Source organism: Poecilia reticulata, chromosome 5 (assembly GCF_904066995.2).
Source record: "Poecilia reticulata chromosome 5, P_reticulata-male-v2, whole genome shotgun sequence".
In the NCBI taxonomy this organism is placed as follows: Eukaryota; Metazoa; Chordata; class Actinopteri; order Cyprinodontiformes; family Poeciliidae; genus Poecilia; species Poecilia reticulata.
Genome location: NC_088834.1, coordinates 13,526,397 through 13,769,750, shown reverse-complemented (window position 1 = coordinate 13,769,750; position 243,354 = coordinate 13,526,397). Strand labels below are relative to the sequence as shown.

At 38.3% G+C, this 243,354-nt stretch overlaps 18 protein-coding genes across 34 annotated transcripts; 8 read left to right on the top strand and 10 right to left on the bottom strand.

The window, feature by feature from the left end:
• The first annotated feature begins 8,648 nt into the window (after positions 1 to 8,648).
• On the top strand, positions 8,649 to 62,984 carry sema3fa (sema domain, immunoglobulin domain (Ig), short basic domain, secreted, (semaphorin) 3Fa). Of its 2 annotated transcripts, XM_008408701.3 has the most exons (19): positions 8,650 to 9,213; positions 10,895 to 11,043; positions 40,037 to 40,197; positions 40,288 to 40,350; positions 44,258 to 44,377; positions 45,933 to 46,022; positions 46,842 to 46,935; positions 48,156 to 48,275; positions 49,547 to 49,686; positions 50,936 to 51,050; positions 54,818 to 54,887; positions 56,425 to 56,569; positions 56,683 to 56,905; positions 57,053 to 57,141; positions 57,599 to 57,640; positions 58,252 to 58,409; positions 58,530 to 58,597; positions 58,684 to 58,817; positions 59,566 to 62,984. In XM_008408701.3, the coding sequence occupies exons 2-19, from the start codon at positions 10,932 to 10,934 to the stop codon at positions 59,992 to 59,994; spliced, it is 2,373 nt and encodes a 790-aa protein (XP_008406923.1). In that variant the 5' UTR covers positions 8,650 to 9,213; positions 10,895 to 10,931; the 3' UTR covers positions 59,995 to 62,984. The 2 variants fall into 2 exon arrangements, with proteins under 2 accessions (XP_008406924.1, XP_008406923.1); XM_008408702.3 differs by lacking the exon at positions 45,933 to 46,022 and having other exon boundaries at positions 8,649 to 9,213.
• Positions 62,985 to 64,457: 1,473 nt separating this feature from the next.
• Positions 64,458 to 68,204, top strand: gnat1 (guanine nucleotide binding protein (G protein), alpha transducing activity polypeptide 1). Its single transcript, XM_008408700.3, has 9 exons — positions 64,458 to 64,719; positions 65,760 to 65,802; positions 65,884 to 66,025; positions 66,113 to 66,270; positions 66,348 to 66,476; positions 66,561 to 66,690; positions 66,785 to 66,938; positions 67,144 to 67,360; positions 67,445 to 68,204. Exons 1-8 carry the CDS (start codon positions 64,614 to 64,616, stop codon positions 67,332 to 67,334), a joined length of 1,053 nt encoding a protein of 350 aa, XP_008406922.1. The 5' UTR covers positions 64,458 to 64,613; the 3' UTR covers positions 67,335 to 67,360; positions 67,445 to 68,204.
• Positions 68,205 to 68,800: 596 nt separating this feature from the next.
• On the bottom strand, positions 68,801 to 76,971 carry edem1 (ER degradation enhancer, mannosidase alpha-like 1). Of its 2 annotated transcripts, none has more exons than XR_014087572.1 (12): positions 76,320 to 76,971; positions 74,770 to 74,842; positions 74,253 to 74,356; positions 73,383 to 73,554; positions 73,108 to 73,291; positions 72,799 to 72,973; positions 72,118 to 72,238; positions 71,857 to 72,027; positions 71,708 to 71,781; positions 71,505 to 71,601; positions 70,918 to 71,045; positions 68,801 to 70,609 (listed from the first exon to the last, which is right to left on the bottom strand). XR_014087572.1 is itself a non-coding variant. In XM_008408698.3 (12 exons), the coding sequence occupies exons 1-12, from the start codon at positions 76,787 to 76,789 to the stop codon at positions 70,520 to 70,522; spliced, it is 1,917 nt and encodes a 638-aa protein (XP_008406920.1). In that variant the 5' UTR covers positions 76,790 to 76,970; the 3' UTR covers positions 68,801 to 70,519. The 2 variants fall into 2 exon arrangements, 1 of the variants encoding a protein (XP_008406920.1); XM_008408698.3 differs by having other exon boundaries at positions 70,918 to 71,103; positions 76,320 to 76,970.
• A 2,257-nt stretch (positions 76,972 to 79,228) lies between these two features.
• Positions 79,229 to 89,057, bottom strand: arl8ba (ADP-ribosylation factor-like 8Ba). Its single transcript, XM_008408697.3, has 7 exons — positions 88,724 to 89,057; positions 83,342 to 83,422; positions 83,138 to 83,211; positions 82,912 to 83,005; positions 82,704 to 82,771; positions 82,293 to 82,363; positions 79,229 to 80,123 (listed from the first exon to the last, which is right to left on the bottom strand). Exons 1-7 carry the CDS (start codon positions 88,844 to 88,846, stop codon positions 80,074 to 80,076), a joined length of 561 nt encoding a protein of 186 aa, XP_008406919.1. The 5' UTR covers positions 88,847 to 89,057; the 3' UTR covers positions 79,229 to 80,073.
• A 948-nt stretch (positions 89,058 to 90,005) lies between these two features.
• tnfrsf18 (tumor necrosis factor receptor superfamily, member 18) lies at positions 90,006 to 99,437 on the bottom strand. The gene is made up of 7 exons (XM_017304690.2): positions 96,962 to 99,437; positions 96,665 to 96,790; positions 96,444 to 96,575; positions 95,994 to 96,090; positions 93,697 to 93,761; positions 92,071 to 92,214; positions 90,006 to 91,110 (listed from the first exon to the last, which is right to left on the bottom strand). Exons 1-7 carry the CDS (start codon positions 97,092 to 97,094, stop codon positions 90,947 to 90,949), a joined length of 861 nt encoding a protein of 286 aa, XP_017160179.2. The 5' UTR covers positions 97,095 to 99,437; the 3' UTR covers positions 90,006 to 90,946.
• Positions 99,438 to 108,390: 8,953 nt separating this feature from the next.
• Positions 108,391 to 112,808, bottom strand: si:ch73-361p23.3 (tumor necrosis factor receptor superfamily member 5). Its single transcript, XM_008408695.2, has 7 exons — positions 112,606 to 112,808; positions 112,318 to 112,437; positions 112,012 to 112,146; positions 111,853 to 111,919; positions 111,520 to 111,764; positions 111,335 to 111,439; positions 108,391 to 110,634 (listed from the first exon to the last, which is right to left on the bottom strand). The coding sequence occupies exons 1-7, from the start codon at positions 112,685 to 112,687 to the stop codon at positions 110,552 to 110,554; spliced, it is 837 nt and encodes a 278-aa protein (XP_008406917.1). The 5' UTR covers positions 112,688 to 112,808; the 3' UTR covers positions 108,391 to 110,551.
• Positions 112,809 to 120,216: 7,408 nt separating this feature from the next.
• Positions 120,217 to 132,321, top strand: ddi2 (DNA-damage inducible protein 2). Of its 4 annotated transcripts, XM_008408694.3 has the most exons (10): positions 120,217 to 120,659; positions 122,585 to 122,714; positions 123,942 to 124,247; positions 124,639 to 124,765; positions 124,954 to 125,081; positions 125,485 to 125,613; positions 126,271 to 126,374; positions 126,544 to 126,736; positions 129,429 to 129,477; positions 129,744 to 129,833. In XM_008408694.3, exons 1-9 carry the CDS (start codon positions 120,522 to 120,524, stop codon positions 129,437 to 129,439), a joined length of 1,266 nt encoding a protein of 421 aa, XP_008406916.1. In that variant the 5' UTR covers positions 120,217 to 120,521; the 3' UTR covers positions 129,440 to 129,477; positions 129,744 to 129,833. The 4 variants fall into 4 exon arrangements, with proteins under 4 accessions (XP_008406916.1, XP_081463201.1, XP_008406914.1 ...); XM_081607075.1 differs by lacking the exon at positions 129,429 to 129,477 and having other exon boundaries at positions 124,954 to 125,017; positions 125,493 to 125,613; positions 129,744 to 132,321; XM_008408692.3 differs by lacking the exon at positions 129,429 to 129,477 and having other exon boundaries at positions 129,744 to 132,321.
• Positions 132,322 to 132,776: 455 nt separating this feature from the next.
• LOC103464526 (rho guanine nucleotide exchange factor 19) lies at positions 132,777 to 136,935 on the top strand. Its single transcript, XM_008408690.3, has 12 exons — positions 132,777 to 133,163; positions 133,231 to 133,374; positions 133,450 to 133,511; positions 133,595 to 134,058; positions 134,133 to 134,293; positions 134,375 to 134,527; positions 135,365 to 135,494; positions 135,567 to 135,641; positions 136,000 to 136,092; positions 136,182 to 136,321; positions 136,435 to 136,593; positions 136,673 to 136,935. Exons 1-12 carry the CDS (start codon positions 133,006 to 133,008, stop codon positions 136,713 to 136,715), a joined length of 1,782 nt encoding a protein of 593 aa, XP_008406912.1. The 5' UTR covers positions 132,777 to 133,005; the 3' UTR covers positions 136,716 to 136,935.
• A 521-nt stretch (positions 136,936 to 137,456) lies between these two features.
• Positions 137,457 to 139,784, bottom strand: cplane2 (ciliogenesis and planar polarity effector 2). The gene is made up of 5 exons (XM_008408689.2): positions 139,437 to 139,784; positions 139,000 to 139,152; positions 138,759 to 138,883; positions 138,493 to 138,629; positions 137,457 to 138,238 (listed from the first exon to the last, which is right to left on the bottom strand). The coding sequence occupies exons 1-5, from the start codon at positions 139,546 to 139,548 to the stop codon at positions 138,016 to 138,018; spliced, it is 750 nt and encodes a 249-aa protein (XP_008406911.1). The 5' UTR covers positions 139,549 to 139,784; the 3' UTR covers positions 137,457 to 138,015.
• A 2,150-nt stretch (positions 139,785 to 141,934) lies between these two features.
• Positions 141,935 to 160,071, bottom strand: epha2a (eph receptor A2 a). The gene is made up of 17 exons (XM_008408688.2): positions 159,689 to 160,071; positions 157,946 to 158,013; positions 155,232 to 155,868; positions 149,065 to 149,220; positions 148,640 to 148,972; positions 147,174 to 147,301; positions 146,873 to 147,053; positions 146,664 to 146,766; positions 146,363 to 146,415; positions 146,155 to 146,280; positions 145,767 to 145,952; positions 145,603 to 145,664; positions 145,278 to 145,487; positions 144,479 to 144,628; positions 144,039 to 144,232; positions 143,065 to 143,220; positions 141,935 to 142,719 (listed from the first exon to the last, which is right to left on the bottom strand). The coding sequence occupies exons 1-17, from the start codon at positions 159,762 to 159,764 to the stop codon at positions 142,611 to 142,613; spliced, it is 2,928 nt and encodes a 975-aa protein (XP_008406910.2). The 5' UTR covers positions 159,765 to 160,071; the 3' UTR covers positions 141,935 to 142,610.
• A 9,928-nt stretch (positions 160,072 to 169,999) lies between these two features.
• On the top strand, positions 170,000 to 179,694 carry h6pd (hexose-6-phosphate dehydrogenase (glucose 1-dehydrogenase)). 3 transcript variants are annotated; one of them, XM_008408685.3, is made up of 5 exons: positions 170,000 to 170,144; positions 174,068 to 174,735; positions 174,822 to 174,939; positions 176,796 to 177,065; positions 177,744 to 179,694. In XM_008408685.3, the coding sequence occupies exons 2-5, from the start codon at positions 174,094 to 174,096 to the stop codon at positions 179,087 to 179,089; spliced, it is 2,376 nt and encodes a 791-aa protein (XP_008406907.2). In that variant the 5' UTR covers positions 170,000 to 170,144; positions 174,068 to 174,093; the 3' UTR covers positions 179,090 to 179,694. The 3 variants fall into 3 exon arrangements, with proteins under 3 accessions (XP_008406907.2, XP_081463193.1, XP_008406908.2); XM_081607067.1 differs by lacking the exon at positions 170,000 to 170,144 and adding an exon at positions 170,156 to 170,422; XM_008408686.3 differs by lacking the exon at positions 170,000 to 170,144 and adding an exon at positions 173,089 to 173,822.
• Positions 179,695 to 182,807: 3,113 nt separating this feature from the next.
• On the bottom strand, positions 182,808 to 184,610 carry LOC145551675 (uncharacterized). Of its 3 annotated transcripts, none has more exons than XM_081607073.1 (6): positions 183,934 to 184,610; positions 183,797 to 183,859; positions 183,631 to 183,710; positions 183,429 to 183,559; positions 183,280 to 183,346; positions 182,808 to 183,213 (listed from the first exon to the last, which is right to left on the bottom strand). In XM_081607073.1, the coding sequence occupies exons 1-6, from the start codon at positions 184,005 to 184,007 to the stop codon at positions 183,146 to 183,148; spliced, it is 483 nt and encodes a 160-aa protein (XP_081463199.1). In that variant the 5' UTR covers positions 184,008 to 184,610; the 3' UTR covers positions 182,808 to 183,145. The 3 variants fall into 3 exon arrangements, with proteins under 3 accessions (XP_081463199.1, XP_081463198.1, XP_081463197.1); XM_081607072.1 differs by having other exon boundaries at positions 182,808 to 183,346; positions 183,934 to 184,091; positions 184,232 to 184,610; XM_081607071.1 differs by having other exon boundaries at positions 182,808 to 183,346.
• Positions 184,611 to 184,792: 182 nt separating this feature from the next.
• Positions 184,793 to 185,801, top strand: rbp7b (retinol binding protein 7b, cellular). The gene is made up of 4 exons (XM_008408684.3): positions 184,793 to 185,010; positions 185,144 to 185,322; positions 185,415 to 185,516; positions 185,667 to 185,801. The coding sequence occupies exons 1-4, from the start codon at positions 184,938 to 184,940 to the stop codon at positions 185,715 to 185,717; spliced, it is 405 nt and encodes a 134-aa protein (XP_008406906.1). The 5' UTR covers positions 184,793 to 184,937; the 3' UTR covers positions 185,718 to 185,801.
• Positions 185,802 to 186,871: 1,070 nt separating this feature from the next.
• cenps (centromere protein S) lies at positions 186,872 to 188,964 on the top strand. The gene is made up of 5 exons (XM_008408682.3): positions 186,872 to 187,181; positions 187,282 to 187,405; positions 188,272 to 188,305; positions 188,415 to 188,481; positions 188,617 to 188,964. Exons 1-5 carry the CDS (start codon positions 187,152 to 187,154, stop codon positions 188,728 to 188,730), a joined length of 369 nt encoding a protein of 122 aa, XP_008406904.1. The 5' UTR covers positions 186,872 to 187,151; the 3' UTR covers positions 188,731 to 188,964.
• tardbpb (TAR DNA binding protein b) lies at positions 188,588 to 196,311 on the bottom strand. 5 transcript variants are annotated; one of them, XR_014087569.1, is made up of 6 exons: positions 195,549 to 196,311; positions 194,038 to 194,201; positions 193,797 to 193,946; positions 193,530 to 193,697; positions 191,218 to 192,308; positions 188,588 to 190,488 (listed from the first exon to the last, which is right to left on the bottom strand). XR_014087569.1 is itself a non-coding variant. In XM_008408680.3 (5 exons), exons 1-5 carry the CDS (start codon positions 195,787 to 195,789, stop codon positions 191,817 to 191,819), a joined length of 1,218 nt encoding a protein of 405 aa, XP_008406902.1. In that variant the 5' UTR covers positions 195,790 to 196,310; the 3' UTR covers positions 190,550 to 191,816. The 5 variants fall into 5 exon arrangements, 1 of the variants encoding a protein (XP_008406902.1); XR_533676.3 differs by having other exon boundaries at positions 193,530 to 193,700; positions 195,549 to 196,310; XR_014087571.1 differs by having other exon boundaries at positions 193,806 to 193,946; positions 195,549 to 196,310.
• Positions 196,312 to 198,000: 1,689 nt separating this feature from the next.
• gnb1b (guanine nucleotide binding protein (G protein), beta polypeptide 1b) lies at positions 198,001 to 209,503 on the bottom strand. Of its 3 annotated transcripts, none has more exons than XM_081607068.1 (11): positions 209,092 to 209,503; positions 204,456 to 204,564; positions 204,337 to 204,375; positions 204,129 to 204,235; positions 203,980 to 204,043; positions 202,153 to 202,315; positions 201,972 to 202,038; positions 201,671 to 201,872; positions 201,352 to 201,568; positions 200,478 to 200,620; positions 198,001 to 199,688 (listed from the first exon to the last, which is right to left on the bottom strand). In XM_081607068.1, the coding sequence occupies exons 2-10, from the start codon at positions 204,510 to 204,512 to the stop codon at positions 200,514 to 200,516; spliced, it is 1,023 nt and encodes a 340-aa protein (XP_081463194.1). In that variant the 5' UTR covers positions 204,513 to 204,564; positions 209,092 to 209,503; the 3' UTR covers positions 198,001 to 199,688; positions 200,478 to 200,513. The 3 variants fall into 3 exon arrangements, with proteins under 3 accessions (XP_081463194.1, XP_081463196.1, XP_081463195.1); XM_081607070.1 differs by having other exon boundaries at positions 200,505 to 200,620; XM_081607069.1 differs by lacking the exon at positions 209,092 to 209,503 and adding an exon at positions 205,661 to 205,742.
• Positions 209,504 to 218,839: 9,336 nt separating this feature from the next.
• c5h3orf18 (chromosome 5 C3orf18 homolog) lies at positions 218,840 to 224,628 on the top strand. Of its 2 annotated transcripts, none has more exons than XM_081607066.1 (5): positions 218,840 to 219,285; positions 220,115 to 220,550; positions 220,642 to 220,667; positions 221,941 to 222,070; positions 222,274 to 223,998. In XM_081607066.1, exons 2-5 carry the CDS (start codon positions 220,281 to 220,283, stop codon positions 222,277 to 222,279), a joined length of 432 nt encoding a protein of 143 aa, XP_081463192.1. In that variant the 5' UTR covers positions 218,840 to 219,285; positions 220,115 to 220,280; the 3' UTR covers positions 222,280 to 223,998. The 2 variants fall into 2 exon arrangements, with proteins under 2 accessions (XP_081463192.1, XP_081463191.1); XM_081607065.1 differs by lacking the exon at positions 222,274 to 223,998 and adding an exon at positions 224,005 to 224,628 and having other exon boundaries at positions 218,856 to 219,285.
• Positions 224,625 to 242,985, bottom strand: si:ch211-161c3.6 (uncharacterized). Its single transcript, XM_008408677.3, has 6 exons — positions 242,620 to 242,985; positions 239,289 to 239,458; positions 239,069 to 239,152; positions 236,472 to 236,522; positions 235,199 to 235,237; positions 224,625 to 230,549 (listed from the first exon to the last, which is right to left on the bottom strand). Exons 2-6 carry the CDS (start codon positions 239,391 to 239,393, stop codon positions 230,481 to 230,483), a joined length of 348 nt encoding a protein of 115 aa, XP_008406899.1. The 5' UTR covers positions 239,394 to 239,458; positions 242,620 to 242,985; the 3' UTR covers positions 224,625 to 230,480.
• Positions 242,986 to 243,354: the final 369 nt, after the last annotated feature.

Genomic DNA, 243,354 nt, shown 5'->3' with positions numbered 1-243,354 from the left:
CTGGTTTTTGAGAACAACAACAATCCAGCTTCACTTAGATGCTCTCAAACCTGTCAAAACACTGACTGCAGAGGGCGGCTTATCTCTCATCTTTAATTTCACATCATTCTGGTTATGGGGGAATCGAAGCACTGATATCCACCTCACATATTCAGTAAGGTAAATGCTGACTTAAGTTACAGGAAGAAAGCATATCCACAGATGTGTCCTAAATAAATCATATTTTTGGACACAGTCACACGGATCTGTGGCTGGGTTTAGAAGATGATGTTTTAAAGGTATTTTTTTTTAAGAAATTAACTGGGAATCTATATTTTGTTCATTAAATATTTCATAAAACACAAACTTTTTTAATAATTTGTAATTAGTGTAAAATAATTCAGTTCAGCTTTGATTAGTATCTGTCCACAAACCTGAGGAGGGGTCTTAATAATAGGTTTTTCCGAGAAAAAAAAAATGTCTGTGTGGCAAAAATCATCCACACAGTACAGATTTAACTTTTTCCATTTCATTCAGGGTTTTTCAAATATCAAACCTTGGAAAAAATTAGGTGCACCCCAGAAATCCTAGAGACGTATAAAATATGCTAACATTTGCATAATAATTCTAATGTTTGCAACTAATGTTATAATCAGATTGGAAAAATTGTATCAGATTTAAAAATCCCTTGGCACATTTATCTGCTTAAGCAGCTGTCTGTACAGTGAACATTTCAAACACACCTTTAGTTTCTACTGTTCACCGTAAAGTTGATCATTACTGCAGCTTGTCTGTAATTATTTCTGCTTGCTGAGCGATTTGCTATTTGTTTTGCTGAATAACCCAGCTAACGATTCTTCAAGGTTCTGATTGTGACGTTTAGTATAGTTTTTCTGAATAAATGACCAGAGCTTTGTGGGTGTCAAGCATTTCTATCCTTTGCTCTATGGGCCTTGAACTGTCCTGTACCTACAAAACCCTAAGTTGGATTTCACAAAGGTTTCACGGGTTACTGCTGAATTTTAGTTTTTCCCTCTCCCCTTTAAACACGGTTTACTTGTGTGCACAGATTCTCTTACTGTATGATCTCTTCTCACACTGTAAACACCTGATATTATTAAATGTTTACTGATTCAACACAAAGAACAAGGCAGACACATTAAACAGTCTTGTAACCTTTTTAACTTATATGTTTTTGACTCTCATTGACTTTAAAAAAAAAAAAGGAAGAATCACGTGACTCAAACAAAAACAATGCACACAAAGGTTTTATTTTCTTCAGTTATGGTGAAACCTGAAAATTCGAGGCATTTCCCTGTCAGACCACAGAGTACAGTAATCTAAGCACAGCTACTAATCCTCACTTTTTTGGCTTGCAGAAGAAAGCCGGCTCATTTCCTCTCCTGTCTACAGTATTGCCCTCAGGTCGGCGGCCTGCGGCTGGAGCCCCATAAAGAAAGACACTGAGATACAGAACCAACACGAGATGGGAAAACTGTTACGCAACCAGCCCCCATCCCACATCCCAACCCACTTATGGCTGGTTGTAGTGCTATTACACATAAAATCTTGCTAAATACAATACCCTATATTTTATGCATGAGGTAGACAAGACAGGAGAGAATGAGAGCTAAAATAACATAATGCCCTCTTTACTCCAGTTGTGGAGATAATCCAGCGGGAAAGCAGCGGACGGGATCAGACCCCGCGGAGCCTGTTAGGAAACAGCTTTAATTCATACCAAATCATCCCACCACAGCTGCCCTCCTCCTCTTGTTCCCAGGCAGAATTCAATGAGACAAACTTTTATCATTTACAAAAGGCAGCTGTACCATTTTTAGCTCCGCAAAGCCCCAGCTGAGTCATAGTCAGCCTCCGTGACAAAAGAAGGAGGAACAAATACAGGCAGAAAAATGACAATCAGCTAAACATGTGGAGATCTGGAGAATGCAGAGCGGGGTTTGATTTTTGTTTCATTATGAACAGCTGAAAAGTCTTGTCATGTGAGCATAACTAAAGAAAAAGAGAGGAAAGTAAAGCAAGAATGAAATTTACAACGTTGTGTAAAGAATCCAGATCCACTTGTGAGACTGTTTCAACAATACAGTGTGTTAAAGTCAACACGGTCAATGTCTGGGCCGGCCAACAAAAATAGCAAATGTCCAAGTTGTTTTTTTTATTGCTTGGTTCACAAAATGTGGTTTTAAATGGGAATCTAAAACCACAGGGTGAATCCCTGAGGACATGAATGCACTTCATGGAATAACAGACAAATATTTCTCTATTTGTACAGCAAACACAAAATGTGTAATATTAATAGGAAATACCAACAAGTTCTCCAAAAACCTCACTTAAGATTTGCAAGCAGGGTTTTTGTTTCTCATGTTTTCTAACATTTCTTTCCCCGCCAATTAAATAACCAGAAATTCTACTTTCTACACATTTTCAGACAGTAAAAGTTTTTACAGATAGATGTCATGAAGTGCTTCATTAACTCTTACTGTGTATGTTGTCAACTCAACAACATGCACAGTAAGAGAGAAAACAAAACTGACATGAAACAATCATTCATAAACTGAGGTATGTATGTTAATTCAATTAAACCGATTTGTTTTATATATAAGGGTTTAATAGCACAAAATTATCACATTCGCACAATGTAAATAAACATGTGAAAATGTGAAACGTTTGACGCTATTTGATAATTGTCTTTGGTGGTAAGAAAGTCAAATCAGACGTCAATGCATTTGTCACGCTGAACAATCACGCAACACCAACATTCATTTCTCACACAGATTTTCTTGCAAAGCAAAGATTATTAAAGTTTATTTTTTAGGTTGTTTCAGTGCCATTTGAATTTAGGCTTGTGGACAGTCGTACATTTCCAAACTGGACAAAAAGTTGTGCAGTAGTAGCGCTTCAAAGTAGCTAATAAGAGAGCTAATATTTCTTATCTTACTGTCTGTAGCAGTCGTATTTTCCTTTGGGTCAGCCGTTGCCTTACTACTTACCTGGCTGGATTCAAACTAGTCATGAACTTCACTTAAAACAGAACGTTGATGTAATATGATTCTTTTACGCTTTGGCATCTATGAGCACTCATAGTTTGGATGATTGTTTTTCCTTGACATCTAGGATGGTCCAGCCTGTGGAAATATTCTTTATGAACTTTCCTCTCAGTAACTGCTTCAATTCTTCTTTTCTCAAGTGTTGCAGCACATGCCACCATAGTCACACTTGTTTTTTTGTTGTTGTTTTTTTCCTTCAAAGATGGGTCATGGGTACATTTTGTGACATCACTGACTTCAAAACATGAGAACATAACAACAGGACTATTTTAGAAGTTTTCCAACTTGAACTTATTTATAACTGACTCATGCCTCATTACTTTTACATTTGTACATTTTAAACACAAGTTGAGTTGTTTTCTCTCCAACAAATCACCTCATTACCAGATAACCTACCTCCATGCCAATTCTATGAATGGCACAGCAAAACAAAATCAGCAGCTGAACAAACTTAGTCGTCAGATGTGAGGTAGCCGTTTCCAGCTGTAGTTGTCTAAAGCAGACAAGTTTTAATCCTCTAATTCATTTTTTTCTCTCTCTGTCTGGCAGCTTTGTGATGGAGATACGAGTCTACGAAGTGCAGAGTTATCTTTTTCCCATTTAAATGCTAATGAGCATGCTGCAGTACCAGTCAAAGCACGGCAGAAACAGTGTGAATTTTTAATATCTTATCGCACCAAAAGGTAACAGCTCTCCTGGTGAGGTTAGAGGAATGAGTACATGTTCCCTCATTAAATTCAACACAAGTGATGTGTCCCTCCGAGTGTGCAGCGGGCCACCGTGTCGCAGCTTCCTCGTCTGCGTGTCTGTGGTCAATTTGTGTGTAAGAATGCGTGCACACTCACATCTGCCCGTTTCATTTGGGTGGGTGCAGGCTTCCAGATGTGCACAGCGGATTGCACTTGATTCCTCACCTCATTGGTAATGAACAGCTGTTAATTGCCTCCCGAACACGAGGGGCAAGCCGGGAGACGGGGATTGAGCTCGTCACAGCATGTTAATAATTACTTTATGTGAGTGATTAAGCCACTGGTGGTAAAAGGTTGGAGGTTAAACGGTATTAAATGTGATGACAATCCTATTATATAATGACCTCTGCTCATGTGCAGCTTCAATGTGTTGTTCCTGTATATTTGCCACGTCTGCAAATGATTTTCTTTTCCCTGTTTTTATATTAATGATGCCTTACAATGCCGACAGACAACTACTGGTGGCATTTTAATTATGTATGCAGTGTTATTGCAAGTCTCTAGAAAAAGAAAATTAAATTTTTAAATAAACATGTTCAGCTGAGAGTCAGTCTCATGCAGTACCTTGGAAACATGTCCAAACCAAGTGAACCATTTTTGGATTGTGTCACCTTACAACCACAAACTTCAATCTGTTGCTTGTGGATTTTATTCAGGTAAAGTAATGGTTAATTGTGAAGTGGAAGAAAAATATATTTAAAAAGAATACTTTTCAGAACAGCCTTTCTCTGAAATGAAACCTGCATTCTTTCTTCCTTGGAGATGCTACATATATTAGTCCACATATATATATCCACACGTTTCCCATCTCACATGATAGTTGCAAACTGCAAACAGGACTTCTGAGGCGTTTCTTTTAGCAATAATAGCCCTTTTCTTGAAACTCTTCTAGAAAGGCCAGATTTCTAAAGTTTATGATAAATAGTTTGTTGCCCCACTTGAGCTTTGGCTCCTGAGTTACTCTGATTAATGTTTCCCTTGTTTGTTCTGTCAGATGATGAGGAAGACTTTGGCAGGTTTGTTGATGTGAATTGATGATTTTCTTTCAGGGATCTCAGTGAATTGTCGAAGGTTTAGGATGCTGGTTGATATTCTAAGCCTGCTTCAGATTTCTTCACATGTTTATCTCTGACTTGTCTTTTTGTTCTTTAGTATTATACTATTATTGACTAATATTAAGTTACACACTGATTTGTCTACAGGTTAGCTTACTTGTGAAAGCAGCTAGCTTTAATTAAACATTTCAGAGTTTATTTAATAAAATAAATTGAAACCCATTTTATTTTTTTTCCCTCATCTGACTTATTCTCAAATGTGAAACACATTAGAGTTTGTGGTTTTAACACTGTATTGTGACACAATTTTACTAGGAGGAGAATTGTTTTATCTGCAGGGATGTCTGGGAAATATCGCAGACGTCATCTAAGAATAATTTTTAAATATAACACCAGTTCCTCTTTTGGAAAACAGAAGGCCTCAGCCACTGTTTTTACAGAGTCCCAGGGACTGATTTTTCTGGTAGCCAGCTGTAATCTTTGGTTCCGTCGACATTTTTCACTTTTCACTGCTCAGATAGTTGCTGCAGAGAGCCAGAGGAAAATCTGGGAAGCATGGAGGGACTTTTGTGAAAGCAGGCACTCCTCAAAGCCAGGATTCAATAATTGCTTTCCTCTTGTCTCACGCAAGTGACAGATGGCGAGGCCACCAGAGGGCTGAAGATGGGAATAATATTGTTGATTAAAAAGAAATATAGGAAACAACATGCAGCTGTTGGCTGCCTGACAAAAAGAGAGACTAGAAGTGGGACAAAAAAGAAGAGAAAGAGCCGGTTAGCAGTAACAATAAAACTCATCTGGCCCACCCACATTTTAATTCCAGGTTCATTTCAGCTGCCGAAGTGTGAAGGATTTCTGGAAGGTGAGTTATTCATGAGACATATTTATTAGCACAAACCCCTTTCAAGGATTGCACACCTTCATGTATTAATCTAGATTATTATTTTTTTTGTTGTTTAACTTGGACTCAGACACTTGCCTTTTAAGTTCAAAGAAACTCAGACATCGCAAACATCTGTCTGGTGTGTGAAAGTATGCTAGTTGTTTCTCGCATTCAGAAAAATTCATTTCTGCAGAAGTCAAAAGGATCCAACCTGCACAGCATCTTTTACACATGCTGATATAATATTTCCAAGAATTTCCTCAAAATGTGGAAAACTTAAACTTCCTACAAAAGATGTAGTCTTTACTTAACACAAAGACGCCCAAGGGGCCTTTTTGTAATGAGCTGTCACAAAAACAGACATCTGTGTTTCTCGTTCCAATGAAATTTTTTGTGTTTTTCTCTAGAAATAGTCCAGTAGACATTATCCCCTCATATAATAAAAGGTGTGCAAAGAATCAAAAAATATCTTCATACAGTTGTCTTTTCTTTTCGTCTTGGAAATTCCTGTTTGACCTCACAAGACTATAAGGTAACTCTAATGTCTTTAACAGTACATGTAACCTAAGCTACTGTATCTAGAACAATAAGTATGCATGCCGAGTGTCAGCTGCGTTGTATGTTGTCCGGACAAGAAGCGAAATAAGCCTGTGTGATCGGCTGGGTAGATCAAGTGAGATTAAAGGATTTAAGGCTCCATTTGCCCATGAATATCTGATGCCTATCTGAGGCAGGAGCTGGCGATCCTCCGTTAGGTCACTGAGGTGTTGGTGGAAATCAGCCTTATCTGCATCTGGCCATTTTTTTCCCCAACCGGCTCTTTTGTGAATATTCAGCCCTTCCCTGTCTTAGTCAAAATATAGTAAATGATTCATCCATTCGTCACACATCAAAGCATTTTCAGAATCAAGATGTCGCCAAAGCAAGCAGAAATGAACTATTGTTCTGCTTTGATTTGACACGCAACCTGGTGCTGCTTGGCTGCGCTAAATATAAATCAGCAGCTGGCAATCAGTGGTTAATTAAAGCTGTGAAATGACCTGGGTCTGATTGTGATTCTCCGGTGGTCGTGTAAGACAAGCCTCCTGTGGTTTCTCTAAAAGTCATCAGCCGCATACTTGAGAGTTCATGCCTCAGAGTTCAGACACGACGCACACAAGTCTGTCTATATGTTCTCCCCCTTCTGCTGTTAATCATTTTGGGATGTGTGGATGAGAGTTACTGAAATTAGAGAACTGAACTCAGATTGTTTTATTCGAATGTGTGCTAATCACCATCTTTTCAAAGTAGGAGTTAGATAAGCGGAGGCAAAAAGTGTTACAATCATCCCCTATTCATTTTTTTTTTCTATTTTGTTACAAATTCTGCCACATTCCAACCCTCCACTTTCATATGATTTATTGGAAATGTATGTGATAAAGCAACAAAAATAGGATTCAAAATATGTAACAAGTAAAACAATCTGAAAAGTGTGGACCATATTAGTATTCAGCCCCCTTCACTCTCATCTCCCTCGATAAATCTTTCAAACAAATGAATCCAGACTAACAGCGTTGCTGCTTCAGACTTGAGCGTCGCTGCACGTGGTTTTTTCATTCATGACGACTAATTGAAAAGCCAGAAACATCAGTAATAAAGTTTGCTTGTTTGTTTGTTTATTTGGATCTCCATTAGCCGTTACCGTAACAGTGGCTACTCTTCCAGGGATCCACAGTAACAAAGTTGTGGAGAAGCTTAAAGGAAAAAGACATATCTAAAGGTACAGTTCAATCTTTCATGTAATGCACTTAAACTGACAGAGCAGAGAAGTGCTTTGAAGCAGCCAAAATACACAATGTAAATCTGGAGGACATGTAGAGATGTACACAATCTGCAAGAATAAAACCTGTGAAAAGAAAGAAAGTCATAATAAGCCCTGATTATAGCAAACATCTGTTAGCAGGTGGGACCAAAATGTAACTTTTTGTCTCCTTGCAAAATGCTGTGTGCATCAGAGAAATAACAGGAGAGTAAACATACCTCTGAATAGACATCTATGTGATGAAACACGGTGGTGACTGCATTATGCTGTAGGGATGTTTTTATCCGCAGGAACAAAGAAGCTGCTGCTAGTCATGCAAGTTAATATTGGAAGAAAACTGTTTGGAAGCTGCAAAAAAAAAACTCAAACTGAGGTGAAGATTCACCTTTCAGAAGGACAATGAGCCAAAACATACAGCCAGATCAAGAAATGAAGGATTTAGATCAAAGTCTATCAATTCATTAAAATCGCCAGCCCGGAGATAAATGTTACAGAGAATCTCTCAAAAATGTTGACTATTTATTGTAATTTCACCACTCAATTGGACTGAGTTTAAGCTACTTTGTAAAGGAGAATCCACATTTTAAGTTCAGTCTCTGATAGAAATAGCTGGTAGAAATTTACCCAACAGACTTGCAGTTGAAACTGCAGCAAAATGTGGTATTTACCTTAACGGACCTGAATATAAATTTCTACTGGGCTTTTTAGATTTTATTTGTAAACCGTTTTGAAAACCATGTATCATATTCCTTCTATAAATATGTACCACTTTGTGTAGTCTAATCACAGAAATCCCACACGTTTCTTGCTGACAAGATGAATAAAAAAAACCACTAGAAAAATGAATATTTTTGTGAGGCACACAATATTGGTGATCAGAAAGATAAATGTTCATGGTAATGAAAATAAATTGAAGCCACCTCTCTTATTTCAGTATCTACTTTCAACAATTTGGACTAGATTTGTCATTTTGAAACAAACTGAATGACTTTTGGCTCGAGACGAAATGCAGCACTGTTCCCACTCTTTATTTTTATTTTATTAATGTGTGGAAAATGTGGTTTGATCCTTCATGGGAACGATAAATACACGCGGAAAGACTAGACGAGGCCTGCAAAATAAGCTGTACTGTCTTGCAAATCATTTAATAATGTCCCAATAAAACGAATAAAAACATAAAGTTAACGTTCTGAAACGAGACGATAAATATGAAAAGTTGACGGGTGGTGTCGGATAAAGATGTAGGATTTTGTGAGATTTTAGGGAGGGCTGCTAAGGTAGGTTCCCTCCCCCTTGGGTGTGTCCACAACCGCGGAGACCTCAGCCTATCCACCTGCAGAAATCCGCTTCCTTCCACTCCAGACATGAGCGTCGCTGCGCACGGGTTGAATCTCCGCTCCGACGATTGTGTCCAAGCGAAAACTCTTCCCTTTTTTTTTGTTTTTTTTTTGTTCACCTTTTCGAGGGTAGAAGTAAAAAACCCACGGAATCTTCTGCTGCAATAAAGTGCTAGCTTCAAGTTTAAGGGGCTCCGTGAAGGTAATTTAAATCCAAGCTTTGTTTGGCTCTGGGATAATCGTGCAGGATCTGCGATTGATACGCCTGCGGACGGAGCAACCTGAGTGGATGGTTTTAAATGGTGACCAGCCGTAGTGCAAAATCTAGGAGCATCTAGAAGGTAGGTGATTATTAAGGAAGTATCTTTTTTTTATGAAAAATGAAATCCTAAAACTATAAGTTCACTTGTGACATATGCGCTTGAAGAATGCGGTGGGGAAAATAGTTGCTTTCTGAGTGCAAATGGATATTTGCAAGATTATTTGGTCATTTACTGAAATACTTAAGCTTTATATTTTTTGGTGCGCCTCCTTAAATGCGTGGGAGGTCGCTTGTTTTAATGAAACACTGTTGAAAATCACGCACGGCGCAAAAGCTGCGCGTCATTGTCCGTGTCTCTGTGCGTTTTGGTGGACATTTAAAGTTTCTGCTGCATGTGCATTCTGAGATTTCAAACTAAGCACACATCCAGTCTCCAGACAATAATTTTGTTTTCATGTAAATGCCATATTTTGCTTCCAAAAGGCATGTGGATCATGTCCTCCTAACTCGGAGCCCATGCAGTCAGGCTTTATTTTGGTTAGCGGCTCTCCTTTGGAGCTCTGCCTTCTGTGGCTCAGTGTGGAACTTGATCTTAAACCCTGACTGAAAATCTGACCTCAAACTCTGATCCACGTTTACAAGGAGATCAGTGGCATACATGGATGATTACATCGAATCCCCCCCTCCATTTCCTTGCTATCACTGTTTTGTTTCCAAACCTAGACCATCATGCATTTTTATGCACGTTTTTCTTTGTTTCTTTCTCTCCCTTTTTTTTTTGCAAATTCGTCCACACTCTGATTTCTTGGATAGTCCTCAGAACCCATTTATGAGGATATTATCTCCAGCTCTCTTTGTGGCGGATGACAGCATGCTGATGCGCTTTGTGATTTAATCTGTCAGCGCAGCCAGTGCGCGCCAGGCTTAAGGGGCAGCAACTCTTTCCAGTCCTGCTATCGGGGAAACAGTGCAATATCTCCTCAAATTCGTTGCTATGCATTTGTAGCAAACATGTTATGTAGCTTTAGTCAAAAAGTTCAATCTTGCCGATTTTAATAAGTGCTGAGGCAAACACCAACTGGATCAATCATGGAAAAAAAAAGCTACAGAAAAGAGGAGCTTGTGATAAAAAAAATGTAGATTTTCTTTGCAAAAAAGATTCACAAAGCATGATTTAAGTTGCATGGCTTGGTGATACAAAAAGGCAGCCAATCATGCATGTTGAGTTCCTCGTTAGATCAGCACTCAGATGACAGAGTTTAACCCTGAGGCCTTATTTCCTTCACTTCAACACAAAAAAGTTCATAATGAGCAGGTGCAGTTCTTTGGATGAATAAAGCACAGAGGAACACCTTCTGCTGCCAACCCATATATAACATAACAGAATAGGTGGCCACCTCCCCAACCAAGTGTAAGACCTTAAAGATAAATGTTTGGATATTTAAAATAATCAGAAATAAGCCTTAAGCTTCAAATCTGAAACTGACTTCTGTGTCATCTGACTCCTGCTGTGCAGTGCTAATTATTTGTCCAGTGTACAAAATGCACAGCTGTCAGATTGGGGATTCAAATTAGCAACAGGACTCTTGTTCAGGTGTCCACCTGACAGATTATTTGTATTTTACGCCATGGAAATTCACATGACAAGATAAGTACAGACGGTTTAGTAAGGGTGAGATTTTTATTTATTTATTCTTATGTTGCTTTTTTAATTTAAAGGGCCTGTGGATTTTTGATGCCTGGTGTTGTCTGTCTCACAGCTACGGGACATCTCCTCTGTTAACAAATAGAGGGACAATGTTGTGGGACAAACTGTCCTGGCTGCTGGGCCTCCTGACCGTGTCGGCGGGCGGGCTGCCACCTTCCAATGATCCTCTGTCTGCTCCCAGAATCTTCCTGTCCTTTAAAGGTAAGGCACTTGAAAACACTGCGACCTTTCTTTTTGTGTTTAATCTGCAGACCTGGTGCAACACCTTCTCTCCATTTTGGTCTCTATCAGGAATGGGTTAACTGCTGGCAACAGCAAGATTCAGGGTTTGCAACCCTGGCTCTTGTTCAGCCAGAGCTTAACTGGGGTTTGATTGTGTGGGAGAAGCCGGTGAGAATAATGAGATGTGCCGCTGATTGTCCGAACTATTCAGGGCCGCAGAATTTGTCTTCATCAAATTGCACGGCTGTTATTAGTCCCCCCCAAAACAAGCCTTTGTGTGACCTCGGCTGCTTTCTGAAATCAAGTCAAATTTAACACTTGGCTGTGCACGTACTCCGGGTGCAGATCCAGCATGTTATGAATGTCGGTCAGTGCCAGCGTGAGAGCCTGTGTGTTGAATTGTCCGGCTAAAATAGGTCCCAGCAGAGCTGTTTCTGCTGCTTTGTCAAAGTGGCTTCCAAGACTGTCCTCGAGGTTTTATTGTACCTGTCTCTGCTGACGACTTTAATATCGCTGAGTTCGGATCTGTCTCCTTTTATGAGAGCACCACTCTTGAGTACTGTTAGCCAGACAGCTTTCATGTGAGAAAATTGAGGAACGCAGAATGAACTGCAGCTTTGAAGCCTTGAAAACCAAACCTCTGGGCGATTCCAGATGAACTTAGGTGATGCGTGCTCATAAAAACAATAAAAATCCTGGACTGTCTCACACAGTTTGTGTTATTTAAGTCCGTTAAAACAGAATTATTGATTCATGGCGCTTGTTTGTGTGTATACATGGTACCAAACAAGGGCAGCACTTAAGTCCATAGAAGTAGGTCGAGAGGTGGAGCGTGGCCAAAGGGAAAACCCATTAACTTTTGTTACAGTTTCTCTCAAAATTACAACATAGGGCATTGGTTTTGATGGAGGCCAGTACTCTATTAATGCCCTTCAATTCCCCCTTTTGCTTTAACCTTTGAGTCCAATCTTTTTCTCTCAGCGGGTGTTTCACTTGTTAATAGTCTCACATTTACTTTGCTGGGAAATGTCAATTTATTCTCTTCTATCTTAAATTTGTTTGCTTGTTTTTAATTAGTTTTGGAGGTTAGTTTATGCACGACGGAGCAACTTCAAGTGGCCTGAGACTAATAACGCATCTAATCTGTGTGATCCGCTAATTGTATGGATTTTTGCACTGCTCCACGAGGAATGCTTTATTAATTTTTTATGTGCCGGTGTACTTAACAAAGCACTTGGCTTTAGGCTTCATAATGGCAACGTACTGCAGTTATCTCTTGTGATAAGTGCCTCATGATAATGTAAACAATGAAATTTCCAAATAAGCATTTGAATTTCTAGCCAATATCAGAGTAAGGAAATGCAGAAGGTGACGGCGTTAGGGTTGCTGAATTTGCTGCACATGACCCAGCCTCACATCTTTATCCATAAAGGTCTCTGATTATTTACATTTTAGGAAACTGGTGGGGAGGATTTTTGCTACATTTGGCTGCTGTTCAAGTTTTTTTTGTTTTTTTTCTTATTCTGCATCCACAGTTCGTATTTGCCTTTCTGATATTTGCTCTCTGTCGGAGCCACTCACAATGAACCACAGATGGAGCTAAACATGGCTTTTAATAGGAAAAAAGACACAAGCAGAGCATTTTTGTATAAGGACAATGCTTAAAAACCCACTCTTTATTTCACACTCACGTTAGGCTGCATCTGAGATGTGCATTAATATGCATGATAAAAAAAAACAACAACTGACAAATTATATAAAAGCATCGCTGTGATATAACAGCACTTTTGCACCATGTTTGCGAGAGTTGATGTTGGCTTTTTTCCTTTGATGCTGATAGGCTACAGTTTATAAATCCAACATCTCCATCGTTGAAATGAAAGAAATTAGTTTTCGTTTTGAAAGGAAAACATGATTTCTTTGATGAAATGAAGGAAATTATCTCTACAGAACCAAAGCTGCTTTATGTATCTTGTCTTTTGAACTATTTTCCTTGCAGCTGATTTGAGTGTGTGTAGTGAACAACTTGACTTTTTCCTTCACTTTTTCTGCTACGGGACGTAAATCTGATTATGGTTGCAGACACACAGATCACTCTGGAAAGCTGACAGTATTTTCCCTGATGGTTAATAACAGTGTGCATGGCAGGCTGAGTTTAGACCGACAATCAGTGAGTCAGTGAGCTAAAATCTCTTTACAGTTCATCAAGCTTTTGGGTTGCTTTTCTTGAGTATGAGCAGGAAACTCCTCAGAATCGATGGGAAAGTGGTCGGATCTAAAAGCAAAACAATCTAGGAAGAAAACCGGTTAAACATACAAAAAATTGAGAATGGTAACACAAAATAACCCTAAACAAAAAATCAAATTCTTTGATTCATAGCTTATCAGAATGTTCAAATGGCCCAGTCAAAGTAAAACCCTAAATCTACTAACACTACTAATCTAATTTAAATTTGATTGAATCTGAGATATTTTCCAGAAAATAAGATGTATAGACCTTGTACAGAAATACCCCAAAGGATTTTCAGCTGTGTAATATTGAAAACCAGTTATTCAGGAAAGTATTGACTTGAAAGCATATATATGCCATAATGTACTTTTTTGTAAAAATTTTGAGAAGTACGCATACTTTTCCATCCGACTTAGCAGGTGTGCACTATCTAGTATTTGTCCATCTCTGAAAAAGTATTATAAAATGTACTGAAGCTTACAGCTGCTGTGAAGTTTATTTATTTATTTGTTTATTTCAATCATTTCACATGTTGACATACAATTTCTGAATGAAAATGAGTAGTTTGAAGTATGTTACTATGATACTATTTACACTAAGTACTTTGAATGTTCATTTGAAGCAAATCATCATGCACGATTCCATAAAAAACAGAGCTGAGAAACTAAATGCGGCACACCTTTCAATTTCTGCATCATCTTCATTAGAATTAATTGAAAGGACAAGATTTTATTTAGAAAAACAGGACAAAAAGGCTCAAATTTGTGCGAGTATGCAGCTCTTCTGTCTCATAAAGGCTGAACTAGACTGGCTTGTGTCATCTGCTGGGAACTCCTATAGTTACTTTTAAACGAGGTCTATAATCACCTGCTATTTTAGTGCAGCGAGGTTTTGACCCTTCAAACAGGAGCCGGTCACTCCCGAGGTTAACTGCTCTCAAACTGTGGGAGAATGGCACCATATTAACCAGTAATAGCTTGTTAGGGCAATCCTCAGGCACATTTGAAAGTGTTTAACTCTGTTTTTCTTTGGCCTCTTTGTGGTCCGCAGCAGAACACCTGGGCGCAAGGTTAGCTGTGGGAAGAAAGCCTGCAGGAGGAAGATAAACCCAGGCAGTCCTGTAATTGAACTAATTTTCACGGATGGTCTTTAGGTTCGTTCAGCCTTTGTAGTCCCCCTCTCCTCTGGACGGTCTTCCTCTGACACGTAATGAGCTGATGGTTGTCACGCCTGAACAAAGACTTCACTATCGTGCTCATCTTTCCTGACAGTTCTCAGGGCGAGCGTCAGGAACGGTGACATGTCCTTCATCTTCTCATTCTCCGAATAATAAGCTGCTGCCACTGAGTTTGAACTTGCCGTTTTTAACTTTCCAACAACGGGGTGCTTCTGCAGATTATATCCCACTGGCAGATTTGTGAGAGACTTTTAGTTTCCACATGTTAAGTCAGCGTGACATTCCTCTACGTAGGTGGCCCTGTTCTGTTGTCATTTATTGGGCTCCTCTGGCAAAGGGAAAACATTAATCACGCCTGTCATGCCAGAGCTGTATCCCCAAATAGTTCAGGGGGTTTGAAAGCATGCACCGTTGTCTACTTAGATTCAGCTTAGACGTTACCGATGTCAAGACTAGAGATCCAATCTTCATCTTTTCAGTGTTGAGCTTGCCAGTAGTGCTTTTAGCTTGTTAGCATTAGCACTCACAATAATCTTTAAGTAAAACTTTACCTAAACGGTGAGATTTTCAAAAGTCTTCCAGTATTTCAGCATCCAACCTGTTCCATGACAGACTTAAAGCTCAAAAGGAGAAAATAAAGCAGGTTAACACATTTAGCCTTCCTGTTATCTCTCCTCTGGGTCAATTTGTCTAAATTCTCCTAAATATTTGTCCAGTTGATACAAATGGAGCCTAACATATAAATATGTATCAGAAGAGATGAAGTATAAAACAACCATAAATGCAAAAATACAAAGCAGTGAAGAACTTCTCTGTGCTGCCTCAGACCTTCATTTAAACACATAAGTGATCATGAAAATAGCCATATTTGAAAAATTTTCCTTCAGAGACAATTTCCACATTGAGGATTGTTATAGGCTGGTAGCACTTAAGTTATATGGTGGGTTCACTCATCAGAAAAGTATAATAGTTTTGAGTTTTTGATCGACTGATCAGCAAACCGTGCCGGTCAAGGTGACCGCCGTCTGATTCCCCAGATGATTTCTCGGTGCATCCAACACGGCAGATATCCTTTAATTAATCGTTGCTGCAGAAAGTTTGTGGAATTTATTGTTGCAGGAATGTTTCAGAGGCTTTTCTGAAATCTGTGTTATCATTGTTTTAATCTTATGATGATGATTCAAAGTGATCCAACGCCTATAAAAATCAGTGCAACGTCACAAACCTGTTGCAGACCAGATTCGTTATTCATCAGACCCCATGATTGACTCTGGGTGATATGAATCATCAGGGAAGGATCAGAGTTATTTTGTTTTGAATTCTATGTGCATGTATAATGCAAAGACAGAAACTGACTGTAAATATTTTTGAACTTTTGGAAAGAAATGACTCGAAATACGTGTTTAAAAATTAATACAAACTTTCTTGTTTTCCATGGAACAGAGTTTGTCTAGTTAACATCATCATCTTTCAGGTCCTTATGTGACCTGGAAACTTTAAATTCAAAATGATCAAAACCAGCCATAAAATGGACAGTAGATTTTTCAGAGCCTCTCATTGTCATTAATCTGAATAAATTTGCATAGTGCCTATTTGAAAGGCTTTTGTCAAAATTCTGCGTTCACAATGATTCATACATTTCTTCTTTCTATGATGCATTCACCTGTTTTCTTTAAACATACAGAATCGCTGAAAGAACATCTAACCTTACTTGATCTAAAAAAAAATAGAACGGCATTGCCATGAGGAAAGCTTCTGCAAAATAACGTTTGGTAGCTGTTTCACGCGAGCCCCTAGCAATTATTACAATACTTAATTAGTTTCTTCCTCAGAGGCGATGCTGGTGGAGAAAGGTTGGTGTATCCCAGCAACCTCTGCTCCACAGGATGCGTTGTGTCAAACTCTGATTATTCAGGAGAGCCAAACAGAAGGTGACAGCTCCACTGCTAAATATAGTGGCCCTCCTGTCTTCTCTCTCTTTTTTTTTTTTACCTCCCTTCCCTCCTCTGCCTCGTCATCCTCCTCTGCTTTTACGCCATGCTTACCCTCTCTTCCTGCCTCTTGATGAGAAGCTGGCAGTGTGAGCTTAAGGAGGAGAGCACCCAGTGTGCCGCCCACAGCAGGGACACTGTTTTACCACATGCACAACAAAAAGAGAGGGAGCATGGATTTTTAAGTGGCCACAGTTGAAGGAGGAAGCTCACACTGGGCTACCAATCTGAGGGCAGGAGCATGTTTAATTTGATTAACTCATGCAGAATAAGCAGAGATGGTGTTTCGGGCTACATTAGGTTGTATATGGTTGGTAATAGTCGCTTGATTGCTATAGCAGACGTGGGTTTATTGTGTTAAAACAATATTAAAATGTTTCCATTTATTTTTTTACTCCCCTTTCTGTCCCTTTCATTCTCTTCAACATTTTCTCTTCAATGAAAATCATTGTTTTCATTTATATCTTTTTATGTACCTTTTCCTTGTGCTCTTTAATTTTTACAGCTCCCTAGCAGGAGAGACATCTGGTTTGGAGCTTTTTTCTTCTTTTTTTTTTTTTTACGCTTCATTTTTGCCCTCAAATGTTTTCCTTTTAACCGTACCTTGGTAGACGTAAAGGTTTCTTGACTGTGTCTTCTCCTTGCGTCACTGTGTACCTTGTAAAGGTCATGTTTTATGTCTCGGAATAAATCAGCAATTTCGCATGATTAAAATGTGTGCAAATCTCGCCCATGAATCAACTTCTACTATTCTTCTGCTTAAATAAAGCAGCAAGTAAAAATTAAACCACAGTCATTAACCAAAACAAAACAAAGAAAACACAGCGCTCTGATCTCTCTTGACCTTTTCTAGTGATCTTTTGAAGGCGGTGTCAGAAATTCCCTCTTGGTATGCAACAATCTCATTGTGGAAAGAGCCAGATCACAGAAGGAGGCTGTTCTATTTCTGTCTTTCTGCTGGGATTGTTCTGCTTTTGCAAGTTCAGTAAATCAGATCAAAATATTGCTCCACTTGTTGTTCTTGTTTATATGCAAGCTAACGTTGGCACTAGATGTAAGAAATATGGGCTTCTGTTGTATTTGCTACAAAAATTCTGATGAAAACAATTTTAAAATTCACCTCCATCCTTTTTGGGAAACATCTGCGACTTCAGGGTATCAGATCCCCGAAAAACACAAATAGTGCTGTTAAAAAAACAACAAGTTAGCAAATAGCCTACTTTAGCAGACTAATTGTTTATAAATAATTTAAACAAGATATCAGGTACATTAAGCAGTGTGACGAGGTGTTTATTTTCTTATTTGTTGTTTTTAGTGTGCAAGTTTAAAGATGATATTAAAAAAGTTTATAATGGCCACCATATTTCTCACTCATTTCAATTTGAGTATAGACATTTAAAATATCGCATTAATAAATCAAATGCCATGCAAATAGGCTTTTCAGTGCATCTTAGACCTCTTAAATATGTAAAAAATGCAATGCCATAGTATTTTAGGACAAGTTACCTTAACTTCTATCATCTGGTGTTGTACATGCTGAAACAATATACAGCTTTGTAAAAAAACTAAGAACCCACTGCACTGAACCCCGTTGAAAACCTCCTGGTTTTTCCACCAAATGTTGATTTCTGAACTCTTCCTGAGTTAAAACATTAGTTCTGTTGTTTCTAATTGATTACGTACTTGTTTCCTTTGCATTATTTGAGGTCTGAAAGCACTGCGTCGTTTTTGTTATTTTGACCATTTCTCATTTTCTGCAAATAAATGCAACATTTCTGCCTGGGATTTTGGGGATACGATAGTTCAAAGAATAAAAGAACAATGTTCATTTTACTCAAAAATGTACTTATAAAAAGTAAAGTCAGAGAAACTGATAATTTAAAGTAGTCTTTTAATTTTTTTTTCCAGAACTGTATTTTGCAGCACAAAGCAGGAAAGAACAATTCTCCATTGACCCATAGTGCATACTTATTCTAAAAACCCGAATCTCCGGCCGCTGCATTAAGAGGGACAACCCTCAGCTGAAACACATCATGATTTGTGTGAGTGTGTCAGTGACTGTTTGCATGTGCCTGCTGGTTTGTTTGTGTCTCCTGGTCTCTGCTGTTGCCACTTTTTTAGATGGAAATGTGGCAGACGGGATATAAATAGATGCGAGCCACTGTGGCACATCAGACTTGTCTTCTCGTTCTCTCATTTTTAGGAAGAAGCTTTCTGATGTTTATGATTGTTTTCTTCTTCACCCTTGAATTTTCTTTCAGAAGCAGTGCTTGCAGAGGTGTGGTTTTGTTCATTAAGAAGTGCATGTTTTATACAGACTTGTCATAAACCTCAGGTGAAGGAGGATGTGGGATGAAAACAGGGTTCAGGATTATAATGGATTTTACACCAGAAGTGGTTTGGTACAGATTTAAAGTGACAGAGAGGAATGTTTTAATATTCATTTCAGGTCCATGTGGCTATGTCTGAGTTGTTTGTTGATGCCTGTGTGTTTCTACGTGTGCAAATGTGGGTGCTCGCATGCTTGCACAGCTTCTTTAAAAAAAAAAAAAAAAAAAAAAACTGCTATCTGTGACACTGCTTCGGTTTGGTTTCCATAGCAGCCTCTACCTGTCACTCCTCACAAACTGAATCAGGTTCAAATGATCCCCTCCGCAGAGAGGAGGTGGGATGCAATCACTGCCTTGCTCTTATTTCCCCAGCTGTTGGCTGTCTTGTCTGTTGCAGGAAATCCTGTAGTACGGCACCCAATACTTGGCTTAGTCAAGACAATTGTGAAAATAAATTTACTGAAACAATTGAGTTGGAGGCTGTGGTTTGATTCTTGGAGTGAAGTAATACTGACATGTAAAGAATGATTTCTTTGTCAAGGTCCAGACTACATGGACATTCTCTCCAGATGTGGCTGAAATGCTTGAGTCCTAAGGGGGTAAAGGGAGGCTGCTTGCAGTCGATCCTGAAATTAAATAGACAGCAGGTCAAGGACACTTCTCCCCCTGTTGGCTTTTGACAGCTATCATTCATTTTCATTTGTCTGTTAGTGTTTGGATCATGTTCCTGACCTGACTGTCATGATGGCCAGTTTTAACATTTCTCAAATGCGCTGAATGCGATCATGCAATCATTCTTTCATGAAAGCCATTAAAGCTTGAGACATTCCAACACTGGGAAAATTATATTCTTTTTCCAAAATATATTCAGGTGCAAAATGCTAAAAGGTGGGGTTGCAGTTCAGAGTATTTTAGTAATACTTCTCTAGGGCTGGTTTATACAATTTTGACACAAGAAAAGGAAAGAAAAATGCCTATTAAAGACACGAGCTTGTCTTACAGGGCTATTACTGATTAAAACATTCACTTACATTGCTCTATTAGATGATTTTAAATTAAAAACACTCATTTAGATGGAGTTTGAAAAGTTCAAACTCAAATAGGGTTGATTTAGCAGTAGCATGCACAGGCCTGCTCTGTTTGCAACAGTTTAAGCATAAGAAGTTCAGAAACCCCAACAAACCACATTAAAGACACTCAAACTGATCATCCTAAGGAACTATTTCTCTTCCCAAAACACAATGTACTGCAACTAGAGCCCCAATGGGTGAGAGGAGCTAAGTTGTTTGGGTGCTACGTCTGAGTCTGTAATCGGGAGCAGTTAGCTGCTCAGCTAACATCTTGTAGCATGTGTATGGTAAGCAGGCTTGGACTGTGGCGTCTATGGCTAGTGGCTACTACAGGTCAACGTTTCAGTGCAGGGTGGCCTCTTCCTTTGCTATCCCCCTAATAGCGAAGGAAGGTTTCAGGTTGTCCTCTTTAATATAGCAGTGACGCAGAAAGAGAAGGTCTTTGTCCTAATCATGGGGTTTTAATGGTCCCTATAGCCTCACAGAGTTTCCCTCCTGAAACTCCTCCTCTTCCTGCTGCAGGAGCCAGAGTGGGTTAAAATGCACTGCACTGTTGAATCAAATAGTTGCACCAGCCTCCTGTAGTCAGTCCCTCATGGCTGAATTTAAAAAAACGTAATTTGCTTCTAATTCTGGAGAATTATTTTTGGAATACATCAAAAAAAGCTCCAACAGTGATGCGGTTTTTGTTGTGGTATTTAAACCGTTCTAATTTGCAGCCTTACTCTGCTGTAAATTACAGATCAAGCAACAAAGTAAATGCTTACTTGTATAAAATGTTCTTTTTTTTTCAGAATGTCATTTGAACTTGTCTCGTTGCATCCTAGATGCTTCGGAGAGTGAATGTACAGCATGTAGGAGTGAAACATGCAGAAAAACGAGCCAGCCAGCGGGTGGGAAAGTAATAAGAACTGTCGGGAAGATGAGCTGAGAGGAGGAAAGTGTGAGGGGAGCAGCGGAGCAGAATCAGACAGTGCTCTGAGAGCGCTAATGGACTACAGGGCATCAGTGTCAGGTTTGCTATCTCAGCCAGAGTGTGGATAAATGGAAGGATTTGAGAATGAAGAGCAAGAGAGCAGCGTGGGTGCACAAAGGCATACTCTGGACAAATTGTGTGTCTGCTTCCCATTAGCTTCGTGTGAGTGTTGGACGAGATGGTTTACTTCAGATGCTGACTGCTCAGACAGCCTCCACAGGTCAGCTCTGTGACGAGGCCCTGACTGTAACCTCATGGTGCAGAGTTTGTTGTTGGAGTCAGTGAAACTGCCAACTTGGTTCACACTTGCTCATCGTCACCCTGATTGCTTTGGAGGGATTGTTGTAATTTGTCATTGAAAGATATTTTGACCTAAAAGCTGAAATGTGTGCTTTGAACAATACATTTTCTCTTCAAAAGAGCAAAATTATTTCAAATGCTTTTAGCAACATTTTTATAGGAAACGTATTTCCTCAAAGTTGTGTCAGAGCTGTTTTTGGGGGCGAAAGCTTTGCAGTCTCATGAGATTTTCAGGTGTTGTAGATACAGTACAGCAAGTGTGTGTGTCTGGGAATTTGTTTTGGGTGAAGTCCAAGAAACCGCCTAGGTAAAAATGACACCTATAACTGACCCTGACCCTGAACTTGTGGGAGGCTGCAGTGGAGACTTTGGATTCAAAATGTCAAAGAATTCCTCCTTCTCTTCATGCCTCCCTCTGGAGACGCAGTTAATAATTTTTGCTACTCTTCGCTCCCTTTCCGGTTTGGTGTATGATGTTTAACTGATAAAAACTGAGCCCTTGTCAAATGCTTACCACATTACTCACATACGCCAAAGTTTGAAATTTAAATGGTTAGTAACTGAGATGAGATGCAATAATCTTTTAGCCAGAAACCACATACTTCAGAGGTCTGCGGTCCTCTAGAGTCCCTGCTGTCCTGCAACTTTTGTATGTGACTTTTCTCCTACACACTGCTCCATCAAATAAAGGATTCATAACCAGACGTTTGGGGAAAAAAAAGCATTGCTGACGTTGCCAACGAGGTGATTCATCCTTTTTTATTCAGGTGTGTTGGGATGCATCCAAAAGTATGGCAGGACAGTTTCACTTGAGAGCTAGAGTTGCTGATCTCTTGTCTAGCTCATGTTTTGATCAAAAGACACAGCTTGAAAAAGAGATGGAAATGAAATACTGCTTTCCTCTGGTTACTTTCCTGGAATGGAATTGGTCAAAATCACAAACGCAACACAAAGAAACGCACAACGCTGTATCATCCAGGAGACGCATGATCTGTGCATTTCTTGTGATAACTTGTCTCTTGAAGAATTACATTCCCCGAGTTCAGCTAACTGCCGTGGCTGGAGGTAATAAAAGCAGACTTTTAAGGTCAGAACTCAGAGTGAGACGGAGCCTTTGTAGCAGAGAACCTCCTGAACTCGTCTTGTCTTGGAAAGACAACACAGAAAAATTGAATCCGAGAGGAAGGGCAGCATGTGGTGGAAGATGTAGTTTCCAAACCTCGTTTGAGGGTTAGCACACTGAAAGATTCTTGGGACGGGACGGCCTCTCATTCCCGATCTTTGTTGCGGCTGCATTGACACTATGCCAAGATTTTCTCCATGCCTGCCCCGGTCACGCCCCTCTGCCTCAAAGCATTGTTTCACAGCTATGTTCTCAGGAACCTTCTCTAGGTGTCTCGCATGGTATGTTGGCAGTGCCGTCCGTGGTGTTTATGCCATATGTTTGTGTCGGTGTTCCTGCATTTATAAATGAGAAATGGGAGTACGGGCCTCCTATGTTGCTGTTGTTATTGTTGTTGTTGATGTCTACGCCTCACTCATCCCTGTGAATGGACTGCATGGACTCAATAGGCAAGGAGGCGTTTGTGTGAGTCGAGTCCATCATTCATTTACTTCATTCGTGTCCCCAGGGAAGCGGAGGGGGAGTGGCGTACAATTCTGGCACAGCGTTAATGCTCTGGGCACCTCTGCCTTTCCTTTTCCTCTCTCCGCTCATGCTCCATCCATCTATCCCTTATCGTTTGGGTCTCTTTCTTTTTCTTCTCTTGGCATAAATGGTAAAATAGTCAATGCTCTGGCCATGATTTCGTGCTTTCACCTTCTGTTAGACATCACTTTGGCTGAAGCGGTGCTCCTCTGGATGTTGTGCTTCGCCACACTACGTTGATGGACGACCACAGACGGCCTTTCACCGAGCAGCACTTCCTGGCACGGATACGCACAAACTTTTTTCTATTCCACGTCTGACAAATCTACTTTTAATGCTGTCGACTCAGCTGAGAGGAAATGTTGCATGCTTTCTGGCACTGAAGGATCTCCAACACATACACAGGCTTTGTTCAAATGTAATCACATTTAGAGAGAATGGGATGATTGCTATTCATGAGTCCATAGCCTGTGTCATTAACAAACAGGATCTGTGCACAGTGTGAAATTTACCTTTTCTCTGCTGTGGCTTGATTGTGCTGTTCTATGAAACCATCTGTGAAAGATTAATTAGTTACAAATCATTACAGCCATTCACACCGCAGGAAAAAAAACCCCAAGAGAACCTTCATTTATCTCAGCTCCTGCACAATTTGATTAAATGGTTTAGCTGAAGGGTTGGGTGATGTCTGGCATTATAAAAACTGTTGATCAAAGTTGTAAAAATCCATCAGCAAAAGGTGTGTGCGTGTAGTGATTTTATTAAGTTTTAATATTAGAACAAATTTGGAAAAATGATTTTACATGCTCTATCAATAGTGTTTTCAACATAAGCGTACAAAACAGAATAAACTCTGATGTCTACCTCAAGCAGTCATTTGGCAAAAGGCAGGACACGGAACAGACAACCATGCATACACACAGAGTGATGCAGGTGTTAACTATTTCATTTTTCTTGGAGTCCAACTCCAAAACAAGGGAGATGAAAAGGTGGCAATGTTTTTGACAATGCGTGGTATTTTGTCATTGTTTTTTTTTATTTTGCTAGTGAAAGTGTTAAACTCGCCGTCAGTGAGGCTGTCACTCTGGACAACCAAAGACCCCTTCAAATGATTTAAAAAGAAAACACTTTGCCAAACACTTGGTTTGGTTTTGCACAGTGTGAACCAGGCTTTTAACACTCACACTTACAGACCTGTGCTCACAACCTGCGGATAAATATTCCACCTCCTTTTTGTTTGCACCAATACTTCTCTCTTTGTGGTACAGAAATATGTCCTTAAAAGGAAAGTTTTCTTTGTGCTGGTTCTGCACGCTTTTTATAGAACACATTGCGACATCTGAAAATAGTCTAAGATGTGACTTTAGTTTTCTTTATTCTGTAGCTGCTCGTTCTTTTAGGAAGAAGTTTGGACAAAAAGTTGTGCAGCGTGTAAAGATCATCAGGCAGTGGAAGAATAAAGTAGACGTCAAGAACTTTTTATCATTGTATAAGTCTTGTTGGTCTCATGAATCATTCAATACCTGCACTTTTATATTTACGTGCATGTGTGTCTGTTACCTTTGTAACAATTATTTGCCATGCAAAACCTGAAGACACTGGAATCAGATTTTTCTTTGCACTTTTATCTCTATGTTGACAGTGCTGGAAATGACTCACACGTACGTTACATGATCATAACCAGATTGCCGGAAAAGCAACAGAAAACAAACATGGGAGACTGTGCATGAACCCAAAGAGAGAGAAAAAAGACTGCCTGCATTTCAGATGAATGAAAACAGATTAAAAAAATTAACGGGAATGTGAAAGTACTGGGTGAGAGAAAACACTCCTGGAGAAAAAGCTTCTTTCCATTTGTGGTGTGGAGCAATCTGCATTTGGGCTCCTTATCTGTGCAGGCCGGATAGCTGAGCGCTGATTTATAACGAGGTACGACAGCTGAAGATAAGAGGGCTCTTAGTCTCCGTGGATCTGTGAAATCACTGGCCTCCTTTAGCACCACATGTGAGAGCGGATGGAGGGCAACTGTCACGAATGTTGCTTCATTCAGTCTGATAAGACTCTGGCCATACTCTGACTCTTCTTATTGTTGGACCACAATCACAGTCGTCTCTTCCAGCTAATAATATTAGCGGCTATAAATATAATGTTTGCGTTCCAGATGTCGTAAGATATTACTCGTAAGCCTTTTGGAAGAATCGGTTTGAATTTTCTTCTGTGAATTCATCTTTAGATCAGCTTCAGCAGAACTTTCAACACAAACAAACCAGAGAAACTGAAGCCGCCGTTTTGTTTTCCCTTTGGATAAAGTCAGTTATCTCAACGAGGGGCGTTCCTGTGTGCACATGAAGGGCAGTAATTGCTGTGCAATAATCAACATGACGGGCTTCTGAGAGCCACAGGCCTTGATGTGGTTTGTTTTACCTGTTTGATTTTTTATTTATTTATTTTTTGTCCATTACAGTTTTGCCAAATCTCTGAAAATTCACTGTCAATGTCAGAATCACATGGGTATAAATATGATTAAAACCAAACAACTATTCACATCTTCTCCTCAATAGACGTCGTCAGCACGGTGACCTTTATGGTCCCAAGTGAAAAAGAGGCCACAGGGGTCAGAGAGTAGGACGTCCTGGCTGTCTGTCAAGCACAAAAGGCTCCAAATTAACAGGCTCTGGCGGGTTAGAAGGTGCATCAGTCAGCATGAAGTTTTTAATAAAATATTACACATGCCGACAGCTTGAGTGTGTAATATTGCGGGGTATAGGTGAGTGAGTAGGGCCCACCTTTGGCAGATAGTTCATATTATCCATTAAAAGAGTAACAGTTGCCAACAGGTTTTATCTTGACTGACTTTTTTTTTTTTCACTGCACACATTCAACTTTTAGGAATGTAAGTGGTTGTCATCAACTTGTAATTACTCTGTGTGAAACAGAGATGGGGAGTCTTTAAGTTAGACTGGAGCTGCCAAAAGAAAGACTTACTTTTACAAAGGGCATTTTCACACCTCAAAGTAATGTAGACTCAATTTTGTTCAACTGGGGACCAAAATATCAGTATTACATTTTTAGGTGGTGCAAATCCCTTTCACATTGAAACTGTGTCAAATGATCCAAACCCTTTGAAAAGAACTTGTTCCTCTCCCCTCACCTGTGGCGGCATATTAGAACAACTGTAGGAAAAAACACGATAACCTCTAAAGAAGACACGAGCGCAACTTCCTTCTTCAAAAAAATGTAAGCAAAAACGGAGTTGTGTCAGATTTTAGCATCTGTAGGATTTCTCTTTTGTCTTTGGTGCAATACTCACCCGTTTGTTTAGGGTGTATTTACCCAGAATGCCCTGTGATGTAGTATACTTCCTGCTTTTGTGGCGGTCTCTGATCTGCTTGCAGCCACATTCAAACCGGGCCAAAGTTTACTCCAGCCAAACTAAGACCTAGGATTTTAGGCAGACCAGAGTTTGCTTTTTGGTACATGTCAAAGTTTGATTACACATTCACACCTTTCCAAATGAACCAGACATTTTGGGCAAATGGACCAGGTGGTAGATGGCGATATGGAAGCTAAGCGTCAAAAGTAGATGCTAAAAGCATAAGATTAATTTAAGACTTGAAGAAAAGTTAGTTGTGAACTTCTCCGTCAAGAAAACAACTTTTTTCCCACCAATAATTTGGTCCATCCTTGCAAGTTGCTTGATTGGCCATTTTCCTCTTGTTTCATTCCTTTACACAGCTTTGTTAAAGAACACTCAAACATAAAACATTTTGTTTTGTTTTTCCCCTAAATGTATAAGAGATTAAGCTTTAACAAACAACATGCACTGTTTGATATTTGTCTTCTTTCAAGCTTCAGACTCATTATTCTGCCTGACCTCAAATGTAACTCGGTTTGACATTTTATGATCACTGAAATATGATTGTGCACGTTTACAGATGTTCCCACATCTAACTATTTCCATAACAATGTTCTCAATTGCTTTCCAAATGTCTGCATTTCATCTGCTCCTCCTGGCTCTTCTGTTTCTTCTCCTCTTACCCCAACTCCCACTTATTCCCAGTACGACCGTGTCCATCCTAAAGGCACTTGGGAAGTAATAAATGCCCTTGACTTAGGGTCATCATTCCTCATGTCCTATTTATGCTAAGCAGACAGACAGGCAGGCACAAACTCTCACTTATGCCCATTTAAGTTAGCCAAATGATTAATTTTTCCCACTTTCCTGACACATTTCCAATTGGTTTTCACAAAATATTTAAATTAAATCATCCTTTTTGTAAATGTTTGTGTGGATGTGAGGCTGAATTAAATGCCTCTTATGCTACATATTCTCCAAAAACACAAAACAAACACTGGTAGCTTAAAGTTGCAGTCGACAGATGTCACCAGCTGAATGAAGTTTGTTCCTTCGTGAGACTGCACAGATGGCCATAAAACAGATTTTTGTGATCAAATGATATCTACAGAGAAGACAGCTGGACTGAGAACAGATTGAAGGACACACCGCCTCATGTGACCCCCTTCCTGGGAAAGTTTCTGGTGATACAGGATAGGCTGAACACGAAACTCTAGAAAGCACCATCACGCATTTGCAAAGCGAGCCTTTTATCCAGGTCTTCACAAAAAGAAACATTTTTCCTGGAATACTTCCAGTAAGGCATGGGTCGTTAAAACATTCTCACAGTACGATAACTTTGAGTCAAACAGCCCAACTTTATGGTGTCAATAAAATATATGTATTTTGTTTTAACTAAAACTGAAAAATTCATTATTCCTACTTCTGCTAAATTAATGTAACGTGTTTATTATTATGGTCATAGTTTTGTCTATAGAATATTTTTGTTTATTTTACATGAACTTCGTTTAACGCTATTTTAAAATAAACTCCTGCAATATTTAGTCGTTGCTCAGATTTGCCATTCTGCTTTGTAATAGCAATGAGAGTCTAACAAGCTACTTACTACTAATGGGTAAATCAGTCATTTTGTCGTCCTGACTTTGACTGCTTAACAGAGATTTAACTTGCAGCTTACCAATTCTAGTTCTTGGCACAGAATTACATTAATTAGAGTAATCATCTGTCCTCTTCTAGGTCGCAATTACTGCCAGTGTTTCCCATGATCAGAGACATTTTAAACTGACACGTTTTCTTTTTTTGTCAGTGAGGTAAAATTGAAAGAATCTTCATTCAATCAGCAGATCAGGGGGTTATAGATTTCCTAAACTTTTATATCTCGATGCACCGACATTTTAATACAAATGTCTTTAAACACAAACTCTTTACACTGTTTGACCAACTTAGAGGTTTAGTCTAATGACACAGTTGTTAACTCTGGTGTCATCGTTAACAACTGACATTTATTTATTTATATGAAATGTTGCATTTTTTCAGCTATTTAATATTACACGAGGCTCTAAAAAGTACATTTGAAATATATATATATTTAAATATATAACATCGCAACAACCGTTATTTACCATTTGAGTAGATTCCCAGCGGAAGCTCTGATGTTGTGGTGGAAATTTGGTTTTGACTCCTGAAGCACAGAAAACCACCTGAAATAACTTGTCAAAAACTGTGTTAGATTTTGTTTGAGAAACTTAAAAAAGTTCCGCAGTTATTTCTTTGCCGAGTTTGTTGCTGCAAAACAAAACAAAAGTTGAAGCATTTTTCTTTTCTTTGTGCAATTACGTACCCGAGTCTCCTGGGATGTCAGAGCCGTATTGATTTGTTAGTTGTCCATTACACAGTTGGGTCACTGATGAAATGGATTCCTGGAGAAATGCTATGATTGATTTCTTTTTCAGACAAGGAATGTCTCAAGAGACAAATCTTGACCTTCTGGTAAGTGTCAATTAGCAATGTCCACTGAAGCAAACCTTGATATTTTATTGGATATCTGTAATATTGGTCAGCAGAAGGCAACATCTGAGCAGAGGTGTGCTAGAGGTGTCGACATAAAACATGATGACCATCTTGGTTTCACATGTTTTCTTGATAAAACTGGCCCTCTGGCTTTAACTTGTTTTCAGGTCATATCAGATTGATTTACAAGTCATGAGAGATGAATTAAATTAACTCTGAATGTCTCATGGGATCTTGATAACGAACCGTTTTAAAACAGAAAAAAATGCATAATTCTGCTCATGCAGGAGAGCAAAATTCATGTCACAAGATCCTGTTATTTGGGAGCTGGTAGCAAGCGATCAGCTTTAAAGGTCAAAACAGTCATTTCTAAAGAGGCATTTCAAGCTGATTGACACCAGAACACGAGCTGCCAAGTATGAGATTATAATATTTATGAGCATATATTATATTAAACATAAAAGATTGTATAACTGTGAATTAAGAATTCAATGCCTGAATAGACATTGAAGTCGTCCTTTCAGCAAGTTTTCACATTAGGTCTCGACACAAATGCCTCGGCCATGGATCTCACCACACTGTGCAACAACTAGGCTCACCATTGTGCAGTATTATCCGCCTGTCCCCTGCCTGTCATACGGTATTAGTGCGCAAGGTTTGGCTGGGCGTTCGTGCTGACATGTACCTGGTTGGGGGGGCGACCCTACCATTGTGTGGCACTGACATGAGGTCAAGTGGGTGCATGCATCAGCGGGGCATGCAGTATTATGTCCGCCGAAGAGAGGCAGATGGGCTTCTGACACACATTCATTTGGGTTTTGCAGACGATAAACTCACAAATGCTGATGACTCTGGAGCTTAACTAGTTGCTCTGTATTCCTGCTGAGAGTCAGAGTGAAAACTGATGCCTGACGATGCAGTGCAATGGCTACCAGAGTTCACCCAATGCTAAAATGACCTTTATGCATTTAAATCAACTCCTGTATATAATGAAACTTTACATGTTTTCTTTAAGGAAAGTCATGACAATTTCTCTCTGCCTTGCAACTCTTTGAGGTATTAAGTTGTATAGGTTTAGGTTGGGTTGTGCAGTTTATCAACTTTGTATTGCGACTTTCATTTCTACTCCAATCACAAAAGCAGCATCATCGACAAAAACAAAATGTGTCATTGCATTCATTTTGACAACATTCTGCATTGTCAGTATTCTTTCATTTTAAGTGAATTATATGTAACTTGTGTTCCTTACTTGACCCTATGGTTCTGTCATCAAGTAATGCAAACAATACATTTAAAAAAGGAAATATTCATGGATCAGGACATTCTGAGTTTTGGCATTCATTTTTTTATATAACTCTGTGGGACAACAGCGTTAAACAATGGCTGCAGATGGAAAGCCTCTTAACTTGTCCAAAAAACTAGTTGTTGCTTTTCTTGAATATATTTTTTAAATGTCTCCCAGACGTCAGAATATTTGCATAAACCATGTCCTGTTTAGAAGTGACGCTTGTCAAACTTACTCTATTCAAGCAAGAGTTAAATGCTCTCTGCGAGTGAAGTATTAATCTGTTAGCCGGAGCAAAACTGGTGCAGTGAATTCTCCCCATCTCCCCTACTTCCACTTGTAACATGCATGGTGCCAAAGAAAAGAGGGAAGAATCAAACGAAAAATGGGGCGTCTGTTATCTCCATGAACTGGTATGCAGACAGTGGCTGGTGGATGCTGGCAGGACCAGACAAGCCAAAGCAAAGTAAAGGTGTCAAAGGAAGGCTGTAGATAAGCAGAAATAGAATTAGAAAAGTTTGATATAAGATAGCTGTAGATTCTGTAAATTTAGGTAGACGTGCATGCATGACAACATCTTTGAGGAATTCCCACTTGATGTTGATTTCTGCTGGAAATTCTCAAACTGCAAGACAGAGTGATCACAACTGAGATTTGTTTCCTCATCACTCCTCACTGGGAGATAATCCAGTTTTATACTGATAAGAACAGGAACTATTATATATATATTTATATATCCAAAGCTTATCTGAGTGAATGTCTTATTGAAATGATTTAATGGAATAAAATGTTCTGACTTTAGGTTAATATAACATGAGTTACTTTTTCAAAATGTATCTAAATCTGTCATGCTTTGAGGTTCTTGTTTGTCTGGAAGCAGCTGATTTTTCTTAATCTGATTAACCCCAAGGCTCACTACATTTATCATCCCTATAAAAGATAACAACATAGTCTACAACCTGATCCAGGAATAAAAATCTCAAAACTGTACAATTTGAAAATATTGCTATATTGGATGGGAAAACATTAAATTCATCCACCAAATTTCAGAGCTCAGAAAAAGGTATAACTTCAGGTTAACAATAACTCCTCTTTTACTGAGTCTTTATCTAAACTTAATTCATTGGGTAGACACTGAAACTAGCTAACAGCTGACTGCTAACAACTTTGCCTTACAGTCTCTGGTAAATTAAAGTCCAGTGCTTTGAGTTTTCCCTAATTTGTCAGATAGTTATTAGCAAAAATAATCAGAATGCAATACAAGCAATTGGTTTCAGTTTGTTTGGAGCATCCTGAGGTGAGTGAATCTTGTATTCACACATACAGAACTTTGACATGAAACTAAAAAAGTTATTGAATAACTGGATAATCGATATTGGGTAGTCATTATTTGAGTACCCTGAATTCTGTAGCAGTGGCTCAATGTATAGTTTCAAACCTACTTTCAGCAGTTCTTGCCTCCTTTATCATTCTTTCTTTGCTTAGTCTTTTATACAAAGGCCAGGAGTAATGAGAAGCACAAAGGTTATCTCGTGTGTATCTGAGAAAACCTTTAAAAGTTACGATTTTTTAACTCCCAACTTCCATAAAAACATTTTGGTGGTAAGAAACAGCGGTAGGAATGAACATCGGCCTCTCCTGACCTCCCGACCACCCTGACCTCTTTCCTCTGCGTGACATTTGAACAATGTCACACCAGCTTTTTTGTTACTCCTAAGGGACGCGAGTCTGCAAGCTGCTCGACGTTTATGGCACTGAGACGTGAAACGTTTGAGGGAATTAGCAGAAACAACTGCTGCTGTTGTTTTCCTTCGGAGGACAGTCCGCCCTCCCACCAAGCCAGAGCTGTGTGCCTTCTCCCCATCTGGGAAAATATTTCCCAGAGAATCCAAACTCATGTTCACAGGTTTCAGTTTCATCTTTTTTTTCTTTTTTCAAACCCCTCTTCCAAAACTTAATAAAGCGTCTTACAAATGCCTGCAATATTCATCTGTTCTACGAACTATTTGGCAATGCGTTTGCTTGACAATTACTTTGTTTCCCTTAATTTTTAGGGTTAACCTCAACTCTTTGCAACAATTTCTCATTTTGTTACCTAAGCTGGCAGCTGAGATCCTAATCAGGGTTTATGCGTATTTGGGCAGACAATCAGGGTTTCTTTGTGTCCTCATTCTGAGTCATGATTAGTACTTAGTAGTCTCTGTGTGCCTTTGTGAGCTTTGTTGCTCTCAGCAGCAGCAAAGGGGGATTTCAGTCTTCTCTCTCTGCATCTTGGCTGTACATTGGTGCTTTCTTCGAGTTTGACTCAGAGTTTCCATGGCTCTCTCTGCTGCCTGATTTGATAAATGAAAGTTCTTAGGTTTGCTGTCAGGCTCCTCTACCCTCGGGACTCCTTCCTCCATTCTCACTTCTCTACGACAACATTTGCTGTTGCGGGTGAAAAATGACCGCAGGGAATAGAGTAGATTGTCAAAGTCGGTCTGCAGAGTGGAACACCCAGAGAGGGCGGAGGTGCCCGCTGTCCCCAGCAGACTCCGAATCAACACTTGCTGCTAATGGTCTCTCTAAATTTACCTACTAATTACCCCGGCTTATTGCCCCCAGCAAGCAGCACTCTGGCTATGACCTTGAGTCAAGGGGAGGCAAAAATGTTTTTGAAAAATGGGCTTTTGTTCGATCAGATTCGCCTCAAATCAAAAGGAAGGGAACAGGTTAAATCAACGATTTCACCGTTTCTGATCAAATCAGGAGTCTGCAGAGATCTATAAATAGGAATGAGGAGATTCTTTTGAGAAAACAGTCTACATCTGGCTCTGTGTTGGTGACACAGAGAGAGTATTTGCTCTAAGTGCCAGGTCAGAGGTCAGCCGGGGAGAGGAGGATTTTTCACTCATTCATGCCACGTCGTCTCATTATTCAGCCCTTTCCATAATCCCTCTAACCTGTGTTGTCACCACTGACCGCTGCCGCTGCCCCGAGTGACCCACTGCAAGCGATGGCTCAGCTACACAAACAAACAGGGCTTCATCATCATCATTACAGCTCAACTTGCAGTATCGGCACAACTGACGGCCCACCTTTACTCGCACGTGTAAACATTTGTGCACGCAACAGCCAGCCGCAGACCGGGAGAGCTGCTGGGAAAATTGCTGTAACCAAAACATGGAAACAAACAATCCCAAATTTCATGTTCTTTTTTAAAAAAATTGCTTGGCGGGCGAAAAGAAAATCTGGAAAATTCAATGATAAAGAAATTCAGATGTTTGTTTTTTTTATTTTTTGACAGAGGAATTAGATTTGTCCTGGAAGATCTCATTTCACAGTTCTGTATGTAAATGAGACATTAAACTTTGTTTTCGGTGTGTACTACGATGAGACCAAACTGAGGTCTGGACTTGGAGATGAATCCAATGGATTTTGTGGATGAATGACCAATTTCCAATTTTCTCTTTAGGAACTATAATTATGTTTGTCCTTTCATGAGAAACTAATAACTTGTATTAAGAGCAGAGGTAGTCACTTTGTGACCTAGTTTTACTAATATTTTAAAGGGGACACAGAACATTATTATTTTTAAATCTCACTGATGCAAAAAGTGGCTGACTTTGAATACCATACTGTCCTTAAGTAATCCAGTCTGATGATGTCCACCCAGGTCACTTAAGAGTAGAGAAGCCATGATGAGTTTTCACTTCAGACCCTTCTTGTCCTTTAACCTTTCACCTGCAGCCACCAAAAGCTGTTAAAGACAGCTGTTCATAGAGAAAAATCAGTCTCATCCACACCGATTTCTGTTTACATGTTAGTCTACATCCATCCAAGTGAGTAGATAAAGGTGAAAAGTAGAAATGCATAGTGCTTCTCCTTTTAATAACTTTAGTTTACAGAGATGTATTAAAACATGAAGTTATTGGCGGTTCAGAGGCAGAGTAGAGAAACTGTATGACCTTTGCTGTCAGCTTTGAACCAGAGATCTTCCCCCTTGTGCTTTAATTAACCTCCTCCGTCATGTGAGACAGCAGAAATAGATTTGTTGTAATCTCTCATTTCCACTCAGGATGACAAGGCGCTACTTAAATCAGCCTCTCTATGCTTTTGATTCATGCAAAGCGAGGACCTGTGTCTTCTGATTTGATATGAGGATCGGGAAGCTTTTGGTTTAATTCCACCGAGCGCACGCAGACACATATAAACACACAGTATCAGTGGCAGACGAGTGTGAAGAGCTTCTGAGTGACAGCCCCCAGAAGCTTGGAGATAAGACGTTATCCGGTGCCAATTATTTCTCCTTGACAGGCGCAGGTAAGCAGTAATCAGCTCCAGCGACATGTGTTCTGAGTCAATAGTCCTGACTCTGTTTGGTGCAGGGAGGCTGATTATTAGGTGCTGAACTGAGGCAAATACAAAAGACAAACACCGTGACAGGCTGAGGCCGATAAGGCTTCCTACTGCTGTTCAGCCTCTGATATCTGCAGTGACCTCTACTTCCTGTGTTCAAACAAAGATACGCTGGTCTTACGGGATTAATTCACCATTCTGTTTATCACTAATAACAGAGAAGCTTCAAATCCACAGCACGCTGCACTTACCCATCAAAAAAAGTTTCACTTATCTCTCCAAACTGCTTTTTTCAGAGTCAAATTAGCAGGACTGTGGAGAATTTGACTGCTTATTGAGGAGGTGATTCAGTCATTTGGTTCAGGTCTGTTGGACGTCTAAAAGTTGTAGGATTCTTGAGGACTGGAGTTGCAGACCGCTGCTGGGAGGTCATTCCTCCTACATTTTCGGATCATATTAAAAGTCGTGGTCTCTAACAAAGTCGTAAACTCTCAACGTAAAACTTGTTGAAACGTTTTGATCCTTGCTGTGAATGCAAATGTTAAAATGATTGCCGATTTTTTATTTATTTATTTTTTTGATTGCAGCCACAAATACCCTGAGTATTCATCAACTCCAAAAGCTCATTTTGGCATTTCTAACCATCTCTGTGAGCTTTGCAAGACATGGATTACGTGATCAAAGGAGCTCAAGTTTGACTCTTTCAGTTTAAATGGTATTCTACCATTACAACATCACAAAGGTTTTCCAGACTGTCTCAATGAATTTAATTACTTATAGTGACACATCCTTGCACGCTTGGCTGCAGACAGGCTTCAGCAAGGTGGGGCCACACCTCTATTTTAAGCAAAAGTGAACGTGAGCAGGCTTAGGGAATTCAGACAACAGTCCATGGGTGCCTGGGCAGGTATGTGGGATTTTCTGCTCTGTGCACCCTAAAACCTCCTTCTTTTTCTTTTACTCCACGGACAAACTGCTGCTAAGAAAGGGACTTGGATTACAGAGGCATAAAAAGGGGGGTGGTGGAGGTTTCTGGGTGGTGCATCCTCCTTGATCTTGCAGATGCAAAGAAAGGGTCACTTTCTAGGGTTACCAAGAAAGCTTCTATTATTTTACACAAAGTTTGACACAAGTAGTCAATCATTTGGATTCATTAGCTCCAAAACAGAGGAAAAATGTGACAATACTGCAGATGGATGTTCAGTTTGTTAGCAGGCGTTTTTAACAACAAAAATCTAAGGACATTTTAAAACATGAAGAACAATTTTCCATGTCTCCCTCTGTGTCTGGTAGTCATTACTAAGGCCTTGTGAGAAAGCGGGATGATAAACACCAGATCCTGACATTTGTCCCCCATCAATCGCCGAACCTACCAGCTGGTTGTAAATTCAGCCGCTTAGCGTCATGTCAAGGCTTTGGTTTGTTTCACAGCATTTCTCTTGTCCTGATAGGGCTTGTTTTGCTGACATGCAGGAATGCTTTTTTTAGCGATTGGGTTTCTGTTGACGGTAAAGTGTGTGCACACTTCGAGGCGGATCGCTATCATACTGTACTTTTTATGTAGCCGAGCTGTTAGAGTTCAAAGGAAATGTGTTTTAGTATGTTTGTGTAAAATGTCTTCATCCAGGGTAAATGGTTGTCATTTTAACAAAACCAATTAAAATGTCGGAGTGAAAGGAGTGGCTAGTATTAAAAAATAATTTTACTAAATCTCCTAATTAATACTTGAATTATTTAAGTTGAACAAAATGTCAAGGAACTTTTAATTGTCTGGATGCAGCGCTGTAGGTTGACAGGCAGCTGAGTGAGGAAGATGCTAAGGAAGGTAAAAAAAACCAAATTGCTTAGGCTCAATGTTGGGGAACTACTGCAAATAGTGTAATTACAAACCATTGGATGTGAAACTCTTAGCACACCAAGTTGTTGTTAGGGAGACAAACCAACTAAAAGCCTGTTTCATACCAGCTGAATATATGTAGAGTTGCTATTGAAACTTTGTCACAGTTTACTTTGGTGAGTAGAGACTAAGATTGAAATTTTCTGATACAAACTGTCCAGGAAAGGCTAGAAAAAAATCAAAATGTGTGCAAAATCACTTTATGCATATTTTTATTTATGGTGGAGCATCCATAGCACTATGGATCAATTTTAGTCTGTTTTTTGTTTGTTTACCTCTACTGAACAAACGTACCCAAATTAATGGCTAATGTTGTCTAAGGTTTTACTGTTTGAAAATGTATTACAGCATTAAAATATACATTTATTTCAAGGATTTTTTTTGTTTGTTTCTATAAATGTGAAATGAGCTCCATGTATACATTTATATGACGCTACCACTAATTGATGTGTGTTGTTTTCAGGGATCATACTGCAGCTTGGACTCTGTTTCACTCGTTGCAAACCACAACATCGCAATTAGTTAAGTTTTTAATAAAGTTGAAGAATAGGACTGCATGATAAAAACATGCACGGAGATGCGTTAACTATTCATTTCATATGCTAGCCTGCATTTGCCTTTAATTTTGTTAGTAGAAATGTCCCAGACTTCCATGGAAAGATGCTGTTTTCTTTTGCTTTTAGAGAAAACATTTGCTATTTCATCTTTATCAGCTGTATGATTAGAAAAATAAACTGAGTACTGTCAGGAGGGTGACTGTTGAATAAAGAAAAAACTGTTTCACAGTTAGTTATGCTTTGATAATTATTTTGAAAGCTTAAATTTGTTTGTCAGGACGAAACTTAATTTACCAGATGGAAAACTGACTTCAATTCTGTCTGACAGGAGGCCTTAAAGTTGGTTCCCCTTAATGGCTAATAAGTTGTGATGACTGTTTACTTGTAACTCAGGGAGTTATCCGTCAGTCTGCTTGTCAGGTTTTGTTTGCAGTGGCCCGAGTGTCCTTCCGACTTGCAGCAGCCAATACTGCTGATTTTTGTCCTCTTACTCTTGAGTGGGAATTAAAGGTCATAAATATGAAATATCATTTGATGACATCTGCAGTCCTTAAAGCCCAAGTACAATTCAGGAAAAGTGTGGTTCCTTAGAATATGACAAAAGGTTTCTGGAAAAATAACGTCTCCTTATCCTTTAGGAATATTTCTTTTTTTTTTTTTTTTTTTTCATCAGATTCAGATAAGTATAAATTTCACAAGATCCATGTAGGATATAATTAGATTGCTTGAAATATAGTCTGGAGATTAGGGACGTAATCCATGTCAATTAAAGGTGGAGTTTCCTATGGCCTTGGTGGATTTTAATAATAGCAGTGTTGTAACCAAGTTGTTAAATTTAATCAGATAAAATCAGAGACATGAGTACAAACAGTTCTGAAGAAAATAAAGGGTTGGAAAAATAAACGCACAGACCTTCGAGTTCTGTTAAATACTTGACATAATGCTAAAACTACATGTGAATACTTTTCTTGATGATAGGATTGATTTTAAAATGACCTCCAGCAGAAAGAACACCAAAAAAAGTGTTTCAACCCTAAACATTTCTTCTCTTCTTTGGTTTATCATCTATAAATGGTTAGATCATCTCAAAAGTTTTATATCAGAAAAAGATATCCTAGGTAAATTCATGTTGCCATCTTCTAAAAGCCAGAAACATAATCTACAAATGAACAAAACATGGAACAGTTGGCAACTCTACCAACATTTCTCTCCAACAGTGCATTATGTACCCAAAACATTTAAAGTACAGCAGGACTCGCTTGCCTCAAATGCTGATGGTTCAACAACAAGAAAGACAAGAGGAAAAGGCGGCATTTATGGGATCGCGTCAAGGTGAAAACCACTGCTGACTAAGAAGAATACGAGACTTGTTTACTCAAAAAATAAAGTGTCCTGTCTTTGAGTTGTCAAACTGAGGAATCCTCCAATACAGATTGATCATATTAACTCACCAAATGGAAATAAGCCACATGTCCTCCTCAGTAAAAAAACTCTGGGTGGTAAAAGCAGTTCAAGACTCAAGTAATTTTTCATATTTTTTATCTTGGTTATTACAAAAGTGCCTTTTGTGTTTACTCGGATTACATTTGTCTACTAAAATTTGCATGCTGTCGTGAAACAAGACTAGTTCTGTAAATCTGCAATCCACCATTTGACATACCCCGTATTTTTTAACATGGAGGGTTGTGAATTTGTGCAGCTATATATTTAAACACCATGGTAAAGTCTGTTCACACTGCTGGTTCTTTAGTACTTTGCAGGGAACCTGGGAGCTCAAATATATAAACCTGAGACGCTACTAAATAAATCCTGGAAGCTCTTGCTTTACTACCCCCATATACTGTTGCTTAACAGATACATTCAGAGTTAATTGTGGCACATTATTGTTTTATTTAGAATGTAAAGCAATAGGAACAGGAAAACAAACAGCTGCAGCACAGCCAGATGAGAGATGAATCTATAAACAGCCATTCTGGATTACTTCAGGCAACATTTCCTGGAATCCCTCGTGCAAACACTCTCAAAATCCCAACTTCAGCAAGTAATCTTCTTATTCTTGCAGCCGAATTTTTAAATCCTGATGTCACCACATCCCCGCAGTGTGCTGCTGCACTGAAAGTTTACAAGTGTGCATTTGTGGGAGTGGAGACCAATATATTAGCATGTTTTTAGAAGCAGCTTGTGAAAACTCCCAAGGGTGACAGCCATATCCGTTGCCTTTTTTTTTTCCTTTTTTTTTAACTACCTGCATGTCGGAAAGCTGCACTGTGACGACAGCCTGTTGGTGTCTGATGAGGCTCAAAACATCAGCAGCTGGGAGTGTTTTTTTTTTATTATTATTATTTTATTTCCTGGGAGGATTCGTGTGGCTCTATTTCATTATTTCACTTGCTGGTGGAGAACTTGAGGTGTTCCTTCTGCTCAGTGTGTGACCTTCCCTCCCTCTGGTCAGGGAGGGTTTCTTCTAGCTGTTCTTGTGAACCTTTTTTTATCAGTGACTGTCAGACCTTGATTCACAGAGGCATGTGTCTGCACCTAATCAAGCAGAACTGAATGTACTCTAAGTTTTCTTCCTTCTCGTTCAGCTTATTTTTCATTTAAAAAGTAGGTAGAAAAGACACACTTAGTTTTGTTTGCACTTTTCTAAGGACGAAATTAGACGCCAACAAATTTCCGTAGAAAATACAGCTGCTTATTAAAATGCTTCTTACAGCTTTTTTGTTTTCACTGACTTTATTTTGTTTTTTAATTTACCTGTTTCTTTTTTATGTCTTCTAACACTAATTATTTTCATGATTGAGTGACGTTCTCAGAGGAACCAGCTGTGATAATGTAATAACCACAATAACTCAAGATTCAGAACAAGCAATTAAAAATCAAAGCTCCAAAGCTCTAAATAAAAGGTCAAAGCTCAGATGTCCAGACCTTGAACTTTATTAAATATCTGACCTTTAATAATTTAAGATGTGACTTCTTGCAGTTGTCGTAGCTCATTGACTGCTCCAACTCTTTCAGACTCTGCAGAGTCAATTACTAGTCTTCTTTTCTTTGTCAAGCCTGTCAATGACTAGATTTATTCCATCCATAACCGCATTAAAGCAGGATGTGATTGGGGGAGGGGAAGACCAAACAGATCCTGTAAATTCATTTACGAGTGTCTGATGGTAGCATCTGAATCATTAGCATACTTAAATCCCATTAACTTTCCCTCACCCAGGACTCCGTCTGTGGTTTGTACATTCTTAGCGTATTGTTGTTATTTTAATCACAGGCACAGCTTATACAGAATCCTCTGCTATTTTTACAGAGCTGAAGTCCACTGGTACTGCTCATCACTTCTCCTTCCTGCTCAACTCAACCGACTATCGGATACTGCGCATGGACGAGGACCACGATCGCATGTATGTGGGAAGCAAAGATTACATTCTTTCTCTGGATCTGCACGACATCAACAAGGAGCCACTCATTGTAAGAAATGTTCCTGAGACACAGATAAAGTGGGAGGGAGCAGCATGTGTCTGCAGCTTAACTACTCTTGGATTTTTCTGTCCCTGTCAGATCCACTGGCCCGTTGCGTCCCAGAGGAAGACTGAGTGCATCTTGTCGGGGAAAGACACAAATGTGAGTAACTTAATTGAGTTGGAGCTCACTAAACTCTAAAATTATATTTCAACTTGGGACAGGAATGCATTTCTTTTAGTTTTATTCATTTAAGAACTGAACAAAAGAGGTTAATTTGCTCTTTTTTGAAGACAAGAACACAGCAGAAAAGTCGGGGATAACTTCATAGAGAAGTTTAGAACAGCGTTGGGATATAAAACAACTTTCTAAAACTTGAAGCATCTTATGAAGCTCAATCCATCCTCTGGTATGGCACAACTGCAGACCTGGTTGAAGCAACCAGGTCTGATTAGTCCTATTTGTCAATAGGACAAACCTGGCAAACTATTGTTTAAGAATCACATGAAATGCTACTTTTTAGCCTACATGCAAAGCCGTAGTGTAAAACTACCAAAATACATCATCCCAAACAACCTGTCGCCAAGCTATGGTGATGGCAGTATCATGCTGTGGGAATGTTTTTCTTCCACACAGAGTTAGAGGTGATGGTAAGTTGAATACAGGGCAACCCTGTAAGAAAACTCAATCTGCAAAATACTTGAAACTGGGATTGAGGTTCACCTTTCAACCAGGTCGAACGCTTACTTTACTTTTTTAGAATGCCCCAGTCAAAGTAATACCAGCATTCAGCTGATCACAATAGTTGAAAATAGATGTTCACATATATTCTCCATGTGGCTAAGTTTGAGCTTTTTAGCAAAGTAAAATGGATAAAAATGTATCTACATGAGCAACGCTGGTGAAGTTCAATAGACTCTCACCTGTAAATGAAGTCAAAGCTCCTCAAACAAATAATTGACTTTGAGGAACCTGAATATGAATCCATGTTTCAGTCTGTTCAGGTTTTATTGTACAAATTCTGATAACCATTTATAATTTGTAACATAAAGTGTGTAAAAAAATTAAATTAACATGAAGGCTTTTACAAGGCTCTTACTCTGTGTATTATTTTTCTTTCTTTTAAATAATCCTCTCTGTAGCAGCTGATAAAATTTAAAAGGTTTTTAGTTCATTTTTTTTTTTTTTTCTTGATTCTCATCTGCCATTTTAAAAGCACCACTCAGGTCATGAGGGGACATTTTTAAGCCCTTCCCAGCGTGCTCCTCACTATGCCGCTCTTATTTACCGTCTTTGCATCCCTGATTGCTGATTGCGTACAGCTGCCACCAATTAAGCTCTTCCAGAGACTCCAAACCTGCAACATTTTGCCTTCTTCATTCCGACCTGAAATCATTTCTGCATGTTTTCTCCTACATCTCTCATTTGACGTCTTAATGTCATCTGTTTCTCCATTTTCTCGCTGCGCAGTAATTATTTTATCCTTTGTTGTCCAGACGAGCAGACAAAATGAACCGGCCAACGGAGGCGACAGTCCCGTCTGAAGTGTTAATAAGACTCAGACATTCAGACGCACCCGCCGCCTGCGCAGCCCCCACAAGAGACGGAGGAAATCCGTACAAAGAAATCCCAGATCCATCTCTTTTGATTTGGTTCACACATTGCGCCACCCCACATCCTGAAGCACACACATTCATGTTTTATCAGCAGTTGGTGTAAGGGTTTTGCACAAGCACAGAGCGACTTACAACGAGGTTTGTACTAAGCTGCTTTTCACCCAACTGCTGTGTGCGCTTGTCGTTTGCTGATTCTTGTCGCTAACCTGCATATCTGTGCACAAAAGCAGATCTTTGTTTATGGCTGGCCCTTAGCAGATGACGGATGACAATTCAAGAACAATTCAGGGCAGGACATGGCGAGGTCAAAGGCAATAAGTCCCGCTGCGCTCGCTGTGGGGAGAGCACAACCGAGCAGGGAATATTGTTGCACGCAGGCCAACATGTGGAAACACACAGAAGCCCAGCCTTTGAAACGTCTGACTCGTGCATCTGTCATTTGGAGACTATCTGCCAAAATAGCTCATCCCGCTCAGCGATTCTGCAATTTTTTTTTGGTTTACTTTGCGCATCCTTTTTATTCCATCACCAGCTGTCGCCACTGGAAAACATGATGGACAAATCTGAACATATCTCTTCATTTCAGTGACTGGAGCTGCGAGTCGTTGGCTGAAGCCAGGGAGGTAGACAGCTGGTCAGCCTAGAAGAATAGAGCTGCGCTCATCAGTAGCAGCAGCAGCAGCTCTTTGTCTTCACTACTGATATTTAAAAGAAAAACATACAAATATCTCAGAAAAATACAACATAGACATTTTATATGTAAGCCCACTATTTTTCTCTATGTGGTCGAAGCATAATGTTTTTCATTTGTCAAGTTTGAATTGTGCTTAACCTCAGTAATTTCAGGAAAATGCTCTTGACATCCCACAGGCACTGATTTTCCATGGTCTGCATGCTTATACAATGTTTGGAAACATTTTCGCTCTTGCATTGTGGTCTGATATGAAGGAGCCAGAGCAGCAAAATGGAAGCCAGCCAACACAAAAAGTAGATTCAGCTTCTCACAATCATTCATGAAACTTTTTGTTTTCAGTAAAAAAAAAGAAAGAAAGAAAGAAAAACATCCCAATGTTTGTGTGTGTGTGGGGTGGGGGGGGGGGGGGGGGGCACATGACTCAGTGGTAGAGCAGCAGCATCACATACACAGACTACAGTCCTAAACACAGTTTTCTGTGGTTCGACTCCCGGCTCCGGACCATTTGCTGCATCTCATTCCCTTCTTCCTGTTCGTCCATTGCATAAAGGCAACTGTACCACAAAACCTTTCAAAACTCCCAATTTGAAAAGAATAAGTGGACCTAAAAATGATTTTGATGCACAATGGAGTTCATGGGAAAAGAGATTTATATGCAGGGACGACTGTGGCTCAGTGGGTAGAGAGGTTGTCTCGCAATCTTAAGGTTGTAGGTTTGATTCCATATTCCTGTTAGTGTCTCCCTTGACAAGTCACTTATCAAATCTGCATGTTAATGTAGAAATGTACGTGCAACTGGATGAATGTGGCTAGAGTGCTTCAAGTGGTCAGTATGACTATAAAAGCACTATATTAATTTAGCCTGTTAATTTTTACGCTGTAATTTGGAATAAAATCAATATCAAGTAGCTGCAAGCAAGCACCATGATGCCTCAACTCAACAAAAAACAAAATAAATTAATACTTTTTTCATCACATTGTGGGATGATTGGAAAATTAAGAAAAATTAAAAGAAACAGACAAAATGTATATTTTTTAGTAGAAAATATAGAAGAATTAATCAGTTTTTAAGAGTTCTAAATAAATTGTTTCATTACCAACAGCAGATATATTTCTCTTTTCTTCTGACACATTTTGCACAAAAATTTGCTGTTTTAATTATGTTAATTTTCTTAACATGATCAAAGATATGAAAAATTGATATATTTTTTTATTACCTTATTTATTTATTTGATAGGTTATGTTTTCTTTTTTTGTCCTGATTATTGCAATCCTTTTTTTTTCCGTTTTATAGAAAAACATATTTTAACATGTGAGTTGTGACATTTGTGATTAGTGGAGGATTATTCATTTAATCACCTTGTTAAGGCAACACAAAGCAGAGACTCTGACAGCAGGCGGGGATTATAATGCAGATCAATCTTGGTCGCAGAAAGGATTTTTATATGAATTGCTATCTTACTGTGCCTTTGGTCACTTTTATTGTCATTTTTTTCTTTCACTGTCAATATTTTTACCTAATCCAAGAGACCAAGATGTACAGCAGACAGATTTGCTGAAAAATAAAAAAGATGTCCTATAAAATATGCCAGCAAAGACCCAGCAAATAGACTGGATTTTATCCACGAATGGAATCTATAAAGAGAAACAGTCTGGGGAATTAAATATTATGTAACTGGGTTTTTTTTTTATATTTCATGTTTTGGCTTTTTTTAAAACCTAATCCTAATCTTGTTGATTTTGTTTTGCCCTTCCTCAGGGGGAGTGTGGGAACTTCATCCGTCTGATCGAGCCGTGGAACCGGACCCACCTGTATGTGTGTGGAACAGGAGCATATAATCCCATCTGCACATACGTGGATCGAGGACGTAGATCCCAGGTAACCAAAAGATGCATCCAGCCGTAGAGACGTTTTGACCTTTGCGCCCTCGTTTTTAAAAGAACCCTATCAGTCGATCAATCTGAGGTCAGAGTTTCCCCGTTTAGCCCCTCTGCCCATCAGTTTCTCGGGTTCTGCTTCTCTTCCATTATTTTCCTCCTCTTAGCTTTCATTGATTTTCACCCTTCCACAAGATCCTGGCTGGCCCTGTCCACTTTCCCATTATCATTCCAAAATTGGTCTTGGTGCGATTTCTAACTCCTGCCGCTTGAAGCCTCTTCCCCCTGGGAATGTTGTGGTGTCACTTTATCTAGAAAATCCCCCCACCCCACCCCCCCTCGCTGGGGGTCCGATGTCTCACCTGTTTACACACAGCAGTGCCTGTGGCCTGTCTTTCTTTCTGTCTGGGTGAGAGCCTCTGAAAAGCCATCATTACTGATGGAGCTTCTCATCCATCATCAGGCTTGTAGATCCCCCTCCACCCCCCATCAGCCCTACCCCCACCTCCATGAACGGCCATGCAGAGCTGCAGCAGCTGCTGGCCGCGTTATAATCGGCACACTTGCATTCATCCGCCGCTGTTTAGTCTCCCTGTTCATTTGGAGGCTTCAGGTTTCGATGGAAAGGTCAGTCTGCCTCTTGTCATTCTGCTTCCCCCCTGAGGTCCGAACATTGCGCTGCTTCACACTTTAAGGATTTTATTCTGCAGGAGTAGATGTAAACATAAACACATATCCTTCTTTGTGTCGCGCAGTGGGCTTTAAGTTATTTGTATTTTATTTTTAGCGTCTGTTCATGCTGCTTCAAAGTTGCCTCTATGGATTCTTTGTTTGTATTAGAAGTTTAATTTTAACACTGGAATATTTAAGTAGATGGCACAATGCTGTAAAATAAATAGTTTATAATATGTATTTTTACATGCATTTTGTAGCAAAAATATATATATTGCACTTTGTTCATTGTGAGCTGGTTTAGATTATATCCTCTCATGAATGTTCCAACAACCTGGACATCATGATGACTTAAAACTTTTCACACAACTTAAAATATAAAAACAAGAGCTGGGAGCTTTGGCTTGAATATCTGTGGATTTTCTCTAATCTGTACAGGTCTAAAAACTGCACATATAGACTTTTATACAGCATATTTTATTTTATTTTATTTTTACAAAAAAGAAAAACAGTCGTTGATATCCTTTCATTGCATTTATGGTTCATATTTTGACTGAAAATATCTACATTGGCCTCCTCTTCATTTCACTTTATACATTTATTTCCTGTTTTCTTCTTTTAGTTTTGCATGGTTTCTTTTTTTCTGCGCTCTTTCTTGCACGTGTCTGAATCTAATTCAAACATGTCTCTCTTTAGCTCTTCACTCTGTCCACTTCTTCACTATTTATCTTTTCATTTTTCAGAGCTCTTCATGTTGTTGTTGATTTCTCCAGTCCTGTTTCATGTACATTCTTCTTCAGTCTCCATCATCATCAGCTGAATCTGGACTCGGTCTGGGCTGCGACAGGTTGCTAACAAGATGGCTAATTGTTTCTGCTTTTTAGGGTTTCAGCAACCTACAGGCCCTTCAGTCAGGAGGGAGAACGAGTCGAGCAGCAGACTACAGCTCTACATCTGAGCCTTTGAGCAATAAGGTGGGCCGGCGGGGTTTATTCCAGTAACGGTGTCCACCAAGTGAAGAATTGGGGTTAAAATTGCTTCAGGTTTACTACTGGTAAAGGCAGATTTCTTGCTGCCAGATTTGTTGAAAAATTACAATGCACATAGATTTTTGTGTGCAAAACAAACATCAGTCAACAAAAAACAGGTTATTTTTCAGTCTTTTAATGGTCTCATATAAAAACACAAAGAAAATGGAAATGTGCTTTTCAGCACATTGACCATAGACGATTTTAATTAAAAGTATTTTTGTTCAAACTTTCGTCAGATAAAATTCAGCTGCAGCAAGACCCGTGTATGTGAGAACTTTTGGTTTAAATGATGTCCACAAAGCCGCACACTCGACATTTTTATCAATTTATGGAAATGTTCATGTTTTCCCCCAGCATTTTTGCACAGATTTTGCTGAGTTACTCTTTCAAAAGATAATATCCAACTGCAGGTTACAAATACAACTTTTCCCCCGTCTGTGCTCTGCTGAGCATTTGTTGTACCTGCTAACAACATAAAAGCATGAGTGTTGACACAGATGTGTAAAAACTCCTCTTGTGCACAGGAATAATTGAAATTTGTTAGGGCAAGCAAACACTGAGCCTTGGATTGTTCCCAGCCTTTTCCTGCATCACTTCAGATCCTTGACGTGTGTGCCTGTTTCTCCGTTTGCAGAGTGATTTATTTTGCTTTTAAAGGGTTGAACAGTGCCTTAATGATCACACTTTGCTTCCTTTACTAATTCTAACTTTATTTTTCCAAAGAATGTTAAGAAAATATTCCTCCATGCTTCTCTGTTGCAGGAATACATTTTCCGTCTGGAACCTGGCAAAGTGGACTCTGGAAAAGGGAAATGTCCCTATGATCCTAAACTTAACAGCGTTTCCGCCCTGATCCGTGAGTCGATTCTTTTTCTGATTCTTTTCTTTATGCATAAGGTAATTCAAAATGCTTTAACGGAATAAGTATCAAAAATAAAATTAGAATAAAAACAACAAATGCATTGGAACTTTAGAAGACAATTAAGGCAACTCATTGAAAAAAAAACATTATAATATAATGTAACTGTGACACAAAGATACATAATTGTGTGTCATCAGTGAGCCACTGGTAAGAGATACAGTGCTCCATAATTTGATGTATGGCAAGCATCTTGAAACTAGATATGTAGAATAAAAGTGGAATCTTTGTTTGCTGATATAATTACAAAACGTTTTCCTTGACTACAAACCCAGATCCTAACCAGTGTAAACCCAATACCAGATAATTGCATCCACTTTTTCCACTTCATTCTATTTTGATATTATTTCATTTCTTTGTTTGCAACATTTGCAATATGTTTATTTTACAAGTTGATTAATAAACAATTTCATCAGGAACTGCAAAGAAAATCTACCCGAGTTCTTGAAATGAGAGCTGAAAGTTAAAAATAATTTAATGAATCGAGTGGCGATAATTGGTTAGTTGTCAGTGGATTATAAGTAATCACTTATCTTTTCACACAGATGTGTGTGCTGTTATTTCAGTGGTCATCAGTTGTCATCATCTTACAGGTGGCCAGACATGGCTGCCGATAATCGACAGCTCCGTGTGAGTTCATGTGTGTGTCAAAGAAAGAAAGAAAGAGCTTCTGTTTGGCTGTGACACACTTCATTTGACCTTAGAAAAACAAGATATCCCATTTTAAAATAACATTATTGTAAGGTTTCTTCCCATTATGACAAAACTAATTCGACATAGTTTTAATTTCATTGGAAATGAACACTGGTGTGCAAAATATAATCCGTCTTTGGATGAAATTGTTTTCAATTACATGAATTTGGCTCTGGAAGAGCTGGAGCATGAGTGTCGTTACAAAAGAATTCAACATGTTCAATACTGACATGTTACGTTTACTGAAATACTGTTTTATATGCATACTGCTGCTTTCCTTTAATGTTAGCAGCTCCCTTGAAAATATATGGCTGCTTCAAGTGATATCAAAGGGAATCTAGTAAAAATCAGCAAAACAAGTTTCTATTACTACTGTTGAACATGTTGTGTGTCTTTTGACCTGGGAGTATTTCCTGGTATCCTAATTCTTTCTTCTTCTCTTTTCCCTTTGCTGTGACTGGCAGATGGAGAGCTCTATGCTGGAGTCTACGTGGACTTCATGGGAACAGACTCTGCCATCTTCCGTACTCTGGGGAAGCAGACAGCCATGAGGACCGACCAGTACAACTCCAGATGGTTAAATGGTAATGTCTCAGCTCACCGCTTGATCTGCATCTGCCTTTTATTTCTCCTCCTTGTTTCTCGACAAACCATTTTGAATTTACGCATCAGGAAATTGGGAACACAGTTTGAGCGTTTTGCAAACCTCCATAATGCTGACACACGCGTGTCATCTGAGCTTCCTGATCTTTTCCTCCTGCTCCACCAGACCCAATGATGGTTTGAGTCATTAATAAAATCCTCTCAGATCCTGCGGATTGTTGTTGTCAGGGAAATCCTGGAATGTCAATAACGACTGGGTTTTCTCTCTAATGAAGTACAACTGTTACAGTGATATTATTGCTGGTCTGCTGCTTTTTGGTTGATTTTTGCCAAATCAATAGCAGACTCCCCGTCTGTGTTGTTGGCTCCCAGTTTTTCCACTGACCCTGTTGCCCTGACAACAGTCCCCTGCTGGCAATCTGGCGAATCAGGACACCTGAGTCCTGCTAATCAGCCGTTTTGAAATATCTCGGGTAACACCCTCCCCCACATTATGAGGGTACTAGTTGCTCCCCTCCTTCCTCTGGCTTTTTGGTTTGTCCCTGTTTGGGATGCTGGTCTTTCACAGCGGGGGGGCTGTGAGTCCTGTGGTGACCCAGAGAATCAGTGTGGCTGTGTGTGCACTAAGTATGATCCTCACATAGTGCAAAGACATTAATACAGAAACAGAAACATAAATGAGTTCTGTTCCCTAAAATTAGCTGTTGTGACTGTTTGGCCTTAAGGGTCAAAGGTCTGTTGCTTCTTTTTATTTGAGAATTATCATATAGGTGCTACTGCATGAATTAAACTATCTCTGAAAAGTTAATTTACTATAGTGATTGATTGAATTAATTAGGAACTTACAGAATCATTAAAAACAGAGTGATACATTTTAGGCATCATTTTCTGTTAATTTTGATGATTTTAGTTTTGCAAGTTTTTTCTTCCACCCAATTTTCCATCAGCATGCCTTGCAGATCTGATCCAATTTATTGAGATGAATTTGTACTTTTCTTAGAAAAAGATCATATATTAGCTTGACTCATTTTACAAATATTGCACTGTTCATAAGCCCAATCCTTATAGCATGAAATCAGTATAATTTGGTTGTTGACTTGAAAGTCATCAAATATCTCAAAACTTGCAAGACATAAGAGCAACTTCTATTTTGAATGTAGTTGAAAAACAAATAAAACAACCCACTATAGGGAGGTTTGGACAAAAATAATTACAAACGGGCCAATCATCCTTTTCCCTTTTATCCCTTCAGATCCGACTTTTGTCCATGCTCATCTGATCCCAGACAGCGCTGAAAAGAATGATGATAAGCTCTACTTCTTCTTCCGTGAGAAAGCCTCTGAGGTGGGCCAGAGTCCCATGACGCAGTCCAGGATAGGCCGGATCTGCTTGGTGAGTTATCACACAGGTCCGAAACCACAAGCTGATAATTGCCAGTGAGCTTTAAATAAATCAAAGGGCTTGGTGAGTGTTTGCCTTTGGCCTGTTTTCATTTGCTTTGTCCTCCTTTGAGGGTGGCCATCCAGGATGTTCTGCAATACATGCTCTTCATAGAAAAAGCAAACAAATAAATTAAAAAAATGCAGTAGCCTCCACAGTTATTCACAGCTCTGGTAAAATAAATAAATAAAAAACTTTAAAAAATGTAATCATTTATTGCACTGACATAAACCTAAACTGAATCCAAAACTTTAAAAATATGTATTTTTCAAATCAACAATACAGTTAGTGACTCCCCTAACAATTCTTATATCACATGTGTAATTTTTGCATTTTCATTGAAAAGGATGATTGTCTGCAAATTTTTAATTAATTTCTGTGAGCTACAGATGAGATTGACATAGAGGCATGTTTCTGAGAAATGGTGATGCTATTGAAGTGAGGTTGGTGTGTTTTGATTTTAATAAATCAGGAAAAAGATCCAGGAAAACAGCTACTGACTCTGATGTGGCAACAACTAAAGCTTAAAACAAATGAAACCGATTAACAAATCCTTGTTAATAAAGACTCATTTTGATCTAGCCACAACAGTGATGAGCTCTACTTCTTCTGGATGGATGGATGATAAAAACAAAAAGATGGGGAAAAAAAACACTTATGGAACTTTAATAAAACATAAAATTATTGTGGTCTCTTTTATAATTCTCCCCTAGGAGCACTAATTATTGACCCAGGTGCCATATGTTTGTATTTCTTGGGTAACTGTTTATCAAATTAAAAAAATATTGCTATTGTTATTTATCTTGCCTGCAGGGAGGTGACAGTTTTAATGTTTTGATTAGTCGCACAATTAAGATGACCTGAGTAATTTGCTCAGTGATCTTTAAATCATAAGGAGCAAGGATTTTTTTTTTTTTGTCTTCATAACTCAAGGTAAAAGTTAAAACGATGTGTCTTTTTAATCCTCACAAATCATCCAAGCTGAGCTGAGGTTTATTCCCCGACTCCTTTTTCTCAGGACTTTATGCTTCACCTCAGTAGCACAAGCAGCAGCTGGCTGACCCCTTGTTCAGGCAGATGATGGTGACCATTATTCATGCTAACTTTGGTTAACGGCTGTTTCAGACACCTGTTAGACAGATACTGTTGGAGTCGGCCTGACGAGTGACTCTGGGTGTTTGTTTGGATGTGATTCCTGCAGAACGATGACGGTGGACATTGCTGCCTGGTCAACAAATGGAGCACCTTTCTGAAGGCTCGTCTCATCTGCTCTGTGCCTGGAGTCGACGGCATTGAGACGCACTTTGATGAACTCAGTGAGTCATATTCGTTTTCACTTTTAAAGCTTTCTGTCATCTCTGACTCTCGTAGGTCCATCATCAGTTGTGTAATGCACCTGTTGGCCATTACGTCCAACCTCGCACTTTTTAAACCTATGAGCAAAGTGCCGCTTCATCTTCCTTACAAAGGACGAGTTGCAGCTCAGGCCATTTACAGATTGATTTCTGCAGCTCAGGGGACCTATAATGACTCTGCAGGGAGCCGGAGTGAACCACATATTGAATGTCTCTGACCTCAGAGGAGAACTAGCAGATGGAAAGGGACCATTTATAACCTCAACTTTCAAAATAAAGCTCTGCAGACGGACATATTCAGGACCAATAACTTTATCATTTCTACAGTTTGCTTCACATTTGCTCTGCATAGTTCCAGAGTGATGCTAATTCCCAGTTCCTCCTCAGCGTGTTTCACAATGTTTTCATTTGGGGCTGATGATAACATCATATTGTTCAGAAGCAAAAAGTGCTCCGCCAACCTCTTGCGTACGGCTACGTGATGTAGGTTCAACTGAAGCTCAAACTTTAGGTTGAGACATAGGTGGAACATTTAAGGTTCAACTGTCCTGTTTGCAGAACACACTGATCCATTTATGTTAGTCAAGTGGTTGGAGGACCTACATTTTGGGGAATTTGATCCTGGTTTTCATGCTGTAATAGTCCAACTCTGGGATTTTCCAGGAACTCCGCTTCTTACAACTAATTCAAGCTGGATTAGTCAAATAAAAAAAATTCAGTGAGACAAAATCACCTGGCAGGAACAACTACAGTCTCTGTTGTAGCTTTGCTTTGTGTCCAAGGCGATGGGCACCAGGAAGTCTCTGAGTTCTTGTATTCAGAAATAGAAATATGGTATTTTTATTGTCCCACCATGGGAAAATTCAAGTGTACCATCAACAAGTTAAGAAAAAAAATTGAACAGTAAAGGAAAATATGCAACATAAGATAAATAATATTTAGGATTCAATTATCTTAGATCAATCTAAAATAATGCATCCTTTTAAAGTGGAAGGAAAATTTGATGCCTCTTCACTCTGATACCCTGCAATAAATTGCTGTGCAGCCAGAAATCACCTAATTAGTAATAATAGTCCACCTTAAAATTAGTTAATAATTACAGCCATCCTACAAGATAATTAAACAATAATAAAGATGCAGGAAGCCCATGGTGACTGGAGGAGCTGCAGAAATCCCTAATTCAGGTGGGACAATCTGCAGGGTTAGTTGTGTTTCCACAAATCTACCCTTTCTGGGAGAGTGACAAGAAGAAAGTAATTCTTGAAGGAAGTAAAAAATATAATAAAAAAATATATATTTTCAAATTTCTACAGGCTACAAACATGTTCTGATCAGATGAGAACAAACTTAAACGTTCTGCTCCATGCGGAAAATTGTTGTGTGCGTCACTATAAATGGCAACAAACAAGAAGAACTGTAACTGTGGTGAAAGGCGGTTCTGCAAGGTATCCACTCAGTGGGAGTGAATATGCAAACCACACTTTACAGATTTGTATTTAGCAAATATTTTTAAAACCTTTTCACTCGTATCATCTTCCTTTCATTTCAATTTCAAGCACTGCTCACGTTAGTCTAGCACATAATTCCCAATAGCAAACATTACAAACTTATAATGTTGTAATGTGAAGAAGCATTACAACTTTTGTATTTAAACTGACAAGTCACCATCAGACAGATGTAACAAACCACAATCAGAAACGGTTTCTAAATAGCTGAGAATTCAATATTTAGTAGCATCTCGTACTCGTGCTGTAATGGAGTTCTGCAGATGGTCTTTATGCAGTAAGAGCACTCTGTGTGACAAAAAGCACTCTGGTGTCAGTGTTGCTGTAGTTTTAGTGGTGCCGCTTGGCGGTTGCAGCCTACAAGCAGATCAGCACTCGCGGTGAGGTTAATGTGCGTCCTGAGGTGCAGCGTAACAGCCCACAGCACCACGGCCATTTTTACCACAAACCACAGTCGGTCTGGGAGAAATGTACTGCTGGTCCCGATTGGAGCCCAGCAGAGGCATCGGAGTGCTTAGATGAGGACTCAGGGGGGGACAGAGTGGGGCGAGGTTTACCAGATGAGAAAGGATTCAGTGGTTTGCCAGAGGAGAGGACGACTGCTAAGGGACAGACAGGCAAGCAGATGCAAAAGAGATGAAAATGCTTGCTGGAGTAAAACAAGAATGAATTTATGGGACGTTAAGTTTTACACTCTTTTTTTTTTTGTAGCGCAATAATAACAGAAGCCTTATTTCCACATGTTTTGGATATCAGGGCTGTGTGCAGAGCCCAACATTTCTTAACACTCATGTTGCTTTATAAATTAAATTCAGTGGGATATTTTAACACCTTAGGCTATGTTTTTAAAAGGATAACTTTTTTATTATTGCTCCTCTCTTTTGTCCTCATGTAACATCTATTTCAGTTCATCTCTTTGTATTAATGTATTTCCAGTAATTAGTGACATTTCCCAGCATGCATGTTGCTCAGAGGGCCTCAAAGTCTCTGTCTCCTCTGACACATCAGAAACAAAAGTCAGAATGATGCAACTTGTTCCCAGTTCTCTGCTGATTTATTTCTTTTCTCGCTTTCCATAGCCAGGGGCTCTGTCAGACTGGCGTCAGATGGGTTATGACTCTCTGCTTTGCTTGCCAAAAGTTAATTTTCGCTTTAGTGAGCAGACATTACCTGTCATTCTGTATCCTGGGACGTTGGCATAGTTTTTCGTTTCAGAAACAATTTCAAACATTTGATCAAAGGAGGGCTTGTTTATCTTTAAAACTGTACACAACATATTTTCTCATGCAAGCAATTTGAATTTATGCTCCTTGTTTATTGAATCTTTGCTGATTAAAGCCAAAGGCATATGGATTAAGTTTCAGTCAGATATAAAATACATTCAGGTTATTTGAGATACTTTTTTTTTTGTTCTGCTTGGGGAACATTTCTCATTTTTTTTAGTCTTTCCAATCCCCTGAAAAAAAAAAAGCATTTATAAACGGGAGACTCATGTTTCCCTAGTTTTCAATGTAATGGTGTTTTTTATTAACTGTAAACTACCAGGTAATATTGTTGTGGGCTTTTTAAGCTGAACTCTTCCCTGTGAAGCAAAACAATAAATGAACTGGTGTGTGCATAGCCTGTCTACTTTAAATGTATTTCACTTTTCCTCTGCTTTGTTATTTCTTGCTCGTTTTCTCTCATGAAAACATTAGAGGATACACACTGCACACCGTTGCCATGGCCCCATAGTCCCCGTATTGCATATGGCTCCTATTAAAGTCATGTTTCAGCAGACATCTCCGTTTCACTCCTATTCCCCACTGAGACCGGAGCAGTGTAGCTCCAGGTTTGGAAGAGTTTAGATTCAGGATCTCGCTGAGTCTCTGGAAACCACAATTCACGGGGAGCTCATTCTTAGCAAACCCCCCTCAAAGGAAGCAAAATGTCTCCATATGTCACAATTAGGATTTCTTGGGTTTGGAAGTGATCTTAAAGTCTCAAGATCATTTAATATGAGACACTAATATTTTCCTTTCTGTGAAAGAAATGTCTGACCTTGTTTAATTTGAATTTGAAAGAGGGTTAAATTCAGTGCGGCACAAATCCCAGGAAGCGATCTACATTTGTGTTTATAGATCGAAATCACATTTTGAACTATGAATGCTTATTGTGAATTAGTAACTTTTCATAATTTACGGATGTGACTAATTAATGTGTAATTCATGTGACTGTCTACAGGGGACGTGTATATCCAACCAACCCAAGACACGAGGAACCCAGTCATCTATGGAGTCTTCTCGGTTTCAGGGTGAGTAATGGCTTTTTTTAACTCTAATTTCAGTGTGAATGTTAGGTGTGTTTTAATGTCTGTCATTTGCACTCAGCCGCAAGGTGTCTGCTCTTTGTAATGTTATGAATCTGTATTGGTTTGTAAGAATCCGCCTACAAACAGGAGACTGAAAAGTGAATGTTCAGCCCAGAGGGAGACGCCGTCCGCTGAGAGTCTTTCATAGAGACAGTCGGGTTTGATAGCAGGTTGTAGGTCACTGGAGGTGGACAGTGTTGTTGGGTTTTATAGATTATAGACCCAGACATTAACTATAGGATTTCCGAGAAGTTGCGAACATTTCTAAATTCATTCAGCATGTTGGATAACAACGGTTGAAAGCTCAAAAGAATAAAAAATTAAGCATCGCTGTTTCTTGTTGTCTTTTGAAAGTCTTACTCTCGATAACTCTCTTGCTGTCTCAAGAATTCAAACATTTTGTCATTTTTAAAAAATTACAATTTCCTTTTAATTCTCTTTGAACATCTCTTTGGTTCCTCTGATTAAATTTGTTATCACCTTACTGGCGACAAAAATGACCAATTTGGAGTTTTCTGTCTTCAGTGACAGCCTGTTTAAAGACCTAATAGTGCTTACTATGATCCATTCACTGACATTTTTCCAGGTTTTTCAGTTTTTGACTGAATAAACAAAGACTTGTCCAATTTCAGTCAGTCGCCGGCTTCCCAGTGCATCTCTAGTTTTCTGCTGACCTGACATATTGAATGTATCATTTATGTCAGTATTGTTTATGTGACATTTAACAGTGAGCACTTAATGCAAGGCCATGAGAAAAAGCTTTGACTACCTCTATCCACTTATTGGTTATCTATATAGGCAAAATGGCATAATGTGTAATGCTATATAATGGTATAATGTCTGTGAAAACCTTTCAGTGATTAGTCATAGTCGGGTCAAAATTAAGTTTCTCTTCAATTGTTCCAGTAGGTTTTTCTAATGTAGGTAAGATACTGACTACTCATTCATTACCTCACTTCCAAAAATACACACTAACTCTTTGAGATCTGTAAACTGAGATTCTGTCAGCACACAGGTCAAGAAAGGTGTTCGCAAAGTCATAATAAATGCGTTTTGATTAATGTGTTGGAGAAAGAAATACTGTTATTGTTGCAATCGCCATTATAGCCATTGAGAGCGTTTAAGCCCAGCTGATAGAAGCACATGTGGTGCTAATGATAGGGGCTCATGACATGAGCTGCAAACATACCACACTGCTCTGCAGCAGTGAGAGCCTGTATTCTGGTGATTCTTTGGGATACGTGGGTGTTTGTATGTCAGTATGTCAGACAACTTGTCTCTGCTTGAGTCAGTCTGAGTGGCTGTGCATCGTGATGTTTCAACAAGTTCCTGCAAATGGAGGCAGCCTGAATATGTGGAAGAAAGTCAGATTGAGAAGCCACAGAGATACCTTGCAGCAATTACCTCGGGGTGTGAGTTAATCTGCATCCTGTCTTGATAATATCTTTGCAATAACTTGTGCTAATCTGTCCTCCTGCAGGTCTGTGTTCAAAGGCTCGGCAGTGTGCGTCTACTCCATGGCCGACATCCGTATGGTCTTCAATGGGCCGTTTGCCCACAAAGAAGGGCCCAACTACCAGTGGGTGGCGTACACTGGGAAAATTCCCTACCCTCGACCTGGCACTGTGAGTTCAAAAATAAAGAAAATCAATGTCCATGATATAAACCGCACTCATGGGGAAATAAAGCAAATGTCAGAGGAGCAGATTTGACATTAAAATGTTCCATCTGTCAATAGTGTCCTGGAGGTACTTTCACTCCCAACATGAAATCCACAAAGGATTACCCAGATGAGGTTATCAACTTCATGAGAAACCACCCCACCATGTACAACGCCGTTTACCCGGTGCACAAGCGCCCCCTGGTGGTCAGAACCAACGTGGACTACGAGTTCACCACAATTGCTGTCGACCAAGTGAGAGCGGCTGATGGGAGCTATGAGGTGCTCTTCCTGGGAACAGGTCAGTGCTGTGAGACCAGAACATTTAAAAGTTACTGTACAAAAGATACATTGTTGAATGGAGTTTTGTGTTTATCATAAATGTTTCCAGTAAAGCTGTTTCCAGTGGAAGGTTTTATAATATGAATTGATATGTTTGGTTCTTCAGATCGTGGGACGGTGCAGAAAGTCATCGTGTTGCCAAGAGACGACTTGCAAACAGAGGAGCTGGTTCTGGAGGAGGTGGAGGTGTTCAAGGTCAGTCAAAATAAAACTGATCCAACAGCTCCTCTTTTATTTGTCTTATTTTATACAAAGGTATTGGTCAGGCTTTTCCTGACCGATTTTGATTTTTAGTTTTCTTTGACATCTGACTGGCTAATCGAGGCTTTGACCACTCGTCTTTTGTTCAAAGGACTGCTAAATAGAGAATAATGTGCTGCAGATTATTTAAAGAGGATATACAGTTACTCATTTCTTTTAAACAGTGTGCTATTTAAAAAAAATTACAATATTATTATTTTGCAAATTTGTCCTTTATTGTATGATCTCTTATTCTTTTCTTATTTTTCTATTTATAATTTACCTAGGTTTGGCAGGAGATTTTCTACTATTTTGAAACAATTTCTTCTGTTATATGCTTTGACATGTTTGGCAACTTTTTTCTGTTTTTTCTTACTTTGTGTTTATGTAAAAATTTCATCTGCCACTTCAGGTTCCCACCCCAATCACCACCATGAAGATTTCATCTAAACGGGTAAGTTACCACTAGTTTAATTGATTTTGCTTTTGCTGGGACAGCTTAATCTGAGCCTAAGTATTTTTATTCATCCAATTGATTTAGTGGGAGCTATCTATCGGATTTATTTAATTTCCAAAATTATTCTGTTCTAAGCCATTAGAAACATGACTTATGAAATAAATTTTAAATGTCAGAATAAGACATTTGCTGGGATATTTGCAACCATTTTACTATAAAATGTGTTTATAAAATGTTTTAAAACTCTCCAATACATAAATTGCAGAATTTATTTTTTATAGTAATTTAACGTTTAAATTTATTGGTTAAATAAATGAGGGATCCACACATATAGATGGTTTGAATTATTCAAACCATCTATATTGTTGCCTTTACTTTTGTGTTAAAAAAAACAGACTTTTTTTGTCTGTTTTCAATAATATTGACTGCTGATGTTGTTTGTGTCGTCATTGTACCCTTTCTCACATTATTATTGGTTATGTTAATACACTCAGCTCTTTTAATGTTTTGTGGATCGGAAGCTGAAAAGTTTTACAACCACTGATTAATTAAATCCAAACTACTACTGTTGCTACTTCTCACCAGTTCTGTTTTTTTTTTTTTTATAGCAACAACTATATGTGGGGTCTGTCCTGGGTGTGACCCACCTGGCTCTGCACCGCTGTGACGTGTACGGCGAGGCCTGCGCTGACTGCTGCCTGGCCCGGGACCCGTACTGCGCCTGGGACGGCAAGTCCTGCTCCAGATACTCTGCCTCACAGAAAAGGTGAGACCGAGACAGCCTGGACGTTTACATCCTCAGGCTCACATTATCTCTGTGGATCATTGTAGAACAGGATATTTTAGACGCTAAGCTTTATTTTCGGCTGTTGATTCGATCTCCCAGACGGAGCCGTCGACAGGACGTAAAGTATGGAAACCCGATCCGCCAGTGCAGAGGTTACAACTCGAATGGTAAGTTTCTCCGTGGTACAAGATGGATTTGTGATGCAGTTTTCAGTACAAAAGCATTAAGCAAACGTCTTCCGCATGTTTCACAGCAAATAAGAATACGCTGGAAACGGTTCAGTACGGAGTGGAGGGAAGCACAACCTTCTTGGAGTGCCAGGCTCGTTCTCCTCACGTCTCTCTGAAGTGGCACCTGCAGAAGGAAAACAGCGACAGGAGAAAAGAGGTGATTCATTTTGTTTCTTGTACAACAGATGTTGACTGATGTCATGTAAAAATAGTAAATGGATCTTTTACACTTTATATGCTAATTGTCTTATTTCACCAATAGTCCATAATTAATTGAACCATCAGTCATTATGACAGGATAAGGTATGAAAACTGGCAACAGATTTGTGATTCAGAATTTTTTTTTCTAGGTTTATTTTCTTTTTGGCTTATATGTAAATTGCAACGTGAGATGGAAAACGAGCACTTCATATGAAAAACCACCCCCAGTGTAAAACATGGCGGTGGCAGTATCAGGCTGTGGGGATGCTTTTCTTTAGCAGGAACAGACGAGCTGGTCAGAGTTGACTGGCGCTAAAAACAGTCCTGGAAGAAAACTTGTTAAAGGCCACAAAAGGCTGTGGACTGAGGCAACCGGTCACAAAAACCAAAACTTACAGTCAGAGTTGCACTAAAACACCTAAGATCAAAGCATATTCCTGTTAACAATTGGGTGTAAATTGATGTTCACATATGTTCATTTTCCAGTCTGAACGAGCTAGAGCTATTTTCCAAAGATGGGCAAAATTTTAAAAAATGTCATAGATGCAAAGATGTGTAAAATCCTAATAAAATACTTTTATATTCTAGTTTGCTTTTGGAAATCATTGTATTCTTTTACCTTTTTAACTGATAATTAAATATTCTGTGCTGCTTTGTCCGTGTCTTTCCTTAAGCTGTAAAACTTCCCTCCCTGTGCACTCCAGATTCGCTCAGAAGGTCGCATCCTGAAAACCGATCAGGGCCTCCTAATCCGCTCGCTGCAGTCCTCCGACGGCGGCATCTACCACTGCACGTCCACTGAGAAGAACTTCAAGCACACCCTGGTGAAGCTGCAGCTAGTCGTCCTCTCCAGCCGCACGGTCAACAACGTCCTGGTGGATACGGGCAACCCAGCCCTCCCCCAAATTCAGTCCAGCGCCTGGACCCCGAGCGTTGGGCAGTACAAGGACCTGCTGACCATCCTCAGCCAGCCGGAGATGGGGCTGATCAACCAGTACTGCAAGGACTACTGGCAGCACGGGGACGACGGGCTCGGGGACGGCAAAGCTAAAAGCCTGAAGGAGCTGAAGGAGCAGAAGAAGCCTCGCAACCGCCGGCATCACGACGACCAGACGAATCCAGTTGAGACATGAAAAGTTTGGGTTTTCATCCTGTCGCGTTCAAACAGCACCATTTGTCTACCTTCTAGTTTCTCCTCACAACCCTCCATTTAAGGGAAATGACTCCATTTAACAGACCCTGCAACAGAAAGCATCATTTGTATGTGACTGTTGGAAGAACAAACACAATATTTATTGTCGGTTGTACAAAGTAATTCTTTATACCTATCTAGAAAACATGTTTTTTGTGAATAGATCTGTGCAAATATTGTTATATTATTATTATTGTTATTATAATTATTAGTGTTATTGTTTATGACATTGTGTTATTATGTTGGGAATATCTTTGTTTGGTGTTTTTCTTTTTTTCTTTTCTTTTTTTTTTTTTTAAATAGCAACTAATACTCTGGACTTTAACGGTGTCCAGACAAGGACTGGAGTGGATGAGCTTCCCATTTCTCTGCAATTATGTCGGATCAATTGACTGCTGGCAGTATCTAAATCCAGATTTACACCAGAAAAGCCTGGCACTTGTTGGTTAATCTCACCTGGACAGTCATTGCAAAGGTGGACACTATTGTACTGTAAATAAAGCAGGGACAACGCCATTGACGATGGTAGGAATGCCGACAAGCTGCAGCTGCAACAGCACATCACAAACTCCCAGGAACGTGAATTTTAAGCTCTTTCACAGAAGGTCGACGGACCTAAGGTGACAATTTCAAACTGCACCGTTCATATTCTTCCATGTTTAGTTGCTGCCAAGTGTTTTTGTTTGTATGTAAGCATCACATCTCAGTGTTGTGTTCTCGGCATCTTGTTATAAGCTGTTTATCTTTGGAGGAAGGGTTCTTTTAACGAAACGGAAGTGGAAAACAGAACATTGCCTTCTCTTCTCTCTCTGTGGAGATGAGTTATTCCAGCAGGCAGCTAAATGTGAGTCTGTGATTTAAAACAAAATATATATACATATATATATTAGAGAAAGCACCTTTTGTTGCCAGATTGGTGATTTTTTTTTTAAATAAATCTTGGAAAAAGTTTGTTTCTAAACATATTAAACACCCTATAAACTACAATGCTGTGGAAAAAGTATTTGCTCACTTTGTGATATTTTGTCACTTAGAGATTTCTGATTGTCAATTAGTTTTTAACATCAGCTACAAATCTGCGGAGTAAATACAACATGCACTTTTCAAGTGGTTACTTCATTTATGGATTACTTTAGATAAAGTGAAGGAAAAATCTATCTAAACTCACCTGACCTTTGATGAATATAATCAGTCTATTACATCTGTGTGGAGAAGATTCGGAAACACTTTTTGTTTAAATTCGGCCACATTGTCACATTATTTTTATCAGATTTATGTCCAGATTTGACAAAGATACTCCAAAAAACTTCCTAATTTTTGAGTCTTTGAGAGATGCAGTTGTTGGTGTCTATTGGACCATTGTTCAGTTGTACGACTCGAGTGCTTGAGCTTAAGTTTTTAAAGGTTTTCTCATAGTGAGTTAAACCTTTTATTTCATCAATTATAGAAAAGTTCTTGAGTAGCAACACACTGAAGTGAAGTTTTTGGTGCTTGTTTTGGTACCTCCTGGATGACTGATTGATTAGGTCAGCCATTCATCCATGTTTTCTCCATGTGTGGATAGTGGCTTTGACATTTGTTTATTAGAGTCCAAAAGACTTCAGAATAGCTTCATAAGTTTCCAAAATGATAGGAAGCAAAGTTATTGACATTTGTTTGTCCTTGAATATCTTTAGCTCAGGGCAGGATGTTTTTTGTTTTTTGTTTTTTCTGGCCTACTTCAAAACAAAACAAGTTCTTTTGTAATTTTTGGCCCTGCATAACTTTCAGTAATCACAACCTGGGTGTGACTAGGGATTTTGCACTCACCTCTCCAAAATATGTCAATTACACTTTATTAAGGGCATAGAGCAATGTTATTATTTTGTCACACAGAGCCAGGTTGTTTTGAATAGATTTTTCTCTTTATCAAATTAAATATCCATAAATCCACTGTCTATTCTCGCTTGCTTTTGCAATATCCCCATCAGTCATTGGGCGAAAGGCAAGGTTCACCCTGGAATGGTCATCATTACACCATTACAGAGAAACGCACAGAACTAACGACCATGCTTACACACAGTTATGCCTAAAAGCAATTTAGAGAAACCTGTTTACCCAAGAGTCATGTTTTTGGACTTTAAGAGTACCTGGAGAGAAGCTCCACTTGCATAGGGAGAACAGAAAGACTCCAGGCCAGGACGTAAACACAGGACCTTTTTGCTCCAAGGCAACAGCGCTATCAACCTCAACAAAACTGCTTAATGATCAGAAAAAGATCATACTTTTTCACAGCACTGTCGTTTTTGTTTTTTTCCATTCCTTCCATTTGTATGTAAATATTGATGAAATTAATGTAATCAGTCTATACAAGTGTGCAGATTTATAGTGCTATGATGACTGGTGCTGTACTTCATGTATCATCTGGTTACCAGAGAGCTCCTGCTGCTCTACTTGTCCTGGTACAGAGCCATCCTTTATTACTGGTGCCACAGACTTCACACCAACTATGGAAACGAACACCTTTACACAGTAAACACCATGATAACTTGCCAAACCTGAAGAAAAAAACTATACCACAGTCTTCAGACAGTGAATTTTAAATGTGCATGGCATGTACAGTGTATGTATGTAGTGTTTTGTCTAAACTGTTGCTGTGGATGTCTTTTTATTGTGGGAGTTCGGATCCTTTTTGTTTTGGGAAATGCTGAAAGATCAGAAAGGCTGATTTCATCTTTGAGTTCTCCTTGTCAGACATAAGAAGTAGAGGAAGAAAACAGGTTTGCATAAATTTCTACTGTGGGAATCTGTTTTCTCTGTATGACAGCTCTGTGAGGTAATGTACAATAAGCACACTTTGTGGTAATGTAATGCCTTGTAAAAACTACTATCTTTTCTTCCTCATCAATGTTGCTAACTAATAAATTAAAGCTCTATATTTTATAATAACAAGTGTTCTCCTTTGTTAAGTCTGCATGGTGATTTTAGAGCACTTAATTTTTTAGCAAAGCAATTAAAATTCTTCCAAGTATGTTAACATTAAGAATTAATCAAATCCATTATCAATCTAAGGGATAAATTTATGTTTATATTGAGTGATTTTTAACAAACATTTAAAAAAGAATCAGCAAACGTTTGTACAGTATATTTCTTAATATTAGGATTTATTTAGGATCAATCAAGACTAATTACAACTTTATTATGAATCAAATTACATGTATTTAATCATGATTACTTGACTGCATTTTGTGGACTTCCTGACTGCAAATAATTACATTAGTCCAAGAACAAATGTATGTATCATGTGGTTGCCTGTACTACTTTTTCATCGTCAATAGCAGACAGAGTATTTCTAATTTTGGCAATATTAGAGAAAGAAGGAATCCTTCAAACATGTTTGGTATGGGATTTAAATGACATACCTTGGTTAAAAATAACACAGAGTTTATTTACTTTAAGAGTCAATTTGATGCCATCAGTTATCAATGGATTGACTCAGTAGTTTCTCTTTCAAAGACTCTGGTCCAACAATGACACTTTCTGTCTTGTCACAATTTAAAATTTACAGTGGACAAGATTGTATCCAAACAAAATGGGGTTAGAAGTAAAAAATTACCTCAAAAGAGAAGCAAATATGTTTACAATCAAATTGCATCTACACCCAGTTACAGATGCTCTACGTTTTGATCCTGTGTATGCCTTCTAATCCAGGCGCTAGAGTTAACACAATAATTTCACTATTTTTCAGTTCCTGAGCGTGTAATGAAATATGATGCTGTGATCACGAACGTACACTCATGCCGCATCTTCGTGCACACAGAACTGAAAGTGTGAGTGGATTAGGCTCCTTAACCAGCTTCAGATTTAGGTCAATGAGATCTGTCTGGTGAAACTGCAAAGCTCTTTAAGCACTTCAGGACTCACCCTTCAGGCTGTCGGATCTGATGAGGAATGTTTGGACCCATCTTTGCATTTTTGTGTGCATATGTCTGTGTTTAGACTACAGGTTGATGGTCTTGACATGCATTTCCTGATTTAGTGTTGGTTCTAACAGTCTCATCACATTCTCATCCCTCTTGCAGAAGTAAAACCACAATGAGTTTACCATCAGATTTCATTTTTGTTTTGGTCACATCAGAGACTAAACTTAGCTTTGGTAACAAAGACATGAACCAAGTTCTTTTAGTTTTACTGGCTTCTCTTCTGAAGGAGCCTAAGAAGAGCATGAGATAAGCACTTGAGCCGATGTTCATCTTCCGCTGAGCGCAGCAAAGTACCCTAAAGGTTAGAGCACTCCTACAGTGATGTATGTCTGCTTCCCTTCACACCTCTGCCCTGTAGCTGTCTTGTCCTTGTGCTCCATTGGCCACCACTGGTCAGGTGGGCTGAGGGAGCCCAAAATCCTTCCCTGTGATGGGAAAAAATACTCAAACAATCCCCAGCTGCCGGCAGTTGGCGCATCAGCTGCGTGCTTGAAGGCACCAGTCAGACAGTAGCAGGCGAGCAGCCAACCGGGACCTGCTTCCATTTTCCCTGACACTTGGCTTTTGAAACAGAGGGGCCCAAGCCGGGAAAAGTAGGATGGGGGCCGGAGCTAGCGCCGAGGACAAACACTCCAGGGAGCTGGAGAAGAGGCTGAAGGAGGATGCAGACAAGGATGCAAGGACCGTCAAACTGCTGCTGCTAGGTACAGACACACCTGTTGGACAAGTGATTTAGAAGCAATGGTTTCAATACATCAGGATCTGGTCAGAGCCATTCCCACACCTTAGATGGTTTTAGTGTGCTATTTTAGTTGAGCTGTAAAATTACCTTACTGTGACTTCCTAACTTGTTTTGGTTAAAAACTTTCCCTAAAACAATTCCTGCTTTGACTTTCACAAGCAATTTTAGTTCATGTTTAACAATGATAAAAGCAAATGATGTCGGTTTATGCATTGTTGCAAATAACACCTAATTAATTTCCAGGGCTGATTTTTTTAAAACTCTTTATAGTATCTAACTGTGCATGAAAAGATGCAACATATCAAGTAAGAGCTTAATAAACTGTGTCACTGAATTGCTGAGACACTCAGATAATCACGCAAGGCAATCCCTGTTAATCCTGACACAACAGGTTCTTCCGCACAAAGGGCTTAACACTGAAGGACACTGACCCTGAATCAACAAACCAAAACAGATTTATAGCACCTTCATTTTACATCTTCTGAATTTAGACTGAATGAGAGAAACTGTCAGAGCTACAGTTTATTCTATGAGCTAATAAAATACAGAACATACAGTCAAATGTAGTTGGGCTGCTTGAAGTAATTCAGAGTTGTAATATTTGTTGACAGTTGAAAGACTGCGCCATCTGAAAATACTTTGTACACACATAAGAACCTGTTTCAGACATTGTTCATGCACTGCTTCATCCTCTGCTTATGGTGATACAGGTTAGGGTCAAGTAAAAAAAGATTAGGGCTGAAGTAAGAAGCATTATGCCGCACTTGTTGGGATCATCTTTTGGAGGATTTAGTGGAGGACCTGAGAAAAACAGATGTTATTCCAACACCTTACAAACATAAATAAAAACACCAGTTCTGATAAGCATGCTGGTAGCTTCATCAATGTCCAGTTTTCGGGAATGGATCGCCATGTAAGGTGTCTTCAAATCAAAGAAAATGTTGGGATATTCTGATAAAATAGGCGAAGACATCTTCTAAAATGATTTCTTCCCTTTCATAGGGGCTGGAGAATCAGGCAAGAGCACCATTGTCAAACAGATGAAGTAAGAACTTTGTATCTAAGCAGCATTTATTCCTTCTTGTCCAAAGCTATATTCAATAGTAATGCCACACTTTCTCCACAGAATTATCCACAAAGATGGTTATTCGCTTGAAGAATGCTTGGAGTTCATCGTCATCATCTACAGCAACACCCTGCAGTCCATCATGGCAATCGTGAAGGCCATGAACACACTCAACATTAACTACGGCCACCCCGATCAGCAGGTGACAACACACGTCTATGTAAATCTTAGGTCAAATGTTCCAAGTTAAACTTATTGATGTGACTGTCCACCTGGGTCCTTCCTGCAGGATGATGCTAGAAAACTGATGCATCTTGCAGACACCATTGAGGAGGGAACCATGCCCAAAGAATTGTCAGACATCATTCTGCGTCTGTGGAAGGATTCTGGCATCCAGGTCTGCTTCGACAGGGCTTCAGAGTATCAACTCAACGACTCAGCTGGATAGTAAGCAACAACACACTGAAACACTGCTCATGTAATCGTAAAAATAAGTCCACTGACAGAGTTTAATTTTCACACAGCTACCTCAATGACCTGGAGCGACTGATCCAACCAGGCTATGTGCCCACTGAGCAGGATGTGCTGCGATCAAGAGTGAAAACCACTGGTATCATTGAGACTCAATTCTCCTTCAAGGATCTTAACTTCAGGTGATTCTACGAATTATTGCTCATTAGTAGGAATTAGGATTGATCGGGTGATCACGCAGCAAATTGCCTTTTGTTTTGATTCAGAATGTTTGATGTGGGTGGCCAGAGGTCAGAAAGAAAGAAGTGGATTCATTGTTTCGAAGGTGTCACCTGTATCATCTTCATTGCTGCTCTGAGCGCCTATGACATGGTGTTGGTGGAGGATGACGAAGTGGTATGACAGAGTTGACCATTGCATCTCATAATTTATGGTAAGAAGTAAAAATCTGGGTCACTGAAAAGTTTTTTTTTCTTTTTTTTACTTTCAGAACCGAATGCATGAGAGTCTGCACTTGTTCAACAGTATCTGCAACCATCGCTACTTCGCCACCACCTCCATTGTCCTCTTCCTTAACAAGAAGGATGTGTTCGTTGAGAAGATCAAGAAAGCCCATCTCAGCATGTGCTTCCCAGAGTACGACGGTGAGATTTTCATGAACTACTTAGATTATTTTTTCAATGTATAAATGACAGTATCGTCGGCAAAACATGATCTAGCTATGTGAAGAATAGACTGGCTACAAGTTTAGCTCTTCACTTTGTGGATATTAAAGTGGAAAAACAACTCTTCCTCATTTCATTATTGTTTTGTCATTTATCTTTTATATCTCGCTGTTGTCCTGCCCAGGGCCCAATACTTATGAGGATGCTGGCAACTACATCAAAATCCAGTTCCTGGACCTGAACTTGCGCCGAGATGTAAAAGAAATCTACTCGCACATGACCTGCGCCACAGACACAGAAAACGTCAAGTTTGTGTTTGACGCCGTAACCGACATCATCATCAAGGAAAACCTGAAAGACTGCGGTCTCTTCTAAGAGCCAAGCAGGGAAACTAAATGAAGGTGAGCAAAGTCAAAAATCATACAAATCTAACCGAGAGTGACTGTTCTCCTATCTAACACGTGTGTTTCTATGTTATTTGACAGGGTAGCGTCTTAGCCCTGTCACATTCCTCAGATTCCTCCTCAAATCTAACAGGGGAATGAAGATGGAGATCAAAAAGCCATCATCAAACCAGTGAATGCAAAAACAAAAATAACATTTAATTTGCTGTGTTTAAAAACTAAACTTGTAGCTTCGACCAAAGACTCCTTATCACTGAGACATGAAAATAATCCCGTGCAGATTTTAAGATGAGTTGAATTTTTTTGTTAAACTTTTCTCATTTGCTCATCTTTGGAGATGAATGCAATCTGTAGATTTTGTCTGCATAAACTGATTTCTTTTCAGATGTACTCATGAATAGACGCAGTGTCTCTAAGCTCAAGTAATCAGACAGCATATAATTAAAGGGCTAACAAGATGGCCTCACCACCTGCATATGCACTTCAGCATCAGTTAGACTTTAAGATGAACTGTCATTAGAAAAGGCTTTTTCTAAAGACACAAAACAGCACAATTTGTAACACCAGAAGATAATAAATTGAACTTCTGAGAGAAGCATTAGATTGTTTTTGGTTTTATTGCAGTAGTTGAAAAAGGGCCATTGCACATAATTAATCAAATGTCTAATGGTGTGTTGTAATACTGTTAATCAATAAACTGTTAAACTAGAGATTAATTTAACCCCAATTCGAATCTCCCTGTCAAAAAGCCTTTGAGTCAACGTATCGTATACTGAAATTCAGAGAAATATAAAAATGTGCATTTTTGATTAAATTTATTAAAGCTTCTGTAGAAAACTCAGTAGTGTGTCATTTTTTCTAGAATTAATATCTTGTTTTTAATCTCCTCAGGTTCCTGGAAATTCCTTTTCCTTTAATTTTAGAATTATGCACCTCTAAAATATATTAAAGTTTGTGGTTATGATATAAAATGTGATGAAAAAAGCACATGAACAATTTTGCAAGTCACTGCATCTGCATTTGCCTCTGCCTCCCTCACAAAATTCACCAGAATGGGAGGTGCATCTGTTTTCCAATACATCAATGACCTTTGACCACTTCTGAGAGCTACAGTATGTGATTGCATCACATCCTGAAGGGAGGATTAGTAACGCAGATAACTATGGAAGATTTCTACTTTATTCTGAGAAAAAATGAAGTTAGGTGTAACCACAGCTACATCTGAATATGTGAGACGTGACCTGGGTGTTTGTCACAAATGCAGACAAAATCAAAGGAAAGCGGACCTAAACAAAGACCGCAGCAGAATTACACAGTAGCAGAAAGATGATTTCAATGCATCAAATATTTGTAAATTATATTGCGTAATATTGCATAGAAATGTACCTCAGTATTGTGAACAATATTTAATGTTGGAAACAATAATAAAATGGAAAATAGTAGGCAACATTGCAAATTTTATTTCTTACAAAAGCATTCACTGATTTTTGCATTTCTAATAAACCCTGAGTTTTTAACCGCATGACAGGTATGAAGTGCACCAAAAGAAACAGCTCCAGTCTCTTCTGTACAAGTACAAATCATAAACAATGCAGTAGAATTGTCACCAATACAAACTTAGAATTAAAAAAAAATAAAAAAAATAAAATTTTATGGCTTGTGATGGTTAAAAGAACCGCAGATAAACATGGAATGAAACATTTGTGCAATATCAAAAGTGGCAATAAAATATGTTCAAAAATGTTATCCACGGCTAATATACACCACATAGCATCCAGAAATACTAAGACAAATAGAAGGCACTTAAAGAGTCAGCCCTGAACCTCATTCTGATGGGAGCACAAAGCCCTTTCTAAGACATAGAGTCAATAAAAGTTTGAAAGACAAACATTTGATTATCTCAATATTGTATTTTCTCAGTATTGTCAAACATGAGTCAAAGGCAAAAAAATGCAGTTTACTCCCCAGACTTTCTGTCTCTGCCCAGATATGCATTAGCATTTTAGTAAAGATGCACCAAGAACTTGGTAGAACATTTTGGAGAACTTACTGGTGACCAGATCCGTTTCTGAGCTCTCCCGATGTGTGCATGCTATTACTGATTGAAGAAGTTTAACTGTTATCAGCGGGTGATCAAAATTGAAGTCAGAGGAAGTATAAAAGATGTAAAGAGCCATTTCAAATCAAAGCATTTTGCATGACTTATTAAGACATGACTGCTGTTCATTCAGGCTGCGGGGGGGGCAGCAGGAAACTTGACCAGAGTACAGCAAAGTTGCTCTTTTTGTCCCCTTCAGCTTTCAAACGTGTAATGAAACAAGCTATATTTAGTAATGTGTGCAACCTTTATGGAAATCTAACAACTAAGATAAGAAACTATGTTCTCTAAGAGAACACAGAGATTACCCTCTCATTACAACACAGTCATATTGCCTTTGCTCTGAAAATAAATAATTTGATTTCACATAGCACAAAGTTAGAAAAAAGACCATTGTTCCTATATATTTTTAAATCTTAAAGAGAAATTAGAATTGGCTAAAAATCTATATTAGTCTGCCATGAGACTCTGATTGGTGCATCTCTAGTTTTAAAAACCAGAGTTTTGCAGTAATGCTGTTTGACTAAAAAATATCTGGAGTGAAAAGCAGCTCTTTTAAGAGTTTTATCTCACAGCCCTTACATAATAGCACTGATCTAATCAGGTATATCAACTTAAAGAGGCACTGGTTCTCAGGTTTAGAGTGGCTTGCTCAAAGGTCCACATTTGTTTATAGGCTATGCACTGAATTAATGTGAGGTTAATGGCACTGATCTTATTATCAGATGCTTTTCTGTCAAAACTCTCAGCTCTGTCACACACATATGTGCAAAGTTTACCCAAACAGACATCTCAGTTTGTCTAAAACCCTCTTAGTTCAGACAAAAACTAACAATCAAAACTAATTCTCCTGACCTTGGACTTGTCACCTTTGTTGGCATCGTTCTCTAAAACCAAAAACCTTTTTCTTTAATACAGTCTCGTCTTCTCAGGATTCATTACTGTCCATTTCCTGTCTAGATCCAGATCTGAGAAATAGATGGTGCAAAGACTCTGAACTGAGGAAGTCCTCCTCTCCAGTCCTTTCAAACAAGTGTAACCACATCTGTCCTTTTTCGTCAAAACACTCCCACCATATGATCAATCTGCCTCATGTAGACACTCTTTAATGGCAGAGCATATCGACGCTCCTCTGGGATCCTGTTACACTGCAGAGATACAGAAGAAAGAATAAATACAGAGTTCCTTTTCACAATGTTTTATGTCAACAATTCATAGCTAAAAAGAAAAAAAAATCACTTTAATTTATAGAGAATGGATGAATGGACTGATGGATGGATGAAGAAAAAGAAATGAGAACTAACATACTTAATTTTCTTTTTCCATACTGATTCACACCTGGAAAACACTCCAGCCAAGTTTTATGTTTTTCCAGACTGAGGATGAACCCTGAGGCTAACTGTTTTTCTGGTCAAACTCATTGACCACATTAAATGAACCGGGATGATGATCTTACGTTGCTGATGTTGCTCGGAGGCGGCTGGTTGCTTGTTTCCGTTTCTGCCAGCGCTCCCTCTTCACATGGAGACAAGTCGTTCCACTGCTTCTCCCTGAAGCGCTTGTCTATAGGCACAACATGACCTTCTGTAGTGAAGATATATTTGTTATCGGATTTGTGCAGTGGGTTGTCCTCGTCAAATAGCTGCAATGCAGAGGAAAAGACAATAAAATTCCCCAACAAATTAATTCATATATTCAAAATGGTGTATGGGGGGCGGCATACACTATTCAAATTACCTTCCACGTGCTAAGAGGTTATCAGAAATAGAGTACTAAACATATACATATACATTTATATTTATTTTTTGACACTCATTCTGGTATAGTAGGATATGTAAACCTTTATGTGTGTTAACATGAAGTTTGCTTTTTGTCAAACTTTAAAATGTGATTCAAAGATTGCAAGTCTTCCATTTTAGCACAAGAGGTCACCAAATCCTACACTTTTGTCTTTAAAGTGCACATAAGCCTTAGGAAACAATGAAGTAAAATAAATGTTTGTCGCTACATATCAGAGTATAATGCCTCAGATTGAAAACTTACAAGATAAAGGTATTTGCAGGTTTCACTGAGAAAAAAGCTCTCCATGCGATCCTCTTTGGATTTATCCACAACATGGTGGAGTGTGGCATATCCGCATCTGCAGTAGCAGTAACACACAGCAGTGAAGTGTACAGTAGGCAAATACATATATTTTTTTATATTTATACATGTCCAAAATCAGTAAAAACAACATAAATAGATACCTGACTTTGGCATTTGTCTCAAGGCTCTGGAGAATATCCATTCCAACGTGCAGATAGAAAGGATTTTTTGTTGCCTGTGAGAAGAAAGTAAGGAAAATTACTCGCGATTGATAAAAAGTAAACAACCACTGCTGTCACCGAGTTACTACCTGGTACAGCAGGTAGGTGGACTCTACCAGCTCTGGTCTTAAAGGGTAAAATAACACATCGGGAGCTTTGAGCTGCCAGTTGTATCTCTCTGGCAGCGCCCCGAAGCGCTTCCAGATGGCATAGTAGAAGGCATGCAGGCAAATGGCGTCATCGATATCCCCGTTCAGCACCTATGAGTTACATAAATCCTTATTTTAGTTTACTGGAACAAAAAATATATATATATATATATTTCTGTCAGAAGAAAGAAAAAAAAACACCTGCAGCCCAGGAAAGAAGGCCTGAAGGGAGTCGATCCACGTGTTCATAATCTCACCACTAAACATGTTCACATTAACGTAGAGAGGTGGGTCACCCTCACCTTCATTGCAAGACTCGCGCCTGAACAAAGGGAAAAGATTTCACACAATTCAGCTATACAACATTCCTCTCCACATTAAAAAAAAAAACAGAAACATACAGTGACTTTCTAGAGTACGATGACTTTTTTCATATTTTCTCACATTAACACCAATATTAAGACCAATAAGAAGCAGAGCATAGCTGGAAAGTAGAAGGACATTTATTGATGGTTTTATTTTTTTAACCCGTTTTTATGGGTGCATTTCTTCCAGCAGCAACGGGGAAGCTACTGGAAGAAATGCAGCTAAAGTTATTAACCCAATAATAAACTCAAAACTTTAGAGTTCCAACTTGACACAATGTAGAAAAGTTCAGAAAGTTTGAACACTTCAATAAAGTAATGTATATAAAACATGACTACGCTGTAAACATTTCTCAGTTTTAATTCCTCTTTTTGGTCATTCCCAGGCAGACTCAGATCCTGTTGCTGCGATATTTTCACATTTCAGCTGCAACCAAACGAGACTCTCAACAATGCAGAAAATTGGACAATGAACAAAATCAATCTCTCAAATTTGTTTTTTCTGTTTGGGACTCACCCTCTTCTCAGGTGGTTCTGAATGCTCTCATAAGCTGCCTTAAACATGCGGTAATCTTCTTTCTCACCAAATAGAATGTAAGATTTCAGCAAATACTCATAAAAAGAGTCCATTCCAGCTCCAAGCCCACTCTGCTTGTCAACCCACTGGCCTGTTTGGATATTAATGACATTTCCTGCAAAAAGAAACCAAAGAGGGATGTTTGCACCTTTGGCAACATCAGGCGAGAACCAAGTATTGAAAAGAAACAAAAATCAATGGGCAAAGTGGAATTAAAACTCCTCCACCCCAAATGGAAGCTGAATTTACCCAACAGTCCAGTTTCGTTGCTTCTCAGATTCCACAGAGCTCTGACGGCTCGCCTCGCCACCCATTCGAACGTCGAATCCCCGATCAGGCGACTCAGAATGCCAAACTCCACCAGCAGGGACCCGGCTCCTGCGGTGCACGTCTCATTGATGCCGTCCTGAGGGACTCCCGTCTTCAGGTTCACCTGCATGCGGGACACAGACAAACAATCAGCCCCGGCCTCGCGCACGGAAGCGGGATGACTTACTTTGTAATCAAAGAGTGATCTCGCTCACCCTGGGGAAAGGAATGCCCGTGCTTGTGTTCTCAAAAGCAGGAAGCAAGCGCACAGCCAGGTCGTGAGCCAGATGCAGAAGTTCATTGTCATAATCTTTGAAGCCCACCTCCCCGAACGGGTGCTTGGGGTCAGTCAGCAGAATGTGTGCTGAGATAAGGCTTCCAAGGATCCTTCAAAGATTAAATGAAGAACTAAGTGACCCCTTTTTAATGCCATCGCTGCAAAATTGTATCAGTCTTACAAAGAAGTACAGCTACAGTATTTATGTTTTTTTCAGTAAATGTACAGCTTTATTTTTTAATATCATTGGAGATGCATGAAGAAAGTGACTGCTGACCAGCATCATGCAAACTGCTGATTGATCAGCCCTGAACAGTATTAATATATATACTGTATATACCGATAAAGATAAATGTAATTAATATTTTCAGTGATCGTATTGTTGTTTTTGCTATAATGTGTTAAATTTGCAGTCATTTTGTTTGTACAGCTTACAGTCACTATTTGGGCCTTTACATGTGACATTCCTACTCTACTTCTAATGCAGATAATTAACTAGTACTCATACCAAGCTCAAAAGAAAATATTTAACACCGTGTCCTTGTAACGATATAACACAGCTCTTGAAGAGAAATTGGAGCAGAGTAAAATTGGTCAAAGCTTTAGAATTGAAAACTGGAAAAAACATGTTGAGCAGAACACAAAAGAATGACCCAATCAACTCATAAGATGCTAAATGTGTGATAATTTGAGATAATTGCTCTACAACATGTATTAGTGAGCACCTAGAAAACTTTAAGTAAGAGGAAAACTTTAAAGTTGATCACAAGCTGGAGAGTTTTGGACATGTCTAACGTAACGTTTGTACCTGATGTTAGCCTCGAAGACTTGCACAGTTGAGTCCTTGTCAAAAGACACGGTATCTATAACCAGTTTGACGGCTCTCTGGAACTCTGTCACGTTGCCAAGCACCTGGTGAAACAAGACACCCAGTTTAACCACAGCGTATTCTGCGTTATCTTTCTGGTTTGTTTAAGATTGTGAATGCTGCTGCAGCTGGGTGATAGGAAAGCCCTCAATTGCCAACCTTTTAGACTGACATACTAACACATAACTAATTCAAAAACGGGTAATTTTGAGAGCAGTAGACGACCCACTACTTGTACAGGAAGTGTTAACCACCATGGTGTAAAACATACCACTTGTAACTAGCAATGTGTGCAAAACAATCATTTTCTATGGAAAAAGACCAAAAAGAGTTCAGATTTATAATCTGGTTTTGTATTTTTTTTTTCTGCTGAAGTCATGAGATCAAAACCTCTACCATGTCCTCAAGGAGATTTTCTGTGTTAAGCAATACAAAAACCATGTGGAAGCTAACTTACCAGCAGGGTGTCTAAGGTGTCAATGAGTGTGAGTGAATAGTTCCCCAAGACGTCGTTAATATTGATGTTCGACCTACAACAAAAACAGGAAAAAGTGGGAAAGCTTTCTTATGACACTACAGAACAGAAAGTACTTTTTGCTGAGCAGTTTTGATGGTTACACATAATCTAATGTTAGTGGAAGACATCTAATCAGTCTTATCAGGTCTCCATAGTTACAGTTTGCTTCATCTTGGAAAGCACGCAGCTGATTTGGAAACAAAAGGATCTTGTTATTAAAACGGATTAGTATTTTTATCTTCCTTTCAGCTGCAACTCGTCTGCAGCGATATTGCTTTCATTCTAACGTCACTCTCTAATGTCATTTGACTCACATTTGGTTAAAAATAACATTGAGAAGTTTTGTAAAACCGTTCATTAAAAGTCTCCCATGTGTGCAAAACGAAGCTTACATGGATGGATTTATTTAGCTTATTTTAACTTTGTACCACACAGTCCGTACTTTTCAAAGAAGTTAAATGACAGTAAAAGAATCTTTTCTTAATTGAAACAAATATAACTCATTTTGCAATTTATTTTCTAGTATTTAAAAATAACTACAATTAATGTGAGCTTCATTTTAAACAAAAACACTGTTCCTACACCAATTAATTATCTGCTTAAAATTAAATTTGTCTGAAAATAGAAATTTGTGAAACTCAATTATATTGTTGTTTTAAGAAGCCTTCCTTCAGTTTCAGAAAGAAAAAAATGTTCCTTCATTTCATATTTGATGTGTGATGGTCTTTTTTTCTGCTTTCAGAATTACTGGCAGCCCGTTTTGCCTTTTAATTCAATATATTCAATTGTTCAGCAAGAGAAGTTCCATTTTGCTTGTCTGCATTTGTAGAGCAAATCTGGTTGGAAACTGTTAGGCAAATCCACCATATTGTTTACTTAGGCCGTTAAAACAGAATTAACAAAAATGTAATGAAGTTTAAAATATTTCATCTGAAAGTCTTTTTCTAGGGTGCCATATGGAGGGCGCTCGGTGGTCAAAATGAGCAAACCTGCTGTAGCTAGGCTTCTGATAATATAGGATAAAATGTATATTTTGCTGTGTATATAAATAGAATATAGACAATATACATCTAAAAGCTGCCCTTTGTACTGTTGAGCTTTGGATTAAGATGTTTTCAATGTCTCCCAGCCATGCAACACTCTGATCTACATGTCTAACAAGTTTTTCTGCCTGAACCTACCTGATTTAAATTTGTAAGCTTCAATATAAAGTAATGGCAAGCTGCTGAGGTAATTCATGCCTTTGAGTCAGGTATGGAATATCTTAGACATGCAGGTCAGTGTACTCACACGACCCGAGTTGGTCAAAACAGGATCAGTCAATGAATGTTGTGTGTGAACCTGAACCATGACCTGCTTGTTTTCTGGGCCAGCTGATTTGTTGCATTTAAAGTTGATTTGCCTACAAACTACAACTGGAAATCTCAGCTTATTTAAAATAACTGAGATAACTGAAAGACCAGGACTGGCCAGTTCAGAGAGAGACTCACGGGTTCAGCACGTCTGGACCTCTCCCCTCACAATCAATGGGATTCAGCTCGTCCTCTGGAAAGGCATATTTCATGTAGTTCTCGTATCCAAAGTAGAACATTTCTTTGGCCATGTCTTTCATTTTCACCCTCAGCGTGTCAGGGAAGGATCTGTACCTCCGGACGTACTCATCCCTGTTGCCATCGAAGAGGTTCAGGTAGGACCTCCTGGGGGAATCCTCCCCGATCTTAGCGCAGGTGGTCGCCGTCTCGTCATACCTGTGAGCCTGGATTCTTTGGGACCAAGAGCCAGCGCTCGGGTCGGCTTCCTTTTCCTCGCGGAACAGCAAGTCCAGTTTGTGCAAATTAAAACCGAGGTGGAAGTTGAACCCGGAGCTAATCTCAGGTCCCAGCCCGAAGGCTAGCCACAGAACCCAGCTGACAGAGAGTCTCAGGACCACCAGACCCACTACTATTGACCTCCATTGCATCTTTGCCCCAGGTCGGTCTTAAAGTGCATAATCCAAGTCCTCATTACCTCCGAGGTATATCTGAACACGAAAACCGCTGTTTGTCAAGCTAAACTACAGTCACAGAGGCTCGTACGGTGGAGATTCCTCCTTACTCACTTCCTGTCAACAAACCAGCCCATCCCAAATCCGGCGATGCGATTGGCTAATCGTTCTCGTCATTATTCATTTTGAAAGGCGGGCTTATTGCTGATTGGCTGATGACGAGCTGTCAATCCTCCTGTTAAGTTTCGTGGCACTCCGGTGAAACGCACCAATAAAAATGAGCCACAAGAGTGAAACTGTCAAAAGGCGAAACATTATTTGGTTACATTTAAATCTAGAAGGACTGAACGTTAGAGAATTTTGCAAAGTAAATGGTGCGCTTCACTGTTAGTCAATCAGCATGGTCAAAACAAACTGTGTATATGGGCCACCCAATAAATGAATAAATCATTATACTCACAATGATATTCATTTTCATACATATTCACTTACTTAGAAATTAAAACTAAAAGTGAGAGACCTTTGTGTGCTTTTTTCCGGTGGTGGTTTGTGTCTTAAATCTCTACCGTGAGTGCAATTGTTGCCCACTGTCTTTTTTAAATTAATAAATCGTAAACACTGACCCTGACGAAGTCAACAGAGACCTGTAATGCTTTATATTAGTCAGAGATGTCCGAAACACGGCCCCCAGACTGAAATTGAAGAATGTTACACATCCAAGCTGAAGCAGGCAGTCTTACAATGGGAAATATTTGAAACAACACAAATTATTAATATTTTAATAATCGTGCTTTCTGCTCTCCTTCTATAATTTCATATTATATAAGACCACAAATGTGCAGCAATTGTTTTTAAAAAGCACCCAAAGGTTCACCCCAATCTTGCATTTAATTGATCTATTAAACTTGGATAAATGTAGCTAATTATTTTTCTCTAGTAAGGGAGATCCAAAGCCAATTGTTACTGAGACACTAGACAACATGGAATCAAGTAAACCTCGAAAAAAAACAACAACAAAAACAAAAACATGGAGAGCTGAATGGTTTTTGTATATAAGGCAAGCTTACAAAACCCTTTCTTGTTTATGGCCTGAAATAATTTACAAATATCTTTCCTCCAAAATGACTACATATCTTGTTTTACTAAAATATTGCATATTGTTAAACAGGCTAAAACATTGATTTTTTTAAACAAACTCATATTTTGCAGCTGCTGGAAATATTACTTTATTTATGCTGCTTTTAATGCTAGTTTTAACTTTAGCACATGTTGAAATATTAGACTGATCCTGATTGTTTTGAGTAGGCCTCAATTTAGGTGAGATTTAGACTCATAGTTTAATCAATATATAACTTAATCAGTAGAACATTTTTCTTAGATATAATGATCCCGATTTGATTAAAATTAGTCTAATCGTTTTTTTTATAGTAGATCACATTCTTAAGAGTCTATAAATCATATATTCATCTGAAAATGTTTTAGCTCATTATAACCAAAGAAGTTGAAAACTAATAAGAAAATATTGAGTGTAACAGATGCTTTGGTATTGAAACTGCTTATGTCTGTTTTATAAGAGTTTGAAGATATTATACGAAACCTGTGCTAATTTTTATATATAATCAAAATCTGCTGTTTGATGCACTGGGTCAGAGGTGACGCCAGGAGAGCCGGTTTGAGGCAGTTTGGAATGAGAAACACAGATAGCTGATCAACTCTGGTATGGTATGTTAGACTCATCAGACAGTAGATACACGCCTTGATATAAAAGTAATTGATCTAAAACAGCTAATCAGATCACTGAGGTGGAACCGTCTGAACTGCCACACACAAAATGCTATTGAGATTCTGGATTTTTTTTTATGACCATGTAGATGACTTGTTAATGGTTCTGTGATGCTTTTGGAGACATGCTAGCATACTTCATGTTGCCAGACAGGCTCCATTTAAGACGATTTATTAATCAAGCCTAAGCACCTTAGGCTTATGAAACAGAGTTGTGCTTTACAAAAGCACAACTGTTTAATTGCTCTCGTCTCATTTTTTAAGGCGAAGTGATCATTTAATCAACTCGATTCATTCAGGTTGGTTTAGGATAGCTTTCTTGAATCTTGAATGAAATCATTGTTTGAAAACTGCCTTTGTGTTTCCACTGGATGTCTCTGATGAACTATTAGCCTTTGTGTAATCATCTGAAACATGCAACTTTGACCAAAAAAAAAAAAAAAAGCAAGAACCAAATACTATTTCAGAGCATTATGTTCCAACTATAGTATTTAAAAACACTTGTGTAGATACACAGAACCTAAATAATATAAAAAGCCAAGTGTTTTGTCATCCGAAATCCAAATAGTTTAGGTAAAATTACACTAAAACTATGCTTTAAAAGCAAATCAAAGCATACGAATAACAACCAGGTTTAAATTAAAAAGCATGCCTTTTTATTTTCTAACACATTGAGGTGGAGTCGTTTGTGACTCTACCTTACATGCTGCTTTGTTCAGAGGAGAGAGAGAGAGAGACGCTGCACAAGGCACTTTAATTTCTGCCACTCTCTCAGCAGCACAGAAGACATCATCAGACTATACACCGAGGCCAACATGAACCACACGAGCCTGTACAGCTTTACTTTTGGTACATTCAGACTTTAAATAGAATCATATATTCATACACACACATCCCACATTGGTAAAAATCATACTGGCAAGATATTTGTACAGATCTGCTCAAATTGAATGCAAAGAATGCATAATTTTCTAAAAGAAAAAGACGCGCACTGATCCAAGCGAAGAGCGACAGTCATCGGAGGACATTCACAGGAACAGAGCACGATAGAAATGAGGTCCAAATCAGCCACATCCTGGCATAGTACCCGCCTGTGAAGAACATTTCCCATTGTGTGAGGTCTGTTGGACAAAATAAACACCCATCTGTGAGAGTGTGCATTATTATACCCACTATCAGTAGCCATCCCCTGGATAATGCTTGCAAGAGAAAAGGTAACTGAAAAGTCAGTCTCCTTTTTCTCTGTAAATTACAGCTTCACTTAATGCATTATGTTAATTTCCTTCTTTAAACCTCGAATCAGAAGCTTAAGTAGTGCATTATGAGTTTGGGAAAGAATCGCTGGGGTAAAAAAGGTAAGAAGCAAGCATAACAGGGCAGCACATAAAGTGAAAATGCGGCTGTACATCATTGCGCGGTAGTGAGAGTGTGACATGACAGCAACATGGCAAATACAGAAGAGAAAATAAATGCAGTATTCAGCTCCGGCGAGACTTCGAGTGATGGATGAGCCATTGAAGTGTGATATCTGCAAATGAGAGAAAGACAGGCTGTTTTAGAAGCAAGAAAGAAAACAGTTCAAATATACCATATTGGAGCTAGACAGCCTAAATATATGGAAAGTATGGAAGACAAATAAATCATAACTGGCATTTTAATTGTTTTTAAAAAAAAATCTGATGCAATAAGAGCCTTCAGAGCCACAACTCTAAAACAGAAACGCATTTCAGACGAGGTGGAACTTCAGAGCACTGCATCTCTCTTTGAATCGCTCATTTCCTGACAACAAAATGCCTCTTTAATTTAATATGCTGACTGGATTTGTGCCACTTACTGAGAATGCATAAACAGATTAAGTGAGCACTCCTGCATTCACTCTGTATGAAGAATAATATCTCTTCTTTCCTTACCAGGATTACGAAACAATTGGGATATTGTTTTTAAGGGAAGGAACAATCGAACATTAAGGGATGAAGACAACACAGGTCTCACTACCAGAGTCGGCAGCCGAACAATCAAGGAGACTACACGCGTTCTTTGTAAGCATCAAGTTTCTCAGATCTGAAAATGTATTGTTTTTACTGGGTAACTTTTATTATGTGTCCTCTATCAATAAAAATACTTCTGTCTGTTATTTCAACTTGAATCAATTATAATTTTGTCCAAACATTTTCCCTTCATGTTTACCCCTAATATTTAGCTACAACAGTAACTCTTTTTTTTTCCCTCAATGCTTGAGCCAAATGAATAATATCAATAATTCGACTTCCCTTCCATCCACTACAACCGTAGCATGAAATTAAAGTGACTTTTTAAGGATAAATGAATACATGCTTGAAAAACTAACTGCAGACAGACTTTTAAAGATTAAGAGTCTAGACCAGGAGTCTTCAAATCCAGTGTCCTGCACCTTCCTATTCCAACACACTTGAATCAAACGGCTGAATTACCTCCTCAGAAAGCAGTCTAGTTCTTCAGCATCATTTTAATGATCTCATTATTTGATTAAGTTGTGCTGAAGCAGAGACACGTATGAGGCCCTGTGAACATGAAACGACTATGGTATATATTTGCAAACAATTAAGAAAAATGTGCATCCACACTGCAACGTGCAAAACAAAAAAAAACAAAAAAAATGAAGTAGTCAACATTCTGGACCAATCGGTGGCACTCTAACGCTGCTGGAGAAACACAAAAAAACACAATGACTTTCGTGAAAGTGACACATGGGGGATCAAGAGAGATGGAGCTTCAGCATCATCATTTAAAAAAGAAAACAGAAAAAAGAAGCGGCTCGCAGTGGTTCTGAAAATTTTCCACTCTGGAATCTGGCTTTGAAAATGATCATTTCTGGTCTTCCAAGACGTCGAATCTGTGCTGACGTGCAGCCTAAACGACAAAAGAAAACATTTTGCAAATCCACCTAAAATCATGTCCATGTGGATGGGGACAGAAGTTGCAGGACACCAGGCTTCAAGGCCTGGACTTGAACTCCTCTGGTCTAGACTGTGTCCTCAGCGCACATTACTGTGGAACAGTTAAAGCTTGACAAGAAAAAAGCAAATTGACTACATGTGTGAAAATTATGCTTTCAGCTGCTGCATCATCAGTGTAAATTTTAAATACTGGTCAGAACTGCAGCACACATGTCATCTACCAGACTGCTGCCGAAGTTTTATAGGGTTTCTACAAATTTTAATAAGTTAAAGACATTTTACAGTCCCCTATTACATCAATCTGAGGCTCACATCAATTACCAAAAACAATTTTGTTTTTATAAACAACTAATATATAATTCTGAATACCACAGCAAAACCTTTTGAGTAAAACATGCTTAATAAAACTACAAAAATGCTGTTGAAGAAGCAGAATCCTCCTATAAGTGAAAAGGCAAGTGTCACAGCATTAGCTTACTAAATCCAGCACCACAACACATTTATTTATCAAACGAATTCCGCACTAAGAAAATTTAAAAATATATATAAAAAGGTTAACAGAAGAAATGACGGGCATATTAAGGAACTAAATTTAATTGAAGATCTATATCTGTGGATAAAATTGCTTTATGACTTTTTTATATTCTTCAGAAATCCAAAATTTAACTTCAACTACAGGTGGAAATAAAACAGTGCAGTCTAAACACCTGTAAGCATAATGCTTCAATAGAACAACACTACGGAAATGAAGTGCAACTTGCCAATGTTGTCTTTCTCTTTGCAGGAAATGGAGTAGCAGCATATCTCTCTGTCCTGAATAGCTGCAAGGTTCCTGCAAATGGAAACAAGGGTGTGACATACATACATGACAACACATCTTTTCCCCAGTTTATTCGCTGTCTGGGAGATGCATGCATTTTCTGAACTTGACACTAGATGGAGCCAGTAATGCACAAACGACAACAGCTGCAGTTGAAAAGAAATGTGGATGTGGAACTTAGGCAAGACCTGTCAGCAGGACAAAAATGTTTGAAACGTTGCAGGACTTTAAAAAAACAACAACTCATAATTGGTCAAAGTTTTAAAAACAGTTAAACTGCTCTAATCTGCAGGTTTTCAGCTGAATCAATTTCAGACGTTGGCACGTTTTGTTTTGTCTCACTCATACCCACATTTTCTCAATGAGCTGCTTTTCATCTAAAGCGTTGGGGAGATCCCTTTTGTTGCCAAGAACCAAAACCTAAACAGAGAAAGGAGAAACACAACATTACTACTGCAGAGTGAAACTGCAGGGATTAATCTAAAGGAAGCCACAAAGTTTTCCGTAACCGGTATGGAAATTACACACGTCTGCAGAAGTGCTTGCAGGGAGACACTTACAGGAATTCCTTGCAACTGAGGTTTGTCTAATAAGTTATGAAGCTCATTCCTGGAGGCCTCCACCTTTTCTCGATCTGCAGCGTCAACCATGTACCTTCAGTTTCGTACGCATGAAGAAACAAAAAAAAAAACTGCTTTAGTCATCGTTAGCAAGAAAGTAACACTTTTGTGTCACTCAAGCTGTCCCTAATTTAAATAAAACCAGAGAAACGGTTTGGATACTCACACAATAGCATTAACTCCCCGACAGTACCTCTCCCACATGCTCCTGAACCTGGGCTGCCCTCCTATGTCCCAGATCTGCAGAAAGAACAGCAAAGTTTCTGGATATTCACTTCTTCATTTAGGGGAGAACTGTAGTTTTTCCACAAAACATTTTAAACATTTAGAAGTGAAGTGACTATTAACAATAGATCAAATAAAGCCGAACCTTGATGGTGACATTTCCTTTAGTGACTTTCCTCATGTTGAAGCCGACTGTAGGGATCATGTCTTCACTGAAATGACCAGACTGGAAAAACACAACGGTGAAATTAATTCTTTATGCTTCTTCCTTGGTTCGCAGTTTCTACATATGCTACACTTCTTCACAAATGTTTATTGAAAATGGTCGTTTTTGAGCTGTCTTGTCAAAGGAAATGAGAAAATCAAAAAGCTATGAGAACCACAATTTTAGTGGATTATAAAAAAAAAACACACACACATTAGTGTCAACATCCTAATAAATAAGAAATTTTAAAGCTAATTTAAGTACTTTACATCATAAATTGAAACCAATTTCAGAAATATTTATTACACACACCAATATATTTCAAGCTTTTATTTTACTTAATTTGTATGATTATGGCTTACAGATAATGGAAACCCAAAATTTTGTTTCTTAGAGGAATTGAATATTACAAACCAAAGAAAGGATAAAGGATTTCTAATACCCCTTACCAAAAATATGCTAATTTTTTCTACAGTATCTTTTGCATAAATTACTGCACAACACCATAAAGGTAACCAGCCTGTAGCTCTGCTGGGTACAGCAGCCCAGGTTGCCGTCTTGTATTCCCATTTGCTTACACAAGCATTATTTTTCCTTCCACTCTCTTTTTGTGTACTTGGATATAACGTCAGCTTCTTCAGCGATGACATTTTGCGGCTCACCCTCTTTCTGAAGAGTGTAGTTGTTCTCATGATTATGTAGGTCAAAGCATTTCCACATGAAAATGCATTATTTATGAACTTAAGCCACATTGTGATTTCCAGAGAAATTTTTGGTTTTATTAATTGTAAACCATAAGTATCAAACGTACAAAACGTGAACCACTGAAATGCATCACTATATGTGTAAAGAAATATGTACGAATTTCCCTCGATAATTTAAATAACTGAAATAAATAATTTATTTATGGGGATGTACCAGTAGCAACGGTTTCACCTGGACAGTTTTGTAAGTTTACGTTGTTAAAGTTACCACAAAATAAAAAAGGAGTTAAGTGCCAATATATGAAAACGTAACTTCTAGAAACTTGAAATGACTCTTTACAAATGACAAGTCATATGGGTAACATAACATACGACTTGTCTTAAAATAAACCCAAACTATAATTTGGACAAGGATTAGTAGTATTTGCTTTTGAAATTACATCAGCTAGTACAAGTTTCTGAAGATAACGTTTCCCTGAGAAGGAACAGCTAATAAACGGTTGTAGGAAGGTGAAACTCTTTGCAATCTAATGCAACGTGTGTCAACATTTCCTCTTGAAAAACAAATGAAGACGTGAGAAAATGTTCCCCTGAATTCCTGTAGGCGCAAACAACTGACTACTGTGAGCTACTTTATGTTCAAATTGTTTTATTCTCCCTAAACTTTGATTACTTTGTAAAGTAAGAGTGCATGTACAGCTTTGATACAGTCCACAGCACATGACTTCCCAGAGTCACCTGATGAAGCCAAGTGGCTCAGCAGTCTTATGACTGAGAGGAGGAGAAGCCACCCCCACCGCAGCCATTCATGAAATCAAAACTATGCGTCACTGGCTACATGGGCCGGTTTTTTTAAGCCTTTACACATAAAGGAGGAAACAGAGTCACGCTCAACCGCCAAACAAATTTCCCTTCTAACAATCGATAGAGTACAATACAAACTGGAGAGTTATTCAAGATAAATAAAAAAAATAAAAAAAAACAGTTTGCAAATCTTTGGTGTTCACTTATGTTTCTTAAGATAGTGGTGATGGTTGCAGCTTTAGGCAACAAGCATTCTTAGTTCCTTATTTTGAAGAGTTTTCTGCGCATCTGAGGTCTACAATAACCTATTTTCAGTTGCAAGTAATTGACAGTGTTAATAATCTGACCAACAAGTGGCTAAAATGACTGAATACATTACAACACCAGTTCCTCAAGTTTGTTTTCAAATGTTAGATTTTTTTTCTAAAACCTCAGAACAAAGATTTTTAAAAAATGGTTAAATGGCCTTATTTGGTATTTTCTACAAAAAATCATAATGACGTCTCTGACTTGGTGCATTCAACCCAGCAGTGACCTAATAAAAGTTTTAATTGAAGAGCTGAGCCCAAAATGCAACAGGAATCTAGAACTAATGTTTGTTAAAATATAATTAGAAAAAAAAGACTTAATTGGGTAACACTAACATTAGCTAACATTAGCATGTTACTACAGACCCCAAAATCTTCTAAACCTCATCATTTTTACATTGGCTGTCATACCAGTAGAACCTCACAAGCTGCTAAAAGAATGCTAGCCAAAAGTAGATAACACCGTTAGTGACGGCATTCAAAATAAAACATCTACACTCTGAAAATGACAGATTATGTTGATGCAATGTTTAGAAATCTATCTTCTCATCGGTGTTTACAAAGTGCTATTAGCAAACACCAAAACCACACATGACAGAAACTTCGTCCCCTATGCCTGCGGTGACTGAGAAGGGTCAACAAAATGCACAATTTACAGCACAACAACAAAAGCCAGAACAGAAGTCATTCTAAGTTGGTATAATTTCCTTTTAAGCATGTCTTCTGTTGTGGCATTTGTTGTCACGTTGTGGGTTTTGCACTTTGTTGACCCTTCTGAGCATCCATACAGGCTGCCTCATGCAGCTTGATTAGTCAGCTCAGCTCCTCTGCTGTGAACAAAATAAGCATATCTGACCCACCACAACCTGCTTTCCTTTTATTCTTGTTCTTTACGCAACAAACTGGTTGAACATACACACCATTTCTTTTATCCCTCTTTTTATTTCTTCTAATATTTATACTTAATGTCTGTGCACTGAGTGTGAAAACCAAATGTCAAAGTCCTTGTTTATGTACACAATCCTGGTCAATAAAGCCGAACCTAATAATTTGCAAGCCAATTTCATGTTTGCTAACAGCATGCTAGCTAGTAGAAGACAATGAGTTGTCTTGCTGTGGATTCACTGAAAAAAAGAGTCATTTAAGTTCCTAATTATATCAGCGGTGCTGACGAGAAGTTACAACTACAAGACAAGAGGGAGGTGTGGGGTTAGCATGTTGGTTATGAAGCCTTAGCACTTACTGATAATGAGCAAACGCAGAAAGACTCTGATCAGTATCTAACACATCCTGCCATCTTTTGGCTTCCTCATCTAAATTGTAGTCTACAGTTTAGCTAACCATGTGCCTTTTCTAATAAAACCTTCTTTTTAATTTGCTGAATTTCACTAACTAGTTAATTCTGTTTAGAAATTTCCTGTTTTGCTTTTTTTCTATTAGGGGAAACAATTATAAAATCGTAAATGTCAAAAGGGATAAACAAATCGAATATTGAGATAACGCAGTTAACATACTTTACTAACCACTCTCTCTATCCCATCAACACAATGTGCAATGACGCTCCAAATAAAAATCCTTTTCATTGTGTAAAGTAAGATTTAATTGCTCCGCAGACAAAACTGATGGAGAAATAAATTAGGAAACTTTTGAGGGGGGGGAGGGGAAGCCTTATATATGAGTACATGCAATTAGCAGCAGCCAATTCATCTAGCATGCATGGTTTTAGAGCATGGATCTGGTGAGCCTGGAATCTGTAAAGAAAAAGTACCCTAACCGGGATTTCAACCCAATATCTTAAGGCAAAGTTTAGAGTCTTTGCAACGAGGCAACAGTGCAAAGCAAGAAGGTACTGATGAGCTGCTCAAGAAACATTTAAAAAAGGTAGCATTGAGAAAAATACAACACTAACGTGACCCAGGGGAAGGAATAGGTGCAACTGGATGTTACGCTAATGATTCATTGTCCTCTGAAATCAAATTGCTAGTATTGAAATCCAACAATCCGTGAACCAAATCCAATTTCAAAAACCAGTGGGATTTGCTTTTTCATATGATCAGTGATCAGGTAATAGCTAGGGGTGCAAGATATATTTCTATCAACAAATAATTTTAGTCATTTTTTGACATGTCAGTATTGGTCTCATAAGTAAAACAGAACGAGTGTTATTAAATGTAGCTTTGTAGTCATTTTTAATTTTATTGACCAGGTAAAACTGTACTTATCTGTTATTTACTTTGAAACATTGTAGAAACACATTCACGAAATGACAATTAAATTTAATAGGCACAAATAAGCAGTTTTCATTTCAATTTTTTCTTTACAGAAGCCATGAATAAGTTTCATTTGCAAGGCTGCCATCTTTAATTTAGAAGTAGGGTTTGATGAGAAATCTCAGTTTCTCACCTTGAATATCAAATAGAGGACAATCATTCCTTTAACATCTCCAAATTAAACATCTGAGCAGAAATGCAGCATACAATCAAATGCCAGGTTTCAAACAAGCATGCAGCTCCATACATAGAGCAGTGCGTTTGTGCTTTGGTTTTTAAGTTATACAAAAACAAACCGAAAGAGTGCTGACCCTTACTAGTTTTAAAATATAAGTCTGTATGAAGATACTTAAGAAAATCTGTTTTGGGTGTGGTTCCTTTTTTTACCGAGTTGGCAATTATGATTAAAAAAAAAAGTTAGAGCATCCCTGGATTAGACAACATTAGCTGCCACAAAAGCTGCAACCAATATTTGAGAAATCTCTGCAAAAGTTGCATAAGAGAGGCTTTCTCAAACATGCAAAAGAAAACTGTAACACAAGTATATCGAAATATTTCCATTTGTTTGGGTCCTGTTCATAATTAAACATATTTGTGCAAGATAGAAAGTTAAACTGAATCAATATAGGCATAACAAAGAAATGGCAAGCTGTTATGTTGTTGTTGTTTTCACAAAATTCCGCATATTCATCCGATTAATGGAAGCTCATGAAACTGTGGCATTTATTTGATTCACCGTCTCAGGGTGTGAATGGCAACCACACGTCGCTCTTGCTGACTTGTTACAACAGTAACACTTACTCTAGAAGTCTTCACATGACTGTGGGATCCATCCTGTTTGTGTGCAATTCTTGCAACAGTCGACATGTTTTTGTCAACTTCCTGGTGATAGAAAATTTCTAAACACCTCTGTGAATTTCCCACAGCGCGAAGGTGACAAAAACCACAAACGACTGGGAAGAGAGGTTAGCATGTACAGTAATAACAGAGTTAACAAGAGCCGAAAAGCGGCAAACTAGTTAGCAGACGTGTTGACAAAACACCAACAGCGTGGCTACCGCAGGTGTGTTTTTAACTGATTTCGCACAGGCAACGGAGCGACAGCTGTACAGCCAAAAAAAACACCGAGTTTCAGTCCCTGCCCAATCTGGGTGACTAACATCCCATTAAAAAGGCTAATGGTGTTAGCATTAACCTAGCAAAAGTAGCTAGTAGTAATAGCCGCTGAGGACTTACAGCGATCACGTTTACAAATGTTGTTTTTCCAGAGTACTGCAGGCCGACCAGAGTCAGCTCCATCTCTTCCTTCCAAAACAGGGACCTGAACCAGTCCAAAAGCCGATTTATTAGCGCCAGCATCTTGATGTCGCCGATCACGCTCCCCTGTGGTGGTTTTCTTTCTCTCCCTCCCTGTCAGATGTGGCGTTGTCCAGCAGCAGCAGCAGCAGCAACAAAGGGGGAAGGAAGGGAACTGGGACACATAGGCAATGGTCATATGATCAGTCAGTCAACACTGTTCAACAGCGCCCCTACTGGTAGTGGAATCCCATAGCTTTCATCTTGAGCTTGTTCTTCTTCGTCTTCTTGTTGTTGTTCTTTTTCTTCATTCTTCTTCTTAAGGTGCTTTGTCGCGGCTGGAAGACCAACTATATAGGTGCATTACCGCCACCAAGTGGACTGGAGTGTAGACAGGAAATTAGCAGAAAAAATTGATTCAAGAACATTTGTTTTTCCAAGAATCACATGACTTGATCTTTTATTTTAAGTGTATTCATACAAAACAATTTTCAACTATATGTTTAATTTATGATTTTTTTTTCATTGCCTTTTTGAGATGTTTCATTACTGGATTGTATAATATGCCCCTGGTGAATGTTTTCCTGTAATTTTAAGTGCTTAAAGCTTCAATCTGTAATTTTTGCATATTTGTTGAACTATGTCGTGATAGTATGGTATGAGACAAATAATCTGTGAAAAAATAGACCTCTGCCTTCTTCCAGTGCTCCAGTTTTAGAAAAAAAACCAATCAGAACCAGGAGGCGGGTCTTAGCGCTGTCAGTCACAATCTTGTGTGGTGCTGCTCATCCCCTTCTCACTACTCCTCTTGTTCTCTGCTACCGCTACAACTTCTCTAAGTCAGCAGAGCCGGTCATGAATGTTCAGACTAATCATAGCCACTGATAACAATAAATAACAATGGAAGTGCATGAGGTTGGGTGACTCCTCCTGACTCTCTTCATGACTCTGATTTGTTGTTTTTGGTCTGGAATGGGGCATATCTTCTTCAGAAGGCATTTGTAGCTCAGAGAAGATGTCTTGAGTGAAGGATCAGAAGTGATGAGAACTAATAAATACATAAATAAATACTCTTATATCAATGGATATTTGTGAAATTTAGAAACATATACTGATATCCAATTATTATTTTTTCCAGAATAAAGGAAGTAAACTCATCACAAATACTGCGATTTAAGCAATGTTTATTTGAAAAAGACAAAAAGTACACTTCGTAGCAGTTCCATTTCAATTGTTTTGAAATGGAACCGGAAGTCTATAATTTATAAGTATGATGAGTCTTGAAATTATAATTTTCCCTTAAATCCAGCTGATGAATACAGAGAAAATATGACAAAACACTAATAAATTACAGTTAATACATACATTTCAGTGTATTTTTCACTATTTATAACTATTGATCTGATGATCCTGCTGATTGAAATTAACTTGCTCATATAATGGTGTTTCCCATTTAAGCCTTACAAAACATTTCTCATCATATAATATTGCATCATAAGAAAAAAATGTGATTTAAAAATCATTAAAACATAAGTTTAAGCAATTTCTTGTAACATTAGAACTAGCAGGACCAGTTCTGATTATGTTCATATTCTAAAAGCTCATATCAGTTTTTAAAATGCTTTAACAAACATATAATAATTTAATATAAATAACCAACCTCTTTGCTTCTTCAGCAAAACATCAAAAACTTAAAATTAACATAACATTTAAATACAGTTGGGGGTGATAAACATTTTAACAACAACATTTCATTTATGTTTGACACATAAATTGTTATGTTTCTAGTAGGACTGATCAAAAAATAAGTTTAGGCTGGAAAAAACATGCCTTTTCCCCTTTAAATACGGATGACTTCTAAGAATTACTGAATTAAACACAGGACAAAAACCTAGAGATTGGAGTAGTGCTCCACTTTCCTATGCTACAACCATAAAGTTGCAGCCAGAGTTGCAATGTAAAAGTTTTTATATCAAAGCAAATTTATGTGTCAGAATTGCCTAGTCAAAGTACTGACCAACTTTTCAGATTTTTGTTTGTCTCTAAATTCTGTGCTAGTTCATCTGTCACACAGAAGGTGGCTGCATTAACCGGAAAAAATGCAAAAGGTTCAATGTGGTGTGTACACTAATCCATACATGTTCCAGTGGTAGTCATAGCTTATCAGAACGGACAAGATATCTCTTGTTGAAAAAGTGATGAGTCCAAATGAGTCACACTGCAACAGTCCTTGAGTTCATCCTGGATGACGAGCTTGAGTCCGCTCTCCTCCTTTGAAAGGTGGAAGTCACTGGTTTTGGACGAGACCGCTTGGACTGAAGTCTTACCTGAGGCAGAGACATAATTTAGTGACAGAATACTAGAAAAATATTTACAGATAATGTTGATTCTTCTAAGAGTGGTACTGCTTCTGTCGCCCCTAAACCAATCATAATGCAGAAAATCCACTAAAATCTTCAGCCAGATAAAATGCAGTGCCCTACTAGGCATGAAAAATAATCTCCCTATTCCCAGCAGCAAGTAAGGAACATTAACTTTCCATTTACAATATATTCAAAACTCAATTAAAAACTTGCTAATTTCAACTGTCATATTAGTTATATTTTACACCCCCCTTTCCTATACTACGTTCAGGAACTGTCCTAAATGCCCATAAATAAGAAGTTTTTAACAAACACTGTAGTTCCAATCCGACACACAGCGTGCCATAAATGCAGCAGTTGAAATATTTTCAATATGTATGAGGTAGAATTCAGGTTTCATTTACAGGATTTTATCCATCCATCCTTTAAGTCCAGGAGGGACACCCAGACATCTCTTTCCCCAGGGGCTATTAGTTCATTCTGGGGGAACTCAAGGTGTTCCGATGCCAAAAAGGACAAATAGTCCATCCAACATGTTTTTGCCCCAAGGGTTTCTTCTATCTGAAAAATGCCGGGAAAGCCTCCAGACATAGAGGCTTGACCCTCCTTAGCTTACGAAGCATCCAACTAAGAGATCTTGTCAACTTATTTTTAACTCTGAGCCCTATGGAAGAAAGTCACTAAAGCCACTTGTGTTTTAGGGCTATCTTAAATGAATACTGACAGCTATTCAACACGATAAAGCCTTTTTTTTCTCTACCCTGCGACTTTATGAGTTTTTCAGTAATATTGCCATTTCATAAATTACTGCTTTGTAGTATCATCATCCATTATTCCACTCTTGCATGTGTGCAGACAAAAACAACTCATTTATGTTTGATGAAAATATGTTCTGCAGAGTTAAAATATCTTAAACTTGTTTACTTGCAACATTGTTCTTCTGGTTCCTCCTCAGGTTCTTTGAGCAGACGTAAAACATTAACAGAAAGAGAGTCAGGGAGAGAAAAACAAAGCTAATGCTCATGATCCAGTGAGTATTGCCATAGTCTTTGCCATCTCTTTGTGAATCTGGAAAAAAGTCAAATAATAGTTAGCTTCTAAGACTGACAATTCATCATATATTCATCCATCCGCCAGTCAATCAGTCAGTGTTTGTCCAGGGTTGAGACATGGAAGTAGCACCTTAAGTAGAGAGGCCCAGACTTCCCTCAACGACTCCCCCTCGCCCTCCCATATGGCATCCTGCATCTACTCCTCTTAGAACATGCCTGCAACATCTCAGTCGGGAGATGTCCAGGAGACACCCTAACCAAATGTCTGAGCCACCTCAACTGGATCTGCTCGATGTGCCTCTTCTGGATGACTGAGCTTCTCATCCTATTTATGGAGAGCTCAAACACCCTGTGGAGAAAACTACTTTCAGCCGCTTGTATATGCAATCTCATTCTTTTGGTCACTACCCAAAACTTGTGATCATAGATGAGAGTAAATCATAGATAGCCGGTAAATCAAGAGCTTTGCCTTTTGGCTCAACTCTCTCTTCACCACAACAGATCGGTACAGCGCTTATATCATTGTAGACATAGCACCCATCCACCTGTCGACCTCCCACTCCATTTTTTCCTCATTTGAAGAAAAAATCCTGAGAAACTTGAACTCCTCTACTTGGGGCAGGACCTCATCCCCCACCCATGGAAAGTATTCTACCCATTCCCCACTTAAGACCATGCTCTCGGATTTGGAGGTACTGTTCCTCATCACCGGCTGCTTCACACTGAGCAGTAAACTCCTCCAGCATAAACTGGAGATGATGGTTTGATGAAGCCAACAGGACAACATCATCTGCAAAGAGCAGAGACCCCATCCAGAGGCCACCAAAACATATCTCTTCAACACTTTGGCTGCAAAAACAAAAGCTGTCCAGAATTGTGACAGAGGACAACTTTGACAGAGTCTAACTTTCACTAAAAATGAGCCTGACTTACTGGTAGCAAAGCAGACCAAGCTGTGGTGCCGGTAACACAGGGACCTACCAACCTACATCAAAGGGCCTGCTAACCCATACTCCTGCAGTGACCCAAATAGGACTCCCCACCTTCTCCAAATCCACAAAGAACTTGTAGACTGGTTTGGTGAACTCCCATGTATCCACCAGGACCTTTCTGAGGGTGTAGTGCTTGTTCAGTGTTCCACAGACAGGACAAAAACCACACTGTTCCTTTTGAATCTGAGGTTCAACTATCCAGATGACACCTCTCCAGAATCCCTGAATAGATCTTATCAGAGAGGCTTATTAGAGTGATCATCCTTTAGTTGGAAGACACTCTGCTACCCTTCTTTTTAAATATGAGAACCGCCACCCTGGTCTGCCAATCTAGGGGAAATATCACACGATATTGTAGAGTCATGTCAATGAACACAGCACCACAACATCCAGAGTCTTAAGAAACTCTTTGAGAATCTTATCCACCCTACCAATTTTGCATGGGAGAAACATGGAAGAAATTACAGCCAAAATATTGTCATGGAAGTATTCACATGTTAACGTACCAATACAAACAGCGTCATGAGTTTTGTTTCCTGGATTCTCTTCAGCAAGTCCCTTTGTACTGCATCTGTAAATCATACAATATGTTAATGATACTCTAAACTTTATCACGCTACACAGTTTTTCTCATTTTTTCCTTTTCCTCAAGTACAATTATTATTTCTTGGTGGCTTGTTGAGTGACACTGATTGTTGCCACTATAAAATGCATGAAAAGAAAAAGAATGGCAAGAAATGGGTACAGTGCCTTGAAAATATATTTGAATTGGGATTCACAGTTGCATTGAAGTTTTAACTTTGACAAGGTTATCATAGCAAATTCATGCTTTGGTCCAAAACCATTCCATTGTTTCCTTGGCTGTATGTTTCTCCTCCATCTTTGCATCAACTCTGACAAGCTTCCTTGCTGAAGAAAGCAATCCAGCAGCATGACTCTGCAACCACTGTTCAGAGCAATGTTAGAGTTTTCCTCAGTCACTTTGGCACATTTCTTAGATCCGAATTGAAATTCTCAAATCTGCTTATCCAGTCTTCATAGCAATATCTAAGAAGGATTTAGAGAAATCAGTCAAGCTCACAGTCATGCGTTTGGACTGTGGGAGGAAGCCAGAGTACCCAAAGAGAACCCAAGCAAGCGCAGAAAAACCCCGGGCAAGGATTTGAACCCTGAACCTTCTTGCTGCAAGGCAACAATGCTGCCTCCTATATCAAAACTTGTTTTTATTTTTTTTCTAAATCTGTCCAAAACTGGTACATTGCTCCCAGGAGAATCCAGACTTTCTCCAACCAAAGTAAAGCATTAGATCAACAAATAATCAACCAGTTTTCTGAAATCAGGTGTAGAAATACTGCACTCTAATTCCTACAGAAATGCATGAGTAGTTTTCCTTAAAAAGATTGTCCTACGTTCCCATTTCTACTTTTGTTTTTTCTTCTTCTCTGAGCTCTGCAGTGTTGCCTTTTCCATACAGCGAAGACATAGTCTGTCAACAAATTATTGTACAAATATTAAGCGTAAATTTGGATCTTACTATTAATCTCCAACAATTGCATTTTACAATAATTGTCATCAAAGATACTGCAATAGTTCACATCAAACTATCCCTCCAGAGAACTCTGTTATATTGACATCATGACTAAACAATTTAACTGTCTAACTTGTACACAATGACACAAAGTCAGCACCAACATATTTATTGACACAGATGAGAAGTGAACTAAGGATTTTGAGCAAGAGACTTTTTATGGTGTTGTAATATTTTGTACTGTTTTACTGTATTGAAAATATCGAAGAAGGTTCAAGTAATGTACCAATAAGACTGAGTTAAGTATCTTTGGTACATGCCATGGGTTTTTTTTGCAGGTGTTCACTTTTTGTCTCATTTTACCACAGCACATACTTCAATATCTTTGGTTTTTCCCTACATTGGTTTTTCCCCACAAACCACAGGTGGGGATCTCTTGTGGCTTTATTTTAATGATAACTTTCGAATACCATAGAATAATTACCTTATTTTCCCAACAGGGAAATTTTACGCACAGTAGAAACGCATGACACAGTCAAGAAAACAAGTAAGACTTTATTTTTTCCCACTCTTCCATTTAATATGTGGATAGATTCTTCCACCTGTTTTGCAGATCTCTAGATTTGCTCTTGCTTTAAACTTCTCAACAACTTTATCCTCAGTCTCTTAGCACTTTTCATTGGTCTTCATTGTGTTTTAAGTTAAGTAATGTCCTTTAGCAAACCTATTAGATCTTGACAGAGTAGCTGTATATATACTGAAAAAAATTACACACTGGGCTATCATTACTTTATACATACTATTTTGGTCAATTCTAGAAGGAATCAGTTCCACTGGATTTTATTTAGGGCTGTTAGAAAGGGGGAGAATAAAGGCAAGAATGTGTTACATGCTTTTATTTGTGAGAAATATTGAAAACCATGTATCATTTTCCTTTCATTTGACATGAAAACTCTGCTTTCGTTTGACACAGACTTGGCGATCTAAGAAAAGTTTGGGCATTTTCTGTATTTTTAGTAAACTTTTGAGCTCAGAGAAAGCATTTAATTAGCTTAAAATTCCCACAATTTCTTTACAATCAAAAATAAAGGATCAAAGATCAATTTCTGTTAAAAAGGAGATTAAAATACATGCTGTTACTTGCTTCTATACACTTGAGGTATTAAGAGTTGGTTCCAGTAGTGCATTGCCTACAAATTTACATAAGTTTTTTTTTTCTATGACTTTATATTGCAACCTACAGCAATGGTAGAAATGCTAAGAAATGTGTCTTACTGTGTCCACGGCTTGCAGGTGTCGTCTTTTGCATCAAAGAAATTATTTTCACGGCATTTAAATTCACATTTATAAGAATAGCTTCCATTCTCCAACTCTATAGACAGACAGACAGACAGACAGACAGATTAATCATTTCCTTTTGCGTAGGGGTGGCAAACTTCTAATGCCATCCACTCTCATGTGAAGGATAAGGAGTAATATTGTCACTTTCCTAAAATAATGGCATTTCATTTATCACCAAAAGTGAATTTGGCAAAAACAATCACCACCTCACCATCTGCCAAAAAATGACATGCAAAAAAAAAAATCACTTTTGGCAAAAAAGTGATTTCCGTTATTCTAAGAGGGTGACAATATGTAAATAGCTCTAGCCTAGTCGATGACACACAGATATCTCATGTCACCAAATAATTAATTTTTGATATGTCTGAATATGTCCACTCTCACCTGTCTTTATTGGTTCCTCTCCTGCGCTGCACTTGCTTTCCTCACAAAGTGAGCATGACTTGTCTGAGCACAGGAAGCCAGGTCGGCACTGACAGTTTCCCTTTGTGGTTTTGGTACAGTTCTCGGCAAACCCTGCAGACAAACAAGAATTCCAACCATTTTTTATATTTGCTTTGAGCCACTAAGTTAGATGAATTGTTATTGTACATGCAAAGTGTTACCTTGCTGGCATGAAGGGCATTCCTTACAGCTGCTAAAGGCATTGATATGTTCTGCATAAGTCCCTTCTGGACAGGCTATGCAGACAGTTTCCCGAGTTTGAGAGCAAAAGTCCTTCATATATGTTCCTTCCAATCAAACAACACATTTTGTCAACTCCAAGAGTATTTTAATACTCAGTATATTTTATCAGTAATGTTATTATTAGATCTAAAAACACAAAACACCTGCGCAAAACTATTCATTGCTTTCACATGGTTTATGTAGGGCTTTAAAAATGTCAAAACTTTAACACTTACCAGGCTCACACTTGTCACAGCAACGTCCATTTTTTACATACTGATTATCTCCACAATTTTCTTTCTCTCCTTTAGTCCAAGTGCTCAGAGAAAACACTATTAGAAGTGCTCTGGAGAAGCTGAGATGAATCATTTTAGTCAGAGCTGCGTTTGTGTGTGTGAGATTTTATATTGGCTTTCTGCGTGACGTCACTGTCGGGGTTTCTTAACAAGAGGTGGTGTTAGACTTCAGGAAGTGAAAGACCACTCATCTCTACGCAAAAGCATTCAACAGTACAGGATGAATCAAATAGTTTTCACTGCAAACGTGTTCATCTTCATTTTTTTTATGAAGTCACTACAAATCTGCGCTTCAATATAACTTAACTCATGAGTTGTGGAGTTTGTGTATTAAAACACCATTTAAAATCTGTTGTGAGAATCCTAACTTTTAAATAATGTCACACATACATTCACCGGCCACTTTATTAGGTACATCTTTTCAACAATTCAATATGTCAGCATTTCAGCCAGCCATTTCATGCCAGCTACTCGATGCTCTACTACGGCATGTAGATGTGGTGAAGATAACTTACTGCTGAGTGTCACAAAGGAGATTGAAGTGACTTTGGATGACAGGGATGGTGTGAGTATCAGAAACTGCTAACAAGAAGATCAAAGAAGGATCTGAGAGAGAGTGAGTGAAAAAAATGACTTGTTGATGTCAGATGTAAGAGGAGAATTAGCCGAGTGCAGTGTGATACAAGCAAAGTCTTTGGAATAGCATTTTTGGACAAAGGACACATCTAACCTGAAGCTACAATTATCAAAAGTGGACAATAAAAGATTGTAAAAATGTCGCCTGGTCCAATGAGACTTGCTCTCAGCTGCAATATTTAGATAGTAGGATCAGAGTTTGCTGTGAATGGATCCATTTCTACCTGGTATCAAAGGTTGAGTGTGCCGTTTTTGTGAGGGTGTGAGATATTTTTATCTATTTTTTTTTTTTTTTGCCTACTTCATGTCTCTTAACACCAATGGAAAGGACACAACCCACTTGAGTACTGCTTTTAATCATTCCCCTCATCATTAAATCCCTATCTCAATCTTTTGACGACAAGTTCAAGCAGGATTATGCACTCTGTCACAAAGCTCAAATATTTTCAATCTGCTTTCTCGACAATGACAATAAGTTCACTGTACAGAAACGTCCACAGTCACCAAAACTCAATCCAATTGAGCACTGAGCTGATGTGGTGGAATAGTAGATCCTCTGACAAACCTGCAGCAACTAGCAACAACTGTCTAATACGTACAACCGGATTCAACACGAAGCTTCATGAAGAATTTGAGAAGTTCTGTAAGTGGCCAGTGAGTGAAGTTGACCCTCTAAAAATTGAAACACTACAACCAGTTTTCCATTTGTTTAACTTATTTAACTGTGCAAAATTTACCCTTACAACAAACCAACTTCTACATTTGGCAACCGTCACCCACATACGTTTAAGCCATAAAAGGAGGGTGTAGTTAACAGCTATTGTACTCATACAACTATTACTAATAATGCTTCCTGTGTCTGATCTTCATTGAGTTCATTGTCCCTCAGGTAAAATGTCGATCAAACTGGATGAAAATTCTTCACAATCCATCAAAAGTGGCTTAATCAGGACAGTGTTTACTAAAGTCAGCAAATTATCCTTAAACTGAATCCATTATGAAACAATTATTTTTTGCAAATTTTTTACATTTTCATTTTGGTCTCTACTCCTTCTAAAAACAATCTAAGTGCTTAAAAACCCCTCTCAGTTGTTTTCTAGAAGCAAGTTAATGTTTTTTTGTAGTCTGGAAAATGAACTGTTTCAAAAACCTCCACATTATTAAGTCTCAACCACAAGGCACTGCCCGTTCCCTAGAAACGCTAGCTGAGCCCCCACTCCTCACCAAGCAACCCAAGCAGGAACTCAGGCATGTTTGTGAGCTTGTTTCACCGCTGCTATGCTGTACAATGGCTGCTGAAAAAGACAAGAGTTTTGCTCTGACTCAGATTCTAGTCACAATTCCACATCTGGTAGCAATCAAACAAGCAGCAACTTATTTTGATTTACAGAGATAAGAGGAACTAACACATCACATTCTGAAAGCTCATATCAGAAGAACTGAGCAAAGTGAAATCTCATCATCTGAGAATAATTGTGCAAAAAAATGTAACGAACATGTTTTGTATAGCCCATAAACAAATCCTAACTTATTCAAGGAGGCATAAAAGATCACCTTTAACCTAAATTCTTTTCATCGATCTCTGCTTTTTACTACTTTTGTCCCAGTCCTTTTGTAACTCCTATAGTATTATATGATGCTTATTATGAGGAAACATGTTTTATTGAATGGTTTAAAACTTTATATTTCATTGAAGTCCAACCGTAGTTGTTCAGATTTTATTTTTATCCTGCAACTTTTTAAAAAGTAAATGTCTCTCCCTGCAACCTTTTTCTTAAAGCTATGTCCTCTTTGTTTGTGGCTGATTTATCTGAAATAACAAACAATAAGGAGTATTTTCCAAACAATCTGGAGTATTTTTCAAATTTTACAATGTTTTTCGACACTAGACCTATAGAATCCTGAAAGACAAAATTTCTGAAGCACTATTACTGCACATGGCTTACAAACAAGCTTATTTTATGTAATTTATTTTGACGAATGATAAGTTTTTATTTCAAAAGTCATTTTATTTGGCACACAATTAGGGGAAAGCATGAAAATGTACCTATATTTTATAATCATTTTAATTTAAGGTGCATTTCAATTTACTTTACGTTATTTTTCATTTAAACTCAAGCAAGGTAATTTATAGAGCTGAAAAAAATTATCTTGGTGTGAACATCAATTTCACACCAACCGCAGTTTTTAAAGAAAAATACTAAAATGTGGTTAATAGACTTCTCAGACTTGAAAAAAAATCTGTTTTGTTCCTTTGAAAGTGTAAGCATGATAAAATCTGCAAGTAAGCTCAATGTGGGGGTTTTTTTTTGTTGTTGCTTTTCTATGAACCTCTGTTAAAACAGTTTCCGGTGCCCAGAATCTTATGTTCAAGTCTGTTGCTGCATGTTGAGTTTTATAGTTTCACAGACGTCAAAAGAACATTTGAACATCTGGTCTGCAAAAAACTAAAATAATGATTGATTTGATCACCTAGTCCAAATCAATGAGGGTTTTCATGTACTGTAAAATGTGAAATCTTGAGTATCACAGAGCGAGTTGGGTAGGTTTATTCAGAATAACTGACTTCTGTTAAGAATGTATTAAGCCCATCTTCTGAATCAGGGCCCTGATGTTTGGTTTGGTTTTGTTTCGGGGTTTTCTGCACTATATACATTTTCACACAGGCGTTCAAACATTACTGATAACTGATAATGCATGTTACTTTATGGGTTTAATTGAATTATCTCCCTAAAATACGACCGTCTCGTCTTGTCTGCCTCTGTTTGATGCTGTCTTTATGCCGGGCTGCAGCAGCTTGTAAATGTATTTACAGTAATTTATAGAGCAAGATAAATTTCAGGCAGAATTTCAAAATAAAGTAGTATTGTTTTGTGTGTGATCATAAGAGTTGGGTAATAGCCAGTTACATTTACTCAATTACATTTACTTGAGTAACTTTTTTGAAAAAATTTAACTTTTAAGAGTATTTTTCCTATACTTTTTACTTTTACTTGAGTAGTTTTATTATGAAGTATTGTTTCTCCGACTTGAGTAAAATATCTGAATTCTCTACCCACTGAATGAGAAGAGCATGTTCTAATCAAAAATTCACCATAGACAGACACACCCCTGCAGGTTTTATCAAGATTTCATATGTTTTTTATTGAAAGAAACTGATTTGGAAACATTTTTCTTTTGCCTGATTTTGTTATTTTTTTGCTACTTATGTGAATTATTGTTATTTTTGTTCTTAAAATCTCCAAATTTCACTTAACTTTATACTTTGGTCCATCTGATTATGTAATTTGATCAGTTACTCAGTACTTGAATGTACTTTTTACCACATACTATTTTTTACTCTTACTTAACTCATTTCTTGGATACCTATATTTTGCTTTTACTTGACTAAAAATACGTTGAAGTAGTGCTGTTCTTACTTGAGTACATTTTTTTTGTCTACTCTGCCCACCTCACTTAAATTGAAGTTTTTGCAGCTGACGTTCATCAACTAATCATTCAAACTATTGAACATCTGACTTAAAGCTTGTCTACTTTGAAGAGCCCTCTAAAGAAAATGATAAAATAGCTTTATTATTGGTGCACTGGATTACATCTATAGTAAGAGAAATAATAATTGATCAATAAAAGTGTTTATTTGTTTTTTCTTATTTTAAGTCTTATGATTCATTGACTATCTAAAATAAAATATTGTCACCTTCCTAAAATAATGGCCTAAGTCATTTTTTGTCAAAGGTAATTAAAAAACCTAAAAGATGATTTAGGCAAAGCAATATTACTTTTTGCAAAACAGTGAGTTAGGCCGTTCTTTTGCGAACTTGTTTGTAGTTTTGAAGAGAGCATAGGAGGGGAACAAAATGGTTTTGCAGTCCCTCTATGTAGACGTACAAACTCCACAACTACGTGATGAAATGTAAAGCGCACTGCTTTTAGCCTGCTGTCATTGTGGTCTGGCATACCTGTCTTTTCTAGCCTGGGGTTTCCTGGCAAATGACACTCAGACTCTAGACATGCTGAAATTAATCCTCAGTAAGCCAAATGTTTACACCATTAAATGGCAGAAAATTACTCTGAGCAATTCGACAACTCAAAAATCCTTTAGGTTAACCATCAACTGTACAAGTATATTTATGAGGACAATGAAGCACGAAACCCGCCTCAATCCATCAATCCCCAGGGCTCTCCCCAGAGACCTCATCAGCCTTTAACCCACTCATCACAAATTATTCATGTGGATTATTCATTGCAAAATTCTTGCTGTACCTGAAAGCCTCCCCTAGAACCAAGTTAACTAAGCAATCTATACATTCTTTAGCAATTTTGCTGTCTAAATAAATATTGTTGATGTGTTTTGTGAGTTACTTTAACAAATGTCAAACCATGACAAAAGGCAGGAAAGGACAATATATAAACCGTCAAGCAAAGGAGAGAACATTCTTGTTTCGTTCTTGCTGTAGCCAAGAATAACACAATGAGTTAGCCAGTAAAAATAATGCTGTTTCTTTCAGATGTCATCGTTTGTGTGTTTGAAGTAGGGTAAGGATTTTCCTTGTTTTGCCTTTGTTTACAAAGTGACACAAGCATACTGTTTGGGTTTAAGGAAAGTCAACATAGATGTAGACTGTTCACACACATTCGTGTCTGTTGGAAACTAAAATAATCCACTGTTCACAGGAATAATCCCTTCTCAATGTGGCTGCATGACTCATCCAGGCTAGCTTCATGTCAGTAAAAGTGAAATCTCAAAACGAGCAACGAGTACTTATGTCTGAGATTTGTGGGAACATGTCCTTAGGTGTGTGGATATTGAAACGGACAAATAAGAAGCTAAACTGCAATCAACGTTTAAAAAACAGAATTTAAGTCTGAAGTAATGTATTTTTTGGTCAAAAAAACTCAGTTGATCTGTCTACAAAACAAAGGTGTAAGATTTTCTGTTCTGCCCTGATTGTGTACAATCTAAGGACCTCAGCACTTAAGTAGTGTTTAAAATGTGAAAACACTGGACTACTACTTGGTGCTTGTTGGCGTGTGCTTATTTAGAGACAAACAAGAAGCTACACTGAAAACAATCTTCCTCCATAACAGTGAAGTTAATCTTTGTGTTACAAGGTTATGTACTTTGTACATAACGTAAGTTTATTCCGTCACACAGGTGTGTATTTCAGGTAAGATCTTTTCAGAACATTCCAAAAAATAATAAAACTTTGAATAAAAGTGATTAAAAAGAAGAACAAATATATTTGAACTGAAGAATAGGTGTAAAGAAGTCAAAAGGAAAATGGTTGGCAGGCAAAATCAAATTTAAAACTGAAGCATCAAGAGAAGCTGTAGCTGAACCCTTTCAGCGAAACAGAAATCAACGTTTAGCTGTGGTTGTTCACATTCTCCAGCTAAGGTTAGCATGTCTGAGGGACTCAAGCCACAATAGATTAAGGTCGTTTTTACATGATGTATTGTTCAAACACTTTAAGTTAAATTTGTTAATTTACTCCAAGTCTATCGTGAATAAAAGACTATATTTGAGAGTTGACTTAAACATGGCTTACTCTGTGTGCGGCATATAGAGATTTAGATTAAACTCTTTTTTTCCATACTTTATCACAGCTAATTGTGATTTGTAATTTTTTCCCTCTGTATATCTGTTCCAGCTCATGTTCCGTCAGTAGATTACATCTGGTTTTGGTGACAAGCCGTCAGCTGCAAAAACTTCAATTTAAGTGAGGTGGGCAGAGTAGACAAAAAAAAAATTACTCAAGTAAGAAAGTATTTTTAGTCAAGTAAAAGCAAAATATAGGTATCCAAGAAATGACTTAAGTAAGAGTAAAAAATAGTATGTGGTAAAAAGTACATTCAAGTATTGAGTAACTGATCAAATTACATAATCAGATGGACCAAAGTATAACGTCCTCAAAGCATCTCAAAGTTAGACCTTTCCTTCCCAGCAGTGATGCCTTAAAGCTGATGCTTTGCAGTGAATCAGAAGAGTTGGCTCACTCACTGAGAGTGATGGAGTCATGGCAGAAATTTATCTTAATTAGCAGCACAGCGGGCTTGTGGCCGGTCTAAAGTGAGAATATCTGATCATGTGAAAACAGAGAGGGGAGCAGATGAGACAGTCAGGTGGATAATCTGTTCGTCCCCTCAGTCAGTGGACACTGGTGAGGAGGAAAGTATGCTGCTAAAACCCTTGAAGGAAGCAGCATCTTGCTGCTATTGGGTTAGTTTGGTTTCTGAGTTTGGTTCTGTTTCTGTTATGGTTCTGTTCCAAAGATTTTTTCAGCAGTGTTTTGTTGTTGTTGTTTTTTTTTTGTTGTTGTTAAATGAAAATTAAAAGTTTGACAAAAACGTTACACAAAATTAAGAATGTCAAAAAATGTAACAGAACAAATACATAAAATTAGGTAACCCTAACCCAATAACCCTAAAAGCCATATTAACATACAAAATATTAATATTTCCTAATTAGTAACCGTTTGGGAGACAAAGGAGTCGGCTCTTCTTTGGGACCTGTACCTCAAGAGCCTAACTTCCCGTCACTATTTCCCCATCTATGCAAAAAAACTTGATACCCAACAATACAAGCCCACACAGATACAGACGCAACTTCTGACTTTTTAAAATCTAACTAAAGCAACATTCAACTTAAGTTACAGTCACGTCTTCTGCTGCACATCTGTGGTTAACAGCACAACCACACATTCAGCCTTATTGTGTTTTGCTCACGACACAATTACATCAAACTGCCTCCTCAGACTTTCTCTAATTAAACAAATGTCACAAGCGCACTCCACACAGCTATCACTGCAGAACAGAGCAAGTAAAAGGTCATAAAAAAAAAAAAATAATGGGTGAGAAAAGTGGAGGGAAAAAACTACAGCTAGTCTCCCTTGGCCTGCACAAAACAAAATAACGTAAAATATATTTGTAAATCGAGTGTTTCATATTTAATAATATGTTCCTTGCACATGATTTCCTGCCCAATTATTTCAAGGTGTAGGAATAAGAAGCTACACTTTTAAGTGCACCCACCCAACAACAACAACAAAAAATCTCAGCCTCTGGTGAAACTTGTGTTGAAGCATATAATAAGGAGCGCATTATAAGCACATAACTGCACTAAAACAAACAAAAAAGTATGCAATACAGGAACTGTATTGCATATAAGCTCGTTTACATGCATTTGTGCCCAAAAAAAATAAGAAAAAACATATTTTAGTGACCCGCTGGGGAGCGGTTGCTCCACCAGCTTCATTGTTCGAGCACATGTACCAACAATGTACACTCTAAAAAGAAATTAGTTGAACCAACTTAATTGAATTGCTTCAATTGGTAACAAGCAATTCAATGAAGTTCATCCAACTTAATTTATTAAGTTTAACCAATTCAATATATCATAATTATCCAACTCAATTTGTTAATTTTCTTTTTTAACAAATTTATTAAGTATGTTTAAGATGACAAATCTAAGTCAGTCTTACTCAAATCATTTAGTTTACTTCAAATAAAGAAGTAAATTAATAAAGGATATCTTTTTTCAAAGGGTTTTTGGCTGAGGCAGCCTTTATTTGAAAGTAGTTATTCAGGAAAGTGGTCAATGACAGAGAGGAACACCTGCAGCTAAGGTCATCAGGTCAGGCATCGAACCTGCGTGGGCTGCGTCAGGGACTGGGTCCTCCTTATGTGGATTGTGCTCTACCCCTGCACCACCACAGCACCCTAGTTGGTACAGAATCTGTCCCTGGTAAGCTTGAGTCATGGTGTCAGACACAGGATACAAAATGGTATTGAACTTAATTCTTTCAAGTAAAGTCAAAGTGAAAAGTTCCTTTAGGTTAAAGATTTGTGAGTTTTGAGTTAATAAGTCCCAGCACTCTAGACTTACTATCTCCACTGGCTGCTCTGGTGTACTTGACTTTTTTTTTGGTTGCACCAGCACAAAAGTTCGATGCGCCCAAATATTTGACAGGTATCCTATTTAACATCACAGCTGAAAGACTGTGGAGAGAGCGGCCACTTGGGCAGAGCAATGTTTCAAATGTGCTTTTTAAGTGTTTCAATTCAAAATTTATTAGAACCAGGAGGCATTATGATGAAAGGTTCGTTTACATACTCGAACAGAGACATCGGGCCGAACACAAGGAGAGTGAAGCACGTTTGAGAACTGCGACAGAACCGAGAGCGAGCACAGAGCAGGCAGAGCAAGAGTTTGTCAGAGTGGAGTTCATGCCGGAGCACATATTGAGCAAGCATGTGTGAGGTTTAAGTGCACATTTGACAAATTGTTCGTTCACATAGACATATGCATTAGTGTCACTGCGTACTCAGGTTCATGGCTGTGCATTGAGGTTAGAAGCACAGATAGAACAGCAGAATTACCAGCAGCAGCAGCACTTTGTGGAACCAGTCTGGTTCCTGAACCAGACTGGAAGTGATATCTGATTGACTTGGACTGCGATAAGGGTCTAATCTATGTCTCTATCGCAGATGTTTTTTCTCAGTAGCACCTGTGTAACTGCAGTTTTTTTTTATTGTACTTTTGAGAAGTTTGGTCACATTTAGGAGCACATTGGCCACACTCTAAAGCCCTGACACCATAGGAGGCTTCCTCAGAGCACAAACAATGCAGCACCAAGTAAGGTAAGAAAAGGTATGGTAATTGAATTTATATAGCACATTTTCAGCAACAAGGCAGTTCAAAGTATAAAACAAAATAGCCAAAAGAAAGACAAAAAGGTTAGAGAGGTAAATGTTGGCTCCAATTGTTCTGGGTTGAGTTTTAGATTTGTATAAAGCTACATGTTGGTTCTCCATGTTTGATTCTTGTACTGGGTTGCTCAGTACACTAACAGGAGTTTATTTGGGTCTTTCTCTGATATTAAAAGTATAAAGCTAAATGTTGGTCTAAAGTAATAAGTACTCCACAATTTATAAAAGCAATAAACTAAAACGTATAAAGCTAAGTAGTTTTCCATTTATCTGTCTTTGAAATGTTCAGTTGCCTAAGCTCCCAAAATGCTAACTACATTTGCTATTTGGCATCTGGAATGGGTCTAGTAGTTTATCAATCAATTTTAAAATTTTTTAGTTGAAACCTCCATTATCTTTGTTCAATAATTGATTTTAATACTTGGTTTCTCTAATGTTTCTGTCTGTGTTGGCAGTTAGAGTCTCTGTTTGCTCTCCAGGTTGACCAAACTGTCTTCTATGCTGAAGCCATTCCCACAGATGGAGATCAAGGCGACAGATTGCAATGCCTCAGTGCTTCATTGGGCTGAACACATTCCTTTCTCATTACCATGTATTTGCAGTAATTCTTTTATCTGATTCTGTGTTCCTGTTTTGCTTCAGTCTGAGTTTGCTCTCGTTTCAAACGTCATGATCTGTAGCTGTGCCACCACAGATATCAACCCTCTCTTTTCGGTTTCTTAAAGACATGATACAACCACACATGTAGACAGCTGCAGCGAAACACCTCCTGTAGGATGTGACGTAGTCAGTGACTAGCATTTACGTAGCTCAAACAGTAGTCGGAGGAGTCTGCCGGTGAAAAACCACAAATGGCAGTGATGACACTGTGGAAGCAATTTCTTCCATACACATGGACACCCCCTTCTGTAGCTCACAGCGTAGGCGGCAGCTGACAGAAACCCATATAATGTCTCTCCACATGCAACTAGAAAGTGCAAAGCTGAAGGACGCAGGTATGAAACAACAGTTTTAGAGGCAGATTTTTTTTGCCCCTGTGTTAGAAATATCAAGTAAAACAAGAAAAAGATGTTAGTGGCTAAATGTATAAATGAAAATTAAATTCTTGAACTGAAAGTTGTGTGTGAGTCAAAGTTAAAGAAAACCAGAAAAAATGTCATTCAAACCTACCACAAATTTCACTTCATTGAACCCAATGAAGAGAGTTTGTCATTTACCCAATCTTTTTTTTTTGTGGTATTTTTCCTTTGTGGGGGAATGGAGATTTGTATGACTAATCAGAAAAACAACATATATGTTTTATGTAGCCTAATGTAGCTTGTTTGCAAAGATGTGCGTTTTTTCCCCAGATTAATTAGCTTTTCTTTTGTCAGGAGAAAAAAAAAGATTTTTTTTTTTTATTAGTTAACTGACAACTTTTAATTACCTTTCTTTGAATTTGCTCCTTGATGTATAAACTAAAGATACTCGAACAAAGGTGACAAAGGATTGCAGCGACAGCTCTCACAAGAACAAAGGAAGTAAATGGAGCAGAATGCATGAAAGGAAGCGGGTGACCACAATGCAACAGGGACCACAATTCAAAACAGAGCAGGAGAAAATCCAAAACCATAAAATGATCACAATTTACAAACCCAAAGATTGATCAATGCCTGTGATCCATGCTGTGATGGTTTTATTAGAACCATCACAAACCTCTTCAGCAGTTTGAGCTACATTAGTTTGCCACCATGTTGATGCCTCCTCACCACACTTCCTTTAAGGACCATTTTTAATTAACATGGACACTGCAGACTGGGAACAAGAGCTGCGGTTTTGAAAATGCTAACCATCTGCTTATTTTTCATACTTCCAACACCTTTGATGACCAAATATTCATTTATTGCCTAATATATCCTGGTCCAGTTGTTAGAAATAGCTTAAAAGGGCAACCACCAAGGTATAGTCCTCAAATCAAATCCAAATATTGGATGTCTTTAAAACTGTGTTTTATCCTTTTATTGTTGATTTTGTGTGTGTGTGTGTGTGTGTGTGTGTGTGTGTGTGTGTGTGTGTGTGTGTGTGTGTGTGTGTGTGTGTGTGTGTGTGTGTGTGTGTGTGTGAGACTGTGTGTGATGAGTGGGGAACCAAAACTTGCTCAAATCCAATGGCCCATCCAGTTTATCTTCACTTTTTAAGTAACTGTAATGTTATGTCTGATCAGTGTGATTATAATAAGGTCAAGTTCAACTGGTAACAGAGAAGAATATTTGAAAAGCACCATACTGTGATGTGCACAGTGGATATTGTAATGTTAATCATCTACTTAAAATAAGGGTTAGTGAATTTAAAAAGCGCACTTTAAGTCACTTTAAAGTGCAAAGGCTTATTCAGAGATTAATACATTTTTACTCAAATAATATACAGAATATAAACACAAGTTTGTCGTACATGCACATTAAGAAAAAATTTGCAACATGGATAAAAGAACAACAACCAGAAATATATACAGACATGAATGAATGGATGATATTTATCTTCAAGTGCTTGTAAATCAGGCTACAACTCAAAAAACCCCAAACAGGTTTGTTCCGTGTAAAGTACTCTTAATTTCTCTGAAACTGCACACCAGCTTCCTGGATCAGTGACATTTACAGGCAGTTTTGGGGAGGCACTCTTTCATCTGTTTATTCTGTCTGCAGCAGATCTTCACATTTAGAAGCCATGGTGCCTGAATAGCATCTTGTGCAACACAAAAATATTCTCAGATGTTTTCTTTTTTTTTTTTTTTTTTACAGTGCCTAAACTTTACATTCCACACAAGGGCGCCCACCCTGTTGAACTAACTTGAACATAAGCAGGAAAACTATTTAGGATTCAACAGAGAATTGTTTTTGTTTCGTTTGTTTTTCCATTGTGGTGTCTCCCCCTTGGCTGGAGAGAGAGAGATGTCATCAGTAAAAAAAAATTTAAAAAACACACAACTGCTCATAAATACTACCAAAAGCTGAAGAAGTAAAACGTTCACATCAGTATCAGTGATATTATTTCAATAAATAATACATTTTCAGGAAAAACTTGAATAGAGGAGGCTTTACTTTACGCTGCACATGTAACATGTTCATTTTAATGTAAAATAAAACAAACAAATATAAAATTAATCCAGTCATGGTATATTTAAATAGTTTTCCTAACTAAACCAATGCCACCTTCTTGAAAGGAACCTTCAATTCTTAGAATGAATCAACAAAGTTTCCTTTCGGGTCCATTTTACAACTCACTGAGACTCAACCAGGCATAAAGCTACTCAGTGCTCATCTGGTAAATGGTGAAAGGTAATTAGGACAAAGTTTCATACTCCTCTGACTGCACTAATCTGAAAAATATTTCCAGCAAGGCACAAACAACATGAAAGTCTTCACATTTACAATATCAGTCTTTCCAAACACAAGAACAAGAAAACAGAGGAGGCAACTTTTGGTGGGGGGGAAAAAGAAGCACATTTTGCTCCATGTGGTACTTCCCCTCACCCCACATATTTCTGACAACAGATTTGTTTTTTGTTTTTTATCTTGTGCAAAAGAGACATGCGACTGTTGGAACAGACCAAGGAAACACTGAATAACACAACAAAAGAAATTTAAAAACAATGTAAATGAAAAACAGAACTTTTGTTCTATAGTTTTTTTTAACATCTGTACCTGGTGTGTTTTATAGTTTCTACCCACATTATTATCGTTCAAAGTGCGTATTTCTCAGAGTTGTCTCAGCCCTGTTAGAGCATGTATAATGTCAGCAGAAGGTCTATAACACCTGCATATAAATGCATATAGTAGAAAACTCACCAGGTAGTCTTGGCAAATGTATACTTATGAGAAAAAAAATCCCTATTGACCATGTCAGCCATAATAACTCCTCCTAAGTATAACATCAAGAGGATGAATGTCTACCTTGAATGGTTTCACAGTTTTAAAAAGCGAGGTATAATTCAATAATCCTACACTGTATTACAACAGAACAAACAGTCAAATTTTGACAACTGTACATATTAAAAACACCCCTGTTACAATGCAGACGTTGTGTGTTTTGTGAAACACACAACAAACAATACAAGGAGGATCTGAGGGGTCTGCAGTAAATTAAACTCTTCCAGGGATGGCTCTCTGGAGCGTCAGATGAGGATTTTCGTCACAGGAAAACTTCACCTCACGGCTCTGGGTTAAGTTTCAAAGAGGACTCACTGCCATCACCGCTTTCCTCAACTGGCCTCCGACACAAAGAGTCCTTGGCTGAAAAACAAAAATGTACACATGATCAAGAAAAAAGTAATCAGGAAACATTTTGCCACTATTTTCCATCATACTATGCCAAACCATCCTGGATTATTAAATAAAAAAACACAAAAAATAACTTAAACATTCAACAAAATGCATACAAATGTTTGTATTTACTAAGTAAAGCATTGTCTGATGGTAAGTTAAAATGGATAATCACCTGTGCAGGAGAAACACACTAGCATCTTATTCCAGTATAAAAACTGAATGACTTTTTTTGCTATAGGTGTCTTCAATGTTCTTGCACTTAAATGAATAAATACAGCTCAGGAAAGAATTAAGAAACCACTTAAAATAATCAGTTCCTCTGATTTTTCTCCTTATAGGTTTATGTTTGAGTAAAATGAACATTGTTCTTTTATTCTATGAACTACTGACAACATGTCTGAAATTCCAAGCATAGATTTTGTATTTATTTGCAGAAAATGAGAAACGGCCAAAATAACAAAAAGATGCAGTGTTTTCAGACCTCAAATAATGCAAAGGAAACAAGTTCATATTCATTTAGAAACAACAATACTAGTGTTTGAACTCAGGAAGAGTTCAGAGATCAATATCAGGCAGAAAAACCAGGAGATTTTCAGTGCAGTGGTCTCAGTTTTTTCCATTTTTTCACTAAATTAAAGCCTGTGAGCCCAGATTGTCTTTAACTTACTCTGTACTGCTGGTTTTGTCTGCCAGCAGTGGGTAACATGCAGCTTGCAGGTCATTGCCGTCAGCCCGAGCAGTCCGAAAATTCCCAAAATGAGAATAGCCGTACCTGGAATAAAATGAGACAGTAGAGCTACAGCTTACACCACCCTGGAATCTGAGCATGACAGAAAGCAGGAAAAGTCTTACCTATGTGAATGCTTGTGTTCTGCGTTGTGTTTCTCACAGTGGGGCGCTGAACAGTAGTCGTGGTGGTGCTCGAGCGTGTCTTCTGTATTGGAGCCCCCTCATGTGGACGACGTGTTGTTGAGAGCGAGGAGAAAACCTTTGAGATTGTTGTGGGGGCTACAGTGGTCTGACTATCATTTATCATCTCATTACACACGACGTCAGAGGTTGAGCTTCCAGCCTGTTTAATCCCTGCAGATTTACAGCTGCAGAAACACAACCAAGACAAAAACAACAACTTTTAGCTACATGTGTACTTGAGGTTTAAGATGGTGTGCAACTATTGAAACTTACTCTTTCCATTTTTGACATTGTGTGTTAATCTCTTGGCTGAAATAACCTTCCTTGCACTTTGAACAAACTGCCAGTGGGAAAAATAAATGTTTTTCATTAAGGTTCAGCCTTTGGATCAAATAATGGAAGCTAAGAAATTTGTTTGAGTCTGTAACTTACCCCCATTTTCCAGTCCAGATCCTATATCACATTTACAGATGCTTGAATCCCTTGCACGTGGAACAAAGCCATCACGACATCCACATACAGTATTTTTCACTGCGGTGCACTTCTCTTTGATATCACTTCCTGATTCTGAAAAACCAAGAAAGTAATACATTTTAGGATTTAAACTACAGAGTCGTTGGTTTAATTTGTAAAAAGAAGCTAAAGAACAGAAGTCTTCATTCAATGTTTTCACTTTATCATTTGCTCTTTGCATTTGCTAGAACAGTCAGTACATGTTGACAAGGTTTTTACTTTTACCTTCATAACACGTCGTGCATCCATCACAACTTTGAGACTTCTTTGGTGTTGCCTGAAAAGTTCCTTCCCCACATGGCTCGCATTCTGTTTTGCCTGAAGGCAGTTTCTTCACTTTCTGACCTATATAAGTCACAAGTTGGAGAAAAACAACAGCTTAACTTCTATGTACTTCAGAAAAAAGACAGAAAGAAAAAAAAATTACATCTTTACACAGAACAAGAAACATTTTCTATCAAATAAAGTGTCACCCAATTTCTTTAAAAACACCCAAAAGGTTATTTTTCCTACCTCTATCGCACATTCTGGCATCCGAATCAACAATAAACACATTAAGAGTCAAAATGAATATGAGCAGATTAAATAGAAACATGTTAAGTTGTTCTCTTTGAGTCGTGACACAAGGTTGTTTGTGCGCAGAGCTACTCGACTGTGAAACAGGAACCCCTGTGTGGGTTTTAAGTCGGCATCACATTGTCTTTTCCCCTAAAAAAAAAAACCCAACCCACTCTGTCAGTCTCAAGGTTGGAAATCTACAGCTTTAAAGCTAAAAGTAATTTCAAGATCATATTATTTATTTACATTCATACCTTCAAAACCCAAGGCTCTAAACATTAATATGCTTATTAAGCAATCTCTTTTTTTATTTTATTTTTTAAAAAGATAGAGAATTGCCATAAAAGAAAATCTGATTTTCTTTTGATTTATAAACTTAGAAGGGATGATGTTCTGTGTCTCTAAAACGATAGTAGCAAAAATAAAAAATAAATAAAACCAACAAAACCCGATCCTTTTTGTAGGGTTTGAGTTGTCAACACTGTCCTTTTGTGTTAGATTACAATTTCTCCATGAAGATTAATGACTTCTCAGAGGTGTTCAACAAAGTCCCACACTAGATCCACTGTCCTTTATATTTTCTCTTTGTAAATATTTATCCCTTTTATTAATCATTTCTGTGCTTTAGAGCCCACCAGTCCGATGGACCATCTACCTTGATTTCCCTCCTTGTCCAACTCTTTATTCACATGCTACATCCATCAACCAATCTTTTCTCCTTTAATAAAGAAACACTGGTAAAGCTAAACCTGCTGAAAAAGCAGCTCTTATTTTTGCTTCTCCACACTTAGCCCACTGTAACACACTGCTTACTGGGCAGGAAAAGGCTTTCCCGAAACCATCAGTCATAAAAACGTTCTGGTCGGGTTTTAAAATGTTCAAACAGTGAGTTTCTAATTCACCTCTGTGAAACATGTTTGTCTGATCTTTGAACTAGTAATTTCATTAACCCTAGCTCTTTCTGTTCTAACCATCATTCCCCACAAAGGAGGTCATAGTTTCAGGTTATGGTTGAGGATGCTGCCTAGACAATTGCATTGGTTAATTCATTGAAGAAAAAGATGTCAGACTCATCAGGCATTTACATAGAGTCATTACTGCATCTTTACATTTCTCTTCTTACGTATATACAGCCATACTCAGTAAATGACTCAGATTATGCATATCAATGAGGTTTGTTTGTTACATTAAAATTACCTTTTGAAAATAACAACCTTAACCAAGTGTTATACATACTTTCAATAAGCCCACATCAGTCTGTGTCTAATGAAACCTAAATACGTTTTTCAATGGTATTCTAATTTAATGAATGTGGCTGTATATTATTTTTTTCTTTATTTTATTTTATTACCTAGTTTTAAAATTGCTCCATTCATTTGTTACATCACTTTCTTCTTCTCCTTTTTACTTGTGCTGAGTAGTCAAAGTTCCCTTAGTGTTTCTGCACATTCAGTAAAATCAGCAAAACTGTTTTAGTTCTCTTTTATCACCCAAGCATTAGAATAAATCATTTCATTTTTACACTGTGTGTATCCTCAGCGATTTGCATTGATTGGCGTGTGTTTGCGTGCGTTTGTTTGTAATACCTTGTGGGGACGATTTTCCTGATACATACTACTTTGTGGGGACCAATTGCTCCTTGTGGTCCGAAGCCTGGTCCCCACAAGGGGAAACCCTGTTTTTGGGTCAGGGGTTAGAGTTAGGACTAAGGTGTGAATTGAGTTTTGGTTAGGGTTAGGGTTAGGTATGTGATGGTTAGGGTTAGGAAAAGGGTAAAGGTAAGGTTTACGCTGTAAAAATTAATGGAAGTCAATGGAAAGATCAGGAGGAGCTCAGGAGGAGCTCACCTGGAGCAGGTCTCCCTGAGGCAAATAGTTCCACCTCATAAGTGCTACGCAGACCTCATCTTGTCAAAGCTGTACTTTATTATGCATAGTTCCTTCCTTATTGTCTTCCTTCAGAGAAAACCAGTTCCCGTTAACACTCTGCTCTCCGAAATCACATTTTTTGTATCTGCATAAAAATGCATGAACTCCGTTAAAGGAGTTCATGCATCTGATCAAAATGCCTCCATTCTGAGGTTTTCCAGGTCAAATCCCACTGGAAGGAGATCCAAAGGCAAACCCAGAGGTCAGTAGAGGGACTAAACGTGCCTTTGGTGTAGGAACACAATGAGTTGGAGCAGGGCTTTTCCAAAAGGGGGCGTGCCACAGCTCTTCAGTGGGGGTTGTGACATGAAGGTGAAAAAAAAAATGAAAACGTAACTGTAGACTTCAGCCAACTTTCCCATGTCAGTGCCAGAAATAAAATGGAGAGATTTTCAACCGTGTACAGTTGAGTGCAGTGAACAGTCAACAAAATGACCGTATGTTCCGCACTAAGGCGCACTTAAAAACCTTCAATTTCCTCAAAAGAGGGTAACTAAAACTGACAAGTTAGAAAGTTTTAATACTCACACATAGTTTTAAAAAGTTAATTTTTTGTCAAAATCTCTTTCATTTCATACTGTTTATTCAATGTCACATGCTGTTTTTATTTTTAATTTTATTTCTTTTAATTATGTAAAGCACCTTGAAATGCCTTGCTGCTGAAATGTGCTATACAAATAAAATTTGATTGATTGATCCTATGTACATTTATCTGGAGTCCTTTTTGTTAATACTCTCCTCTACATCGATTAAGGATCCTTTTTGTAGTATGAGTGACCAGCTGTCTGTTTTCAATGTTCGATTTCAGCTGCTGGATAAAAACAAGCTCTAGGATGAGTCACAGTCATGTGTCTGATTTATTCATTCAGGATGGTGATGAGACAAAACCACATTAAGAGCTGGAGTAGCTCTATCAAGCTTGACATTTCTTGGATAAAGGCAACATTTTAGCAAGTTTACTGTCACATCTTTAGTTAAGTATAATAACGTTGGCGAGTTCATTCCAGGTAAGACAATATTTTGCGTGTCATGCAATAACTGTGTTGGTTCTGGTAGCTCAAACTTTGTCCAGGTTCCTCAAGCATAACATCAACTCAAGCTTCATTCATGAGTTTTCGGCATGGTGTATTGTAACAGCAAAAAAGGAACCTTACATTGACAGATTTATAAATTGCCCTGACTGGAAGCTAGCAGGTTGTAAAACAATACTTTTGGTAAATTACCCAATTTGGAGTTTACTCTATTCATGCTGTTGGTTTTTGACTCAGCTGTAACAGAGTTTAAGTCCTGATCTTAGGGAATTTGTTGCATGCCTTCCCTTTTTTTCTAGTTTGATTACTTTCAATAAAGGCCAGTAGTGCCACAGAATTAAAAACAAATCTACCCAGTATATTTATTAAGTCAGTCTCGATGCATGCAACTACAAGGTTTGGATTTGTTTAATAAGTAAAAACTCAAATATAGCTACAATTTTAATCTTTGTCTCAGCTCATCATGTAGTTTTATTTTCAGTAAAACTGGAAGTAAAACTGCTGACTGTTTTCTGTCTAACTCCTGATATTGGGGAATTTGCTGCCTCTGGAGCCTCCTGAGTTATTTTTGGACTTCTTAAACCCGTTTTTCTTGAATAGAGATTAGTTCCCAAATCCTGAAAAAACTGCCTCAGTCTCACACTAAGTTTTGAATTTGTTTCTGAAGTAATTAGCTCAGAATCTCATAAACTTGCTCATATAGGCATTGTGAAATGCATAAATATGTTTCTTAGCGTTTGCTTCTTTAATGTTTCAAGTAAACGGTTGGTACAGCAACTACTTTACCAGACAATGTTCCGTAAAATAGCAAAAATATGTTTTTCTTTGTAATGTTTATTATAGGGAGATTAAGATTGAAATCTGTGTTTTCCAGTCTTTTCAGCAGTCTCCATTACAATAGAGGTTATAGATAGGAAACAAAACATTATCTTCAGTAATACAATTCTACGTTAAAAGTATTTTTGTTATGTTTTTCTAACCTTTATCTGGACCATTTCCTCTTTTTTTGAGGGAAAAAGTACACTGCGGTTCAGGTAACGGAAACTTAGCAGCTTTTCGGTAAGAACATGACATGCAGTGTGTGCTTGCATATGGAGTGCACATGGAAATAACCACACACTGATGATTAACCTGCAAGATATACAACCACTCACAAGCATGCTTCTTAGTAAACGGATGTTGAAAACACCTCCACTCTGGCTTGAACACGCTTATAAGTTCGGAGACAAGTTGATTTTTATTTTTTACAAAAGGCACGTCCGTAACGCTGCTCAAATACTGTCAAAAGTCAGCTTAATGTTACTGTGAAAACTCAGATCATTCTGAGAATGAGCTGCTGATAAGAATAAGATGAGTTCATTTTTTACTCACAACCTGAAATTACCAGGAGATAAACATCTTAAATATTAAAGAAGCTGAGTATTTGTTTCTATTTGACCTCACATGAACGGAAGAGTACTAAGAGTACTACTTTAAATTGCTGCTCATAAGATAGCAAACCAGAACCTTTCTTTTTGGATCTAGTGCATTTACAGATATTTTAAATACACTTTATGCTCATTTCTGAATTTATTTGTGTGGGTATTTTTTTTTAATAGTGGATTTTTTCAGAAGACGTGCTTCACTTTTTAGAAAATAAATGAAGTAGTCGGTAATTCTAGACTTCTCTATTAAAAAGTCCTTCTGTAGATCACCTTTGTCTTGTGCAGTCTTAATTTTATTTAATCCAAAACCACTAAACAAATTTGACGTGTATGAAGGGATAGTAACACATGATCTTCTGAGAAATGCAGACTCATCAATGCAGAATGTCATGAAAGTAAAATAACCCATTAACCATTTTTGGTTTTGTATAAACAGCAAAAACCTCTAATGATGTATTTTCTGGGAAGATAAAACTCAAAATCTGTAATTTAAGACACATAATTAAAATATCCCTACTTTGCAAGAAATGTATCTCACTAGTTTAGGAAACAACACAAAACAGTAAGCTTTTTGCAACTGGAATTAACATTTAGCTAAATATAAGTGTGAATTATACAAACTTGTGAAAGATTTATATGTAATAATAATGTACATTTTAAATACATCTGCTGTACTTTTGCCTAAGAGTAAAGAACCTCAACTGAAGTTGCAATATATGGAGTTTCTTTACACAAAATAAAGAATATTGGTCTTTTATTGCTGCCTAAATTGTGGTTTCCTGACTTTGACATTTAAAGAAATAAAACCTCCATATGTATAACATAACAACTATTTATTTAAACTGTTTTTCAACTTTAGCCTCTTTCTGTCTTTTTCATACACCTTTATCATGTGAAGTCCATCATACCTCGATGCACAGGATGTGCTCTGATGTATGTTTCCGGTAGCAGTATCAGCGACCTGTATTTGGAATAATAAAGAAGGAAGACTGTGGTTACTCTGATCTAATCTGTGAGCAAAGCAGAAAATGTAAAGCTGGGAAAAACTAAGCAAAGTAACATGGCAACTGTGATTTTACAAATGTAGAAATGTATTTATATGAATCAGACACTAACAAGCAACATTGAAAAGGAAAAAGTTTTTGTGTAAGATCCTAACTAGCATGATTTTCCTATTATTAAAACACAGTACATGTAACCATAGCAATAGCAATGGATAATTGAAAAACATCAATGCCTCTTTGACTGATGTGTGTTTAAAGCCTGATAATTGCATTTTGCAGTAATAATAACTATATGATTCCCATACTTGCCAAATAGTTTTTGGTGGAGACAGTAGGTGGGCTGTAGCTACTTCAATATAAATAACAGCAACATTTCAGGCGTGGTCTTACTCGCTCTCAGCGCTGCTTTTAACACGGTTGATCATAAGAAGAAGACCAGTTGAAGAAGAACTAGGTGGTTCTTTCAGGCCAAGCACTCACCTAACTGGAGTCTTATTTAAGACTATTTTGAGTCTTTATGCAACTATAAACTAAAATAAATAAAAAATAGCATGTGGAGTTCCTCAAGTTTCAATGGAACCATACAGATGCTTGCCATCTGTATGGTCCTGCATTTCAGCTGTTTTGCAGTTTTCTGGAAGTTTGTTTCAGATTTATGGTGCATAGAAGCAGAATGCTGCTTCTCCGTGTTTGGTTCTGCATGTCTTTATAAATAATTATGGTGTTTGGAGCCAAAGAAGAGCATTTAAAAGTCAACACTGAGCTTTAAGCAATAAAGTTAATAATTCCTACATTCGGCTGCAGTTAATTTGTTTTGTAGCCTCAGAAAAAACTAATCAAAGAAGGCGACATATTAGGCAGTTAAACCAAACCACAGCACTTTCTGCACACCTGTCAGTGTGGCGTAAAGACGTTTATACAGAGAGAAACTATTTATGTCACTAATAACACATTTAACCACCCGTGTTTCAGTGATACACTGTGTACCACAAAAACCAGTCCCTCCTGTCTGTCACGTAGTAGATTTTAAAATTCACCTGCTGGTTTCGAAATATCTGAATGGTCCAAATATTTCTGATATTTCTGATCTCTGGTCCATTATGAACCAACGAGAACAGATCATGAGGGTCATGGCTACTCTTTGTACTCGGTTACAACCAAACACGATTATACAGCGTTCAGCTCTTATACTCCTTGCCTGCGGAACAAACTCCCTGAATGAATCAGACCTGCTCAAATGTTCAATTGTTTTAAGTCAAGAATTTAAAAAAAATTATTTACTGTTGCATTTTTGTAATTTATTATTATGTACTATATGTTGTTATATGTGTTTTTAAATGTTTTAAGACTTTTTTATTATGCAAATCATTTTGAATTCTCCTGTACATGAAATCTGCTATGAACTACAAATAAACTTGCCTCGCTTTAAATAATAAGTTAATGTACCCACAGGAGTAACTTCATTGACTAATCCCTGCACAGCATCAGTAATTTAGAGATCTTGGTTCTTTGGCTGTTTATATGCAGAATGTCTGGGATTGTCTCCCGCAGAAAAATCAGGCAGTTTTGATGAGCCGTTTTAGACACACACACACTTAGACTTTAAATGAGGAATAAAAATCAATTTATCAACATATCAAGTGAAGCTAGTAAATAGTTTAATCTCACCAAAGTGGCGTGTGGTTTAATAACAAGAAACCACATAAACAAGTCTTTAAATAAAGACCTGCAGTATTTTTTTTCCATTACATAGACATCTAAACCTTCTTGCCACTGATGATGTGTGGGAGGTAGAGCTTTGACCCAAATATTTATCGTTATTATTGTCACCATTAAACAGATTTTGAGAATTTGAACTTTCTTTCCAATCCACACAATGACATAAATCTCAAGATATAAAAATTTTTGGTCAAGTGGCAAGTTAAGCTTCAATATATGGTTCAGATTTCTCCTTGGATTCCTTACCAGTAAGATCCAGGCAATCCCATAAAACATGTAAATTGTACTTTTACTAACTTTTACCCGAGTAGTTTCTTGGGCGTCTTCTTTTTACTTTTACTTGAGTAAAAATATGTTGAATCGCAAAGTACAATTATCATGTACATTACCCTTTTCCTTCCTGTAGGCGGAGCACATTCCCATGAAATGCTTGCAACAACCACAGAAGAAGAAAGTACTGTTGTGCGACATGCCGTAAATCATGTGGCACTGTTGAGCAATACTTAATATTTTGTTGTTCTTAAAAGAGAAACTGTCACGTCAGGCGTTCACCAATTGAGTCCAAACAGTGCCTGACTTTCGATTTTACAGTACTTTCGATTTTTGATGTCATTTGTACCGACATACACGTTTCAATTTTTCGGAAAATCCGCGTAGTGATCGTGTTTTCCTGTGTGACATAAGGAACTACACTAACCGCATTCTGTTGTAGAAGAACAGGGTTTGTCCAGTGATCCTGTTTCTGTCCCCCCGCTCCACAAAACGATGCTGGTCACCGTTTTCTGCGCGCCGAGGGATCGTCCAGAAACCACGTTTGCCCTCGACGTGTCCCCGGAGCTGGAGCTGAGGGACTTTGTAGCACTTTGTGAACTGGAGTCAGGAATCCCAGCTGGGGAAATTCAGGCAAGACCCAAACTGAATGTAGCCGCGGAGCTAACTCAGCTAGCAGCTAACCTAGCTAGCATGAATCGCTCTGTTGATGATTTGACGCTTGAGCTGTTGCGAAACATGAGTTATTAACAACAAATAAGCTTTTAGACATATTTTTTACTCGTTTATTAGAACATTATTGATGAAGTTTTATCTACCATAGCATAAACTTAGTGCCAAACCTGTAAAGTTAACTATGAACAAATGAAGTAGTTATCTGTAGCTACATGTTTCTGGTTGGCTTATCAAGATAAAGAGAAAATGTAAGCTTAGAAAATACTCTTACAGTTTAAGGTTCAGTGTATTTTTAACAGCTTTAACACTAAACATAGCTGTATAAATCTGGTGTTATGGTTTTAGGGACTAATTGGAAAGTTCAGTGTTTTCATTGGCCTTGTGCTTGATCTCAACCAACAACTATGTAGACGCACCAATCAACTGGCTATGTAGCATGTAGTTTTACACAAAAGTAAAAAATATTTATATATAAAATATACTGTGCAGTTATTAAAACTAACTTACTCTCATTCAAAGAAATGTGCAACTTAGTAGGAAAAATTAAAAACAGTAGAGATTGTGCTCGTATTTTTTGTATCAAAGAAACAAAATGTGAGTCTTTTGCTGCTGCATGATCTACAGTTCAGCAACAGCTTCACACGTGGGGTGAGAAACACTAGAAAAAATAGAAAAAGGACAGGAAAAAATTATTTGATGCATAAAGAGATACTGTCATAATCGCTTCAGTTTAAAACGTGAAAATACTACCTCAAAAACCTCAATAAAAAAACACGGGAATATGTATGAACCACAAAAGGCTTGACTGGTGGATCTCTAAATATTTTTCATTTAAGAAAATTTAAATAGAACGCACTAACACATAATTGTATACTCTTTGGTCTAAGACTGTACAAAAATTAACTGATTTAGTTTGACTGGAAAACAGCCTTCAGCTTATACTTTGCCAGATTTCTAACAGAATCTTCTGACATTTTTTCATTTGGGATGTAGGCCCCCTTTTCCAGAAGATCCACGAACTATGTCAGAAACGTAGAGGTCCTGGTTATTTGGATATTTGTTCCAGCATGTGCAGTGTGTTAGGAGAAAAAGCAGGCAATGGTGAATCTGATGGTACTAATCTCTGTTCTCTGCTCCAGACTATAACAGTGTCTTCACTGTGTTTATTGTTGATTTTAGATTTATACAGATCTCTACTAAACATACTGAAAACAAGAATGTTAAATTAAGATAAACCATTGCATTAAACGTGTTGCAAATGGACATAGACCTGTATATTCCCAGATTAAAGTAACCTCGATTAAAAGTACCAAACTTTCATATTATCACTTTATTTAAAACTAAAAAAACAAACAACAAATAATACTGTCACTTCAAAACATTTAACATCAAGTGTTCCAATGTAACATTTCATCCAAAATCATTCCAAAATCTGCTTCGATGCAAGATTTAGTGGAACCTAATATTTAAAATTTCTCCCATGCATTCAAAGTTTATTTGTCGGTAATTTAGCTGGTCAGGAAATGAGTTTGTTCCAGATCTTCTTGACCAAGATGCTGAAGTTCTAGCAGGGTGATGCTGCTCAGAACTGAGATCTTGCAATGTTTTGCAAAAATATTTTGATTATATGTTATATTTTACCGCATTAATGAATCCTCTATTATTTTCCAACAAAAATAAAACTACTCATTATGCAAAATGACAAATTACTGTTTCATGTTATCTCTTGTTGTCGGGCTGCAGCCTGTAAAATTCTTATACTATTTTAAATTCAATTTACTAGAGCAAGATACTTGCAAGAAGTAGCTCATGGTGAGTGCAGCATGGTTGGACTGCAGTGGGATCTCCATCGATTAAATAATCTTAACCTTTCTTCCAAACAGATCACGTATGTAGAGCAGCCCCTACAAGACCCCACCCGTGCCTTGGGGACTTACGGTGTGAAGGATGGAGATGTGGTTGTTCTTCGACAAGCTGACAGAAGGCCTCCACAAACTCAACCAGCTTTTCCAGGTAACATGTCTGTTGACATTTCCTTTGACCAGCAGGCTGGCTTATTAGTTTTTAGGGCTTGACACACGGGAGGCAACGTCATTCCCTCTCCATTTATTTCCTTTGGAACTTTTGCAATTTGGTGACAATCGCTTGTCCGCCTCAACCAAGCGACCGGCAAAATTTGTGCACATTTGTGCAAGTGAAATTTGCACAAATTTCATTTTCACAAATGTGAAAGTGAATTCACATTTGTGTACATGCAGGTTAGAGATGTGAAACAATGTTGAAAATGTGAAAGAGATAGTATTACGTATTTTCCAGGAATGCAGTGACATTTTTAGCACAATAAAGTAACTATATTACCTTCAGTTCTGATAAAAATGTTTTGTATATCCAGCATAACTTAAGAAATGTGACTTCTGCTCTTTCTGACACTCTGCCTTCATCAATGCCTTTCCATTATGCCGTTTACAACCGTTCTTTGGAGCGTTGGTCTGAAAAGTAGTTCTTATGATAGGTTTCAATACCAGACATGGTTTTGATTGAGAAATAACATTATGGCTTGATACAAAGCACAAAAAGTAGATTTTTTTATTTTTTATTAAAGATTTTATTGCCTGTAGTGGCCTTTATTTGATAGTTAATTGTCAGGAAAGTTAGTAATGAGAGATGGGGAAAGACATGCAGCAAAGGTCGCCAGGCCAGGAATCGAACCTGCAACGGCTGCGTCGATGACTAAGACCTCCATACATGGGTTGTGCTTAACCCCAGCACCGCCACAACACACCCCACAAAATAGAAAAGTTGATTTTAACTTTTGTTGCTGCTGCTGCTGCCATCGTGTCCCATGTGTCAGGTTAGCTTTTGCCTTTCACGGTCATTCGTCACTCCCTGCAGGCTGTTAGCTCAGTGCATATAAGGATAATAAGCTCTGTCACATGGTGGTGAGAAGGTCCCACGTTCAATTCCCAGTCTTCCTGTTTTTCCAGTGCATGTGCGGGTTCTCTACGGGTTCTTAAGCCTCCTCCCACAGTCCAAAAGCAGGTTAAACAAAAATTGCATTTATTAGTGTCTCTTAACTTCTTTTAGGTGTGAATGTGTGTGAGCGTGTCTGTGTGTTGCCCCGTGTACTTTGCCTTTCATCCAGTGTCGATAGGCTCTAGACTCCTCCACCCCACCAGTGGGTGGAGTCAGTGGATGGATGGGTGAAAAGTCTAACTTCTCTGCCTTTCTCCTCCTCATCAGGCCTGCCCCGTATCGACTTCAGATCCATCACAGTCCCTGGCACCTCATCTTCACCCAATCAAAGTTTTGCCCCGCAGCCGCGGCAACAAGCTCCACAGCAGCCGCCGCCGCCGCCACAGCCACAGCCGCAGCCGCAGCCGCGCCCCACACAGCCTTCTACACCGATGGCCATTCGCGGCTCTTCGCCACAGGGCCTGGACAACCCCGCCTTACTACAACAGATGCTTTTATCCAATCCGCATGAGCTTTCTCTGCTCAAGGAGAGAAACCCACCACTTGCTGAGGCCCTGCTGAGTGGAGATTTAGGTGAACACATTCAAGTTTTTAGTTCCTTAAAGAGGCTTAGTAGCTGGGGAGGTTTTTAATATTTTTGTCACATTACCAACACAAACTTGAATATAATTTATTAGGATTTTATGTAGGGCATAATTGAGAAGAGAAATACAGAAAAGTTAGTTATTTGTTTTTAGTTTCCTCAAGTCAATACATTTTAGAACAACCATTTTCTGCAGTTACAAGCATGTCAAGCATGTCTGCAATCTCCTATACACAATTTTTGGCAAACAAGATTTTTCAGTTTTTTCTTTCAAAACTGCCTTTCCTCTTGCTGAGATTGTTGGAATAAGCTGCTTACATTTGTTGTATCAACAAACTCCCAACTAGCAGTTATTTGATCCCTCGGTTTTTCTTTTCTCAGAGCGTTTCACCAAAGTGCTGCTGGAGCAACAACAGGATCGAGCCAGAAGAGAGCAAGAGCGAATCAGACTTCTGACCGCTGATCCGTTTGATTTGGAAGCTCAGGCAAAGATTGAGGAGGACATCAGGTAGGAAAACATTTGAAAATCACTATAACAGCTTACTACAATGCAATACAAAATACAACACAGCTCTGGTTTCACTGATAATGAAGGTGCAAAATTTGAACATGATTTTTGCCATTTCTAACTTAATTCAACCGTGCATTAAAATTCAGTATTTAACCGCCATGTTTTAACTTTCTTCCTTTTTCCAGGCAGCACAACGTGGAGGAGAATATGACAATTGCAATGGAGGAGGCCCCAGAAAGCTTTGGACAGGTGGTTATGCTGTACATTAACTGCAAAGTCAATGGCCATCCTGTGAAAGCTTTTGTTGACTCAGGTAATGAACATAAAACCCTGATGCCTGATAAAGTTTCTACAAGTTTGTTGGTCAAGAAACGGAGTGGTAATAAAACATGCGAGCGCTGAACAGCGGTTTAGTTTCAGCATGTTCAAAAATATCTTGGCTTCAAAGTTAGTGGGAATGTCACTTTTAGTTGATAAGGATTTGTTTTATATTTGAATTTACCTTTCTGTTTGTCGTTCTCTCATGTTTGAATACATGTAAAAAAGCAACATTAACACACCAGCCATCAGTGTCTGACTTTAGTTACAGTCGTTAATGCCGACATTCAAGCATGAATAAAATCGACACAGTATGTTTGATACCGAAATTGCACCTTTCCGTCCTGTTTTGTCAATTTTTGTCCTCCTTTTATCCGTTTTTTGTTTGTCATGTTAAGGAGCGCAGATGACCATCATGAGCCAAGCGTGTGCAGAGCGCTGCAACATCATGCGACTGGTGGACCGGCGCTGGGCGGGGATCGCCAAAGGAGTGGGCACTCAGAAGATCATCGGCAGAGTTCATTTGGGTAGATGGCTCTTCAACATGTTAAAATGGAGTATATTAAAATACAACTAGAGTGGTTTTATATTCACTGAATGCATTATCCTCTTTAGTTTTACAATCCTTTGGTTGTGATTTCATAAGCGTGAAGCGACTCGTTGCTTTTCTCTGCTTGCAGATTCAAATTTTTAAAATCCAAACAAGCAGAGCTCGGTCAAATGTAACTATTTGGATACAAAATGTCCTGATATTATCTGGTTGTGGAGCAGCAGAAAATCATTCTCTCTGAAAACAGGGTTTATCTCATTGTTTATAATTTATTGTGATAGAGTTTTTATTTATTGTTGTCACGATAAATATCAATTCTTGACGTTTAAAAACTCCCCAAAACTCTCCACATGGTTCGGATTGTTATTTCAACCATTTCCTCAACAATATTTTTGAAAATATGATTAAATGGAGTTACTGTGTGCAGTTTAATGCTGCAAATAACACGACTGGTGTCCTTAATAACCATATTGCAAATGGGATTGTTTTTCAATACCAGTCTTTTCAATATATGTGTTATAGCCCAAAAAGTTGGGCTATATTTGCTGTGACACACAGTCTTATGCCTTCCTTACAAAATCATGATAAAACTTTAACTCTTTGTTCTCCTTTCTCTCCGTTTTCTTCCTTCCAGCTCAGGTCCAAATAGAAGGAGACTTCCTTCCTTGTTCGTTCTCCATATTGGAGGACCAGCCGATGGATATGCTGCTAGGCCTGGACATGCTTAAGAGACATCAGGTTAGCTGTATTCAAAAAGTATATCTATATGATAAAATAAATAAATAGAATAAAATTGAGATGAGTTATACAGATGAAATCGTAATTTAACAAGGCGCACATGCAGACAGGCATTTCTTTTTCTCCTCTCGATAATTTTGGGACGTTTTCTGTCCGTTTTTCCTCGTAGTGTTCAATCGACCTGAAGAAGAACCTGCTCATCATCGGCACCACGGGCACCGAAACGCGCTTCCTGTCTGAGGCGGAGCTGCCGGAGTGCGCCCGGCTTGCGTACGGACCAGAAGGACGCGAGGACGCGCGTCCAGAGGAGATCGCCGACAGAGAACTGGCAGAGGCCCTTCAGAGATCTATACAAGAGAGTGGTAAGAAGCTGTCAGCGCTCTGGTTTCACTGATTTTTTTTATTATTTTTTTTTTCTCTCCAGCTCTGTTAGATGTACATTTGCATGTGCCACTTAAAGCTTCTTACTCTCAACCTCATTTACGCACTCATCTGAATTTCCAGTCACTTCATGTCATCACCTCGACAGTTTGAATGTGTTTCAAGAAAAAGATGAGATCAGATCGCTGTCCAATGAGATTAGGATTTTATGTCATCAGAGCTAGAAACTGATATTTATGAGGTGAAACTTAACATCTGCGTCTCGTCTTTGGCGTAACGGACCTGTCAGCTGTACCGCTCATGGTGGGTGTCTTCCTTTCTGTACCGAGTCAAAATTTGGAGGAAATCCCCTCCAAAATTATGCATTAGTGCCAACTTACAGTACCTTTCTATTATGCAAAGATATGAAAGTCTAGCATGAGCTTCTGCTGGCAGTTCAGATGAATGTCTGAGGAGAACCACTCGGAGCCGCCTACTCAGATAAACTGAAAAGAACATGCAGTTCAAGCCGAGACGTAGGAGGGTTTTTTTTTTCTGAATCAGATTAATGAAATGCAAACGGAATATAAACATCCGGTGGCAGGAATACAAAAGCAAGAGCGAACTGAAGATGATTTTCCATTAACAGAAACTCTCTGGTAATTGGTGCGTTGCGTTTTGAGTTCTCTCTGAAGTGGGAATATCAAAGCTCTTAAACAAAAAGAAACCGAGTAGAGCTTCCCCAGACTTAGGATTCCAACTCGGAAAACTGGAGATCTGTGAGCAACGAGGCTCCGTGTATAAAACATAAAAGCTTCTAGAATAACCCGTTTATTTTCTCTTCTGACCACCAAACTAGAGGTGAACATCGTTCTTCTCAAACTCTTTTTCAAATCCTTTGGAGTTGTGAAGCCACAAAATGGAGAGAAATACATTTAACATTCACTTTACTGTCATTCAGAAAGTCAGAAATACACAGAATTAAATTAAGGAGCATGGCTCCATTTCAGAACACCAGAACAAAACACAACATCTGTACAGAAAAAACTAACACATTGTGACAGATTTGTACTGATAACTCAAACAAATAACACTGGCTCGACAGCAATCCAACAAAAGTCAAACAGTGCAGGTTTTCAGACATGAACCTGAGACAAAATGAATGCAGCATTGTTAACCTGAAATGTTACAAACCATTACATAATATCTATCATCGGTAACATTTTATTTGAAGGGGGGTGAATGAGACTGACATGACACTGTCATAAACATAACACATGTCATGAACATAACACATGTCATGAACATAACACGTCATGAACATGAATACGCCTTCATGAATATTTATGACTGTTGTCATAAAGTGTCATTCGGTAAATTATGACACTTTTAATACAAAGTTGACATTATTCAAAATGTCTTTGTTATGACAACTTGACATTAACCAAGAAATCATTACTGTTTAAACTTTATCTTTAATAACATAAAGTTACCTAATTTTTAAAGTGCAATCAGTAACAAATTTATATCAGTAATGATTTCTTGGTTAATGTCAATTTGTCATAACAAAGACATTTTGAATAATGTCAACTTTGTATTAAAAGTGTCATAATTTACCGAATTACGCTTTATGACAACAGTCATAAATATTCATGAAGGTGTATTCATGTTCATGACGTGTTGACATGTTTATGAAAGTGTCATGACAGTCTTATTCACCCCCCTTCAAATAAAGTGTTACCCTATCATCTTATAAGTAAAACATCTTATCTTGAAGAATAGAATATGAGAGTTATAAACACCAGTAAGTCTTCCCCAGTGCAAAGTTTAGTTCACTTAAACAACACAGGTGTGAAGCTTACATATACTTAAGTTAATTGCGAGTATTATAATATTTTGAGATTTTGAAGTTGCACTAAAAACACGTGGATTGATTAGACAAGAGATAATTTTGCAGATTTTTCAGAAACTAGAATCAGCTGCACTAATTTGAATTTGATGTAAATTTTCTGTTCTCAGAGACTGAATTATAAATACTGTGTCACAAACACCCTTAAACTCTAATCTTTTAGGTTTACAAGCATCCTCCTTCTGACTGGACTTAATGTTATTAATGTTACCGAGTCAAAAAAAGAAAAAAACAGTTGAAGTTTGAGTTTCTGTGGAGAGCTTAAGATTGGGGTGATGGTACAAAGTCCTTCCAATCTCATATACATGGAGCTCATTTTAAAAGATAAATGATAAAAAACAGCAGTGGAAACATTTGTTAGCAGTTATAAGAAGCGTGTCATTGCTGTTAACTTAAAATAATGGTCAACTGTAGATGAATGAAGTCCCTTGGTTGAAAATATTGGCTCAAACATGATGATTTCTTATGATCTGATAAATATTTAAAAGTTCTCAGTCAAAGTAAAACAATATATGACGAGATTAAAATTTCTAATAATTGGTTTTGAACGTTCAGCCGAAGTGACTTCATTCAGGAGCTTCTGCGGTTGACTGACGGGTTTGTGAACATCCCGATGAAGAACCCGGCCCGGGCTCAGGTTGTTTTCAGATGACACTTTTCACATCTGACGTGTGTGAAAAGGCCGACAGTTTGGTTTGGTTTGGTTGCATGCTCTGTGTGTGACTGCTAACTTTCTCCGTCCCTTTGCATGATGTGTGTGGTGTGTGCCCCTAACCCCTGAGCAGGAGAGCACTGATGCATTTGGAGACAGCTGAAGAGGGCCCGACCAACCAGGTACTGCAAACTCACAAGACCATTGCCAGAGCTAAGTCCATTGCAGTTGAATCATTTAGTTTTTTATTTTGCTGTTATTTCGCTGCTGTGTGGTTGTCGTACCTTTTTATGTTTACTTATTGGTGTATTAAACCTGAGCTTGTGACATTTAAAAGCAGAAGTAGCATTGTTCATGAGTTGTTAGTGCGAGAGAGCTGAACATTCATAAATGTGGTTGAAACGTCGTCCAGCTGGCTGATTCCCAGTTCTGTTTTCTCCCATATTAGACACTGCAGATGGACAAACTACCTCACTGCAGCCCTCGCCATTTATATTACCAAGACCCTTAGACCGAATGGCCATACCCTCCTCTTCCTCTCAAAGCCCTTCCAGTTGTCAATCACAGAACCCGACCTTGGATCGCTCCCAGTCTGCGCCGGCCGCCGTGCAGCAGGCCCCACAGCTTCCTCAACCTTTGACCCCAGAAAACGATGCTTCTCCACCTCATGGCGACCGTTTCCACCCTCTGCCTCTCCAAAGCGAACCCGACCTGTCCCCCGCTCACAGTCCAACATCGGATATATTCGCCAGTGAGTCCCAGGAGCCCAGTGGGGCGGCGCCAGCTGACGATGTTGAATCTGACCAGGTGGAGAGCTCTTCGCGTGAGGAGTGTGTGCCCGAACAGCCCATGGACCAGGAGGTGAGCGAAAGCGAAGCGGCGGAGACCGCGGAGGCCGACTCCGTCGAAATGGCGTGTCCCGCCGACTCCGCTGAGAGGGAGCAGCCTGACGGAGACCGCTGCTCCAGCTCCGACAGCATCCCGTCCCTGGCGGCGGCGCTGAAGGAGCTCCACGAGCTGCTGGTGCAATCGCAGAACCGCAGCATGTCCTGCTCCCCGTCCCACCCGCATGGGCAGGACTCGGACAAAGCTTCCCCTGAGCCAAGCACACCGACGCCAGAAGACACCCAGCCTGCCCCTTCTACTGCCAACGCAGCTGCTGCAGAAACAAGTGATGCCAAAGCTAACTGTGCTGCTGACGAGGAACCGTCGGAGAGTCCCGTCCCCGACCTCCAAGGTCAGGCTGAGCGTCTGCATGAAGGCGCAGCAGAAATGGGGGAAGGGCTCGAACCGCCACGGTGCCCCGACAGCTCAGAGGATAGAGAAGAGACCTGCGTTAGTGGCGCTTCTCACCCTGAGCCAGAGGTTTCCCCCGGTTCTGGAACGTTCCCCGAGTTCAGGGAACCACCGGAGGGGCAACACGGACGAGGAGTCGCAGACGGACAAGCCGCCAACACCCCGGATTCCCTCCAGACGGAGCAAGCTTTCCTCAGCCCTGCATCAGCGGCTGTTAGCCCGCCACAGGAAGTTTCAAGCACCTCGTCCTCGTCTGCTCCTCTTCTCACTCAGGCCCCTCCACCTTCGTCGTCCCCGGTCCCCGTCCCACCCTCTCCACGTCCCTTTATGGAACAGTTCCCAGCCGAGCACATCCAGAGGATCCAGGCAGCGGGTTTTTCTGCCAGGGAGGCGGTGGAGGCACTGGAGCAAGCCCACGGCGTAGTGGAGATCGCTCTGCTGGCTCTTCTGGCTCGCAGCATCACTGTGCCCACCTAGACTCATGAGCAATCACACAAGAGTCCCCGGCCTCCCGACTCAGCATCTGTCCTCTTTATACCTTGTTGCAGATCCAGATGTCTCAGTCTCCCGTTTGAAAGGGAGCTTGGAAAAGCCACAGGGGAACACAAAAACACAAAATCTTATCTAGTACTTTTGGTCTACTTTGTAACACAACTATCTTTAAATACTCATGAAATAAGACAGATTTAGCTGACAAGTAGCTTTTTAACAAGATGAATAATTCCTCAAGTAACATGGAAAGTCTCTTGTTATAATTCAATCTGCCACTGAAACCAGTACTTTTTCATCAATTTTAAGGAATTATTAACTGAAAACAAGTTCCTACATTTTGCTGAAAAGTTGCTTAGAAGTTAGTTTTTCCTTATTTCCGATGTAATAAGAAACTAGACCAAAAATACTTGGTAGTATTTTGTGCTTTTGCAGTGGATCTTGTCTCCTGGTTTGTCATAAAGAAAATCTAAGAGGAAACAAGACAACTGGTCATTTGTTTTTGGCTATTACAGATATGTGAGGTGTGTTTGCATGCAGATGTTTTGGGTAGCCCATCAATCAAATTGGTTTTTTAAGCAATTTGGTATCATTGATTTTTCTTTTTTTTTTTTTTTTTTTGGGGCTTGTTTTGTTTCCCAACATTGACTTGTCAATACATACAAATAGTACAATTAATTTTTAAACCCTTAAATATTCAAAGTTTCTCTTTCTGAAAAATCTGTTAATCATGAATACAATCTGTGCTCCTTTTGCAGATGTTCTTGTTTGTAGCCCAAATGATGACAGAACTGCACATTGGGAACATAAGCAGCTCATATTCAAAGTCACAAATAATTGGAAATCTTTTAAATTAACAGTAAACATCACTAAAATACCAATTGTATTTATATGCGACAGTAGATGGCATTTTCTGGTTCAGCATGTCTCTTACAGAAGGTATCTTGTACTGTTTGTATGACTGCAATCCAAAAGCTTTCCAACATGTAGATTACAGAACCTGTTTTTTAGCTCTTGTTCTGAAACTTTCTATTTTGTGTCAAATCCTCATAGTGTGTTTATACTTGAAATCATCCCTTTTTTCTCTCATTTTGAGTCTGGCCATCTTGTCAGTGCATCATATATCAAGGATTTCCATGGCTTTATTTGAGTCATACCTACAATATTCAGGCAGATTTCATTATTTACTTTTATCTTGTAAGAAATTTTAAATTGCAAATAAAATGAAACTAGTATTTGTATACTTTGTCTGTTTCAAGTCATTTTTTATTATTCATATGCTAAACAAGTAGGGAGGTATTTGAAATATTGTTATTTAACTTTCGTATCTTACTGCTAACATTTTGTTTCTCAGGAAAGTGGGATATTATCCACAGTTCAGCTGTACGTTATTCATAACCCTTGCATTTTACTTTTCAAATATTCCAATTTAATGAATCCTTACTGCACTTTTTGTCATTATTTCATTTTATTTATTTGAGAACAAATTAGCATTTGCACTCAGTACCATTTAATTTTTTGTGTAAAGCGGCAAGAAAGGGGCGGTAAAAGTAAAGTTCTATAATATTTATTGAATTGGACTGTGTGTACTTGAATAAATGTGAGTACATGACTGCATTATATAGAAATGAACTAGGTATATTTAGAGTTAGCACCACGTGAAGACGGAATACCCCGCCCTCGTCATCCTTTCCGCCCAGGTCAACCGCCGGCTGACTGTCAGGGAGTGCTGCTGTCCAGCTGGGCGTTTCTGAGATGACGCACCGGTTTCTGTTCCTGTGATTGCTGCTCAAACTGGACGAAAGTATATTTAGTTTGACTGCATCTGTTGCTGTAGTTTGCGTCCATAGTTATAATCTAAGCAGAGTGTTGGAGCTTCTTCAGACAGTGTTATATGGGAGGTTTTCGGCCCGGATTCATTCTTTATGGCTTCTTTTAATGTCCGAGCAGACGGCATGTATGGCTTTAAAAACGACGTTACAGACAATCTGGAGCAAGGCAATGAACTTCATATCGGGTTTTCTAATCTGGAAAATGACCTTCGAGGAAGTGGCGACAACACAGACCTTCCTGAGGATTACAGGTGAGGTGAAACAGGTGGACTCGAAAATAAACAGGATGTTTTGATTGTGACTTTTGTTCCTTTTTAGTCGTCTAGATTTGTCTTCAGCTCTGAAACGCACCAAACGTGAGCAGGCGTGGGATTTGCTGAGTCCTTCATTAGACCAACACTCTTGCCCTGAACCTCAAGAGGATGATTCATCTTTACCTGAGGAGGAGAATCTGGAAGAAGGGTGACTGAGGTGTAAAAACTGTACTTTGTTTTAACAGGGTTATAGTTTAACTAATGTGGCCTCTTATAAACCCAGGGAAGCAAGTTCAGATGAGGAATTTCAGAGTGTGACATTCCAGTCAAAGTACATCAGTATTTGTGAGTTAAAATAAATATTCTTTATCTTTTGTTTTTACTGAAGAAAATGATTGAACGCCTGGGACTCTGTTTTTTCTTTGCAGTCCCTTTGTATCAGGACTACTCCTTGCAGGCTATCGGAGACGAGATTCACAAACTCAAAGATGGGCTTTTGTCAGACCTGGGCAAATCTGAGTCCTTCTATGGTCTCTTTTCACATTTGAGGGCTAGCAACCATTTAGAGGGCGAGTCTCCTGTTCTGACCCCTGGCTCGACCTCACCTACATCTCCAACTTTTTTTCACGGCCGGCGGTCTGCTTTGAGACGCCACAGCCACTTTGGAGTAGTATCCCCTCATCAGTCTGCTGATTCGATCTCAACTGAGTCTTGTTCCCAGGGACGAGCTTCTACCTTAAGCTTCGGAAAGCGTTTGGAGTTTGAGGCTCCATCCCCAACTCAACCACCCAGTATTAGGTTGACTTCTTGCACACTCTGGCAAGACTTGGAAGAGGTGAAAGCTTCTGGTCTGCCCAACATCTTGACACCCAAAGAGATTGGCCTTCAGGAGGTACGTGGCTTAAAATGTTGAACAAAATGATCTCAGCTGCTTTGGTATTTGACTTCTTTTCATTGCTTTACAAGTCCATGTTTGAGCTGATCGGCTCTGAAGTGTCTTACTTGAAGAGTCTCGGCGTTCTCGTCAACCATTTCTACGCATCGAAGGTGCTGAAGAAGACGATGTCCACAATGGAGCATCATACTTTGTTTTACAACATCCGACGTGTGATGGAAGCAAATACAAAGTGAGTTCCTCTGATGCGACTGGATGTCTTTAATTTCAGTATGAATGACTGTTTCCAGTTTGAACTGGTGTCTTTTTAAAGATTCCTTCTGGATCTGGAAGCTCGACTGGGAGAAAGCCTGATCATATTTCAAGTTGGTGACATTGTGCTGCAACACTGTGGAAACTTTAAGCAGTACTACGTCCCATATGTGACCAATATGACGTACCAGGAGTCGCTTGTCAACCAGCTGATGTAAGCACATTCTGAAATGAATGATACTGGATGAACTGGATATGGACAGTACCTTATGGTCTACTGGGGAAAATTGATAAGAGGTCAGACTGTACGTTTCTAATTAGAATTAAAAGAAACTGTGTATTTTTAGATGTCTTGATTGGAATATCATTGCACTGGAGATGAATTTCTGTAGTTCAAATCAAAGTAAAACAAGTTCATAGCTGCGTTACGCAGTGAAACCTCAAGTATCAAGTTGAAAAATGGCTTGCAGCAAATGAAGCCTTAAAAAATAATCTTTCAGTTAACTTTCAATATTGCAAACAAAAATGCAGAAATTTTGGACCACTGAGGGGCAGTTTAGTCTTTTCTCATTACTCCAGGTAGGATGTCTCTGGTTGAGGTCTGACTTAACAAAAGGTGTGGGACAGTTTTTACCAATATCCTGGATAAATCCATGCAATATCCAATATCCTGCAATCCATTCCTTGTTACATCTTGAGTGGACTTTGCTTCACAGTCTAAACTAAAGGCTGCTGTGATCGGTTTGTGTGTCTTCCTGTTTGACCTTTCCAGTAATGCGTGACTACAGCAGGTTCAGTCAATATTCTCATAACAAAACTGTAAACTTTATCAAATTGAATTTTGGGGTTTTGTTACCAGTTGATTCTAATTTGTGATGCACCTAAACTGGGTCTCTTAAGATAAAATGTTGAATGTTTAAAGCTATTCCAGTGAGTTGATGCCAAACAGCTATTGCCTGAAATTGAAATGTCACAAAATATTTACTGATTTTATGTACTATGAACGTTGGACTTCATTGCACATAACTAAGCTAATCTTTCCCTACTTTAGGCAGCAAAACAGAAACTTTGTGTATGCTCTGAAGAAGCTTGAAAGGGACCCGGTCTGTCAAAAACAAGGACTGAAATCATTCCTGATTCTCCCATTTCAGAGAATAACGCGTATGAAACTTCTACTGGAGGTAAAACGTAACATGGGTTGGTTATGAGTGCCTGACTTTGCACACTGCTTTAATTTTCAATTTTGATTTCAGAACATCTTAAAATTGACCGAGCCAGACTCTGAAGCAGCTTCAAATCTCTCAAAGGCCATAAAAGGCATCCATGAGGTACGGCTGTTTACTCCGAGTTGCAGGAATTACTTTTTTTTTTTTTTTTTTCCCCTGTCCCTTTGAGTCCAGAGTTGATTCAAAAGTTAACGCAAAGCAATTTTCAGATTTTATCCCACCATGAAATTATCTGTAAACATAGTAACTGCATAATGTATTGGCTGCAGCTTCCTAATGCCCACTTATGAACAAGCCAAAAAATTATAACTGGGCATTGTTTGATTTCCTCCTGGATTCATTGAAATGAGATTTGGTGTTAAACGTGGCCTTTAGGAATACTTCCATTCTCTAATTTTAACACATTAAAATTAGAAAACTGACTCACTAGCATGCAATGTTCTTTCCTACATTGAGAAAGATTGTGTTGGAGTGTGACCAGAAAGTGGAAAAGATGAAACGCTTGGAGGAACTGATCCGCCTGGAAACGCTGATGGACTTTGGTGACATTAAGGTGTTTTGTTTTTTTCTTTCAACATTTCTCTTCAGAATTTGTAACGGACACCCATTTATGACACAAATTTCTGAATTTATCCCTGCCAGTTGGTTCCTCTGGTGAAAAGCACACGCTTCCTGGTCCTCCACGGACCCCTGGACACTGTGGTGACCTATGGGTCAAAACTATCGACAGTCAGGATCTACCTCCACCTCTTCAATGACCTCTTGATCATCTCCTCAAAAAAGTACAACACTTAACTCTTTAAGAACAAAAACGGCTGAGGTGTTTGTGCTCAGGAAGTGAATTTTGCAGTGTTCTTTAACTGATTAAGTCCAACCTTTGTACTCCCACTTCCAGGTATGAACGCTTCGCTGTGCTGGATTATGCCATCTTCCCTGAACATGTGACTGTGTTGGCGAATAAAATTCTGGGACTTCCTGTGGATTCTTTCATATTAAATTTGTCTCAGAGTCAGATGGGACCGCCGACTGCCATTATATTGATTGCAAGTAAAAGGTAAAATTGGGCAAACTTTAATGTTTTTATTAAGTTTAAACTGGTGAATTAAACTTTTTTTTTTTTTTTCTAATTGCAGCTTTGAGAAAGAAGTATGGATAAAAGCACTTTCTAACAAGTGATGGCTGGATTTGGATCATTTTTTAAATGGGGGGTGGGATGCATCTTGGTTTTTTTGGGGGGCTCAGGGGGGGGACTTTTTTATTTTTTGGACTTGTTTCTTTCACACCAGTGCACACTCTTAAAGAAATGTTCAACATAATGTTGGGAGTATAAAGGTGTCACCATTTCACTGGGGTTTAACTTTAATGTATTTTATAAATAAAAAATTTTATGAGCTGGGTGGTTCTGAATGTGTTAATAACTTGGTAAAATCTTGTGATAAAACAGGTTTTAAATCTGAAGAACCTCTGGTTTGTGTGACTCAAACGGTTCATCTGAACATCAGTTCATGGAAACTAGTCATGTCGGTTCGTGTGAACAAAAAATGCTGGTTCACACAAGCCAGCATTTCCGTTCTGGGTCTCCTGATGCTGTAATACAGAGGTCTCAAACTGCATTCCTTGAGGGCCGAAGTCCTGTAACTTTAGATGTGTCCGACGAAGTGAATTAAATGGCAAAACTGACTCGCTAGCATGCAGTCAAGCTCTACAGAGATCTGCTAATGCTCTGCTAGAGCAGAGCGGCATCTACAGGTTGCAGGACTGGAGCTTGGCCACTCCTCAAATTTATTTGTATTGCATGTATCAGCAACGGCATTTCAGTGATTCACATCATGAAAACATTAACACACAGTGCGATGTGTTATGAAAACCAGTAACGGATGATGCATTTTGTCAAATGTCACTGTGACGCACATCAGATATTTTGCTGTACTATTTATTTTCTACTTAAACCATTTTTTAATTTGACATGATGGGTCATTGAAATGGCAAGACAGAAACTCAAACACTGAAATGAGGTGTCAGTGTGGCTCCTGAAGCATCTACAGCAGTGTGTTAATTTAAGGCCTGACTTCATCACTTAAGCCTATAATGGATAGAGTTTCATCTCAAATTATAACTTGTTGAACCCATAACGTGACAAGACTGACAAAGATTTGCAATGAGGAATTTTCTGCTACAGTCTAACTGGGAAGAGAGCTGGAGACCAATGACTGCTGATTCTAAGTATTCAAAGGTTCAGAGGTTGGAAAAACTGCACAGGCAGCAGGTATAGCAACAATTTTGATTTTGAAAGCTAACTAAAGCAGAAAAACCTGTTCATGTAATGCATGAAAAGGAGTTTTGCCTTGAAATTGTAGCTTTTTTTTAACCACAAAATATCCATTAGGTTGCTGCTCCTGTTGTCGTCACTACAAGGTAGGAGATACCAGTCGTTCCCGTTAGACTGTCCTCCACCAAAATGACTGATCAGGGATTTTTAAGGTAGAGTCCCTGTCTCATGCTGCTGTTCCCGACCAGCTGCTCCAGCTCTAACACAGTCCTGATGCCACAGGTTCTCGGCGAGGCAGTTGAGTATGGGGGCTACGTCACCCAGCCCATCGCTGACCTCCCCACCTGAGTGGAGCACAGGTAACCTCCATGTCTCCTGGAACTTCCTGACGTCCCTCTCTGCTACGTCGCAGTGCATGAAGAGATCAAACCTGAAGCGAGCGTTGAGGGAAAACATGCATCTTTTGGCGTCTGCCTGCTAGTAGAGCGTCTTTTTGATTGTCAAGTTGACCAGTGGACGTAGACCGTCATATAAAATTACAGAAATTGAAACAGTTGCCAAAAAAACTCCCAATTCCAGTGCACTTCTGGCCAGCTGCGTGAACTATGCATTTGTCTTTGCAAAGACAAATGTACAGCTGCGCAGTAAAAACTGCTGTGAAAAATTATTTCTTCATAAGGATACTTTGTACCAACCACCACTTTGACAAGACAGTCAGTTGACTCGGTCCATTTAGGAATTTGATTTGACAAATCTTGGAAGGATGCCCTGTCAGTGAAGGAGAAAAGGAAGAGGACAGCGTCCACCTGTTCCTTACAGGACTGGAGGAAAGGAAAGAAAAAAAATCCGGTGTTAAAGATCTCACAAACTCTATTAAGTGTTTTTTTTTTCTTTCTGTTTATGCCCGGGAATTCTTCTCAACTGCGTATAGCTTCATATTCAATACATACCGGAAGCAAATGGTCAAATCTGCGTAAGGCATTCTCTCCACAGTCCCACAACTGCAGACGGAAAAAAAGCACTCTACCATTTTCCCTCAGCTTCACAGGCCAGTACACCACTGTCGTCTGAATCCCTTGAACAGCATCAAAAGGAAAGTTTAAAAGCAGAAAACTCTCTAAGTGTTCTTAGAGAGTTGTAAAAAAGAAAAAGAAAAAAAATAATTGGATCAGTGCTGCAAATCAAACCTACCTGTAGTTTCATGGTGCACATTAGGAATATTTAGACCAGCAAGGCGCGCAGCGAGAGCTGTTTTCCCAACTCCACTTTTACCAGAAATGAAAATCTTATAATCAAGTGTATCCACGGCTGCATGTGGAGGCATGGCAGGAGACTCCAACAGGCCTGGTTTAAGAAGAAAAAACCTGTTTGCTATGTTGGATGTTTTTAAACAGAATCTGTCAGTAAGTGGTGTTGAGATCTCAAAAATAAGAATCGTCTTTACATTTGATATTTATTTCAAAAAGTTTAAATGCATTTGAGTCTAGGTGTCATAGAAGAATTTGTATTGGCTCATTAACCAGTTTTTCCATCAATGGACATAAATGTTTTAGTTGACTTCTAGTACCGAGAAGACTTGATACTGGAAATAACAAAATTAAAACTCAACTTAATGTGTTAATAATTACCAAAATTCTTCCGATTCTTCTTATGTATAATTTTGTTGAAGTATTCTTTGCTATCCTTACATCGATGCCAGTCAGGGACAATAAATGCTCCAGGAGGAACTCTTGCCATCATATATGCAACTTATTTATGCAGCTAGCATCACAAACTCTTCGGTTTCGTTCCAAACACAAATACCAAGTTTTGCTTAGTTGATAGAATCCAGCATTAAAATAACGATTCTTCACACAAACATGCCCCAAAATCAAAAGTACAGTGAAAGTAAAGGTAATGAGGAAAAAAATATATTTTAGCAAAAATGCTAGCAGTTCCGTAAACTAAAATCTGTCCCTTGACAACCGTTTATGTCACTTCCGTTTTGGAATGTTGCCTTCGTTGTCTGTCGGATTTAACATTACCACTTTTAAAAGTAATATTTCTTAATTAATCTCTTAATTATGAGAGATTGTGATAAGCTTGAGTTCAGATCATACCACATTTCTTTCTTTTCATCAACAAGTTATGTGATTATAGATTTCCGTCAGTTTCAAAGAGTTTATGTGTTGCTGAACTGATAACAAAGCTGAAATCAGATTGGTTAGTTTCTAATCACTGCTATTAGGGAACTGAATTTCATATATTTAAAAAACAGACCATAACATTCTCTAGTCTGGGAACTTTTGGATGTTAAGATTCCTATTTTCGGACACCTTTGAATGTTACACAAAGACATTTCATGATTCACCACGTGGGGTCGCTAGAAAACAACATTTCATGAAAGGTATGGACGTTTTTATATTAGTGCTGGAGAAATATTACAAAGCAACTCAATAATTATCCCTTGAGGAATCGTTAGATTTTTGTGTTACACCTGTCTCTCTCACACAGGAAAATATTTTGTCATCAATATGTTTATTTTGTTTGTTAAATGAATGCTATTCATTTAACTTTCAGAACAAATATTTACTTGTTTTCTAAACAAAAAAAGTGAATGCCAGGATTAGTGATTAAATTACCGCGAGAAGAGCAAGAAAACCTGTTTTAACTTGTCATTTCAGAAAAAATAATTGGAATTCAAACGGGGAAAGGTCAAAACCTGCAGGATGTTGTTCTGTTACCATTTCTTCAGCAGAAAGCTGACTGAAATCATTTTGCAGAAGTCCTTTGTCTTAAAACAATAAGCAACTAATCCCTTAGATTAGTTTTATATTAACAAAGGTTTAAGAAATACTTTGTAATGCTGTCTGACTGTGTGGAATTATATCCTCTAAGATAAACTAACACACATCACAGGGCGAACTGGAAAATGCTGCTAATTAGCCACATTTCCTGTAGGATGTGGACATACTCAAATCTTTCAAAGTGGAAAAAACTTTTTTTTTTACACAGGTCATGAATCTTCAGAAGCCTATTTGTTTCTGTCTCCAGGCTTGTAATTTACCTCCCTTTTGTTACAGTTGTCAGCACATATGAGGCTCCCATAATAGACTGTGGGTGCCTGTGGAATGGGTGTGGATGCTCGATCTCTGCTGGAATATGACACAGATATCGGACGTTTAATGTGTCAGAGCTGTTGTTGGACTCCTGTTTGGAGGGTTTAGCATTTTTAGCCGCACCCTAGCCTGGCAGTGTGTCATTATTTGTGTACGAGTGTGGAAAAAAAGGTGTGGAGATGTTTCTGTAAAGGACTTTATGCTAAAATTGTTACAAACATTATATTAAAAAAAAAAAAAGTCAAAACAGACAAAAAGTTAAGATTAAATCCACATAGGAATGCATAGGAAGGAGTGTCTCATATTAGCCGTGCATCAGCAACGTCATCTCCAGCGAGCATTAAGCCGAGTCGGACCATTTTAACTTGGCTGAGTAACAGATGTGAAATGGAGCACAAATGGTGTGAGATTCTGCTCCGCCTTGCAAAGTCAAACTTCTTGACAGCCAGCAAAGGACGAGGTCTGTGAGGCAGAACAGCTAATTAGAAAGTAAAACAATCTGTGAGCTGACCTTTAAAGGTCTTATTCACAGCCGTTGAAGATGTTTTATTCATATGTAACACATATCATAACTGACATGCATGAAGCATAACACAGTGGCTTGCTACAGTACTCGCCCTGACCCTTAAACCTTTTCACATTTTATTTTGCAGTTGTTATCTGTATTCACTCCAGTTGTTTAACTGGTTTCCTTTCAGGTTTAACCATGTATTAAGATACATCTATTGTCACATCAAGTCTGACCAGCTTCCCTCTTCCTGCCTAAAAGAATGCATCCAAGCAGCATGATGCTGCCACCTCTGTTCTACAGTCAAATGCAGTGTTACAGTTTTTCTCCTTTCAATCACATGAGTTTTCACAGAACTGCAGAGCTGCTGTGTTTACGAAGAGACTAAATTACCCATGTGAACCCTGTTTGCTAATTATCTGACTTCTGAAGCCAATGGATTTTATTTAGGGTTGTCAAGATAAAGGGGAGCTAAGTTCACACAGACACATAATGAAAAGAAAGAAATGTATCCAGCCAGTACAGGCGACAAACATTTTATTCCAACACAAAAAAAAGAAAAAAAAACAGCTGGGCTCACCTGCACCAGATCTGTTATTTTATATGACAAATAACATAAATATAAAATACAATAAATATTAAATAAAAAATGAACAGTTGTATTAAGACATGATGTAAACACACAAATGAAGATTTGCGATGAAGACACGAACTGCAAAACATAAGAATCTGTGATTTTTGCCCTGAGTGAAATGAGATTTACAAATTTAAAAACAAGTCACAAATCACAGAAAGTAAAAGAGGAAAAAGGCTGACGGATCCAGGATAGAAAAAGGTGAGCGCTTGGTATATTTCAGTCAGTTACTACAAGTGCAAGCACTCTCACATTATGCATGTTTTTATACAACTTTGTAATCTACATCATAGAAATCGTATATGTTCAACATATGAGACTTTTTTTATATAAATTACTCTCCTCTGTTATGATATGGTACACAAATGTGCTCAGTTCTCAGTCCTTTCTGAGTGGCTTAGTGGCTCCTCTTTAATCATCCAATGTTGGGTCACATAAAGACGAGGAAAAAAAAAACTTCTTGCAGCGTGGTTTGGTTTCACTCCCCCCCCTTCAGTCCCCTCCTGGTCTGAGTGAAATGGCATGGCCGGTCAGTGCACTTTGATTTGAAGGAATGCTTAGATCACACTGCAAACACGCTGAGGGAGCTGGTCTCGTCTTTCAGACCCAGGATGCTGTACGCTATCCTCTTCATGTGGCCGGGCAGCCGAACGCCAATGTTCCTAATGTCTCTGAAAAGAAGCAAACCAACACGCCGCTGTCAGAAAGCTGAACACAAGTGGGAATCTGTAACGTATGCAGATATAAAAGTCACATTCCAGAGCTAAATGTGCTCCTGTGGAGTAATTACAGCCCAGAGCACCAGAAAGTTTAATTTGCACAGACAAGTAGGGTGTGTAACAGTCTACATTTCCTTGAATATTGTACTTTAAAAGTTAAAGCCGGGCAAGAACTGTTTAAACTGTCCACACATAATTGTGGCAGTTTATGACGGAAATTAAATTAGCACACCAAGTTTTTATAATTCCTAAGATAAAAATGCAGCATGCTGAGAGACGAATCAGCGCAGAGCTTACTCAGGCCTCAAGGCGAGCACATGGTCCATGGTGGTTATCCCCGCTCGAGCAAAGCTTTCGTTGTACTGGCTCATCTTGATGGACTCGAGCCACTCGGCCACCGATCTGAACATGGTGTTGTCACAGCCGCTGGTGCTGGGCAGGCGGATGGACACGCTGCAGGGAACCACAGGAAATCAGGATTCACAAGCATGACGTGCACATTTCTGTGCAACTAATGATGAAAATACACCGTCATCTATTAAACTCCCTCTCTGTAAACTTTCTCACAAACTTTATAATAATATTCATAACTATAATTATTAAAAGAAAAAAATATATATGTATATATATATATATATGATATATGATGCGGTCAAGTAAATATATTTAGGACTGAAACAATTAACAATTAATCATGCTGAATCGATTATTGAAATAATCATCAACTAATTTAGTAATCAATTAATGGCTATCTATTTGCTTTAAAAAAAATAAAAATTCACATTTTGCATTTCAGATAAAAACTTCTTTGTCTGTAAATATGTTTCACCCAAAACTCCTGACTAATTTCCACTTCATCCAATTCAAATTCGCTAAGGAAATCTTATATTATTGCATTTTATTTTAAAAAATGAATTGAATTAATTGTTTATTTGCATCTTTTAATGAATTTCTAATATTGTATGAAAAAGTTTAAGAGGCAAAATAAAAAATCTGCAGAATGTGCTCTTTTATTTTATCAGTTTAATAGATTAATTGTCATAATAACCACCTAAAAATAATCATTACTTCAGTCTTAACACAATTTTGAATATAAAAGTTAGGTAAAATTAGGTATACAGGAGCTATTAACACGACATATGTTTGCAGTAAAAACAGTTTAAAAAATGAAAAAGATGAAATGTTAGCATAAGCACATGTCCTCAACATCATAAGCAATATATCATTTATCTCGTGTGTCTTTCTCTAAGAAACAAACATTTTGTCCTTACCGTGGGTCAAAGTCAGCGATGGTTTTCAAAGACTCTGGACTCTGCAGAAGTTTGTCCAAAATGTTGACGATGTCTGAGAAGCGAGGTCTCTTGGAACGGTCGTGCTGCCAGCACTGAAGCATGAGCTGGTAGATAGCAGACGGGCAGTCCATCGGCGCAGGAAGCCTGAACGCCTCGTTGATGGCCTTCATGACCTGAGGAGGAGAGGGGGGCCGAGTTAAGGCAGCTCTTGAATTTAAGGTAGATTTATGACCTACAGCCAGTTTGAACAGGCAGCAGTCCAACAAACTGCTGCGCACCTACACTGACATTAAGATTTGATGAAAAATGGTGAGAAACCGCACGCTTGGCCGTAAGGTTGCTTTCAATCACCACATTCCAAACACAGGCCAAAACAATCAGTCATCGCAGCCATAAGGGTCATGACAGATGAAACATACCTCATGGTTGCTCATGTCCCAGTAGGGCCGTTCTCCGAATGCCATGACTTCCCACATGACTATCCCGAAGCTCCACACGTCGCTGGCCGAGGTGAACTTCCTGTATTCGATGGCCTCTGGAGCGGTCCAGCGGATTGGGATTTTACCTCCCTGACACAAGAGAAACATCAACAAACCAAGCTTAACGTGTGACAGGAGAGGAAATATGAGGCGGTGAGGGACCAAACGCTTACGAGTGGAAACACAATTAACAAATGTGCAGTGGACAGAGACTGAACCCAGCAAGAGTTGGAGTTTCTAATTCTGACTTAAAGCTGCAGCAGGTAACTTTTACAAAAATATGTTTTTCCATATTTGTTGAACATGTTGTGGCAGTACAGCATGAGATAGAAAATCTGTGAAAAGATTATCTATCTTAGCAGCCCCCAGTCAAAAACAACCAATCAGAGCTAGGAGGAGTGTCTTAACGCTGTCAATTATGCTAGCACATTTAGCATCACGTAATGCTAAATGTGCTAATGGCGGAGAAACAGCTCAACTTTACAGGAAAACCATTTATCCACCGTCGTCGGTGGCCATGCTAACTAGCCTTAGCATTCATGGCTATGTTGTGGTGAACCAGCCAAGTGCAAGCAGGATGGAGTGAGCGCAAGAGTGATTGACAGCGTTAAGACCCTCCTCCTGACTCTGACTGGTTGTTTCTCAAATAGTGGTGTATTTCTGCATCTGGTACTGGGAGTACTAGCTGACACTTTATTTTTTCAGCTTTAAAGACGGTGAAATAAAAAGCTGGACTCACTCTGGTCGTGTAGGTTCCCTCGGCATCGTCCTCCAAGACACGAGAAAGACCGAAGTCAGACACTTTGCACTCCAGGCTGCTGTTGACCAGGACGTTCCTCGCCGCCAAGTCCCGGTGGACGTAGTTCATGTCAGAAAGGTATTTCATACCAGCAGCTATTCCCCGCAGCATTCCCAAAAGCTGGTATGGAGGAATCTCTGTATCGTGTTCCTAAAAAAAACATATTTGTTGTTTCTGTTCTTTATATAAGCATATAAAAATGCTAAAGAAATGATAAATTAATTTTCTCAATTTTCACAAAGTTTAACGAAATTTAGGCACCTACCTTCAGATATGTATCAAGAGCTCCATTCTCCATGTATTCTGTCACTATCATGGCATGTTTGACTGAGAAGAAATAAATAAAATAAAAAAATCATTATAATTCAAATTAAACTTTACACATCCATCCAGTTAATACAGAAGGTCTGATTTAAGCTTCACACTTACATTTGGTGACGACGCCTTCGAGCCGGATGATGTTCGGGTGCGAGAACTGGCCCATGATGCTAGCTTCGCTAAGGAAGTCCTGCCTCTGTTTCTCTGAGTAGCCGGGCTTCAGCGTCTTGATGGCTACGGCCAAATCTCCTTTCCTGGGGACCTTCATCACGCCCCGAAACACTTCGCCAAACTCACCTGATGAGCACAGACGATGAAAGGAAACGTTTCAAAATGGATTAAAGAAATGTCGTTAAATAACTCTTTGATCTTGCTATCAAAATGAAACAGAAATAAAGCATTTTGAAATTCTGAATAACTAAAATCGATACAATTTTGGTGAAAATCAGCCCCTAAACCTCCAATCACTGCGTCTCAAATTAAACTTATGAACATTTACCGACACCGATGACTTTTTCCTTCCTGATAATATTTGGGTCGATTTCTTTGACAAACTTTTGGATGGCGATGTTGGGGTCCTCGTACGTATGAGGGTCGACGTACGCCTTCAGTGGCTTAAGCTGGTCTGAGGAGGAAAACAAAACAATCATAAATAAGTTCAAAAGAAACATTTAATTATCGTTCGACTGCTTTCCCGGTTTGCTGACCTGTAGAGAAGTAGGGATCCTCAGGTCCTCCTCTGCCCCGGGAGCTCAGTCTCCTGAGAGGAAAAACAAGACCAATCAACGCGGGACTAAGCAGAATAGATGCCGGCTTTTAATAATTGCAGGTCAGCCTCGCCTGAATCAGACAAAGGATTTATTCCACCGCGGTCCTAACTATTACTACAACCCCTCCTTTGTTTTGAGGCTGATAATAATAGAGCTGACAGGTTTGTAAATGGTACACAATATTTATCTCAATGACACACACATGTCGAATGTGGCTTTGGAGTCTGTTGAAACATACCGTCTTCGCAGCAGCAGGACGCCCACGACAATAAGCAGGATGACGGCCACTCCGACCACGGCTCCCATCACCAACGTGGGCTTGTTTTGTGTCTGAGATTCAGCTGCACAAATCACACACAATCATTGTCATTTCGCAAAACACACACATTTACAGGGCATGTTATTCTGATGCGCGTTGGGTTTGGCAGCTTTTATGGATGATTGTACCTAAGGCTGACGTATGAAACGCTTGGTCTTTGCTGTAGCTGCCAGGCATGGCTTCAGGACTCAGTTTGACCAGAACTCTGAACACGTAGGTCGTATCTGGGGTGAGGTCGTTTATCAGGACAGAGTTTTTGTCCAGGATGAGGACTGTGTAGGTGGTCACATCGCTCTCTCCTTCTGTATCCTGCGAAGAGAATTTAAAATTGTGTTAGAAAGATTTATCCAAATGCTAATCTACATTAAAAGCCAGCTATGATGGCGCTTCATACGTTTTGCGTGGGAAGAGAAAAGCTCTCCGTCTTACTTTTTTGCGGTACATAAGCTCATAGTGGTGACTGATGTGGGCTGGAGGTCTGCGAGACAGAGTCCAGGACAGAGACAGACTGGTGGGACCACGGTCATCCAGATGGATCGACGTCACCTTGGGGGGATCTGACGGTCGGCGAGAGACAGAGCGCAAAATAATGGTTAGTGACTAATCATAGTGTTTGGAAATGAAAGCCTCTGGGTTTCAGCGGGTCAGACCAAATTCCTCCCTGTGTAGTAAGTCCATCTTTTGTAGAAGCCTTTAATTGAAACGTTGTACAAAAACAGCTTTTTGCTCTCTTAAGCTGGTCGGAACCCGAGCTCACGGTAACTCAATAAGTGACTCTTATCTGAATGCTTTAGTTGTATCACACAGAGCCACACGGATGTGTGAAAAAAGCTTAAAATGCAGCAGCACACTGACATATTCAGTGGAAAAATCACCTTTTAATTTGGTTACGCTTACTCTGTAAGTAAATTAATTGTATTAATAAGCAGCTAATTATATATTTTTCTATATGTAAGGGAAAAAAAAGTTGTTTTTTTCTTTATATAATATATAATAATAAATATATGTTAAGAAATTCACTAGTGGTTCACAATTATTGACCCAATTTCCAATTCCTGTTAAAAAAAAAGGAACAGACATATTTAAATTGTAGTTTTGTACATTTATCCAGGCATTGTTGTAAGTAATCCATGACTAATCCCTTAAATATGACATGACACAAAGGGCTGCTCTTTAAAAACAGGCTTTTATTTAGATCTAATTTTAACACCTAGTGTTTATTTTGTTTTATTGTTTCTTTTTTTTTAGATTTATTTTGATTTTGATTTTGATTGAACTCAGGCAGCATTATTCAGATAAACTTTATACGTTATGTGATGTCTGACATTTAGTCGATTTGTTTTATGTTGATATTTTAATGATATTTCACAAACTCTGTTTTGCCTCTGTGTTTCTATTTTTTAATTTTGTGCAAGGAAAATTTTCCTAAGCTGACACAAATAAGGTAATACTGAACATTTCATATTTATGTATTTTATATTTTATTGTAAAGCATTTGTGATTCATTTATTTGTTATATAAAAGAGATGCATACAAGGCCGAAGTCAGAAAATTACAACAAAAAAATCTTAAGTGAGAAACTATGATCAAATATCTTTTCCATTTTGATAAAACGGCCTCTATATTTTCTAGGAAGTTACGGATTATTGGTCAAAAGTCCCTCAACAATAGTGAAACTAAAATAAGTAAATCATTCATTTTCACAAACTCCTTTAGGTACATTCAATTAAAGAAATTGTTAGAGATATAAATGATTATTTAAATGTTTTATACTTCTGAAATCTTGAGATTAATTAATTTTAAGGCCTTTTTATAAATTTTTTATCATGATGGCACTGTAAGCTTACGCTTATGATCGATGAATGTTTAGAGAAAATGAGGACCACAAATCTCACTTGTATAGTCCAGAGTAGTGGTGATGCTTGCAGTGGCCCTCTCTGAGCCGTACTGCGACACCCCGCTGTGAGCCTCCACATTGAACGTGTAGTTGTGATGAGAATCCAGGTCACTAACAACAACTCCGGGCTCCTTCAGTTCTGTCGGACCGGTCTCAAAGCGGATCTTCTCGCCACAGGCGACGCACTGGGACTCGTCGCAGATCTCACACGCCACGCTGTAGGTCAGGTCGCTGCGGCCTCCGGTCTCCAGGGGTGGGCTCCAGGACAGCAGCAGGCGGCCATCTCCCGACAGCGTGGTGGAAGTGAGGTCGCGTGGGGCGCTGGGCGGAGCTGAACCAGGAAGTAAGTCAGTCAGAAAAGTCCTCTAAAAACAGACCCAGCAGTGAGTCCAGGTGGAGCTGGAAGCGAGCGGGGTTACTCACCAGAGCAAGCTGCTGTCAGAGGATCAGACGGGGATCTGAAGAAGCCGTCCTCGCAGACACACTCGGTCGCACCGGCTGAAGACGACTTGGTGTTATCCGGACACACTTGACAAATCTCGTTGGATGCAGACGGCTTGAAGTAGCCTGGTTTGCATTCTGTGTGAGAGAAGAAGGGCGTGTTCATTTCAGTGTGACAAATGAAAGAGACAAACAGAGGAAGGAATGAGCGATCAAAAAGCAAACAATAAGCTTGTCCCTGTCAGTCCGGCCCCTTTTCAACCAAAAGGAAGCATTTGTTGTGACTAGCCTATAATCACATAGTCTTTGCATCCGGAAGAACGAGACGGGATTTCCCTGATGATCTGCCTCCACTCGTCCTTTTTTTTTTCTCAGCCTGAAGGCATGATCTCAGGTCACAGTGCCGGAGCCTACCGGATGGCAGCGGGGCAGTAAATCCATCAGGTGATCGGATCTCTCCTCTCCCCTGTGAACTATGCGGCTCAGATTTCTGGTAGATAATATTTTTTTTGTTTATGCCAAAGGAAATGGCAGCTTGGAAACTGCTGGAGTGGTTTAAATGGACTTTTCATTGCGAAGATAAAGAGCTTTCCAGGGCATGAGAGGTTAATGAACATCCATGCAGGACAGAAATCAGAAAGTGAGCCGTAATTCAGTCTGAGGCTGTTGTTTCCGGCCTTTCTTCCTTCCTTTGTGGAAGCAGATGCGCATACTTTCTGGCTGGGGTAAGGCCTCAGCGGCCGCTGGATGTCGGGCCTCCGCCCCAGGCTCAACTCTTTCACAGATTTTCTTCCAGGTTTCCCCTGTATTTAGTTCCATCCATAAATATCTAACCAGCTGTCAAGAAAAGGCTCCCTACAGCATGATGCTGCCACCACTATGTTTCATTATAGAGATGGTGTTAATTTTCTGCCACACCTAGCCTTCTGAATGCCAGGGCTGGACAATATGTCTGAAAACTTATCACATTTAACATTGGTTGAAATTGATACTTAATGATTTGGGGGGGTTTTTTGTTTAAAATATTTGAAATACTAACTAACTTCGTCTTCTATCCACAGTTTTCACTTCACACTATTATTTTTTCTATTTTTAAGCAGTTATGAGGCAAAGTGGCAAAATCTTAAACTGCTGCTGCTCCAGTTACTCAATAGGTTGTTGCTAGGTAACCACAAGTAACTCACCTGGTTGTTGCTAGGTAACGAAAGTGGTAGAATTCTTCAGCCTACCTCTCCAGAATGCTGTGCGGTTCTGGATAAAAGTTCAGTGAAATTATTAAATAGTCTATCAAACATTGATTTATTGTCCAGCCCTATTGAATGCTTGCCTAAAACTTTTAATTTTGGTTTCCTCTGTCCAAAGCAAAACTTGTTCTAAAAGTGTAAATATGAGAGAGGTGTCAACTCTTAACTACCAGAGCAGTGGATAAAAAACGCGACAAAGTTGTGTGTTTTATATATATATATATATATATATATATATATATATATATATATATATATATATATATATATATATATATATATATATATATATATATTTAAAGATCTCGTCACACTCTGCTTTCTGAGGACCTGCCTTTAGTCTGGCGCCTGCTCTGAAGAGAGAGAGAAGAGGTCGGGCGAACGTTGGATTAAAGACGTGGGCGCGTTGCTTCCCCACCAAAGCAGAAGGACCTTTGCACCCCAAGTAGTGCTGGTGCACAAGAGGAGAAGGAGCAGGTTGAGTGTGGGATGAAGATGAATAGAGGGGGGACGGCGGGGGTTAAGGTCTGGAGCACCAACAGAAGCGCTCTCTGGGGAGTCACTCGGCGACAGGGGGGGTGTAGCCGAGGTTATTTCGAATAAGAAAAGGGGGCCTGCCCATTTTATCTGGAGCTGGAACAGCAGGACCTCTGTCACGTACTAAAGGAACTACGGCCCCATTCATCCATTGTCTGTGAGATTGGACAGAGTGGTGCCATAAACATGTTGCATTGCTCCGTATAAAGCTCATAAATGACAGCATGTGTATGAAAACCCCAAACATTGTTAATGCAAACTTTGGCAATAGACAACGCCTATCTAAATGCTGACCATGTGTTTGCATTGCATATCTGATGCAAATTCCAATACAAAGCATTTGCATCAGATGGCTGGATGTTTTCCAAATTATAATCTTTGCGTTTATTCGTCTGATGCTCTCACGCTCTCTTGTGCTAAGACTCTCAAAAGAACATGAATTACGCACCGCTGCATCCAATAATCGAAACAATTTTTTCGCTCTTTGTGGCTCAAGCCATTGTTATAATGAGTGAGAGCGTGGATTAGGGAGCTTGTTGCGTGTGTTAACAACCGGATGAAAGAGTAAAAGGAGACCGAGTGGGGCATGTCATTGGCTAACAGCTGTCCTGCGGCTCTGCTAATCCTCTTGACTAAATTACACCCCACACCTAACTAAGCAGCCCTCAAATCTAACCTCCCCTCATGCACCAACTGTCCACTAAAGAACAATCTGCTTATTTGTGTCAGTCAGCATTCCTCCTCATGTCGCTCCTGCTTCCTTTTCCCACAACAGTTGGGCTCGCCAGTGGAATCCACACGCAGGACATGGGCCTGTTAGGATATCACTTTCTCTCGTTGGCTGACAGAAGATCACAGTTTTTTCTTTCCTTTTTTCCCCCCCTCCCCTCGTGTAACAACAGATGTTTCCTCTGTCGTATTAATCAGGTTATCATCTAAACTTTGGAATCATACATTTCCCTGTTCGAAGCAAATTTCCTGCCTTTTTGTGCCAACTTCCGTTTCCATCTCCCAGTTTGGCTATTATGAGAAACCTTAAAGATTAAAACATTCCTCTGTTCCATCTTGATTTTTTTTTTTTTTTTTTACAATGTGATTGCAACACTTGTGCTTTGAAGTGCAGTGCTTATCAGTTCCTGGTATGTTGGGCTGAACTTTTCAATATCAGTTAATTGGCCTTCTAATCAATTGTTTGTTTAGTCTATATAAAGCAACGCAAAATATGCGACTGCAGCTTCCCTGGTGAGTAACAGCAAAAAGGATTAAAATAAATGTAAAATTTGAATATTATTTTGACAAATCCAACCCTTCCTATGAAATTACTGTAATCACAATTAATGGTTCCTGTAAAATAAATGTTAATTACTTATTTGTTGACTTAAAATCCACTTTTTTAAGTTATTCAATGTGTTTTTAAAAAATGGTCTTCAATTCATAACTTCTGGTTCAAAAAATGATATGAAGCTCTTCAAAATGTAGAAGGTAAGTGAACGTGCCTTGGTTTCTGGCACAGTTCTTGTTCATAAAGATCAAACACATCTATTTTACATAAAGGAACAGATAATATTTGTATTAAAAGGTGCTTTTCCTTAATATCCGTTTAATTATTATTTTATTTTGGTTCTTTATCACTTATATTAATTAATTAGATTTTTATTTGCATTTTAATCATGTTTTGATAGAATATTGTTATGTCCCAACTTTTTAAACTGTGAAAAAAATATCAAATTAATTAACTAAATGACCTGTATTGTGGTCTATTCCATTTTTTAAGATAAGCAGAGACCATATTGATATACGTACGACACAGAAAGTCATAAAAAGCCTATTTTAAAAATGTAATTGACTTAAAGAAATATGATTAAGAATGTTAATAATTGTACGTTTATTTTTTTTTGGCCACCGAGAAATATGACGGTAAAGGATATTAAACACATTCTCCAAATCCCATTTTTAGCCAACGGCATTAAAGTATCTATTACAAGAATTTATTCTAATTTTAGTTGCACAATATTTTACAATAATTGTGGAGGAGGTTGTATCAGTGAATAAAGAGTCAAAATGCAAACAAAAAGACCATATTTCTCCACATTCAACAGCTTCAAAAGCACTTCATTAACCACTTAAAAGATTATTTCCCTTGCGTTTAGAACCCATAAAAGCTGATCCCCTGTCTCTGCGTGAATGATCTTACAGGAACAGGTTCAGAAAATAAATGTCTTCGCCAGTCAAGGTGGCTCGGACTGCGAGGAGTCATAAAACCGCAGCCTGACTCAGTCTAACCCCTGAAAGGTGTGTCAGCCTCTTCCCTGCAATCTGTGGTTCTGGTTGCCTTAGCGACCTGCCCAAAACAAATTCCAGCGAGGAGAAGACACATGGCGCTTTCAGGTAGTCACTGCGACACATTCACACAGCCCTTCCTCCCGTCAATCAGCACTGAAGGTACTGCGGTGACGTGAGGAAGAAAGAATTCTTCTCTGAAATCCCCGCAGAACACTGACGGCCCTTCCTCCCTCCTTCCTCTTCACTCCGTACCGTTTCTCCTCCCACGCTTCCTCCAGATAGTTCAACACACCACACCCCAGAATACCAAAGGACAGACCAACTTTTCTATACATGCAAACAGAGCACATAGAGCATGAACGCCAGCGCTCTGTCCTTTTCCTATTTTAGAAACTTACTTCTACTTACATTTATATTTTGACATCCATTTTATTTTACTTGAATGTATATATATATATATATACATATATATATATATATATATATATATATGTATATAGGTTTTTGTTTTTTTTTCAAGATTTTGGAAAGTTGAGTGGAAGAAAAAAGTGTATAAGAAAACTGTTCAGTAGTAGGGAAAGCAGCAGCCTTTGTATGTAGTAATATTTTATTCTAATAAACAGTTCCGTGTTTTCATTATATGTAATCCCCAAGATTAATTCAATAAATCCCTTAAATATCTATATTAATCACTTCCTATATCTATCTGTGTGTAGATAAGGAACATATGAAATTATATTGCTGAAAAAATCAGTCAAAAATGGTCCTTCCTAAGAGGCTGGCTGTTCAGTGAGTTGTGTATGCAAGGATATTTTTAGAAAGTTGGGTGGAAGAAAAAAGTGTATAAGAAAACTGTTCAGTAGTAGGGAAAGCAGCAGCCTTTGTATGTAGTAATATTTTATTACAATAAACAGTTCTGTGTTTTCATTAGATGTAATCCCCAAGATTAACTCAAGTAAATCCCTTAGTGATTAATATAGTGATCATTAATCACAATATTAATCACTTCCTATATCTATCTGTGTGTAGATAAGGAACATATGACCTTCAGTTTGGAAATTATATTCCTGAAAAAAAATTAATCAGTCAAAAATGGTCATTCCTAAGAGGCTGGCTGTTCAGAGAGTTGTGTATGCAAGGATATATTTAGAAAGTTGGGTGGAAGGAAAAAGTGTGTTAGCACACCGTGAAGAAACAACAGGGATAACTGCAGCTTTGAGGTAATTATAATGGAAAGCCAGCTCAAGAGTTTCACAAGGCCTAGAATGAGTCATTTTCAAGGTGGACTTTGTGAAACATCTGATTTTTCCACTGGGAATTTCAACTTCAGAAGAAGCAAAAAGGGGATGGTTAATTAAATGGCCTAATGCATTAGAATTAGAAAGTCCAACTTTTCAGCAGTATTGTGTTGCCTGCAAAAGCTCATTTTTGTTGTGAAATTTTAAAAACCAAAGTAATACACAATTCATTGGATAATTTTAACTTCCTGTAAAAACATGTCTCTGAACATTGGACTCTGTATGAATGTCTAAGAAGAGAAGAAATTACATTTCATGTCAGTTTTAAACCTTCTTGGATTTGTATTTTTCATAATAGAATTTGTGTTTGAGTTTTCAAGAAATGTAACGTTAGCTTCATATGAGAGACAGCAATTTTCCAACATCTCTTTCTAAGGCTTTAAGTTCACATTAAATACTTTTATGACGTAAAAGGACAAAAATTTCAACGGCTGTATAGAGTTGCATTTTCACGGGAAGTCGTAAAACCGTGTCTGAGCCCTGCCTTGTTCTTAAAACCGGAGACACCAGGGGTGGAAACAAAGGGATGTTGGGCAAAAGGTACAAATATGATGATGCATCAGAGGGAAACAGTTGAAATTTACTCTCAGATTGATTCTTCTGCGTGATATGAAGAAACCTTTATTTGCTGCCTTCTCTTGGCACTTATCTCCAAACAAACCTGATATAATTAGCATTCCTGGGCACTCATTCCCCCCCCCCCCACCCCCCCACCGCCGAGACAAATTTGTTACAACACCCAAAGCAAGACAAACACAGTTGAAGGCAGATTTCTGGCAAGGCTTACCTTGGCAGGAGCCTTCTGTGGCTTCGTATCCTGGGAGACACTGGCACTGCACCATGGGAACCACCCATTTACCCTCAGCTGTGCAGTAAATGCGTGGGGTGGTCTGACTGACGGCATTCTTCACGCAGGCTCCCTCCACCTCCCTCAAGGCATCTGCAACCGTCTCTGGGAAGGCTGCCAGGCTCCGCACGGTGGACGGACACGTCTTGTAGTAAACCCTGACGGACAGCAGGGCCACGCAGGCGCCCATGTCCTGGAAAGCTAGGTAGAAGCCCTTTTTGGACAGGGGGAACACTGTCCTCGTCTCGGTGTTGACCTTCGGCACCCGCTCTCTTGTGACCTCATCGGGGGCGATGGTGGCGACCTTGCGGAACTGCCCCTTGCGGAAGCTGGTTCCCACGTCGGCGTCGGCCTCCGACATAAAGAGGTTGAAGGTTTCCTTGCAGGTGACAGAAGCACCGCTGAAGGTGTTGCAGTCCCGGACGATGAACTGGAGCTCCACAGAGACGCGGCTGCTCTCCGGGCGTCTCTGAATGAAAGTTGTCCGTACCCAGTTGTCCTGGTCAGCAGAGTCTACGTTACAAACACTGTATGTGTATAAAAGTGAGCTGTTCACCACCGTCTGAACAATCTCCCACTGCAAGAAGAAGATAACAAAAAATGGCATCAATATCCCCGAATGAAGGCGGACAATTCACTCATGCTCAGGCCTGTCACGATAACGATCATGCTGGATGATAAATTGTTCCAGAAGTTATTGAGATAAATGGTATTATGGTTGTTTTGAGACCATTTTGAACTAATACAATGGCAATGGCATAAAAATGCAAAATTAATAAACAAAACAGAAGCAACAAATGCAATGAATTGTCAAGTCTCCATAAACTAAACTGTCCTTCAAAAAAAGGGATATGCATCCAACTGAAGACATTTGTCGTCTAATTTTTAGCAGAGAGAAAAAAGAGAAAAATGTTAAATCATGCAAATAGAAGCTAATTTATAATGTAATTTATAGCTTATTGCGACAGGCCTGCTCAAGCTTTCTTGAAAGCCCCTAAAGCTCAGAAGTCTGCTGAAGCTTTTTTCCCAAACATTAGCATCGTCTGGGCATGTGCTGTGCGCTCTCGACGTGTGTGGTTTTCCATTAACACACGTGGCTGCATGCGTGGAAGGAATCAACCCAGCAACTACTACAGTAGAACCAACATTTATGGCCCTTAAACAAGCTTTGTAAGCAGAGCGCTGAGAGAGGCATGGCAGCAAAGTCACCAGCAATTAGAGGGTTTTTTATTAGAGGGAAGCACTGACGTGTAAAAAGATTAAAAGACTTAAGTCCTGATTAAAATTTAACACATCATATGTTAGCAGTTCGGGAAGGTTTTAGGGAAAGCTTGAGTCCTCAAACTTTACAACTGATGTGGAAAAGACTGAACCGCAGATGAGTTGAACGCAGAAGAGAGCGCGTTCCTGTTCAGAGTAACTAACTAGTAGAAAAGTATGTCTTTGTAATTAAGCAGTAGCAACTTAAAGCACTATAATCTTTCTACTTTTTAAACCATTTTACTTTTATTTCAGACAGGACTCTGGTCACTGGTGGCACATCATTTCCTGTCTTTATTTCCTGTCTCAATTTTACTGAACTCTTCAGTCAATACACCAACGCAAATTGGTGACAATGGTTATAAAGGTTCATAAAAGATCAATCGCATTGAGTGAAATAACATTTTAACCATTTTAAAATAGAAAAGCTTTCTTGATTTATTCCATTTTGCTACATTTTAAAGATGCTGCAGCCATTTTGGATGCTGAACTCTTGATAAATTCCAGCTTTCCAGCTTAATTTCGACTCCATGGGAAATTATTGTCTTGTTTTTTGATTGAGTCTACTAAAAATGTCAAAATTTACAACTTCCCCAGGTAGGGTGTTAACTGCTTCAGTCTTCCAACATGGCAATCCCTTTAAATATGCAACTACTGAGAAATTTTACAGCCAAAAAAAAAATGGCTCTAGAAAATAATGATCCTACGTGCAAAACTAAATAAATCTTGCAAGTGGAGACAAAGTTGCAGTAGAACAAAGCTCAAATTGGACAAACAGGGAAATCCTTTTCAATACAACGCCAATCCGTACATTCTTAGATCTTTGAGTGCAACAAGAAACACAGACCACGCTCTGGAAATGGCCATATCCTGTTTCTTATTTTGGATGGAAAGCCACTGAACTATAGATAGAGATGGGAAAGATGGCTCTGTACATCTGGATGAGACTTTTTTTCTCTCTTTCTCTCTCTGTAACGTCTTTCTATATCTCTTCAGAGTGTTATCTCTGCTTATAGAAGGAGAGAAAATTTAGCTTTATGGTTTGGACATAAAGAGTAATCCACTGTAGCCCTGTAAAACGCACTTTGGTAGAGTACATTTAAATGTAGGTTGAACCCTGACATTTTAACGGCATTCATAAGCTCTTTATGAAAGGGTAACATTAACACAAGACAAGCTGCGCTCTGCCAAACCTCATCGAGCTGCCGTTCATTCCATCTCTCCCAGAGAGCTTTTTTAGTGGAGCTAAATGAGCAAGAGGAAGGCCTCTGTCATTGTCACCAGGCAGGTTTTACACCAAACTTTCACAGAAGTCGTCCTCGTAAAAAAAAAAGTCAAGTCTCAAGTTGTGAATCTGGAATCCTAAAAGTGCCTGTAGAGGTATAATAACTCACCCCGTTCTCATTCGGCGACGTCAACCATCCCAACTCTGACCCAGAAGCTTTCATATCTAGCAACACATCTGCAGGGACAAACAGAAATATATGACTTAGTTACAGCCAGTTCACGCTCAACTGATAACGTCTGACTCATCGACATAAAGCCGTGACACGACTGTCCTGTTTTATTTAATTTATGTAACCATTATTTTACCAGCAAGGACCTTGAGAGAAAATCTCTTTTTGTGAGGGAGAACTCCCCAAAAGGCACACTGACTAAAACTAAAAAAAGGACAGACTACTATTGGACAAACACACGTTATAAAATTCACTTAAGTACAGATTAAATTAAAAAAAATAATAATAATAGCACATGAGATTAAGAATGCCAATTACACTCTTTAGTTAAGCAGTTAAAATTTAAATTTGTTCATCAGAATAAATTAAAGTACAAATTTGCTTTAAATGTGCTTGGATCTAATTTTAAAAGAGTAAACAGCTGTCAAAGGAATTGTAAAAAAATCTCAATAAATTACAATTTTATTAAATAATGAAGTTATTTCAGTAAGTCAGCTGAAAAGTGGTCATATATAAACTTTTAATTGTGTTCTTAATTTAAGGTTACATGTGATAAAAAAACAAAAAAAAAAACATGTTCACTTTCTCAGAAGATAAGAATGCCACAGTCACACTTTTTCCATCCACTCAACTTTCCATTTCCATGCTTGGATAGAGTAAGAGCAGCTCCTTTAGCAATGGCCTTTTGTGGTTTGCTTCCTTGTGGAGGGTATCGGTGACGGTTTATCTTGCTACTAACATATGGAGTAAAGTTAATGTATAATTTAAACTAGAGCGTAACAAGTCTGCTTTAAATTTCCTTCTATTTAAGTTTTCTTGGAAACTGATTTGAGGTTTCATTAGTTTAAAATAATCTGTAAAACACAGAAATGTAAGATTACGAACTGGAAGGAAACCCCAAATTAAGTTCTTCTTGGGTCCATTTAAATAATGCACCGTCTCTAAATTGTATTACAGTATAATATATACATAAGTAAGCACAAAAATCCCCTTTGGCCAATTCAAGGTTCAGATATAAACTATTGAGCTGTTAAGAAAAACTCTCGGTTTTGATGTGAGGGTGGGGAGGCTGTTTTCTGGGGGGCACATGCCACGCTCTGACGTTTTAATCAGCCATGTCGGTCTGATTCAGATTTTCAGGGACCGTGTCCTCCGGGGCTCAGGGTGCAAGATTTAATAGTGTCTGAGAAAGGCGTGGGCTTTTAAACGACCATGAAGCGGGGAAATACATGAATCTGCGTGACCCGATTGAAACAAAAAAAAAAAAAAAGTGTGACATGTTAAATCAGGAAACAGGTGCCCCCCTTCAGCAGCTCCAGAGGCAGACGCCGATTCAATTTAAAAAAGACGGATGGTGTTATTAAGAAAAAGCGATAATCAAAGTATTTTCAGAATGATTGGGTTTTATTGCAACTGCAAGTTCAATAAATGAACAGAAGAACTCTAAATACGCTGCTCTGGGTTATTTTTTGGCTAAGGATAAAGCAAAAACAAACACAGAAAACAAATAAGGGTTTAAATAAAAATCTAAAAGCAAGAATAGTTTACGCTGCCGCTGGAAAACAATAGAGCCAAATCGGAAGCAAAACTTTAAATTCCAGCCTCCTGACTCATAAGGTGCGGTCCAGTGAAAAGCCATTAAACTACTTTTCTACACAACGTGATTTAAAAAGTACTTACGTTCTTTTGACTGAAGGCTGATTAAAACTCGAATAATAAATAGAAAGAAGAAAAAGTTGACCCGAGGCAGCCCCATGTTTCCACACAACTTTTAAAAAGTCGTGTATCCCGAACTCGTGTGCTACTCTCCGCCAGTCCCACCGTCTCCGGTCCCTGAATACTTTGTCCACACCGGCAGGCTGAGCTGGAGCCTCACGGCCCATTCAGAAACAGGTGGCGTCATAGCTCCGCCCACCAGCCCGTGGAATGTGGAAGTGCTCCAAATATGGACATGTGAGGGCGGAGCCAAGCAGCTGTTTCATTGAGGAGAAGTTGATCCTTTTTTAATTGCTCCAGGAATCTATCAGCCATAAACTAACTCGTGGAATAAAAATGTCCTCAGGACAATAAAACGAGAGCTGATGAGAACACCACATAGCTGACAATGTAAAAAATAACTATTGATGTAATTTATTTAACTATATTATATTCATATTAATTTTATATATAAATATAAATAGAGGCAATTCTGGAAAAAATGAAGATCCCCATTGAAACCTCCTGGTTATTCCACCAACTATTGATTTCTGAATTACAACATCAATGTTGTTGTTTCTAAATGAATATGAACTTGTTTTTTTTGGTTTTGTTTTTTTTGCATTATTTGAGGTCTGAAAGTACTGCATCTTTTCCCTTATTTTGACCATTTCTCATTTTCTGCAAATAAATACAACCTTTTTTGTTTGGAATTTCAGAGGCATGTTGTCAATAGTTCATTGAATAAAAGAACAGTGTTCATTTTACTAAAACATATACCTATAAAAAGTAAAATTATAGAAACTGATCATTTAAAGTGGTCCCTTAATTTTTTCCAGAGCTGTAGATATATATATGTATATATTTGGAACAAATGGTAACACTTTATTTGAAGGGGTGTGCATAAGACTGACATGACACTGTCATAAACATGACATAACACCTGTCATGAACATAAAGAAGTCTTTATGAATGTTTATGACTGTTGTCATGAAGTGTCATTCGGTAAATAATGACACTTTTAATGCAAAGTTGCTCTAAAAGTTGCATTAAAAGTCCATTAAAAGTGCCAACTTTGCACGATTTTGTAAATAATGTCAATTTAATGCAAAGTTGGCATTTTTAATGGACTTTCAATGCAACTTTTAGAGCAACTTTACATTAAAAGTGTCATTATTTACCGAATGACACTTCATGACAACTGTCATAAACATTCATAAAGACTCTTTTATGTTCATGACAGATGTTATGTCATGTTTTTGACAGTGTCATGTCAGTCTTATGCACACCTCTTCAAATAAAGTGTTACGGAACAAATTTCCAGAAAACTACAAAATAGCTGAAACACTGAGTTCCTTTAAATTAAGAACCATAATAAATTAAACATTGCACTCATCAATATGTAATATTTGCTACTAGTTTTCTCAATTGTTCACTGCATGGTGTATTTTATGATTTTGTATTTTTGCGTTTTTATGATGTGAAGCACTTTGAACTGTGTTGATGCTTAAATGTGCTTTACAATTGAACTTGACTGGTTGATATACGTATAATTGTATTTTAGAAAGGGAGTAACACAAACATCTCTCAAATTTGAAAGGCATATCGTTTGTTCACCTTTAATTAAAGCTTCCACTGATATTTTATCAATCTGTTTTTGCTGATGAGTTGAGTAGTTGAGGCTGGAGGGCAGTATTACCATCACCCTAATCTTTAGCTTCCTTGAAATATTTCTCATCAGATTCAAGTCAAGAGTCATCTGGGCGTTAACATGTCGATAAGGTTAAAATATTACTTTATGCCTAAATTTATCAGGCTTTATGGGCTTAATTATGAGATTATATAGCTTTATTTAATTGAAACCAGTAGAGAGAGCTATATTTGCTTTTCCAGTCAAGCAAAATTTTCTGTCTTGTAAGCATGAAAAATGTTTTTTAAATCATCGCTTTTTAAAAAAATCTCACTTGAACCTCTTGATTTTGATATCCGGACATATAAACATCTAATTCTAGTTTTTTCCTTGATACTTTAATTTACTTACAAACCACCTTAGATGTTTATTCTATGTACAATGTTACAACTAAATGACTGTGTTACAGTGCAAATGGTGCATATTGTGACATTAAAAGTGTGTTTAGGCTGTTCAATGATTTGACCGTCTCTCAAGTAATTGCCTGAATCCTCCACAACTTGTCCAGGTCTTGTCTTTCCCACGGCTGGTAAAGGAGGGGTCAAGTGGGGGGGTGGTCTGGTATGAATATATGACTACTAATGAGACGTTCCTCAAAAAGAAGTTTAGGATTTGGGTATGAATATGAGGCCACAAAGAAAAACCCAACAATGGCGTCACCTAGCAACTGTTATCTGCAGGAATGTCAGAGTCAAGTCTCCTCCGTGGAGCCATGTGCACTTGGAAAGAAGAGCCCCCTCAGGCTGAGAGCAGCAGAAATGAAGAGTGGGACAAACTGAGATGGGTGGGGGCGGCAGAGAGCATCCAGACAAAGAGTCACCCAAAAAAATCAGCTGAAGGGTCGAACATTGTCTTGTCTGATGCTACTAAACACAGGCATTAATCACACAACACAGAGAATGGAAGATGCTGGTAAAAAGAAGCAGATTAACAAGTTAAGTGTGGGTTGAATTATGACTTTCTGACCTTGTAGGGAAAGAAAAACGATCTGACGCTTTAACTGTTTTCAAAATTAATTGCAGTTTAAGTCAAAACTCATGTTAGCTGTACATTTTGTACTGTGTTCTATCAGAGGCGAATATGTTCTGCGAACATAATTTGATTTGTGGCAAAGTTAAAAGGAGTTCAGTGTTATTTTGTCTTTTAATCTGCTCTCTTACTCTATTTGTCAGTTTAAATTTAACTAAATACTCTGCTCAAAGCATCTCATAAGTGACTGAACTTTTGTAATAAAACTCCCCTAAAGAGGAAAAGAAGAATGCAACTGCACTCCTTTAACACCTACGTATCTCTTACCAATCAATTACACAATCCACATTCGTTTGAGTGCAGACCAACACTTGAAGGAAACGTCCATCCCAAGCACTCACATTGCCCTTTTCCTTCACTCTTCACTAGTTTTTGAAAACACGTTTACGTGCGTTTAGGTGCCGCTTTCAAGTGTCGGTGCTCGGGCTCTGAGAAGTGCTTCCCGTTGTCATCCTGTCCTCGAGGGTGTCAAAGGTTAACACCCTCTCTAACGCACAAGTATGCAAATGCTTTTCATTACAATACAAGCTCCTTTTCATTTACCTAACATAGCATGTGTCCTGCTGCAGAGTGTGGACTGCTGCCTCGCCCCCTCCCTCTGTCCGTCTCTCATTGCCGGGCTTCTGAGGGTGATGACAGCACAAAAGTTCTTCACACAGGGGGTTGGGCCTGCATTTTGTGGGTCAGCGAGCAACGGCCGATGCAGCAACGCCATGTCATTCAGACCTGGTTCCCCACCCCACGCACCTCCCCTTAAACTCCTCTGTTCCTGTGGCATCAGCAAAGATAGAGATGGAACGCTGTAGAAAACACCAGGGAGTTTCTGTGCATCGCAAACATGAGATCTACCAGCTGCTTTCCACAACTCACAGCGAGAAACCTAACAAACCTTGTTGAGAGACGATGAATTCGCATGTTTGATTATCATGTGAATATGAACATGGATCCTCACTACATCATTGCAAGATTTCACCCGAAAAAAGCAAACAGGCTCAAAGCTATTTAACGTCATCGGTATTTGCAACCTCACAAATTCATTAGTTTACTTAGTGTAATATTATATTTCAAGTGGCAGGTATCCATTCACTGCTTGCCAGTACTATATTTAGCCCCATCGTAAGTCTCCAAATGCCCTTATTGCCCTAAACAGCTGTATATTTTCTGTGGCTAAGATGCAAAAGCTCACAAAAGCTGGTGGAAACATGTTTTTTTGATAGACAAATTCAGAAAAATTGGTGTCATTGCACCAATCTATATTGGTGCAATTACATAATTGTAAAAACAAGAACTATACCTGGATACAAGGTCAATTTGAATATTAGCAGTTAACAATATTTTACCACATAAACTTTGAGTGCCAAGTCCATATCTTAACAGAAAAAACGTCAGATGCAAAAGAAATTAGGTCAAATTTAAGCTAAACGTCAAAAAGAAAGAATCAAAGACCGACTCTGGTGAAAAGTTTATTTACCTCAGTTTTGGGCTTATAACATTTATTTGAATCATTCTTTTTTCAGACCAACAGTATCATACAACAACTAACTTCTGTGAATTTTAAAAATGCATTGTGTTTATTTTAGATTTTCTCAAGTCACAAAGTGGGAAAATTATTCAGACATGCTTAAATATATACACACACCCAAACTTTAAAGTAAAACAAGCTGCTTGGAATGCTTCAAGGCCAATCCACAAAATTTTAGTCCAATGAAGACTACGTGGAAGTTGTCACTGCACTAACGCCATGAATGGAGAGAGCATTGACCAAGTAATAAGCTCCAACTTCATGATGGACACCTTCTGTCTCAGACTCACTTTGGAGAAACATTTGCATGCTTCTGTATGCTCAGACGAGACACGGTGAGACTTTCACACCAAAGAGCTGACCAAGCATGTGGGTGGTAACATCTTGTTTCACTAGAAGAGGTAACTATGAGTTGCATAATATGAGTGGAATGATAGAAGAAGACCAAATTCTTCAACTTTGTCTAAAATAAATTTACTCAAATGAATGTTAAACCGGACAAAGATCACATCAGGACTGGTTTTGGATAAAGCAAATAGAAATAAGACTAAAGGGACAATCTGGAAATATTCAGGCTGTGGTTGAAATTTGAGTTCTTTAAAAATAAAAACATTATTTCAAACTACTACAAAAAGGGCATGGCTGAGGTGTTGTTTGCTAAATCACATATAATCCATCTTTTGTAAGGGTGTATGTATTTTTGAGGAAGTATACATAATTTTGGCTGCATGGATTAGTAAAAATCTACAGAAAATACATAATTTCACATCCATAATTTCACCCTTTAAAACAAGTGTATGTAAACTTGTCATTTTAATTGTGCTACAAATTTACAAGCAAACTGAACATATTCTTTACAAAATAACATCCAATTAAAGAAACAGATCAATAATTTGCCTTTAAATCAGTTAAAGGTCCTGTTTCTGAGGTTTTTCCCCATATTAAAGGAGTCATTAAAGCTTTGGAGTTAATCCTCGTGAGTTTTAAAGGAGATCTGATGATCCTACAAAAGATAAAGGCTTTCAAACCACAGAACATTGTGCAATCCCACATCTGATAACGGAAACCACACAAAGCATGATCTGTGAAAAGAAAACAACAAAAGTATGTGCTGACAAATCCAGGAGATATCCCTGCTGGGCAACTACAATGACATACCTCTGTTCACCACCCTTGGTGTTTTAGACATGACTGGGCATCACACTGGATGGAAATTTCATCGACATGAAAGTAGTATGCAGAAAACCTCTGCTCTAATGACAACACAACAAAAGCAACATTCTTTCATCCCTGCAAACATTGAATGGATCCTGTAGTCGCTTCTTTATCCTTTACTCTCTTGTCTACCCTTTGTAGAAAAGCCTGCATGTTTTTCCCCCCCCCCTTCATGTCTTGAGTCATTTCCCTTTGAAAAGTCCACATGCCACCGCTGAAAACACTGCCTCCTTCAGCTGAAGCTCAGGGCGGGTGTCTCTTGTCTATAAAGGCTCCCCCGTGTGCGGGAGAGCACTCGGAAACAAAGCAAACAGCACGTTCTGACAAGTTTTGTATCATGAACAGAAGAACTGTGAGAATGTGGTTAGAAACCCAGGAAGTTACTCACAGGGAACATTGGTCTGGTCCCGATTAGTCATCGCTGCCCGCAATCACACTGACCTAAACCAACGAGCAGCGGCAGACGAACAGAAAAGGTCTGTTAGCATGACAGCAAACTCAAGATGCTTTGAAATATAAGACCATCTACACTTACTTTAGAGCTACAGTCATTTTTAAATTAAATGTGGATTTTTCACACTTTGTCACAACTGCAAACTTCCACCTGCATTGCTGGACTTTTATGCGATGCTTTTCAGATATTTTCTTTTCATATCAAAAAGTGAAAAGTATGAAGAGTATTTCTTTTTAACGCTCTGAGTCAATACTTTACAGAACATCTTTTCTCTTCAACAACAGCTGCAGCTCGTTCTGCGTTATGTTTCTACCATGTTTGCACATGTACAGATGGGAATCTCTAATCGTTCCTGTTTGCAAAACAGAGGAATCTTAATCAGATGTCAATGGAGACTTTATGTGGAAACCAATTTCCACAGACGTCTAGTTCTGTCTAGTTCCTAGTTCCTCATTTTCAATTAGATTTAGGTCTGGATTTTGATGTGAATATGCTTTGATGTAAGTCTATATTTACGGCTGTTTTGCTGCTGAAAATTAAACCACTGTCTCAATTTTTGGTCTTTTGCAGCTTCTAATAGGCTTTCTTTTAAAGTTTTCCTTTGTTTTAATGCAGCCATCATCCTGTCACCTAGCTTCCCTCTCCTTGAGGAAGAATACCCTCCCCACAGAATGATGCTGCCATCACCATGCTTTATATACCGCATTGCATGTTGGCCAAAACATTCTCTCACATATTTGTCGTGTATCACATGTAGGAAACTGCAAACATTCCTTCCTATGACTTTCAAAAGTCAGCTTTTTATTGCCACAATTTCATAAAGCACAAATTCCCAGACTGACTGATTGTATCCTGCTCAGTCAATCAGTCAATCAAGTTTATTTTATGGCACATTTCAGCAACAAGGCAGCTCAAAGTGCTTTTTACATCATAAACACACACACACACACACACACATGCGCACACACACAAAACACAAAGCAGTCAGCAATTGTCAAGTGCCATTGTTACACATCAAAATGTTAATGTTTAATTTATACTGTTTCAAAAGCAACTCTAAACATCTCGGTTTTAGTCTAGATTTAAAGGAACTCAGTGTTTTGGCTGTTTTACAATTTTCCAGAAGATTGTTGTGGTGCTTAGAAGCTGAATGCTGCTTCTCCATGTTTGGTTCTGTGGACGCAGCACACACCAGAACCAGAACCAGAACCAGAACCTGAAGACTTAAAAGGTCTGGAAGGTTGATACAACAACAGCAAATCTTTAATGTGTTTTGGTGGTAAGCCGTTCGGTGACTTATAAACTAAATCAGTGGCTGCTTCTCTGATGGATGTTGCATTTGCTTACAGTAGATGGAGAGTCATGCCTTTGTAGGTTTTCAATTTTGCCATACTCTTTCTATTTTTGGATGGAATATTTAACCATGTTCTGTGAGACATACAAAGCTTTGGTTTATGGTTTTAAAACCAAAGTTTGATTTAGACTTTCCCACTACTGAACTGTCTACAACTCTCCAATTTGCATTATTTACTGTTATTTCCACTGCTAACTTTACGTTTTCTCTACGTTTTGTTTTTTCTTCCGTTTTCTGATTGGCTGTGTTGCCTTCCTGGAGAAGCTCATCAGCTGAGATGATGCTGCCAACAACTAAACATTCACCTTCTGCTGCTATTAATGTTTTACTTTTCATTACCATAGAAGGATCTCCTATCAGTGCTTCTGTTTCTTTCTTGTGTATTTGCTGCCTTCTCAAGCCTCAGCCGTGGCAGACGGTCGCTCTTACTGAATCTGGTTCTGTTGCTGGTTTCTTCCTGGTATAGGTGAGTTTTTCCTCTCCACTGTCGCTACATGCATGCTCAGTATAAGGGATTGTTATAATGTTAACAACACAACGCATGTGAAGTTCAAATTGGATTCAACAAACCATTTAAATCTAATTTGTATAATGAACTGAACCTAATGCGCTGCTTGATTCTTGGAATGTATGTAATATAGATTGAAATTTCTTTTTTTGCATAGTGCCTTGAAATGACATGTGCTAAATAAATAAACTAAATCAAATTAAATTGAAATTGAATCTGCTGATTCAATTTCATGATTTTGTTTGTTTAACAATGTTCTAAAAAAACTGGAATTATACTAAGATTAAATGACACCGGGAAAAAAAATTTTAAAAGGTGGTTTGTAAAGACCAGTAGTTCCACTGGGTTTTATTCAGGAGTATCAGATAAAATCAAATGAGAATATTAGAACTTTTTTGTGAAAAAAAGGAAAGAATGGAAAACAAAAGAAGTTAAATATTTTTGTTTTCCTTCCAAGTCACAATCAGGCACTGATTTTGTTGATCTATCACTCAGAATGCAAGGCAATACAGTGAAGGTTGTAGTTCTCACAAACTATAAAGTAGAAAAGATCGAGGGGTATAAATACTCTCAAAGTGCATTGTGTATATCAAATAACTAGAGCTTAAAATTACTGCAGGCCCTGTGAGCCATTTAAAAATGGGCCTGTCAATCATTCCTGTGTATTATGCTCACTTATTAGCATGCAACAGGTTGTGTATTCAAATTTATCCCAAACTGCAGTCACTATAATCCTCCTCGTCTGGCAAATGAGGACTGGGGGTGAGGACTGAGAGTGAAACTGGCTTTAGTAAAGAGCCGTGTTAATTCTAATGAGTGTTGGCAAAGCAGCCTAATAAAGATGACAGCACACATTCATATGCATTCATTTGTGTGCTCAGCTTGACGAAGTCTGCCCCGCAGGCTTAACAAAGGGGAGGAAGGAAGCCGGGGGGGATGTGAGCTGTGGAGAATGATTGGGGATGGAGAGGGGGGGGAGACGTCCTGAAGTCTCTCCGTGTCTGAGGTTATGGCAGTGACAGCTGGCTCTGCTGGGGCTCATTCTCTCTTCGGCCGTCTCCAGCCATCACCTCCACAATAACAGCCAGACTGCGCGACACACACACACAAACACAGGATGCTCCATCCTGTTTACTGTTTACATTTCACAGAGGCTGGCCAACTTGGGAGGGCTTGATCACAGGCATTACAGCTGTCTGAGAGGCAGCAGTTTGTTTTTCTGACCACTTCTCTTATCTGTCACACCTCTTGAATGCTTCTCAAACCTTTTATCTGAAATGTTGCAAGTTATCCTACAAGAAATATAAACAACCAAGTTCTCCAAGGAACGAGGCGGTGTAAAAATAGCATTTTGAGTCTAGTTTTCAGAAAGTGAGACGCTAAGTAGCTATGAAACATTGAACAGCTGGGTCAAGAGTGCTCTGACGGCCACATCTGTTGAGAGGAATAAAAGAGCAGGACCAGAGACAACAACCTGCAGTGTGGTCCACAACAATAAGATCATTACCGAGCCAAAAGGGACACATGCTTTCTCTGAGGAACGCTAGGAGACAGCTGAACAATGCAGGTCGAACAGAAGCTGATATTTATCCATCAAAAGTCAGCTGCTCCTCATCAGTTTTCCTTTTCTTTTCACTTTTTAAAGTAAAGTTGTTTACTATGTAAGAGAGTTGTTATATTTAGTATGTTGAGCTAATAGGATCAATGGTTTTAGATGCAACAAGAGGACAGCTGTGAAAAGCAGCAGTACCAGTCAAAGACCAACAGAGGGCGCTATTGGTTTAGCAACACAGCAAGTGGAAGCGCAGTCTTAATGTAAACAGCTGAGAAAAGCAATTATGACTCCTGAATTTTTTATTGTTTAATTGAATCACTCCAATTAATTTTAGAATACATTTTAAAAACCTGATTATGACTTTCAAGGCTCTGCATGGTCAAGATTTTTCCCATATTGAACTGTCAGACCATACTATAGATCTCATGATCTGGACCAAAATCGTAAGGTCTAGCCCATTCAGACTGTTGCACCTTGACTGTGAGCGAAAAAAACCCCACATTTATCAGAATTGTATTTTTTTTAATAGACAAAAAAAACAAACATAATTTATACAGAAGAGGATTAGGAGCACTGAAAAAAATTCTGAGATTAAAGTCATACATTTATTTGAAACTAGTTTTCAAATAAAACTTAATTTCAGCTAAATTATGTAACTTCAAAAAGTTCAAATCAAATGGTAATAGAACTATTGATCTTTGAATAGTTTGCTCAAATATTAACAAACTATTTGAACAAACCAGTTGTAGAAAGGGCAGATTCTCTAACAATTTGCCCTTTAAAGACATCATTGATGTCGACACCCTGATTAAGAGACACAAACAACCACACAGTCAGTTTGGATTCAAAGCCAAGACTTTCTTGCTGCAAGGTAAATTCAAATTCAAAATACTTTATTGAGCCCAAAGGGAAATTAAACAGCTGCTTACTGGTTGTTTTTATCTATAATCTGTTTTTCATAAGTGTGCGTATTAAAACTGGGTAGAAAAACGGAGAGGAGCTTCAGGAAGAACTATCGCTTCTAAACACCGTCCGCGTGGAACTAGAGCCAACGTAGATCACGTGACTGGGACAGGAAGCGTCCTTTGATGGAGTTGTAGGCAGCTCAGTGCAGGTTCGTTGTTTCACTTTTACTTGCTTGTATGTCCCGTTTATACATATTTATTTACGGCGAAGAGTTATTATCACTTTCTGTCTATTTTTACATGAGACCACAAGTAGCAGCAGCGTTGTGTTAGCAGCGGAAGTGCAGTTTGACAGCTAGCAGGTGGAATCGAGTGACCAACGTGTTTTTCATCAGTAAATGTTGGTCTTTTGACACATGAAAACAGCTTTGAGGACGTAATATCGACGAGCAAGTTTAAACCTTGGTCACTTGTTTCCGTAAGCGTTGTAAGTCCTATTTGTTGCTACCTTCGTTAACGTTTATGTACTTTGAAGCAGCGGCTGTTCGTGTAGTGTTTATTTTTGCGTAACTTGTAGCAGTTTGGCGACATTTATTCATTGCAAATGTAGCCTTTGTAGAACAACTACAAGGGATGGACCGAGAAATGGTCTCCAGATGTTTAACGGTGTTTAGCCGGAGCTGAACGAGATTGTCGGGGTAGCAGGAGAAGAGTACAGATAACCGGGGCACCAAATTTGACACAACGTGAGCGATAACGGACATCAATAGGCGACCAAAGGATACGCGGTGTGTGCGTTAATGTGGGGGGGGCAAACTCCAACACTTTGTCATTGTTTAGAAGCACTGACTACAGCTTTACATTCAGTTAAGAGTAACATATTAAACACGTATTCATTTATTTACTTAAATATATTTTTAAAAAACTTGCATGTGTATGTTCTGGAGGGGTATATGTAAAAACAAACAATATAGTGGGGAAATAGCACTAAGATGTACAATTAATTTTAAATTCCAAGACCAGATATGATTTAAAATTAATACAGTACAGATCTCTCCCAATTAATATTAACATTTCTGATCCAATATTCCCCCAAATCCGTAGTTATAATGCGTCTTTCAAAAATTATTAGTACGGTAGTTATAATATTTTACGAAAAGATCTCGGTTCTGCAGAAATGATCTGTTCATCATTAAAACAGGAGCAGGGAATATTCTGCTTTGAGATAAAACTAGTTTCATCGCCTTTCTAAATTAAATATTCTGAAATTGGGCTATTACGTATTCAACTTTTTTATTAAAATGGATTTTATGTGGGCCAGTTATACCGTTTCACATATAAAATCAGTTGCTTTTGTAAAATACAAGAAATGGGAATTGTGAATCAACAGACTGACAAAGTTTTGCTTTTCCACAGGTTGTTTTTTTTTAAACTAAAATTTCAACAATAAACTCCAGCTGTGTTGCCAATGGGGACGGGGTAAAGACATTGAATAGTAATGCTGTGTATATGTTTTCTTTAAGGACTTCTGAAAATTATGCAAACTTAAATCATGTTTCCTTCAGGATGTTTGTTTTTCCAGAATATTTGTGTTTAGGGAGTGTGCATGGAAAAAGAATATAAAATGATACCGGTTCTTAATATCGTTTTATTGCCTCTACTCTGCATATACTGTGCAGGAGCCAGGCAATGTAAATTACTGTTCAATGACCCTTTTTAGAGCACACACAGATTGTTTTGAAACCAACATTTGTGATGTAATAAAACATTACTACACTGTAAATATTAAACTCAACCATTTGAGTTTATGAACATGTTGTACTTTACTGAGGTGTTCGCTGTTGGCTGCAGCTTGTTACAGGTCATTTATTAGTTCCAGTTAATAGAGAAAATGTGCATCAACCCTGAAGCTATACCTGAATGCATAGCTCTGACAAGCAAAACCCCAAAACAGTCATATTAAATAAATTTAAAAAAATTAAAGAAGGTAATTGTTTCAGTCACAGGATTTACTAAGTGAAACGCATTATGCAGATTAATTACATTCAGACAGATGTTTTCAATCATTTATTTGTGTGAATTCTCATGAAATGAAAATTCAAACTAAAAATGCATATTCTAACTTATTGAACGTTATGACTGTACTCCATGACGGGGAAAGAGGAAATATGAAATGTAGGAACGGCACCAGAATAAGAATGCGTCCTTTTTGATCATTTTACTTTATTTTGCAGCAATTTTAGAAGGAATAGAAATATAATGTATAGTTCTACTGTGGAGAAACTATGCAAATACCAGCTGGGATGTAAACTTTAAATGAGTCTGAAACTGCTGGAAGCAGGAAGGATCTGCGATGACTCTCCTTTGTGCACCCAGGATGCATCAGGTTGTTGATGCAGGAGCTCTCCAGTTCACCAGCAACGCTATGCAGATAAAATAATCTATCTGTGCCCCAAATGTTGCACGTCTTTTCTTTTTCTCTATTTTATTTTTTTTGCTTGCAGCTTGAGGCTGAGGAAGTAATAGGCTAAATCAGAAGCTTATATGTTTAAGATATTTGCCAGTGGAAAGCAGTAAAATACTTTGGTCATTTTTAGTTGTCTGGGCTACATTTAGCATTTTTGCATTGGAAAGCTGGTATTTTGTAGCTGCTGATGCAGTTTGGCCTTTGCTGTTTGCATTGCCGCAGTGCAAACATTACGACCAGCAGCTGGGAGTCCAGATGTTGCTCATAAAGTCAGCTTCATCATCCTGTGGGCGTTTTTGTCACTTTTTGCAATTTTCAGTCTCCCTTGATTGTGGAAATTAAACAATTTTTACTCTGAAATGATGAAAATGCAGGTGTTTTCATTTACTCAGCTACATTATGTAAGCTTTGCTGAATCTACAACATTACATTGAGACATTAAGTGCTGAAAAATTTTACAATCTTGTTCTCATATCTAGTTCTCCCAGTGAAAGAAATATGAATTAAAATCAAAAATGTTATTAGATTTCAATAATCAAATTTTGATTTAAATATAAATGGCTTTTTCAATATTTGTGCTTTTCATCTCTTTCTGCTTGTATTATATTCCAATTAATTTAAGCAATGCAACAACTCTAACCTTTCTTTTTATTATTTCTAATTAGAAAAATATTAGACTAAATATAAAGTATAAGAACTCTTTTACTTCCAAAAAAAACTATTTGGAGTGATTGCTCTTTAAACATAAACATTTAAATGAGGCCTGATAAGTGGAGTAAATAGACAACAGCCAAACCAACATTATGAGCTGAATATTCTTTTCATAATGTCAGAAAAAATAAAAATTAATGACTAACGAGTCATTAATTCTGGGAAAATTGAAGAATTGAAGCCATTATCCATTAAAAAAAATACGTAAGGCACCGGTTTTTTATTTACTTATGTTATATTTCCAGTTAATTAAAAACTTAACTATTGTACATTAATTCAGATATAGAAGAATCGACTAATATTGGTGTAACATGTGAACCATTCAACATTTTGATCCGTTGTCTTCAACTAAATCAATAATAATCTACTGACCAATAACTTTTTTCATATAAATCTCTTTAAGTGTGGAATAGGATGATTTAATATATTGCAGATTCAAGCTGCTCAACCATCCACTTTTTCCCATTTTCATCAAAAGATCCATTTTGTTTAAGTTTTTTCTCTTTCTCAATAGAGGGCTTTTATCCCTTGCAAAATCATCAGTAAGTGGGCAGGATTTTCCTAGAATTCCCGACCAGTCCAGCTCTCAGTCTGGAAGCTCAACGCCCCTGAGCAAAGAGCAAAAGTCCAACTCCTGGCCTGCACCAGACACCAGTCTGGATCGATGCCTCTAGAGGAACAAGTAAAGAACAAGAAACGCCGACTTTAAGTAAATGATCTGTTCTGTCACTGCAGATGGAAACGTTTATGGTTTTTAAATTTTTTTTGTATCTGCTATGCTTAAATTTCGCTTGAGAAATGAGATTCGTTGCACTAATGTGTACAATAACAATGTGTACATTTGTATTTTTATTCATGCAGTTCAACCTTGTCGTTTCACCCTATCCCTAATTATTTGAGTTGTCCATTAATGCATTAAAACATTGATCATTTTGCTCTTCTGTGTCCATATAGGACTTTTGGACAGTTGAGACTAGAAAATGTCTTTAGCCGTCTCACTGCTCCTCGTGGCTCTGTGTGCTGGCGGAGGGTACGGCGAGGAGGGAACGCAGGCTCAGAAAGCTGGCCATGTTTCTGTGGTCGTAGTCGGAGGAACTGGAGACCTGGCGAGGAAATATTTGTGGCAGGGATTCTTTCAGCTGTATGTGAGCCAGGTCAGTGGCGGAAACACCTTTTCTTTCTACGGGGGAGGCTTGTCCCCGTCTGAACAGGCCACACCGGTCCTCTTTGAGATCCTGAAGGCGGTCACCTGCTCCAAGGACGTTTCTGAGGACCGCTGCGCCATCCTGAAGGATCAGTTCCTCCGGCTCTCGCAGTATCGTCAGCTGAAGACTCTGGAGGACTACCAGGAGCTGGCCCGGCACATCGAGCAGCAGCTCCAGCAGGAGGGAATGACGGAGGCCGGGCGCCTCTTTTACCTCTCGGTCCCGGCTTTCGCGTACGCAGGTGTTGCGGAGAAGATCAACAGCAGCTGCAGGCCGGCCGGCGGGACTTGGCTGAGGGTCGTCCTCGAGAAACCGTTCGGACACGACTACCGCAGCGCTCAGGTGTTGGCGACCGAGCTTCTGGGTGCATTGAAGGATGAAGAGATGTACAGAATCGACCACTACTTAGGGAAGCAGGTACGAAAAGATCCATCACACCATCTTACTGTCCCTCCTGGCAATTTATATGTTTAAATTTTTTATTCTTCTTTTCATGAAAAAAGGTGGTGTCAAAGATACTTCCATTCAGGATAGAGAACAGAAAGTTTTTGGAGCCCATCTGGAACAGGCATCACATTGAGAGGATAGAGATCGTTTTAAAGGAGACTCTGGATGTTAAAGGTGATTAAAGATTTCCTCCATCTTGTTTTTACACATCTTTACACTCACTGCTGACCAAATAAATTCAAAATGTTTGGATTACACTGAAATGTTTAGATAAACTGAGTTAACCGAGTCGGAGGGAATAAATCCATGTTTAGAAATATTTTCTAACAAAACCATCAGTGTATTAAAAACCCTTACAATGTATTTCATTGTAAGGGGATAGAACAATTTTAATGTACACTTTATTTTTTAAGTTGATTAGCGAGTCTAGGAACTTTAATCAATAATCCATGACATATTCTTCTCTCATTGTGTAAGTATAGGTACATGGCATCATGAACTATTTGAAATAACAGAACATTCACAATAAAAGCTGTTCGTCTCTACATAGAAAACAAAAATACCTCCTCATTTAGTCTTTAAATATAATAATGATCCAAAATATAGGACCAAAGTAACACAAAAATGGTTCATCTTGGTCTCGAAACCTAAATTCTGCAGGAAACATGTGCAGAGAATAGAAGAGAACAAACAAAGGACTCTGGAAAATGAAGATATTTTGTAAATAATTCTCTCTTATTGTCATTTTTTTCTCCATGTCGATTTTTTTTTCTACAGTTTTTAGTGGGACAATATTGCAACAAAGGGTCTATAAATGACATAGACATCCTTAAGAAACTTATTTAGTTCTTTCATCAGCTCTTATCCTGAAATAAATTTCATTTAGTGTAAAAGTGTTTGCTGCTTTTAGAAAAGTACTAAACATTAACCAACTCTGGAGGTTGTGCACCTTTACCCTTTTAAGGCTTGTCAGTCACCCCAGGCTAATTGCACCATAAACGGCTGTATAAGACAATAAACAGGGTCATCATGTCATCTGTTGTTCTTTCAACAATACCCAATCCAGAGAAGCTTCAGAGAGGGAGGTCAAAGGTCACATCAGAGTTCATATCTGTAAAAAAGGCGTTAGTTAGCGCTTTACTCTCTGGATCAGAGCATATTAAATGTTTGAATGTTAATTAAGTTAAGGTGGTCATCGTGACAGTTTCAATCTTGCTATGAAGATTTTATGCATAATGTAAAATGAAATATATTAAACCTTTTCATCTCGACAGATTGTTAAAATCAAGGCACTGCAGACCTACTTTGGTCAAAACTGTCTCAATCCAACACATAAACAAGTTACTAAATAGATATTCATGGAATAAATATTTCAAAATGTGTCAGTCTGTTAGATAACTATATTTGAAAATAAGTAGTTACAATTTGTATTTATTGTATTTGCAAAATCATACAGAATATTATATAGAATCATTTCTGTATAAATAATTTAATTGTAAAAGTTATAGTTAGATAAATTAGTTAAATGTCATGAATAACACTTCTGACCAACACTACATTAATTAAAGGGACCAGAGTCCAATCACTCAAAACTTAAATATATCTTTAAATATTTTCAATTCAAAATGATTTAATTAATATTTAAGAAAACTTTGAAGAGTTATTTCAAACTTGTGCATCCATTTTATTTAAAATGCTTATATTTCCATGTAACGTATTTAAATATTGTTAAATTGTTTTTAAGCTTATCAGAGTGGGTTTGTGGAGCTCAGCTGATGGTTTAAAGTGTGTCATAATGGACTGCTGCACAGAAACTATCAAATTACATTTACTAAAATATATGTAGCGTTTAAACATAGTAATGAATTTGCTCAAATATGTATGTATTCATATATTTAATTTTAATTTCATTTATTAAATAAGATATTTCACTTGATAGATATTTTGTATTATATGTTTTTCAGTATAACCCAATGGCTGATTTCATTATTGAACACGTCTCCATGCTGCCTCTTGTTTTGACGCCTCAGGTCGGATTTCCTTCTACGACGAGTACGGAGTGATCCGAGATGTCCTGCAGAACCACCTGACCGAGGTCATGACCCTGCTGACCATGAAGCTTCCTGCCAATGTGAGCAACAGTGGAGAAGTTCTTCGAAACAAGCGGGAGGTCCTCAGCTCCATGCTGCCGTTGGGAAAGAATCAGGCGGTCGTCGGACAGTACCAGAACTACAAAACCGAGGTCCAGCAGGAGCTGAATAAAACCAAAGAGCACGTCAGTCTGACATCAACATTTGCAGGTGAACACACAGCTTTCTTTCAGTATTTCCTGTCTTTACTTTATGGTAATCACACTGCTTGAACTTCTCATTTGGACATGTTACACTCTCAAATGTCAGTGTAATTTGCTGGTATTTTGTGAGTCATAAAAATGTAGAAGAAGGAAAATAATCCATCGATTTGTAATTTCAAGAGGGTTGAGAGATTTTGGACCAGTTGTCTTAACAAAATGTCTCAAAGGTCAGATTTTCAGATTTAAAGTCTGGGCTTGGACTAGGCCACTCTGTTCAGAGTGAACATATGATCATATATATGTCTATGATTTGGGTTTTTTGTAGAGCCTCCAACATGATCTGCTCTTTATTTAGCTTCATCCATTTTCCTGTTCATGCTAAAGGAAGACATTTCCACAGCATAATACTGTGTAAATGAATGCTGTGTTAGGCGATAAAATTTTTATTTTCCTATTTTAAAAAGGAATTGAATTATATTTTTACTTGCATCTTTTAATGTGTTTCTAACATTGTACAAAAAAGGCTTAAGTGGTTGAATATAGTATATAGTGGCTATATATATATAAATAATCTTTAGAATAATTAACCAAATAATCAATTACGAAAACAGTCATTAGTCACATCCTTTGTATTTTTTTACTGTGTTTGTTTAATTTGTAAATATAAATTCTGCGTGTGTTGCAGCCGTTCTGGCCCACATCGAGGATGCGCAGTACGAAGGCGTTCCTGTTCTTCTGATCTCTGGGAAGATGCTAGACGAACGCGTCGGGTACGCGCGCGTCCTCTTCAAGAACGACGTCTTCTGCCTTCAGAGCCAGAACAACGTCCACTGCAAACCCAAACAGATAGTTTTCTACTTTGGCCACGGCAGTCTCAAATATCCAGCGGTTCTGGTCAGCAAGAACTTATTCAAACCAGCTCTGAAAGGCGGCGAGTGGAAGGAAGTGACGGAGCACAAAGACGTCGACGTTTTGGGTTTGCACATTTCCGATTACTTTGTGCAAACTCCGACAACAGAAAGGGAAGCGTACGCAGAGCTCATCCATCACATTTTTGCTGGACAGAAGAATAATTTTGTCAGCACTGAAAACCTGCTGGCCTCCTGGGAAGTCTGGACTCCGCTCCTCAGCGCCCTCAGGGCCTCCTTCCCTCGGATTTACCCCGGCGGCGCCGACAACGGAGACATGCTGGACATCCATCTGAGGGGGAAGGAAATCCGCTTCAACAGCGAGGCCGTCATCATCAGCCCGGATCAGGCGGGAGGGCCGTCGGCCAGCAGCTTCCAGGTGATGCAAGGGAAGTTTCGCAGCGCTGAGATGGTGTCCGCCTGGTCGGAGGAGCTGGTGGAGCGGCTGGCCGTGGATATGCAGGAAGCAGCTGAGGCAGCCGTGCAGGAGGGCGGGGTCTTCCACCTGGCGCTCTCTGGGGGGTCCACTCCGCTCGCTCTGTTCCACAGGCTGGTCCTGCACCACTTCTCCTTCCCCTGGAGAGACACGCACGTCTGGATGGTGGACGAGCGCTGCGTCCCGCTGACTGAGGCCGATTCCAACTTCCACAGCATGCACGAACACCTGCTGCAACATGTGAGGATACCGTACTACAACATCCACCCCATGCCGGTGCAGCTCAACCAGCGGCTCTGCGTGGAGGAGGACGGAGGAGCCCAGCTGTACGAGAAGGAGATCAACAAACTCGTTAACGTCTCCAGCTTTCACTTTGTGCTGCTGGGCGTCGGATACGACGGCCACACCGCTTCCCTGTTCCCCGGCGGGAAGCTGAACGAGACGGGAGGAAGTCTGGTGGCTCTCACAGAGAGCCCCATCAAGCCCCATCAGAGAATGAGCCTCACCTTTAGCGCCATCAACCAAGCTCGCACCGTCGCTCTGTTGGTGATGGGCAAAGGCAAACATGAGCTGGTCACCCAGCTGAGCCGAGTTAAGGACAACCTGGAGAAATATCCCGTCACCTGGGTGAAGCCAGATAATGGAAGGCTAGTTTGGTATATAGATTATGACGCACTTTTAGGATAGGCGATTATGCAACGTAAAAACACAAACGCCAAGTATTTTCAAACTGTTTTCTAATGTAAAATATCTTTGTGCACCAGAAATAAGACGAAATTAACTTTTCAGCAATAAATCGGAGGTTGTTTTAAATAAATAATTCCTATTGATGAAAAAGGTGGAATAAGACATTTTTCCTTTTTCAACAAAATAAAAGGAAATACAGACTTTAAATACTCACATGTAAAACCAATCTTATCTTAAAACTGGGATGCACCTCTGTCTGCTATCGTTCTGAAAAGTTACTTGTAAGTTAGTCTTGCCTTATCTCAAGTGTGCTAAGATATCAGCATTAGAAACTAGATCAAAAAAACTTAGTGAGATTTTGTGTTTTTGAAATGTGTTTTTCATATGTTCAATCAGAGAATGCAGCTGCTTTAATGGAGGTGGTGGTTAGGAAGCAACACCAAGGTGACCAGGAACTTCAGGTTTTTGCTTTAACTATAAATCACATTTACTAAACATTTCCTTGTTTGAGCTCAGGACAACACAGCTCCAGTCACAAGTTTATGCTACATCTTCTAATTACCTATTTTAAACATTCTTTTGATTGATTTTGGGATTTTAAAAAATTGTACAATTGTACATACCGGCTCAAATATATACATACACCACGACTATTATTTGAAGTGAAGCCTCTTAGAAAGTTACAGAGAAACCACTTTCTGCAACCACGAAATGGGCTGGATGATCAATCTACCTGTATTTGACACTAAAACACATTTAAATCAGTTGATGTAATGACACAGACCTGGCTTTCAAGCCTAGTTTAACCTTTCATTCAGGCTTGGAGGCATTCGAGCAGCTTACTGTTGGTTTCATTATCTATTTCATAATCAGATTTAATGTCTTTTATGGTCTGTTTACATCCAATTATGTCCAAATTTCAGCCATTGTTAAACTGAGGTGAAGTGGTTGAATCTGCAGGTTGTTCTGCTTCTACTTTGAGCTGTACTCAAATACCGCTATCATTGAAACAAACCCTTAGTATGACGCTGTCACCGCCGTGCTTCACAGTCGCTACTGTGTTCTCCATCATCAAACATTCTTCTTGTTTTATGGCCAAATACCCGTCTCTGTTTTCTCCAGAGGTTTCCTGATTGGAGTTGAAAATTTCACTAATTCCTGTAGGATTAAGTTTCAGATTCTGCATTGATACTAAATGGTGTCAGTTAATTATAGACGTGAGCCTTGATTGCTCCTGAATTTTCTGACCAATTTTCTTTCCTCTGAGGCTGACAATTTTCCCCAGTTCCTAACAAAAACAAACTTTCTGGAGCTGCAAAACCAACAGCTCTTACTATATAAGTCGTATTAAATTAAAGAAACACAATTCTACTTCTAAGAAACAAAAATAATTTTATAGCATTATGAAAATATTTTTTTAGAAGAAATGTTTTATATTTAGGAAAAATAAAGGAACAACATAGTTTGCAGCCTAACAAAAATACAATTATTTTTTTGTATCACTAGTGCCATTCTGTGGTGGACATTTTATACAAATGTTGCATAAAAAGAAGCTGAAAATAATGCTAGAACAGCGTTTTTTTTTCTTCACTTTAACATTTAAAAACATGGTTCTCAATCACTTTTGGCCAAGCTTGGACGACCACATGTGCCAAATGAACTGTGGTTTGCAGCCTCCTGGGTGGGAGGGTTGAAACATGGACAAAACTGGACATTCCAGCAGAAAAATGATCCCAGTTGGACGAAAACAGCAGTTTTGGTTTGGCTAAAGGAGAGTAACTTCAGGCATGACACCAAATTCAGCCCTGCTGGCACTGCAGGGACTATAATTAAACACCACAATGGAAAAGATGCTGTTCAAATAAATCTTTAAAAGACCCAAATTAGTAACGTTTATCTTCATGTGAGTGTATGTAAACTTCTGATCTGCACTGCAAGTCAAACTGGTTTATTAGATCAGTGGAAATCTACTAGGATTTGGGTCAGTACATTTCACTTTAAGAAGCCCTTTAGGCAACTAGTTATGAGTTATAAATAAAGTGTGGTGATAAAGTTAACCTTTCAAACACAGCAGAGTGCCCAATATTTGCAGTTTATAGTTAATGGCCAAAAACTTCTGGTTCTTTCCTATCAAACGGTGAAACTTTATGTGAAATCTGCATGAGTGAATGCAGTTGAAGATTTGTTTCATAGCGTTTATGAAACGGTGTGATCTGAGTGGAGATGTAGACAGATCACAGGAAGTTTGAAGCATGTGATGCTGTGAAATCTGGTGCTTAGAGCCAAACAAACACAAGAGAGATTTATTTTAGACAGAATCGGTGTGTTTGTTCGTGCAAGTCGTTTCAAATCTCAGGTGTTTCTGCAGATTCTTGGTGGCAGGGTAACAATGCAATTAAAAGTCTTAAAATCAAGGTTATCTAGAGTGATGACGGTTATTTGTGCTGCAGAGATTTTTAATCAGCATATCAATAATAAACATTCCTTTCAGGTTATTTCTGTACAATCTGCAGGTGATTTTTTTATTTTTTTTGAAACTTTTTCGTTTCAGACAGAATTGATTGTATTTCAGTGAATTGTTTATGATGTTTGCCTTGAGAGTTTTCTTTCAATAAAAATCTGATTTATTATGTTCCTGCTCAAATCATCCTTTATTTGATTCATGAAAATTAATCAATTTTATTTAATTTCTGGCTGTTGCACCTATGAGAGATTGAAACATTATTACTAGTGTTATTTCCTGAAAGGAAATATTATTTCTAATATTTTAGGTCTGGTTGTTCAGAGAGGGAAACGATCCGAGTTTTACTACTACAATTTCTGAACAGCAAAGGTAAAAAATATGTTGGTTTGTTGCAACTTTAAACATTTAAAATACAAATGTCAGCCATTATTACAAAATGCTGGTGAGCAGATTAAGACGAGAAAAAGGACAGAGCTACTTCCTGTGTGTTCTGACAAATTAAATGCCTCAAGCCATAACAGTAATGCAAAATGATTTGAAATTTAAGAAAAAAGGCATTACTTTCCAAGTTCAAAATGTCTCAGGGATTTAGAAATTGGTGATGCTACTCTTTTTCTTTTTTACATATTTTCATATTGTCCTGTGAACAACCCAGACTGCCAGATTTCTTTACATTTATGATCAATATCCATTGAACATATTGCAAACTGCAATCTAATTAAAGGATGCAAATTACATCAATAGTTTTCTAATCAATATCTAACATCTAATCTAAACTCCAACTCAAATTTAGTGCTGGAAATTCTGACAAATCTTTACATTTTGATTAGAGTTCTTATAAAAGTTTGGAAACAAACACTTTTCACCACTAATAAATCACTCTCTGATTTAATGTTTTAATTAAAACTTTTCAGTTGTTTCATTTGATATAACTTGTTTTCAGTCTGCATGTGCATTATCTGTAGTTTTCAAACAGCTTTAGTCTTCCAGGAGTTTATTTGCTGATATTTTTAATTAAACTAAAACTGGGGTGACTTGTTGAAAGTTGGTTTCAAAGAAAATTCATTTTCCTTTCCAAAATCTGACGAATAAGCCATCAATTGGCCTTTTTAAACCAGTAAATCTTATTTTATGGGACAAGGATGTTGAATCGACATATTACGCCTTTGTGCCTTATTTACGAACATGATTAATTTTAAAACAATAAGGTGATGGGAAAGAATAGAAATTAATTCTTCAATTTGATATTCGGTCTAAAGTGTAGATATTGCCTTTTATTTATGAAATCACGATGCAAATTTCACATCTGTTTTCAATCAGTTTGGCTTTACAACATGTACATATAAACACAGTTTACATTACAGTGTAAATCACACACCTTAGCTTATTTGACAGCATGTTGCAGACATTTCAAACAATCATCACATCTGTTTTTCTGCAGCCAGCATTAAACCCGGAGCTTGATTAACTCGCCTGCACTTTTGTCCCTCTGTTGACGGTTTTAAGTTTCCGTCTGCTGCCGGATCAGATCCCTCATGAATTCTTTAAAGTGAACTGTATCCGATGGCGCGGGGACAGCTGGGTCTGTTTTATCACGCGTTGTTCCCGCTTGTCGCCTGCCTGTTGGTTAACCACAGTCCTGCTCTCACCGTGAAAAAGCCTAAACGGACAGAAACAGGTGTCAGCTCTGCGGAGACGCAGACTGAAGCCGCCAGAAACGTCTCACCTGCGCTGAACGCAGAGGCGACCGTCAGAGCGACGGACAGGTAGTACAGCTCTGTGGTAGTTTTGGCCTGTGGGTAGAGACACAACTCATGTTGATGCTGCAGTTTTGCGTTTTCTCACTGTTGCTGCTTTTTTCTTTTCTTTTCTTACACAAGCGGCTGCTGTGAGAGTCAGGATGGCGGTGCACAGACCGTGGCCGCATGACAGAAGTCCAAACACATGATAGGCAGCCCACAAGCCCTGAGGAACCAGATCTAGCAGCGTGAATAACACTGAAAGACCTGAGAGGAGAGAAAAAGTTAAAATTATTCTTAGTTTGTTATTTCTTTTAACTACATGTGACTGGACTCACCTGAAGCAACGATGGATAGGGCAACAGAGGCCGACAGGTTGTTCAGAAGAGGTTGCCTGCAGTATCTTGAGGATTTTGACCTTTTATGGCAACAAAAAAAACAACACTTTTACACTTAAATCCATGACCTGTGTGTGACTTTACGTGATGTCTACATCCCAGTTACCTCCCCATGACGTAGAGCTGGGGGGCCAGCACCACCACGATGAACACTGCATTCACTATTTGGCTGTTAATGAAAATTACACATCAGCTGTCATGCATGAACGTAAATAATAACCCCCTCTCTATAAGAGTACTTACAATTTTAACCTCTGGTTCAGCGGTATCCATCTGCTGCTGTGATAGGCCATGAAGACCAGCATGTAGAGAAACATCGATGCTGCGCATTCAGGCGAGGGCGTGTAGAAACACTGCGCTGCTGGCTAAACGTGCTCCCAGGAAAGATTGGGTTTCATTCACTGTTACAATACAATTCACATCAGATGTCACAATTTTTCCTATATCGCCATGTTTATGTAATTTGGCCCACTTCCTGTTTGCAGATTTGTTTTATTTCATCGACACAGGAGGATTTTTGAGGATGAACAGATCGTCTTACTTTTATTATGGTTCTCTCTGTACAGGGTTTCCCCCGCCTGTTGCCCAATTACCTGGAGAGAGGTACCTGGTTTGCCTTCCAGTAACACTATGAATAAGCAGGTACAAACAATGGATGGATGGATCACCCTATCCTAAGCCAAAATAAAGAAGTGTACCAAGCAGTATTTTAGAAGTAGAGCTCAAAGCATAGTCTAAACAAAGAGAGGGCAGACGGAGGAAAAGCAGCTCCACCTCGTGTCCCTGAACAGGCCTGGTGTTCCAGTCAAAAACAGATTTGTTTTGGGAAACCAGTCTTTGCCGACCTCAAGGCTGAGAACCACTTTGTTAAAAGTTGCTAGAAAGTGGAACAAAAACCAACAACTCTTTTGATTGAAGTCAAATTCCTTTTACTTTGGTTAAAACACCAGCCTGGTAATTTTCTATTTCACCCTGCAATTTGCAACGTTTCTCAGGCCTGACCTTTGGCCGAGCCAAATCCACTTTAACACACCTGCAGCCTGTTGACGTTTAATCAACAGGCTGAAATGTGTGGCACTGTTGTGTTCTTTCATGAAGGGAGTTGCCTCATATTATGCAAAAACTACTTCTCTTCCTGTGTGCTTTGAATAAAAGAGGCGAGCATTGCAACGCCCTGCCTCCTGCTGACGCTATAAAACATCCAGGAACTCACACTGCCAAGCTTTCACGACAGCCAAACCTCCAAAATGCCTGCAGACTTCAATGGAACATGGGATATGGTCAGCAATGACAATTTAGATGGCTACATGATTGCACTTGGTAAGGGTTTCTTCTTTTAAATACTAGCTCGATGCATTAGCTGTGTGGATGTCTTAATTTTTTGTCAAATTAAGTGTTAAAAAAAAGGCTGTTATGGATGATTCTCTAAATTAAACTGGTTTGTGTCATGCAGACATTAACTTTGCAACACGCAAAGTCGCCTCTATGCTGAAGCCTCAGAAGGTGATCAAACAAGATGGAGATTCTTTCACCTTCCAAACTATCTCCTCAGTGTTAAAGTATGAGTGCGTCTTCAAAATTGGAGAGGAGTTTGAAGAGGTGACCAAGGGCATGGACAACCGCAAGTGTCGGGTAAGTGAGCAAGTAAAGTTTAAAACTTTCAAATCTGCATAAAATTGAAACCTACAGAGAATTAATAGTGTTTTCTTTTACACCTCTACCAGTCAGTGGTTAACTGGGACAACGATAAGCTGGTGTGTGTTCAGAAAGGAGAGAAGAAAGACAGAGGCTGGACTCACTGGATTCAGGGAGACGAGCTCCATCTGGTATGCTGGCTCACTTTTTGCAGATGCATTAGTCCTGTATGCCATATTTAGAATTAACCCCTTTACTTTGCTCTACTGGATTATGATTTTACTGTTTATGTATGGAAAAAGTCCTACAAATTTGATAAGATTTTCATTTTTCTCTTTCAGGAGTTGGCCTGTGAAGGTCAAGTGTGCAAGCAAGTCTTTAAAAGGATGTGACCCTGACTTTGAAGATAATGGCATACCTCATACATGTTTTCATCATGAGATGAGATGCATGCAAAATAAAATAAAAAAAGCAGACCAGAGATCTTGATTTATTTCAACACTAAATGCAGGAGCTTTGCATTTTTCTCTTTTTAAAATTCCATTATCAGAAGGCACAAAACAAACATACTGTAGGTAAAACAAAATTATTTTTGACTTGACCGGAAGTGATGATGAGCAGTAAACTGGGAGTTTTTTTTCTTCTTGAAGATCTGAAAGAGTTGGGAGGGAGGAGACGTCCCCTTTCAGTCAAAAGGTCACTTCCTGCACAAAACAAGTCTTTCCTCAATGTGTCTTACACTAGAACAAGTCAGAGTGAAGAGATTCTACAGTGATGGATCTACAAAACTATGTTCTAGCTGCACAAGCAGATAAATTTGACTGATTAGGATGATGGTAGCTACTGCATAACTTCCAAAGTTAATCTAAAGAAAAAAGTACTGCAAAAACAAAACTCATTAACATGGTGTGACGGATGCAAATCTTGCGTTCCTTTTTATTGCTCTCGTATGCAAAGCAGCCATTAAATTTTGAGGTCTGAGTTGACAAAAACAAAACTCCTGTCTTCCCTGAGAACTTTATTGTATAACCAACTTCAAAAGTCCTAAGTACCCTACCATTTTATGTTGACCAGCATAACGGTACTTGGGGAAAACTTTGTAAAGTGAAATCACTTGTAAAAACGTTTGAGACCCAGTTACTGTAAATTATTTTATAAACCTTTCAAACCCGCTTGAGTTGGCTAACTTCTTTGTTATGGCTCATTTAACATCCCTTTGGGATCAAAGCAGCTTTGAATTTGAATTGTGGGCAGGTGCTCGTTTTGCATAAGGGCAGATATGACCTTTCAATGCAACCAAAGATGCTAACATATGTAATAAAAGTAGAGCACCAACTGAATTATACACAGACTGCAATTCATATCGAGTAGATTCACTGACCGTATAGTATCCACATATTTTAAGTATACATTCAAAGATGTTTTTATTACATCAAACTAGTGTAACATTTAATCAACAATACCTTTCTAAATTTGGATTACATCCGAAGGTGGGCACCAGCTCCCCACGAATGGGTATTATTAAAGGAAATCCAGTCCGTTAACAATAAATGTAAGCCACTTATCATGCAGACAACACTCGGACAGCGTTGAATGTGACGTACCTTGTAGTTCAGCATTAGGGCCACGTGGGGGCGCTGTGTAATTTCTCAACTCAGATTTTGGAGTCGTTGGTTTGTGCCGCGAGTTTTTGTTTTTGTCAGCGTCTAAAAAGTTCAGTTAGCAACCAGATAAAGCCATGAGCTAACAGTACGCTTCAGCCCGCCATAAATCTGATTTGTTCGACATTTTGGTTATTTTCAAACTTATCTCGCTGCAGCTCAAAAATGTCAGTTGACAAAGAGGAAACTCGTCAGGTAAGAGACATTTTGTTACCATTACCACTTGGCCGGGGGTAGCTAAGGTTGCATCAACACCCCTCTGTCAAAGTTTGTAATGAGTTGTTTTTGTATTTAGAGGTTGAAGGCAGCGGTTCATTACACGGTGGGTCGTTTGTGTCAGAAGATCGGAGAGGAACACCGGAGGGAGTTCAGCCGACAGACCATAGCAGCCATAGCCGAAACGACATTCAGAGAGTGCGGTGAGTTTCTGAATCATACAGTGCGACTTTCACACACCACCGCTTTATGACTTATTACGGAATAAGTCATACAATGTTCCACTTTTATGTAGCCCAACCTGCCAAACATAACCTCTAAACTAGGGATGTCCAACATGTGGCCCGGGGGCCATTTGTGGCCCTTGCCCCACAAGCAAAGAGAGCGATTTTTACAGACAAAATCTTCTTACACGTTTTCAGATACGAGTGTTTTCCTTTTATTAGCTATGTTTCTCTTTTCATTGATTGCCCTAAACAGCAAACACTGCCCCGTTTGTTTTGCCTTGCATAAAAACACTGACGCTTGAGTTTTCTCAGCCTTAGCAGCCGACAGCGACAACACTCAAACATCTTTTTTAGGTTGCAAACTTGTGCTTTTTTTTAAGCTATTTCACATTGCAACCACAATGTATGACATTTTATTCTGATAGACCAATAATTCGTTAATTGTAATTAACTAATTGTAATTAATTAATTAGGTTTGGTTGGTATCTTCCATTGTTTCAATTTTCACTGACTGAGATAAAATAAAGCAAGAAACGGGGGATTGATAAATGTAAAATGCCATCCTTGTTACCAATAAAAGCAAGGATTTTACATGTTACCTCAAGTTTAAAATGTATTGCAATTAATGCAAACATCACAAGATCCTGTGTGGATCCAACATTAATGATCTTCTATCTTCTTCCAATGCGAAATTTGGCTCATAATGTTGAATTTTAACCTCCAGAATGTTTTTTTACGTTTTGAAACTCCCGTCACAGTTGTGATGTAATACTCTTTTGAGTTTAATAAATAAAATTAAATGTTGACAGAAAACATGATGTAATGGTTTTCCCTCTGTTCAGACATCTTTGCCAAGGATCTGGAAGCTTTTGCCAGGTAAGGCTTTCCGAAGCTCAACCATTTTAAATATCCAGGGTTTTATTCCTCTAGTAAAAACAGAAAAACTTTATATTATGACTGCTGTGTTGTTTTGTTTTATCTCTAGACACGCCAAAAGAAGCACAGTGTCTGCAGAGGATGTAAAACTTCTAGCCCGCCGCAGTAGTGCTCTGGTAGGTTTGGGAAAAATAACCAAGTTACATGATTCCTTGTCACACTTTCAGTATGCTACAGTTGTACATGTCATAGATATACACATATTCTACAGGAGACGGCACATTTTTATTGTTTCATTTGCCTTTATTTAGTCCAACCACATACAAAATAAAAGTGAAGAACTGGCCCAGGAGCAGAGAGATTCCAGAAAGAAGAGTACAGTGAAGAGGAAGAGCAGAGACACCGAGGAGGAGAGCAGAGAATGAGGACAAGACACAGGGAAGCCTGAAGCGGCTCACTTTGTGCCCAACATGCATAGAAAAATAAGAGCTTGACCAGAACAAACTGCTTTAATGAACTTTACAGAAACAAGACTGATGTAAAGCTAAACTCGTCTCAGGAGGCGCCGAGTTGGCATGAAGTGACGAATGATGAGCAACAAAATCTTAAAAGAACTGTTCATGTAACATTTACTGTGACCAATAAATCCTATATTCATCTGCCTGGTTTGGGTTGCTAAACAGACCATTAAATCCTCTAAAATGCTGTTTGACGTGCCGACTAAAGGCAGTTTGCCCCTTCACCATTTTGTCATGACTGGTTCACACACAAAAACCTATTAAATGGTGGTTAAGCTTTTTTTTTTTTTTTTACAACAAAACCCCAAATAAACATGTATATTATTTACCTTAATATTTTCTGTAATTATATTTAAAAAATGTGGGTTTGGGGCAAACATTTTTCCTAAATATGCAATTTTGGTCCCTGATCAAACAAAACACTACGCAGGTAAATATTTATTGGAAATAAACATTTCTTTAAAACAAAAACACTAAAAGAGAAGTTTCAGTTGTAAAAGCAGGTATGAAGTTTCCCTAAGGAGAGTAAAAACTGATGCCTGGTTACTTTCTGTAGATTTGAAGGTTTAAAAGCAACCAAAACTGCAGAAGAAAGAAATGGCGAAGGGGCGAAAAGGAAAGTACCCGCAATTAAAGTAAACCGTCTGCTTTACAATTTTAATTTAATCCATGCATAAAGCTCAATATTTATAAAGCAAAGTAGAGATGCACCGAGACACTGGCCAACTAATCTTATTTCACATCTGATCTTTCTTCTGATTAGTAAAACTAACAGATCACACAGAAAAAAACTCTTCTCTAAGACTGTTGGCTATTCTCAAAGTCGGGTTTTTTGGGGGGATTTTGTGTCCAACAATCTAAGTGATATAACTTACTAAATTTGGATTTAAAAAATGAGCTCGATAATTTCCAATGTAATATTTTCAGAAGGCCAATTCTGTGTAGAGAAAAATTTAACTATGGTTTTGGTTGTGTGTGCTATTTGTTTCATTTATCGTTTTCCATTGTTAGTCTGGATATTTAAAATGTCTTCCAGTTCCAGTGTCAAGAGTTGTTTAAAAATATATATTGTATTTTTGAGAACAAACATTTATCGCAACTACTACTAATGCCATTTATCATCCAGCAAAATGTATCTGGATGATCAATTTTATTTAGGTTGCTTCTTTTTGGGGGGTAAAGAAATCTCGTAAGAGAAACAGTTCAATTTTCTTTACATTCAGAAACTTAAAAGACTAATTTGTCATTCTTAAATCTAAAATAAAAATATGATTCTGGGAAAAAAAAGTATATTAGTAGCAGTAGGTCAGAGCTTAAAAAAATTTGATGGAAATTCAGCAACTGCATCTCAGATCGGTGCATCTCTACAAACAAACAAAATTGTCCAAATGCAATATTTATATTTCCTTTAAATCATTTTAGGAGAAAACTGATAAAAGCCAGATAAACTGGGTGCATGTTTGTTAAAAATAACTTACCACAAACCGTCAAAGTTGATGGTTATAATTGGGAATGTGCTCTAAAAAGCCAACAGAAGCAGCAAAAGGACAGGTACTACCCCATGTCATGTCTGAGAAGGCCACACACTGAAAGTGTTGGAACTTCCATCTTCTTCCTTCAGGTCAGGGTTCAAACGGAGACCTCGACCAGCAGAGCCCAAGGTCCCTAGATATGTGAATCGAATTAGATGCTTTGGATTCCACAAACCGACTCAAGCAATATCAGCTAAGTAACTATTCAAATGAACTTTATTTAGAGAACTCCCTTCATTTGACATGTTTTTTTTTTTTTCTTTTTAAAAACACCTCACAAACAACAAAGAGCTACCGGGCACCATTGGACACACACGTCTCCACGTTCTCACATCCTCACTCGCGGCCCCCCAGAGTCTTCAGCAGGTGTCATCCACATCAAGAACACGCTTACAGATCAGTTCAATTAACATGAAAGCACACACCATACAGCATTCAAATCGGATAATATAAGCAAATACAAATATTCATCACAACATTCCACTACAGGTTTTATATTTCTGCACTTAGACATACTTAGAAGGAAGGAAAAAAACTTGCAAAGAAAAAAAAAAGGAAAAAGGGACAAATCTTGAAGTACTAATTAAAGAATGTCCATGTTAGGGGGGGAGGCGCTCGTCGCATCCGCAGCTTCCACTCACACACTCAGAAAAGCAGTCAAATTGGGCTCTACCACCGCACAACCAGTCCTTTCCACGCGTCTCTCTCCGTTCGCTCACTCATAGCTTCACTCCTCGCCACAAGCCATCCTCAATCGCACTCATCAGTTCTTAAAATGTCAGTTGCGCAGTTCTCTCCAAATTTTCTTTTTTTTTTTTTTTTTTGCTCTAAAAAAAAAGTGGATAAAAGTGAAAACACCCACCGTCTCTTAGAACATGCGGAGTGAGGCCGTTCTTTGATGGCATAGCATTTACAGGTGGGAAGAGGGAGAATGATACGGGTATCACCCCAAGAATGCTGCCAAAGAGGAGCTTCGTCGCGGGGAAATGGAAGAGAGGTGAACTGCAGAAGAGATTTCAGTGAAGGCTTTTCCACAGAACTTGACTGCAAATAAAGTTGCACTTTAAAAAAAAAAAAAAAAAAAAGACATTTAAGTTTCAACCAGATTCTTTCCAATGCAAGATTGCCTCTCAAGCCGATGGTGAGAAAAGCCGGATAATGGTGAACCGCAGACATTCATGCATTTTCTAAATGGGCATCACATTTCACAATACATGCATTAGAGAATCCAGTTGAAATGGATACAAACAAACAAGACAGCAAAAATAGCACTTTAGTCAGAGATCCTGGTAAACAATTCACTTCAACAGTTCCTAAATTAAATCTTTAGCATTTTTTTTTCTCCAAATGTACAAAACGTCTTTCACCAAAGTGTTTAGTTTTCAGATACGCATCAACACCAGAAATAAACTTTTGAAAAGACTCATCTCTCTCGCAATACTTACCATGGAAACACTTAACTTACATACCCCACCCAGAGGACTTTGACTCCATGCTGGACCCAAACCCTGAGCTAAACCCGCTGCCGCTGGTCGTAGAGTTTGACCCTGAGCCCCAGCCCAGACTGGCCGAGCTGGTGCCGTAGTTGCTGTTGCCTGTGCTGAAAGACTGACCTTGGTCCCTGCTCGAACTGGTCCCACTAGAGCTGCTGCCTGACGTGGACGTCTGCTGCTGGCTCGCCAGCATACCCATCATGCCCCAGCTACTTTGCAGAGCGGCCTGAGCAGCGGCCATCATGGCGGGGTTCAGGCTAAACGACCCGAAGTTAGCCAGACTACTGTTAGCGCTGCTCCCCAACCCACTACGGTTGCTACCGAACGCCTGGGCCCCGAAGCCGTTTCCAAACCGGGCCGTACGGTCAAACTGCCTATTGCCGTGTTTGGGCTCAGCGTTTGAGATGTGAACACTGACTCCTTTGATGATAAGGTCCTCTCCACAGAGAGACTGGGCGACCTGTCGGGTCAAAACAACAACAACAAAAAAAAAAAAAAACAGGACTTAACCCCTTACACGCATCATCCGTTTCTGCTTTTACGTACTTTAAATGTTTCAGCTCAAACTAATTTTAATAGAGAACGATAACCCAAAAAACCAATCCAAGCAATAAGTAAGAGCTCCATGCTATGAGGAATTATTTTAATTATATGTAATAGTTAGCAGTAGGTTTGCTGGAATAAGCAAAAAATCAATTAATTGCATGATAAATTAAAATGAGCTCAATAATTTCCATTTGTATGGAACCATCTCAACCATCTCTTTTTTTGAAGGACAATTTTGTTTACAGAGACTTCATTAATTATTTGGTTATTTAAAATCTCTTCCATTTCCAGTGTTATATGTTCATTAGAATCTAAAGTTTATTGAACTTTGAGGATTTGTTCTTGGATTACCATGATACTATTTGAAAGTGATCTCTAAACAATTGCAATAATTTCTGGGATCCAGTCCCTTTAACTGTTAGTTTGTCACATTTTTTAAATGCTGCAACAGGCTGCATCAGGTGTAACATTGATGCAACTTCTCAAAACAATTAGTTGGGTTGTTTTTTGTTGGGGGTTTTTCTGAGTCAAGAGTGGAGTTTAACTTGTCTAGTGTCAACGCTGAACCTTAAATGAGAAATGTGATGTCTGCGGTGCTTCAGAGGCTGATTTTTGGTTCTTTTGTTACGTTCTGGATGAGATGTTGATGTTGATGAAGCGTTGGACCAAGTTTAGTTGGCCAGATATTTCTGAGAAGGTTTGCTGACTTAGAAAATGTTTTTGTAATTCTTACAGGATTGATAGATGCTAGTAATTTTGTTTGTTATTCTTGAATTTCTTTAGTTGGAGTCATGAATTGTTGCTTTTTAAGACCCGCCAGCCCCCACTTCCTGGCTCCAGACAGGTTGTTTTTATAAATGCGTCAGTTATGGAGGTTCTTCAGTAATCAAGCTTTACTACGGCTTGTGAAATTGACCTCTGTTTTGCAAAAACATCGAGTTAATCACAATTAACATACAAGATATGTTTAACTCTATTAGGAGCAAAACTAATTTGAAAACTACTTTTCTCCTCTGGTTATTGTTGTCTGACATTAAAACCAGTTTAATGAGCCGAAACATTTAAGATTGATCGAAAAGCAAAACAAAACTGAATCAGACATGAAGAGATATTTCTTTTGCATTTAACACAGTACCTGATCATCTGCAAATGTCACAAAGGCAAAAGCCCGGAATGGTTTGGGGATGAAGACATCTGTGACTTCTCCATACTGCATGAAAAACTGACGAAGGTCGTCTGTGGTCATGTCCTCTGTGCAGCGTCCGACAAACACTTTCCGGCTCCTCAGTGGCTCATCGGGACCCTGCTGTAAAGAAACAGCAGAGGGGGGAAACGTAAATGTTACAGTGTTGATAGCGGATTTTTTCTGGCCAATATATGCAGCTATGTGGATGGACATTACCATATTCACCTTCGAGTTAGGAAGCTTGCAGTCACACCATCTCCCATCAATCATGTGGCGCTGGGAAATCACTTTTTCCTGAGCTTCGTACTCTGTGAATCTCACAAAACCAAATCCTTTGGAGTTACCAGTCTTAGCATCTCGTTTAACCTGAGAGAACAGTAATCAATAATAAACACATATCCACATAAAAAGCTGTTAAAAACTGCAGTTTATCAAACAAAACCATTACAGGACGCACCTGGACCATTATGACTTCTCCAAATGTGCTAAAGTAGTCTTTCAGGTCCTGTTCAGTCGTTTTCCAGGGCAGGCCCAGAACAATCAGGTCAGAGGTCTTCATGTCTCCCCTCTTCATCTTCACAGCCGAAGAGGCATCAATTTCATCCATTTTCCTTTTGTTATCTAAAATTAAATACATAAATTAACCTTGAACAGACATAAAAACCTATTCTCTTCTGATTCATAACTGTGATCACGTTATCTGACACTTTTTAGGTGAGCTTACAATCAAATAGAAATGTTTATTCGATGTTTATGAACAAAGGCCGGATTTAGCAAGTATCTGCTTGTTTTATGCAATCTATACCTATTACCATCTATAATTAAAGGGCTTTATTGGCTCTGTTGTACCCAAGTGTTCCCCAATAAGAACTTGTGTTTTTGTTCCAAAACCCTTAAAAGGAATAATTGTAGTCATTTAATTCAGGCAAACAAAATTAGTAGCCATGTACTGTATTTCACACATTAGTATTTCATATTTTAGCTGGTCCTGTTTTTTTTCTCTTCATGATGCATATTTTTGACTGATGGGGCTTTTACTTTGGAGCAATAGTCCAGAAAATGTTATCTTTCAACCTTTGTACCGTATTGTAAAACTCGAATCACCTTCGCAGCTATATTAACTTTATTTAGCGGATTGTTTATTTGATAAAACATTTGTAACATTCAGTCACAGAAGATTCACAAACCATGAAACAACATGCAGAATTTGGCTCCCCTGGTTTGTTTTCAGCATCTCTTACTAAATTTGGACTGAATTACCCTACACAATCTTTAAAGCACCATTGTTGGTCAGTGAAACATTTATGTTTATATTAATTTAAAAAAGTTTCATTACCTTAAAACACTGATCTAAGAGTTTTTAAATGTAAGCAAATGAACCCCAGTTTAAATTCATTCATTCATAACTTAAATCAGTGTGGAAAATAAAAATGATCAAACAATGTAACTGGACAAAAACTGCTGTGTTATGACACTTTAAAGATGAGACATTTTGAATAAAAATCCAAGCTAAAATACCACTTAGTATTCAAAAATTCTGAATTTAAATGGTATGTTATGTACTGCTATGGTGGCTGTAGTTCAGAAGATTTTCATATTTATCCAGACTTTCGCAGCTATATTAACTTTATTTAACTTTATTTAGCGGATGGTTTATTTGATAAAACATTTGTAACATTCAGACTTTCAAAGTTGTTCAACTCTGATAAATGTTGAACAAAGTTGTAACAACTTGTGACCTTTCAAGAGGTAACATTTTTGAGACCTTCAAATTTCACTGGATGATTCATGAAACTGTGTCCAGTTTCGGCTGCTCTGCTCTAACTTGGAGGGCGTGGACAAAAATAAGTCAACTTTTTCTTCACTCCCGACTGCGGGGAAGCAACACTACGAATCAAAATAAACAAAACGTCACTCTGTCACACATAACAAAAATGTATTTATATTTTATAAGGTTTCCGTGTTTACCTTTTGGGTAGTTTACTACGTATACAACGTTGCCCCATCCGTTTTCTGGCGCGTGCAGGACCCCCTCCACGAGACGCACTCCACGCATGCACTGGGACACGGGGCTCCTGAACCGCAGGCCGCACGCCCCTGGAAACTGAGCCGCTACTGTTGACAGCAGAACCGTACCGTCGTCCTCGGCCGGGATCTCCATAGGCTCCTCGTTTTCCTCCTCCGCCACCCGAATGTACCCCTCCGCCATTCTCGTTTTTAAGAAAAAAATTGTTTTCTGAATGAAAACAGAAAAGCGGTTAGCCCCCTGTTTGTCCGGCTAACCTTAGCTGATGCTAACAGAACTGAATCAGTCAGCCCAGTCTGTTGATTCTGTCTGAGGGAGAAAAACTTCTCAACTTAACGTCTCTTCACACAACCACGCCACGATATGTTTAATACCAACTTTCTTCAATAATTCCCGTAGATTGTGCTACAGGATGAACATCAGCTTTGTTCTTCCTTTGTTCGATGCAAGACGGGACAGCGATCTGTGTCGTCAACACCGGATGATAACAGTTCCAATGTGCTTCTCCACCGGCGGGAACAAACTTGACAAAACTATTTCCCCTACAAACTAATGTTCGAAAACTGAAAAGGTTTCAAAACTTTTTCAAACGACTCGTCTCAACTCACAAGTAAAGCAATACACTCGGCAAAGGTGAATGTTTTTCCACGAGGCGAAAACAGACGACACCAAGTAAGGCCTTCCAAAATGGCATGGGCTAAGCGAAGCAGGAACTACGTCACTTGGTTGGGCGGTATCATTTTTAGGAGGGATACTTTTCTCTACTCTGCGTCGTTAAAACGACAAATCAAAATATCTGTCGATACCTAACGAACAAATCGACCATTAGATGTTGTAAAAATGCTAATCTATTACAGCATGTTCATGGCTGTGATGAACTACACTGCAGATAGTCAGTTTGATTTGTTGTTTCGTCCCTGGACATGGATCGTTCAGGCAGAGTTTTTTCATCCATAAAGACAACTTCCGTCAGTTGGTTTGTCGGGAAAGGGAAGATGGCGGTTGTCCGCACAACCTAGTAAAGCATTTATATTTGATCTGCTTCGTTAGAAACCACTCAGTTTGGCATAGTTGTCATAAATACTTTTTACCAGACTAAAAGAAAAATAAATTATTAATTTATATTAAAGAAAAACCTATAAGATTGTTTTAAAGAAGAAAAAAGTGTGAGGACAAAGGTTTATGTCTAGAGACAGATTGCAATAATAGGTTAATTTTTACATTTTTATTTTTAATAGCTTTAAATATTTTTAAAACCATTTTTAAAATCATTTTTTAATATGTATTCACATGCATAACATGAGAAGAAACTCATTTTATAACCATCATACCTGCAAGAATATTGAAGTTGAATTATTTGTTTTTATTGTTTCTAATTGTTTGAATTCAACTAAAATGGGAATCAGTGATTTTGAAAAATAACCACTGATACTTTTTTCCAGGCCACAAAACATGCAAATATTAGTAGGCATATAAAGTGCATAAAATGTGTTGTTTTCTTAAGTTTGTCAGTAGATGCCAAACGCATGAAGCTGCTGCTTAACTGGAAAGCTTTGTGTGAGACTACTGAATTCTAGGTGTACTAAAGCACCTTATAGTAGAGCCTTCCTCCCAGCAGGTGTTAGACTCTATAACCATAAATTCAAAATATAATTTTTCTTCTTAATTCAAAACACTTGGCTTGATCTTAGAATCAAGCCAAGTGATCTTAAACTGGCCCATGCACATGCATGGGCCAGTTTTCAGTAACAAGATCAACAATATTTTTAAAGAGCTTTAGTTTCAAAACTGTTAAAATTATCTGCCTCTGCGGTTTAGTCATTTGCATTAGATGTTTGAAAAATTCCAGTGTGGGTTTTCTCAAACTGCTGATTAATGCAGCACTACCTCACTGTCACCTGTTGCTTCAGAGAGAAAGCTGCTAAGATGTTTCCTCTCTCAAAAGAAAAATACTATTTGGAAATATTTTTGGTGTGGAAAAACAGTCAACCACAGTCCTAAGAGTAAAGCGCCACTCTTTTCAGCATAAAGGTGCTGTGATTATTTGTATATTATTTTTTGCAGCATAAGTAATTCTTGATTTTCTGGTTAAATTAATTGATGCCATTTTAAATCCAGGTTATGCAACTCTCAAACTTAAACATCCTGATGCCCAACAAAAAATTAAAGACAATTTGAACAAAGCTATATTCAAATATTTTTAATATAGCTATAGTTTCATAACTAAAACTAATGTTATGAAAGCTTAACTTGTGCATTATTAGCATTACCCTTACAGAAGGAGTTGTGTAAAAATAGAAAAAGGCTTAGTGGTTAAAAATAACTTGCTATAACTTGATGAATGTGAACGCAAAAACATGTAAAAGTCGATTAAAGATTTTTAATGCACCAAAAGAGATCTCAAACAGCTTTTTATTACATTTTCAATCAATAACAGTACAATTTAGTACAGTATCTATCTTGCATCCAGCTCACCGTGGAACACCAACAGACTGAAATGAAATACAAAAAGTGGAAAGGTACATAAGGGTGCAGAGCTCTATATTATCAATGGAAAGAGAAAAGGAGAATCCATCTCAGTTGAATCGCATTTTCACTTGTGGCCACACACGAATACGTCACATTTATTGTACATCATTGCAGAAAAAAAGAAAAGTGAAAGTATCTCACAACCTTAACAAAAGTGCTTCTGTATACAGTGAAATGGCATTCAGATGCTCCGATTTTCAGTTTAAGACCAAAATAAAAATAAAAATGTACAAAAGTTTTAGTATGGACAGTATGTGAGGACATTTTTGTTCCATTGAGAGTGAAGATTGGAAGGAGAGGATAGATTTCTCACAATGATTGTTATAATTATTTTTTTAAAAATGGCATCAATAGAACTGGTAAGCATAATTTACACTAAGTATGAAGTTAATATCAAGCCTTTCATCATTCTTGCCAACTCTGGTGCATAGCATTACCAGTATTTGTACATGATGTATGCAGAGTTTGAGCCAAAAAAATGGCCTCTATTAAGTTCAATCAATAGGTTAACTCTCCTTTTTGGTAACAAAAGAAAATCTAGGATTTTTTGCACCATTGAAAGCAAGTCTACAGCATGCACATCTAAATTAACTCATGGCAGACAAAATTTTATGTCTCAACTTAAAACATCAGACCATTATTTTCAGACATTGATTTGTACATTTCATTCACAGAGTTGTAACTGCAGTCCCAAGCAAAGGAAGTGTGTATTTAAGTCAGGTGAGGTGTTTCACTCAAAGTGGACACAGAACACAAAACCCCTTCTATATAGTAAATTCAAGCCATGCCTTATTAAACTCTGAACCTAAATCACTACCCTACCCTTCCCCACCAAAAGCCAAAAAGGCATGTACAAGAATCGAGGGGTTTAACTGGATAGTTTTCCTCATAATAACTCCGTTTGTACTGGAATGAGCATTCATAACTTATAGCATGTGCCTGGTTAATTAACAATGTTATTAGTTTAGAGGCGAAGCTTCATGTGCAAAAAGCCGTGATGGAACAAAAACAGCTAGAATATAAATACATCCTGGACATTTTCGAAAGCTGCTCGTGTAATATGATCCAAGCTTTTACTTCTGCATGTTTTTTTTTTCTCTCATATGATTTTTACCTGGATTACAAAGACAAGCTGTAATTCAAACATATCTAAAACCACTAAAGAAATATGACAAAGAGAAAAGCCATCAAGAATAATAAACCATCAGAATAGAAATCTTAAAAAAAAAAAAAAAAAGTTAAATAATTTGTACAATTACACTCCAACATTTGCTTTCAAGACGCACACATTTGCATGGGATGATAGTGTTGTTTTCTCTTTCAAGGTAACATAAAATGGTCCAAGAAGGAATGCACAAGTTTCTGATTTGATACCACAGGAGATCCTTTCTTAACTAGGTGATAAACAATTGTGCTCTTCTTTGTGTAGGAAAGGCATTGGTTTCCCTTCGTTTTTGTGGTGTCCAAGTCAGTTTAAACAGTGTTGAAGATGACGCTGTGAACATTCTCAAGTTGTAATGGTCTTCCAGTCAACTTTGGAGTTAAAAGAACATCTGGGGAACAAAGAAAGACATTTTGAGAAACAGAAGAAGAGAGAGTTGTGTAGAAACAGGGGAGCAGAATAGCAAACAGAGACGTTTATGCCCGACAGCTGAGCAGGCCCATGAATTCTCAGAATATTTATCAAAGTCAAGATAAACTAATCGTCTTCAATTAGAGATGCACCGAGAAATCAGCTGGTGATCGGAATGGGACGATTCTGTGCCTCTCCTGCCCTGACCGGCAATCAGCTGGTCAGAAACTCAAAAATCCAACTGATCCATTTACAGTGAATGAACTGTTCTTACGTGCCAACAGGAGTGTGAAAACTGCACTTCTTAAGGATGGTCCCCTGAGGCATTTAAATGAAGTCAGAGCAAACTGCTGCAAGAAGCTATATACAAGGAACCTTTGCTATGTCTTTGCGGTTCAAAAAGCTGAGAGAAAGACAGCAAGACCTCCAGCTGACAACAGGAACACTGAACAAAGTACAGTAAAGTCTGAGCTTTTAGTTCTCCGTCATAAAATTTTGGAATGCTGGCAGCCTTTTGGAAATTTCAGAGTTCTATTCTATAGAGATTACACAGAAGTATTTTATGGAGCAACATGTTAATAGCAAACATGACACTTTGGCTATCATAAAAATTAATGTCCGCACAATAAAGGAAGGCTGGCAAAAGGTAGTTAAAACAATGTTCCTAAAGAAAAACTGGAATCTGATGAAGTTAGTACTGGCAGGTCAAAGCTCAACAAAAAGCAGAAATAGAAAGTCAGCTACAAAATTCTGAGCGGTGCATCTCTACCTGTAATGCAAATACGACAAAAAGAACCTTCAGGCTTCAATTCCAGATCTTCAGAAAACTGTCCCAGGATCCCGTTGCGACTGCCATGCCATCGTCAGTAACTCCCAGGCAGCTAACGCGGTTGTCATGTCCAGCCAACACACCTTAAAAAAAAAAAAAAAAAAAAAAAAAAAAGAACCATCAGTTGTCAGGTCTGACAGAACAGTGTGGTGCCACACTGACAGGTCAAATGTAATCACTTTGGGAGTTTATTGACTTTGTCCTCAGCTCAAATCTTCAGCAAATATCTGAATTTCTTTAAAACAAACTTCTTGTCATACAACTCCAGCACAACTACATTTAAATTACTGATAGTCTAAAGAAAGTACAATAAGTCTACTTCAGGAGCAGAATTTTTACTAAACCTTAGTGTGGTAAATCTGAAAGCATTTTTGACCTTTTAAAGTTTAAAATTTTTATTAAGTAATTTAAGGATTTTCTGAGACTTTAAAAGACCTCTGGAAAAATGTATGGTAAAAAAATTAACCTGTCTAGAAACTTCCTGTGACCTTAAGATGCTTTAAAGAAACTTGTTTCACAGCTGTGATTCCGGGTTTCTTCTGCATGTTTTAGGCATTTCCCAGCTGCCACTCCCACAACTTAATGAATGGGTGATCAATAGGCATCTGTGGCATCTGCTAAGGTAGTGCAAGCCTTTGAATGAAGCGTGAGAACCACTGTTCATACTGTTAGCCAGCCTGCTGACAAAGGGAGAACTTCATCTTACTGCCATTAAGATGGCTGCTGCCTAATGCAGAATATTAACTCTAAAACATAATGCAATGAAAGAGTCTATTTGAGACAAACCTGTTTAAGACATTGCCCAGTTACTCACCAGCACGGTCAGCTTTTAGTGTGTCCCACACATTACAGTTGAAGTCATCATATCCTGCCAGGAGAAGGCGGCCGCTCTTGGAGAATGCAACAGAGGTAATGCCACATATGATGTTATCATGAGAGTAGATCATCAGCTCTTGATCAGCTCGCAGATCAAACAGCCTGCAGGTGGCGTCATCAGAGCCCGTGGCAAAGGCGTTGCCATTAGGGAAGAACTGAAACGTACAAATGCAAATATTAAAGCACGACAGCGGTACATAACTTGGCCACATTCAGAATGTGCATTTAAAAAGTGAAGCAGAGCTTAAACAACTTACACAGATAGCATTAATGTCAGACTCATGGCCAGTGAAAGTCTGCCTGCACATCCCCTCTCGAACATCCCAGAGTTTAGCAGAGGCATCGCAAGCACCAGAGACGAATGACCGAGTGTCGGGGCTAAGAGACAGGCTCATGACATCACCTGTGTGTCCAGCAAATGTGGTCGTCTGCTGGCCTGTCTCGATGTCCCAAAGTGCACTGTGAAAAATAGCAAGACAATCAGACTGTTTTCTGTTCCCTTCATAGGAAAATACTTTGACAAGTTAAGAGTTTCTAGCCATTTCCTTTTTAACTTACCAAGTGGTATCTCCAGAGCTTGTAACAATCTGGTTGTCGTCAAGAAAGCGACAGCAGGACAGGTATCCTAACAGTCAAATAACCAGCAGATAAATTTGATAAATGACCCAAAAATCCGCTGTGGTTTTATGTAAACCTATACTTGTACACAAATACACTGTATTCGTGAAGCATCCTATACCTGTATGTCCTGCGAGCTCACGGCTCACACGTACATTCCCCTCACGTGTTTTCAGGTTGTAAATGGAGCAGATGTTGTCCAAGCCACCACAGGCCACATAGTTTCCTGAAGGTGCATATGCACAAGTCATGACCCAGGAAGATCGAAGTGGAATGGCATGAACCTGCAGAACACAGCAACACACACAGAAAACTGTTAGCTCAGAGAAAATGCAAGTTTCAAGCATGAATTTTATGTTTTTGATGGAGGAAAAGATAGAAATTTAAACAGATGAGAAACTTCCATCCATCCATCCATTTTCTTGACACCCTTGTCCCTCAGTGGGGTCGGGAAGATGAGAAACTTGTTTAACTTTAAACAAAAGGAATGGCAGTAAAAAAAATATGCAGAACTGAACTAATCTCAGTACGGCTAAAGTTTTTCCTACAAAATGTGACTTCACTTTTATAATGCAGCAACTATTACTGAAAATCAACACTAAAAAAAGAAACAAAAAACTTGAAATGAGATTTTAAAACATCTGAAGAAGGTATACAAGATGGGAAAGGAAACTTTCTGATCATAACTCTATGCCTGCTGAGGTCGTCCTGCATTGACGCCTGATGGCGTAGAGGAGGAGTGGCCATCCCACAGAGGCCACAAGTCCTCAACTCGGCCATCTGGGGTTCAATTCCTACCCAGAAACCTTTGCTGCATGTCTACTCTACCTCTACCCATTTCCTCTCTAATCTGCCGCAAATAAAAGTCACTAATGCCAGAAAAAAAAACAACTTAAAAGGGTATTGGGCAGAGTTTTGACCTTGATTGGTACTGACCAGTCAGAGACTCAAAATCCTCTCTAAACCATCAGGTGACTCAGATAACAATTAACTGTTACTTAAATTCAAAGCCTCCGACTAAGTGATGTTCGATATGAGAGAAAGCAAAGATTTGTAGGCGACATGTCTGTGGTTAGATCAGGCTGAGAGAGCAAAACTTAAAGCAGATAACAGGAAGGTTGAATAAAGTACCAGAAAGTCATTCTATGGTTAAGAATTTAAGCTTTCAACCCGTTTGGATTTGGAAATATTTGCTGGCCTGTCTCGATTTTTGGGAAATCTTTTGCATCGTCTTCAGGAAATCCGCACAGTTACTGTAGTTTTAATAATGATGGCCATACTAACGCAAAGGCTATAACTGTCAAACCTGCTGCCTTTTGATATAAAATGACAACTGCTATCTCACACTCACTGCATGACATCGTTTTTCCTCCTATTGTGAATAATTAATGACTTCCATCAGCAGGAAGGCTAGTAAATATACTCTGAATGCTGCTTTAACATGTTCTTGTAATACAGTTGTTTAAAAAACTGGCATAGACATAAATTTAAAGTAGATCAAAACTTGACATCAGCAAAACTGCTTGTTGCACCTTAAGGAAATAACTCACTTTTATGCTTAAGCAAAGTGTACAGGTTAGAGAAAACTGTACACCAGAATAACAACTAATATTTTATTACACATTAAAAACAAACACATTTGCTGTGAGTTTACCTCAAAAGCATTTTAATGTACTAAAAAGAACAGAAATTAAAACCCAACTCATCAGTTCTGTTTTAAGGACTAAAGTATCGGCTTCAATACATAAAAAACGGGTGTTGCAGTATAATTCTTTTTTTGCTTGGATCAGTTCAAAGAACCACCAACAAACTAATTTTCTTCTACTGAAAGAGGAACATACTTATTTATGGAATTAAAAAAATCAATTGTGCAAAAAGAAAAATCACTGATTTGTGCGTCCATACTGCTGTACATTTCATTTTTACTGTATCCTTAGATAAAGCTCACCTTGTTTGTGGTATAGCTATCCCAAATAATGAGTTTTCCATCTTGAGAGGCGCTGACCAAAAGCCTAAAAGCAGGAGCAGGAATAACATTAGACAGCTGGAAAAGGATTTCAGCTAAAAATCAGTGTTTAGAAAATATCGTCGACGTACCTGGAGTCTGTCCCCCAGTGCATGGCATAGATTTTGGCCAAATGACCCCGCAGAGTTCGTCTTGTACGCATCTGGATTCGGCCAACGGCTTCGACATTAGCTGTAATCTGCAGAACGTTACAGACTTTTGTTAGGCTCAGAATAATCCACTGAATTTTACCTTATTCACAATGAATCTTTCTGAGCAAAGCACTCTGTCAGACGTTACCTGTGATAGTGTGGCATCTGCACATGCTTTTCTAGCATCCTGGAAAAAAGAGAATTTAGCTTGTTAGCATACATCACATGCGCCAACTTCTATATGGACAACTGAATTTTGTTACTTACTCTTATCTGATTTTTGAGCTGCTCTGCCTCTTGGCGTAACTGGTCCAGTTCACTCATCTTATCCTGCTTTTTTAATTACCTTACTCCAACTACCGGGGCACTTGTTTATCTAAAAAGGGACAAAAAAGAAAAGAGGAGAGAAAAAGGTGAACATACACAATCAATCTATTTTTTTTATTTTTTATTTTTTTTAAAGAGCAAAAGCAACATTATATTTAAAGTTAGTTTAGAAATCTAAAATGCAAAATGGTAATGGCCCAACAGCAATTTTAACCAGCAGACAGAACAAAATGGGCAACATACTGCTCCCTGTTCAACCTTATAATTCTGCTGCAATGTCGATGTGTCCTGACACACAATTCAGATCAGCAGACAAATCCTGTTAAGGCATGACTTTCCTGTGATCCGAAAAGCAGTCATTATCCTGTTGACCTCAATCCCTGGGATAGTCAGAATTTTCGCCAAGTGATCAATAAGCCACTTATATTAATACAGCACCAAGAGGACGTCTAAATGTCCATCTAATAAAGTAAATATATTCAATTCAAGCCATAAAACTAGTTTCTATACTTATACTAAACCAACTAATGTCTCATTTATCAAAAGTTTAGAACACAATTAGATTGGCTTGCAAAACAAAAGTATTTCGCTTAAGATGATTCTTATGCAACAGCTCATTAAACTGTATGACAAAAAAAAAATATTTAAAAATCGGAAATCCCTAACAGTATTTTTTATTTATAGGTAGTCACAAATTACTTAAAGATTGTAATTATAATTTAATACAGCCTTGTATTAATACTACTACAACTGGGAACACATAATTACAGTCCATTGTTTTTGATTATTAATATTTAAAGCCATCATTCATGGCCCTCTGCCAGAGTTGATGGATTTTCTGACAGTGGGAAACATTAAAATCTATGAATGAACAAGAATACATTTTTTATATATATATATATATATATATATATATATATATATATATAAATATCTCTTCCGCAAGCTAGATTTCTACAGACAATAAGCATAACCTTTAAAAAGATACTCCTGACATGAGCTTTAAGTACAAATTATATTCTATCCAGAAGCTAAATCTAAATCAATTAAAGCTTCACTAATAGCCACACCCAAGACAAACTATAAATAACGACAGCGTGAGATAAGCAGTAAATAGCTATGAGTTTGCTTCTCAGTTCCCTTACCTGGAGTCTTTCAGTCAGTACACTAATGTCACTGGAGGTTGCAGGACGTGTCTGACAATCTTCTCTACCCGTCTACATCATCTTTCAGATTTGCTGATTGGTTGACCTTTCTAACATAGATGATCCTCTTACGCTCATTAATCTTGTAATAAAACGTGTCATGGAATGTAGTTATTATTTAGTTGCATCCAGAGACAGGAGAATGCAATCTTCGTCACGATAAAATTTAAAGTTAGCATCTAAACTCAGATTTAACCTCGTTGTCCTTTTTCAATGGATTTGATCAATTTTCAGATTATTCTGTTTATTGGTGTGTAATTTGTAGTATTGCCACTAGTGTAACTGTAACATAGTTAAGCTTGCAATGAACAAATCTCAACATTAAACACAATTCCATATTTTTATACATAAAATATGATGTAGCCCTAATCTTTTGTGAATTATTTACATCTACTTTGACAGTAATTAATATTTTTAAATTTATTTACATTTTTCTTTTTACCTTTGATTAGTTTTTTGTGGTTTTTAAATCTAATATATGATATTTTTGTTACTGAACATTGCCTACAGAAACAACAAAACCCCTCCATTTCCAGTTTTATCTGAGGCTCTTGAAAGCATCTGGAGAATATAGTTTAATTTGGGTTTCAGAACCACATTACTTTGCTCTCAGATGTGATACTAACTATTTCTGCAGCAGTCCGAATCACTTTCAGTACCCGTTAAGGTGTTAGCCATTTTTTTCCTACAAATCTAATTTAATTATTTATATTTCTTTCTGACCTAGATGTAATTTGCATTCACAACTTGAACTTTGATGTGAAAACACCTTTGTGCCGTAACCAAATTTTACATATCCCACGTCAAGAACAGAAATAGCTGCACATTTCCCATTAAGATCTGTGGATGCCTACAGTTACGGAGTTCCTCTCTCTCATCACTTCTCCTTTCCAAGCGCCTGATCAGGGTCAGCTGACTGCATGATAAACAATGAGCAGTAGCAAACAGCCTGGAGTGGCAGCTCACTAGCTGTTTCCAAGTCCTGCAAGGCTTAAAGAGATGTGTTTGTTTGCGACTGCTGAAAGTGAAGCTGCTATTTTAACCCACTTAGAGGAAAGAAAGGCACATATAAACATCAGCTTACAAAAGATGGCCAAATTCTGATAATGCAATGTTTTACAGATCTAAAGCTGGATCATGGAAAAGGCCATAACCAGCAATATCACTGAGCAACTCCATAATCCTAAAAGCTGAAATCCTCAGTCAATGAGTCCCTAATCCAATCCATGTCTGCTAACAGAAATAGTAGCAAATCCAGTCCAGGCATTAGAAATATGTTTTCAGCTAAATAAAAGGATGAGTTTAATCTTAATTCTTTCATAAACACATGAAGAAAATAATCCAGGCACTCGGTTTGGAAAAAGTGCCTAGATTAATGGCTGCCATTAAAGTCACTGTCCTGAAGCAGAAATTCTCTTTCAGTTCTTGTACAAAGAGAGGGGGAAATGTGCATTATTAAAGAATGTGTACATAAACTTAATACTAAAAAATTAAGTTTGGACATTAAAAGTTAAATTATGCAATATTTAACAGGGCAGCTGTAAAATAAACCGCATTAACAAACCTGACAGGTAATCTCTTAGTGTTTGCAGTGTGCATGTTGAACCAACACTGTATTCAGTGTGCAAACAGCTACGGAAGAAGTTCTGTGTAAGCACTGTGATTTGCCTTCAACACTGTTACAAACAAATCAAATACTTTGCATTGTATTTGAATGCCTCTCTGAAAGCTTTTCAGTTAGTTTGTTGTTCGTGTTGTTTGTAAGTTGAGAACATGTTAGTAATTCCGCATAATATTGCGGCAAGAGGCCAAGAATCAGTTTGCTGTCAAAGTCCAATCAAATATATGAATTTAGTTAGCAGCACACTGTGTTGATAATATGCTATGCACTAATGAAAATGTGAGAAGATGCAGCTAAACGCCATCTTGCAGACTGCTGTCTGCTAGTTAGCTTTGCTAACAGATTGTCGGTGTAGGCCTACAGGCAGGACAACGCTCATATTCGGAAGAAAAACTCACACAAACGCTCAAATTCCTATATTTCACTTAAGCGTCAACAACGATTTACCGGAAATGTAGTCCAACCACAAGTTTCTATGAAATTTACGCCACGGAAACCGAACGGCTACATTGTCTAATGCAAAATAACGAAACCACAGCCGCTTTCAGGGAGGACTCCGCTGATCTTCCGCAATTACACGGAGTGCTATGTAGTTAGCTTTTAAGCCAACACCGGATAAACCCAGAAAGTGTCTTGTTTACCGTCCCAGAGAAATCCACTTACTCGGACACCACCAATCTCTTTAAACGCTACTGGCCCCTGTTAATTTAATTGCACCGTATCAGAGTATTTACGGGGTTGTTTAATCTTGTAGTTGAACCCAAGAGTGTAGAAAAAAAAGAAGGAAAAAAAAAACAGCAAGGTCGGGCGGTGGTGGCCTGTATCGCCACAGTGAGATAAATGTAATTAACACACTCGGGGTGTTTTATTCCCCCCCAAAAAAGAAGTAAACAAAATTTGCTATTATATGTTGTAGAAATTTAGATGGTTTCCAAGGAAAGGCGGTGCACCTCCGGGGCCGAAGTAAGCTAACGTATTGGCTTCCATAAACAGGGTGTTAACGCGCCCACATTAATGTTCCCTCTCTCCTAAAAGTGTTGACTTTTTACAAGCATAATTAAGCTAATACTGATAAGGTACCGAATTAAGCCATGTTAGTAGATTAGATATTATTGTAATTTACAAACATCTGATGGCAAATTTGTTTACAGGACGTTTGATTCAGCCCAACCCTATGTGTCAACCTGAATCCAAAGCAACATCTTTACATTTAATATTAGAATACAAGTCACTTTGCATGCAACATATACAACACGCGATATAAATTATTGTTATTTTTAAAATCTTTTTTTTATTTTATTTTCAGCGACTGAGTAGCTTTGAGAGTCGTATTTTAGGCCAAGAAGCACCTCCCCTGACTGGGCCATTATTGCCTTCACTGACAGCAGTTTTGAAAGGCTAACAAGAACGCTGCTTTAACGAATCCCAGAACCTTTAGGCGACATTAAGAGTAGTTAATGTTTCGTAATTGCCTGGATGTAATACACACAAATGGTTGCCACCATCTACACACCCGCTGCTGACACAAAGTTCCGAGATTAACCCCCACCCTTACGGCAAACACTCATGCAACAGCTCATAATAAAATAAGCTTATCGTTAGCAAACCGATGCTAACTGATGGCTAAGAGGCTAGCTGCTGCTACCCCACCCCCGGGCAGTTCGATTATACCCGAATTCACCAGCTAATGGGATTAACATTTAACTGTTAAATTGCGATAAAGCAATATAATAGTTTGATTTTGCCTTACCTGATTCAATCTGCGCCTGTTTTTGCGTTTTGGCATTGACTGGAAACCAAGACGGCGTATTCCTCCGATCCACGCATCAACGAACAGCACAGTGCTAGCTTTCTAACTAGCTAAGCCAGCTAGCGTAGATTTCTGAGGAGCAGCCCTTCCCGAACGCAGGCTACGGCTGGGGAGCTTGACAACCAGGCGGAGAGGGGAGGGGGTGGGGGAAATCACACCCACAAGCCTTGTGTGGATGACAGTGCACTGGCAGTCAACCCAGCTAATTTTAAAAGTCACTATTCCTCACCAACAAGGGAGCCTAGATTCTCACCTTTGCAAAACCCAACACCTGCCCTGTCCGTGTATGACTCTCAAGCAGCCATCGACCGATGAGATGGGCGCGGTAACCCTGCAGTCGGCGCTGGGAAACCCCACGTTGCAGCAGCAGCAGCGATGGAAAGAGCAGCTTCGATTCGATTGGAGTGTTTTTTAGAGAACTGAAGACGCAACTCCTAATTGTTTCTTTTCAGCAGTCTTTCACACATCTCATTTGCAACATACATATTTCACTTAAATACTTAAAGAACATGATGTTCATTTTAAGCTCCCCCCTCGCAAACCACCCTGAATAAAACGGTCAAACTTCTAAAGTAGGAAGAAGAGGTGGGCTGAGTATCCAAACAATGTACTTAGTACAGTAGCACTACTTCAATATGTTTACTCAAGTACAAGTGAAAAGTAGCCGTCTATTAAATTACTAAAGTGAGAGTAAAAAGGCTACACAGTAAAGAAGCTGATTGTAACATCTCTTTAGAAAATAAAAAATATATATATATATATCATATAGACAAGTTATGTGGAAATCCGTGTAGTTTAGAAAAATAGACAAATAAATAACATGATTACAAAATAACAAATGAAGCCATAAAAACTTTACACATCACTTTTTCAATATAAAACATATTGTTTGTCTGATATATTTCAACTATATCAGACAGACAAAATGTAGTTATGTGGATATCTTTGTAGTTTAAAGACTAGAATGAAAAAAATAGACATAAATAAATAACCTGATTATAAAATAACAAATGAAGCCAGATGAAGCTGTACACTTTTTTAATATAAAACATGACACTAATATTTCCAGTAAGGTATTTAGAGATGATATTTACATACTGAATATAAAGACACAAATACATTTTTTCTCATTGTTCAACGTTAAATCAAACCATATATTTATTGATTTAGATTAGTTAGAATTACCAAAACCATGTCTATTTGCTAAGTGCCAGAAAACTTGGTGAGAATATTTTTTTGAATTTTTTTTTTTTTTTTTTTTGTAGCTTCCCTTGAATTCAAATGTTTATAAACGCTTATCTGGGATAACTGTATTTTAAACTGCATGACTTGGGTCATAAATACATTTATGTGTGTGTTGGAGAAGAGCAGATTACTACCATTGTTAAGTTAAGCTAAACATAGACAATAAAGTTTCAATTTTAAGATCTACCAAATTCTCACCAGATAAGTTGGACGCTGCCAAACATGCAGAGTTTATAGTTTCAACATTGTCATTTTACAAGAAAGATGCTGTGAAAGTTGCAGAGGTAAACTGTTTATTAGCATTTCTGCTGGTTTATGTTCTCTAGAGGTCAAACAATGAAATGAAGAGAATACATTAGAAAATTACACTGATGCTCCTAAGTTGGATGTGACATTATTACAAGATCTGGGCTCTAATTTCTTACACAAATCAAATCCACCATTGGTGTTGCCGTTGAGAAACTATTGTGATAAAGACATTTTGTGGGGCATATTTAGATTTAATTTTTGCTTGTAAAAAAAATAAAACAAAGCATTTAAAGTTGGTAATTTCCAGGCCAAGCAGTGTGGCTAGGTGTTGAAATATTTATTTCTACTTCATCTGGATGTTTTTAGAAGTCAAATAACTGCACCGCTGTTGTCCTGGTTGTTGGGGCATGTGCAGATTTTTTCTTTTCCAGAAGTGGTTGTAAACAAAGTAGGCTGGGCCATTTTACAGAGGAGCATCTGCCTCTTTCTCACCTGATCCCTGTCACCTTCCTCTCACACCAGCTCTCTCCATACTCTGCCTCACAGCATCAATTAAACTTCTCTGTGTGCTTCCTCATTTCCTCTCTTCCATCTCAACATCTAACAGGATTTTCCGATATATCTGCCATCCCTCTGCTATCTCAGGCTCGCTTCTTACATTTGTTTCTAAACTCCTCAGCTTGATCTGTCTTTTATTCTCATTTTTGTTGTTTTGGTCTTCAACAGGGAAACTGTTAACATAACTTTTTCCACCTACAACTCTGTGTTTATGCTTTAGAAAATCACCGTCTGCTTCATGTAGCACTACTGAGGAATCTCAACATTGAACTAATATGTTTCACCCAGTAAAAGTAATTTCACCAGTCCACGTGCTGAATTGTAATATTTTTTTTCCATTTCATTCATATAATCTAATGATCATTTGGTCTTTCATTGCAACAGGAGTTGCCATTGGTTCTAAAAGAAAAGCAGCCTCCACCTTATGACTGGGACTAAACTAAAATTAGTATGATTTCACACAAGCTATAAAATAAATTTCTGCTAATATTTTTCTGTGTCTTCAGCTAAAGTCCAATTTTTTTATGACTACATCATTACATCAGCTTTCATTTTCGGCCATTAGAGAAATGCCTCCTAACTCACAAAGTTAATTAGTGCTGGTCTGTGAAGTAAGCAAAAAAAAAAGTGACTATGCAGACATTTTCTGACTTAACAGCCATTTTTCTTTTCAAACAATGCAGTCAGCTCACATGCAATAAAAATAACTCAGTAAAACACAAATGCACTTCATACTGATTAGAATGAATTTAATACGAAACTTGTGTTAGGGTGTAGGAAAGGTATTCAGCAGAACGAAATACATGAGAGGATGATAATCAGAAACTTCTGTTGAGTGTATCCAGTTCAACATATATTTATCTGATCATTATTCTTTTGTTTCTCTCAGTCTCACTCTCTCACCCTTCACCTCACCCATTCAACATTTTATCCCATCTTTTTCACTCATCCTCTTTCATTAAAACCTCTCCCTTCTCGCTGTCCTGCAGATATCGAGGGCTCAAAGTGGGTTCAGATGACATAATGCCTGAGATAGCCCCACTAATTGCACATTAATTTTCACCACAATGGCTCAACTAACATGCACTGCTAACCCACATCCTCGAATTAATGGCTACAGCGCGGTCCATCAATGTTAGTCCTCAATAGTTTAATACAAAGTTTTGCCTAAAAGGAGGCTCAAGCATAAAAATCTTACACAGTTCAAAATCAGCATAAATAACCAATGAAAACATAAAACTCTGTTACGTCTTCGAATTACATCACCCACAATCAGTTAAATGATTAGGATTATATTTGTCATGAAGGCATCCAATAATGTTGATTGCATTACAACATTTAAATGAGCTAATTTAAAGACATAAATGTCAAAGAAAATTCTGTCTTAAGCACTGGACACACAAAAAATCAAAACAGCGTTAGAAAGGGACAAGGAGGTAAAAATGGATCAGAGACACAAAAGTACACAACATTTTGTTGGTAAAATAAATGCAGGTTTCATGTTTTTGGTTTCCTCTCCCTCATTTGTCACACAAGTTTCTCAGATCCAGCCGAACCTGTTGGAATACATGAAGCAGGCTAAAAGCGCTCAAAAGGCATCACTTCGTGCCCTGATCCAAGGAAATTTGAGAACAGATGTGGAACAAAGTATTAAAATAAAAATACATTTAAAAAAATTTAAAAAAAATCAAAGGTCCATTTCACATTTTGTAAAAATATTCTGTGAGACAAAAGCATGAATTGCATTATATGTGGGATAAAACTAACACAGTATTTGAGGAAAACTGCAGCATAGCAGTCAGACATGGTGGTGGTAGTGTGATGGTCTGAGGCTTGTTTTCTGCTGGATGACTGGACATTACTGGTGAAATCATGAATTCTGTTTTTGACAGAAAATCCTGAAGGAGAATGTATGTATCAGTTTGTGATCTTAATCTCAAGACCACAATTTAAAACACACCAACTAAGTGATGCCTGGTTAGCTAAAAAAAAAAAACCCAAGATATTAGAGTGACCTAGTCAAAGTCTAGATTTAAACTAAACTTGCATTTGTTTAGATTTCCTCAGTGGGCAGAGCACCTTTTTTATATCACATGTTGATGTGTCCATGGGTGAATCATTTACCCCCAAGTTGCATGTTGGTGTGTAAATGAGTGAATGTGGCTCATTCACTCATTCAGCGCTTTTAGGGGTCAGTTTGGTTAGAAAATCACTCCAGTCTATTTCCTTAATAAATTAAGTCTCTCTGAAAATGTTTCTTTTTTTACTCCAGATAGTTTTTGTCTGATATTAACATTAGTTTGGTGATCTGAAATGTTTTGGTGAAATCTATACATAAAAAAGTCCCTAATTTATGGTAAAATACCAGCAGCTTCAGTTGCCAGAATTTTATTGTATAAATATGTATAAATGCGGTAATATTTAAAATGATGTAAAATTATGGTTGCCAGTTATTTTACCATAAATTAGAGGCTTTTTTTGTTTTTTACAGTGTATCTTTTTACTGTATAAAATCTGAAATGGAACATGAAGAGGTAACATTAGTGTGAAGGTTGCACAGAATGACACAAATTGAGACTATGTAAAAATATAATCTTAATTTGTATTCTAGTTTTTAAGATAATTTAAAAAAATATACAACTATAAAAAGCTTTTCAATATTGAGATAGTGTACAAAGACCACATGTAACCCAGATTTCAAACACTGATTACTTCCCTAATTTGTGTGCGTACACAATATCTAATAGTTGTGAAAGGAAATTTTGACTACTAAAACAAATATAAAAATGTGTTTATTCCAATTTTTGTGGGCATTTTCATATTCAGTCTGCAAACTGTTGTGCTACTGATGCACTCATACTTTGCAAATAATTTGCATATGTATTAGATTGATAGGTTCAGTTTCTAGAAACTATTCTAACACCATGTTATGATGCTGTAAGTTTATGTTAAATTGGGAGCTAACTTTGTTTACAATGTGAACTGCATCTGCAGGTGTGTATTTTATTGTCTTTATAAATCAATAATCAACATGCTGCAATAAAATGTGTTTATTGCTCTGAACAATTTGAGACAAATGTTAATAATATTGCATGTTATTCATATAACGCTATGGAACTAAAGTAATTAAGAGTTTTCCTATAATCTTTATTCTGTTTTCTAAATCAAAGATATGTGAGAGAAAAGCTTTGTATTTTACAAACACAAGATGTTATCTAATACTGCAGTACCGCTGCAGTGACGCCACTTAATCGCTAGGTGGCAGTGGTCCGTAACAGTCAAACCATTAGGCTGAACAAAAGAAAAAAAAAGTTCCGATCACGAGTACACAAGAAATCAATCCAAGAGTATAAGAGTAGATTCACGTACTGTAGAAAAACACATTCTGGAGTTCAGCACAATGTAAAAGTCTTTGTTAAAATGTTTTAAATCAATAACAATAAAATGAAAATATTTATGTAATATTCCAGATTGATTTAGTTTTAAAATTTCCCGACTAATTGCTACATTCTGAAGTCAGATTAAAGCAATTACTACTTCAGTATTTTTTGTTTCATTTCTGTGATAATTAACAATTCAATAAAGTTTTGTACATAGGAACATTATCTAATTTTGAATCACAGCAATAAAATGCTCATTTCTTTCAGCCTGTGATATAAACTTTTAGTTCAGCAGGCTGCTGAAAGTTTTCATGGACATTCCCTTTCAAAAATGTGCACAATTAAGCTGTATTTTTGTTATTTCATCTGTAGTGCTGGAGGATATCAATACCATTTCCTTTCCTGTTTCCTATTTCCCCTTTTGCTTTCCTGCTTGTCTTGTGCCTCATTTTTCTCTGTGAGCAGAGGAGAAGAAAGAACTGGTGTAACGTGAGATACTGCAATTTGAGATTGTGTCTGAGACGCTCTGTAAATATTTGAAAAGCGCGTCCCTTTTATTGAGCGAGCTGCAGTTCACAGTTTCACAAACCTTGTGATGCTGTGCAAAAACGTGCATACAAGCAGCACGGCGTAACCTGAAAAATATGCAAGGTTAATTGAATGAATGGATATGTTTTTTTAAGAGGGGTAACATGTATCATCCCCTTTACTTTTAGAAAGACTGCAGCCATAGGAATCTAGAGGAGAACTGGAAAGTTTTGTAAAGTACTTTGTTAACATCTTATATTCTTGTGAGTCATCCTTAAAAATCCGACTTAATACTAAACTCACCTAATCCCATTCATACTGACGGGCTGCAGCAGGCTGCATTCACAGAAAATTTTTTTTTTAGAAATGCAGTTTTATGATATAAAGCACTTTGAACTCCTTTGTTGCTGAAATGTGCAAAACAAATAAACTGTTTAAAAAACACAGGCTGAATATTTCTCTGGGGGAGCTGCAGAGATTCACAGCTCAGGTAACATGTCAACAAGTCAACTATAAGTTATAAATCTGGACTTTATGAAAGAGTGGCAAGAAGTAAAAGGCATTGCTGAAATGAAATTATAAGACTTGCAGCTTGTTCTACAGCCATCTAGGGAGAGTGCCGTGATTGGATGATATCAAAATGAATCTTGTTTACCTGTAGAGAAAATAAAAACTGCATTTTACTGTTAAACTATTTCCTGCACTGTGAAGCATGGTGTTAGTGGAAGCAAGCTGTGGGGAGTCTTTACTTCAGCAGGAAGAGGGAAGACCGTAGAGTTTATGGGAATGTGAAGGGAGCAAAATAAAAGGCCGCAAAAATTTACCTTCCAGCCGAACCATGAGCCTGAAGCACAGAGGAATGGTGTTATTCAAATCATGACCAGATTAGACAACAGTCCAGTTAAAGATTAACCTAAATCAAATTGATTGTGGCAAGACTTCACAAATGTATTTTTATGAATATTGTCTATTAAATCTTACTGAGCTTGATCTATTTTACTGAGAAGAATGTGGAGAAATTTCAGCCTCAATAAATGTGGAGACCACACTTTTTCCATTTGTACAAAAAATAAAAAATAAATAAACATCTCTCTCCATCCACACACAAAATTATGCATAACCTTGTGTTGTTCTATTAAGTTAAAAAAATAAAAAAAAATAATAATAATTTATGTTTGTGAATCTAATATGACAAAACATGAGAAAGTTCAAAGGTTGTGAACACCAATGCAGGCATTGTGAGAATATGATAAATCCACTCTGAAAGCCCTTCAGGCATTATTGGTTAAAGGTTCAGCATTGATTCGAACTTCATGCTGGGAGGACAAGGCATGACCACTGCGCTGCCTAATTTTGATTGCTAATTCTTCTTTATGGAACAAAATGAAGGCAAGTCACCTTCACTACAGAACCATCGAGTTTTAAAATTGAAAACATCAATACAGGGGAGCATACATGAAGCAGATCTGTAGGGTTTTTTTTTATTATTATTGCATTAATCCATTCACATCAGAGACTCTAGCTGTTTCTAATCTGTACAGATCATAAACCAGATTATCTCACTCTTCTTCTGCTCTCAGGGTGCTTTGCCCTTCATATCTAGCAGAAATTTAAAATCTAATTTGTCACACCACAGGACGCTTCATTTCACCTCGGTTCATGCTAAAAGCGTTCTGGCCCACAGAAGCCGTCAGTTGTCCTGGATCTCTTTTATATATGTTTCTTTTACATCTATAGCAGTTTAACTATGCCATATGAACGCAACAATGAACTCCTTTTATTGTCAACGATTGTGGGACGTCCTTCTGAACCTGTGATGTATGACCATAACCTATGCATTGTACAGCAGTGTATTCTTCATGCTGTGCAGCATGGCCCATGATTCTCAGCCATTTTCAGTTCTCTGCATGTTGCGGGCATTGCCAAGAGAAAATTACATGGATTCCTAAATATATTTTAATGTTATGCAAACAATGAACCCCCTAAATTTGTTCCAGTTTCGCTGAATCCCCACAACACAAACAGGTAGACATTAATTTTCTTTATGTTTGATGTAAATCTCACTAGATTCATCATCATGCAGAGAAATCAGAAACCTTTAATATGCTGTAACTCTGCATTTCTAAAATACAAAGAAAGTTTTTCAATTGAATGTTCCTGAATCATTTTAAAAATGTTTTTCAAGAATTTTAAACATTTTGCTTTCAATAAATTGGTGCAGAATGGTCTGAAAATTGACATAGGGCCTTTTTGACCTTTTTAAATAACACCTCAGCATCGTAAATGGCATGAAAAGTATGTCACCAGATCCTTTCCTGACTGATTTTCATAAGAGTCTAAATAATTTTTTGTGGATGCACAAGTAGCTTAATTGTAACATTTGCTATACTGCTGCCCATTTTGGACAACCTTGAAACGACATTTAATCCAAATGAGGATTTATACGTAGATAACTAGCCAACTAACTACAACTCAATATTCCTAAGAGTGTTTTATTATCTTATTTTTCTTCTTTGCTTTTCTAAGTTAAATTTAAAACACTGATAAAAACATACATTTTCAGTGGTTTTTATCGAATTTCAGGTCTGAGATCATTTAACTCTCTGGTCAGAACTAAGGATATATCAGATGCATTTTTATTTGGCATAAATTCCAAGCATGTTTTGGCAATTGGATCTTCCTCATCAGAAACCACTCATGAAAAACAACAGATTAAAATGTTTGTTTTTAAAAACAGCATATTAAACTGTAATGCAGCCTTTGTATTTTTGTGACCAACATTGGAGGAGTAAAAAGTGTATTTGTTTGATTTTTGTGTATTTTCCTGTTAAAAATTAATTAAAGGAAGTCTTTGACTTCCTTTAATTAAGGCTGTTTACACAGGCTGTTTACACCTGCCTAGCAGGTGTAAACAGCCTGCTAGGCAGTACTAATTAGTGTTCTAATTTAATTTAAAGTGTTTTATAATATTTAATGAACACAAACCATAGGAAAGATCACTTATTTTAGAAATTGATCTCATACATCTACATTCATATTTAAAATGAATTTTTATGTTTAGACATGAAAACAATTGCTTTGCTTTTAATCTGAGCAGTAGCTAATGTTAAAATTTCAACATGCTTTTCTTGACTAAAAGGACTTTAACTTTCCATATAATAAAGAAAAATAGCTTTTATTAAACATCCTGAGCTAACTTTGTTAGATTAAAGTTTATATGGTCATTAGCTCAATTTTTCAACATAGATATGAGCGTATACAAAAAACTCTTTTTTCCCCAACTATGTTTTTGTTGCCAGTTGCAAAACATGTTAAGGTTTACAAACTTCAAGTATACATTTTATAAATCAGAAACAAGAAAATAAAAAAATATTAAAACACATTTTGTAGTATCTACTTTTTGCTTCACTTTACATATTTGTGTTAGTGATTTCTGATAAATTACACGTAATCTGAAAACTTGATTTTGTTGACACTCTTGTTTTGTTGTTGCTAAGCACACAATTTGGCCTAGAAATTACTTTGAATAGAAGTTATGACTATTAAAAAAAGAAAACCTGAACAGTATTTTATCTCCTGCTTGTGTGAGTAAAGTCATTGGATTGAGGGTTAGCCATCACAGGGTTAACTTCCTCAGACCTACCACCCGGATGCAGTCATTCACATGGCTCTGACAGCATCTGGTGGTCACAGCCATTAAATCCCATTCTCATCCCTGTAAAGCCAAACGGGCAGCAGACGCAGCCAACCACATTCACAATCTTGAAGCCATCGGACCAATTGCAGGGTGAAGGGGGAGGGAGCTCACAGCACTGATCTTCTGTTTGCAGCATCCCAAGAGAAGCCTCTGTTGTGTGAAATACAAGAAAAAGGGCAAGACAGCGGGAGTGAATCCAAGGAAGCAACTCGAAGAACTGGAAGGGTGGAATCTCTTGGGGGGTGGCAGCCAGGATAGGGTTACTTTTGATTTGTGGAGTTCATCCTTAGAGCAAATGGCTGTTGTGTCAGTGTAAACAGCCTGTGCAGTACCTGCATTGCTGAAGGGGGAAGGAGAAGAGGAGGAGGCGGCACAGACACTGGAGCAAATGTTACCTCTTCCTATGAATGTTTCCTGCTGTTAGGTAGCCCCAGTCCTGCTGCTGCTCACCTCTTAACATGCATGTTGTATGTTGAGGTACGTATGCATATCTAATCTGAGGGTAAGACCTGCTCATGTTGGCAGGATTAGCAGCCGAGATGCAGCACATCTTAACTAAAAATAACATCAAGAGGAGCATGACATGATCCCATGCAAAGAGCTGCGAGCGTTTGTTTTTGTGCAGAGCAGGGCAACGCAGACTGAACTACAGCAGCCGACTAAAACCAGCCTTTGTTTTTCATTGGTTGGCTTCAGTTGCACATGTTCCTCATTAAGTGCAAAAGCAGACAGGATGAGGAGGGAGGAATGGATCATATGTCTGTGCCTTCCTGTGTCACTATAGAAAGCATGCTCTTTTAAAAAAGGAACCTCTTCATATGTGTAAATCTTGGGGAAAAAGTGCTATTCGCTCTCATGGGACGCGTGTAGTACGCAAGTAGGTGGGAGGAACATGGGCTCAAGCCATGCAGTGGATATTTATGGAACCACTGTGTGTGTGTGTGTGTGTGTGCGTGTGTGCGTGCGTGTGTGTGTGTGTATGTGTGTGTGTGTGTGTGTGTGTGTGGGTGTAAGTTGAGTTTGATGTCTGGAAGTGCTGCCAGCACATTTCCTAGAGGTGAACGTTACAGTTAGAGTGGTTAGTATTCCTCTGACTTTATGAAGTATGTACACCAGATTCCTCCTGTACGTTTGTTACCCACATCCTGCCAAAAAAAGAAGAAGAAAAAAACAGAAACACCCGCCACAACCTTGCTGGCACTAACAGCCAGGGGCTAAATAAAAATCTGGATTTCTAAAAAAATGATTTAAGCACATCATCAACAGACAGATGTAAAGCATTTTTTGCTTGTGTCTCCTTTTGCAGCTCATATGGAGGAAGAACCATCAATGCCTCAGCAGACCTTAAACCGACGGCAGGACGGCTGTACTGACCATGAGGCACGTTAGAAACTAAGCAACACGTCAACATCCACACCAAAATAAAAGGGAAAAAGTTTGAGAAAATCTGCTTGAGAAACCTACACCCGACCATGGCTGTGAACACTGCCAAGACAGCGTCAAGTTTTCTCTCGACAACTGCAACAACCGCCACGGGCCCGTTGCTCTCAACGAGCCTCGGACCCAGAGAAAACATCACCTCAAGAACATTTATGACTGTTACCCTAACGACAGCAGCAACAACAAACGAGAGCAGCTTCAACGCCACCGCGGCTCCAAACGTGGTGATTGAGGGCTCGAGTGTTGGAATGCTGCTGGTGCCCTTCGGCATCATCACCCTCATTGGCCTAGCGGTGGCAATAGTAAGGAACTGATTCAAGATTCTCCTACGTTGTACTTAACTCCTTTTGATGATCTAGTTAATAGATATTTTAATGTCTTTTTTTATTACAGATGCTGTACATTCGGAAACGGAAGCGGTAAGTCTTTACATTTTGCTGAACTATCTCTACAAGAGGCTAGAGGAAGATTTTTTTTTTAGTTTGTTGCATAATTTGCATCTAAATATGTAACTTAAGATGGACAGATGTTGAGGGGGGAGGGGGCGTTGCATGCAAATCAGCTTAACAATTAGCATCATCTTTATGTTTTTAAACTGAACTTGCAACCTCTAAGAAAATGGCTGATTGACCAGACATGTATAATAATGAAGAAAGCATCATTATGAGGCATTTTGAGGGAGGTTCACCCTGCTGAAACATTTATTTTAATGCTCTGCTGACTGTTGAAGAAAGACCGAACACCAGAAAGCCTGAGGCCTTCAGAAGAAAGACTTGCAACTTTTGAGTCTGAAAAGATAAAAACAGCCATTCTATTATATGTGAAAGAAAGAGACAAAAAAAGTTTACCTTTCCTGAAAGGAGGAAACTTCCATCCATCCATCCATCCATCCATCCATCCATCCATCCATCCATCCATCCATCCATCCATCCATCCATCCATCCATCCATCCATCCATCCATCCATCCATCCATCCATCCATCCATCCATCCATCCATCCATCCATCCATCCATCCATCCATCCATTCTCTTACACCCTTCCCTCAGTGGGGTCGGGAGGGTTGCTGGTGCCTATCTCCAGCTAGCGTACCGGGTGAGAGGCGGGGTACACCCTGGACAGGTCGCCAGTCTGTCGCAGGGAGGAAATTTCTGCTTTCTAAGAAAGGCATGTAGGCCAGAGAGAAGTTTGTCAGAGAGAATATAGACAAAGATCAGGATGTTCTTTGCACATTTAAGCCTAAAATTGAATTGTTTTGACACCAGAATGGAGGAGTTTTAGTGTAAACCAAATATTTTTTTGTTAACTGAGCAAAACAAGCTTAATTTCTATAATGTCTTCCTATAATTTAATCCTTTTCTTTTTCATAGACAAATCTAAAAGATGTCAATATGTGAACTTTCCTTCAGAAAGAACACAAAAAAGGTCTCCTAATTTTTCCCCACAGCATTGCAATATGAAAAATGCTATCAGATTCACATGTATTCGTCGATACTCCAACTCGGTCCAACTAAAAAAATGTTCAACTCCACCAGAACAAGAGCAGTTTGTAAAACACAAACTATTTATGAAATCAAACGTCCACTTGGATGCGTTCGCTGTCCTGTAGGAAACACGAGGTGACAGTGGGGAGGAACAACTCATTCCTCACAGGAAGAAACCTCCAGCAGAACCAGACTTTGTCTGTGTTTCAGGTTAGAGAAGCTGAGACATCAGCTCATGCCCATGTACAACTTTGACCCGGCTGAAGAACAGGACGACCTCCTGGAACAGGAACTACTGGATCACGGACGGGACGGCAGCCTCGCGGGTCCAAACGCCAAGGTAGGCCGGACGGCGCCAAGAAAACATCAGCACATTTCTAATCTAAGCTACATATAATTATGACTGAACCTCGTGATCTTTTTGTCAAAGTTTTCTTTTTTAGTTGTTAATGTGTACTTGTGTATAAAACTTTCACTTGGTTATGAATATGATTTATTCTGTCTTTGTGTTAATTTTTGCCTTTTTTTGATTTCTGTTTAAAGTTTTGACAAAAGGGCAAACATGGTAAAGTATCACCCATGTGACCTTTGAACCTCTTCTTCTAACCTCACTGTTCTTCCCCTCACTCATGCTGTCCCTGTTTCAGTATCCATAGTAACGGCAAGAAGGCAAAACGTTTGAAATATATTTAAAATTCGAATCTAAAGAAAATTAATTGACATAAAATAAACAGTTTTGCTTAAAGTCTCTTTCTGTGAACCTGCACCCTTATAATCTATCACTTAATTTCATTATTTATCCTTCATCCATGAATTCATAGAAGATGTAGCTACTGAAGGCCACAAAAAACTGAGCAAAAACCTTTAAAATGGAGCCTTGTGATGCAAAATGTGGGACTAACAAGAAAACTAACATAAACCATGCAGTACAAGTAAAATCACACGATGTAAGTGTTTGTTTTAGATAAAAAAAATCCACATATTTTTATTAGTTGGACACAAAAAAATTTGTTTCTGATTTTAAAAGTTATCTGCTTACAAAAGTTTTCAGCTGCCCTCAATTCATTCATCTGTTTAGTTACTACTGGAGAAATTTATTTGTACCCCTGACAAATATGTGTCTTAATATGAATTAGTGTTTGATTTACCAAAACGATAAGTAAATAAATGTAATTAAAGTCAACGTTGGATTTTCCAAGATTTTCAGATTAAGATTTTGTTGCTGTAACAAAAGTAGGGTAGTTCTTTTTGGAGGGGAGTTTTACTCGTCTTTATCAGGGATAACAATAAATTTACTAACGTGTGTTTGTGGCATGTGGTGTTAATTGTACAACTGATCAAAATGTGAATGTTAGGATTAGAGCAGGAGCTTTAATTACCGTTTAACATGTAAAAAGTCATTTTTCTACATATAATTGTTACGCTGTAAAACTTTTGGAGGTGGTTAGGGTTAGGGTTGAAAATGTAATTTAAGTCAACAAGAAAATTGTTTTGGTTTTAACTCAGAAATTAAAGTTCATGAATTTGATTTAACAACAAGAGACGAGTTGTGTAAATGTTGTTTTTAAGTTCTTTAATCTTGAATTGTGAGTTTTAACTTAATGCTGCAATTTAAACCAAATATTTATTTCACAATATGGAAGAAAAAAAACTGCTTTCCCCTAGTGAAAGAGTCACATTTCTCTATTATTTTCATTCACAGCATCAAGTTAAAATAACTACTTATTTTACTTTAGAATAATTTAAATTCTAGTTTCAAATTGCATGAACAAAATTTCTGATCTGATAATGAATTTTATTAACCATGAAAATGAATTGTTTAAAACAGGACATTATCCTCAAGCTTTAAAATAAACATTTGCCTTAATAACAGAGTCAGATCAATGTAACGCATTTCTATCTCAGGATACAAACACGCCGCTAAGCATTCTGGAAAATAGTTCCCACACCTGTCTTTTTCTTCAGTTTTTAAGTGCTAACCTAAAAACTCTAGCTTATTCAACTTTTGGAGGTTTGACAAAATTAACAAAAAGTTAACACAACTTACTGTTGTAGGTTTATCTCCCACAAATTCACATTCAGGTTCAAATCTAAAACTCACTAAATTTATTTGGCTTAAAGAGTAGCAGGCAGTAGACCCAACTAAATGCGGCTCAGATGTTTTACAGTGTAAATAAAAACCTACACCTTTGTCCGCATCGACACCATTTCTAGACAAAACAGCAGCCGTTGCAGTGGACTGGTTATAAACTTCCTCTGCTTTCTACTCTGCAGACTCTCACAACCTCCCAGGGGACAACGCAGCGACCCAGTCGTCTGGTCTTCACAGATGTTGCCAAAGCCCTCAATGCTTAACGGCCCCTCCGCCCTGCCTGGTCAGCCCCAGCCTGCAGGAGAGCTGCAGACCCTCTCACATACCCAGGCACAGACTGTCACTAACGAGGGGAAAACAAAGGGAAGCTAGACTTAAGCTGGAGGTCTGATAAATGTTGTCTTCACAACGTGTCAAGTGGTTGTATCAAAGAAAAAACTCAGTGAGAACAATGCAAAGGGTCAGTAATGATCTTGCACTATTATTATTATTATTATTCACTGGGGCACCAATTAAGTGTGGCACCCTTGTTTTTTTAAAACTATGCTCCGTCATTGTTAAAATATTTAATAGCTTGTCAGTTTCTTGCATCTATGTTTCTGTTTCATACGAGGAAATTGTGAATCTGTTCTAGTGATTTTGTGGTCTTACACCTCGTATGCTGGATGTGTCGCCATCCTCAATCTGTTTTCCTCCCTATTTGTCTTCTTTACAGACTGTGGATTAATATCATTTCCATCTGTACACATTAAAAATAAAAATCCAGAGGAAAAAAAAGACGGCACAAATCCATGGCAACAAATGAAGAGTGTGATATTTTTATTGATAAGCAATATAGAAGCAAGGTAACACAAATCACAACGTAAAGAATCATAACAAAATATATATCACAGGTTTGTGAGTTGTATTAAAGAAGTGGATGAGGACATATCAATAACGTAACTATTACATTGTGTAAAAGGTAAGGCATTAAAGATGATTTCTCAAGTTACTGTTCAACTTTTCAATAGTTGAAACTAGATCAAGTGCTGTATGTAACTATATCACTAGCAGTAAGATCACAAAACAACATTGTCCCCTTACAGAAAGAGTAAATATCCAAACACAGCTCGTGTAAAATAACACACTGACTTAGCTGGAGTTAAATTAAGAGGCGCCTTTCAGGCTGACTCTCATTCTCTGGTCATATCAATATAGTGAGATGAGACGTGTGTGTGGACTACTGCAGTACTATTCAAAAGTTATTTCAAGATTTTATGATCCACTCTGCCTGCAGGTCTGATGGAGACTTCGGGCCGTAAAGGACAGAAGTCTCCATATATCTGCCTAAAAAATGGCCCAGGCTTGGTTCTCTTCAGAGGTAGTCCAGGAGGGCTAAATAAGTAAAGTCAATGCAGCGTTGAATAAATCGGTAATGTGGCAGCAGCTTAGGCAACGGTGCTGAAATACATAAAATAAATGATGTATAAGTAAAAACAGAAAAAAAAGTGTTTGAATATAAAGTAAATGGGTGATTTTCAAGTAATAAGCAATGCAAGAATGACATGTTTGATGCATTTTTGATATATTTTATAAAAAATTTAAAAAAAATCTTCGATATGTCAGCGTAAGAACAGAAATCCCAGCAAGAAAAGGTGTCCAGATATTTTAGATTAACTACTTTTAGATTAATTACCTTTTGGAGGTTAGTTATCCGCTGCAGACGCAGTTCTAAGGTAGGGTTCTGTGGATTACTTATCAGCAATCAGTATTTTATCGTTAGCAGAGAGCTGTCTGAAGATTTCAGACGTCAGATAACTGCTAACTAAAAACTCAGACACTTTTTATCACGTGTGAGGTTGCAAATGCTAGTAGCTCAGAGTTTCGTAAAGATTACGTTACAAATAGTGTTAATTTAATCAGTAATAGTGACTACATGTTGGAAATTATTATTTAGTTCAAATTATGCTTTTATTAGAACTAAATTAGCAAAAGGGCTCCATTTTGTAAATGGGTTCCTGCTCCAACCTGATGACAGTTCAGTATATATTTAGTCTGTCATCAAACCCTTCAAAATAAAAGCATGACCCATTCATTTAAATCAAGTGTGTTCAACCAGGAAGACATCTCAAGGAGGTAGAAAACCAGCAGCTCTGAAGGACTGGTTACAACATTTGAATGTTGACTCTGATTTGCTATTTTAACACATTTCACATGTAAAATAGGCAAATAACTAAATTCACAAGTTCTCAGCTCTAATGTCTTCTTTTACAAACTCAAGTAGTTCAGACAGTCTGCAACAGGTACGATAATAAAAACCAAACAGAACCCCCCTTAAAGTATCAGAACCGTCTCCTTACAGCATGTTTAGCATGATCTGATGATAATTAACAGTGGTAGCAATGTGCATCTATAGTGACCACTTGGTATTTGGAGGCACACATAGCTGAAGGAGCATTTAGTCTGCCATGGAGGGCAACAAAGAGACTTAACGACTAGATCAACATGTTGTGAGTGTTTCTGCTCTCACTTAGAGCTGATCAACCTTAAACCAGGCGAGGCTGGTAATGAAACTGGCAACAAGAAAACTCTGTAATTATACAGTATACCTTTCTGATTTATTATAAAAACCAGATCAAATACCTATGTATGGAAAATAAGTGACATTATCAATGACTTTTCTGCCCTATAATCAAAAATGTCATATTTTCAGCTTTGACCAGGGTACAAACCTGAGAGTTTTGCTCTTAAGTTGACTTATTAATGAAGAATCAACCATTTTTTTTTGTCTACAGGGGTAATTCCTGTAATTATCTGCCTAATTTTATAGCTATATATTTTTTATTCTTCTTGTTTCTTCTAACTTCACCAATATAAGATCTAAAAATGATCAACGGCCCTGCAGGAAACATGCAGGTTTAACGTTCATGTCTTGGGATTTCTGGCAGCACTGAACACACCGTTAAAAAAGTTGCATTTTATTTATTGTGAACATGAAAGTAAACAGAAACAAAACGTCTTACCCCGAAAAAGCAGCAAACCTCTTAGTTAAGGGGTTTCATTGAATCACTTCAGTGAAAACTAATGAGTGTTTTATGCCCAACTAATAAAATCCTCTGTGCTTAACTGACATTTAAATACAGTGGCTTGCAAAAGTATTGAAACTTATTAAACTTTTTAGACATTTTTTTATATTACAACCAGAAATGGGAACGTATTGTACTGGGCTTTTTATGCAGTAGACCAACAGGAGGCGATGCATACGTATTAGCTGGACGGATGCATGTTTTAAAATGTATTTAAAATACAAATCTGTATTTAAACCCTAATAATCTGATGGAACCAACTGCCTTGAGAAGCCACCTAAACCAAGGGATTAAACCGAGGAACACTGCAGGAATAAAGCTGTGGAGGAGCGGGAAGCTGTAAAGTTATAAAACAACACCCCAAGCTTTAAACTTCTCACAGAGATCAGTTCAGTTCATAATCTGTACATAGAGTACTTCAAATCTACCAAAACATGGCCTAAACCGCCATGCGTGGCGAGGAAAGCAGGAACTGCAGAGATCCAGAGAGAGATGTGGCAAAAGTACAAAACCAAAGTTTAGAGAAGCTCCGTCTCGAACTAAATGGTAAAGAAAACGTGCAAAGCTGGCAAAAGACACACTTTAAAAGCCTGCAGCAGTAAAAAGTGATTCTTCATCTTCTAATCTCTTCACTGTGTTGGTCAAAAACATAAAGTCCAAATAAAACACACTGAAACTTAAAATATGAATAAGTTTAAAAGGTTATGAAGAGTTTTGCAAGGCACTGTATGTTCAGAAGCAAATATTATCCTTTAAAGCAAAAAAAATCTATAAGACCCAACCTTTTTCACCTCGAAGTAGTAAAAAAAAAACTCATAAGCAATAAAACACACCATCAGTTCAGTACAATCGTGTCGTGTTATTGTAGCACAATTGGGTCAAGTATGTGCAAACATTGAGGTTCATCTAATGTATTTCAGCACGTTGCGGCTATTTTGCTGCCAAGAATTAAGTGTCACACATACATTTTACAGTGTAAGAATCAGAGAAAAAAATACATGATGTAGTAAAAATAAGAAAAAGAATAACAATCCCCTCCCCGTCCCACAAAAAAAATAAAAAATAAAAAAATACAGGTTTTCATAAGGTACTACACTCTAAAAGGCAAGTATTTCATCAAGTTGTTGTAAACTATTGGCTGCACTTTAATTCCCAGGAGATCAGAGTCTCGTTTCAGTTTTTTTTTTGTTTTTTTTAATCAGATACAGTTATTTTTATTAAATGATATCGATACTTTATCTGTACACCTCCGCTGGAGTGTAACATCCTCTTGTTACTTGTGTGTATTTGTTGATTTGTTGGCATTTAAGCCCTGAAACTTGTTGATTTGCATTGGTACACATGCGCGTGGTTGTGTGTGTGTGTGTGTGTGCGCGTGTGCGTGTGTGTGTGTGTGTGTGTGTGTGTGCGTGTGCATGCGTGTGTTTGCGTATACAGTATCACTTCTGAGGGAGTGAAGGATAACTTTGCAGGAGGATCTTCTGTGTTTTTGTGTCGCTGAGGTAGAATGAGAGATCAAGAAGCTGAGGCTGACTGAGGTTTTTACATGAGGTCTTTGAGTCAAGGCATACTGGTAATGTCAAATACAGATCAGAATCGCACAACAAACACAGCACCACAATTATTACTGAGTAGATATCATGTTCCTGAATAGATATGTACCTGAGGTTTTCATCAATGACGTAAGAGCACTGTTAAAAAAGTGAAATCCTGAGAGTGGTAAAAAAAAAAATGACACGTCAACACTGCGGTCGACTCAAGTATTTATGAAGGTTTTGTTTTAGTTTTTTCTATTTTTGTTCCAAAATGAAATATCCATTTCAACTTTTGGATTTGAATCAGTCACTTTCTGCTTGGAAGGATTTACTCAGCTGAGGTTAAGAAGTAATCTCTGAAAATGGATATTTCAGTTTGAAATCACACCAGCTTTCACAAAAATGAGTTCAGCTTGCCATGATTGTGTTGTTACATTGGTTTAAAAATATTAAGTTTAAAGCAGCTGAAACACAGTTCAGTTTGGTTCCTTTTGTCCTTTTTTTTAAAAATTCTGCCTCTTTTCTTTTTGTCTTTCTCCGCATCTCTCTCTCCGTACAAACACAAAACATACAGACATGCAAAAAGTCTCACTGAGAGGCTCAGGACAGCTGGCAAAATAAAGGGATAGTTCCACTTTAAGGGAGAAGCATTCTCTCAGGTCTTGAGATGGGTTTAAAAATTTGCAATCCAGGCGATTACATTTTTTAAATTCTCTTTTAAATGTGAGACATAAAGGTTAAATTGGGTGCATTTAGTTAGTGGGGTATTAAGCCACTAATTATTCCATACCTTTGAGCTGATAGCTTGATGTAGAGCTAGAAGGCACAGGACGAACTTAAACATTTTTTAGAAATCTTACATAGAGCTCATATTCAGAGATGCACACATCTGGCTTTTCCTGATACTGATTAATTCGGTTTTCTTTGATTTTTGACTGATTGCATATTTTTTTTACTACCGAATATGAGAAATAAAAGAAATAGAAATGTGTAGCAGTTTTTTTAAAACAGGCTGCAGCTTTGAATCCAACAAAAAATGAGGGAATCAAGCATTAAAGCATTAAGTGTCAAACCTAAAGGACTGAATAGTAGATAAAATAAATCTCATGAGGCCTTCTGATCTGATCAAAGCCAATTAAAGGAAAATTGGCTGATTCTGATTGATTGATTAGTGCATCTCTAGTTATATACATACTGCCCTCCATCTTTATAAATAATTAAACTCTATCTTTTATTGCAGAAGCATAATCTCATAATCTCAAACAATTTAGAAAAATACAACTTTTAATTTGACTATATTTACTTAGTCTGGAAAAAAATACATCTCACAGTAGAAAACAATTGTTTTTAATAAAATAACCCTCCGGAAGCTATCAAACAGAATTTTATTGAATGATTTACTTTTTAAGCTGAATGTTAATTACTGATTTTAATTAGTATTTCATTAAAGAGGCCCATTTCTTCTAACCATGCATTCAAAGCAGAGCACATGTCAATCAATTAAGGTATGTTGATAATTATAAATGGACGTAGAAGCAAGAAAATAGCTGAAATATTTAGTTCCAAAATGAAATTTCTTATGTTTTAAAGCACTGGAGTTGTGACGGTTGTTTTGTTTTTACTTTAATGTTTAATTTCTTTCACCAATAACTATTTAGGGTTTTGGAGAACCTGCGCTATATCACTTTAAAAGGCACATTCATGCTGTCACAAGACAGGAAGACGTTTTTATTTTATTTTCTGCCTCCTGTCTATATATAAAACACACATTTTCTTAATATTCAGCAACTCTGCAAATACTTTTCCCAAAAGCTGGAACCATGCCTTTACCAAGGCTCAAACGATCAGATACTCAAAGCAACAACAAATCCATGGTGCTGTTTAGATCAGGAGAGGAAACTGCTGTCTGCGAGGATTTTCTTTTCTTTTTTTTTTTTTTTTTGGGGTGTGAGTGTGTGTAAGTGTGTGTGTTCCTGATTTCCCATCACAGATAGGGAGTCAGATTGTACCCCTGTTTGCTTGAGGCCAAACACTGAGGTAGGTAGAGAGGGATCCCATCTACTCCGATTCCTCCTGAGCAGGCACCTGAGATGACGAGGGGCCCTCCTCGGCCACCTCCGAAAGGCCCTGGAACGTCCGAGGAGCAAACAGAGGAGAGAGATCGGTTATTATCTGAGCGGTGACTCACGCAGCTCAAAAAGGTTCTGAATCAACGCTAGAAAGAGCACGAGAGTACAAGAATGAGTGGCAAAAACTTCACGGGGCAATTGCGTGCGAGAGAGCGAGGCTCCAGCCGTCAGACCTAGAAATGTGAGGAAGACGACGGTTACATCAGGAAACCAAGAAGACAGGGGAAGAGAGCAGTTAGATCAGGTTTCCCCTCGCAACACTGACTCATTCTTCCCCTTCGTGTGCGTGCCTCTGAGAAAGGAGTCTGTCTCAATGGTTTCAGTTCTTTCAGGCGCCCTAACCTCTTTGACAAACTGCTCAGCGCAGAGGATGCGATAAGGCGAGGCGAGGGGCATCGTCTTGGTAAACGCTGTTGTGCAACGCTCTCGACAAGATGGCTAAAACAGCCCGAGGTTTCTGAGAAACGCTCCAAAGGTGGATGAGACCAAAGGATCTTTATGCCATGTGGGGAATTCGGCACCAGAGTCTGTGAATTTCCAAGAATTCGCCACATCAACATGAAGTCAGTTCAGAAGAAAGAAAAAAAAAAACAACAAAGCTTGTGCAGAGACGACTTACTGAAAGTGGTGCTTGTGTACAAAAAACGGACAACGCTTCCTGAATTTTTAATATTAGGGGTGATTAATTTTAACTTTTGAAACTGTCACAGGTCTGGGGAATGAAAATAAAAAAACAATCATGTAATTATATATTTTTTAATTTTTACTTAAAACAAGTTTTTAAAACATTTTTTTACATTTATAATTTGCTGCTTCACTGTTAGATACTCAAACATCTACTAATTTAGTTGTTTTTCACTTTTTTTGCTAAGCTTAAAAAAAGTAAATTAAAGATATCCCAAACATCCAAGGTTAAAGGTGAAATGAAGAGTAGGGCTAATTTTTGTTGAACTTCTTTTTTCTGATCTTTCAACATCAGTTCAGGTAAAAACAACACTTCATGTGACAAACAATTAATTAGCAAGCAACTTTCAAAACTTGTATTGCTAAAATAAGGTTATGTCTGGTTTTAGTGGTGATTAACCCAAACAGCATGACACTAACTGACATACAGCTCTGGAAAAACCACTTAAAATGACCAGTTTCTCTGATTTTACTCTGTATATGTATATGTTTGAGTAAAATGAACTTTGTGTTTTTATTCTATGAACCACTGACAACATGCCTCCAAAACTCCAAGCAAAATGTTGTATTTATCTGCAGAAAATGAAAAATGGTCAACATAACCAAAAAGATGCAGCACTTTCAGACCTCAAATAATGCAAAGAAAACAAGAAATATTCATTTAGAAACAACAATACTGATGTTTTAACTCAGGAAGAGAACATAAATCAATATTTGGTTAAATAGCCATGAGGTTTTCAGTGCAGTGGACTCTTAGTTTTTTCTAGAGCTGTATTTATAGTAAAATCTAAGATAGAAGAGAGAATGTCTCAATAAATGTCAACATTCTTTTATTTTTTTTATGTCATTCATATTCATGAACCACTTTTATTCTCAGTAGAAAGTGTCACCAAGAGAGTATTAGACTTTTCTGGTCACTCTTGGAAAACGTTCTTGTATCCCAAAATGATCAGTAGAACTAGAAAGTCAGTGAAATGTGACATTTATACGTGCCCTTATCTTTATTATAAAATAAGCCAAACACACAGCATAAAACATGAGTGAGGATGTATTACAGGGTGATGCCCTGAAGCAGATGGCAGGAGATTAGCAAAAATCCCACAGGAGAGATGATCTGCTTCTTCTTCCACCTCTGCTTAGGAGCAGCTTCAGAGGGAAGTGAGATGAACCCAGACTATTAACTATTAACAAGTAAACTGTTAACTAACATGCGAGTCTGGTTAACAGGTGACTTTTTGACGCTTTAATCATTGTAATGCAACAACCTAAGGCTCCTGGTGGCTTAATGGATAAAAAACCCAGGCGCATTTTTCCTGCCTTCCAGTATCAGGATTTAAGGGAGATGTTTCCGGATCAGTGAGGCGTTTCCAGTCATTCTACAAAGATTTACTTGATAATGTTCTTCAATTGAACCGCTGAATACTGAGGGATGATTACAGCATTTTTTATTTTTTTTAAGGTTTCTAAATTAGTGGTAGACATTAGACCTAAACCTCAGCCTAACCACTGGCATTTTTGTTTTGCTGTACTTGTGCCAGTCATGAACCAGTTATCATTATTGAGGCACACCAAGCTGCTGTTTCTAAACTACTAAAGCCTTCTGCCATCTTCTCCTCTTCATTAGATAAAACACAAAAATGTAAAAGTGAACAAATTTTTCTTTAACTGCATAGAGCACACAGTTACAGAGTATTGCCCCTCTCCCACCTGTTGCTAGTTACTACACTTTTTTCTCGCTGTAAGAAAAAACAAACACAGCCATAAAACGCAGTGTGGAAACTAAAAGCTTTACCACAACTTATGAAGGTAAAGCTGTTTTAAAACTACAGCTGGCCCAGGCTCTATCAGAGCAGACAGACTGATTAACCAGCTAATCTCATCTTATAAAGCAGAGCGGCAAATACAGAATCTGCAGAATAAACACTTAAAAAACACAACGTGCGACATGTTTGTCTTTGTGTCAAAATCAAATAAAAATAAAACATTTATAATTGCAGTAACAATGTCTTAACACAGATCAGACTGGAGATTTCCAAAAATGTCAGCATAAGATTTCCCCCAAAAGGTGATTTTTTTAAAAACCTCTAAAATTCTTAAATGATTAAATCAATGAGCAATTAAATGACTCGAAGTATCACATTTAAAATAAGGAAAGCTAATATTCAAATTGTGAAGACAGGTTTGTGTTCTAGTCTCAGCAATCCTATCATGACTACTCATGTTTCTGTATTAGTATTATGTTTAAAGTGAAATGATATGAATCAGATGGGCCAAACGACAGCCTACTTTCATAACTTATCATTTGATTCTCTATCGCTACAGTGCATCTTATGCAATACTTTTAAGTATTTTTATGTTTTGTTATTAAAACAAATAAATAAATAATCGTAGCCAGATATTTGCATAGCCTTTTTTCTTAGTGTCTGGCATTAAATTAATCAAAGTTTGACGACAAACAAGAAGATGTCTGTCAATATCTAGATGCAACATGCAGCATGGGAGTGTCCAGCCATAATAACATTTAGGAAGAAGATGGATTCTCTTTCCCTGAGATCAACATGTTTTCTTGTGTAGAATCAGCTTGCATGAACCGCAAGACATAAATAAAAGATCTTGTGAAGATGTTGGGTGAAGATGGTAAGAGAGCCATTATGGACAGTGAGATCAGTCCTGTATCTATGTGGGCTGAAATAAAGAAGCTGATACTCCAAAAGCAACACAGGAAGCCAGACAGCAGCCTGCACAAAAGCTGCAGTTTTTGGAGAAGTGACCTTGAAGAAGCAAAAGCATCAAAGCCTTTGGAGGAAAGAAAATGGAAACTTTCACATTTGAGAACAACATCCCAAACTCCAGGGTGCAGGGAATCTAACAACATTATGATTTGTTTTTCTGACAAAGAAAGGACTGGTGAACTTTATAAAATACATGACGTGGAAATATTGAAGCACATCACAAGACATTTGAGAAAGCTTGGGGGTAAAGCATCTTCCAACAGGATCAATGACCCCTAAGCATGCCACCAAATTAGAGACGAAGTGGCTAAAGGATGGAGCGGCCATCGCAGAACGTGTTCATGAGTCTGACCCAGTCCCATCACATCAGCCAGGTGGAATGGACCCAAATCACACATAACTCTATTGTGATAAGCTTGAGGAAGGAAAAGCCGATTGCAACAACCACAAATGACACAAATGTAAAAGTCTCTTTAGAAATGTCTATCATTTTTCTGGCATTTAGGGAACAGAAATAATTTTGCAAGTCCTGACATAAACAGGGAAAAAGTTTTGACTGATTTAATGCCAAACAGTAAGAAAAAAAAGGTGTGTCTTTGTAAGCTGCACATGTAAATATCTGTTTCCAGCTGAGTGATTTTTTTTCCTCCAGAGATGCTGCAGTTACGCTAAACATCTAAGGAGTAGTTTGATCACTAACTACCTCCGACACGTATTTACTGTAACAGCTTGTAGATTAGATTGTACCTTTACAGAACACGGCTGTGGATTCGCAGAACGTAGTGACTCCGCAGCTGAATGTAGGTTTAAATGTGATCAAAGCTTGACACAAGAAGACTTGCAAACTGGCACCAGTCAAAAGGCAAACGTGTGACACAGAATGAAATTTCTGTTTAACTGAGGCGGCACTCTCAAAAACTCTCTCCACCTATAGTTTGATCTGATTGTAGATGTAAGTTAGACTATAAAAGAGTGGCAACAAAAAAAAAATGCTGAAATGCAACTTGGTGCAGCTTGCAGTCAAAGACGAGTTTACTAAAGGGTATGTATGGGTAGAGGCCTCAGCAATGAAGAGCAAGAGCAGCAAACATACTGAAAATTGAATATATTAGAGGGGGAGAGAGGTTATTATTATTTTATTATTTTTGCCAAACAGCTAGGCTTTAATGCCTGAAAGAGCTGCATTAAAACAAAACTAGACCACCCTGCTACACCTTTTCATTTTCCTCACCTGCTGCTCTTCAGTCACTTCTGGAACAACTTTCCGGGGCTGTAAAACAAAACATAAAACACAAGACAGTAGAAGCCATTAAAGACTGATGGAAAATGAGTTTCATACTGAACAGCTCCAGCACACACACACACACACGCACGCACGCACGCACGCACGCACGCACGCACAAAAGCTTTAGAGAGAAAATGCATTGCAAAAACATTCATACCCCTTGGACTTTCAACCACAAACTTTGATTTTATTTATTTGGATTTTATCTGAAGATTTTTTTGAAGCAGTGCAGTGAACATTCATGATTACTGATACATCTAGACACAATCCAGTGCAACTATAGGTATTTAAAAGTCACATAGTTATTAAGAAAAAAGGAGGGAATACTATAAAGATCCACTATTCATCTGGGAAATCAACACAAATCTAGTTTTTATGGAAGAGAGGCAAGAAGAAAATCTCTGTAGAAAACACTGGGGAGCATAAAACGAGCAAAGCTCACCCCCATGGCAAAATATGGTAGTGGCAGAATTGTGATGTGGGGATAATTCTCATTAACAAGGACAGAGAACCTGGTTGGAAAAGTTGGATTGGGCCAAACATAGGTTTATCCTAAAATAAAATCTGTTAGATCCTGAGTTCCTATATATCAGGACAACTAGATCAATACATATTCAAGTGTTAAAATATCCCAATCAAAGTTCCAATCAAATCCAGTTGACAGATTCTCTTTAACCATACTGGGCTGTTTTGAAAGGATGAATGGTCTAAATGTTAATTGTCTAAAGCTGGTAAAGACATTGCCTTTAACCTTTAAGGTGGCTCCACAAAGTATTGACTCAGAGGATGAAAACAAATGGATTCCACACTTTTTAGATATTTATTATTAAAAAACTTAGAAGACCATGTATAATTTCTTTCCGTTTCACAATTCCAAATCACTTTGTGTTGGTCCACTGCATAAAATCCCAGTAAAATACTGAAAAGGTGGGGGCACTGGGCGGTCCAGTTGGCAGAGATCGTGCACCATGTGCAGAGGCCACCGTCCGTGACGCGGTCGTACTGCATTCGATTCATGATCCGGGACATTTACTGCATGTCTTCTTCTCCCTCTCTCTCCACCCTGTTTCCTGCCAATTTACAGTTCAGTAAAGGCCACTAGTGATAAAAGTGTGTGGTTGGATCTTTAAAAGTGTGAAAAAGTTCAAAGGGTCTGAGTACTTTTGCAAAAAACTGCACATTCTCAGTCCTTCCATACTGGCCAGTGAGAACGCCATACCCATTTTCTCGGTCGCCCTCGTGGTCGCCTCTGCCCAACAGGCTCTACTTTCTGAGGAGAAACCAAATCAGTGATGGAAAAAGTTTAGATTACATGCTACTATATTCACATTCCTCCCAGGAGGTTTTATGCAGAGCTAGCTTTTGGAATATGCAATCTTCTGCTTCCTGAATGTAAAGAGCTGCATTGATACTGAGCAAAAGTAATTTGTCAAATCCCTCCTCAGCATGTCGACATCTAGAGCACCTGCACAGATTTTGAGTACTAAAGATGTGCTTACCTTGATGTAAACAACTCCACAGATAAAAAGATTGCATCTAATCAAACAGTAAAGCCTTCGTGAACTCATGTTGATGTTTTCTCTAACTGAACTTTCCACGGAAAGATGGATTTGTGTGACTGGCATGTCTAATTGCATCCACTAAATACCTCAATCTGCTGTGTTTTAACAAGTTTTAGAAGCTAAATTGACTGGCAATAATTGCTACCTCAGAGCCACTGATGCACAACAAACTAGTTTATTCACTGGAGATTTAATAAATGCAACTCAGCAAAACTCATCCATAAAGCAGAAAAAAACTTGTTTTAAGCTACAGTTCTACCTTTTAACACGGTTCAGAGAGATGGGAAAGGAAGGTTGTAAACAGAAGCTCAGCATTTGCATCTGTTTATATGGCAGCTTCCAAAAGTGTTCAAAGTGAACTATAACGGGATTTATTAGCATTTATCAACAAAGCAATTAATATCTGGATATTTACAAGTTAGCAATCTGGTGTGAGATTGTTTTTCAGAAAATAATTGCTTTTGTTAATTGGGTTATTTATATCTGGTCTTCAGCAGTTCTTCTTAAAGTCAACAGTGGGATCCCACTGAACAGGTAACACTGTCCTGACACAGCAATACACATTGTTTTTTTACCTTATTGTTAACCGAATGGTAGCATTTTGTTGCGCTTTGGCCAAATTTCTCAGAACATTTCTCATTTTTCTACGGAGTCCCACAAGGTTCAATCCTGGGCTTCTGTCCTTTTAGTCAATGTGTTCCCTTACGCACAAGCTTTAAAGAAAAGTGAAGAGATTATACGTAATTATGTTTGTCTCTATCTGTAGATGTTTTCTGGATCACTTTAGTCTTTGGTTAGTAGCATTGATAAAATAAACATTTTTAATATTTTTTTATTAACTTTATTAATAGATGCAAAAGACACTTACGATAATGTTTATGGAGTTTCTGTCTTAAAAACATAGAGTTCTAAAACCTTAAACACTTTTGACACTGATACCATATTGTCACATGTGTAAGTTTCAGAGCATGTTTTAGTAATAATTATTTTGAAAGTATTACTGTGTCATCTCTGGTTGCATGTATGTCCAACGTCTCCAGGACGGTGGCTCCTGTGTCTGACTGAGTGGATTACCAGGGATGATCTGTCCAGATTTATAAGGACGGCCACTGATAATCTGGAAATCATTAATGAAGAGGGAAAAGACTGCTTTCACTTAAACCAGCTCAAAGCTCTGCAGAACCGTCTCACAGACTTTAAGAGCTCTTGTCTTTCAATACTGTTAAAAATGGCTTAAAAAACTTTTCTTTTTTTTAATTAAGTTACTTTTATGCTGTGGGATTATTTTTTTCACTATTACTTTTTTGTTATTTTCAAACAAAGTGAGTCAGATGACATATGAATTAGCCCATCTGTTTACTTTTACCTCAGTTTAAGTTTGAGAGGTTTTGTCTTTATTTATCCTTTTTTTCTCTGTAAAGCTATAAGAAAGCACTGTTCCTCTACTGTTTCCATACAAATAAAGATGTCTTCTTTTTTCTCACTATTATTATGACAGGGAGTTTACATATTATGCTGTAGACTTTTGTTGTCATGATGATGACATGCTAAATTAATCTGACTTTAAATATTTTCTGGCATTTTATCGACAAAATGATCCAATTATTGTAAATGCAGAAACCTTTCAGTGACTTTGGGATTTGAGATATGTTTATATATATATAGATATATAGATTGAGGAACGTTTCTGGCACACCACTGATTCCCAAAATGCGTGGAGAAGGTATAAGATCTGCTAAAACTGAAGATCCCAGCAACATATGAAGTGGTAAGAAACATGTTTTATTGGTAGGTCAATCACTGCTGGCCTTCAAACAATCCTGACGAAGGTCACAAGCTGAAACAACTCACAAGAAAATGATGACTAAGACTTCCAATCATTTCATCCTGCACAGTGCATCAGCAAGTGGCTGAAAATACAGACCAGATACCCACAGATAACTGATTTTGTATGAGTTAGTTTTTTCTACTTTTGTAGTTTTGTAACTAATCCAGATGCACTGAACACAGAAAACGAAAAAAATCGCACATTCCCTATGTGCTATTTGACAAAATGCAAGTATTTCTATTCCATGTCCCAAATTACAGCGAATGTCATCACATGTATGATTTCGCCATCAGTTTCTGAACTATTTACAAACGTCTGAGTTTACAGATTAATACTTTCTTGGTAAAGAAAAAAACGTTGTTGATCTTTTGACGTCATCAGTACGTAGTTGTGTATAAATATGAAAGTGTTGTGGTGAGTTTTGACCTTCAGTGCTGTTCTGGGGCCTTTGCTCTTGCTGCCTTTTGGTCGTCCTCTCGGCCTCTTTGGGGTCGGTGGTCCAACGGGCTCCTTTGGAGAGAGATCACATCTCAACCAATCAAAAATGCATTTTCTACCCACTCTCTACAAAAAAAAGACAATTCAGCTATAACTTAAAACTAAATACTACAGGTTTTTGAGGCGAGTGCAGCCTCTGAAGCTTTACCTGCTGCTGTTTCCGAGGTCGACCCCGACCCCTGCGCTGGGGCTCCTCAGGCGACTGGGCTGTGCTCGACTGAGGAGACGGCTCTTTGGTCCCACTGTCGCTCATTCCTGCGTCTGTCCACCTGCTTTAGAGGGTGTTGGCATCAAAGCCTGGAGCAGAGGCCTCTGGGGCTTTACCAGGGGAAAGAAGTGACTTTTAACAGCAGAACAAGACGAAATAACAAACTGAATACCTTTTAATGAAGCGATGCAACAATCTTTGCCAAATTGCTTAATCAAATATTAGCACTTTCAATCGTCTACTTTTTGAGGGGTTTCAGACAAAGTTGTTTAAATAAGAGATGACTGTATAATAACAAGTATAATTGAGAACCATGCAGGACATTTTTCCAAGAGCAACTGTGGGAACCACTCATGCTCAAGCCTTGGCACTGGGACCATCGGAACATGGACTCTGGCAAATGTTGAGAAACATGAGAATGGTGTACGGAGACTAAAAGTAGCACAGATATTCACAACTCAATCTGCCATTCAAGATCTGCATCTATTGCATTGATGTCTGCCTGTCCAGCTTCCCTCTATCAGCCGATTCTCGACGGGAAAGAAGCGAAAGTTGCTGCAGGTTAACTTACAGCTGTGGCAGTGACACACAAATACGCAGACAGGAGGCAGAAAGAAAACAAACAAACCTACTGGTGAATACACAAAACTGAGAAACAACCAGACAAAAACATGTTTGGGACTGCGGTGACTGATCCGTTTTGTTATTATGTGGACAACTGTAATGATTATTTTATTTTAGTTTCTGTCACTGGTTTGGGATTTATGTAAAGCATTGAATTGTAATAATCAAGGCAATGTCAATGTTTCTTATACTGTCGATGTAAAGGAATGCTGGGGTCAGATATGTGGCGCATTATTACATTTCAAATGCCATGAAAATTGCATATTTGATCAACTGGATGGACATCTATGTCTCTTGTTGCAGTCACCAGAAAAGGATTTCAGTGACCAAGCTGCTGAAGATCAAAAAGAGTGATGGGAAAATTGTGATGATGATGCTGATTCAGGTTAGACCACGTTTTCCTCTCTCTTTTCCTTCGTTTCCACTATCACAACGTGTCTCCACTATCAGAGTCTGCAGGTGAGTCTGCAGGGGTTGGCATAACGGACAGTAAACGTAACCACATAGCCAAATATTTTATTGCAAAGTAAAGTTTTAATGGACGGTCCTAGAAATATTCCAAATATTGCATCCTCGCAGTCTTTTATAGCTGAAACATTTCTCATATTGATAAAACAATAATGACTGAAATTAACATGATGTGCTCAAGAAAACAAAGTGAAGAGCAGAGGTGCATGCAGAAAGCTTTAAAATGAGTGGTTGCATTAAAGCATAACTAACAAACAACTAATTAATATATTATGAGTCATTACTAGCTTAGTGTCATGCATTCCCACCAGCTTCTATTAATATGGTAAACAATGAGTCATTAGTAGTATATTACAGGGATTTAATAAATAACAGAAAATGGTGACCATACACCTCCTTGAAACTTCAGCAGCTGAATATGATCCTTTATAAAGTCATGTTAATAACAAAGTCTCCAGAATTGCAATTGCAAACAAGCGCTTGAAACCAATATTTGGTTGATTATAACATTTGAAGTGCCAAACTTACATTTGGTGAGCTAGAAAGATTTATACATCCCTCGCTGCATACACCTGAAGGAAGTTCTAGTGACAAGGATGCTAAAGCTTGCAGGGAATTGTGGGAATGTTGAGATAATGAAAAAGGAAGTAGAGCGGGAACATCCAGGAAGATTTGAAAGGGAAGACCAAATGGGAACCACTAACAATCTTTGACTGGCACAAAAAACCCAAAGCTGCTACTGAAATTTCTTATAAGCTCAACCAAAATGTATGTAGCTGGATTTGAATCTGATTGGATTGATTTTGATTAAATAAATCAGACGTGTTTAGAGTGAGGTGACATATAAATTCATTAAATAAGACAAATAAATTAATAAACATCGTTCAGGATGTTTATTAAGCAGGTTCCTGTGCTGCTTTTATTTATAAGGGTTTCCTATGAAAAAAGGAAAACTGACATAAATAAATTAGTTAAACAATTAATGCAACTATTTAAAGCTCATTGATTTCTGTCTTGAATCCATATTTTATGAAATTATATTTTCCTTTGAAGTAATGGTTAGGGTTTATTGCACCAACATCGTGATTTCAATATTCAAAATAAATATCACAATGTTTTGTTTGCTTTAAATGGCCCGTTTCCTTTTAGAAACTGTTGGATAACTTAATTATCAAAACATTTCAAAACAGCTCAGTCTGGAGCTTTTTTATTATTATTATTAATTCTCTCCAGCATGCAGTGATATGGTGAACAATGCGTCCTTGTGTTATGTAACCTATAACAACTTTATTTGCAGGGATTTATGAAGTTTTCGGTAACAGGAAAAACGGAATGGGAGCCATATATCTCGCAGAAACTAGGTGTCCCAAGGTGGTCATTCACTCAGAGCCTGGCTCTGTGAGGAATGTGCCAAACACTAATTGCCATCACAGCCTATCAAAACCGCCGCACCGAAGCAGGAAGTCGGAGTAATTCGAGAAATGCGTCCTCGCTGGACGGATTTAAAGCCAAACGAGACGCACGACGTCGCTTCGTGGTTCGCAAAACTCACTTCTTGGAACAACAACAACAGTACGCGCCGATCTGATGTGATGTGATCGGCGGCGCAGCGTCCACTCAGACCGCTCGGTGTTTGGCTCTCCAGTACGGGACTGAATGTACTTTCTGCATATGGGCGGCAGTACCATAGTGAGCAGAAATACACACTAAAAGCCGAACTCGACAGTAGGAAACCAGGCGAATCCCCTATTGAGCAGCTGGCGCATGTTGACGCCAAAATAACAAATAGAAGCCATCGGCTTTTTCGTCTCCTTTCTTCTTCTTCTTCTTCTTTTTTTTAAATTTATTTTAAAAGGCAGAAAGTCGAGAACATCCCCCTGCTTCCATCACTTGCGCAACCCATCTATCTCTCTCTCTCTCTAAAGTGTGTTTGTTTTTTAGGAGCGATAACACAGCAGGTCTACATGGGGGAGAAAATTGGGGAAATGTCGCGCTGAAGAGACAGACGAAAAAAGAACAACTTTCCATAGGACAAAAGGCAAAGAAACACAGGTGCAAAATCTCTCTTTTCAGAGCCTGCATGTATGCAGATATATAGGCTCCATGTTCGGGCTGAGGAGTCATGCAGCCACACACACTGAGGCAGACAGAGGGGGGAGCAGAGGAAGTTGATCCTTACCTTAGGTCGGCTTGCAGCTTTACCTGGAAGTTCACACACACTCCGCTCACGTTGTGCTCCTGCACAACTATGAAAATCTTAGTGTATCGCCTGTCTCATTGGCTGGATTGAAATGGTAATCTCTCTCTCTCTCTCTCTGTTTCTCTCTCCCTCACTCCCTCCCTTTCTCTCTCTCTCACACTCTCTCTCTCTCCTTCCTAATCGGAAATGTGTGTGATCCCCCAGACGTCCAGTCACGAATACCCCAGATGCAGTATAGTGGGGGGTTGCACCAGAGCAGTATGCATTGCATACTTTCTCTATTAAAGCATGTTTCAAGAAAGAACGGGGGTAGGAGGGTTGAAAACAGAGGACCCCGCCCCAAGGGCTGCTCCACCGGACCACCCACTTGAGAGGGGGAAAGAAGACAGGGGTATTACCAGACTAGAGGGTCTGGTTCCGGGGTTCACAAGGAAAAAACAGAAAAAGAAGAAGTGGGGGAGGCTAGGAAGTCCCCCCCCCCCTCACCCGCTCCCCCCCTCACAAAAAAAGAAGGGAGGGAAAAGGTTCAGTTTGCTTCATAGTGAGAGCAGACAGTCTGCACAGTTTCAAGCAGAGAGTTTCACTCACTTTCCCTGCTGTTATCTCCCCACCTACATGGCCAGAGATACACAGTATCACTAACCTTGTAAGTCATAAAGGGCCTCTGTATCAAAGGGCTTCATGGGAACCTAATCTGCTGGGCTGTAAACTGTT

Bases quoted from the DNA above. Each gene is read 5' to 3' on its own strand.
- sema3fa (XM_008408701.3), top strand. From the start codon at position 10,932: ATGTTGTGGGACAAACTGTCCTGGCTGCTGGGCCTCCTGACCGTGTCG. The intron at 54,888-56,424 runs GTGAGTAATGGC...GTCCTCCTGCAG, and splicing joins GGAGTCTTCTCGGTTTCAGG to GTCTGTGTTCAAAGGCTCGG. The intron at 58,410-58,529 runs GTGAGACCGAGA...TCGATCTCCCAG, and splicing joins TACTCTGCCTCACAGAAAAG to ACGGAGCCGTCGACAGGACG.
- cplane2 (XM_008408689.2), bottom strand. From the start codon at position 139,548: ATGATGGCAAGAGTTCCTCCTGGAGCATTTATTGTCCCTGACTGGCAT. The intron at 138,630-138,758 runs GTATGTATTGAA...CCTTTCCTCCAG, and splicing joins GATTTGACCATTTGCTTCCG to TCCTGTAAGGAACAGGTGGA. The intron at 138,239-138,492 runs GTATCCTTATGA...CGCTCGCTTCAG, and splicing joins AAAGTGGTGGTTGGTACAAA to GTTTGATCTCTTCATGCACT.
- LOC103464526 (XM_008408690.3), top strand. From the start codon at position 133,006: ATGGCTTCTTTTAATGTCCGAGCAGACGGCATGTATGGCTTTAAAAAC. The intron at 134,528-135,364 runs GTAAGCACATTC...TCCCTACTTTAG, and splicing joins TCGCTTGTCAACCAGCTGAT to GCAGCAAAACAGAAACTTTG. The intron at 135,495-135,566 runs GTAAAACGTAAC...TTTTGATTTCAG, and splicing joins GTATGAAACTTCTACTGGAG to AACATCTTAAAATTGACCGA.
- epha2a (XM_008408688.2), bottom strand. From the start codon at position 159,764: ATGGGGCTGCCTCGGGTCAACTTTTTCTTCTTTCTATTTATTATTCGA. The intron at 149,221-155,231 runs GTAAGCCTTGCC...TCTCTCACACAG, and splicing joins CACAGAAGGCTCCTGCCAAG to AATGCAAACCAGGCTACTTC. The intron at 145,488-145,602 runs GTAGGTGCCTAA...TGTTTTTTTTAG, and splicing joins CTCTTGATACATATCTGAAG to GAACACGATACAGAGATTCC.
- si:ch211-161c3.6 (XM_008408677.3), bottom strand. From the start codon at position 239,393: ATGAGCGACAGTGGGACCAAAGAGCCGTCTCCTCAGTCGAGCACAGCC. The intron at 236,523-239,068 runs GTCAAAACTCAC...GTTTCTCCTCAG, and splicing joins GCCCCAGAACAGCACTGAAG to AAAGTAGAGCCTGTTGGGCA. The intron at 235,238-236,471 runs GTATGGCGTTCT...TTTGTTTTACAG, and splicing joins GAGGGCGACCGAGAAAATGG to CCCCGGAAAGTTGTTCCAGA.
- h6pd (XM_008408685.3), top strand. From the start codon at position 174,094: ATGTCTTTAGCCGTCTCACTGCTCCTCGTGGCTCTGTGTGCTGGCGGA. The intron at 174,940-176,795 runs GTGATTAAAGAT...TTGACGCCTCAG, and splicing joins GGAGACTCTGGATGTTAAAG to GTCGGATTTCCTTCTACGAC. The intron at 177,066-177,743 runs GTGAACACACAG...CGTGTGTTGCAG, and splicing joins TCTGACATCAACATTTGCAG to CCGTTCTGGCCCACATCGAG.
- LOC145551675 (XM_081607071.1), bottom strand. From the start codon at position 184,007: ATGTTTCTCTACATGCTGGTCTTCATGGCCTATCACAGCAGCAGATGG. The intron at 183,860-183,933 runs GTAAGTACTCTT...TTTCATTAACAG, and splicing joins CTGAACCAGAGGTTAAAATT to CCAAATAGTGAATGCAGTGT. The intron at 183,347-183,428 runs GTAAGAAAAGAA...CTCTACCCACAG, and splicing joins CTCTCACAGCAGCCGCTTGT to GCCAAAACTACCACAGAGCT.
- tnfrsf18 (XM_017304690.2), bottom strand. From the start codon at position 97,094: ATGATTCATCTCAGCTTCTCCAGAGCACTTCTAATAGTGTTTTCTCTG. The intron at 96,091-96,443 runs GTGAGAGTGGAC...GTCTGTCTATAG, and splicing joins AGAGGAACCAATAAAGACAG to AGTTGGAGAATGGAAGCTAT. The intron at 93,762-95,993 runs GTAAGACACATT...TATGATTTACAG, and splicing joins ACCTGCAAGCCGTGGACACA to ATGCAGTACAAAGGGACTTG.
- edem1 (XM_008408698.3), bottom strand. From the start codon at position 76,789: ATGCAATGGAGGTCAATAGTAGTGGGTCTGGTGGTCCTGAGACTCTCT. The intron at 71,602-71,707 runs GTATCTATTTAT...CTGCTACTGCAG, and splicing joins GAGACAAATGCCAAAGTCAG to ATGCGGATATGCCACACTCC. The intron at 71,104-71,504 runs GTAAGTTTTCAA...TCTGCATTGCAG, and splicing joins CCTGCAAATACCTTTATCTT to CTATTTGACGAGGACAACCC.
- c5h3orf18 (XM_081607065.1), top strand. From the start codon at position 220,281: ATGGCTGTGAACACTGCCAAGACAGCGTCAAGTTTTCTCTCGACAACT. The intron at 220,551-220,641 runs GTAAGGAACTGA...TTTTTATTACAG, and splicing joins TTGGCCTAGCGGTGGCAATA to ATGCTGTACATTCGGAAACG. The intron at 222,071-224,004 runs GTAGGCCGGACG...TCTACTCTGCAG, and splicing joins TCGCGGGTCCAAACGCCAAG to ACTCTCACAACCTCCCAGGG.
- si:ch73-361p23.3 (XM_008408695.2), bottom strand. From the start codon at position 112,687: ATGTTTCTATTTAATCTGCTCATATTCATTTTGACTCTTAATGTGTTT. The intron at 112,438-112,605 runs GTAGGAAAAATA...TGACTTATATAG, and splicing joins TGCCAGAATGTGCGATAGAG to GTCAGAAAGTGAAGAAACTG. The intron at 112,147-112,317 runs GTAAAAGTAAAA...TTGGTTTTTCAG, and splicing joins ATGCACGACGTGTTATGAAG to AATCAGGAAGTGATATCAAA.
- rbp7b (XM_008408684.3), top strand. From the start codon at position 184,938: ATGCCTGCAGACTTCAATGGAACATGGGATATGGTCAGCAATGACAAT. The intron at 185,011-185,143 runs GTAAGGGTTTCT...TGTGTCATGCAG, and splicing joins TGGCTACATGATTGCACTTG to ACATTAACTTTGCAACACGC. The intron at 185,517-185,666 runs GTATGCTGGCTC...TTTCTCTTTCAG, and splicing joins AGGGAGACGAGCTCCATCTG to GAGTTGGCCTGTGAAGGTCA.
- gnat1 (XM_008408700.3), top strand. From the start codon at position 64,614: ATGGGGGCCGGAGCTAGCGCCGAGGACAAACACTCCAGGGAGCTGGAG. The intron at 65,803-65,883 runs GTAAGAACTTTG...CTTTCTCCACAG, and splicing joins ACCATTGTCAAACAGATGAA to AATTATCCACAAAGATGGTT. The intron at 66,939-67,143 runs GTGAGATTTTCA...TGTCCTGCCCAG, and splicing joins GTGCTTCCCAGAGTACGACG to GGCCCAATACTTATGAGGAT.
- tardbpb (XM_008408680.3), bottom strand. From the start codon at position 195,789: ATGGCGGAGGGGTACATTCGGGTGGCGGAGGAGGAAAACGAGGAGCCT. The intron at 193,701-193,796 runs GTAATGTCCATC...GTTTCTTTACAG, and splicing joins CTAACTCGAAGGTGAATATG to CAGGGTCCCGATGAGCCACT. The intron at 192,309-193,529 runs GTACTGTGTTAA...TTGACCCGACAG, and splicing joins TGACATTTGCAGATGATCAG to GTCGCCCAGTCTCTCTGTGG.
- cenps (XM_008408682.3), top strand. From the start codon at position 187,152: ATGTCAGTTGACAAAGAGGAAACTCGTCAG. The intron at 187,182-187,281 runs GTAAGAGACATT...TTTTGTATTTAG, and splicing joins ACAAAGAGGAAACTCGTCAG to AGGTTGAAGGCAGCGGTTCA. The intron at 187,406-188,271 runs GTGAGTTTCTGA...CCCTCTGTTCAG, and splicing joins AACGACATTCAGAGAGTGCG to ACATCTTTGCCAAGGATCTG.
- arl8ba (XM_008408697.3), bottom strand. From the start codon at position 88,846: ATGCTGGCGCTAATAAATCGGCTTTTGGACTGGTTCAGGTCCCTGTTT. The intron at 83,212-83,341 runs GTTCGGCTTTAT...TTCTTTCTGCAG, and splicing joins AAGGAAATGTCACCATCAAG to ATCTGGGACATAGGAGGGCA. The intron at 82,364-82,703 runs GTGGGTATGAGT...TTCCATTTGCAG, and splicing joins AAGCAGCTCATTGAGAAAAT to GAACCTTGCAGCTATTCAGG.
- ddi2 (XM_008408692.3), top strand. From the start codon at position 120,522: ATGCTGGTCACCGTTTTCTGCGCGCCGAGGGATCGTCCAGAAACCACG. The intron at 124,766-124,953 runs GTAGGAAAACAT...TCCTTTTTCCAG, and splicing joins AAGATTGAGGAGGACATCAG to GCAGCACAACGTGGAGGAGA. The intron at 126,737-129,743 runs GTAAGAAGCTGT...CTCCCATATTAG, and splicing joins GAGATCTATACAAGAGAGTG to ACACTGCAGATGGACAAACT.
- gnb1b (XM_081607068.1), bottom strand. From the start codon at position 204,512: ATGAGTGAACTGGACCAGTTACGCCAAGAGGCAGAGCAGCTCAAAAAT. The intron at 204,044-204,128 runs GTACGTCGACGA...TCCTGCTTTTAG, and splicing joins CACTGGGGGACAGACTCCAG to GCTTTTGGTCAGCGCCTCTC. The intron at 200,621-201,351 runs GTGAGTAACTGG...TTTTTTTTTAAG, and splicing joins ACTAAAAGCTGACCGTGCTG to GTGTGTTGGCTGGACATGAC.